The following is a 264,960-nucleotide window of genomic DNA, read 5'->3' as shown; positions in this document are numbered from 1 at the left end:
TAATACCGATAATGAGCCTGATAAGTACTTGAAATCGCATGCCTCTGTAATCCATAAGTTGAGAGGAAACATTGTAAAAATTAAAAAAGCATGGGTTCTTTGAGGTGCAAATGTCCTATCTGGTCTTCTCTGGAACCCTCATCTCTGCTGTCTTTTTAAAGGCAAATTTTAAAAAGATGGTAAAGTAATTTAGAACGTGACTTGTCAAGGATAAATAGAAATCTTAAGTGTCTTTTCTGTAAACACTAGTAAAAAGGGTTTAGCCATCTAGATAGGTGACCTTGATTTGTTCCATCTGCTAGAAGCCCAATTTGAATCCAACCCCTTGTAACTGATGGCTTATGTTGTACCTGACTGAGGGCTGAAATTCTGAATGGGAACTATGAGGCCTCTGTGTTTGTTGTATGTTCATATGTATATGTGTGTTGTAGGTGTATGATATTGCCAAAAATGAATTCATAAGAGAGCTCTACTTAATTGGCATTAAAAAAAAATTAAGTGCTTATATAAATACTCAGAAATAAAAAACAATCTGGCCAGAATGAATTTTCAGGTTCATGTCATCTGGAAACTGATATCTGGCATTGAAGGTGGCTTAAGCTTGTTGGTTTGATTAATATAGACATGTTTCTAGAGTCATCAACATTAAACATAATACTTCTGTTGTACCTAGGTTTATTAGAGGTCAAATAAGACCTTATTCTGTTACAAATTTGTCAACAAGAAAGGTAACTCAATGTGAAAAAACTTTTAAGAAAAGTAAAATACATGTTTTTAGTAAAAGAAGTTGTAAAGAATGAAAAATACTGAAAAGAGTTATGCATGATCAGGATTTTGTAAGGTTGGATTGAATTTAGTTGGTAGATGGATTTTGTTAGGAATGGGCTAGATAGAACAAGACTGGATTTGGTTTCTCCCTCCAAAGTATTCTTGAAATGCTTCTTTTGACAACAGATTATGTGAGTTTCTTTGACTTTAAGTGACTTGTATTTGCTTTTGAGCTCTTTTGTAACTTTGGTTAAAAAATAAGTATTGTCTCACAGTGACCTATGATCTTATTTGACCAAGTGTTTTAAAACTTTTTGACAAACTTCCCAAATACCAAATTTTAATTGTTTCTTTTGATTTCCAGCTAACTTTGGGGTACTTTAGAGGGCCCCTGAGGTATGTTAAAGAGAAATATTTAACTAGGATTATTTGGTATGTTAAGTTAAATGTAATCAGTTGTAATTCTGGTTATTATAACCAAGTTTCTTTATCGATTACACTGTAATCAGATGTTTTACCATGGCTTTTAAGTCTTTTGTCATTTATAGATATTTTTGTACTCTGAAGCTGTTACAAAAAGTGCTTCATCATCAAGGAGATTCATAGAAAGGCTAGGGAAACAGTTGTTCCACACCAAGATGATGGCTATGCGAGGATTCCAGGCTATACCAACTTAAAACAAGGAGGTGTCCTGCCCCTAGGGCCCCTAGATCAGGCATCCAGAGAGTTTTATTCCCTGACAGGCAGGGTCGATGCTGCTACTCAGCCTTGAAGCAGTTACAGAAGACAGACCATTGCCCTTCTGCTTCCCATAAGAATATGGGAGTAAAATCTCTGAGGGGGGAATGAAACAGGAGGGGAGGAGGCAGGGCACAACCTTTGAAAGAATGACACAGTCCAAGGACACAACATAAACTGATTAGAACCAAATGAGTCCAAGATGGCAGACAAGTAGACTTCCACTAGACTGAGCCTCAGTATACACTCATATCAGCAAGCTAAATGACACACCCACAGGCGCCATGACGGTTCCAATACTGACCATAAAGTTCAAAAAGTGGGCGGTGGCCCAATTCCTGGAAATCCCTGCCCCTTCCTGAAATAGCTGAATACTCCTCCCACTCATTAGCCTATGAAGTTACCCACTCCTATAAAAACTGACAACCCCATACCCTGGTGCCTTTCTCACCTGAGAGGGCCCACACTCTGTGGAGTGTGTTTCTAAATAAATCCACTTCTTAACTTAAAAAAAAAAAAAAAAAGCATTCCTTTGAATCTGCAATTTACTTTGAAGTCTTACACAATCTTACTCTGCTTAGCGTTTTGTAGCTAATTGACTTTCTTCCTGTCATACAAAGAGGGCTATTTTGTTTATGCTTGTGTTTAAGCATTTCAAAAATACCCTAGAGAAAACATAATTATCATCATGAATGAAGAAGTACCTTAATTCTCAGAACCCAGCTTTTTTGCACATTGAGCCACAAATAGCCCTTCATAAACTAAATGTGAAAAGAAGTGCACACTAAATGCACTTTTTTCATTATCTAATTCCCCAAGGACCCAGGATTCATATGGTTTTGGGTTTTTTTTTTTTTTTTTTGGTTTTTTAAAAAATTTATTGAAGTATAGTTGATTTACAATGTTGTATTAGCTTCTGGTGTACAGCAAAGTGATTTAGTTATATATATTCTTTTTCAGATTCTTTTGCATTACAGGTTATTATAAGATATTGAATATAGTTCCCTGTGTTATACAGTAGGACCTTGTTTATCTAGTTTATATATAGTGGTAAGTCCGTTTGTATCATATTTTAGATTCCACATACGTTTTCATATGATATTTGTCTTTCTCTGACTGACCTCACTTAGTATGATCATATCTAGGCCATCCATGTTGCTGTAAATGGCATTATTTTTTATGGCTGAGTAGTATTCCATTGTGTGTGTGTGTGTGTGTGTGTGTGTACCACATTTTCTTTATCCATTCATCTGTCAAAGGACGTTTAGGTTGCTTGGCTATTGTAAAACATTGGGATGCATGTATCTTTTCAAATTAGAGTTTTCTCTGGGTATATGTCCAGGGGGAGATTGCTAGATCATAGGGTAGCTCTATTTTTAGTTCTTTAAGGAACCTCCATACTGTTCTCCATAGTGGCTGCACCAATTTACATTCCCACCAACAGTGTAGGAGGGTTCCTTTTTATTCACACGCTCTGCAGCATTTATTATTTGTGGACTTTTTAATGATGGCCATTCTGACCAGTGTGAGGTGATGGCTCGTAGTTTTGATTTGCATTTCTCTGATAATTAGTGATGTTGAGCATCTTTTCATGTGCCTGTTAGCTATCTTTATGTCTTCTTTAGAGAAATGCCCATTTAGCTCTTCTGCCTATTTTTTGATTGGATTGTTTGTTTTTTTGTTATTGAGTTGTATGAGCTGTTTGTATAGTTTGGAAATTAAGCCCTTGTTTGGTCACATCATTTGCAAATATTTTCTCCCATTCTGTGAGTTGTTTTTTTTTGTTTTGTTCATGGTTTCCTTTGCTGTGCAAAAGCTTATAAGTTTGACTAGGTACCATTTGTTTATTTTCGGTTTTATTTCTTTTGCCTTACGAGACTGAGCTAAGAAAACATTGCTACAGTTTATGTCAGAGAATGTTTTGCCTATGTTCTCTTCTAGGAGTTTTGTGGTGTCCTATCTTATAGTTAAGCCTTTAAGCCATTATGAGTTTATTTTTGTGTATGGTGTGAGGGTGTGTTCTAACTTTATTGATTTACATGCAGCTGTCCAATTTTCCCAACACCACTTACTGAAGAGACTTGTCTTTTCCCCATTGTATATTCTTGCCTCCTTTGTCAAAAGATTAATTGACCATAGGTGTGTGGGTTTATTTCTGGGCTTTCCATTCTGTTGCATTGATCCATGTCTGTGTTTGTGCCAATACCACACTGTTTTGATTATTGTAACTTTGTAGTATTGTTTGAAGTCTGGGAGCGTTATACCTCCAGCTTTATTCTTTTTCCTCAGGTTTGCTTTGGCAATTCTGGGTCTTTTGTGATTCCATATAAATTTTAAGGTTATTTGTTCTAGTTCTGTGAAAGATGTTATAGGTAGTTTGATAGGGATTGCATTAAATCTGTAGATTGCTTTGGGTAGTATGGCCATTTTAAAGATACTAATTCTTGCAATCCAAGAGCATGGGATATCTTTCCATTTCTTTAAATCATCTTCAGTTTCCTTTATCAATGTATAGTTCTCAGCATATAAGTCTTTCACCTCCTTGGCCAGACTTCTTTAGTGTAAAGAAATGCAACAGATTTATGTATGTTAATCCTGTATCCTGTTACCTTGCTGAATATGTTTATCAGTTCTAGTTTTTGTGTGGAGTCTTTAGGGTTTTCTGTATATAGTATCATGTCATCTGCATATAATGACAATTTTATCTCTTCCCTTCTAATTTGGATACCACAGAGGGTTTTTTATGTAAACTCTAGCCAGTGCTGAATAAGAGAATGACATTGTCAAAGTCAATAGAGTAGGTTGAGTTACAGTTTCATTATGTTATTAGAAACTAATTTTTCACTAAGTAGCTGAGCATTTGGCAGGGATTTAGTAGTGAACATGATTCTGCCTCTCTGTTAACATTATCTACACTCTTATTCCAAGAGTTATATTTCACCTCACTTATCTCAAAGACCCAAAAGAGAACAACGTATTAGAGTAGCCTTATTCTTTTCGCAAACTTCAAATAAAAAGGCTTATGATTAGCCCTTAGAAAAGACAACACTGTTCATGTTCAGTTAAGCAGGGTTTTTCTTTACCCAAAAGTAAAGACTAGTATTTACTACAAACTAATTTATATAAAGCTCACAGTTAATCAGCATGTTAGAGCTCTGGATTCTTAAAGAACAGTGAGCCCAGGCCTCATGTGTTTCACAAAGATATTTAAACTTTATATTGCATTTTCAGAAAAGAGACCCCATGATTCAAACACAAACTGATATGTGATTTAAAAAACATGTATTATGGACAATTTCACTTCTGGGAATTTATCTTAAGGAAATAAGGATGTGCACTAAGATTTAGGTACAGTAATATTCATTACAGCACTGTTTATTGTGGCACAAAATTGGAAGCAATCCATGTATACAGTTAGAGGAGTAAAGTACATTCATTCAATAGAATAATGTGTTGCCTTTCAAAAATAAGATATTGAAATGTATAAGTACATGGAAAGAGATTCCTGTTGTGTTAAGTGCAAAAAGCAGGAAACCAAACTTATTTGTAAACAAGGATTCATTTATCTGCCTATCTTTAGGATATAAATATATATATCTTTAGGTGCGTATAAATATGTATGTGTACATATACATATTATAAATGATGAAGTGGTTGCCTCTGAGTAATGAAATTATGTTTGAATTTGTTGTTTATTTACATTCTAAAATTTTAAAATAAATTTAACTTTTTAAAACCACGTTTCAACACATGAGTTTTATAACCACATCTAAATTTAACTTTTGTCTCAACGTAAAGAAAGTTTCATCAATAAAATGAGGATAATACATACTTCATAGTATTGTTATATTTTTTAAAAAACAAAAATAAAGGGCGTGGCTTTTAGTAGTTTCTCAATAAGTGTTTATCTAAACCCTTTTGGAAGAATGGAATAGAAACCTTTATTTCCTTTGTCCGTGGTTTCTTATTTCTCTGCAAACCTATAGCCAATTATAGAAAGTAAAATTAATGGTAAAGATTCTGCATTTTCAAAAGTAGTGCAGGGTGGTGAGGTTAGTACTAGGAGTTAAATCAATTCAAAGTATTCTTGTCTACACCTAGGGGTAACATTTTATTGACTAAAGTTAGTCTACTTGCTTTCCTACTTAATTTACTTCTACTATGAGCAGTGTTAAGTAAACATTTTTCTCTTAGAAAGAATTATCCTTCATACTTTAAATCAGCCTTCTCTTGGGTGTCATAGCCTTCTCCAACTGATGAACATATTTACAAAATTTATTATGAAGTTGCACATTGTTATTGCTTTTATTTCCTGGAAGAGAGTATGAGGGAAAGACACAGTTGAGAAAAGTTTGCCAAACTTTAATAACAAAACAATATGTCTAGGATTTGGATCCTGTTATATTCCTAGCTCTTTTGGTAGATTTATGGATGCTAAAAGCAAACAAGCTTTAAAAAGATACTTGGCTACTTAAGCCACATATTTGTAACAGCCTCATTGATTTTCCACTTAATATAGAGTTTGCTTATTCTCTGTTAATATTTCTATTTAGAAGTGTCAGTTTCATGTTATCCTCTTCTAAAAAGTCCAAAAATGTTTAGGGCCATGTATTCCAAAGTAAAGATTTATACATTTGTGTTTACAGAGATAATGAAAATATAAAACTTTAGTTGTAATATCAGGAAGGGTTAAAGAATATTGGAAATCTATATAGAATCAAGAGGAGAGATACTGTAATGTGTTAAGAGATGTTTGAAACTGGCTGTGTAAAAATACCAAGAGAATAAGCAAGGTCACCCTGAACCATTTAGTCTGAGTGGCATTTCACACAAATACCCTTGAGGTTAGACTGATTGAAGCCATGACTTGAATTGCTGCTATCTTTGAGCTGCTGATCTGAGAGACTCGAGGTATTGATGTTGTGGATGGATCCAAGTAGTAAAATGTCTGATTTGCTATGATGCCTGCGTGGGTACTTAACTTCTGATCATTCTGCTAATATTTCCAGGGGCTGTATTTCTTTGTAAGGTTAGTTCAGTGATGATTACATATTAATCAAATGTATTTATGTTCTTTTTGGATCTGTTCCATTCTGTGGACAATAGTAGCACCTTAATTTTAACAACTGTGAGATTCTCTATTTGGGGAAGGGATGCGGGATAGGAATAGATTATATAAACACATGGTGCAAAATTCAAAATTTAAGAAAAGATACATGAGCTTTTCAGTTTCAGCTTCGACATGTAAAGCTTGGAAGCTGTCTCTTCTACCGTCACAACAAGAAAAAACTGAACAAACTGAAAAATCAATGGCTTTTTTTTAGATCCTTTGGAGAATTGAGGTCACAGGACTAACCACCACCTCAAAAACAGGAGAGACAAATGAATGCAGAGAATATAGATCAACCTATCTGCAGCAAAAGTATGGTGGGAACCCTTAAATAATAACTTTGGTAATTGTGAGAGGCTGTGTGAACTAGCTTGAGAGTTACAAACTTCTGGGAACCATCATGCTTTTACACTTTCCTGAGTTTTACCTCTGGGAGCCCCACCAGGTTCTCACGGTGAAGATCAGAGGAAACTTCCCCATGTTTGGCCTAGAGGAGAGGGAAAGTAACCCTTCTGAAATAAGCCCAGAACATTCTCCATAACAAAGTCCTATCAGACAAGGAAAAAACTGAAGCCTTATCAGGCTTGGAGGAAGGGTAATTACCCAACTCCAGTCCCTTTTAGCCTTCAAGTCTCACCTAAGGGAGAAAAAATGCTGAGAAACACTTGTAAAGGTTACAGCCCAGGGACACAGGACCACTCAATGAGAGTGGTCATCGCTACTGATCTCATTAATATGAAAAGAATAGTAAAGGAATATTATGAGCATCTATCTGTCTACAAATTTAATGACTTAGATGAAATGGACCAATTATGTGAAAGACAAGCTACTAAAATTTACACAAGAAGAAATGGATACTCTGAATAGGACTGTATCTATTAAATCAATAATTACTAACCTTCCAAAACAGCATCAGGCTAAGGTGGTTTCACTAGTGAATTCTACCAAATATTTGAGAGAAATGATACAATTTTTCTACAATCTCTTCCAGAAAATAGAAGCATATCATTCTGTGAGGCCATCATTACCCTAATACCAAAACCAGACAAACATTACAAGAAGACCAATATCTCATGAACCAAAGATATAGTCATACCTTGGAGATATTGCAGATTCAGTTCCAGACCACTGCTAATAAAGAAAAGATCTCAATAAAGTGAGTCACAAATTTTTTGGCTTCCCAGTACATGTAAAAGTCATGTTTATACTGTAGTCTATTATGCATGCAATGGCATATGTCTTAAAAAATGTACATCATTTAAAAATACAAAACAAAAAAACAATTACAATAGTAACATCAAACATCACCAAAACAAACATAATGATGGAAAAGTTTGAAATATTGTGAGAATTATCAAGATGTGATACAGACACGAAGTGAACAAATGCTGTTGGAAAAATAACACTGATACACTTGCTCAACGCAGGGTTGCCACAAACCTTCAATTTGTAAAACATGCAGCATGTGGGAAGCGCAGTAAAGTGAAACACAAGAAAATGAGGTATGCCTGTACAAAAATTCTCAACAAAAATTAGCAAATTGAATCCAGCAATGTTTGAAAAGAATTATAAGCCACAACCAAGATGATTTAATAGGTAAACTGTTACATCCATACAATGGAGTATTATTCAGCAATAGAAAGAAAGGAGCTATCATGCCATGAAAAGACATGGAGGAAACTTAAATGCATATTGCTAAGTGAAAGGAGCCAGTCTGAAAAGCCTACATACTGTATCATTCTGTAAAAATTAATAAACAGGAATCTCAATTAAAATAGAGTCAGGAGGCCAGAAGAGGGAGCTCTTACACCCTACAACAATAGCAGAGCCAACAGGAAAAGGAAAGACTTCTCTTCTTTCCTGGCAACAACTCAACCAATGAAAAGCCATGGACTCTTTGTTTACTATAGCCCTCCCAAGTCCCTTTCTCCCTCTATAAAAGAGTTCTTGCCTTACTGTGTGAGGACTTGGCACTTGGCTCACTAATGTTGCAAACCCTAAATTGCAATTCTTTGTTGATCCCGAATAAACCAATTTTTGCTGTAAAAACAACTAGCAGTTTGTTTTAGATCAACAATTCTAACCACATGACATTCTGGAAAAGTAAAAACTAGCAACAGTAAAAACAGGGGTTGCCAGAGGTGTGGGTGAGAATAGCAGGAAGGATGGCTAAGTAGGTGGAGCTTAGGGTTTTTTTAGGGCCATGAAACTATTTTGTATGATACTTTAATAGTGGGTACATGACATTCATTTGTCAAAATCCATGGAACTCTGCAACACAAAGAGTCAACCTTAATGTAAGCTGTAAACTATGGTTAATATATCAGTATTGGTTCATCAGCTGTAATAAATATATCAGACCAATGCAAGGTGTAAATAATAGGGGTCCCAAGAAGTGGGTAAGTAATAAAACTATACTAAAAGTATATTATTTTTAAATGTTAAAAAGAAAAAAAGATACATGATGATAATTATTCCCTTTTACTCCTCTCTCTTAGCCATCTGGTTCTCCACAGAATCATTCACTAGTTACCGGTTTCTTTATGTAGTCTTAAATAGAGGTACAATACATATGAACATGTATATGCATATACATGTTTTTGGTGGGTTACAAAAATGAAAACATTCTATATATATTGTTCTATACCTTCCCTTTCTCACCACACAATATGTAGGAAAATGTTCCAGGGTATCAGCATGCATAGAACTTCTTGATCATTTTTGACAATTTCATAATATTCCACTGATAGATATACCATCGTTATTCAACTCATATTAACGAATACAAATTATTTTTCATCTTTTGCTATAATGAAGACTCTGCAATTAATATCTTTATATGAATGTCATTTGAAGTAGGATTACTTAGTCCAAATATATGTGCATTTCAGAATATCCCACCAGCAATGTTTGTTTCCCCACATCCTCATCATTTTATTGTAAGCAAACAGTATCACTTATTATGGTGTTAAACTTTTCATGGCTCTTGTACATGTAAAAATTACTTTTCTTCTGTTTCCTTTTCTGTAAACTGCTTAACCCCTTTCCAGTTTTTTCTCTTGGGTCATCCATTATTTTCTTATTGGATTGCAGACAGTCTATAGTAAGTAAATTTTCTAATTACCTATGATAAAAGTTGCAAATATTTTTCCCAATTAGTTGACTGACTTTTGACTTTGTTTATGGTGTATTTTTCTATGAAGATTTAAAAAAATTTTTAATCTTTTCTAATTTTTGCTATTGCAGCTTGATAATGTTTTAATATTTTATAGAAATGATCTCATTTTTTATTTAAGAATTTTCCTGAATATACTTGTTCATTTATTTTTTCCGCATTATTTTAGAATCATCTTGACTAGTTAAAAAAGGTTTGACATTTGTATTTGAATAATGTTAGATTCATAGATTATTTAGAATTAACATCTCTATAATGTTAAATCAACTTTTCTTAACATGATACACCTTTCCATGTATTCAAGTCTTTTATGACCTTCAATAATATTTTATATGTATATAGTTTTTGTAGGTTGTTAAATGTTAACTTTTGCCATCTTTTTATCTACTATATTTTCTGATTTAATATATATGTGTACACATAAATACATGAAAGTTATTGATTTCTATAAGCAGTTTCATATTTTGTACCCAAACTATTACTGAATTTACCTGAAAGAATCCAAGAGAACCACCTACAGTATGATGTTAACATTTCACCATTAAGTATGATTGATTTCTTTTTTTAGAAATGCTTTATGGGATTTTAAAGCTTTCTATTTTTAGTTTAAAAGAATTTAAAATTTTTAACAAATGCTTTCTCTGCAAGGGATGTAAGGTGGATGGGCTCCTCTATTCCCATTGATGCAGCAGAATTGGCGCTTCCTCCTCCATCAAGCTTAGGCTCTGCTAGATTTTTTGTTTCCCAGAGTAAAATTCTTTCATCAGGGGTACAACAAATGTTCTTTTTTTTTTTACTTACGTAAATTATTTTTATTATAATGTTTGGTAAAAATATATCAATATAATCTTGGTATAAATGCCTTATGCTTATATAGCTATAAAATCAAAACATATAAACAAATTCAATATAAATAAAGTCAGATAAGCTTCACTTGAACAATATTTGATGTGACACTTGATGTCGTTTTGCTGAAATTAAGACCCTACCCAAAATGTGAATCGGTATGATATAGATTCTTTGGAGTTCAGTGATCCATCTCACAACTCTTGACTGCCCATTGGGGCAGATGCCTGACCTTGGGGAGGGGGGACAACAAATGTTCTATTAAACTGGAGTCTGAGACCAGCACCTGGCTCTTTGAGTTTCTAATGCCAGTGAACCACCAGGAAAAGAAGGGGTTACTGTACTGGCTGAGATGAATGATCCTGCACAATACACAATGGAGGCAGGGAGGACAAGGTCTGGAACACAGGAGAGTCTCTGAGGGGCCTCTTAGTACTCCTATGTCTGTGAAAAAATTAATAGAAAACTGCATCAATTGCTAATGATTCCAGACTTTTAGGAATGACAGTTTGCATCACCCCAGTAGGCAACAACCTAAGACCAGCTGAAGTGTTTGTTAAGAGCAAAGAGATATGGAATGGATAGTGCTAGAAGGAAGATGGAAATACCAGCAGTAACTACATGTTCAGTTATAAAAACAGGGCCTGTAGTAGTTATGAGTATTTCATCCCAACTTTGAAATGAATGTGTGTATTCTTTTCTTTCCATTTCAGTTCTTTTCCTTTGCTCTCCCCCCTCCTTCTATTCCTCTGTTATCTAACCTAAGATGTGTTAATAATGGTTAACCTTATAGCCTGGTGTTTAGGTTACAGGATATCAGAGGGGTAGTGTGATGCAGCCCAATGAGGAATGGACATCACCAGTGACTGAGGTGACGTGGAACTCTATGTCCTCTGCAGAAACGGTAAGTTTTGATTTGTACAGGGATAGATGAATCATTTTAAGTGGAAGCATAATTTTTCTACTGTCTTTATTTGTAAGTTAAGTATGGCTGGAAGTAAATATATCAGAACCCGTTTTTAAGGTTTATGATTAGAGTGAGTCAATAGAGAAACTGCATTAGATTTGGAAGACAGAAACAAAGCAGCTGCCATTATTTTCTGAAGGTTTCCATGGTTAGGTGTGGTGAGAGAAAGACGCAGAGACAGCAGGAGATCCAGGTTACCTTCACACTCTCTACTCTGGGTGCAACTCTTCCTCCCACCTGCCAGTCCTACTGAGCCACAGCACCCCAGGCTGACCACTGTCCATGGGGGCAGCAGCTTTCTGTAGACATCACAAGCTTTCCTTTACAGTCTCCCCTGGCAGCTGCCTAGATTCTCTTTCAAGCTCCCAACTTGCTTCAGTGCTTCAGGAGGCTGGCTAGGAGCTTGTCTCTGATCCACCAGCTTCCCTTTGGAGGAGGGCCATCTTCTTCCTCAATTGTTCCTCTTATTCCTACAATAATCCTTTATTCCATAATACCCATAGTAGTTCTGCTCTCCTGATGGAACCCTGACTATCCCACTCATATTCCTTTCTACCTTCAGAAATTACTATCTCATCCTTCCAACATTTACATTTGATTCTATTAGATATTATTAATATATTCCTCATAGGTTGTAGGTTTCAGAGCTAAGCAAGCCAGCCTCCCTCCTATCCCAATTGAAATTTTCTCATTCAGTCACCAGGGACAAAGCAGTAACCCTCTCCCCACTCTGAGGAGGGCTGTCCAGTGTGTACCACAACAGAGAAGTCACTGAATAGGAGAATATACTTCATTTATGGACAGAAAGTCCCAAGAGAAAGCGAGGTGGACCTGAATTGTCTGTGTTTCTCCAGGACAATGTAGTCATGGATGTCATGCCCTCCCAAGTTTCACCAGGCAGATAAGTTACCCCTCCCAGGAAGAGCAAGTGATGATCTCTGAGGAACCCCGCAAGTGTAGATTTTAATGTGGTCCAGTCTTTGGGTGTAGGGGACAGCACCTCACTGGAAACTTGGGGACCTGAGACTTGGGGTTCCACCTTGACACATTTCACTTGCCCTTGTGTCACTGCAGCTTGAAGGTCCTTGTAAATATTTACTTTAGTTATGGCTACCTGGACTGACATTTCCTATTTATAATTCTATAGACTGACTGACTCATTACTCATGTCAACCCCTTCTTGCCTGTATGAGTTCTTTCTTAAAGAACTATAAATTCTACCATATGGGAAAATATAATTCTGTACTTGCCTTCCCATCATGCCATGATGCTAGGGATTGTCCTGAATCGCTGTTCTGGCCAGTGAGCCATAGAAATCTGCAAAGTGGAGTGTTGTTCTTGAAAAGCTTCTATTTTCCTAATAAAAGGGGATAGACACAGGTATCACCAACCCTCTCTCCTTCTTCCTGTCTTGCACATGCAAGTATCTTCTAATGCTATTTGTTGAGACAACAAAAACAACAAAGGAAACGTCATTATGCATATAAATAACCCTCATCAATTATCCTGAACTGGGAAGGGGAGGGTCTTGGCTAGAGGATACTTATGTCAGATTTGGATGCTTTCTGCCTGTCTGTCTTATTAATTATAAGGCTATCAAATAATAAGTTTGATCATTAATATTTTTTTCTCAACATGGTTACCTTAGTTACAAAAAAAAAAAAATTAGTACCTTTTTCCTGGGCTCTCACATTGTTAGTACCTTAGCTGCTCTCAAATGTGAGTGTACATCAAGATCACCTGGATGGTTTGCTAAAATGCAGATTTCTGGAACCCATGGAACCCATCCCCAGTTTCTGATTCAGTAGGTCTGGAATGGGTCTAAGAATTTCCATTTCTAACATGTTCCCAGGTGATGCTAATGGTACTGGTCTGGGGACCACGCTTTGAAATTTGCTCTTTTACAGTATCAATGCTGTGTTGTCTTTTTCCACACTTATTTTGGGATAATAGACCCCAGATGATGTCAGATGCCGTGAGCAGTCATATTATGTTAAATTTTGATAAAGTAGAAGTGCTGAAGTGACTCAAATGCAAGAAGCACATTATCAAAAGTTGCCCTCTCAAAAAGAAAATAGTTTTCTTCTCACATTTCTTTAATGATTTCTTGTACAAATCTCTTTAAATTTTAGGAACAATATGTAAAAAGAATAATTAATAATCAGTATTTCTTAACACACAAATTTTTAACAAAAATTAAGAGAGAAAATTAAACCACTTTCTGGTTTGATAATAATTGAATATTTTACATTTTTTTTTTGGAACTAATGGAAGACCAAATGATTTTAATTTAGTTTTGGATATCATTGGTTTAATAGCATTTTTATCAGGCATCCTTCTAAGGATAAACCTATTGGAAGATAATGTATTATCAAATAGACTGGTCTAATTTTCTATTTGCAAGTTAAATTAATTAATACACCTGACATTTGCTTTATCATCATATGCAACTGGAATTTTCTGATGTATGCTTTGATGATTACTATCATTCAGCTTTCTTAAAGAACCTAGGCATCTCATTAGTATTCTCTTACTGAGCAGTGTTATCATTTGTGCAGCAGCTGGAGAAGGATCATATATTTCACTGGACTCCTTGGATTAATGGCAAGAAATGCTCTGGTAGTAACCCATGAATAAAAAACAGGAACCTTTCAAAAAGCTTTTCATATTAATGAGCTTAGTTTTTTCAGAGTAAGTGATTTTTTTTTTTTAATGCTTATAATAAAGATCTACTTGGCTCTCTACCTAGTATCTCTCTACCACCAAATCTAGGAAGGCATGGTCTCTCTCCATCTATAGTTTCAGCCCCACCCAACAATTTGAGGTCAGTTCTGGCTTTGATCGAGAACCATTTTAAAAACCTTGCAGGATGAAGCTCTAGCTCTAATCAGATGTTTAGATTCTACTACGCAGGCTTTAGTCTTTTAATTAAATCCTACGTTAAAACGAAGTTCTAATAAATGGATTCCTAACCTGCCACCTGTGTTCTGGTTTCCTATACAGAACCCTAACTCCTTCATGACTGGGGCTTTGTCTACTCTCCAGGTCTTCCAAGAAGTACAACCTGACTCTCTCCCATAATCTGACTCCCTGCCCTATGCTGTAAGGAATCAAGTGTATCTGCCACTGGATGATCAGATCATCATAACCAACACCTGTGTAGGGCCTTACCTTTGACAAACCACTCTCATTTTTTATACATTCTCTTCTTTTTTTTTTTTAATTAATTAATTTATTTTTGGCTGTGTTGGGTCTTCGTTTCTGTGCGAGGGCTTTCTCCAGTTGCGGCGAGCAGGGGCTGCTCTTCATCGCAGTGCGCAGGCCTCTCACTGTCGCGACCTCTCGTTGCAGAGCACGACTCCAGACGCGCAGGCTCAGTCGTTATAACTCATGGGCCCAGTTGCTCCGCGGCATGTGGGATCTTCCCGGACCAGGGCTCGAACCCGTGTCCCCTGCATCGGCAGGCAGACTGTCAACCACTGCGCCACCAGGGAAGCCCTACATTCTCTTCTTTGATTATCAGAAATGTTCAGGTGAGCCTGGTGATAGTACTTCAGTTTAATTTAATTACAGAGAATCTAAGACTCAGAAGGATTAAATAAATTGCCCTGGGTCCCCGAGCTAGTAAGTAATCAACAGTGATATGCAGTTGGGTTCTCTGAATATAAACTCAGTACTGTTTTGAAACCGGCAGAATGCATCTCAGGACTTGGTAGAGTGTAGGTTCTTCTGTCTTGGCACAGAAAGAATTCAGTGAGAGGCAGAGTGACAGGTAAGGAGAGAGTTTATTAGTATAAGACGCTTGTGAGAGATACAAGCAGGAGGGCAAGGGAGTGCCACCCCCAGAACTTAGTGGGCTACAGTTTTATACTCAAAGGAAAAATGGAGGGGGTAGAAGAACACCTTCTTCCTCATTCTTGAGTAGACGTCAAGCTTCCTTCATTAGCTTCTCCTCCTCCTCCATGTCGGGCAGGGGAGTTTTCTTGTCCCTACATGGTCAAACTGGGACTGTCATGGCACAATGGAAATGAGCAAAAAGGCGGTAACATATACTAAAATATGGTAAATCATCTCAGGTTTCAGTATAATGTCACCTTTTCCTTAGATTTTTGTTTTTAGTGCACACAGAGAAGCATGTCCTAGGAATCAAGTTACTGATCTCACTGGGCAGGATGTGGATCTCATTTCACCATTGTTTTATGGTTTTGAGGCATGTCTCATGCTTCTGTTGCATGGTTTTGTTGCTAAGCAAGCTTGCTAGGTTTTGTGGTTAAGCAAACCTGCTTTCCTGAGTGATCATTAACTTACAGGGGTTTCCCAAACTTTTTTATACTTAAAATCCCTTAGTGGGATTAACTATTTAATCACCTACTTTGGCCTTTACTCTGTCCCTATCAGTTTTTCTTAACCCTCCTCATGTACCAGACTTCTCTGAAATTCTGACCCTTACTTCTGCCTGAACTTCTTTCTCGTGCCTGCCGTTGGGACCTTCTCTAGGGTATCCTGTTCTCCAGATCAAACAGTTTTGCCCATTTTGCCTGTCCTGCTCAAAACTCATGAGAAGGAAAAAAAAAAAAGCACTCTAAAATGTTTTATTGTTTTGCTACATCTGAGTTGAATTAAAGCACAGTCACAAAAGATATATAGAGACTAGGAAGAACAAATCACCCAAAACAAAAATTTATCTCATACATAAGTTTCCCTTCCTTTTGATTGCTCCCCTGAAATTGCTTATTCTAAGGTGAGGGAGGAGCTCCCTATCAAATCTGAGTTATTTTTCAGTTTTCATGTCTTCGCCTCTATAGCATCTGGAATTCCTTCTCTGTGATACAGTCTTTTTATTTCTTTGGTCACATCTCAAGTCCACATCCTTGGGGAAGTAGTGTAGAAGAGTCGGGAGAAGGGGGGTGAGGACTGGGAAGCAGAATATCTAAATGCAATTCCTGACACCAGCTTGTTGATTTAGGTAAATTGCTTAACTTCTCTGGGCAGGGTGGGAATGGCCAAGGGTGCTGGCATCTGGAGAGAGACTCGCTCTGAGCCTAAGGCAGATCAGACCCTGTGCAGTGTCCCACCACACCTTCCTCTCAGTAAAATAGAGATAATATTTGCTTCCCTTACATTCCTTCCAACTGAGACTCACTTAACTTTTTTTGTAAATAAAATGCCCTGTAATTGAGAAAATTAATATTACTACTTTGTTTTTACATCATTTTATATTTTCCAAGTGTTTTTGCATGTTTCTTTACACTTATAAACTTGAAACTTAGAGACGTTAAGTAATTATTCCAAGGGTGCAAAATTAGAGCAGAAAGCGGAGCCAAATTCCCTGTACTCTTATCCTCACTTTCCTCCACACACACGGTTATTATTACCTTGACCCTGGATTACAATCATGTGGAGCTTTGCTCTATTCATTCCCTCCTTTATTTCTACAAGCAATAGCTAGAGACCACTTCCACAAAAATACTTGTTATGGGTCTCTATTCTCCTATGCAGTGTGTCTGACTGTGCATGGTGCTTTGAGATACCAAAATCTACCTGAGTAAGGGAAGTCTTTTGCACTTAATAGATGCTTGAAAGAATTAGAGGTGGAAAAAAAGAACTGGAGAAGAGAGAAATGCTGGCTGCCTGATGACCATGGGCTCCACTGCTGAATATAAGAGCTACTAGGCACATGCAGCTACTTAGCACTTGAAACGTGATTCGTCTAAACTGAGTTGTGTTATAAGGGTGAAATACACACTAAATTAATGTGTGTATCTTCATATTAAAACAATGTAAAATTTCTTATTAATCATTTTTAGATTGTCCACATATTTTAGATATATGGATTTAAATAAAACATATTACCTCTTTAATTAATAAAATTAAATTCACCTGTTTATCTTCACCTTTTCTTAATGTGACTACTAGAAAATTTAAAATTATTCACGTGGCTTGAGTTCCATTGCTATTAGACAGCACTGCTTTTAGGCATTAATTCAGCACCTTCCATTTCCTAAGTTGCTTCTTTCCTTCTCGGTGTCTTTTGCACATAAAACTTCTCCTGCTTAAATCCATGTCTCTTCCTTCATAACTTGGCTTGTCACAAAGTTTGACCCCAATCAATTAACCAGCTTAAACTTAAAACCAAGTACCATTACAATATTAACCTTCATACACCATATGAATTATTCTGTTTCTTATTTCTAAAAAGAAGACCCAGTTTTCATGAAATTTCAAAGATAATGCCTTTTTTTTTTTTTTTGACATTGTTCCAGGATACCTAGTGTAGCTCTAAGAGTTTATCAAAATGGTTTTGAATGCTATCCTGCAGACTTCTAAAGTCATCAGCCTAAGAGACAGCCCCACTGATCCTTCCCTTCAAATGGACAAACTGCCAGGCACACTAGGTGCCCTTAATAACAAAATGTAAACTAAAAAAAATAAAATAAAATAACAAACCATTCCCTACCTCTATTTTCACCTCTATTCTTTTAGGCCAAAGTATAATTTCCCTGCTGTATTATTACAGTTATCTCCTGCCTAAATTCTTTGCTCCTAGTTTCCCCATCAATTCCATCCTGAATCTCACTATCCGTTCAATCTTCCTAAAATACCATTATTTTCATGTCAGATTTTGCTGAAAAGTCTTCAATGGCTTCCGATAGCCCAGGGCAATAATTCTCAAACTGTGCTTCACTGAAACACATGATTTGGCTCATTAGCATTAACATTTCTTGACCAGAGCAACGATTTCTTGCTCTACATATCATGTTCAATATTTCTACTAGTATCTTGAATATATGGAATACAGTTTGGTAACTGTTTGAATGTTCTTATCTACTAATTCTATCATCCATGTCATTTCTAGGTCAGTTTTGATTGACTGATTTTTTGTTCTCATTTTAAGCTGTATTTTCCTGCTTCTTTGAATGCCTGGTAATTTTTAACTGGATGTCAGAATTTTAGTTTATTGGGTGTTGGACATATTTGTATTCCTATAAATATTTTTGAGCTTTTTTCTAGTATGCAGTTGAGTTACTTGGAAACTGACCCTTTCAATTCAGATTTTGAAGTTTATAGGAAGTACTAGCACAGTGCTTAGTCTTGGGCAAATGTTCCCCACTATTGAGGCAAAACTTTTTTGAATATTCTTCCTGATTTCCCATGAAGTATGAGATTTTCCACTCTGACTTGGGGAAACAGGAACTATTTCTGGTGGACTCTGACAATTCTCCTCTAGTCCTTTTGGGTGGTTCTTTCTTCACAGGAATGTACTGATCACTACTCAGCTGAGGACTTGGGGAAGATCCTCTGAAGGTACCCAGAACTCTCTTTCTGAGCAGCTCTCTCCTTTCCAATGCTCAGTTCTATGAACCCTAGCCACCTTGGTCACTTCAGACTCCCAGCTCCATCTCCTTAACTCAGGGAGATGGCTGAAAACTCCCTATGCCCTGGCCTGGCAACTCTCCAAGCAGTCACCTGGGGCTGTCATGGGGCTCACCTTGTCTGTTTCATCTCTAAAGGATCATTGCCCTTCCTTGTTTGTTGAATAATGACTAGTAAACCATTGTATCACATCTCCTGTGAATATTTTTAGTTGTTTTAGATAAGAGGGTAAATCTACTCCATCTCTCCATCTTGCTAAATGCAGAAGTTTCAGTCAATATGCTTACATTGTAGTTAGTTTGAAAAATGTATTTGGCCCTGAAAAGAATATTTTTAAAATCTAGAGTAAAATCTAAACTCCTTAGCCAGACAGCCAAAGCCTTCCACAGTCTGCCCTCAGTCTGAATTTCAAGTGTATTGTCATGTTGCCGGCAGAATAACCGAATAGAGCTTGTATGTCTCCACCTCTTTATCCACACGTTTTCCCATGCTGTCAATGCAACACTATCTTCCTGGCTACATTCCTCTTATCTGATCCTCTATTTTGGTCTAATAATTTTAGTTGCATTTACCTCATCTTACCAATACGATCGTGTGCTCTTTTAAGATGCGAACTGTGTCTGATATTTTTATATTTTTCCCAAAAGCTTAGCACCAAGACTGGGCAGACAGTGGATATTCAACATATGTTTGTAATTTGTCTAAGAGAATGTTGAATAGCCTGACAGCAGGAGACTGGAGTTTTATTCTTGCTGGTCTTAATTTGCAACACACAAATTACTATATGACAGAATAAAAATAGGCTATGATGTAATTTCTGAGTAATCATGAGATGACATTATAAGTGTAATCAGCCTACTTTTAAAAAATCCAGACAGATGGTAAAACATTCCATGTGATTTTATTCTGTGTGCTCTGTGTCCAATCCAGCAACACACAACTTCTCACGTTCCTTTTCTCAGACACCAAAGGTCATGGTGCTGAAATTTTCCAGCATTCCTGGTCTGTTCTCTGTACCTGGTAGGACGGAGTATGTAATGTCACCTTTTCTCTTTCCACTGACACCAAAGCTGCATGAATCTAATTACTTACTGAAAATAGTTGTCTCTGGGACCAACCCAGAGACAAAGGGCCAGAAGGGTGAAGATCATGGCCTCTGGTGTCAGCCTGCCTGACTTTTGAGTACTGGTCCTGCTGGATATTAACACTGTGACCTTGTGCAGTCACTCCCTCCCCAAGGCTCGATTCCTTCCCTATAAACAGGAGATGATAACAGTACCCAGAGCACAGAGTCTTATAGGAGCTTAGATCTTCCTGCCACACTCAGTGTGAGTTTAGTGCTTTTGAAATGAAGTGAGACGTATGCTCAACCTCCTAAATTGGGTCATTGCTCTTTAAGGACAAAATTCCTTACCATGTTGTTTGACTGAGTGCAGAAAGTCACAGCCATTATCCCTGATTTTAATGTGTCTGTGAGCTCAACCTGTTTCACCACGAAGACTATTGCAAGAGGTTGAAGATCCAAAGGAATTCATTATATACCTGCCTATTAGTCCTGCCAGGATATGGCCGTTCTTGATTAGTGAGAAACTGAATAAATTCTACTCCTATATGCCCCAATGTAGTTACAATTCTTTTATAATTATTGCCACTCACTGAATACCTTCTCTCTTCCATGTACTATTCTGAGGACTTTATAGATATCATTTTATTTAAAATAAAAACCTTAAGATGTAGGCATAATATGGATGAGAAAACTCAGGAACTTGCTCAGTGTCACCTGGTTAGGTAAGAGTGGAATTTGAATTCACACTCAGGCAGCCTGACTTCAGAGCCCACCGCTTAACCTCTAGCTCTTCTGATAAACCAAAACAAGATTTTGTCTATGGTGACATATTTGTCAAACCCCAAATTGGCCTGACTAGTGTAGATCCTGAGAAGTTCTGAGACATGGTCAACGCAAAATAGGAATGGTGGAAATTCATTGTAGACATTACTTGGGGGTGGGATGGGTGATGATTTAAAAAAAAAATGAGAAGCTACCTAGAATAACATAAATTGTCTCATAAAACATAGCCTCTACAGCTGAGAGTCCTTTGCAGTGGGAGGTAGTAAAGGCTGTTTCCATGTAGACCTGTGCTGGGACAGGGAGCCCTGGGGGGAAGACTTTCCTCTCTTGGAGTATGGAGGCGTACTATGTGTGCCAGTGTCTAAGTCACCAGAGCAAGGTTAAGTGAGCCTGGTCTTTAGGGCTGGTTGAGTGGGTAGGTCTGAGGAGAATACAGTAGGCCCTGGTGGGTTAACACTTGCTTACTATTGCAGGAAATTCCTTTAGTCTAGCACAGTTGTTCTCAGAGTGAGGTCCCCAGACCAGCAGCATCAATAGCAACTGGAAGCCTGTTAGAAATGCAAATTATCAGGCTTCATCCTAGACCTATTGAATGAGAAACTGGGGGTGGCACCCAGCAATCTGGGTTCTAATAAACCCTCTATGGTATTTTGATAGACGCTAAATTTTAAGAGCCACTTCTAGCAGGATACCTTTTGGACTCCCCAATTAGAAATAAGAGTATTAAGATGTGAGAACATAGTTGAGAGCTCTTCAAGATGAATTAGTTACAGATAATGTAAATGAATTTTAACCCACTGCATGTGATCTGTTTTCAAATTCTTTTTTTTCTGAGACAAGTGCATCAGATAAGTCTAGTCCTCACCTCTTTCCTCAGTCACATACATGACAAGTGTTCCTAAAATCAAGGCTTAGGGTTTGTGGTGTAGATCAGATGGGCTGGAGTTTATGACCAGGTGTCAGCTAGATGCTTCCATTGGAGAAAACATGTGTGAGTGATTGCAAGTAATATGCATTAATGTATGGATATTTTCAAATCTGTTCTAATTTATATATTTTTTTAATGTCATATCAAACATTTATTATATATATCACTGATTCTCTGCATATTCTAATTTATATTTTTTTAATAAAAATCACTGGAGGGGCTTCCCTGGTGGCACAGTGGTTAAGAATCCACCTGCCAATGCAGGGGACACGGGTTCAAGCCATGGTCCGGGAAGATCCCACATGCCGCGGAGCAACTAAGCCCGCAAGCCACAACTACTGAACCTGCGCTCTAGAGCCCGCAAGCCACAACTACTGAGCCTACGTGCTGCAACTACTGAAGCCCGGGCACCAAGGGCCCATGCTCTGCAACAAGAGAAGCCACCATAATGAGAAGCCCGCGCACCACAAAGAAGAGTAGCCCTTGCTCACCACAACTAGAGAAAACCTGCGCGCAGCAACGAAGACCCAACGTGGCCAAAAATAAATAAATAAAAAATATTATATTCTCTAAAAAAAAAAAAAAGAAATATACAATTGTTCAAAAAAAAAATCACTGGAAAACGTAAGTATTACAAGTACTATTCCGTTTAAAATAATTTGTAATGGGTCTCACCATAGGGCTGTGCAGTTCTGCTCTAGGGCCTGGGCGCCTGGAGGGCGGGGATCTGCCTATTTACCAGTGTTCACCTCATGACTGGCACACAGCCCCATGCCCAGCTGCCCAATAATCAGGTCATGAGCTGAACTGACTGGAAATGAGTAAAAAAATCAGAGAACATTAACCTCACAAGTGAGAGAACAGAGATAGGAAAAGGAAGCAGAACAGGGAAAATAAATTTCAGACTTGACGACTTTGCCATCTTCAGTTTCCTGTGAGGAGTAATAGAAGTATATGTCTCACAGCTGCAAAATCAGGTAGCTCTGATTTGCATGATTTATAATTTTAACATGCTCGTTGGTGGCATGAATTGATTAATAAAGTGCTGCATGGAGAGTTGGTTTATTGAAGCATCACTGCCTAAGAGTCTAACTTTATTGGCCCATTTCATGTATTTGAATTCAGTTTCAATCATGAGGGAAAAAGTCATCCTGCTGAATGACAGATCCAGGAGTTTTCAGAGATAGTGGAATCGTAAATGAGCAGCTCAGCACCGGATATTTATTTCTTCTTTTTTCTTTTATTACTATTAGACATGATCAAAGAATAAAATAAAAAGACATATGTCTGCCTGTCATGTGGCCCTAATTGTAATTCCTGACCATTTCTTTAATAATTCAGATATCTTATTTCAAAATCAGAGACCTGCTTTGCTTAAAAAGTTTGCATTAGTTTCAGTACATGGCAAACGGTGGGGAAATATAATTTGAAATTTATCTCTTAGGTTCAAAAGGCAGCCAGATAACAGACCCACATTGTAAACTATGGCATCTGCATTGCCTCTATCTTTACTTCTTAAAGATAACATTTATTACATTCTTCTGCAATGCGCAATCTTATTAAAAAATAAGCTAGACATGAGAGCATCTAAACAGCAGTTACTGTTTTGAATCTAGCCACTAGCCACTCATTAAAAAACACCCTGCAGCATTAACCCTTCTAACTGGAAAATGTTTTTTCTCCCAGTGACTTCTTTCTTTGATCCTTTTTTACCAGACTCATGAAGGAAATTTCCAGATTCTTGAGAGCATCAGGCAACTGATGAACCAGAGCAATGGATAGGAAAAAAAAAGTTCTCTTTTTTATGCAGTGGTGTCTGGTCACTTTTGGTTCATAACAATTTTCCAAATAAGTGGGCATCATCTGCTATAAAATGTCTGTTCCCACTTGGCTAGAGAAGAAGATGACTGGAGAGTGGTTGTGTTGGAAGAGAGAGGTTAGGGAAAGTAAATGAGCTCTGGAAAAATATTAGAAGTGAATTCATTAATGTATTTACTCATCATTTATTTATCTATTTAGAGTAGCATAAAGCCTTCATAAAAGATATATTTTCCCCAAAATCATTAGTCTCAAAGTCTCTTGACTAATTATTGTTTTGAAGGTCTCTTGTGGTAAGGTTTAGTCATCTTCCATAATATTGAAACCCCCGGTTTTTAGCTGAGCAAGAGGCCACCTGAAGTAAAAACTGTTTCGTAGTCTCTCTTCACTAGTGGCCAGGGAAATGTAAGCATCCTTTGCAGTTAAGTGTCATTAAGTTCTTCTTAATGTGACGTTAATGTGATGGAAATGGTGGACAATTTCTGAGAAAAATCTTTAAAGGGCTTGGCGCTTTTTTCCTTTTTTCTTCTGACTGGAAATGGACGAAATGGCTGGATCACCAACAGAATTTTGAGTCATGAGCTGACATGGGGAATAGAAGCCATGCACAATAGATCATCAAGAAAGAAGAAACTTGATCCCTTACAGTGGGGTATACATCCTGGCTCTGGATTAAGTCCTTCTTAACTTCACTTTATGACAGAAATAAACTTCTGTCTTATTTAAGCCGTTATTTTGGAGTTTTCCGTTCCCAAATTGTCCATTTGCAAAAGGCAATTTTGTTATTGTTGTCGTTCCCCTTGGCACCTAATACTGGGACTACCAAGAAATACTGGCTAAATATAACCATTTATAATCCTCCAATGCTAGACACATAAATATTCTTAGTTATAAAAAGAAAAGATAGGTATATTTAACTGTATCAAAATATAATACAACTCTTACCACAAACAAATTCAGGAGACAAATGATATGGTAAATTAAACAGATAATACAGATGGCAGACAAAGGACTGGGATACAAAATGTACAAAGAACAGCTGCAAATTGAAAAGAAAAACCAAACACCCCCATAGGAAAATAGGCAAAATAAATAGGCAGAATAAACAACTCAGACAATCAATTCAAATGACTGATAAGCTTTTGAAAAGATGCTCAAGTTCTTTAATAGGCTGGGAAATGAAATTAAAGTTAAGATGAGATATTACTTTACACTTATTGGATTGTCAAAAATTAAAAAGAATGAGAATGCAATTACTGTCAGTAATGCAGGAAAAAGTGTACTTTCATACATGGCAGGTGAAATTGTTAAGTGTTACCACCTTTTTGGAAAGCAATCTGGCAATATATATTAAAATTTTAAATGCATTTTCTCTGACTTAATATTTCCACTCCTGGGACACTTTCCCAAAGTAATAAAACTTTGAGTAATGACACACATACAAAGATGCCAATTACAATATTTTTCATGGTGGCAAAAAATATCTAGAAACTTCAATAGGGGAATTGCTGAATAAATTATGGTACATCTACTCCATGGAATATCATACAGACATTAAAATGAGGAATTAGAGTTCCTGTGGTTGGTTTGACAGGTTTTCAATGACGTTATTGAGTGAGGAAAGTAAGACCTAGAGACCTATATATAATTGATCTCATTTTGTTAAACAACCAAGAGCAATGTGTGATGTGTTTGCATACCTACGTAACCATTTCAGCATGGAGGAAACTATCAAAGGATGAATTCTAAATTGTTAACCTGGGTCATGTGTGGGGTAGGGAGGAAAGCAAGAAAGATGTGAGTGGAAGTATAAGAAAATGTAAGCTCTGATACAGATTACGGCAAGAGGCCAAAGGCAAACCAAAAAAAAAAAAAAAAAAAGATAGGTGTATAATATGTTTGACTTATTTATATGTTAATTATATATGTATATGCATATAGTATATATTATATATGTGAATATATAAAGACATACACCCAATTATGACCCTAATTTACATCCAGAAGTACTGACCAGCATCTTATTTTAAGATAATTTTTTTTTTTTTTTTTTTTTTTATTTATGGCTGCGTTGGGTCTTCGTTTCTGTGCGAGGGCTTCCTCCAGTTGTGGCAAGTGGGGGCCACTCTTCATCGCGGTGCGCGGGCCTCCCACCAACGCGGCCTCCCTTGTTGCGGAGCACAGGCTCCAGACGCGCAGGCTCAGTAATTGTGGCCACGGGCCCAGCTGCTCCACGGCATGTGGGATCCTCCCAGACCAGGGCTCGAACCGGTGTCCCCTGCATCGGCAGGCGGACTCTCAATCACTGCGCCACCAGGGAAGCCCTCAGATAATTTTTTATTACACAAAAATGCATGTTTATACTGATGAACCTAGTGGCAGGGCAGGAATAAAGACACAGTTGTAGAGAACGGACTTGAGGACACAGGTAGGGGAGGGTAAGTTGGGACGAAGTGAGAGAGTGGCATTGACATATATACACTACCAAATATAAAATGGACGGCTAGTGGGAAGTAGCTACATAGCACAGGGAGATCAATTCGATGCTTTGTGACGACCTAGAGGGGTGGGATAGGGAAGATGGGAGGGAGGCTCAAGAGAGAGGGCGTATGGGGATATATGTATATACTTATAGCTGATTCACTTTGTTGTACAACAGAAACTAACACACCATTGTAAAGCAATTATACTCCAATAAAGATATAAAAAAAATGCATGTTTATTATAGATGAGAAAATATAGGGCTTCCCTGGTGGTGCAGTGGTTAAGAATCCGCCTGCCAATGCAGGGAACATGGGTTCGAGCCCTGGTCCTGGAAGATCCCACATGCCGCGGAGCAACTAAGCCCGTGCGCCACAACTACTGAGCCTGCGCTCCAGAGCCCGTGAGCCACAACTCCTGAAGCCCGGGCACCTAGATCCCGGGCTCTGCAACAAGAGAAGCCACTGCAACAAGAAGCCAGTGCACCACAACGAAGACCCAATGCAGCCAAAAATAAATTAATTAAATAGATTAATTAAAAAAAAAAAGAAAACATAGAGATGCAAAATAATTTTTTAAAGAATCCATAATCCGACTACACAGAGATAGCCACTATTCTTAAATGCATCGAGTAATTTTTAAATATACTATGATACTTTTGTAACTCATTCTCATTTAAATACCACACACTTCTCTAATAATTATCCTCCTCATAAACTTATGATCTTATTTTCTAACAAACATGAAAGCATCACTTTACATCCACACATCAAGTCCTTTGACAAATGTGCTCATCCTCAAATCGCACCGATAGAGTTGGGAGGGGAAAAAGATGGGCACCCTGGAAGGGAGAGGATTTGATAGTTCTGTTTTTTTCCTTCTTTTAAATCTGCAGCAAACTCCTCTCTCCCTTCCTCCATTCACTAACATACTCTAACATCTTTTATGATATTGACCCTTCCATCTAAGTTAAAAACAGAAAGAATAACTTGTAATAAATTGTGATTCAAAGCAACATCATGTGAATTATTTGGCTCTCAAATGGTAGTAACATCTGTGCAGTCAATGTTGCAAAACATTTTGTCTTCACAATTATTATAATAAGATTTGAGATTTGACTTTTGGGTCTGTGTATTAGAGTGCTTGATCAACTACATTTTAAGTAGAATGACTTCTGGTCATCAATATACAGCAAATCTTCAAAGGTGCTTCTCTGTTAGGAATACATAGTTACTTTAGTATTATTGTCCAGTCAGTTATGTGCGGGATTTGATCATTTGAATATAGCAGCTGTTGACAAAATTTAGCTCTCACCTGTTTTATTTTTTTAAGACACAACTTTACAAGAAGGCTTTTGTTTTGATCCCCATTCTCTATGTAAGCCAGAGAATGAGTAACCCTGCCTCACTCTCCTGGAATTATCATAAGATGTCAGAGGCCACATTTTAATCTCCAGAGCTATCTTGCCTATCTACCCTGTAGGTTGGTCAGCTACCAAATGCCAGCTAGGCGACATCAGCAGCCCCCTGATCCTGCCTTTTCTTGGGATTTTTTTTTTCAATAGACTGAACCAAAACATTCCCTCTCCCTCAGCATGTGCACCTCCTCTTGCTCCCCACCAGCTGCCCTCAGAGTCTACAGGAACATGTCTCTCCTCCTGACTATTCACAATGGAAACAGGTTTATTACTCTTAATAGCTGCCTCTTATTTATTCCAAATTAGACCCCTCTGAAAATCCAATCTGGTTAGTTTCTTCTGCTTTTGGAATTTTGAAACCTCAGAGCTCCGTGAAATGCACGTTAAACTGTTTTGTCTGCTTTATCTGGATTGATTCTTCTTTAAATGTCCAAACACAACAACACACCCGTTTTCTCAAGCCCTAAACACACAGGAAAAACGACTTGCAGTCTCCCATAGGCCAAGTAGACAGCTTCAATGTCCATTTCCTACAGACTGAAAGCCAGCCAGGGTGATATTTCTCTTGCTCATCTCATATTGCCTGGGATTCTGTGAGGTTACTGCTGTCAGTGAACTCATTCTAATTAAATTGCATTCCTGTAAGAAGCAACAAGGATCATCTCAATTAGGCTGCCATATTGGCTCACTTTAGCATAACTGATTAGCTATAATTATGCAGTACTTGCTTCGGCATTTATTACTAGCCCATTTCTGCCCGTAACACTGCTGTCATAGGCTTCAGCATAGGTGTCTCTCGACTCTCTTCTTTTTTTCCTCTATGGAAAATGGTGAATTAATTGGTTTGGGTGAAGGGTTATGCAGAACTGGCCCAACAGTGCTGAGAACTGATTGCATGAGCTGTTTCCTATAACCTCAGACAATTCCACATTTTTACATCGCTTCCCAAGTTACTTTAAACATAGTTCAGAAACTCCTTTGCTCCGGGGAGACATTTTCAGGTTTCGCAAAAGGCTTTCAAGTCCTGGAAAAGTGATTCAAAGCCAAGGGCTTTGTCTAGCTGTTTTTAGCTTTATAGCAATCAGCTGTTTGCTTTACCTAGCGACTGCAGCGAAAGAAAATGTCCTGGCAATTGGAAGAAGAAGATAGCAATATATTTCCTTAGCTAGAAAGGACACTTTCTAGAATTACACTTTTTGGGGGAAGATATTAAAGAACACTGTCAGAATTATGAGTGAATAATTGTATATCATAATGGTTACAAGAATAGATTTTGAAGCCCCAAATTCTAGGCTCAAATCTTGTCTCCAAAAATTATTAACTTATCACCCCTGCCTCTATTTTCTCGTTTGTAAAGTGGGAATAATAAAGTCCTACTTTTTAGTGTTGTTATATGAATTCATATATGCAAAGTGCTTAGAACAGTGCTTGGAACATAGTAAATCATTAATATGTGTTCTTTCTTAGTATTGTTAGAATGGCCTAAATAAATAGTAGACAACTATTGTTAACTGTTAACTTGCCAATGTGGAAAATGTTGAGACCCTTAACTTGATTGTTCAAAATCACTGGGAGAGATAGCATTAGACCCCAAGACTCCAAAATTGATGTCACCAGAAGGGGTGTTGCTGCTTCTCTTATTAATATTGTCTAATCCTATTATGCAGCAAGCATTTAAAGAATGAGTTAAATTAGTCTGCGGATTTTGGTTATAGAAATGGAATAGTTTTCTGGCATCCTACACCCTTGCTTCAGAGACATGTTGGGTGCCAAATCCAGATCCATGGGTTCAACTTCTCAAAAACCAGTAGACAAATTTAGAAACAGTGGCAAAATTGTCTGAAGTTGTCACTATTGACCTTTACAAAAGTGTATAAAGTCTTGATTCAGCACTGGTCTACTCATTTCCTTTGCTCTCTGCAAGGTAGGTTTTTATCTCTCTGTTTTCCACCAGTACATTGAATGACGGGTATGAAAGACAATTTGCTATTTTTACCAATATTTTTACCTTGGGGGTTATTCATTACATGAAATGAAATATTTTAAGAAAAAAAAAAAACCCAATGTGTTTATTGAATGGAATCCTTCTGAGGTAAGAATTTTAACAATTTGTTTTATTTTCATTATAATCTCTTAGCAAGTGTATGTCCCTTATTGCACTTATGCTGGAAACAATTTGTTGACAAGTCTTATCTCCTACTAGACTTAAAGTTTGAGAGCAGAAGCCATGTATTAATTATTCAGGTATCCCTAGTATTTTGCCAATTTTTGGCACTTATTGGGTGTTCAAAAAGTATTTGTTTAATTTAATTGAACTAGAATACATAATACTCCAGTTTTATTTTAGAGGAGTATATCTTTGAATATCTATCATGTGAAGATGTTGATTATAACTGTACTTAGTCAACACTCATATAATTATCCTGGATTAAGATCATATTATTTAGAAAAATACAAAATCAATGAGAATAATACAAATAATACCTTTGATTTATATTATACATCACCTTTAAGAATTACTAAAATATTTAATGCATATCATTTGGGCTGAATAATAGCACCAGCAATTCTAAACTAGGTGTTAAGCTGTTATGCCGATTATGGGTCACTGACCATAAGGAATATTTTACTAGATCGTGACAATGTTCTATTCTATCTAATATTTACTCTCTGAGTGTGGTTATAACTAGTGTATTATGGGAGAATATACTTGCCTTCAACTCTGAAGCACAAAGATACAGCCCCTAATCTTAGTTTTCTTCAGCTCCTCTTCATAGATCTATCATGAGTACTTTTTTCTAAACTCTGCTCAAAACTGTCCATACTTTCAGCCTGGCTCCGCTGTCATTGCCTGGTAAACTTGGGACAATTGTTTATTTGCTGGTACCTTTTATGCTCACCTATAAATTATGGAGCACTAAGATAGCTAAGAATAAATAACTTTTAGTTCTAGAATTCCATGGATTCAAAAATCTTGGAATAATACAATACAGATTTCTTAACAAATGCTTTTCTTTAAAAAATAAGCTACTTATTTAAACCTTTCCCTGCAAGTTCAGTTTTCTTGATATAACCAACCATTGACTTTTATCTTCATCATACTCCTTTTAACCATAGACCTAGATTTTCATTTCTCATCCAAAGTAGAGAATGGGGTAGTGATGCTTTTCTAACCACGGACATGATCCCTCCTAAGCTGGAGTTCAGCAGGGATACTGTACAGCATCACACTTAGGAGTGTGAACTGAGGAGTCAGACTGATGGGTCTAATTTGCTTGTTGGTTCATTCCCTAAGCGTTTATTAAGGCCCTACTCTGTGCAAATGACTGGAGTCTGCTCTGAATGGAGCAGACCTAGTCCCTGCCCTAAGATCGCTTACATTTAGTTAAGAAGCTAGACAATTAAATAATAGTAACAATATAGAATGAAGAGTACCATGATACACGTAGTAAAGGGATCTAAGAACACATCTAAGAGGGACACAGCCCAGAGAACACCTTCCTTTAGAAAGGTTGCTTAATGGAGATCCAAAGGGTAAAGAGGAACTAGCCAGAGGGGGAGGGGTAGGACTGAAGGTTCCAGCCAGAAGTCACCTCATGTGTGAATGTCCAGAGGTCAGAGACACTCTTGGAGCTCACCAGGAATGCACCAGCCAGGTCAAGTCTGCAATGAGAGTAAGGGAGACAGGGTGGGGACGCTGGGCAGGCCAGAGGGTGGAGGGCTCTGCAGGCCCTGTTAACATTTTGGACTTTATCTCTAGTAACAAACATAGAAAGGTTTTAAATAAGATAGTAATATGATTGTGTTTCTGTATACGCAGACTCACTCTGGATTGGCTGCTGTCAAGATACCAATTCAGAGAGTAAAGTCACAAGCCAAGAGAGAAATGATAATGGCCTTGATCAAGGTGCTGGTGGGGAAATAATAGAAAAACATGGATGGTTCTGATCGATATTTAGATAAAGAGTCAGCAGAGCTTGGCAAATGATTGGATATGAAGGTGAAGGGAGAAATAGGAATCAAGGATGACTTTCATGTATCCAGATTCCAAACCAGAGACATCACTTGCTACCTCTCCAAGTGTGCATCTTTATAAAATGTGGGTTATTTATATGTCCCTCATAGAACTGCTGTGAGATTTAAAAGAGTTAATATATGTAAAGCACGTAACCCAGTGCCTGGTGTACAATAAATCCTCAGAAATGGTAACTACTATTTGCACTTATAAAATAGTGTTGCTACTGAATCCACAGGTATCATTTCAGGGGCATATGAGATTCTTTCCTTTGAGTGCAAACTTTTATTTTTAAAATACAATTATAAGTGAGAGAGTCATGCCTCCATGACCTGTATCACCCTGTGTATAGCTCTATCCTAGCAGTTCTCATATGGGCTTCTAAGAGCTGATACACATCTCTGTAGCCCAGTCCGAGATAGGATGGGAACTTCTTGAGGTCTTATTGCTCTTTTAACCCACAGAGCCTAAGAGGGCATACTCAAAAATGAATGCATGACAGAATTTAATCAGAATTTTTTCTTTGGGTAAATAGCAAATAGCTGAGTACAGAGAATCAGAGTTTTGATCCAAGGTGGGGAGACAAGAAGGAGTAAGACAAGGTGGCAAGGTGGTGTCGGACAGGATAGAAGGGGCCCCAGAAGCTGGGAGAGGGGCACCAGTGGAAGGAGGGAGCTCAAGGGGAATGTCACTGATAAGCACTATGTTAGTTGGGGATGGGTCTTTGATTAGTCAATGGACACAGGGGAAGAGAACAGAAAGAGGAAGTTATCCCAGAGCCAGGGAGTAGGATTAGAGACCAAAAAGTACCATTAGGATTTGTCTTTAGGAGATCATTAGAAAGAAGAGTTTCTGTGGCGTGATGGAGGTGGTGGGCTGGGGAGAGACCAGGAGGAGGGGAGCAGAGTGGCGAGTGTGCACTGGATCTCCTGGAGATGTGGGGTCATAATCATCATCACACTTTGAAACGAGTGCTCCAAATAATCAACAATTTGTGTGATCTGCTTGATTTGTAACTCAATTCAGCTTGATATTTTAACATTTCTCTCCTAAGGAGATAAACTTGCTTAAAGTCCCTGATTTTTTAGAAAGCTAATCGGCATATAAATATGTAAAATGTAGGTATTATGGCTGGTTAAGCGGGGGTGGATTTATGCATAAAGACGAAGCGATTAGCAATTTTCTACTGAGTAAATCTTGCTGAGTTGAGGCACGTAACAGATTATCCCAGCAGCATGAATATTAGATCTCGGCATCACTTGTCTCCCCAGTCATGCCCCTAATTAAGAGCATCTCGCAAAAAAAAAAAAAAGAGCATCTTGCAGCATTTCCCTAGATTTGTGGTGTTCACTGGGCCATGTAAGTAAAAGTATTTCACTTACTGCCTTGAGACACATGTTCCAGCTTTTTGGGAATCATTTAAGTGCTTGATAATTCTCCCCTTCCTCTGTTGACATGTGGATAAATCCATTCTCGTTTTCAGACACTTTGTCTCCAATTTTAATAATGGAAGAGGCTTTGTCAAGAGATTCTTAGTGTTTGTTTACTCAGAGGATTATTACTATTTCTTCTTATTACTTGCATCATGGTTTCCCAGCAGTGGAAGCCCTTGAAAGTAAACACGAATAATAACCTAACTTGATGAAGAACTCAATTGAATCTAATCAATTATGATGAAACCAACTTGAAAACTGTTGAGGTTGCTAACGTGAAAAGACTTTAACTCTTTTAACAATTTACTTAATAGGCATCGATTGAATTTCTGCTTACAGTAAAAGCACTAAAATGCCAAGGTGATGAGGATTTCAAAGGAGACAGTCTCTGTGTCTCCTCCCTCCAGAAATGTATTGTCTGGCCCTGATTGAAAGAGGTAAGATTGCCCGGTGATGGATTCACTGTGGTCATCAGTGAGAGGACTAGAGTCAACGTGACCTCCCAGGATAGAGCACTGCCCAAGTAAATGATCCCGTTGTTTCACCTGCATCCACCCAACTACAGCTGCCGCTTTGTGAATTTCCATCTCCCCTCCCTACTTCCCCAAGCTATTGTCCTCTATTACAGTTTTACACATTTCAGATTCACTAATCAAGTTAGCATTCAAAGCTTGAACAAATGCTTGTGAATAGTAATAAGAGTAGTTAACATTGAAATTTTACAATGCACCAGACACTGTGCTGACTTTTATTTATATATAATCTTCACATCATCTTAGGAGATAAAATAAGAACCTGTATTAGTACAGAGACTGGGACATAATGTCTTCCTTAAGGATATGTTGATGGCAAAACCAGAAACTCATTTAAGACCATTTAAAGCTGAGTTTAGGGGAAAGGAATAGGGATTTATTGGAAGGTTATTGAAAGATTTTATGAAAGCCAAAGGCAGGAATTGAATCTAGGTCTCAAGAGGTCTGTAACAAGGAAAGCTATTTGGAACACAGGCAAGCAATCTCTCTTTCTCTCTCTTTCCTCATCCCTGTATGGCTGCTTCTCATTCTTATGATTCCCTGTCTGTTGATGCTTCTGCTGATTACCATGCATGTGGCACCACGTGACCACACCACAATGCCCACCTCAACCCCCAAGTCTGCATCACTCAGTTCAAGCAAAAGACCCAGAATGAGAGTGGCATCTAAGTCTCGAATCTGTCTTCCAGGAAAAGACATCGTGATTGTCCCTGATTGGATTGGGTACTCAGACTTGGTGTAATCAGCTGGGCCAGTGACCAGTGTCACCTTACAGACATGACAGTTTGTTGTTCCTTGTCTGTGGATGAAGGCAGGCACTTCTCAGAGAAGTGTGTGGGCTCAGTGGGCACTCCAAACTGTGTCTGCTAAAAGTGGCTAAGAACCTGAGAATTATAGAATCAAGAGAATTTGGTGATCAATTGAATGTGGGCATGAGAGAGAAGGAGAAATTGGAAATGACTCACAGGGTTCATTTCCAAAGATGGGAACCCTTCCATTGAAGCGGCAGGCAGAGGGTGATGGGGGAGAGAAGGAGCCTGTGAAAGAACAGTGTGAGGAAAAGGCCTCTCGTGTCAAGAGAATCATCACCCCTCCTAAGGTTTTAGCTGAGTGGTGAGCTGGGAGTCACGGCTGTACAAAATCACCTCTTCCCCTGGCTTCCACCGTCCCCTGGGCTCCCTCATTCTGACCTCTGCTGCATGACCAGCACCATGCCTCCCCGGGTTGGGTGGGGGGGCATGAAGATTTTTCTCTACAAATTTGCCTGAAGTGTAGCTATAATTCATGACGGTAGGAACTCCCTCTCCCGACCCTGTCCAACCCAGTCCCAATCTATTACTCTAAGAGAGAAAAGAGTGTATTTATCCTGCCCATTACTGTAGCCCCCAAGCCCAGTGTGGGCAGTTGTACATGGGCAATTTGTACATATTGAATGAGAGAATAAATGGACATTTTCAAAAAGCTATCGACAAAATACCTGGAGAGAGAGAGAGAACCACAGAAAATACAACCAGCATAAAAATAGCTAATTTCCAAACTAGAGATTTTATTCTTAAAATAACTAAATGCTCTAGACTTAAAAGGAGGGTAACCAAATTGTTCCAGCTTGCGTGGGACTTTCCTGATTTGAGCACTGAAAGTCTCAAGTCCTGGGAAATGCTTCAGTCCCCAGACACCTGGAATGGCCGGTCACCCACGCTGGCGTCACTTCTCACATGGCAGTTAACTTATCGCCTATCAAGGGCAGCTAGGTTCTGACCAGCATGAGCCTTTCCAGGCCAAGGTGAAAAGTTCACATGTCAACCCTCCCTTTCACATAAGGCCTTCCCACTCCTTGTCTTTACTAGGTAACCAAGACACATTTAACTCTGGAAATTGTTATCATGTCGATGTAAATGGAAGCATGGTGGTTTATATACTTATTTACTCAATCCCTGAAAAAGTGAAAAAGTGAGTGCTAGAACAGAACAGTAATAGTTGTTTGGCTGTACAACGAACATGCATAAGTATCTAAGGCCTCTGTCTGAGGCCAGCTTTCTGAGAGTAATGTTGCCTAAGTACCCTGTGAATAATGGATACATGTAATCTGCACTTTGTAGTTACTTCAGAGGTACTAATGTAGGTCATCCTCTTGGCCTCAGTTACCTACCTCCAAACAGCTATACTCCTGGCAATGCAGTTTCCTCCTATCCAAGGCTGCTTTCTACACCTTTAATTATGCTAAGTGGTCCAGACTAGGAAAGAGATTTACACAGCTGTGTGCTCTGTATCTTGATGTGAGCTCTTTATCCTTGGATGTTATAATAAGAACTACTTTAAAAAATCTGTTATATATGAAAGTACATGCACATGCCACAAATTGAAACAGACCAGAATGGTACAGAGTGTAGGGTAACTGTCTCCTTCTCCCACCCATATCCTGTTCCCCAGAGACATACCCGTTTCTTAGGTATCTTTCCAGGAAATGTGTACACACGCACACACATGCCCACACACAAATTTATGGATATCTTCCATATCAAAATACACTTCCTGAGCTCTACTGTCTATTGAGCACAAGTCACCAGGAAGTCACACGTAGTGAGAGGAGGAGGATAAGGTTTAATTCTCTCACAAATACAGACTCACAACTTATCTCCCTGACTATGGTTTCTCCCCGTTCCAATCCACCCTGAATATGCTGCCAGAGCCATTTTCCTAAAATACTGCTTCCCCTCATGTCCTTGCCCAGAGTCTACGATGTTTCCTATAGTCTGTTCCGAAGTTTCTCTGCCTAACTCTCAGAGCTTTCCTTCATCTAGCTCCATTTTAACTATTCAAATACTTATGAAGTATTATTTTTACAAATCCTAAATCTGAATGCTCACCTGCAGAAAGGTCAATTTTATCTTTTTCTCCTGGGCAATGTCACTCCCTTTCCCATCTCTGGGCTTTGGCTCATGTGCTTCTCATGAGTACTTTTCTTCTATCTTGAAAAATGTCCCTATAGATTATAGGGACTTGCCTTGTGTAGGGAGGGAAACTGAACCTAGAGAGATTAAGTGATTTCCTACAAGTCACGTGCTTATTTTCTGGCAGAGATAAAATTAACTCTTGTCCTGGACCATCAGTCTTTGCTTTAAACCACACTCCTTAGATCCCAGAGGTGCTGTTATGGATGCACCCAAGTCACCACGAAGCAAAGAATAGATTAAGTGCAGTAAAATACACAATTAGGCTTGTTAATTTTCACCCACGAATGAAATAGAACGTGATTGCAGTTCATTGCGGACAGGGTAGACCATGGCGCTGTTCAGTCATGAGGTCCCAGAGCTAAGTCACCTTGGAACGTCCTTCTCTACCTTCTCATCTATAAAATAGGGCTAAGAAGACTTGCTGTGCAAGCTTGAGTGAAGAGGAAAAAGCCTAAGACCTTTTCTGTCCAATTGGAGAGAATGACCTCTCATTTGGGATCATGATAGCCCAGATTTCATTTCTTCTTCTCATTTTCAAATGTAAAGTGTGCAGATTAAAGATAAAATAAGTGTTTGGTATAGACTGAATGCTCAATAAATTTAGCCCTGATAATTTGCCCAGCAACTCAGTCCCTCCAAGAATGGAACTTGCCTTGCTTGAGCTGCTAAACCCCTTACACCCACTCACTCCGTTCACCGCACAGCCTGCTTCCCTCCTTCAGCACGTGCTGCCCCAGGAGAGCTTCCTAAAGGTCTGTCTGCCAGCAGTTTCATATACCATCTGCTCTAGACATTCATCTCTGCTGCAGTACTCACCTTTTTATTCCTTTACTTTCTAAGGCTGAACATTCCCCTCTTTGCCGCCCTGATCTGCCTACGATGTTCCATCCACCTGGATGCACCTAGATACCTGCAAGCCCTTCCTCCACTCCTACAAGGGCCCTGGTGTCCACAGCTCGACATTTCTCAATCTGCCCCATTCCACCACCCACCAAGGTCAGAGCTCTGTGCTTTAAGGTTGCATTATGACTTTCATGGGCTGTAGGCACTTTTGTCCTTCTGGGCCCCTTCCTTCACAAAAAGTATTAAAAATTGCATTTTACAACTGTATTGGTATAAAGACTGATTAATAGAATCCAGGCTGGTTTCATTATTGTATATCATTAAGATTATATTCATATTTTTCTTCTGCTTTTAAAAGAAATTAAAATAGTTTTGTGGGCCCTTAAAAGCATCATAGACTCTAGGCACTGGGCCTTCTGTGACTAGTGGATAAGTTGATCCTGCTAGAGTAAGATTCCTTGTGTACAGTTTTGTCATATACTTGAGACACAGCAGAGAGGTAGTGAAAAAGAAGACTCTTAACCCTCGTTGGTCCATCTGTGGTGAATAGTTTCTCACTTCAGTGCCTGATGTCTCCTTTCCCCTGGTTCCTTCCTACACGTGTCTTCTGCAGAGTGAATCCTTTCAGTTCACGTTTAGGCCTCAGCCTGATTTGGTGGATCACTTTAAAGGAGGATGGACCTGTCAGAGCTTGGCGAGGCCGCGGCCTTCCTCCGAAGAAGTGAGGCCGAGCTGCTTCTGCACCAGGCCACGGCCTTCGATGACAAGACTTGTGGCGCCTGCTGGCTTCACTTTATTTTACTGCTTCCAGGCGGCAGCTCTCTGATCAGTGGAGAGAAGCCATCAGTTCTGGAGCCTAACTTATTTGCTTGGGGTGCAATCTGTCTCTATGAACCACTGAGCAGTTGAGGAGCTCAGGGTGTGGAGGGTAAAGATGGAAGTTTGCAAGGAAGAGCAGGAGGGCCTGGGAGGCAACCCAGGCCCAAGCCCTGCTTACTTGGCCCTACAACAGGTTTTCTCTTCAAGGGAGCACTATTATAATTCAGACAACCCAGGTATGACCCCAGATAAAGTCTTTCTCAGAAGCCTCTTCATGTGGGTAAATAGCGGAGTAGAGTGAGGGGGCTGAAACTGAGACTGCAGGGGGGTTGGTACACTGGTAGGAAGAATGAAGGAAAAGGCTCCAGGAAGGCGGGAGAAACAGAAGCTGTCCTGGGCCCTCTTCAGGATTTGCTGATGCTGGAACTTTGCCCTCTGGCTGTCTTCTAGGTCAGGAGGGTCACTCAGCCAACACTAAACAGAAGATAATTGGGAGACTTGCTCACCCTGCTCAATAATTTCTTGGCAGTTATAGGCAAGGACAAAGGTTAATGAGGATTTACCCATAAGATAAAGGCTGAGTACTACATTAAAATCTCTAAATAAATGTTACATTTCCCCCCCTCTTTCTTTACATGTCTGGGCTGCATGGCCATCTTCTGAATTCTGGTTAATTGGAGACTTAGAGTCAGATTCACAGTGTGATCCAGCATCAAGCCACCTATATATCTCAATTCCAAAAAGTATTCGACAGCACAGCCTAAACCCCAGCTGAGAGTTTTTCTAGTACTCCGAATTAGTCAACATTAGGCTTTAATATGACCAATTATAATTCAAGCCAGTTAGGTAGCACATTCTATTTCCATCATAGACCAGTCCTGGATCAGTTCCCAGTTTCCAGTCATTGGATGTCATTACTGTGATTGGATTTTAGAGTAGCTAATTATAATCCATCAAATCAAATACAATAACAGAACTATCCCTGAGGTCAGAACTGGTCATGCAGAAGCTTATCGCAAGTAGTTAGATAATGAGGGACAAGATCCTAGTGGTGCCAGGGAGAAAATCAAAATGCCAAAGGATTCGAGATAATTGGATGATACATTTAGTAGAATCAGCACAGTAAATAATTCCTTAAAATATAACAATCCACATAATTTCTAATTTTTTTTTTTTTTGGTCAAACAATCCTTCCTCATAGAAATACATTGGCAGCACAAAGAGGAGAGTCAGCAGAAGTTTTTCATCCCCCTGGGCTAGTAGACAATGGAGTCTGCTTTTTTGAACTCAGGCCAAATGGAAGCTGTGTGATAAGAGTATTTGGCAAGTAGTTTTGGGTTCAAATTCCCTGTTCTTGATGCTTTCTGGCTAATTAGAGCAAATCACTTTACCTTACTGAGGCTCAGTTTCCTTATCTTTCAAATGGGAACATATGCTTTCTCTGCCTGCCTTCCTTCATGAGGATCAAAGAAGACAATAAATGTGAAAAATAAACACAGTGCATTACTATGATACCTAGAAAACTAGAATTGCTGGGTGTCAGGGAGGAAGTGTGCTTTCAGAAATAGAAACAAAACACCATTTCAAGGCAAATGTAAATGATTTTTATAGAACAAGTAAACCATCTAGTTAAAATAACTACAAAACTGAATACAGTGTTACTTCAATTTTGATTAATATCATAGAAAAAAAACTTGAAAAAAATGCTTCAGATAGATAACAGTGGTTATCTCTGAGTTGTTCCATTATGGGTGATTATTTTAAAATGTTTTTCTTTACACATTTCTCTACTTTTAAAGCTTTTTTTTTTTATTTATTTATTTTAAAAATTTTATTTATTTATTTATTTATGACTGTGTTGGGTCTTCATTTCTGTGCGAGGACTTTCTCTAGTTGCGGGAAGTGGGGGCCACTCTTCATCGCAGTGCGCGGGCATCTCACTATCGCGGCCTATCCTGTTGCGGATCACAGGCTCCAGACGCGCAGGCTCAGCAATTGTGGCTCACGGGCCTAGTCGCTCCGTAGCATGTGGGATCTTCCCAGACCAGGGCTCGAACCCGTGTCCCCTCCATTGGCAGGCAGATTCTCAACCACTGCGCCACCAGGGAAGCCCAAGCTTTTTTGCAATAAACACATGTTACCTTTATTTTGGAAAATATATTTAATCATCTAAAGCTATGAAATCATAGAGACAAACCTCCTGAGCTTACAGATGAGAAAACTAAGGCCCAAAGAGTTGAGGCCATTGCCTTACATCTTGTTACTAGTAAAGCCAGGTCTAAAATCCAGGTGGCCTGAATCAAAGCCATTGCTGTCTATGTTTCCATCCTTGCAATTATTCATGAGAATGCAAGGAATTAAAAGTTGACTGAGTTTATTTACTTCATCTTCAGAACCATCCTTCTCTGGGACTCAGTCTCCGGTAGGTAAGTGCTTCCAAAAATTCTTCTCTCCCACTGTTTCCAGAGGTGATAAAAGAAAGAGGTAATCATGAGGCAGGTGATGAACATAATTTCTGAGAGAAAAACTGGAGGGAAAAAAGCTCAGCATATAATATAGAGGAAGAATGCTTTAGTGGAAAAGCTCTGATTTAGGAGGTAAATGATCTAATTTCTAGTGTCATTATTCTAATGACTGTCACTAATTAGCTATGTGACTGTGGACAACTCAATCTCTCTTCCCAGGTTCTTTTTCTAAAAAAAATAAAAATGACAAAAGGGAAATCTGTGCCAGGTGGTACCCATGTTTCTTTCAAGTAATAACACTTGGTTTAAAATGCAGTACCTTAAGCACACACAATGTATGCAAATGGGTGCTTTTCAAAAACAAGCTTATTTTCATAGACATAACACAAAGCCAAATTAGCTTTTGCAAAAAACCCAAAATGATCAGTACAATTAAAACCAGTATTTAAAATGCAAACAACAAGTAGAAGCAAATGCAAAATCAATCAGATAGGAATACAAAAATCCTCTCGCCCAGCAGTTTGAGTGGTGAATTGGTTGTAACCAGGGAAAGGGAAAGAGAGCACAGTGTAGGTGGTGATGGCAGGAAAGTAGTGAGCAATGAAATTCTTTTCGGAGACAAGTGTGGTGGAAGAGGGGTGCGTGCTGCCCAGCTTCGCCTCCTTCTTCCACATTCAGTCCTCAGGTCCTATCGTCCACCTCTGGGGAGAGCGTCTGGCGAGGCCGCCCATCTTGCAGCACTGAGGCTCGCTAGCTTTTGTCACTCACGTGTTGGGGAGGTGGGATGGAGTTGGCACGACCCGCCAGTGCACCCCACAGCCCTGGGCTCAGATTTTCCCTCTTCCAGCCAAATGCTCTCCTTGCCCCCTCCCCCCTATCTACCTGAGGAGCTGTGAATGGGGATTTCTGGGAGCTTCTGGTAAGACTCACTTTCCTTTAAGAGACCCTTTCTTATTCATCTTCCCTAGCGATCTGCCTCAGGTGGGAGAGGAGTTGAGAAGCATCCCAGCGAGGCCAAGAGAAGCTGCCTCAGACATTCATAGGAATTCTGGCTCGTGTCACCCAAAGCCTCTTATTGGTTGATATGCTTTGCAGAGGGCTGCTTTGCTAAGGCGTGAGACATGGGGTTGAGGAGGCAGGGGGAGAGAAAAATAATATATGGGGAAAAATAATATGAATCAGTTATGCTGTATGACAGAAATAATCCATATTCTCTCTCCTCAATTCTCCCCCCTCCAAGTCTACCGTATAATTCTCTTAGCAGGCTTTCATTCCAAAGTTAAAAGTAAGGTCTAAAGAAACCCTGACAGACAGACATGGCCACTAACCTAAATTTTCACTTAGTTGCAACCAGACGTTTCTGAGGGAAGATTTTTGGAGGGGAGCTGGGAAGGGTAAGAGCACCAAGCCAACCACCAAGCACCTGGGGCTGTGAGTGGGAGGTAAGTGTGGGGACTGAGGGGTGGGTAAGGTTTTGGCAGGTGACCGTCTTGTAGCAAAATGTTCCCAATCTCCACTTGCTGAAACGCTTCTTGCTCCTAAACAGTCCTTATGTGGGTTTATCTTCAGGGTGAGCGTTCATGATTTTATCTAACTTTGCAACTTCCTATATTGGTGACGCCAGGTCAACAAGCAGACTTAGCAGAAATGAGACCATGTCCATCAGTATGCAAGTGTCCAATATACATTTCCTACAGGGACTGTAGTTAAAAATCCACTTTTTATCCCTCTGTAGGGAAGAAGAAATGCTGGATTCATGATGTGAAGAACGCTTATGTTGAGGCTGAGATTAAAGGGAGTGGAGATGATGGCAGAATAATTGTTGAGACAACAGATGGAAAGGTAAAGAAATCTTTATTTCAGCCCATTGGTGACTAAGTTCTCTATTTAATTTAATAATTAGGTGTGTCCTTTCTCCAATTGTTTTGTTAAAAACCTGGGGTAGGAGATGCCACTGATACACTTTAGAAAACTCATTATTATTTTTTTTTTTTTAGCTGGCTGCTTGGAGTTTATTTTCTACTTGGTGCAAGGCACAGGGTAGGGGGTGCCGGGAAGGCTCTCATGTGGCTTGGATAGTAAAGAGTGGAGTTCTCTCAACTTCCTTTTTGGTGTTTTGCTGTTTTGATATTAAAAACCCAACTGCTTCTGTTGGCTGCAGCCTGCTCTCTCAGGGAGGGGAAGGAGGGGGGGCTCTGATGAGCCTAGCGCCTTGGGAGGAAGCCCGGCAGCCGGTGGTGGCCACTCAGGACGGGGGCCTGTAGTTGGTTTGGCCAGGCTGGCCGCCAGGCTGCTGCTTCCCCACGGCTTCCCGAGCCAGGTCACAGGTGATCATGCCGGTGGAGGCCGGGGCTGGTTCTGAGTGCTCTGGGGACTCCAACACTGTGGCCGTGAATGGGAGAGTGGACTTCCCGAAAAAGAAGCTAGCCCACCAGTGTCCCGGGTCAGCTCTGGGGAGACCGGGGTGGCGGGGGATGCCTTCCCCAGGGTACTCGGCACTTCCGCAGGAGCTGTTACTGGAAGTGGAGCCCAGGCGGCGCCGGTAGTAGTCGTGGGTGGCCACGAGCGAGCCGCTGGAGGGGATGGCTGCCATGCTCTTGCTTGTGGGCTGGTGGAAACCTCGGCGGCGACCCCTCGCGCGCCTGGGCGCTCGATCACGGACGGCGGGGACCGGGGCGCTAGGCCACTGAGCCCATCTGCGCAGGAGACCGCGGCCGACGGCTCCACGACCCAGACGCGCGGGGCCCTCATTAATCTTTAAGAAGCTCCTCCACTTAACTGTCAAAGATGTAATGACGAACATTGAAGAATCAGAGTAAACCGGCTGCCAGTGGTAAAGCTCATTGACTCTAGAATGCACAACTTTTTCCACTTCTTCCATCGTATTTCAAGTTCTTTTTTAAAGGTGCCTCTTGGAGTAAATAATGACCTTAGGAACTGTGAAGCAAGCTATGTTTGTAGGATCAGGAAAGAGTGGGATAATCTGAATAAAAATAGAACAGTGTCAGAGGATCCGAGAAATGGGAGAATGGTCAGTAATGTCAAATGCTAGAGAAAGAGATTTAGGGCTCGGAGAGAGCCTTGATCTTCAGAATTAGGAGGTCACCTATGACCTTTGAAAGAGAAGCTTAGGTCAAGCGTTGGGGCATAAGTTAGACTGTGAGGGGTCATAGAGAGAATGTGTAGTGAGGCTGTAACAGTCCCCAACCCCTTCTCCCTGTCACCAAGGTATTCAGAGCAACAGGGCAATATTGTACAGACAGCCTACTCTCAGAACCTTTGCCTGCATCACTGACCTCAGGTGCCTGCCAGCTCCATGGCAGAGAATTGGGCCCTATTTCTGCCCTGACTTGGTTGAACACTTCATTATAGATTTTACAGATGATTTCCTGCCCATATGCAATTCACCAATCTCCTTCCAATTCTGCCCTTCCCAACTCCATAACAAGCCACATCCTGTAACAAACAGGTACGATCATTATCAAGAAAGTTTGTCTTTTTCATGCCCTTATCTTTGTATTTAGACAATTTATGATCTAAAGCATTGCCATCTGAATTGTAAAATTCTGGAGGCCACTCAAAAACTACCACTTATGATGTCTTATATGCCTTCCTGATGGTGTCTGTACATTTAAAAAATCACAAGTTAGGTAGATTTTATAACTAATTAATGGAATTAAGGGCAGAACTTGGTCCTTATCAATAGGAATATACATATTTAGGCAAGGGAAAAATTCAGATGGTCTTAAATAAGGAAACTAAGGGATTCAATTATTTTCTCCCAGTCTGTGTGTTGTCTTTTCACTTTCTTGATTGTGTCCAGTTCAATTTTATTAGGCCTCCAGATGAGAAGTTTGTTCTTCTGAGCACATTTTTTAAAACTGCTGTCTTTTTTAACAGCGTTTATGGTGATTTGTGAATATAATGTGGTTACAACTATGAAAGAAATCATAGGAAGAAGAACATGAAAGCAATAAGTTAATGATGTAGAAAGAGGAGTCTAAAGGTGGGTGATTTTGTTCTGCTTGACCTTTCACCATCTAATGGAGGTCCCGTTCCCCCCAGCCCCACTCTGCATCCCCCCGGCTCCAGGCTTCCTCCTCCTGATGTTAGAAGTGACTACACTTCCAATCACCTTTGGTCTTTGTAACATTAACAAAGGCAATAAAGCCAGTGGGTGGAGAGTAATACTTAAAGTTGGTAACGAAAGGAGAGAAAAATAGAATCAGAGCTGAGGGGAGGTTTTCGATGTAAAGAGACCTGATTATGTTCTATGGGAGAGAAGGAGTCCATGAAATATGGAAACTGAAAGGGACTCAAAAGAAAAGGGATTACTGTTTGAACAATGTCAAAGAAGACCATGGATAGGAATGAGATCAGGAATATTGAGAGTGTGGGAGCCTCAGAAGAAGCAGCTATTACCAACTGGGATTAAATGGAGCAGTCAGCTGACACCAATATGCATTAATCAAGGAAAAGGGCTCTAGGAAATGAGGTTTGGAAACTTCTGAGAGTAACTCTAAGCAACTATTTGGTAGTAGCAATGCAGCCATATTAATTAAGATATCAGTACTTATTGAGCACCTACTATGTCCTTAGCATTGTAATAAGGGCTTTAATAACTTTAGAAGAAGAAAACATCTAGACTACTTCTTAAGATGCTTATAATCTAGCTGGGAAATAGTTTAACACAGCCACTTATTAAAACATACACAAGAGTTAATACTATCAAGATAGTACAGGTTATGTATATGGTAAAAGACTTAAGGAAGGAAAAATAATGAGCTGGGGGAGTTGGGGAAGGTTTGAGGAAGAGAATAGGTCTTAAACTAAGTCTGGAAGGATGAGTCTGCCTCCTTGATCGTTCACTCTAAATTCCTTCTTCTAAACCTCTAGGATATGTTGAGACATCTAGAGAGGGGCTAGATCATGTGCAATATAATGTGTGTTCTCTCAGGGGCAGAGTCTGAGGAGCCACAGGATCAGGGCACAGCAATTTAGAAAATTTTGATTCAACAAAAACACTTTTAAAAAACTTTATCTTCAGGCAAGGAGAGAACATGAGTCGGAGGAACACCTGTTTCTTGGAAAAAACAGGTTGGTTTAACTTCCTCTGGCTCCATCCTCTAGTGAGGCATCTTTTTCTTAACTCCTTGAAAGTTCTTCTCAATGCATGGCAAAAATGAATGAGCATAGAAGAAATAAGAAATAGGGGAATATATCTTACATTTTTCTCCTCTCTGAAGAGTCTGAGTGTCAAGGAGGACGAAATCCAGCAGATGAATCCCCCAGAGTTTGAAATGATTGAAGACATGGCAATGCTGACTCACCTCAATAAAGCATCTGTGCTGCACGCCCTGAAGAGGCGCTATAACCATTGGATGATCTATGTACGCGTATATGCTTCACTCCTGAAACAGAATGCTGACATCACATTGGCGATGTCCCAGCCGTCTTTTGGGTGAAAAAGATATTGAATTTAAGCATACTCATATGAGAATAATCCTTGAGAAATGCCCACTGGGAAGGGACATTATCTTAGCGTTTCCCCAATTTTATTTGGTCAGTATTCATATCCCTTCCCACAGGTTTTCATCCTAAAGTAAAGGCATGAAGCTTGGAGCATGATAGACCCGTGTGCAAATGCCACCTCTGTTTCTTACTAGTAGTTTTCTTCTTGAAGTCACCTTATCTGTAAAGTGGGATAATAATGCCTGTCTCTCCATGGTAGCTTGGAGGATGAATAAAAGAATGTAAAGCATGTAGTTCAGTGCCTGTTACCTAGTTAGTGCTCAATAAATGGAATAATTTTTTTTCATCCTCATTAAATTGGTGATGATTGGTTGCTCAGCTTCTTTAATTCACTCAGAATCTACTCAGCAGGAGCTGCACTGAGCAGATTAGGCAAAGATGATGGCATTTGGGACCCATTGCTATAGCAGCCTTGCCATACAGCCAGCTTGCTCCTGGGCGCTCTGATTTACGCTGTGACTGTCTTTGTTTCCCTAAGATGCCATAACAAAATTACCGCAAACAGGGTGGCTTAAAACAATAGAAACTTATTCTGTCACAGTTCTAGAGGCCGGAGTCCAAGATCAAATAAACTCAGAAGTCACACTCCCTCTGGAGCCTCTAGGAGAGAATCATTCCTTACCTGTGCTGGTTTCCGGTGGCTTTTGGCATATTCCCTGTGGCCGCGTCACTCCAATCTTTGCCTCCATCTCCACATCACCTTCTCCTCTGTGCGTCTCTTATACGGTGATTAGCTGTTGGATTTAAGGGCCCATCCAGATATCATCCCGAGATCCTTACCTTAATTACACGTGCAAAGACCCTTTTTCCAAATAAGATCCCGTTCACAGGTTCTGGCGGTTAAGACGTGCACGTATCATAGCCACGGTCCAGCCACCACGGTTTGAGTGACCCACATGAGCTACTACCCCAGTGCCTTAAGCATCAGCTTCCTAATCTTGCTGAGGCACAGATTCGCTTTGGGCCTCAAATGCCTGAGAGCTGGTTACCAAAATCAACAAGACTGCTGGCAGCGTCCTCCTTGTCTTCAAAAGGTGTGTGTGTGTGTGTGTGTGTGTGTGTGTGTGTGTGTGTGTGTCAGACAAGTTAGTGGTTGACAGATCTCCCAGGGGAGAGGTAATCCCAGGCCCCCTTGTTACTCTAACCTGGTTCTGTCTCTTCCTATTAGAAGTCCCTGCTGTGCAAGAATCCAAAAGCTCTCTTTCTTTTAGTTCCTTTATAAGTAAATATTCGAGCAAATGTTACCTGACATTGAAAGAGCTGACAAACCTGGAAGTATTCCTAACTTGTTTTCGGAAATCTTTTCTGATCTTCTGTCTTCTGTCTGATCTTCTGTCAGGGTCTCTCCTGTGTGAGCATCAACCCTCAAAAGTGGCTTCCAGTGTAACACAGAGCAGTGGAAGCTGTCTACAAAGGGAAGAGGCGATCAGAGGCTCCCCCTCACATCTTCGCTGTGGCCAGTAATGCCTTTCAGGTTATGCTTCACAGTAAGTGGCTGCCCTACAAAATGAAGGGTAAAAATATCTGATCTACTTTTTCTCCGTGTCACTAAGAGGCAGGTAGGCATTGTTAGCGGAGCATGGCCTTTATAGTTGCCTAATCACTTGAAGCCTCCTTTTCCTTCTGGATAAAACTTGGGCAAAATAGGGCCTACCTCCTAGGGTTATGGGGACGATTAGCTCGCATATCAAATTAAGTGAGATAATGCCTTGAAAGTGCTCAGCCGTGTCTGGCCCAGAGTGAGCCCCCTGTAGATGTCAGCTTTTATTACAAAAAGTACCTGCTAGAATGTCTGGCACAAAGAGGTTATTCTGTAGCTATTATTACACTAGGCTTAATAAAAGGCTTAAAATAGCGATATGTCAACCATTCGTCATTTACCATTTGTATTTGGAGCAAGGAAAGAGTGATAGAATTTGTATGATCTTATGACTGGCCTACATAGAGTCAAGAGAAAATCTATTTTACTTTGTACCATTGAAATAGTATTTTTTCTAACTGTATACAGAGCAAATCCTTCTCCTTGTGTCTGACTTCAAACCGTAACCAAGGAAATGTTGAATAAGTTCATGCCAATACATGGCAGCTCTGGTAGAAGAATGATCTGACATTTTCCTTTCTTTTGTAGATTGAAAGAATCAGTCTGTACTCTTCACGTTAAGTGTTTGCCTTGCTTTTTCTTTTTGGCCAGCAGTGAGAGTTTCAATCGAAACAGACACTTACATTTCACTGGATATGAAACATAAATTCACTGCCTTTGAATTGTTGTTCTTTAGATACCGAATACATTCTAGGCAAGAATAAGATAGGAAATTGTCATAACACTTTAGTCAGTGATTAGCCAAATATGGTGCCAGCTAGGCTGCCTCCCATTTTAGAAGATTCTTTGGAACCTGCGGTGCACATGCTGGTCTTAATCATTTTCTTGATGGAGAGAGCTCCCTGTCCAAATGATCATTTTCAAAGTTCTCTGGTCGGACTAACTGGGTGGAAAGACTGAAAGTCCAGTGGGTATGACCACAGAATAGATAACATGCTGTTGTGAGCAACCAGAATGGGACAGGCCAAGGTACATTAAGTAGTGGGAACTAAAAGATGGTGAGGTTTAGTGGGACAAGAAAAGGGAGTGAAGAAGAAGGATGGAAAGGATTTCACTGATACCATATTGTATGTTAATTTTGACGGGAAGAGCATTGGCTGGCCAGGTGAACTGTCAGTATGGTGGCTGAGGGGAGAGGCTGGGACTCGAGAAGCAGTCAAATGCTCAAGTTCTTGCCCTTCCTATGCAGTGATGATGCCGCCTCATGTGGTGGGCTGTCCATTGGCTTCAGCCATCCCCAGAAAAATAATAGGTCTCAGAATCTTAGAGCTAGAAGGGTGGTTAAAGTTCAGCCCTTTGCAGAGAGGATAGACTATTTTCTGGAGTTTCAGGCAGATAAAGGCAGGCCTTGATCCTATGACGCTTTGGGTGAGAGGCTATAAATTCACCGTTGTGTCCTTTCCACATTACAAAGTTAGCTGATTATCAAAGGTAAAGGCCAGGTCCATGTGATGGTAGCCTTCATATGTGACAATCTCTTGAACAGGTGGTGGTGAGGAGACCTATCTCTAATTAGCAAAGATACTCTTCAGCTTTTTGTTAACAGGACCATGAGGAACAGGCTTCTTATTTTTATAAAGTCTTTGATCTTTCCCTACTCCAGATTTTTGCTCATGATATTTTTCCAGCCTGAGATGTCCTTCTCCTTCTCCCAACCAACTAAATGTCTGCATCTCCTTCAAGTTCCCTCTTAAGTTCCACTTTTCTATAAAACTTTCCCTCTTGCCTTAGCTTATATGGTTAAAATTATTTATCTTTCATTGCATTTATAATCTGAACCAGTTAACTGTGTCATTGAATTTCCAATCATAGAGGAGAATCTGGTGCTGGAAAGACTGTGAACACCAAACATATTATCTAGTAATTTGCCACCATAGCAACCACGGGTGAATCCAGAGAAAAGCCAGTAAGTGTTTATACATCTTGGCAGAAAAGGTGGGTGGCCCTATCTGCTAATCATGGAGGCTCTGCCCCGATCACTTATGGGGAGAAAGGAGGAAACTGCACCATAGAACAATTAAAAAATTATAGAAAATTATTTTTCCCCATTTTTCCTTTGCCTCTTGGAAGGATCATCAAGTACTCTGAACCAATAACCCGAAAACATTAAATTACATAATTTGTTTCAGATCTGTTTCAAGGGGCATTTACTGGCCTGATCTTTGTTGCTTGGACCCTCTGAGAATTAACTACTTAAGATCCAAACCACCTTCCCCCAAAACTAGGGTTACCAATGCCTTGAATGGCCACTTTTGATATTTCTTAATATTGAATATCTTCTTTGTGGTATTTCTTTAGCTACTGTGAGATGTCAGAATCCCTCAAATATGTACCAATAGAAAGAACTCTGCTTCCTTTACCACTAACTTCTGGACAAAATCCCAAATGCCCAATGGATGTACCCTCAACTTCAATCACATTCTAGGTTCTGAAAACTTTACCTTCTCTCTTTCTCTAATTATTTTTATCCTTGGTAATTTTTGCTTTAGCTTACTTTGTTTAGCTCCATTAACAGCTTGATGGTAATAATCTGAGGATACCTAGACCATGAGAGTTGGTATGCAAAATAAGATTAGCTAATGCTGAGCAAAACTCCAAATCAATGAGTTACTGAGCTGTTGGAGCCTCTCATCTATGTCTGACATTGCTGCTTTGCTTTTTCAGTATGATCCTAGATGTTTCCTGCTGTATTTGCAAGATAAGAAGTATATCAAAATAGCAATCTAGTCCAATTTCCACACCATAGAAAGTTTCTTTCCAACCACCACATTCCTGAATTTGATTGATTTCTCTAGGTATCATTGAATTCTATTATTCACTAGATATTACTTCATTTGTGTGTACATTTTAGGTTGTTTTGTGTGCATTTGTTTGTTTGGTCTAACCATTGAGCCTGATGATAATACATAACACAATACATAATACATAAAAGTTCTGTGAAAAATTTTGCTTATATAGCCCTTTTACTTATTTAAAGGACAGTAGACCCATAATATATAGAGGGAATATAGTATTTGTAAATCTATAAATTCTTAAATACCACGTATTATGAAATGCCCCCCATAAAATGTATCTTTGAGGCTGACTGGAAAAAAACAAAGCTATGTTGCAGTTTAGGTGCTAAGTGGTGGTTAGGACTTGCTCAGTGTAGGTGACCTGCTTTGGCCCATCGGCCGGAGCCAATATGATTCAAATTCAAGACCAATAATACCATTTCAAGTCACTGCTTGGTATGAACCTCTAGGTTACTTAGGAATAATAGCAAGCAAAAATGTAATTTAATAATGCCGCGTCTGCTGTATTATTTTTGGATAAATTTCCAGGTGTGAGGATTGAATGGGAAGAGAGGCAGATTAGCAATGAGGGGGAATATATGGAACGAAGTTTGGAAATAGGCTATGGTATTTGTTGTTGTTGTTTACTTTGGTAAAATATCAGTTTTCTTTTCCTACTCAGGCCAATGCCAACCAAAAGAGAAGCATTGCAAATAAATGAACTCCCACAAAAGTCATGGGGCGTCATATATTATCAATCTTTCATCCATCTATTTTTGAGTTCCCATTCCAAAATAACCTTTCATCACCAAATTTGGAAGTAGTTTTTGGCTACTGGTTACCTAAACAAGAATGAGTTTTGACCTGGATATGGAGGGCTTGCCATATTACAGAATTCTGGGAAAAGTTTCATCAGCTGTATTTCTCCTACCTGTATCCCAGGGGACTCTACAAAATCAAATCAACTGAGTGAATCCTGTCTTGGAAGCATTTGGAAATGCCAAAACCCTGAGAAATGACAACTCCTCTCGCTTTGTAAGTAACATGATTGAGCAATATATCAGTCTTTAGTTTTTAGCAAATGGTAAAATTCATACCTGAGCACACAGATCCAAAAAAATTTTTAGAACATCAAAGAAGGTTATTGATTAATGTTCATAATATTAGATTCCTCAAGGAAGTCCGCCAGTTTCATCATTAAGACAATTAAAAATACATAGAAATATGTACTTGAGAAGCTTCTGCTGTTTGGTCAGTTTCAGGAAGAAAATATTTATCTTAATAGTTTCAAATTCCTTTCTACTCCCAGTAGGGAAGCTCATTCAGCAAATTCTAATAATGTTTTATATTTTAGTACATTTTACAGATCTGTAAATACTTTCTCCTTCATAATTTCCTATACTCCTTGTAATAAGTCATTTTAGTAAGCACTTCCAAATTCACTTACTACAATTATTGTTTCTACTCTTGCCTATGGCCTCCCTGCCCCCGCATATTTTTCATTGAGGATTTTTTTGGGGGGCACGGGGAGAAAGCACTTTTTAAAGTAGCTTTTGATAAATAGCAGTCCCATGATAGAAGAAGGATTTGGATTTCAAACTCAAGCTTCACTAATCCGTTTTATGCCAAGAATGAGTGGCAGGGAGCCACTATATAATTTACAAGGAAATTTGCAGAAGGCTTCCTGTTTGAGTCTCTAGGCATAATTAAATAACAGCCTCCTGCTGATTTGGCTGTTTTCCCTCCAAAGCCTTAGAGTTGCCCTGACTACACTTACATCTGCTTGCGATGTCCGGCTGCATAGCAGGTACTAATACTGGGCAATAAAACAACTGCTAGATTTGGGATTTGTTAGAATGTGGAGGGATTTTCCGCTTAAATATGAAAGAAAGAAAGCTGAAAAAAGAACACAAAAAACCGGGAGGGCAAAAGGAAGGATGGAAGAGAGGGAGGGAAAAAAGGAAGAAAAAGGAAAGGGAAGAGAGTAAAAGAAAAGGAAGAAAGAAAAGAACAGTAAGTAGAAAGAAACGTAAATAAGGAAAGAAAGCAACTGAAAAAGACCAAGAACAAGAAAAAAGTTGGAAGGATAGAAGGAAAGAAAGAAGTAGAAAAGCAAAGTAAACAAAATGGATGAATGGAAAGAAGGAAGGAAAGAAGGGAGAAGGAAAGAGAAGAGGGGGTTCAAAAAATCAAGAAATCCAGGTTAAATTCTTTCGATTAATACTCTGTATGTATACTATGAACAAAGAATGTCACCTGCCATATCAATAAAAAAGGATGTTGCAGCCATCAAGCCATCAGCCACTGTAGTCACCCCCTACCCCACCACTGTGCACCCTGAGGGGATTCAGGTTGGAGAAAAGCAAGATATTGGCCCTAGATAGTTAAGGTGCATATCAAAGGAACAATTTCAATGAGCCAGACTCTTGCATCTTCCCATACATAGAAAAGCACTAAATTCATTAACTTGAGATGTCTGATTTTCTTTAATTAGCAGTAATCTTTCGATGTTCTAACTACCTGGTTTTTGCTGTAAAAACTCCTATGTATCCAGGGACCCCCCTTACCTCTGCGGAGCAGCCCCTCAGAGCTACCTGAGAGGCTGTCTTCTGGGCTTAAGCCCTCAGAAAGTCCACCGAATAAACATAGTTCTCAACTTTTAGGTTGTGCATTTTTTTCAGTTGACAATACACATATTTATATGTAAATGTACACATGCATAGAGGTACACATATGTGCACATATTTGTGTATATATATACATGCGTATGTTTGTGTGTGTGACTCCCAGTAGCCTGCATTTTGTTTTTGTTTTTTTTTTTTAGCCTGCATTTTTTAACTTAATGGCTTAATCACCTTGTATTGGCCGCTTTCCTTCTCTTGCCTGGCTGCAGTCCTGGTCTGATTCCTTCCTCGCATGGGTACACGTCTACCAGTCTGCCTTCCCCTCTGCACCAACATCCTCATCCTGCGGGCTCTAGCCCCCTGGACTGCCTCCTTGGCTGTGTCTTGATGCACCTGGGCTCTGTCACTTCTGGGCAGACTCTCTGCCCCACTAGATCCTATCTTATGGCTTTTCATTGACAGGGAAGGAAGGGAGCCCCATCTATTATTCATGTCAAAGTTGTGTTTAAAACACAAGTCAGATCATGTTACTCTTCTCTTAAAACCTCCCAATGTCTTCTCAGCACAAAATAAAACCCCATTTCTTCCTGTGGCCACATGGTTTACCTGATATGGTACCTGCTGCCTGCCTATACTCAGACTCCGTTTTCTGCCCCCTTTTCTCTTACTTGCTACACTCCTGCACAACTGCCTTTTCTTTTGATTTCAAAACACACCAAATATTCCTACATTAGAGCTGTTACATTAGCTGCTTACACCTAGAATCTAGAAGAGCCATGAACACACCTACTTTTCTAATGTGGTATCTCCAGTGCCTAGCAGGTTTTCTGGATCATAGCAGATGCTCAACGAATGTCTGTTTAATAAATGGAAGAATACGCCAAGCAGATATTATTTTTCTCATTTTTAGATAAGAACACTGAGGCCCAGAGAGATTCTATAATGCACGCAAGAATGAACAGCCAAGGGGGCGGGGATAAATCAGGAGTTTGGGGTTAATATATACGCATAACTATATATAAAATAGATAATGAATGGGGACCTACTGTATAGCACAGGGAACTATACTCAGTGTCTTGTAGTGAGCTGTAATGGAAAAGAATCTGAAAAAGAATATATATATATATATATATATATATATATATATATATATATACACACACACACACACATACATATATATGTATGTATAACTGAATCACTTTGCGGTATACCTGAAACTAGTACATTTTAAATCAACTGCACTTCAAAAAAAAAAAAAAAATAAGAAGAAAAAAAGAAGACACAGCCAGCAATCAGCAGGTCTGAGGCTAGACTCCAGGACCACGGCTAGTCCTGATGACACCCCAGCTGCCTCTCGACATTAACTGGTGCCATCACAGACCCGTGTTGCGTTTTTTTAACTTTGGGGCAAGTAATCACTTTGGGAGTGATGTGTGTAATGAAGCCATTGCAACTGCTTGGAATGTTTCAATAGGAGACTGTGTTCTGTGTCCACCCAGGGCAAGTTCATCGGGATGCACTCTTGTGCCAGAGGCAAGCTGTCATCTGCAGACATCGACAATTGTAAGTAGCCACAGCACTGTCTAATTACTTTTCTTCTACACCTACGTTTGAATCTTTACTCATGTCTCATCATGCAGATTTGCTTGAAAAATCCCGGGTGGTTTTCCAGCAGCCTGGAGAGAGGAACTACCATATATTCTATCAAATTCTGTCTGGGAAAAAAGAACTTCATGGTAAGTGTATTATTCTGGAGCTGAAGTTCATTCTAAAACAAGAGACAATAGTCAGATTACTGGAACTGGAAAAGTGCTGTTTAATGTCTCCTAGCCTCTTTAGGATTCAGTTTGTTCATCCTAAAACTTAAGAAATTGAACCAGTTATAGAACCAATGTTCTGTAATTTTACATAGGTAGAGAGTAAATGGTAGCACTTTTTTTCACTTTGGTAGTATTTGGAGGTGGGTAGGATGTGCAGCAGAGGTAAATGTGTGTGTGTGCGTGTGTGCACACATGCTTGTGTGTGTGTGTTTGTGTGTAAAAAGCATTAGATAATTTTAAAGCCTTAAATGACTAAAACCACTAATCATTTAAGTGGGTGCTAGAGACCAGAGGCCAGAGGTGGGAGACATCACCATGGTGTTTAGTGGTTAATGGGAGTTTTATAAAGAAAGGAGGACTTGGGTTGGGATACGGAGATTGGGAAGGGGATGTAACCAGAGTAATGTGTGGAGGGTATTTCCGGTAAGAGGAACAGTGTACGCAATGTCAGGAAAAGGTAAGGCAAGATCAGGGAACAGAGAGACCAGATGAACTGGAGGAAAGGATTTTCATAGAGGAATAGTAGAGGTTTTATTCTGATGGTGTCTGAACTCAGGAAGTTGGGAGGGTGTTGTGTGCATGTGTGTGTGTGAGTGTGTGTATGTGTGTGTGTTCCTGTGTTTTGTGGGGCGGGATGGGGTAATAGGAGGTCGTAATTTGTTGAGGGCAGTGGCAGTTAGGCTGGTGTGATGGGCAGGATAGACTGGAGGCAGAAATACTGAGGGAAGTGATTGCAATAGTCCCAGGATGAGATGACAAGACAGTTGTCTAAGGCACTGTCTGTGGGAATAGAGGGCAAGGGGATGGGCTCATGGAAGAATAGAAAAGTCTAGGCAATGATAAAATGTAGAAAGGAGGGAAAGTGTTGAGTCAAAAATACTCCCAAGTTTGCTAATTTGACTAGGGTAAAAGTAGTGCCATGAACAGAAGTGGAAAAGCAACTTGTAGGGTAAGAGAACGGACTTCCTGTATTCACTCAACAAATATTTATTGTGGGGCTGCTATGTATACACTGCTTTTTAAGCATGGAGGATAGAGAAGTAAACAAGACCCACAGGGCCCTGCCCTCGTGAGCTTACATTCTAGTATGGAAGACGGTAACAAACAAGTAAACAAAGAAATATATAATTTCAGAGAATGGTAGGTCTATAGAGAAAAATAAAGTGGGTGAGGAGATGGAGTGAAATGGGGTTTGGATGATGTTGTTTTATTTTATTTTTTTAACATCTTTATTGGAGTATAATTGCTTTACAATGGTGTGTTAGCTTCTGCTTTATAACAAAGTGAATCAGCTATACATATACATATATCCCCAATTCTCCTCCCTTTTGCGTCTCCTTCCCATCCTCCCTATCCCACCCCTCTAGGTGGCCACAAAGCACCGAGCTGATCTCCCTGTGTTATGCAGCTGCTTCCCACTAGCTATCTATTTTACATTTGGTAGTGTATATATGTCCATGTCACTCTCTCACTTCGTCCCAGCTTACCCTTCCCCCTCCCCATGTTCTCAAGTCCATTCTCTGTCTGCATCTTTATTCCTGTCCTGCCCCTAGGTTCTTTAGACCATTTTTAAATTTTTTTTAGATTTCATATATATGTGTTAGCATACGATATTTGTTTTTCTCTTTCTGACTTACTTCACTCTGTATGACAGACTCTAAGTCCATCCACCTCACTACAAATAACTCAATTTCATTTCTTTTTATGGCTGAGTAATATTCCATTGCATATATGTGCCACATCTTCTTTATCCATTCATCTGTCGATAGACACTTAGGTTGCTTCCATGTCCTGGCTATTGTAAATAGAGCTGCAATGAACATTGTGGTACATGACTCTTTTTGAATTATGGTTTTCTCAGGGTACATGCCCAGTAGTGGGATTGCTGGGTCATATGGTAGTTCTATTTTTAGTTTTTTAAGGAACCTCCATACTGTTCTCCATAGTGGCTGTATCAATTTACATTCCCACCAACAGTGCAAGAGTGTTCCCTTTTCTCCACACCCTCTCCAGCATTTACTGTTTGTAAATGGCCAATCTGACTGGTGTGAGGTGATACGTCATTGTAGTTTTGATTTGCATTTCTCTAATGATTAGTGATGTTGAACATCCTTTCATGTGTTTGTTGGCAATCTGTATATCTTCTTTGGAGAAATGTTTATTTAGGTCTTCTGCCCATTTTTGGATTGGGTTGTTTGTTTTTTTGATATTGAGCTGCATGAGCTGCTTGTAAATTTTGGAGATTAATCCTTTGTCAGTTGCTTCATTTGCAAATATTTTCTCCCATTCTGAGGGTGTCTTTTCATCTTTTTAATGTTTTCCTTTGCTATTTTATTTTATTTTATTATTATTTTTTTGGCTGCACCACACAGCTTGCAGGATCTCGGTTCCCTGGCCAGGGATTGAACCCAGGTGACACGGCAGTGAAACCCTGGAATCCTAACCACTAGGCCACCAGGGAACTCCCAGGAGGTTATATTTTAGATAGAAGCGTCAGATAAGACTTCTCTAAGAAGGCAATGTTTTGGGAATCCCCTGGCTGTCCAGTGGTTAGGACTTGATGTTCCTACTGCAGGGGCCCGGGTTTGATCCCTGGTCAGGGAACTAAGGAACTAAGATCCCGAAAGCTTCTTGGCAAGGGAGGTGGCGGGGAAGAAGAAGGCAATGTTTTTCCAGACACCTGGATGAGTAAGAGAACAAGTAGGCAAAGATTTCCAGGAAGAAATTTCCAGGAGGAAGTAACAGTGAGTGCAAAGGCCCTGACGCAGGAATGCATTTGGTTTATTCTTGGTATAGAACAATGGCCATCGTAGGGGGCAGAATGGAGGGATGGAGGGTGTAATGTACGGGCAGATAGGCTGGGTCAGACCAAGCAGCACCTTCCAGGTTATGACGAGAGTTTACATCTCGAGTGCTATGGAAAGTCATTGGAAGGGGAGATTGACAAGCTGATTGGATTTCAAAGGTATTGCATCTGTCACTGAGGACAACGGTACTCCCACAGGAGTGACTGTGGGATGAGATTGGAGATCCAGGTGAGCAAATTGATGGGGAACAATCCCCCCCAGCTCATTATGCCTAGATGAAGTATGGTATAAATCCAGCAGCATTTTGACTACGTGGTCTTCAACTCCAAATTGTTCTCACCAAATGGAGAAAGCTCTACAAACTGGACAGTTATTTTTGCCATGGGTGCAGCTGGTGATAAGAAAGCAGCATCTACTCTCTTTCACACCTTCCCTCTACCTAACCCTGGAACAGGTTGTTTTTGGGTTTTTTTTTTTGTTGTTTTTTTTGGTCTTCCTTTGACTAGCCCTGCCAAATCTAACATTCTTGACACTCATTTCTATGCTGTGCAGGGTATCTGACACATAAGGTCCAATGTGAGTGCCAACAGTGACTGCAAGATTTTTTGGAGCTTCTCTGTTTACTAATAGAACCATCTGAAGACTGGGCTGCTATGGAAAATTCATGCTTATCATGAATTCATGTACTTTGGTCAGTCTGTGGGCTGCTGAAATTGATTAGTGTACAAAGGCTGACATCTGGTGGTGCAAGTTGGGTATTGTCAGTTCATTTGTTTATGGCACTAATTGTCATTCTTTGGGGGTATTTAAAAATTTTAAACTCTTTCTATTCATGGCTGCCAAAGAAGAGCTTTAGAGTGTCCTGAGGAGTGACACAAGATGGCAGAGCTTAGCAGTATGAGGACTGTGTCCAAATTTCCAAAAATAGGAGCATTTGTGTATGACAAACGAATCGGGTGTGAAAAATGACAGCAGAGGCTGGCCACCCACTGAAGGAGCCAAGGAAATGGAGTGATGTGTCATCCCAGAGCCAGTCCTCATTTAACCTCTACCTGTCCTGGAAGATCTCATCTCCCCTTTCCTTTCAGTTAAGGCTGATCCTTGTTCCAGGTACAGCTAGAACCCACTTCCCCAGTCCCTTCAGATAAGGCTCCTTGAAATCCTTTAGTTCTCAACATCATCTGTATATCTTGGTCTGGCATATATCTTCCTTTTTCTCTTCTTTTATTTGATGTTTTTCTTTATATTTATTTATCATGCTCACTCTTGCTATTCAACTGTTGTGTAAACTTCAGGAGGGGAGGTCAGGAAACAAGTCCTTGACTCTTAGAATCCTTGACAGTTTGCCTAATACTCTGAGAACTCACTCCATAAAGTGACAGTAATACACAGTGGTGGTTGCCAAGAGGTGCGCCTGAGAATGTCTGCTGGTGCCCTGAATGCCTCTGGGGAAGGAAATGGTCAGAGTCTGGACCTCCTATTCTGGAGCATATTCAGTTTACCCTCTTTACCCATTAAGTCTCTCTTGAACTAGTCTCGTATCTTTACTCACTTTCTCCCCACTGGTTATTAGCGGGCATAAGATGTGTGTATGATTGTGCAGATTGTGTGCTTCCCAACTCCAGAGAATGCAATTCAAACCATAGACTATGTGAATGATTCTTTCTGAAGTTGGGCAGTGCACAACCTCTTCAGCTGTACACGGCAGCACTGAGGAACAGGTAATGATGGGTGATGTGGCATAGAGGCACTAGCTACAGAACTTCACTTGTGAGATCCTAAACTGTTTATTTTTGGCCCAGTGTCAGCTTCACTCCTTTCCATAGTGAGCACTGTCTTGGAGAACATTCAGCCATTCAGAAAGTAAAATTTAATGTCAGGATGACATGAAACAAAGCCTTGAGTGATAAAACACTCACCCTCAATGGGTTCTCTGCATCTCCTACTGGAGAGTGGGCCATAGAAATGAACCTGTATAACGGTTGACACCTGCACTTTTTGGAATTGTGAAGCAGTTGACTTTTACCTTTAGCATCCCCTCATCCCCTCTCTTTCTGCCCTACCCCCAAACTTCCTGACACACCCCCTTTCCCCGTCTGCCTCCTCCCGTCCTCCAGGTGCCCCAGCCTGGTCAACTATCTTCCGTGTGGGCCCTTACTGGCCTAGACAGTCTCTCTGACTCCAATAGTGTCTCATAAAAATGCATTTAGTTTTTTTTTCTCATTCTCTCAAGGCCATTTCCCGCGATAGAAAGAAATTAATTAAATAAAGGAATCCCCGTTTACATGATACTCCTCTGAGATAACCTCAAGGCTCAAACCAGTTAAAATGTACTGTTCCTTGAAAATAAGTTTTGATAAGGCCCAGGGTGGGGGAGATGTTTGATCTAAAGGCCTTTCAGAGTTCCTCATTCTTGCTTCTAGCCTTGACGTTCTCTGGAACCACCACTTTATGCTGAGGGCAGCTGCTCCAGGGAATGGTTACCATTGCGGCAGCCATGTTTCCGGTTGTAAGGAGATAGAAGGAAAGTCCATCGGGCGTGCTGAGTGATGTGCAGAAATGATGCATCTGGAAGCGGGGAGAGGCTGAGGGAGAAATGCATATATAACACTTGGGCTCACCATTCTGTCTTATTACCAGCCCCCTCCTGAATCTTGGCTCTTTCCTCCACCTGGTCCTCTCGTCCTTGGGCATGTGGCCTTCTTGCCCCCTGCTCTGTCTCCCTCTGTGTTTGTCCAGTGTTGAGCTTGCACAGAAGTAAGATCCTCCTTCTGTCTATGACAAAGGAGGAAATGGAATCCCGTCATGTTTACTCATACAGGTTTCAGTAGTGGATGGCGTAGTCTAACAGAAACACTAGAGACTGTATTCTATATTCATTTTATCATTAATTTGACCCTGGGCAAGTAGTGAGCCTTTCTAGCCTTCCATTTTCCTATATTTACCATGCAGAAAATAATGTCAGATATAGCACATTTGATCATCATGACCAGGATGAAAATGATCAAAAATGACATAATAAACATGAGAGTAAAATGAAAATTCTATAAAAGGTTGATCTAGAATGATCTAACAGGTAATTCGTGGCAAAGCAATCTTGGAAAGTAGATTTTTTTTTTTAACGAGTCGGCCACTGAAACATGCCCCACCCCCTAAAGACACAAAGCAGTGTTTCCTGCACTGTTTAGGTGTGTGATTCCTCTAGCCTCCTCGAGGGAAAGGACTATTTTAGTTTTGTATCCTTAAGTCCTCCCATAGCATATACCTATGGTAGAGAAAAAAGATTAAACAAATGCTTTGATTTGAAAGACATGGAGATGATGTCTGTATCTGAGCTGTGAAGGAGGTGAAGGTACAGGACACTGTAGCACCCAGATGTCTGGCCTGGGTGTGGTGGTGACACTCACTGGCATAAGGAACCACAGAAGAGGAATAGCTTCAGGGAAGATAAGGAAAACATCATCGATCTGGTTGTGGTAATGTTGGGTTTAAGCTACCTATGGCCGTCCACATTGAAATGTCCAATGGGAAGTTGGAGACTAGGTCTGGAGCTCAGAAAATAAATGTAGATTTGAGAGTCATCAGTAAAGTCATGAATGAACCTTGCAAAAGAATATATAAAGAGATTATTGACAGTATACAGTCGGGACAGTATTTGATACCCCTGCTGACTCCCTCTTCCTTGAAAATCTCCCCCCCTTGGCTTCTAGTATACCACCCTCCCTTGTTTCTCTCCTAAATCTCTGGGCATAGCTTTGCAGGTTTCTCTCTTTCATCCAGTCCATGACTCCAGAGTGCCCTGGGGTCAGTCCTTGGCTCTATCTTGTGGTGATAGATCATCTAGACTGACCGCTTTAAAGATTTCTATCTGATGACTTGCAAAGTTGGATCATGAGTCCAGACTTTTCTTTAGTATTTCAGACTGATAGCTAACTGACTCTTTTATGTCTCTGCTTGGATGTTGAATAGGTGTCTCAAACTTCATATGCCTACAACCTAGTTCCTGAACTCCACCCCACAAGACCTGCTCCTACCACAGTGTTTCCCAGGTTGGCTGAAGGCATCTCCATCCTTCCACTTGCCTGGGCACAAACCCTTGGAGTTATCCTTGATCAGCCTTTCTCCCACATTATTCTCATTTGTTCCATCAGCAAATCCTGTTGACTCTACTTTCAAAACCCAAGCTATGGCTACTTCTCACCATGTCTGTTGTTATTCTCCCAGTCAAGTACCATCATCTCCCTCCTGAATTAACCCTTTCCTGGTATCCCTGCTCCCACCCTGTCCCTCTGTCTTTAACCAGCAGCCATAGTAAATTAAAAAAAAAAAATCAGATCATGTCACTCCTCTGCTCAAAAACCTGTAATGGCTTCATATCTCACATAGACCAGAAATGCCGAAATCCTCAACATAGCCTATGGGGCACTCTTGATGCCTCTCTGACCTCGTGATCTACCCCTTCTTTGACCAACTGTAGCCTCTCAAAATCCCAGGCAACCTTCCACCCCAGGGCCTTTGCATTGGCTTTTTTCTTTCTGGAACATTCTTTCCCTACTTATCCATGATTATCTCCCATAACTCAAACTTGACCTTGTGGAGGCCTTCCCTGATCACCCTATTAAAAACTGCAACTCTGCATCTCCAGCACATTTTACTCCCTTTCCCTGCTTTTATTTATCTCCATAGCAATTACTATCTTACATGTCATATATTTTACTCATTTTTTTTTTTTTTTTTTTTACTTCTGTCTCCTCCTGTTGGAATATAAGCTTTATGAGGTCAGGAATGGGATTGTTTTCTCACTGATGTATCCCTAAAACTTACAATAATGTCTGGCATATAATTGGATCTCAAACAAATATTTGTTGATATAAAGTGAAGCATAAGGAAGACTATAAGGAGATTCCTGAGAAGTAGTAACATTTCAGGGACATTTGAATCACCACTGAAGTAAATACTTTAAAAAATTATTGTGAATTATATTTCTATTTAAGTTATATATTGTACTTACATTCAGCCTGATTTCTTTTGGGCTAGCCCAATTACTTTTATCCAATATCTTTATCAAAGTATTATTGACCTAAGTGTAAGTATTGACATGTGTATCTATGAGGTGAAACCATCACCACAATCAAAATAATGTACGTATCCATTCAAAAGTCTTCTCGTTGTCTCTTGTAATCCCTCCCTCCTGCCCATTCTCACTCCCTTAAGCCCTCCTCTCCTAACCCAGTCCCTAGAAAACCACTAATATGTTTTCTGTCACTAATATGCTTTCTGCAATCTATAGATTAGATTGCATTTCTAGAATTTTATAAGATGGAATCATGCAGTATATACTCTTCTTTTTCTGGCTTATTTCACTCAGCATAATTATTTTGAGATCCTTCCATGTTGCAGCACATATTCATAGTTCATTCGTTTGTTTGCTAAGTAATAATAAGCCATTGTGTGGATAGACAATGTTTTGTTAATTATTGATGGACATCTGGGTTGCTTCCAAATAGAGCTGCTATGAACATTCACGTAGCCCGATTTCTTTGTTTCTGAGATTTGGGGTTCAAGATATTAGAGCCTCACTTCATTGAGTGCTAAACAAAACTCTGATTGGCTCAAAAAACTTCACTGGGAGCGAGTGTCAGGCTTTAAGAGGTTAATGTGATTTGGCCACTTCGGTTGCAGATGTGCTGCTGACAGCTTGCCTTGGCTTCAGCTTGCATTATGCTTCCTGACTAAGTGAATCACGTCAGGAGTCTTAGACATATCAGAGGTGCAGCACTGAACACAGTAGCTGATTTATGGATCCCTTGAAAGACAGACTCAGCCTCCTAATAGGGAGGACGTGATGTGACAGGATTACACTGCTAATGTTCCCTGGGTGCTGACCCCAGGGTCGGCCTGCTTCCTAGCTTTTGAAGCTCAGGCCTGTTATAATTTACAAACCACTTTTTGTCCTCTGGCCCTCAACCACGTATCTAGGCCAAATTCCTGTTTTCAAAGTTTCACCAACATGCATTATCTGGTTTTCTTGCACACCAATTCAAGCTGCTGCAATTGAATCTGCTTTCAGATTTGGCCTGCCTGGTCTTCTCTTGGGAGACATTAACACATGACTGACAAGTTAATAGAGGGCAGAAATTGATTGCAGAGGTTTGGGTGTAGAATATGGATTTTATTTTGGCTCGTTTACAAGTATGCTGTAAGCCGTAAGAGTAAACTGTGAATATTGGTCACTTATTTTCTAAAGCCTTGTGGATTTCTTTAAGCTGTTTAACTGATGGTTTTCCCACTGCAGATATGCTCCTGGTGTCTGAAAATCCCTCTGACTTTCACTTTTGCTCTCGTGGAGCAGTTGCTCTGGAGAGCTCGGATGATGCTGAAGAATTGCTGGCCACAGATGTAAGGCTTGTTAGTTATCAAAGTCTGGTAATGGCAATGAGAAATGAAAGAAAGCATCTCAGATCTCCTCTCTTCCAAAGGGTCCTGGAGAAGTGACCTTCCTTCCCCTGGGGGTGGAGAGTGGAAGGAGCCCCTGCAGGACGGTTTCTGTCCAAAGTTTTATACTTATTTATTTTGTCAATATAGTGACTTAGGTACATATGGAAAAGTAGGAAGATGCTTCAACTCAGTGACAACCACTGTTTTCAGTCTTTTTTTCTATTTGGGATTGTTGTTACATAGTTGTTTTGGTGTTTTTTCTTAAATCAAAGATTATAATCATACTGCATATGCTATGTGATATATAGTTTGCATTTTTGATTATTCTTAAGCATTTTTAGTGTTATTACAAACTTCATAAACATTTAAATGGATACTTAATATTTTATCAGACATTAATTCTATAGTTTATTTAATCATTCTCCTACTGTTAGACTCAAGGTTGTGGGTTTGTTTTTTTTTTCCTACTGTGGTGAATGTCTTTGTTGGTGAGTGCTTTTTCTATATATCAGAGTCACCTTATGCTAGATTCCTAAAAGTGAAATTACTAGGTAGGATTATGAATTTTTTATAGTCTCTTGATACATATTCTAAATTAACCACTAGAAAGATTGTACCGATTTCCATCCTCCTGGAGTGTGTGAGAACACACTTCTTACCATGTGCAGTGGCTTCCTAGGATGCTGTTCTTTGGTGACATGGTTTTTCTTTTCTTAAATACTTCCTTTTGCCAGTCTTTAAAATGTATCTGGAATAAAGTTGGGAGAACATATGGGATCCCAGAAATAAGCAACCTATCAGATATGGTGCTACTTTCTTCCATAACCATGAAAGGCAAAATAATTTAGCTCATATAGCCAGTTAATGATAGATTATTGGAAAGGAGAGGCTGGGGGCAGGGCAGCCAAGGAAAGTTCTAAAACTACTGGAAATTAAACAAGTCAAGTCATAAGGCTTCCTAATTCTCTTTTAAAGGGATAAGCAGGCTGCGGGTGACCAAGCACCAACAGGGCCAATTTGCATTGCTTTGAACAGAGCTGTCACACTTCACTTCAGGGCTGTGGTGATCTGTCTTCCTGGCAGCCCACAGCCCACTGAGTGGAGGGAGGTGTGACACACAGCGGGGGTGAGGTGCTTACTGCAGCCATTAGGCAAATGAAGACTTGCCATCTGCTTCTCTTTTTACAGCAAGCCATGGACATTTTGGGCTTTCTTCCTGATGAGAAGTACGGATCCTATAAACTCACTGGAGCCATCCTGTACTTTGGAAACATGAAATTTAAACAGAAACCCAGAGAAGAGCAAGTAGAAGCAGATGGCACAGAAAGTAAGGATTACTTTAAAGACATGGCATGTATGCTCTTCAAATCCCTGACCCCAGCCCTGCTCCCCTTTTCCTTGCAGTTAACCTCACCTCTTAGTTTTTGGAAAATGTTGAAATTAATCAGCAATCTCCCTCAGTTGCTGTTCCCCCAAATTATTCTCTCAGCCACCATTCTGAATTAGAATCCTTGTATCTCAGGATAAGACACATTCCTTAATTAATTATTGATGATGCCAGTAAATTTGCTAAACTTGGGTGACATAGGATTGACTAAGACGTAGCCTGCCTTCAGCATATAGACTATTGAGAAAAACAGAAAAAGGAACAAATTACCATGAGATGTACGAAGTGACATAATGAAGGTGTGAACAAAGATCTGTAGAATTCCAAAGCAGGAGTTTCCACTGGGTTGAAAACAAAATGGCTTCTTTTCCCTTTGTTTTTTATTCATATTCTAAAACTCTATAGTCATGCCTGCTTACCAAAAAGATCTATAATGAGTTATCTGTCTAGAATGATCATCAAAATAGAAAATCACAATTATGAAAAGAAGGAATCATAGTCGTAATTATTTCATTTAATATTAAAATTCCCGGCAATCGCAGCAAAAAGGGAAAAACATTCATTCAAATCTTTCAACAAATAATTTTTAAATTTTATATGTTTAATTGTGGTAAAATATACACAACATAAAATTTTACCCATTTTAACTGTACATATTAGTGGCATTAAGTACTTTCACATTGTTGTGCAACCATCACCACTATTCATCTCCAGAACTTTCTCATCATCCCAAACTGAAACTTTATACCCATAAAACAATAATTTCCTATTACCCCCTACACCTAACCCCTGGAAAATTTTAGTCTACTTTCTGTCTCTATGAATTTGACTACTCTGGGTACCTCATATAAGTGCATTCATACAATATATATTGTCCTTTTGTGTCTGGTCTATTTCACTCAGCATCATGTCTTCAAGACATGTTGTTACTAAGCGTCAGAATTTCATTCCTTTCTAAGGCTGCATACCATTCTATCGTATGTATATTCTACTTTTTGTTTATCCATTCACCTCTTTATAAACACTTGAGTTACTTCCACTTTTCACTAGTGTGAATAATGCTGCTGTGAACATTAGTGTTCAAATATCTGTTTGAGTCTGTGCCTTCACTTCTTTTGTGTATATACCTAGAAGTGGAATTGCTGGATTAAATGGAAATTCTATGTTTAATTTTTTAAGGAACCACCATATTATTTTCCATGGTGGCTGCACCATTTTCCATTGTCACCAGCAATGCACAAGGGTTCCAATTTTTCTACATCCTCACCAACACTTGTTGTTTTCTGTGGTTGTTTTTGTTTTTGGTTTTTTTTTGATAAGAGCCATCTTAATGGGTATAAGGTGGTGGTGTCTCATTGTGTTTTTTTTTTAAAATAGATCTTTATAGGAGTATAATTGCTTCACAATACTGTGTTAGTTTCTGTTGTACACCAAGGTGAATGAGACATATGCATACGTATGTCCCGATATCCCCTCCCTCTTGAGCCTCCCTCTCATCCTCCCTATCCCACCCCTTTAGGTCATCGCAAAGCACCAAGCTGATCTCCCTGTGCTATGCTGCTGCTTCCCACTAACTAACTATTTTACATTCGGTAGTGTATATATGTCGATGCTACTCTCACTTCACCCCAAATTCCCCCTCCTACCTCTGTCCTCAAGTCCATTCTCTATGTCTACATCTTTATTCCTGCCCTGCAACTAGGTTCATCAGTACTTTTTTCTTTTTTAAGATTCCATATATATGTGTTAGCATATGGTATTTGTTTTTCTCTTTCTGACTTACTTCACTCTGTATGACAGACTCTAGGTCCATCCACTTCACTACAAATAACTCAATTTCGTTTCTACTTATGGCTGCGTAATATTCCATTGTATATATGTGCCACATCTTCTTTAGCCATTCATCTGTTGATGGACATTTAGGTTGCTTCCATGTCCTGGCTATTGTAAATAGTGCTGCAATGAACATTGTGGTACATGTCTCTTTTTGAATTATGGTTTTCTCAGGTATATGTCCAGTAGTGGTATTGCTGGGTCATATGGTAGTTATTTTTAGTTTTTTAAGGAACCTCCACACTGTTCTCCATAGTGGCTGTATCAATTTACATTCCCACCAACAGTGCAGGAGGGTTCCCTTTTCATCATACCGTTTCCAGCATTTATTGTTTCTAGATTTTTTGATAATGGCCATTCTGACCAGTATGAGGTGATACCTCACTGTAGTTTTGATTTGCATTTCTCTAATAATTAGTGATGTTGAGCATCTTTTCATGTGCCTCTTGGCCATCTGTATGTCTTCCTTAGTGAAATGTCTATTTAGGTCTTCCACCCATTTTTTAATTGGATTGTTTGGTTTTTTTTGATATTGAGCTCCATGAGCTGTTTGTATATTTTTGATATTAATCCTTTGTCTGTTGTTTCATTTGCAAATATTTTCTCCCATTCTGAGGGTTGTCTTTTTGTCTTGTTTATGGTTTCCTTTGCTGTGCAAAAGCTTTTAAGTTTAATTAACTCCCATTTGTTTATTTTTGCTTTTATTTCCATTACTCTAGGAGGTGGGTCAAAAACGATCTTGCTGTAGTTTATATCAAAGAGTGTTTTCCCTATATTTTCCTCTAAGAGTTTTATAGTGTCTGGTCTTACATCTAAGTCTTTAATCCATTTGGAGTTTATTTTTGTGTATGGTGTTATGTAGTGTTCTAATTTCATTCTTTTACATGTAGCTGTCAAGTTTTCCCAGCACCACTTATTGACGAGGCTGTCTTTTCTCCATTGTATGTTCTTGCCTCCTTTGTTGTAAATTAGGTGATCATATGTATGTGGGTTTATCGCTGGGCATTCTATCCTGTACCATTGATCTATATTTCTGTTTTTGTGCCAGTGCCATACTCTCTTGATTACTGTAGCTTTGTGGTATAGTTTGAAGTCAGGGAAACTGATTCCTCCAACTCCATTTTTCTTTCTCAAGATTGCTTTGGCTATTTGGGGTCTTTTGTGTTTCCATACGAATTGTAACATTTTTTGTTCTAATTCTGTGAAGAATGCCATTGGTAGTTTGATAGGGATTGCATTGAATCTCTACATTGCTTTGGGTAGTGTAGTCATTTTCACAATGTTGATTCTTCCAATCCAAGAACATGGCATATTTCTCCATCTGTTTATGTCATCTTTGATTTCTTTTATCAGTGTTTTATAGTTTTCTGAGTACAAGTCTTTTGCTTCCTTAGGTAGGTTTATTCCTAGGTATTTTATTCTTTTTACTGTGATGGTAAATGGGATTATTTCCTTAATTTCTCTTCCTGATTTTTCATTGTTGGTGTATAAGAATGCCAGAGATTTCTGTGCATTAATTTGTGTCCTGCAACCTTACCAAATTCACTGATTAGTTCTAGTAGTTTTCTGGTGGCATCTTCAGGATTTTCTATGTATAGTATTATGTCATCTGCAAACAGTGATGGTTTTACTTCTTTTCCAATTTGTATTCTTTTTATTTCTTTTTCTTCTCTGATTGCCGTGGCTAGGCCTTCTAAAACTATGTTGAATAAGAGTGGCGAGAGTTGACATCCTTGTCTTGTTCCTGATCTTAGTGGAAATGCTTTCAGTTTTTCACCATTGAGTATGATGCTTGCTGTGGGTTTGACGTATATGGCCTTTATTATGTTGAGGTAGGTTCCCTCTATGCCCACTTTCTGGAGAGTTTTTATCAGAAATGGGTGTTGAATTTTGTCAGAAGCTTTTTCTCCATCTGCTGAGATGATCATATGGTTTTTATTCCTTAATTTGTTAATGTGGTGTATCACATTGATTGATTTGCATATATTGAAGAATCCTTGCATCCCTGGGATAAATCCCACTTGATCATGGTGTATGATGCTTTTAATGTGTTGTTGGATTCTGTTTGCTAGTACTCTGTTCAGGAGTTTTGCATCTATGTTCATCAGTGATATTGGTCTATAATTTTCTTATTTTGTGATATCTTTTTCTGGCTTTGGTATCAGGGTGATGGTGGCTTCATAGAATGAATTTGGAAGTGTTTCTCCTTCTGCAATTTTTTGGAAGAGTTTGAGAAGGATGGGTGTTAGCTCTTCTCTAAATGTTTGATAGAATTCGCCTGTGAAGTGAATTCTATCTATCTGGTCCTGGACTTTTGTTTGTTGAAAGATTTTTAATTATGGTTTCAATTTCATTACTTGTGATATGTCTGTTTATATTTTCTAATTCTTCCTGTTTCAGTCTTGGAAAATTGTACCTTTCAAAGAATTTGTCCATTTCTTCATGGTTGTCCATTTTATTGGCATATAGTTGTTTGTAGTAGTCTCTTATAATTCTTTGTACTTCTGCAGTGTCAGTTGTGATTTCTCCTTTTTCATTTCTAATTTTATTGATTTGCATCCTCTCCCTTTTTTTCTTGATGAGTCTGGCTAAGGGTTTATCAATTTTGTTTGTTTTCTCAAAGAACCAGATTTTAGTTTTATTGATCTTTGCTATTGTTTTCTTATTGTTTCTATTTCATTTATTTCTGCTCTGATCTTTGTGATTTCTTTCCTTCTACGGACTTTGGGTTTTCTTTGTTCTTCTTTCTCTAGTTGTTTTAAGTGTAGGGTTAGATTGTTTATTTGAGATTTTTCTTGTTTCTTGAGGTGAGATTGAATTGCTATAAACTTCCTTCTTAGAACTGCTTTTGCTGTGTCCCATAGGTTTTGGATCATCTTTTCATTGTCATTTGTTCCTTTGTATTTTTTAATTTCTTCTTTGATTTCTTCAGTGATCTCTTGGTTATTTAGTAGTGTACTGTTTAACCTCCATGTATTTGTGTTTTTTACAGTTTTTTTCCTGTAATTGATTTCTAATCTCATAGCATTGTTGTCAGAAAAGAAGCTTCATACGATTTCAATTTTATTAAATTTTCTGAGGCTTGATTTGTGACCCATGATGTGATCTATCCTGGAGAATGTTCTGTGTGCACTTGAGAAGAAAGTGTATCCTGCCACTTTTGGGTGAAATGTTCTATAAATACCAGTTAAATCTATCTGGTCTATTGTGTCATTTAAAGCTTGTGTTTCCTTATTTATTTTCATTTTGGATGATCTGTTCATTGGTGAAAGTGGGGTGTTAAAGTCCCCCACTATTATTGTGTTACTGTCGATTTCACCTTTCATGGTTGTTAGCATTTGCCTTATGTATTGAGGTGCTCCTATGTTGGGTGCATAAACATTTATAATTGTTATATCTTCTTCTTGGATTGATCCCTTGATCATTATGTAGTGTCCTTCCTTGTCTCTTGTAACATTCTTTATTTTAAAGTCTATTTTATCTGATATGAGTATAGCTACTCCAGCTTTCTTTTGATTTCCATTTGCATGGAATATCTTTTTCCATCCCTTCACTTTCAGTCTGTATGTGTCCCTACACCTGAAGTGTGTCTCTTGTAGACAGCATACATATGGGTCTTGTTTTTGTATCCATTCATCCAGTCTGTGTCTTTTGGTTGGTGCATTTAATCCACTTACATTCAAGGTTATTATCGATATGTATATTCCTATTACCATTTTCTTAATTGTTTTGGGCTTGTTTTTGTGAGTCTTTTTCTTCTCTTGTGTTTCCCACCTAGAGAAGTTTCTTTAGCATTTGTTGTAAAGCTGGTTTGATGGTGCTGAATTCTCTTAGCTTTTGCTTGTCTGAAAAGCTTTTGATTTCTCCGTCAAATCTGAATGAGATCCTTGCTGGGTAGAATAATCTTGTTTGTAGGTTTTTCTCTTTAACACTTTAAGTATATCTTGCTACTCCCTTCTGGCCTGCGGAGTTTCTGCTGAAAAATCAGCTGATAACCTTATGGGGATTCCTTTGTATGTTATTTTTTGTTTTTCCCTTGCTGCTTTTAATATTTTTCTTTGAATTTAATTTTTGTTTGATTAATATGTGTCTTGGTGTGTTTCTCCTAGGGTTTATCCTGTATTGGACTCTCTGTGCTTCCTGGACTTAGATGACTCTTTCTGTTCCCATGTTAGGGAAGTTTTGGACCATAATCTCTTCAAATATTTTCTCAGACCCTTTCTTTTTCTTTTCTTCTTCTGAGACCCCTATAATTCGAATGTTGGTGCATTTAGTGTTGTCCCAAAGGTCTCTGAGATTGTCTTCAATTCTTTTCATTCTTTTTTCTTTATTCTGCTCCTCGGCAGTTTATTTCCAGCATTTTGTCTCTAGCTCACTTATTCTTTCTTCTGCCTCCATTATTCTGTTATTGATTCCTTCTAATGTATTTTTCATTTCAGTTATTGTGTTGTTCATCTCTGTTTGTTTGTTCTTTAGTTCTTCTAGATCTTTGTTAAGGATTTCTTGTATTTTCTCATTCTGTGCCTCCATTCTATTTCTGAGATTCTGGATCATCTTTATTATCATTACTCTGAATTCTTTTTCAGGTAGATTGCGTATTTCCTGTTCATTTATTTGGTCTTGTAGGTTTTTACCTTGCTCCTTCATCTGTGACATATTTTTTTGCCATCTCACTTTTTTTTTTTTTATGAGTGGGATTGTGTTCCTGTCTTATTTGTTGTTTGGCCTTAGGCTTCCAACACTGGAGTTTGTAGGCTGTTGGGTAGAGCTGGGTCCTGGTGCTGAAATGAGGACCTCTGTGAGACCTCATTCTGATGAATATTCCCTGGGGTCTCAGGTTCTCTGTTAGTTTAGTGGTTCAGACTCAGAGCTCCCACCATAGGAGCTTCAGCCCAAACCCCTGCTTGCAAACCAAGATCTCGCAAGCCACATGGGGTGGCAAAAAAAAAAAAAAAGAGAGAGTACAATAACAAAGTAAAAAACAAATTTAGACTAGAAGACTAACAGATATATTAGAAAGAATATAAAAATAAAAATATAGATGAATCTACAACCAGAAGGTACAACTGTACCATAATAGTAAAAAAAGAGGAGAAGGGAAAAGAAAAAAAAAAAAAAGAAAAAGAAAAAGAAAAAAAAAAAAGGTGGGGGGGAGGCCTTAGCTGTAGAAGGTGGGGCCTAAGCAAGGGCGAGGTTTGGGCAGTGGGTGGGGTGTATGCTTAGGACCCACAGGGCTGGAAAATGCCCTGGGGGCTGTGGGGGTGTTGGGGTTTAGGCTCAACAGAACAGAAGGGGCCCAGGCGTGCCTCCCACACCCGTCTCAGAGGACGGGGACCTCACCTAGGAGCCCAGCAGGCTTCCTGGTTTCAAGTGGGCGAGACAAATGCCCTCTGCTCCTCTACTGCTCCTCCTGGAGGGCCCCTCCCGCCTGCCTCTCCTGATCTCCTGACCAACCTCCTATGTCCCCGGGACCAATGCGGCCAGGGGGAGGGGGGGGCGCCCTGGAAGGCAGGGGACCAGCCTGGGAGCCCAGCAGGCTCCCCAGGCCTGAGTGGCTGGGGCAATCGCCTCCTCTCCTGCTCCTCCTGGAGGGCCTCTCCCACCTGCCTCTCCTGATCTCCCCAGCCTCAGGGTCACTGATCCTGTCTGGCCTCCACTTCTCCTCCCCCCTCAGTACCCCCACATCCTACCAGTTCACTTGGGGGTTCCTCCCATCTCCTTGGGCATCAGGGTCCCCCACCAGCAGCCAGCAGGTGCCCTAGTTGTGGGGAGACATGCTCATTGTGGTTTTGAATTGCATTTCCTTGATGATTAGTGATGTTGAGTATCTTCATGTATTTATTGGACATTTGTATATCTTCTTTGCAGAAATATCTATTCAATTCCTTTGCCCATTTTTTGGTTGCATTGTTTGTTTTTTTATTGTTTAACAAATAATTTTGGGGGGCAGTCTGTGTGGGGGACTATTCCTGGTGCTAGAGATATACCTATGAACAAGATATGATCCCTGTCTTGATTGTCTAGTGTGGGAGATAGAAAATATATACATAAATGGACAAATATGCATGAAGTCAGAATGAAAAAATTAAAGCAGAGTAAAAGAATAAAAATAATAAGAGTTGGGGGTTATCGTTGATAGTGTGGTCAGAAAGTCCACTCAGAGAAGAGGACACTTGAGCTCCGAGGAAAATACAGTAAGGAAATGTGCCCTGAATATTGTGTAAACATCTTCTATATTAATATATTAATATATGCTTTCATGGCATCTTGCTGCCTTATTTTGCTGTTTTTGTTCTTGTTCATTTTTTTGCTTTTCCAACGCTTTGAAACAAAGTTTTTAAAATTATTTTTATTACAAAAGCAAGGCATAGTTATTAATTAGAAAATACAGATAAGCAAATGAAGCAAAGCATCTCATACAATCTCCATGGTGGTTCCTTCTCAGGTTCTTTACTGGAGCGTCCTCATCTTCCTTACTTCTAACTGCTATAGGGCTGCTGAGCTCAACTCTTGAAACTTTTCTCTGCTCATTTCTTAGTTGATCATCTCAAACTCAACATGTATAGAACTGAACTCTTCATCTCTTCCTGCCCCTTCATTTCTCAGTCTTCTTAATAAATGTCAACTGGATTCTCCTGACTCAAATCTTAGAGTCATCCTGAACTCCTCTCTTTCTTGTTGTCTCTACCTTTAAATATATGTAAAACTCACAACTACCCAAAATCACCATGTTCACTGCCACCACTTAGCCTGAGCCACCATTTCTCACCAGACTGTTGTGATAACCTCCTTACTGATCTCCCTGTCTCCACCCTCATCCCATCACTGTAGTTCTACATATTGCAGCCAGCAGTGATCCTTTCATAATGTAAACCAGCCCATGTTCCCTCCTCAGCGCTAGGTTCATGCGTGGCTTCCATCTTACTCAAAATAAACCCTCAGTCCTCATCATAGCCTCCTTCTTTTACCTCTCTAAATCTCTCTCTAATCCAATCTCCATATTATGCTTGATAATATGAAATTTATACTTGGTCTTTGTCCCAATATCTGGCACAGAGCTCTTAATTTGGAATTTCTTGAGTGATGAGAGCCATAAAGGTGTCTTTTATGTTAACAAGGTGACTTTTGGACTGTACCTATGGATAGGATCTTGTCACCACAAGAACTAACCCTGTGATTAGAGAGTTGGAACTTTCAATCCCACCCCTGTCAGAGCAGAGGAGCAGGGCTAGAGATTGAGATCAATCACCAGTGGCCAATAATTCAATCAACCATGCCTATGTAATGAAGCCTAAAAAATAAAATCTTAAAAGGACAGTGTTAAGAGATCTTCTTGGTTGCTGAGCATGTGGAGATTTGGGGAAACTGGCATCCTTGGAGAAGATGTGAAGCTCTGTACCCTTTCCTCATACCTTGCCCTATGCATCTTTCCCATTTGGCTATTCCCAGATTATATTCTTTTACAATAAATCATTGATTTAATAAGTAAAGTGTCTTTCTGAGTTCTGTGAGCCTCTAGCAAATTAATTGAACCCAAGGAGGGTGTTGTTGGAACCTCCAATCTGTAGCTGGTCGGTCAGTAGCCTAAGTGACAACCTGGACTCACAATTGGCATCTGAATTGGGGGAAGCAGTCTTGTAGGACTGAACTCTTAACCTGTGGAATCTGATGCTCTCTCCAGGTAGTTGGTGTAAGAATTGAGACATCCAGCCGGTGCCACAGAACTGCCTAGCGTGGACCCACGCACCTCAGTGGAATCAGGTGCAGAGCCCCCACCTACCCTTTCCCCATTCTCTCACTCCCCTCACTCAGCCCACGGGTCTCTTGGCTCTTTTGGGATCATTCAAGCTCTCCTGTTGCAGGACATTTTCACTAACTCCTCCTTCTATCTGGAACTCTTCCTAGGTATCCTCATGGCTGACTCCCTCACTTTGTCAAGGTGCCTTCTTGGATGTTACGTTATCAGAAAACCCTTCCATGACTGCCCCCACCTCCTTCTCATCATTCTCTATCTCCTTACTCTGAATATTTTTGTTTGTGTCATTCATACAGCTGTTTTTTATTGGGTGTCCTACTCCCCAGTCTCCATCAGATGTAAGCTCCATAGGAGCAGGGGCCTAATATGCTGTGCACTGTTGTATTTCTAGGTTTTAATACAGTGCCTGGCACGGTATCATAGTAGCCCTTACCGTAGTAGTAAATAATTATTTGTTAAATGAATCCTACCCACTCAGGGACATAGAACACATCCTTTGTGTTTTTCTAGTTGAGTGACTTTCTCACTATGCTCACCAATATTAGCAGTTACAATTTTCCTCCTGCCAGTTAGCCAGATTTTATTTTATATTTAAGTATTAATAAAGTTAACATTTTTGTAGGTTATTACCTATTTGTATTGTTTCTTTTTTGAATTTTTGTTTCCATTGTTAGCCCATTTTTAAAATTGAGGTACGGGATTTTTCTTATTGATTTCTAAGGGCTCTTAATATTGATATATTAAGCATTGGTAATTTTCCTCCCAGTCATTTAAGAAGGAATTGAAGGAGCTGGACAGATGGAGAAGAGGATGCAAAGGGGGAAGGGCCCCAAACCTATGGGGACATCCTTGCCTTTACCTCCTTCTTGAGTCCCAACCCCATATTTCTAACTTTCTACTGCATATTCTCCTGCTACCCTAAACCCTGCATGGCTAAAACTCAGTGTATCATCGCGTCCCCCAAGTGATGTCTTCCTGTTGACTTTTCTATTCATATTCACGGTACTGCTCTTCTCTCTGCTTCTCAGGTTAGAAACCTCTTGGTCATGTTTCTCAGTCTCTCTTTTTCCCTTTCCCGTTCCTAGTTTAGACTTTCAGCAATTTTGCACTCCAGTGTCCCACAGTGGGTTCACTTTCTCTGTAATCTCCTCACTCTCGTCTGTTTTACATGCTTCCACAATATTAATCGTTCTGAAGCCTGACTCTTATTATGCCATTTCTCTGCTAACAGCCCTTTAAAATATCTCCATTATTTAATTAATACCTTACAGTGGCATCAGATGTCTCCTGCGACCACAAATCACCCACATTTCTGTTTATCTCACTTCCTAACTTGTTGGTCCTATCCACCGTCTTTGACCATCGCTGCACTGCCTGCCTCTGGGCCTTTAAGTCATGCTGTTCCCTGTCTCAGAAATGCTTGTTCCCCCACACTTGCCCATCAAAACCCTTCTCATCCTTCAAGGCTCAGATGAAATGCTGTTTCTTTCTTGAAGTCTTCCCTGGTCATGCAGTCCAGAAGGGATCTCTTTCTCTTTCAAACTTTCATGGTACTCACGATTTGTCTCTTATAGGCAGTTGTTTTATTGACTTGCTATTTTTGCCTGTGTTTTATTTACTCTCATGGATTATAAACTCCTTGACAGCAAGGATTTTTGTCTTGTTTATCTATCTTCTTACTATAGCATCTAGCACCAGGCCTTGCACATAGCAAGTGCTCAGAAACTCAGTTCAATAAATTAAGGAAGTTTGAACAGCTCAGAAACTGTATTATAACCCTACATAAAAGACTAATTGAAGATCATTTTCAAAACCCTTTTTCACGTTAGCCAGATTGTGGTTTGACAAAAGTGGATTTTGTTTCTTTATATCTGGTTATTTACAGATCAGATAGAACTGGGATAGAATTGTCACACTGGAAAGGATTGCCTCTTGTTTTTCTCTACCTCCTTACCTGTTTTCAGGTGCAGTCAGACTTTGTTCTCTCCATCTTCTAAATGCACTTACCAAACCTGTCTACCCTTCTCTAGAGAGTAGTTCTCAAACTTGGTTGCACATCAGAATCACCTGGGGAGCTTTTTAATCCCTGAAGCTCAGGCCTCACCCAGACCAAAGGAAACCAATCTCTGAGGGAGGATGCAAGCATAAGGATTTGTTTTTATAACTTTCCAGGTGACCCCAATGTACAGACAAGGTTGCGGACCCTCTGAGAAGGACTGTTCTCAGACCCTCATGTGTATCAGAATCACCCGGCGAACATGCTAAAAAATGGGCCCAGACCCTAACCTTCTTCAGTGAGCTAGTCCTTTGTTCCTTTATGAGCTCTCCAGGCTATTCTAATCCACACCACCGTTTGAGAAACCCCCTCTAGCTAAACCTCTCCCAGGTAATATCATAAAACCTAAGTTAAAATTCATGGTTTTATTCACAAGGTCCTAGAAAATGATGTTTATTGATGGGAATTTCATAAAGCCTCTTTGGAGAACACATCAGGTTACATGTTGAAAATACGTTTACAGATGATGCTGTCTTCATGATGGCATCTCCTAAATGTCAGAAGGACATTTATTCATAGATTTAACTTTTAATGCAAATGAAGTTTTTTTTTTTTTGGAATATGATGACAACTATTATTTTCTTTAAAAAAAAAAAAAAAAAAGGAGAACGTGAGATGTCTAATGTACACCTGTGGGATAAATCCACTACTCCTCTGTCTGCATACCCTTGAGTGTCTCTGGAGTAGGTGAGAAATAATTCTGTAATGTTGAAGGCTATTTCTGTTAGAGCTTAAGGTGGGATACTGTACAGAGAATTTTGGTTTCCTTTGTTCATGGATAAAAATAGACTCAAAGGACTGTCATTAACACTGGAAAAAGGTTGTATGAGATTGAGACTATCGTTACCTATATTGTCCATCTGAATGCTTCCAATGCATAGAAAGTCGAACTCCTGTCTTTTTTTTTCCTGGACAGATATTGTGGAATTGTTCGTTGTTCACATTGTTGGTTACTATTCATCTCTGCTCAGATTCATCAGGTACGTTGCATTTCTCCCTTCCTTTGGAATAGTTTCATTTTGGGTTAGATGCTCTTTAAAGTCTCTTCTGCTTCAAAAAGTCTATGATTCTGACCCATTGGCTTCTCAACTTGAAATAATCAGGCTTTTGTCTCCAAACATGGCACTCCTAGCAGGAATAACTCAGCATAGGATGAACATGTCTGCTTTACTTTTGATTTTTCCATTTATTTTCCCAAAAGGGCTTTGCATTTTGAAAGGTTTCATAGCAACTGAGTACCTAGACCATTATCATTGATATGGAGTAGGTGTAGAGCTTGTAGAAATGTATGTATAATATACATTGATTTTAGTTAACAAGTAAATCAAACATTTCAAGCTTTTCAAGCCTTTGTGAAAATTTTAAAGGCTGACAGAAAGGAAATGGATACTGTTAGTACAAATGACATACAGCTCTCTAAATGTGTTTTGTTTTTACTTTATTCTCTATTTGTGGTTACTGCTCAGGAAATTTTGTACTTCTTAGTGAAGTAAGGAAAGACTGCATTTTCTTCTATACTAAGACATTAATTTTATGGAGTTACTACATCAGACATACTAGCATATCTCAGGATTCATTTAAAATGGAAGACAGCAGAGAGGTTCAGTTGAGTAAAATATTCCCTTTGTCTGATAACTGAAAACATCTGCAATTTGAAATGTGTTTATAACTTTTTGCCTGTGGCATTCTTTTGTGTTATTGTCATTTTTTAACACCTGGTGTGATACATGTCTATTTGCTTTTCCTTCTGATAGCACTTCTTCTTCACTTCTTTCCTTAGAAGATAGAAGTGCTGTTTTATAAAAGTACAATTGTGTGGGTTGTAAGTATTCTTGTTAGGCAGCAGAGGGCACTATGGGGCAAAGACTTCACAGGAAAAGGAAAGGTTTCTGAAAGATACTGGGCAAGTGTTCTGGCTTCTGTTGATTGGCAGCTGTCTCGAATTATCCAATTACATGGTCCAAGTTCCAGTTTCATTGAAAGGATCTACAAATGTATATGTAGAAGGGGAAAATAATGAAAATGAGATTTTTCATGTCCTTCAGATAAATAGTTCTTTTCAGAAGAGGGCCAGTATCAAGAAAAAGATTCTTTTTAAAAATTGAGTTACAATTCCCATATTATAAAATTTATCCTTTTAAAATGCACAGTTCAGTGAGTTTAAGCATATTCACAATGTTGTGTGACTGTCACGCCTATCTAATTCCAGAACGTTTCATTACTCCAAAAAGAAATCCTGTACCTTAAAGTAGCTACTCCCCATTCCCTTCTCTCCTAGCCCCTGGCAACTACAAATCTACTTTCTGTCTCTATGGACTTGCCTATTCTGGACAGTTCATACAAATAAAATCATACAATATATGGCCTTTGTGTCAGGTTTCTTTCCCTTACTATAAAGTTTTCAAGCCTCATCCATGTTGTAGCATGCATCAATACTTCATTCCATTTTATGACTAAAAAAGTTCCATTGTATTAATATACCACATTTTGTTTATCCAGTCATCAGCTGATGGGCATTTGTGTTTTTTTCATGTTTTGACCATAATGAATAATGCTACTGGGAACATTTGTGTACAACTATTTTGTGTGAACGTACTTTTTATTTCTCTTGGGTGTATACCTAACAGTGGAATTTCTGGGTCCTATAGTAACTATGTTTAACTTTTGAGTAGCTGCCAAATGGTTTTCTATAGCAGCTGTACCATTTTATATTCTAGTAGCGTATGAAGGTTCCAATTTCTCCACTTCTTCACCAAAACTCGTTATTGTCTGTCTTTTTGATTATAGCTATTCTAGTGGGTGTGAAGTGGTAGTTCATTGTGGTTTTGATTTGCATTTCCAAGAAATAGAGGCTTTTAAACATTTAGGATTCATGCATTTATTTCAAAACTACAATCTACCTTGTTATATCATTCTCAACAAACCATCCTTCCATCTTCTGGGTAGTCTATTGGGCTATAGTAGAATGAATTTTAATAGTGTTTTCCTTCCTCTCTCCCCCTCCCCACTTTCCTCCTTCTCTTTTTCTCTCTCCCTCCCTCCTTCCTTTCTTTTCCTTCCTTTCTTCTGACCAGATGCTGACAAAGCTGCTTTCCTCATGGGCGTTAACTCCTCTGAGCTGGTGAAGGGCTTGATCCATCCTAGAATCCAAGTTGGTAATGAATATGTTACTAGAGGTCAAAATGTAGAACAGGTAAGCTATTTCCAGAGCATTACGATTCTATGATCTTGTAATAATTGTAGATATATAGTATTTGTGTATTTTTCAACTTCTGATGATGTTTGCAACAAGAACTTCTATAAAAAAGTGACTTTGATAAGTATTCCAAATGTTTTCATCTGTGATGCACACCACAGTAAATGCTCTTGTGTTGAGTCTTTCTAGTCTGAAATATACCATTTGGACAGTTTTCCCTTAGGTAACAAGTCTCTTTGCAGATGCAGACAAGTCCTTTACTTGTTGTAATCAACATCTTTGTTGTCCAGCTAAGAAGTTTTTAAAGCTATTGGTTTCTGACATGAATAGAATTGGCAAATTGACATCTATCACCTATTTGTAATATTGACTTTTTAGGCAATCAGACACATTCATTAAGAGTTTCAGAACATATGCTGAAGTTAGCATTTGAAGAGAGGGGAAAAATGAGAATAGAAGTGAGAGATGGAAGGTCATTTGGTTTTATTCAGTATTCAGGAGAATGTTTTAACTATAGAATAACAAGTGCTCTGAGGACTGCTGATTCTGAGGCTTTGCAATAGACAGTCCCAGAGCTGCCAGGTAATGAGACCATCTAAGTATGCTAGTGCATTTCAAAATAATAATTTACATCTGTTATGTGTTAGTATGAGATAGGCCATGCTGCAGGAATACACACACAGTAAAATCTCAGTGACAATAAAGTAGGCATTTATTTCTTACTCATACCAAGTCCAATACAGATTGGACCGCCTTCTTCAATTTTGTACTTAGGCCATCTGGAATGCATGGCCTCCCATGTTGCTGCACAGGGGAAAAGATGATTTGTGAAGAAAGTACACCCACTTTAAATGCTTGGGGCTAGAAGTGATATCACCTTTACTAATATTCTATTGGTGAGAATTAGTCAGATTCTCTCCTTAGCTACAGAGGGCCTGAGAAATGTAGTCTTTCTGGAAAGTGAAAGTGGTTTGATCACATATAATATGTATAAAGCATTCATATTATCTCCTTCCATTCCTACAACAATACTCAGAGGTAAGTAGGGCAGGGATACTTAACTTATGTTTCTTCCAGTTGGGGAAACCAAGAGTTAGGGAACATAAATAACATTCCAAAGGACACACAGCTAGTATTCAGGTGACGCTTAGACTGTCTTACTCTGAATCTTAAATCTGAAAATGAGATAGACAAATGTGAAAATTTGTGATAGAAGACAGTTATTTTGACTACAATAAACTCTCTTTCTTTTGGTTTATTAAGGCATCTGGTGTGACTATGTTATTTAAAACAGTTCAACAAGTAGTCAAAATCAATTTCCTAGTTCAGCTTACTCTATAAATCAATAATTCTTCCTCTACTGTAATACCAATTCTATGGGAATAATTTACTTACATTTTTGTCCTCTGTGGTAATCGGAGTTCCTCGAGGCCATGGACTGTATCTAATTCATCTTAGTACCTCAGCAACTAGCACAGTGCCCTGCAAGCAGTAGGTGCTCCATAAATGGTTGGTTTTTTCTTTTTTTGCATCTTTATTGGAGTATAATTATTTTACAATGTTGTGTTATTTCTGCTGTATAACAAAGTGAATCAGCTATATGTATACATATATCTCCATATCCCCTCCCTCTTGCACCTCCCTCACACCCTCCCTATCCCACCCTTCTAGGTGGTCACAAAGCACTGAGCTGATCTCCCTGTGCTATGCAGCTGCTTCTCACTAGCTATCTATTTTACATTTGGTAGTGTATATAAGTCAATGCTACTCTATCACTTCGTCCCAGCTTCCCCTCCCACCCTCTCTGTCCTCAAGTCCATTCTCTATGTCTGTGTATTTATTCCTGTCCTGCCCCTAGGTTCATCAGAACCTTTTTTTTTTTTTTAGATTTCATATATATGTGTTAGCATACGGTGTTTGTTTTTCTCTTTCTGACTTACTTCACTCTGTATGACAGATTCTACGTCCATCCACCTCACTACAAGTAACTCAATTTCATTTCTTTTTTATGGCTGAGTAATATTCCATTGTATATATGTACCACATCTTCTTTATCCATTCATCTCTCGATGGACACTTAGGTTGCTTCCATGCCCTGGCTATTGTAAATAGTGCTGCAAGGAACATTGTGGTACATGACTCTTTTTGAATTATGGTTTTCTCAGGGTATATGCCCAGTAGTGGGATTGCTGGGTTGTATGGTAGTTCTATTTTTAGTTTTTTAAGGAACCTCCATACTGTTCTCCATAGTGGCTGTAACAATTTACATTCCCACCAACAGTGCAGGAGGGTTCCCTTTTCATCATACCCTTTCCAGCATTTATTGTTTCTAGATTTTTTGATGATGGCCATTCAGACTGGTGTGAGGTGATATCTCATTGTAGTTTTGATTTGCATTTCTCTAATGATTAGTGATGTTGAGCATCCTTTCATGTGTTTCTTGGCAATCTGTATATCTTTTTGGAGAAATGTCTATTTAGCTTTTCTGCCCAGTTTTGGATTAAGTTGTTTGTTTTCTTGATATTGAGCTGCATGAGCTGCTTGTATATTTTGGAGATTAATTCCTTGTCAGTTGCTTCATTTGCAAATATTTTCTCCCATTCTGAGGGTGGTCTTTTTCTCTTGTTTATGGTTTCCTTTGCTGTGCAAAAGCTTCTGAGTTTCATTAGGTCCCATTTGTTTATTTTTGTTTTTATTTCCATTTCTCTAGGAGATGTGTCAAAAGGATCTTGCTGTGATTTATGTCATAGAGTGTTCTGCTCTGTTTTCCTCTAAGAGTTTTATAGTGTCTGGCCTTACATTTAGGTCTTTAATCCATTTTGAGTTTATTTTTGTGTATGGTGTTAGGGAGTGTTCTAATTTCATTCTTTTACATGTAGCTGTCCAGTTTTCCCAGCACCACTTATTGAAGAGGATGTCTTCTCCATTGTATATTCTTGCCTCCTTTATCAAAGATAAGGTGACCATATGTGTGTGAGTTTATCTCTGGGCTTTCTATTCTGTTCCATTGATCTATATTTCTGTTTTTCTGCCAGTGCCATACTGTTTTGATTACTGTAGCTTTGTAGTAGAGTCTGAAGTCATGAAGCCTGATTCCTCCAGTTCCACTTTTCTTTCTCAAGATTGCTTTGGCTATTCCCTTCTTTTGTGTTTCCATACAAATTGTAAAATTTTTTGTTCTAGTTCTGTGAAAAATTCCATTGTAGTTTGATAGGGATTGCATTGAATATGTAGGCTGCTTTGGGTAGTATAGGCATTTTCACAGTGTTGATTCTTCCAATCCAGAAACATGGTATATCTCTCCATTTGTTTGTATCGTCTTTGATTTCTTTCATCAGTGCCTTATAGTTTTCTGCATACAAGTTTTTTGCCTCCTTAGGCAGGTTTATTCCTAGGTATTTTATTATCTTCTGTTGCAATGGTAAATGGGAGTGTTTCCTTAATTTCTCTTTCAGATTTTTCATTGTTAGTATATAGATATGAGAGAGATTTCTGTGCATTAATTTTGTATCCTGCTATTTTACCAAATTCATTGATTAGCTCTAGTAGTTTTGTGGTAGCATCTTTAGGATTCTTTATGTATAGTATCATGTCATCTGCAAACAGTGACAGTTTTACTTCTTTTCCCATTTTGATTCCTTTTATTTCTTTTTCTTCTCTGATTGCTGTGGCTAAAACTTCCAAAACTATGTTGAATAATAGTGGTGAGAGTCGGCAACCTTGTCTTGTTCCTGATCTTAGAGGAAATGGTTTCAGTTTTTCACCATTGAAAATGCTGTTGGCTGTGCTTTTGTCATATATGGCATTTTTTATGTTGAGGTAGGTTCCCTCTTTGCCCACTTTCTGGAGAGTTTTTATTATAAATTGGTGTTGAAATTTGTTGAAAGCTTTTTCTGCATCTATTGAGATGATCATATGGTTTTTATCCTCCAATTTGTTAATATGGTGTATCTCATTGACTGATTTGCATATATTGAAGAATCCTTGGTTTTCTGGGATAAACCCCACTCGATCATGGTGTATGATCCTTTTAATGTGCTGTTGGATTCTGTTTGCTAGTATTTTATTGAGGATTTTTGCATCTATGTTCATCGGTGATATTGGCCTGTAGTTTTCTTTTTTTGTGATGTCTTTGTCTGGTTTTGTTATCAGGGTGATGGTGACATTGTAGAATGAGTTTGGGAGTGTTCCTCCCTCTGCTATATTTTGGAAGTGTTTGAGAAGGATAGGTGTTAACTCTTCTCTAAATGTTTGATAGAATTTGCCTGTGAAGCCATCTGGTCCTGGGCTTTTGTTTGTTAGATTTTTAATCAGAGTTTCAATTTTAGTGCTTGTGATTGGGCTGTATATGTTTTCTATTTCTTTCTGGTTCAGTCTCAGAAAGTTGTGCTTTTCTAAGAATTTGTCCATTTCTTCCATGTTGTCTATTTTATTGACATATAGTTGCTCATAGTAATCTCTCATGATCCTTTGTATTTCTGCAGTATCAGTTGTTACTTCTTCTTTTTCATTTTTTCATTTCATTTTTATTTCTGTTGATTTAAGTCTTCTCTCTTTTTTTCTTGATGAGTCTGGCTAATGTTTTATCAATTTTGCTTCCCTTCTCAAAGAACCAGCTTTTAGTTTTATTGATCTTTGCTATTGTTTCCTTCATATCTTCTTCAATTATTTCTGATCTGATCTTTATGATTTATTTCCTTCTGCTAACTTTGGGTTTTTTTTGTTCTTCTTTGTCTAATTGCTTTTGGTGTAAGGTTAGGTTGTTTATTTGAGATGTTTCTTGTTTCCTGAGGTACGATTGTATTGCTATAAACTTCTCTTTTATAATTGCTTTTGCTGCATCCCATTGGTTTTGGGTCATTGCGTTTTCATTGTCATTTGTTTCTAGGTATTTTTTGATTTCCTATTTGATTTCTTCAGTCATCTCTTGGTTATTTAGTAGCATGTTGTTTAGCCTCCATGTGTTTGTATTTTTTACAGATGCTTTCCTGTAATTGATATCTAGTCTCATAACATTGTGGTCAGAAAAGATACATGATATGACTTCAATTTTCTTAAATTTACCAAGGCTTGATTTGTGACCCAAGATATGGTCTATCCTGGAGAATGTTCTATGTGCACTTGAGAAGAAAGTGCATTCTGTTGTTTTTGAATGGAATGTCCTATAAATATCAATTAAGTCCATCTAGTCTTATGTGTCATTTAAAGCTTGTGTTTCCTTATTTATTTTCATTTTGGATGATCTGTCCATTGGTGAAAGTGGGGTGTTGAAGTCCCCTACTATTATTGTGTTACTGTCAATTTCCCCTTTTATGGCTGTTAGCATTTGCCTTATATATTGAGGTGCTCCTTTGTTGGGTGCATAAATATTTACAATTGTTTTATCTTCTTCTTGGATTGATCCCTTGATAATTATGTGTCCTTCTTTGTCTCTTGTTATAGTCTTTACTTTAACGTCTATTTTGTCTGATATGAGAACTGCTACTCCAGCTTTCTTTTGATTTCCATTTGCATGGAATATCTTTTTCCATCCCCTGAGTTTTAGTCTGTATGTGTCCCTAGGTCTGAAGTGGGTCTCTTGTAGACAACATATATATGGGCCTTGTTTTTATATCCATTCAGCCAGTTTGTTTCTTTTGGTTGGAGCATTTAATCCATTTACATTTAAAGTAATTATTGATATGTATGTTCCTATTACCATTTTCTTAATTGTTTTGGGTTTGTTTTTGTAGGTCTTTTTCTTCTCTTGTTTTTCCCCACCTATAGAAGTTCCTTTAGCTTTTGTTTTAAAGCTGGTTTGGTGGTGCTGAGTTCTCTTAGCTTTTGCTTGTCTGTAAAGGTTTTAATTTCTCCATCAAATCTGAATGAGATCCTTGTTGGGTAGCATAATCTTGGTTGTAGGTTTTTCCTTTTCATCACTTTAAATATGTCCTGCCACTCCCTTCTGGCCTGCAGAGTTTCTGCTCTAAGATCAGCTGTTAACCTTATGAGGATTCCCTGTATGGTATTTGTTGGTTTTCCCTTGCTGCTTTTAATATTTTTTCATTGTAATTAATTTTTGATAGTTTGGTTAATATGTGTATTGGCGTGTTTCTCCTTGGATTTATCCTGTGTGGGACATTCTGTGCTTCCTGGACTTGATTAATTATTTCCTTTTCCATATTAGGGAAGCTTTCAACTATAATGTCTTCACATATTTTCTCAGTCCCTTTCTTTTTCTTTTCTTCTTCTGGGACCCCTATAATTCAAAATTTGGTACATTTAATATTGTTCCAGAAGTCTCTGAGACTGTCATCAATTCTTTTCATTCTTTTCTCTTTATCTGCTCTGTGGCCGTTATTTCCAGTATTCTATCTTCCAGGTCATTGTCCATTCTTCTGCCTCAGTTATTCTGCTATTGATTCCTTCTAGAGTATTTTTAACTTCATTTATTGTGTTGTTCATCATTGTTTGTTTGCTCTTTAGTTCTTCTAGTTCCTTGTTAAACATTTCTTCTATTTTCTCCGTTCTATTTCCAAGATTTTGGATCATCTTTACGATCACTACTCTGAATCCTTTTTCAGGTAGACTGCCTATTTCCTCTTCATTTGTTTGGTCTGGTGGGTTTTTGCCTTGCTTCTGCATCTGGTGCATATTTCTCTGTCTTCTCATTTTGTTTAACTTACTGTGTTTGCGGTCTCCTTTTTGCAGGCTGCAGGTTCATAGTTCCTCTTATTTCTCTTGTCTGTCCCCAGTGGGTGAGGTTGGTTCAGTGGGTTGTGTAGGTTTCCTGGTTGGGGGGACTGGTTCCTGTCTTCTTTTGGGTGTGGCTGGATCTTGTCCCTCTGGTGGGCAGGGCCGCATCTGGTGTTGTGTTTTGGGGTGTCTTTGAACTTATTATGACTTTAGGCAGCCTGTGTGCTAATGAGTGGAGCTGTGTTCCTGTCTTACTAGTTGTTTGGCATGGGGTTTCCAGCACTGGAGCTTGCTGGCCATTGGGTGGAGCTCAGTCTTAATGTTGAGATGGAGATCTCTGGGAGAGCTCTCACCAGTTTATATTACATGGAACTGGAAGGACTCTGAAGGTCTCTGGCTGTCCAGTGTCCTGGACTCAGGTCTCCCAACTTGGAGGCTCAGGCCCAACACCCAGCTGGAGCACCATGACCCTGCCAACTGCATGGCATGGAATAAAATGAAGAAAAAAAAATGAACAGACAGAACCCCAAAACAAATGGTAAAAGCAAAATTAAATAGACAAAATCACACAAAGAAACATACACACACACACTCACAAAAAGAGAAAAAAACAAAAGGAAGAGAGAAACCAAACCAGTAAACAAACCCACCAATGAAAACAAGCACTAAAAACTAAGATAATATAAACATAAAACCAAACATGAATCAAACGCAGGAAGCAAACCCCAAGGCTACAGTTGCTCCCAAATTCCATCGCCTCAATTTTGGGAACATTTGTTGTCTATTCAGGTACTCCACAGATGTAGGGTTTATCAAGCTGATTGCGGGGATTTAATCTGCTGCTCTTGAGGCTGCACAGAGAAATTTCCCTTTCTCTACTTTGTTTGCACAGCTCCTGGGGTTCAGCTTTGGTTTTGGCCCCACCTCTGTGTGTAGGCCGCTCTCAGGCATCTCTTCCCCACCCAGAGAGGAGGGGTTAAAGCAGTGGCTGATTAGGGCTCTCTTACTCCCTCAGGCTGGTTAGAGGGAGGGGTATGGTAGTCATAATTGGAATGCGGGGCATGCCTGCAGTGGCAGAGGCCGGCATGATATTGCAACAGCCTGAGGTGCACCGTGCGTTCTCCCAGGGAAGGTGACCCTAGATCATGGGACCCTGGCAGTGGCGGGCTGCACAGGCTTCCGGAGGGGTGTGGGTAGTGACCTGTGCTTGCACACAGGATTCTTGGTGGCAGTGGTGGCAGTAATAGCGGTCTGTGCCTGCCTCTGGGGTCCAAGATGTTAGCCATGGCTCATGCCTGTCTCTGGAGCTCACTTAGGCGGTGCTCTGCCATCTGTGGGCACATGGAACAGGAAGCCCCTCTCCTTGCACACCCCAAAACAATGGTCTCTTAACTCTCCATCAGGTCCAGACTTTTTCTCGGACTTCCTCCTGGCTAGCTGTAGTGCACTAGCCCCCTTTAGGCTGTCTTCATGCAGCCAACCCCAGTCCACTCCCTAGGGTCTGACCTCTGAAGCCCAAGCCTCAGCTCCCAGCCCTCACCTGTCCCAGCGGGTGAGCAGACAACCATCTCAGTCTGGTGAGTGCTGGTTGGCACTGATCCTCTGTGTGGGAATCTCTCTGCTTTGCCCTCTGCACTCCTGTTGCTGTGCTCTCCTCTGTGGTTCCAAAACACCAGTGAAGGGACCTCCTAGTGTGTGGAAACTTTTCCTCCTTCACAGCTCCCTCCCAGAGGTGCAGGTCCTGTCCCTATTCTTTTGTCTCTGTTTTTTCTTTTGCCCTACCCAGGTATGTGGGGATTTTCTTGCCTTTTGGGAAGTCTGTGTTCTTCTGCCAGCATTCAGTAGCTGTTCTGTAGGGGTTTTTCCACATGTAGATGTATTTCTGATGTATTTGTGGGGAGGAAGGTGATCTGCACGTCTTATTCCTCTGCTATCTTTAAGATCCGCCTATGTTTCTTTTTTCCAGAGGTGTATGTTAGCCATTCTGTACTTCCTATGTATTCTAGACAGCTCTGGCTTAATATTTCACCAAGTTGAAAATGACTTCTGGTTTGGGAACTTGACACACCATTGAGATCAATTTGAAATAGTTTTCCAGCATTACATCCCCATATAGACTTTTCTGAGCAAGGTCCAACGGTTGCCACTCCTCCCTGCTGAAGTCTACAGTTACATCCTTGAAAGACCCTGATCCCTGATTGTTCTTCACGGACCTCAGAGACACCTCTTCACTCAGCACCTGGAAGCTCCCTGCGCTCACCAGCCCCTCACCCACGCTCGTTCAAGACAGTGGCCATTTAATCACAGCCATAAATGTTAAAATAAACAAAATATTGAGCTGATGTTGAATCATACTCAGCAGGAAGTAGCTAAGCTATTTCTTGGTAGTGAGGTTAGAGGTGTTTGGCAGCTTCTTGCCTTTTAAGACATTCACCACCACATGCCTGCATGACATGCTATGATTATAGAAGAGGACTTGCTCTGTGTAAAACTAATGAGCCCATAGGAGGACTGAAATCAAACCTTCGTCTCTTTAATATTGTGTTCTCAGGGACTGAGTTACTACCCCAGCCTCTACTATAATGGAATCAGTGAAGCAAGCTAATATATTATTATTCAACAGTAAAAGAAAAGAAACCCTCATCCTCCATCCTCTCCCTCCCTCCCCCACTCTCCCTCTTGCTCATGCACTCTCTCTATTTCTCTCTCTCTCTTCTTCCATCTCCTGGAGACAGAGTAAGAAAGCACACTGTAAGGCTTTTCTTTTCTTAGGAATTGTACTGACTTTATAGAGACAATTGTCACGGCTAAGAATAGAGATGTATATGCTGTTGATGACAATTGCAGAAGATGGCAAAAATTCTTGCAGTGTTAACACGCTATACAAAATTTAGTTCTAGCTCTAATGCTAACTAACTCTGGGACTTTGGTCAAATACTGCATCACTCTGCGCACCCCATGAAGAAGTTAAAATCTTCTGTGTGTCTTAGTGGTGGGGTGATTGGCATCTAAAGGGAATAATTCTTCGTGTATGAGCGTGTCCACACATTGTAGGAGGTTTTGCATTCCTGCTCCAAGGTGCTAAATACCAGTAACACTCTCAATCACTATGACAATGGAAAAATGCCCACCCTGTTTCCAAATGCCCACCTCCTTTAGGGGAAGGTACCATCCCGAGTTGAGAGGCACTATACGTGATTATCAGGAACTAAGGTTCTTCAGACCTAGTATTTTATGATTCCAGGAGAGTTCTAACTGTGCTGATCAGAAATAAGTTATTTTACTTTAAAAAGATTAATAATGATCAAACAATAATAATAATCAGTAGCCATTGAATGCTCACTATGGGTGCTATGCTATGTGCTTTGTATGGATAGCTTATTTAATCTAACAGCAAGCCTGCAAAATTGATCTTATTTACATTTCCATTTTATAGTTAAAGACAGTGAACCTTAGAACGATTAACTGCTCAAGGCAACATGGGTAACAAATACTGGATTGAGGGTGAGGAAGTGATAAAAGTGGAAAAGGGATGGGAAAGGGGGAACTAACATTTATTGGATGCTAAGTGCCAAATGTTGTGCTATGTATATTTACATCCACTGTCTCATTGAACCTCTCTCAACAACCATGAGACAAGAATATTTTAATATTGTTATTTTACAGATGAGAAAGTGAGGGATCAAGGTGGTTAAAAATATGGCTATTTGACTCCATTTCTTTTCAGTTTTGTTTTTTTCTATCATATACTCTCAACCCCCAAGTAATCAAAGTCTTCTGTGAGGTTATTTTAAAAAGAGCTCAGACATGGGTCCATTTAGTCCCTGAAAAGTGGGCATGTAGATTTTCCTACCTCTGTCATCCTTCATTGGACAGAAAGTGATGAAAATGATTAATTGGTGAGCAGGATATTGGATTATCAGTTTTATTCATTGATTCAACACACATCATACCATCCATTTCTTCATCTGCTACAATTTCAGGCTTTCTTCCTGTTTCTTTGCTACTCCCCACCCATGGCCAGTTTCCTCTCCCACTCCCACTTCTCAAGTATTTAGGGAATTAAAAGGGAGTGAGCAAGTTAGTCATGTTCTTTTTAACTTTCAAAGTGACTGCTATAGACAGAGAGTGATTTCCTCAGTGCTCTGGAGGGTAAAAATCATTCCTGGTGCTTTATTTGTTCGGGTGTGCTCTTGACGCCAATAATAAAAAACTGTGATGCCATCCGGCTTATGGATTACTGTGGAAATGACTCAAGATAACTTATCAGGGAGTGAGTGACTCATAACTAAATCACTACCAGACACAAATTGGCTCCTGCTGTGTTCACTCTCCTGGGCAGCTAAAGGGTGGATGCAATAGGCCTATTTTAAATGTTAAGTCATTGGAGCACATTCTGCTTCCAGGCTTTGAGACTGTCCAGCTGAAAGTCACTCCTACTTGGAGTCTATCAGAAACCTGCTACTACAGCAGTGCCTTTGCATCATGGCAACAGGATCTGCATCTGTACAGCAGCATCAGGCACAGAGGTTGGAGCTCTCCCTAGTAGGTTATGAGAGAGCTTTTGCCACACACCTCCAGGGAGGGGAAATGCAGCCTGAGTTTTACAGTAGGAGAATCTGAGTCAGAATGATGCACTAAATTGCCATTCTCCCTGCACAGAGTTGAGAATGGCCTTGGGAACTAATATAATAAAGAAGGTGGAAGCTGAGGCTGGAAAGAATCTTCAAGAGCATAATTCAGGTGAAGAGATTGCAGCCCAGAGAGGGTAGGTCACTTGCCAAAGGTTATGCAATTTATTAGCAACAGCAGCAGCAGGACAAGGGCTGGGGATTCGAGATTCCTAACCTACTCTACCAGTATTTTTCAAACTTTATGATGTGTTAGAGTACAAATTCTGATTTATAGGTCTGGGATGGGGGGAGACCCTCAAGATGGTGGAGGATTAAGACGTGGAGATCACCTTCCTCTCCAAAATTACATCAGAAATACATCTACATGTGGACAACTCCTACAGAACACCTACTGAACGCTGGCAGAAGACATCAGACTTTCCGATAGCCATGTGGCTGACAGGGTCTTGGTGCCCCAGCTGGGTGTCAGGCCTGTGCCTCTGAGGTGGGAGAGCTGAGTTCAGGATATTGGTCCACCAGAGACCTCCCAGCTCCATGTAATATCAAACAGCGAAGGCTCTCCCAGAGATCTACATCTCAACACTAAGACCTAGCTCCACTCAACAACCAGCAAGCTACAGTGCTGGACACCCTATGCAAAACAACTAGAAAGACAGGAACACAAGCCCACCCATTAGCAGAGAGGCTGCCTAAAATCATAATAAGGTCACAGACACCCCAAAACACACAGCCAGATGTGGTGCTGCCCACCAGAAAGACAAAATCCAGCCTCATCCACCAGAACACAGGCACTAGTCCCCTCGACCAGGAAGCCTACACAACGCACTGAACCAACCTTAGCCACTGGGGGCAGACACCAAAAACAACTGGAACTATGAAACTGCAGCCTGTGAAAAGGAGACTGCAAACGCAGTAGTTAAGCAAAATGAGAAGACAGAGAAACACACAGCAGATGAAGGAGCAAGGTAAAAACCCACCAGACCAAACAAATGAAGAGGAAATAGGCAGTCTACCTGAAAAAGAATTCAGAGTAGTGATAGTAAAGATGATCCAAAATCTTGGAAATAGAATGGAGAAAAAACAAGAAACGTTCAACAAGGACCTAGAAGAAATAAAGAGCAAACAAACAATGATGAACATTGTTGAATAAATGAAGTTAAAAATTCTCTAGAAGGAATCAATAGCAGAATAACTGAGGCAGAAGAATGGATAAGTGACCTGGAAGATAAAATAGTGGAAATAACTACTGCAGAGCAGAATAAAGAAAAGAGAATGAAAAGAATTGAGGACAGTCTTAGAAACCACTGGGACAATATTAAATGCACCAACATTCGAATTATAGGGATCCCAGAAGAAGAAGAGAAAAAGAAAGGGACTGAGAAAATGTTTGAAGAGATTATAGTTGAAAACTTCCCTAATATGGGAAAGGAAATAGTCAATCAAGTCCAGGAAGTGCAGAGAGTCCCATACAGGAGAAATCCAAGGAGAAACATGTCAAGACACATATTAATCAAACTACTGAAGATTAAATACAAAGAAAAAATATTAAAAGCAACAAGGGAAAAGCAACAAATAACATAAAAGGGAATCCCCATAAGGTTAACAGCTGATCTTAGAGCAGAAACTCTGCAAACCAAAAGGGAGCGGCAAGACATATTTAAAGTGATGAAAGGGAAAAACCTATAACCAAGATTACTCTACCCAGCAAGGATCTCATTCAGATTAGATGGAGCAATTAAAAGCTTTACAGACAAGCAAAAGCTAAGAGAATTCAGCACCACCAAACCAGCTTTACAACAAATTCTAAAAGAACTTCTCTAGACAGGAAACACAAGAGAAGGAAAAGACGTACAATAACAAACCCAAAACAATTAAGAAAATGGTAATAGGAACATACATATTAATAATTACCTTAAATGTAAATGGATTAAATGCTCCCACCACAAGACATAGACTAGCTGAATGGATACAAAAACAAGACCCATATATATGCTGTCTACATGAGACCCATTTCAGACCTAGGGACACATACAGACTGAAAGTGAGGGGACAGAAAAAGATATTACATGCAAATGGAAATCAAAAGAAAGCTGTAGTAGCAGTTCTCATATCAGACAAAATAGACTTTAAAATAAAGACAATTAATAGAGACAAAGAAGGACACTACATAGTGATCAAGGGATTAATCCAAGAAGAAGATAGAACAATTGTAAATATTTATGCACCCAACATAGGAGAACCTCAATACATAAGGCAAATACTAACAGCCATAAAAGGGGAAATCGACAGTAACATAATCATAGTAGGGGACTTTACACCCCGCTTTCACCAATGGACAGATAATCCAAAATGAAAATAAATAAGGAAACACAAGCTTTAAATGACACATTAAACAAGATGGACTTAATTGATATTTATAGGGAATTCCATTGAAAAACAACAGAATACACTTTCTTCTCAAGTACTCATGGAACATTCTCCAGGATAGACCATATCTTGGGTCACAAATCAAGCCTTGGTAAACTTAAGAAAATTGAAATTGTATCAAGTATCTTTTCTGACCACAACACTATGAGACCAGATATCAATTACAGGAAAAAATCTGTAAAAAATACAGACACATGGAAGCTAAACAATACACTACTTAATAACCAAGAGATCACTGAAGAAATCAAAGAGGAAATCAAAAAATACCTAAAAACAAATGACAATGAAACCATGTCGACCCCAAACCTGTGGGATGCAGCAAAGGCAGTTCTAAGAGGGAAGTTTATTGCAATGCAGTCCTACCATAAGAAACATGAGGCATCTTAAATAAACAACCTAAACTTACACTTAAAGCAATTAGAGAAAGAGGAACAAAAAACCCCCAAAGTTAGCTGAAGGAAAGAAATCATAAAGATCAGATCAGAAATAAATGAAAAAGAAAAGAAGAAAACGATAGCAAAGACCAATAAAACTAAAAGCTGTTTCTTTGAGAAGATAAACAAAATTGGTAAAACATTAGCCAGACTCATCAAGAAAAAGAGGGAGAAGACTCAAATCACTAGAATTAGAAATGAAAAAGGAGAAGGATTAACTGACACTGCAGAAATACAAAGGATCGTGAGAGATTACTACAAGCAACTCTATGCCAAAAAAATGGACAACCTGCAGAAATGGACAAATTCTTAGAAAAGCACAACCTTCAAGACTGAACCAGGAAGAAATAGAAAATATAAACAGACCAATCACAAGGACTGAAATTGAGACTGTGATTAAAAATCTTCCAACAGACAAAAACACAGGGCCAGGTGGCTTCACAGACGAATTCTATCAAACATTTAGAGAAGAGCTAACACCTGTCCTTCTCAAATTCTTCCAAAATATAGCAGAGGGAGGAACACTCTCAAGCTCATTCTAGAAGGCCACCATCACCCTGATACCAAAACCAGACAAAGATGTCACAAAGAAAGAAAACTACAGGCCAATATCACTGAGGAACATAGATGCAAAAATCCTCAACAAAATACTAGCAAACAGAATCCAACAGCACATTAAAAGGATCATATACCATGATCAAGTGGGGTTTATCCCAGGAATGCAAGGATTCTTCAGTATACGCAAATCAATCAATGTGATAAACCACATTAAAAAATTGAAGAATAAAAACCATATGATCATCTCAATAGATGCAGAAAAAGCCTTCGACAAACTTCAACACCCATTTATGATAAAAATCCTCCAGAAAGTAGGCAAAGAGGGAACTTAACTTACCTCAACATAATAAAGGCCATATATGACAAACCCACAGCCAACATTGTTCTCAATGGTGAAAAATTGAAACCATTCCCTCTAAGATCAGCAACAAGACAAGGTTGTCCATTCTTACCACTGTTATTCAACATTGTTTTGGAAGTTTTAGCCACAGCAATCAGAGAAGAAAAAGAAACAAAAGAATGCAAATCGGAAAAGAAGAAGTAAAGCTGTCACTGTTTGCAGATGACATGACACTATACATAGAGAATCCTAAAGATGCTACCACAAAACTACTAGAGCTAATCAATGAATTCGGTAAAGTAGCAGGATACAAAATTAATGCACAGAAATTCTTGCATTCCTATACACTAGTGATGAAAAATCTGAAAGAAAAATTAAGGAAACACTCCCATTTACCTTTGCAAAAGAAAGAATAAAATACCTAGGAATAAACCTACCTAAGGAGAAAAAGACCTGTATGCAGAGAACAATAAGACACTGATGAAAGAAATTAAAGATGATACAAACAGATGGAGAGATATACCATGTTCTTGGATTGGAAGAATCAACATTGTGAAAATCACTATACTACCCAAAGCAATCTACAGCTTCAATGCAATCCCTGTCAAACTACCAATGGCATTTTTCACAGAACTATACATGCAAAAAATTTTCACAGTTTGTATGGAAACACAAAGGACCCTGAATAGCCAAAGCAATCTTGAGAAAGAAAAACGGAGCTGGAGGAATCAGGCTCCCTGACTTCAGACTCTACTACAAAGCTATAGTAATCAAGACAGTATGGTACTGGCACAAAAACAGAAATATAGATCAATGGAACAGAATAGAAATCCCAGAGTTAAACCCAAGCACATATGGTCACCTTATTTTTGATAAAAGAGGCAAGAATATACAATGGAGAAAAGACAGCCTCTTCAAGAAGTAGTGCTGGGAAAACTGGACAGCTACATGTAAAAGAATGAAATTAGAACACTCCCTAACACCATACACAAAAATAAACTCAAAATGGATTAAAGACCTAAATGTAAGGCCAGACACTATAAAACTCTTAGAGGAAAACTTAGGCAGAACACTCTATGACATAAATCTCAGCAAGATCCTTTTTGACCCACGTCCTAGAGAAATGAAAATAAAAACAAAAATAAACAAGTGGGACCTAATGAAACTCAAAAGCCTTTGCACAGCAAAGGAAACCATAAACAAGAGAAAAAGACAAGCGTCAGAATGGGAGAAAATATTTGCAAATGAAGCAACTGACAAAGGACTAATCTCCAAAATATACAAGCAGCTCATGTGGCTCAATATCAGTAAAACAAACAACCCAATCCAAAAATGGGAAGAAGACATAAATAGACATTTCTCCAAAGAAGATATACAGATTGCCAACAAACACATGAAAGGATGCTCAACATCACTAATCATTAGAGAAATGCAAATCAAAACTACAGTGAGGTATCACCTCACATTGGTCAGAATGGCCATCATCAAAAAATCTGCAAACAATAAGTGCTGGAGAGGGAGTGGAGAAAAGGGAACCCTCTTGCACTGTTGGTGAGAATGTAAATTGATACAGACACTATGGAGAACAGAATGGAGGTTCCTTAAAAAACAAAAAATAGAACTACCATACCCAGCAATCCCACTACTGGGCATATACCCTGAGAAAACCATAATTCAAAAAGAATCATGTACCACAATGTTCATTGCAGCTCTGTTTACAATAGCCAGGACATGGAAGCAACCTAAGTGTCCATCGACAGATGAATGGATAAAGAACATGTGGCACATATATACAGTGGAATATTACTCAGCCATAAAAAGAAACGAAACTGAGTTATTTGTAGTGAGGTGGATGGACCTAGAGTCTGTCACACAGAGTGAATTAAGTCAGAAAGAGAAAAACATATACATGGAATCTAAAAAAAAAAAAAAAAAATTGGTCTGAAGACCCTAGGGGCAGGACAGGAATAAAGCCGCAGATGTAGAGAATGGACTTGAGGACACGGGGAGGGGGAAGGGTAAGTTGGGACGAAGTGAGAGTGGCTTGGACTTATATATACTACCAAATGTAAAATAGATAGGAAGCCGTTGCATACCACAGGGAGATAAGCTCGGTGCTTTGTGACCACCTAGAGGTGTGGGATAGGGAGGGTGGGAGGGAGATGCAAGAGGGAGAAGAATTGGGGATATATGTTTATGTATAGCTGATTCACTTTGTTATAAAGCAGAAAGTAACACACCATTGTAAAGCAATTATACTCCATAAAGGTGTTAAATAAATAAATAAAAAGAAAAAAAATAGGTCTCGGATGAGATGCCAAGAGTTGGCATCTTTAACAATCTCTGAGGTGACGCCGATGCTGCAGGTCTTAGGACCACACTTGAACAACAAGGCTTTAGACCATGTTGCCACATTACTCCAGGATATTTGGTCCTTTAGTGATAGGAACATGAATCTCTCACAGGAGTGTTGGGTAGGGAGACCCCAGGCTAGCTCAACTCCGTTCCCCACCTCTCTTCCACTTTTCACCTCTCTCCCTCCCTTCTTGCTTTCCTCCCTTCCTTGCTTCTTTCTTCCTTTCCTCTTATATTCAGCATAAAGGTAGAACCACAAATAAATATGCTGGTTTTACTAGAAGGTGGTTGCTGATAGAGAATGCCCAGGATCAAAATGAGCACTGCTGTCAGACGAATGAATACTTTCAATGTGATTTCCAGGTGACCTATGACGTTGATGCCTTGTCTAAGTCAATCTCTGAGAGAATGTTTAAGTGGCTGGTGGCATGTATCAACAGGGCCCTGGATACCAAGCTGTCAAGGCAGTTTTTCATTGGCATTCTTTTTTTTTTAAACATGTTTTTATTTTTTATTTTCTTTCTTTTTTTTAACATCTTTATTGGAGTATAATTGCTTTACAATGGTGTGTTAGTTTCTGCTTTATAACAAAGTGAATCAGCTACACATATACATATATCCCCATATCTCCTCCTTCTTGTGTCTCCCTCCGACCCTCTCGTGTCTCCCTCTGACCCTCTCTATCCCACGCCTCTAGGTGGTCACAAAGCACCAAGCTGATCTCTCTGTCCTATGTGGCTGCTTCCCACTAGCTATTGGTTTTACATTTGGTAGTGTATATATGTCCATGCCACTCTCTTACTTTGTCCCAGCTTACCCTTCCCCCTCCCCGTACCCTCAAGTCCATTCTCTAGTAGGTCTGCGTCTTTATTCCCGTCCTGCCCCTAGGTTCTTCATGACCATTTTTTTTTTTTTAGATTCCATATATATATATGTTTTTCTCTTTCTGACTTAATTCACTCTGTATGACAGACTCTAGGTCCATCCACTTCACTACAAATAACTCAATTTCGTTTCCTTTTATGGCTGAGTAATATTCCATTGTATATATGTACCACATCTTCTTTATCCATTCATCTCTCGATGGACACTTAGGTTGCTTCCATGTCCTGGCTATTGTAAATAGAGCTGCAATGAACATTGTGGTACATGACTCTTTTTGAATTACAGCTTTCTCAGGGTATATGCCCAGTAGTGGGATTGCTGGGTCATATGGTAGTTCTATTTTTAGTTTTCTAAGGCACCTCCATACTGTTCTCCATAGTGGCTGTATCAATTTATATTCTCACCAACAGTGCAAGAGGGTTCCCTTTACTCCACACCCTCTCCAGCATTAATTGTTTGCAGATTTTATGATGATGGCCATTCTGACTGGTGTGAGGTGATATCTCATTGTAGTTTTGATTTGCATTTCTCTAATGATTAATGATGTTGAGCATTCCTTCATGTGTTTGTTGAGAATCTGTATATCTTCTTTGGAGATATGTCTATTTATGTCTTCTACCTGTTTTTGGATTGGGTTGTTTGTTTTACTGATATTGAGCCTCATGAGCTGTGTGTAAATTTTGGAGATTAATCCTTTGTCAGTTGCTTTGTTTGCAAATATTTTCTCCCATTCTGAGGGTGGTCTTTTCGTCTTGTTTATGGTTTTCTTTGCTGTGCAAAAGCTTTTGAGTTTCATTAGGTTCCATTTGTTTATTTTTGTTTTTATTTCCATGTCTCTGGATGTGGGTCAAAAAGGATCTTGCTGCGATTTATGACATAGAGTGTTCTGCCTATGTTTTCCTCTAAGAATTTTATAGTGTCTGGCCTTACATTTAGGTCTTTAATCCATTTTGAGTTTATTTTTGTGTATGGTGTTAGTGTTCTAATTTCATTGTTTTACATGTAGCTGTCCAGTTTTCCCAGCACCACTTCTTGAAGAGGCTCTTTTTTCTCCATTGTATATTCTTGCCTCCTTTCTCAAAAATAAGGTGACCATATGTGCGTGGGTTTATCTCTGGACTTTCTATCCTGTTCCATTGATCTATATTTCTGTTTTTGTGCCAGTACCATACTGTCTTGACTACTGTAGCTTTGTAGTAGTGTATGAAGTCCAGGAGCCTGATTCCTCCAGCTCCATTTTTCTTTCTCAGGATTGCTTTGGCTATTCAGAATCTTTTGTGTTTCCACACAAATTGTGAAATTTTTTGTTCTAGTTCTGTGAAAAATGCCAGTGGTAGTTTGATAGGGATTACATTGAATCTGTAGATTGCTTTGGGTAGTATAGTGATTTTCACAATGTTGATTCTTCCAATCCAAGAACATGGTATATCTCTCCATCTGTCTGTATCATCTTTAATTTTTTCTTCAGTGTCTTATAGTTTTCTGCATACAGGTCTTTTGTCTCCTTAGGCAGCTTTATTCCTAGGTATTTTATTCTTTTTGTTGCAATGGTAAATGGGAGTGTTTCTTTAATTTCTCTTTCAGATTTTTCATCATTAATGTATAGGAATGCAAGAGATTTCTGTGCATTAATTTTTTATCCTGCTACTTTACCGAATTCATTGATTAGCTCTAGTAGTTTTGTGGTAGCATCTTTAGGATTCTCTATATATAGTGTCATGTCATCTGCAAAGAGTGACAGCTTTACTTTTTCTTTTCCCATTTTGATTCCTTTTATTTCTTTTTCTTCTCTGATTGCTGTGGCTAAGACTTCCAAAACAATGTTGAATAATAGTGGTGAGAATGGACAACCTTGTCTTGTTGCTGACTTTAGAGGAAATGGTTTCAGTTTTTCTCCACTGAGAATGATGTTGGCTGTGGGTTTGTCATATATGGCCTTTATTATATTGAGGTAAGTTAAGTTCCCTCTTTGCCTACTTTCTGGAGGATTTTTATCATAAATGGGTGTTGAAGTTTGTCGAAGGCTTTTTCTGCATCTATTGAGATGATCATATGGTTTTTATTCTTTAATTTTTTAATGTGGTTTATCACATTGATTGATTTGCATATATTGAAGAATCCTTGCATTCCTGGGATAAATCCCACTTGATCATGGTGTATGATCCTTTTAATGTGCTGTTGGATTCTGTTTGCTAGTATTTTGTTGAGGATTTTTGCATCTATGTTCCTCAGTGATATTGGCCTGTAGTTTTCTTTTTTGTGACATCTTTGTCTGGTTTTGTTATCAGGGTGATGGTGGCCTTGTAGAATGAGTTTGGGGTTTGTTCCTCCCCCTGCTATATTTTGGAAGAGTTTGAGAAGGATAGCTGTTAGCTCTTCTCTAAATGTTTGATAGAATTCGCCTGTGAAGCCACCTGGCCCTGTGTTTTTGTCTGTTGGAAGATTTTTAATCACAGTCTCAATTTCAGTCCTTGTGATTGGTCTGTTTATATTTTCTATTTCTTCCTGGTTCAGTCTTGAAGGTTGTGCTTTTCTAAGAATTTGTCCATTTCTGCAGGTTGTCTATTTTATTGGCATATAGTTGCTTGTAGTAATGTCTCATGATCCTTTGTATTTCTGCAGTTACAGTTGTTACTTCTCCTTTTTCATTTCTAATTCTAGCAAATTGAGCCTTCTCCCTTTTTTTCTTGAGGAATCTGCCCAATAGTTTATCAATTTTGTTTATCTTCACAAAGAACCAGCTTTTAGTTTTACTGATCTTTGCCATTGTTTCCCTCATTTCTCTTTCAGTTATTTCTGACCTGATCTGATCTTTATGATTTCCTTCCTTCTGCCAACTTCGGGGTTTTTTGGTTCCTTTTTCTCTCATTGCTTTAGGTGTAAGGTTAGGTTGTTTATTTTAGATTCCTCCTGTTTCTTAAGGTAGGACTGCATTGCCATAAACTTCCTTCTTAGAACTGCTTTTGCTGCATCCCACAGGTTTTGGAGCGTTGTGGTTTCATTGTCATTTGTTTTTAGGTATTTTTTGATTTCCTCTTTGATTTCTTCAGTGATCTCTTGGTTATTAAGTAGTGTATTGTCTAGTCTCCATGTGTTTGTATTTTTTACCGATTTTTTCCTGTAACTGATATCTGGTTTCATAGTGTTGTGGTCGGAGAAGATACTTAATACGATTTCGATTTTCTTAAATTTACCAAGGCTTGACTTCTGACCCAAGATATGATCTATCCTGGAGAATGTTCCATGAGCACTTGAGAAGAAGGTGTGTTCTGTTGTTTTTGGATGGGACTTCCTAAAAATATCAATTAAGTCCATCCTGTTCAACGTATCATTTAAAGCCTGTGTTTGCTTATTTATTTTCTTTTTGGTTGATCTGTCCATTGGTAAAAGTGGGGTGTTAACGTCCCCTACTATGATTGTGTTACTGTCATTTTCCCGTTTTTTGGCTGTTAGCATTTGCCTTATGTATTGTGATGCTCCTTTTTTGGGTTCATATATATTTACAATTGTTATATCTTCTTCTCTGATTGGTCCCTTGCTCATTATTTAGTGTCCTTCTTTGTCTCTTGTAATAGTCTTTGCTTTAAAGTCTGTTTTGTCTTATATGAGAATTGCTACTCCAGCTTTCTTTTGATTTCCATTTGCATGGAATATCTTTTTCCATCCCCTCACTTTCAGTCTCTATGGGTCCCTAGGTCTGAAGTGGGTCTCTTGTAGACAGCCTATATACGGGTCTTGTTTTCATATCCATTCAGCCAGTCTATGTCTTTTGGTTGGAGCATTTAATCCATTTATATTTAAGGTAATTATCAATATGTATGTTCCTATTACCATTTTCTTAATTGTTTTGGGTTTGTTATTGTAGGTCTTTTCCTTCTCTTGTGTTTCCTGTCTAGAGAAGTTCTTTTAGAATTTGTTGTAAAGCTGGTTTGGTGGTGCTGAATTCTCTTAGCTTTTGCTTGTCTGTAAAGGTTTTAATTTCTCCATCAAATCTGAATGAGATCCTTGCTGGGTAGAGTAATTTTGATTGTAGGTTTTTCCCTTTCATGACTTTAAATATGCCCTGCCACTCCCTTCTGGCCTGCAGTGTTTCTGCTCTAAGATCAGCTGTTAACCTTTTGGGGATTCCCTGTATGTTATTTGTTGTTTTTCCCTTGCTGCTATTAATATTTTTTCTTTGTATTTAATTTTTGATAATTTGATTAATATGTGTCTTGGCGTGTTTTTCCTTGGATTTATCCTGTATGGGGCATTCTGCACTTCCTGGACTTGATTAATTATTTCCTTTCCCATATTAGGGAAGCTTTCAACTATAATGTCTTCAAATATTTTCTCAGTCCCTTTCTTTTTCTCTTCTTCTTCTGGGACCCCTATAATTCGAATATTGGTGCATTTTATGTTGTCCCAGAGGTCTCTGAGACTGTCCTCTATTCTCTTCATTGTTTTTTCTTCATTCTGCTCTGCAGTAGTTATAGCCACTATTTTGTCTTCCAGTCACTTATCCATTCTTCTGACTCAGTTATTCTGCTATTGATTCCTTCTAGAGAATTTTTAATGTCATTTATTGTGTTGTTCATCATTGTTTGTTTGCTCTTTATTTCTTCTAGGTCCTTGTTAAACGTTTCTAGTGTTTTCTCCATTCTATTTCCAAGATTTTAGATTATCTCCACTATCATTATTCTAAATTGTTTTTCAGGTAGACTGCCTATTTCCTCTTCATTTGTTCGGTCTGGTGGGTTTTTACCTTTCTCCTTCATCTGCTGTGTGTTTCTCTGTCTTCTCATTTTGCTTCACTTACTGTGCTTGGGGTCTCCTTTTCACAGGCTGCAGGTTTGTAGTTCCAGTTGTTTTTGGTGTCTGCCCCCAGTGGCTAAGGTTGGTTCAGTGGGTTGTGTAGGCTTCCTGGTGGAGGGGTCTAGTGCCTGTGTTCTGGTAGATGAGACTGGATCTTGTCTTTCTGGTGGACAGGTCCACGTCTGGTGGTGTGTTTTGGGGTGTCTGTGACCTTATTATGATTTTAGGCAGCCTCTCTGCTAATGGGTGGGTTGTGTTCCTGTCTTGGTAGTTGTTTTTCATAGGATGTCCAGCACTGTAGCTTGCTGTTCGTTGAGTGGAGCTGGGTCTTGATGTTGAGAATGAGATATGTGGGAGATTTTCACCATTTGATATTACATGGAGCTGGGAGGTCTCTGGTGAACCAATGTCCTGAACTCGGCTCTCCCACCTCAGAGGCACAGACCTGACACCTGGCCAGAGCACCAAGACCCTGTCATCCACACAGCTCAGAATAAAAGTGAGAAAACAGAAAGAAAGAATGAGAAAAATAAATAAAATAAAACAAAGTTATGAAAATAAAAAATAATTATTAAAATAAAAAAATTAAAAAAGTAATAAAAAAAGAAGACAGAAAGAAGAGAGCAACCAAAGCAAAAAACAAATCCACCAATTATAACAAGCACTAAAAACTATACTAAAAAAAAAAGAAAAAAGAAAAAATTGACAGACAGAACCCTAGGACAAATAGTAAAAGCAAAGCTATACAGACAAAATCACACACAGAAGCATACACATACACACTCACAAAAAGAGAAAAAGGAAGAATATATATATATCATTGGTCCCAAAGTCCACCTCCTCAATTTGGGATGATTCGTTGTCTATTCAGGTATTCAACAGATGCAGGCACATCAAGTTGTTTGTGGTGCTTTAATCTGCTGCTTCTGAGGCTGCTGGGAGAAATTTGCCTTTCTCTTCTTTGTTTGCACAGCTCCCGGGTTCAGCTTTGGATTTGGCCCCGCCTCTGCGTATAGGTCGCCTGAGGGCGTCTGTTCTTTGCTCAGAGAGGATGGGGTTAAAGGAGCAGCTGATTCGGGGGCTCTGGCTCACTCAGGCCGGGGGGAGGGAGGGGTACGGATGCGGGGCAAGCCTGCGGCGGCAGAGGCCAGCGTGACGTTGCAGCAGCCTGAGGCGCGCCACGCGTTCTCCCGGGGAAGTTGTCCCCGGATCACGGGACCCTGGCAGTGGCAGGCTGCACAGGCTCCCGGGAGGGGAGGTGTGGATAGTGACCTGTGCTTGCTTGCAGGCTTCTTGGTGGCCGCAGCAGTAGCCTTAGCGTCTCATGCCCGTCTCTGGGGTCCATGCTGATAACCGCCGCTCGCGCCCGTCTCTGGCACTCCTTTAAGCAGCGCTCTTAATCCCCTCTCCTCGTGCACCAGGAAACAAAGAGGCAAGAAAAAGTCTCTTGCCTCTTCGGCAGCTCCAAACTTTCCCGGACTCCCTCCCGGCCAGCTGTGGCACACTAGCCCCTTCAGGCTGTGTTCACGCAGCCAACCCCAGTCCTCTCCCTGTGATCCGACCTCGGAAACCCGAGCCTCAGCTCTCAGTCCCCGCCTGCCCCGGCGGGTGAGCAGACAAGCCTCTCGGGCTGGTGAGTACTGGTCGGCATCGATCCTCTGTGCGGGAATCTCTCTGCTTTGCCCTCCGCACCCCTGTTGCTGCACTCTCCTCCGTGGCTCTGAAGCTGCCCCCCTCTGCCACCCGCAGTCTCCACCCGCGAAGGGGCTTCCTAGTGTGTGGAAACCTTTCCTCCTTCACAGCTCCCTCCCACTGGTGCGGGTCCCATCCCTATTCTTTTGTCTCTGTTTTTTCTTTTTTCTTTTGCCCTACCTAGGTACGTGGGGAGTTTCTTGCCTTTTGGGAAGTCTGAGGTCTTCTGCCAGAGTTCAGTAGGTGTTCTGTAGGAGTTGTTCCACGTGTAGATGTATTTCTGATGTATTTGTGGGGAGGAAGGTGATCTCCACGTCTTACTCTTTCGCCGTCTTGAAGCTAATCTTCATTGGCATTCTTGACATCACTGGTTTTGAGGTGCTTAATGTAAGTATATTTGTTAAGAATGAAATCGATGTATGTTTACAAGGAGATAAGACTATGTGAATTGAATTTCAGAAAATTTAGTCAAAGCATGGTGAGATTCATTCTGTGCAAACCTGAAGAGTTACTTTGGTTGGAAAAAGCTATTATTAATAGTAACAAATAACAGTATTATTATAGTTAATAGTGTTAAGAAATTAATTCAGCCTTAAATAGAGGTAAATAAGGACATCTTTTATGATTTTGAATTGTAGCATTGTTAAATGTTATTTGACTGTTATAATCTTTAGTTTGCAGGTATAGATGAAGGAGGTAAGAATTTAATTGTGCTATTTTTACTTATTGGGTCTATTTGCCAACATATGATAGTGGTTATGGTTTTCTCTTTACATTTTTCCAACTGGACCTCAATTTTATTTCATTTTTTTATTGAGGTATATTTGACAATTAAAAAATGTATATATTTAAGTAGCACAACTTAATGATTTGGTGCACATATACACTGTGAAATAATCACCACAATCAAGTTAATTAACCATCACCTCCAATAGTAACCATTTTCTCAATTTTATTTTTATCTCTTCTTCCTACCTAATCACAGCCTTGAAGTATAACAGCCTTGAACAAATTTGCATTCATTTTACCAATGAAAATTTACAACAGTTCTTCAGTCAGCACATGCTGGTTTTGGAGCAAAAGGAAAATAAGAGAGAAGGCATTGACTGAGTGTCCATTGAGTTTGGCCTGGACTTGCAAGCCTGCGAAGATCTCATTGAGAAGGTGATGTGTGTTTTTCTCCTCATCCATCTTCGTTTAAGGAGACTTGTCCCTGCCTGCCATGTTGATCCATGTCAGGACCCAGGCTCTGTCAAGGGGACGGGAAATAGGGCAGGAGAGCTCTGCACATTTTCTCTTAATGTTTTTTTTGTGCAGCACCGTGGCATCCTAACTAAACTCTCGCGTCAGTTACCTACTCCATCATCTCTAACTCACACTGTCGCTACACATTTGCTGCTTACGCATGACCTCCACTGTTAATGGGTGAGGAAGCTTGTCGAGATGAAAAAGGGTCCTGTTCTTGACTGGAAAAACACAGAGCTGAAAAGATGAACCCTGTAGGGCCTGGCTGATTAACATAAGGTGAATGAGTAGACCCAGAGCAGCTTAACGAAATTTGGCAAATTAACATGCAAACAAACCATTGCCATAAATCCTCAAGGCCGCTACCTTGAAGGATGTAGTTTGTTCATTTAATTGGACAAGTACCAGTTAGTTTAAGTAATTTATGACAGTACTTCATGGCTTATTAGTAAATTAGCTGCAGTGTATGGTTTCTGAATTCGATGATGTTCCTCTACTCTGAACTCTTTCCATGTGCTCTGGAAAAGATAAACCAGATTTGCTGGGGAAATTCAGTATGGTTTTTCCTGTGGCTTTTTCCAAGGGAGCAAGCATGGTGGGGTGTGAGCAGCTACATGCCCTTGTGTCTTGGTATAGCCATGGATTGCAGTGAATTCTGGACACAGGTCTGGGTAGCTATGCTATGCTGTCACATTTGATTCTCAGCAACCCTGTCAGGAAGGGGCAAGGGTGACTGACCTTTCACTGTCCTTTGTGGGGTCCAGATTTTATCAATCACTGTCCCATCCATTTTATATGTTAGACTTAGATGAAACTAAATCTTCCTTGATAATAGCCATTATTCCTAATGGGAGTGGACATCACATTGATTTTACTTGTTTTATAACCAGTGAACTTCCTGGGGGGAGGAAAGGCTGATTAAAAAGTAATGATAATGAACCAGCTTGTGAGCTGATTAAAAATAATGATAATAATGACCCAACCATGATCTGGTAAATGTTTGTTGGCATTATTAAAGCTATAGTTTCCTAATTAGAAATGAAACAATAGAACTGGAGCTCCTTCGAGGGGCAGATTTAACTTTGGGCAATTGTCACCTATAATATCTACTTACTCTGATTATGACAAGATACTGTGTTCAGGCAGGAAGGTGGGATGCAGACATTATTCAGATCCTAATAGCCCTATGAATGCTACTGATTTGTAGTTGATCTGAAGCCTGTTATCTTATTTATGACAAGGTTATTCTAAATAAGACACTAGAAACCTAGATGTAATTTCCTGTTGTACTATCTACTGATATGATAAAATGAGAAAAAAAAAACTGAGCAGATGATAGAAGGAAAAGATAATTCTTTGGTTTCCTGTGAATGATTTCAAAGGTGTTCAGGTCAGGCAAATGTGGAATACCAAAACGTTTCTTGAAATGATTCTATATTTTGAAAAGATCATTGTGTTTGCTCAGGTACGTGAAGGAAATTTGTAGTAAATATTAATGATCAAACTCACTCTTTGAAACAGAATGCATCATGGGAAGTTTTAAAGTTCAAAGGAACTAAGATACATCAATACATTTAATATGTCTTATAGAATGCATCTGTGTGTGTGTATATCAGGAAAAGAGAGATCTTCATACATGTAAATTTTGTGTTTTTACATGTACAAAAAAGTTTATATCAAACTGAAAAAAAGTATTTTCTTACTAAGTTTGTTAATTTGGTCTTCAAACATACAGTAATCTTCTTCTATACATATGCAGTGAACAGATCTATTACAGGATTAGCTCACACTTATCTCATTACTTGAAATATTCTAGTTTGTTTAGAACTTGAGCATCAATAATTTACATATCAAAGTATTAACATTGATTACATTTATGGTTTTACATTAGGTATTGGTGAAGAGATTATTTTTATTATTTTTTAAAACAAATACATCCAAAATTATATATTTAAAAACTGTTGCCCCTTCAATGAGTCACTTGAGAGGCTACATCCTTCTTCCAATAATTCCGCCCATTTGGAAAAAGTCCCTCATGGGATGGGGATTGGGATAAATTGTTAGGTTGTTACTATCTTTGAGAGAAAATTAACTTCAATACTGATCATATTAACTGTTTTCAAGTCCAAACTGTATTACCAACTTGGTCACATTTTTCACCTGATTTGTCTGACTTGACCCAGATAACTTGTGATTGTTTCTATGCAATGATCCACGGTCAGACAACAGGATGTTTCCACATGCCAATAGTCAAAGGTGTCAGATATCCCATAGAAGTTTCTAAAATATTTAAATCCTGGTAGCATCCTGGCAATGACTGTTGTTGTCTCCCAAGTAGAGTTCTTTGGATATGCTAATTCTGGTGTTTTTATTATAAAGTGAATCACATTAATATCTAGTTAGTTATCCCTTGTATGCACATGAATATTTTCTTTAAACATATAACATTGTGTTTTTTGGCTCACAACTCTTACTTTCTGCCTAACTATTGCCCACAGCAAAGCAGCGCAGGTCCCAAAGCTCGAACCTGTATGTCTTAGTGTTCGCCTATCAATTAATTCCTTAACAGAAATTTGCTGAGGACCTAGATTTTAGTCACCTCAGAACCTACTCTGCTAAGGGTTGTGAGAAATACAAACCAGAGACATCATCCTGGCACTCAAGGTACTGAGGATATAATTGGAAAGATGTCTTAAGACCAAATTTTACTAGTTTTCAAAGTTTAACAAGTAAATGTATTTAGCAACTACTTGTTTTGATCACTTCCTCCTCACCCCAGTGGTGAGAGAGGGATTCCTATCCTAGGGTTATGGGAATGGCTGAACATATGACACCTGACACTGGACAGATGAGATTGACAGCAGCTTATAAGTCACATATACTCACAGCCTCGGGGAGGAGGACACGGCCTACCATGTGAGGCCACATGGCAGTTGCACTTGGGGGCAGAATGAAAAAGCGAGAGCTGTGGGAGCCGGGCTTTGTAGTAATAATAGGGTGAGGTGACACTGATTCCCACTGGAGGATGTGATTGGCTTGTTTGAATATGGGCTGGCAGGTAACTGAAATCCCTTGCTCAAGAATAAGCAGCCTCGGGACTTCCCTGGTGGTTCAGTGGTTAAGAATCCACCTGCCAATGCAGGGGACACGGGTTGGAGCCCTGGTCCGGGAAGATCCCACATGCCCGCAGAGCAACTAAGCCCGTGCACCGCAATTATGAGCCTGCGCTCTAGAGCCCGGGAGCCACAACTGCTGAGCCCACATGCCACAACTACTGAAGCCCGCGTGCCTAGAGCCCATGCTCCGCAACAAGAGAAGCCACCGCAATGAGAAGCCAGCGCACCACAGCGAAGAGTAACCCCCGCTCACTGCAACTAGAGAAAGCCCGTGTGCAGCAACAAAGACCCAATGCAGCCAAAAATAAATAAATAACTAAAATTTAAAAAACAAAAAAAGAATAAGCAGGCTCTGTGCCTGTTCCCATGATAAAGAATGTTGCATGGCTGGAGGACCTAACCCACTGTAGAACATGGGGAGGGGAACCCCTGATCAGGTCATTTGAGGCTCTCCTGGTTTTCCCCTGATGTCAAAGCCCACAAAATATTGGACCTTAATTTTAGGCCTAATACTACATTACTATTTATAAAACTTTGAATTAAATGCTGTGGAAAACTTAAGCATTTGTTATAAATAGCACTTGCCTTTAGGATGTATGCAGTCAAATAGGAGATTTGTAAGTCTAATAAATGTAAAAATATGTGTCAGGATAAATGCAGCAAAGGCACAGACAAAGGCCCACAGAGCTCAGAAGAGCAGAGGTCACCTCTGCCTGCAGGAATCTAGGAAAGCCTGGTGGGAAGGGGGGTAAAATTTCAGCTGGGTCTGAAGAAATGGATATGATTTCAGCAGGTGAAAAGAGGAAGATAGTGAGCATGTGAAAGGACAGGCAAGAGCAAAGGCTTAGAGACAGGAAAGCAATGGACACATTTCAAAATCTGCTTAGAGCTTGGAGTATACAGATGGAAGTATCTAGAAGTAAAAAATGAGGGTCAGGCTGTGAAGGGATCTTAATGAATTTTGACATTTTTTAGGCAACGGGGAGACAGAGAAGTTTCCACACTGGACAATGGGGCAGTCAGAGATGCTTGGGTTTAATCTGGTGGGTTTATGTATGGGGTCTGGGTTGGGAGGAAAGCTAGAGTTAGGGCAATTAAGAAGCTATTACAGGGGGATTAACCAAGATGGCGGAGTAGAAGGACGTGCTCTCTCTCCCTCTTGCGAGAGCACCAGAATCACAACTGGCTGCTGGACAATCATTGCCAGGAAGACCCTGGACTTAACCAAAGAGGGTACCCCACGTCCAAGGACAGAGGAGAAGCCACAGTGAGACGGTAGGAGGGGCGCGATCAGAGTAAAATCTAATCCCATAACTGCTGGGTGGGTGACTCACAGACTGGCGAACACTTATACCACAGAAGTCCACCCACTGGAGTGAAGGTTCTGAGCCCCACGTCAGGCTTCCCAACCTGGGGGTCCGGCAACAGGAGGAGGAATTCCTAGAGAATCAGACTTTGAAGCCTAGTGGGAATTGATTGCAGGACTTCGACACGACTGGGGGAAACAGAGACCCCACTCTTGGAGGGCACACACAAAGTAGTGTGCGCATCGGGACCCAGGGGAAGGAGCAGTAACCCTGGGGGAGACTGAACCAGACCTACCTGCTGGTGTTGGGGGTCTCCTGCAGAGGTGGGGGGTGGCTCTGTTTCACTGTGGGGACAAGGACTCTGGCAGCGGAGGTTCTGGGAAGTGCTCCTTGGCGTGAGCCCTCCCAGAGTCTGCCATTAACCCCACCAAAGAGCCCAGGTAGGCTCCAGTGTTGGGTTGCCTCAGGCAAAACAACCAACAGGGAGGCAACCCAGCCCCACCCATCAACAGTCAAGTGGATTAAAGTTTTACTGAGCTCTGACCGCCACAGCAACAGTCAGCTCTACCCACCACCAGAGCCTCCCATCAAGCCTCTTAGATAGCCTCAACCGCCAGAGGGCAGACAGCAGAAGCAAGAAAAACTACAATCCTGCAGCCTGTGGACCAAAAACCACAGTTACAGAAAGATAGACAAGATAAAAAGGCAGAGGGCTATGTACCAGATGAAGGAACAAGAAAAAACCCCAGAAAAACAACTAAATGAAGTGGAGATAGGCAACCTTCCAGAAAAAGAATTCAGAATAATGATAGTGAAGATGATCCAGGACCTCGGAATAAGAATGGAGGCAAAGATTGAGAAGATGCAAGAAATGATTAACAAAGACCTAGAAGAATTAAAGAACAAACAAACAGAGATGACCAATACAATAACTGAAATGAAAACTACATTAGAAGGAATCAATAGCAGAATAACTGAGGCAGAAGAACGGATAAGTGACCTGGAAGACAGAATGGTGGAATTCACTGCTGCGGAACAGACTAAAGAAAAAAGAATGAAAAGAAATGAAGACAGCCTAAGAGACCTCTGGGACAACATTAAATGCAACAACATTCGCATTATAGGGGTCCCAGAAGGTGGAGAGAGAGAGAAAGGACCAGAGAAAATATTTGAAGAGATTATAGTCGAAAACTTCCCTAACACGGGAAAGGCAATAGCCACCCAAGTCCAGGAAGTGCAGAGAGTCCCATACAGGATAAACCCAAGGAGAAACACGCCGAGACGCATAGTAATCAAAGTGGCAAAAATTAAAGACAAAGAAAAATTATTGAAAGCAGCAAGGGAAAAACGACAAATAACATACAAGGGAACTCCCATAAGGTTAACAGCTGATTTCTCAGCAGAAACTCTGCAAGCCAGAAGGGAGTGGCATGATATATTTAAAGTGAGAAAGGGAAGAACCTACAACCAAGATTACTCTACCAGCAAGGATCTCATTTAGATTTGATGGAGAAATCAAAAGCTTTACAGATAAGCAAAAGCTAAGAGAATTCAGCACCACCAAACCAGCTCTACAACAAATGCTAAAGGAACTTCTCTAAGTGGGAAACACAAGAGAAGAAAAGGACCTACAAAAACAAACCCCAAACAATTAAGAAAATGGTCATAGAAACATACATATCGATAATTACCTTAAACGTGAATGGGTTAAATGCCCCAACCAAAAGACATAGACTGGCTGAATGGATACAAAAACAAGACCCATATATATGCTGTCTACAAGAGACCCACTTTAGACCTAGGGACACATACAGACTGAAAGTGAGGGGATGGAAAAAGATATTCCATGCAAATGGAAATCAAAAGAAAGCTGGAGTAGCTGTACTCATATCAGATAAAATAGACTTTAAAATAAAGAATGTTACAAGAGACAAGGAAGGACACTACATAATGATCAAGGGATCAATCCAAGAAGAAGATATAACAATTATAAATATATATGCACCCAACATAGGAGCACCTCAATACATAAGGCAACTGCTAACAGCTATAAAAGAGGAAATTGACAGTAACACAGTCATAGTGGGGGACTTTAACACCTCACTTACACCAATGGACAGATCATCCAAAATGAAAATAAATAAAGAAACAGAAGCTTTAAATGATACAATAGACCAGATAGATTTAATTGATATATATAGGACATTCCATCCAAAAACAGCAGATTACACGTTCTTCTCAAGTGCGCATGGAACATTCTCCAGGATAGATCACATCTTGGGTCACAAATCAAGCCTCAGTAAATTTAAGAAAATTGAAATCATATCAAGCATCTTTTCTGACCACAACGCTATGAGATTAGAAATGAATTACAGGGAAAAAAACGTAAAAAAGACAAACACATGGAGGCTAAACAATACGTTACTAAATAACCAAGAGATCACTGAAGAAATCAAAGAGGAAATCAAAAAATACCTAGAGACAAATGACAATGAAAACACGACGACCCAAAACCTATGGGATGCAGCAAAAGCAGTTCTAAGAGGGAAGTTTATAGCTATACAAGCCTACCTAAAGAAACAAGAAAAATCTCAAGTAAACAATCTAACCTTACATCTAAAGAAACTAGAGAAAGAAGAACAAACAAAACCCAAAGTTAGCAGAAGGAAAGAAATCATAAAGATCAGAGCAGAAATAAATGAAATAGAAACAAAGAAAACAATAGCAAAGATCAATAAAACTAAAAGTTGGTTCTTTGAGAAGATAAACAAAATTGATAAGCCATTAGCAGACTCATCAAGAAAATGAGGGAGAGGACTCAAATCAATAAAATCAGAAATGAAAAAGGAGAAGTTACAACAGACACCGCAGAAATACAAAGCATCCTAAGAGACTACTACAAGCAACTTTATGCCAATAAAATGGACAACCTGGAAGAAATGGACAAATTTTTAGAAAGGTATAACCTTCCAAGACTGAACCAGGAAGAAACAGAAAATATGAACAGACCAATCACAAGTAATGAAATTGAAACTGTGATTAAAAATCTTCCAACAAACAAAAGTCCAGGACCAGATGGCTTCACAGGTGAATTCTATCAAACATTTAGAGAAGAGCTAACACTCATCCTTCTCAAACTCTTCCAAAAAATTGCAGAGGAAGGAACACTCCCAAACTCATTCTATGAGGCCACCATCACCCTGATACCAAAACCAGACAAAGACACTACAAAAGAAGAAAATTACAGACCAATATCACTGATGAATATAGATGCAAAAATCCTCAACAAAATACTAGCAAACAGAATCCAACAACACATTAAAAGGATCATACACCACGATCAAGTGGGATTTATCCCAGGGATGCAAGGATTCTTCAATATACGCAAATCAATCAATGTGATACACCATATTAACAAATTGAAGAATAAAAATCATATGATCATCTCAATAGATGCAGAAAAAGCTTTTGACAAAATTCAACACCCATTTATGATAAAAACTCTCCAGAAAGTGGGCATAGAGGGAACCTACCTCAACATAATAAAGGCCATATATGACAAACCCACAGCAAACATCATTCTCAATGGTGAAAAACTGAAAGCATTTCCTCTAAGATCAGGAACGAGACAAGGATGTCCACTCTCACCACTATTATTCAACATAGTTCTGGAAGTCCTAGCCACGGCAATCAGAGAAGAAAAAGAAATAAAAGGAATACAAATTGGAAAAGAAGAAGTAAAACTGTCACTGTTTGCGGATGACATGATACTATACATAGAGAATCCTAAAACTGCCACCAGAAAACTGCTAGAGCTAATTAATGAATATAGTAAAGTTGCAGGATACAAAATTAATGCACAGAAATCTCTTGCATTCCTATACACTAATGATGAAAAATCTGAAAGAGAAATTATGGAAACACTCCCATTTACCATTGCAACAAAAAGAATAAAATACCTAGGAATAAACCTACCTAGGGAGACAAAAGACCTGTATGCAGAAAACTATAAGACACTGATGAAAGAAATTAAAGATGATACCAACAGATGGAGAGATATACCATGTTCTTGGATTGGAAGAATCAACATTGTGAAAATGAGTATACTACCCAAAGCAATCTACAGATTCAATGCAATCCCTATCAAATTACCAATGGCATTTTTTACGGAGCTAGAACAAATCATCTTAAAATTTGTATGGAGACACAAAAGACCCTGAATAGCCAAAGCAGTCTTGAGGCAAAAAAATGGAGCTGGAGGAATCAGACTCCCTGACTTCAGACTATACTACAAAGCTACAGTAATCAAGACAATATGGAACTGGCACCAAAACAGAAACATAGATCAATGGAACAAGATAGAAAGCCCAGAGATTAACCCACGCACCTATGGTCAACTAATCTATGACAAAGGAGGCAAAGATATACAATGGAGAAAAGACAGTCTCTTCAATAAGTGGTGCTGGGAAAACTGGACAGCTACATGTAAAAGAATGAAATTAGAATACTCCCTAACACCATACACAAAAATAAACTCAAAATGGATTAGAGACCTAAATATAAGACTGGACACTATAAAACTCTTAGAGGAAAACATAGGAAGAACACTCTTTGACATAAATCACAGCAAGATCTTTTTTGATCCACCTCCTAGAGTAATGGAAATAAAAACAAAAATAAACAAATGGGACCTAATGAAACTTCAAAGCTTTTGCACAGCAAAGGAAACCATAAACAAGACGAAAAGACAACCCTCAGAATGGGAGAAAATATTTGCAAACGAATCAACGGACAAAGGATTAATCTCCAAAATATATAAACAGCTCATTCAGCTCAATATTAAAGAAACAAACACCCCAATCCAAAAATGGGCAGAAGACCTAAATAGACATTTCTCCAAAGAAGACATACAGACGGCCACGAAGCACATGAAAAGATGCTCAACATCACTAATTATTAGAGAAATGCAAATCAAAACTACAATGAGGTATCACCTCACTCCTGTTAGAATGGGCATCATCAGAAAATCTACAAACAACAAATGCTGGAGAGGGTGTGGAGAAAAGGGAACCCTCTTGCACTGTTGGTGGGAATGTAAATTGATACAGCCACTATGGAGAACAATATGGAGGTTCCTTAAAAAACTAAAAATAGAATTACCATATGACCCTGCAATCCCACTACTGGGCATATACCCAGAGAAAACCGTAATTCAAAAAGACACATGCATCCGAATGTTCATTGCAGCACTATTTACAATAGCCAGGTCATGGAAGCAACCTAAATGCCCATCGACAGACGAATGGATAAAGAAGTGGTGGTACATATATACAATGGAATATTACTCAGCCATAAAAAGGAACGACATTGAGTCATTTGTTGAGAAGTGGATGGATCTAGAGACTGTCATACAGAGTGAAGTGGGTCAGAAAGAGAAAAACAAATATCATATATTAACGCATGTATGTGGAACCTAGAAAAATGGTACAGATGAGCCGGTTTGCAGGGCAGAAGTTGAGACACAGATGTAGAGAATGGACATATGGACACCAAGGGGGGAAAACTGCGGTGGGGTGGGGATGGTGGTTTGCTGAATTGGGCGATTGGGATTGACATGTATACACTGATGTGTATAAAATTGATGCCTAATAAGAACCTGCAGTATAAAAAAACAAACAAAACAACTAATACTAAACTTTCATTGGGTTATTTGTATGGAAATATGTTAATATAAATGTTTCAGACATTACATGAAATTTCTAAAAATCTAAAAAAAAAAAATATCAAGATCTTCAACTTCAAGTCATTGCAATTTAACAAATGTTGCGGTGCTTACTACATGCAAGGCACTGTGCTAGCTGGTTAACTTCCCTCCTCCCCCACACTCAGTGTTGTCAGAAATGTGTCAGACATGGTCCTTTTAAAAATCCATTGTTGCTTTTCACTTGCCTCTCAGAGAGTATTAAAGATATGAATCGTGAAAAAAAAAAAAAAAAAAAAAGAAGACACTGATTTTCTGAGACAAACCTCTTGTACAAAATAAATTGAGTGATAATAAATCTCTATATAAAAATGATTGTACACACACACACTTATATGCCCACAAACACATATTTACCTTTCATTTTAAACAAATCACTAGGAAAATAAGGGTTGAAGGAAAAGTTCCTTGCTCCTTTACAAGGTAGGCAAATCAACATAGGGTAAAAATAATACCCCAAGTCACCTAATCTATTTTGGAATAGTAAAACCAAAAGAGATGAAGAATCAGTTTTATCTTGGGGAAGTTGTTTCTGATTTTAAAATGTAAGCACAATACACATGATGATAAAATGGACTTCTCAACTCAGAATAAATGAACTTTTATGAGTGTACATAACTCTAAAGTAATGATAATGAAGTAATTCAAATAAAGGGAAGGTTGGTGTGTGAGATGTCTCCAAAATTTTTCAGAATATTTGGTTTTCCCTTTACTTAGGACTTCTTTTAAACAAGGCGAAAACTTAAGGTTTTCTGGCCTGTTTTGGACAAGTTATTATGAATTTTAGCATCTCATCTTTAAATCTCTATTCTTGAACTCCAAATGTTTCCCTCGATTACAGTGTACAGTAATAAACAACTGCTACTCTCTGCTTGTTCCCACCCACTTGTACAAGTAAGTCTGTAGTATTTCCGGACCTCTGATTTGGTTTTCAAGAGGCTTTTTCTTGTCACTGGCTCTCCTCCATTTCTGCTGACCCAGGCTTCCAAGAGTGTGAGGGATAATGGGATACACTCTCCGAAGAGTTTGATGCCTCTCTTTTTATTTGTTTTGCTCATCACTGTATTAAAAACATAAAATTCTAACTGAGTAAATCTGAAGATCGAATTGGCTTTATTCAATGATTTATGAATCGGGCAGCATCCCATTGAGCAAGTAGAAAGGAGCTCTGCGGAGCTGTAAAAAATGCAAGAACTTTACAGGCAGGAGGGGGCAGAAAAGGGAAGTTTCTAGCTAAGAGTGGATTGTTTCAGGCAGGGTCACCTTCCTTTTGGGGGAAGGTGGGGGGTCACCCCTCTAGTGCTGACCAGGTAATTCCAGATCTATTGGTGAAAGGTCCCATTCCTGAGAGAGGCTGAAACTGCAATTAGGTTAGCTATTAAGTCTTGGTTTGCTGACGTGGGACTTAGCACAAGTGACTCCATTTGGGGTTTGTTGTTTCTTTACTAACAACTGTATCTCATTCCTAGCTCTTAACCCCAGTACCTAGATACTTGCTGGTGAATGGATGACCAGACCAGTGAATTCAGAATTTCAGAGAAGTTCTTTATAATGAGAGACAGGCAGAGAAATGGCAGTTCTACCACCCAGTAAGTTTTGAACTCTTGCAGGTCTGATGCCCAAATCAAGCGTGGGAACGTGAACAGTGAGACTGAGTGAAAACACAGCAGTTCTTTGTGTTTCTGTTAGAGAAACACTGGTGGGAGACAGAGGACAAAGGAAGGAGACACAGGACTGGAGTGACCTCAGCTGGGGGCGGGGTTTCACAGTGTTGGGTGCTGCAGAGAGGTAGTCAGCAGGAGCAGGGGCTGTGTACATCATCAGAGGCATTTTTTATTTTATTTTATTGTTTTTATTGACGTATAGTTGATTTACAATCTTGTGCCAATCTGCTGTATGGCAAAGTGACTCAGTTATACACATATAGACATTCTTTTTTTATATTCTTTTCCATTACAGTTTATCACAGGATATTGACTCTAGTTCCCTGTGCTGTAGAGTAGGACCTTGTTGTTTATCCCTCCTATATATAATAGTTTACATCTGCTAATGCCACACTCCCAGCCCTTCCCTCTCCCACCCCCCTCCTCCTTGGCAACCACAAGTCTGTTCTCTACGTCTGTGAGTCTGTTGCTGTTTCATAGATAGGTTCATTTGTGCCATACTTTAGATTCCACATGTAAGTGGTATCACATGGTATTTGTCTTTCTCTTTCTGACTTACTTCACTTAATAATCTCTAGTTGCATCCATGTTGCTGCAGTCATCAAAGGCATTTTAGAAGAGGCTCTGCTTGCCATAGCTTCTGGCAGCATTGCTTCCTACAGTGGAAAGAAGAATGTTGTTGATGGGAATTCCCAAAGTTAGGCTAAAGTGGGGGTGAAGTAACTTTTCTAGGTGAAGAGGTGATCTTTTTTTTTTTTTTTTTGATTTGTATGTGTGTGTTTTATTATATATTAGTCTCTTAAATCAAATAGAAGACAAAAAGTGGAGCTACAAACCAAAGTTACAACAGTACTAGCTTTTCTCGTCGCCCGTCTGTCTACTTTTACCAGAGGTCTTTATTTCTTCATAAGGCTTTGAGCTACTGTCCAGGGTCCTTGACTGCAACCTGAAGAACTCCCTGTGGCAGGCGGGTCTGGTGGTTAAGAACTCTCTCAACTCTTGATTAACTGGGAATGTCTTGATTTCTCCCTCATTTTCGAAGGAAAGTTTTGCTAGATATAGGATTCTTGGTTGACGGTTTCTTTCCTTCAACACTTCAAGTACATTGAGTCATGCCATCTGGCCTCCAAGGCTCCTGATGAGAAATCCGCTCAATGACCTTCCTGGCAAACCTTCTCTCAGCTTCATAGACTTTCATAATGTACCGTATCATGTCTTATGCAACAGAACATATTGTATAGTATCGTGAAGTCAGTTAAGTTGTAACGTTATTTTGAGACCAGAATTTAAGGAAAAGGAATTGAACATTTCAAGTGTAGACATTATGAGGTCTCTAAAATTATTACACATTTTCAAACTAGAAATAAAAAGGCCACTGAAGTATCCTGCAGATTTTTATTTATAACAAAGTGAATACCAATATCTAATAACACACATAAAGAAAAATTTCTTTGGGATCCTTTTTCCTAAGTGTAAAGGGGCCTTGAACTCAAAAAGTGAGAAAACCACTGTGGTGTATCCCCAGTGGTGATGGGTCCATTTCTTGCTCTGACCTCAGAGTGCACCATTGTGATGTACTTCACAAAGCCCTATGAAAGAGAAAGGTGGGCCCAGGTTTTTGGTCCTTAGAGCCCAGGAAGCTGCTTTTGGTGACCTGACGGCCTTGCACCTACAGTTAGCTTGTGTTTTCCTTGTTTCTGCCATTTTGTTGATTTTCGTTTCTCTTTTCTCTACTCTTTTTTATTTGTGTCATTGTTCTTTCTACAGTTAGCATAGTGAGTATTGTTGGTATAGTTAATACATGATTAGCATAGTTAGTGTAGTTAGTACTAGTTAGCGCTGTTGGTACAGTTAGCGTAGTTAGCGTTGTTAGTAGAGACAGCATACTTAGCCCTGTTAGTACAGTTAGCATTGTTAGTTAGCGTAGTTAGCGTTGCTAGGTAGTGCTGTCAGTCAGTGTAGTTAGCAGATCACCATGATGCAGGGCCTCACAGCCAAATCTGCTGGCAAGAAGGCTCATATTGATGACTTCGAGATCCTCCACACCATTGGTGAAGGCACCTTCGGTAAAGTGAAGTTGGCCCGGCACATTCTGACCGGGACACAGGTGGCTGTGAAGGTCATAAAGAAAAGGCGTCAGAGCTTCTCAAGTGTCCAGGCACTTTTCTGGGAAGTGTGCAGTCTGAAGGCTCTGAATCACCCCAATATTGTAAAACTGCTGGGGGTGATTGACACAGAGGAGACATTTTTCGTGGTGATGGAGTACCTCAGTGGGGGGGACATGTACTGCTATTTGAAGACCCATGGCCGTATGACAGAGGCGGAGGCCCGAGGCCCGTTCCAGCAGCTGGTCTCCGCCCTGCAGCACTGCCACCGGAGGGGCATCGTGCACCGGGACCTGAAGCCACTGAGCCTCCTCTTTGATTCCAACATGAATATCAAACTTACAGACTTTGGCCTCAGCAACAAGTGTGATGACACTGTCCAACTGGACACAATCTGCGGCACACACCCTTATGCTGCCCCGGAACTCTTCCTGGGGCAGAGCTACAGCGGCCCTGCGGTGGACGTGTGGAGCTTGGGAGTAGTGTTGTACACCATGGTAACTGGGTCCCAGCCCTTTGTGGGAAAAGACTTCCAGGAGCTGCGGAAGCAAATCCTACAAGGGCAATACCCCATCCCACCTTATCTGTCTTTGAAGATAAGGGATCTGTTACAAAAAATGATTGCCCTCAACCCCAGTGACAGAGGCACCTTACCTGACCTCATGAGGCATCCATGGGTCAACATGGGCCAGAAGGAGCCACTCCAGCCACCCTGTGAAGAGGACCTGGAGGTGACAATGGTGAGGACTCCGGGCTTGACTTGCGACCAGATCCAGGACACTGGGACAGGCAGTGTGAGCTCCAAGAAACCCAAGGTGGAGGTCTCCATCATAACTCTGAAGCCCTTCTCTTGCGGGGACCTCTGTGGCAGTGAACTTGAGCCTTCTCCAAGCCCTGTGGTGTCCTCCCTGCAAACCAGGTGGCTCTACCACAGAAAAAATGTGCAGCTGCAGGAAGACCAGCAGGCAGGGCAGAAGACCGGTGAGTCTGCCTGTCCCCCACCCAGCCTGGAGGCGAGGATTGCCACCCCCAGCCCAGCCCCCCAGTGTGGCATTGGGACATCCACCTCCACCAGCAGCAGCAGGATTGGAGCCCCAGAGGGAAGCAGCTGCCCCCTGGGTGTGTCCAACACTGGAAGGTCCTCCCACGCTGGGCAGCCTGAGAGTGTGTCCTCATCCACTGTCTCTGGCCAGAGCCAGAAAAAGCAAGGGGTGGCTGGGAGAATCTGGAACTTTGTTTTGAAACATCTTTGTTGCAAGCTGCCCAGCATGAGGCGTCATAATAAAGTGAGCCCATGTGAACCCCATGGATGACCGAGGCAGGAAGGTCAGGCCGCCGCGCTCCCTGGGGCCCGGTGCAGGGGAAGAGGAGTGTGTTCTCTGCACGGCCTTCAGAAGCATCGTATCCAAGACCCTGGCCAGCTCAGAGGATGGTCCGGAGCAGCCCGGGCGACCGAAAGCGAGGCCACCGTGGCTGCAGGTCTGCCCCTCAACCCCCACCTGGGTGAAACTTCAGAGACTGGACTGTCACTCCTGGGGCACGTCTCCCCTCCCCCACTCTTGTGTCTTCTGTGTTGGTGGGGGAGGGGGATAGTTCTTGTTCCAAGAACTCCTGGGTTCTTCCAATTCTAGTTAATAAACTTGATGCTCCAGAGAGATGCATCACACTCTGCTTCGCGTCGTCCCTGCACAGAATGGGGGCTGTGCCTTTTCCAGTGAGACAAGTGTGCAGCCGTGGAGCGCTTGGAGGTAGTCAGAACAACTGAAGGGAAACATGACCTAAGAGAATTAGCACAGTGGCTCCCAACAGCAACAACTGCTGCAGTGCAGGGCACAAATGCAGAAAGTGTGTATTCCCTTCCTGCACTACCATTCCCCAACATTTTCAGAAGGGCCGAGGGGAACTTTTGGTCCCTGCGGCCTGTGTTAATTACAACAGAGAGGCCCATTAACAGGATCACAAGGTCCCGTGAACCAGCCTCTGCGCGGTGTGGTAAGGTCCCTGTGCAGCTGAGTTTCATGACTGTCGTGCAGCAATAAAGCAGTCTTTATTGAATTTGTTACAATATTGCTTCGGTATTATGTTTTGGCTTTTTGGCCACGAGGCATGTGGGATCTTGGTCCCCGACTAGGGATCGAACCTGCACCCCCTGCATTGGAAGGCAAAGTCTTAACCACTGGACCACCAGGGAAGTCTCTTTGTTAATTTTAGTTTTTTGATGCATGGGTTTCACCACAGGGAGTGGATGATTATACTAGATGATCATACTATCAAAGCAGTAGATTTGTCAGCGTTCCCTGGTTCCCTGGTTCAATAAGCCCTTGAACACACGGGTGACTGGAGCAGGTACTTCCCAGAGGCCTCTCTCTGGGGGCACATGCTCTCGGACGCATCACCTGCACAGTTCCATTGGCTCTCGTGCGCTTACAGGTCACTTGCCGACTGCGGAATCCTTCACCGCAAGACACAGAGCACTCTGACCACGTGCCCGTGAACCACCTGGAGGGGCACTCCCAGATGTGACAGGGCTGGAACCCAGCCAGCGGCTTCTGGAGGTGCTCACAGAAGGCCTCACTCACTTCCTGCCCATTGGCCATTCCACACTGGGGTCTCTGAACTCGGGCTCCCAAGTGGCCACAAGTGGCAGAACAATGTGTCCAGCTACCAAGCTCCCAGAAAGTCTCCAGCAAGTGGAGGATGGATGTTGCCATCGCCTTTCCAAGAGCATTGGTGGCTGTACAGGTGTAGGTTCCTTCACTTTCAAGGGAAACATTCTGCAACAACAGGGATCCATTGAAAAGCAAAGAAATATTGTCACTCAGAGATCCTCCTTTCTTCAACCAAGTTACATTAGGTTGAGGGACACCTTTTACAGGACATTGCATGGTCACGTTTGCTCTCTGGGGTGCTTCCACGATGCCTCGAATCACGACGGAGAGATGGCTGTGCTCCAGTCTGGTGATATTCCTTCCAATAGGCAAGATAACAGGTGCCTCTGTATACAGCACAGAAGAACTTTCCACATCCGAACCGAGATGATTAGCGACAGAACATCCGTATATTCCTTGTTGTTTCTTTGTAGGTTTCTGTATCTGTATTTCCCCCATTCCATCCACAATGACTCCGCAGGTACAAATGTGACACAGACACCAGGCCCTCATGCTCCCGGCTCGCGGGGTCGGCTCCACAGCTCCTCCGCACCCGCAGCTTTTGCAACTCCACCGCGCCGTCCTCGGCGACCTCCGGGGCGCGGCTTGAGGTGATCTTTTAAAGTAGAACTGGTGGACCAATACCTAAATGGCATATCCAGTTTGCTAAATATATCCTGATGTATTCAAGTGTATTTCTAACCAAGGAAAACTCATGAAGAAAGCTGTAGCATGAAGAACAGAAAGAATGGCTTTAAAAAGTCCAGTTTATTTGGTTATATTTTTAACTTATGATTTTGAAGTTGTTCTTGACGTAGAGATGCATTGTAAAGACAGTACAGAGAATTCCCATTTACCCTTCTCCCAGCTTCCGCATATGCTCACATCTTACATAAATAACCATGGTACAATGATGAAAGCTAAGAAATTAGCCCAGTTACAATACTATTAGCTAAATTGTAGGCTTGATTTGGATTTTCCAGTTTTCAACTAGTGTCCTGTTCCAAGATCTAATTTAAATTGTCAGTGTTTTGTTTGTTTGTTTGTTTTTAAGTCATTTAAAAAAATGTATAGTGGTATTTCATTGTGATTTTAAGTGGCATTTCCCTGATGACTAGTGATGTTGAGCATCTGCTCATGTGCCAGTTGGACGTAAGTATGTCTTCTTCGGTCAAGTGTTTACAGATTTTTGCCTGCTTTTTAAAAATTGAGTTGCTTGCTTATTGTTGAATTTTAAAAATTCTTTATATATTCTGGTTAGGAGATCTTTAACACTTTGTGCTTTGCAAATGTTCAAACCTCAGTCCATGGTTTAGCTTTTCATTCTCTTAATAATGTCTTCCACAGAATGAAAGTTTTAAATTTTGATAAGTTTCAATTTACTAATTTTTATACTATGAATTATGCTTTTAGTGTTATATTGAAAAACTCTTTGCCAGTCCCAAGGCAACAAAAAGTTTTCTCCTTGGTTTTCTTTGAGAAGTTTGATAATCTACCTTTTATATTTAGGTTGATCATCCATTTTGATTTAACTTTTGTATAGAGTGTGAGGAATGTGTGGAGAGTTTTGTTCTGTCTTGTTTTTGTTTTGCTTTTTGCACACGGATAGCCAACTGTTCCAGAAGCATTTGCTGACAAAAGTATTCGTTTTTCATTGAGTTGCCTTGGCACCCTTGTCAAAAATCAGTTGTCTACTGAGATTTTAGAGTTAATGTATTGCCATAGTGTGACCAAAGCTATATTGACTAATACAATGATTATTAAATCTCACATCAGTGAGAAAGAAGAAACTAGGTAAGGAAAAGAAAGTGTTGCAAAATTTAGAGTAAAATGGAGTTAGCCTTCCTTCATATAATACAAAAATAAATTCCTGATGAAATTGTTAAAAAAAAAAAAAAAAAAGAAGAAGCTATTACAGCAGGTGAGAAATAGAGGCCCTGAATCAGGACAACAGACATGGAAATAATAAGAAAGTGACAGATGTAAAAAGAGAGGAAGGCAGAATTGATAAGATTTGAAGAAGGAGAGGTTATAGCATTAACGTTCAGAGTCAGGGCAACTAACTTAGACCATATACTGTGCACTAGAAGACAATTGATGCTACGGGGCAGAACATAATTACTTTTTTTCCTGACCTATTTGGAAATTAATTTGCTAGAGGGCCTCATATTTATTAGGCGTTTTATACTTCCTAAGCATTGGAGAAATAGAGAAGACCCTGAAGAAATAGCGTTTTTTCCCTCCTCAGTGGTTTAATGGTTAACGTTTTGAGCTGTGACATCTACTTGCTTTGCATAAAACATCCATTCATCCCCAAACAGACGATGGCTTCATTGGTGTCCCAGGGACACGATGGTCCTCATGTATGGAAGGTGGCTCTGCTGGAGATGGGGGCTGGTGCTCCCTGTGAGGCTTTGCCACATCCCTCTTGCTAACGGGCACCATCCCAGGAGATGCTTACATTTTTAAATGATTCGTTCTAGTGTTCACTGAAGGTTGACTATTTCTGTGGTAGGAAAATATGCAATACAAGATGGAGTCCACACCTCTAAGACCCTGTACCGGTGACTCAACTGTTTAGTTTTAGCAGATTCTCCTTCCTCCTCCTTGTTCTCCTCCACATTTCTCGCTTTGCCAAGAGCTCGCAAGGTCAGTGCCGCCAGGAGCAAGACTTTGCATATTTACTCACTGCATCATTCCTCACCTGGATGCTTGGGAGGGAGGAAGATGTGCCAGAGCCCTTCAGTACAAGAGTCATTGATGGAATGTCATTCAATACATTTTCTATAAAGTGCAGATTCTAAGTCTATGAGACTAGACAAAAGAGGTAGAAAACCATAGTCCATATATTAGAATGATAGACTCAGGTGGATAAAAAACATGTTCTTCAAGAATGTAATAATCCAAATTAGACCCATTCGTATGCTCCAGTGGCATAATTTCAAACAAAGGATTCTAAACCACAAACAAATTTTCTTTTCATATATCACCCAGTCAGAGCCTTGACTCGGAGTTGGTGTGTTCCTTCTCCATGAAAATATTCAAGCATAAGCTAACCTACTTTTTAGAGGGAAATTGTAAATGGAATTCAAGGAGCTTTTCAGTGGGTTGAGCCAGACCTATAATGTCTCTCCCAAACCTGAGCATTTGTGGTTCTTAGGTACAAAGGATTGGTAGAGAATCATGAAATCTATGTGGTTGGACCAAGGGGTTGTGGTTCTATCTTGGAACTCTCATGACATTTTCTGTTTGCTTTGTAGTCTACATATTATGTGCATGTCTTGTCTTCTCCATTAGATGCTCTGCAGCCAGAGCCCATGTCTGATTTTTCTGTTATAACCCAAAGTGTTTGGTCCAGTGATTTGTTCATAGAAGGCATTTCAAAAATGTTTGTGGAGTAGATAAATGAACATACAAATCCACAAATAGATTTGTACGTATAGGAATCCTTCATCTTCCCCCCCCCCATACCTGTTTCTCCCCATGTGTATACACCCTATATTGGTTAATGGCAGCATCCACTACCCATTTGCTCAAACCAAAACCTGGTCATCCTTCCTCTTTCTACTACACCCCACGTTCTATCCATCAGCAAGCTGTGACTCAGCTCTACTCTCCACCAGCATCACGTTTCAGTGACCTCTCACAGTCTCCAACACTATCAATCATCTAGATCAGGGTTCAGCAAACTGTGGCCCTGTGGGCCAAAGTCAGCCTGTAGCTGATTTTTGTAAATAAAGTTTGAATGCAACATTGTCACACCCGTTTTATTTACATATTGTCAGTTACTGCTTTCAGGACTGAAATGACTGAGTTGATGGCAGAGGAGCAGCAGAGACTGTGGCCCACAAAGTCTAAGAGCTTTACTATATGGCCCTTTAGAGAAAAAGCTTGCTGATGCTGTCATCAGTTTTCTATCACATATCCTTTCTTGTCTGCTATTTTAAACAACCCTTTAAACATGTAAAAACCATCATTAGCTCACTGGCTTTCCAATACAGACCACAGGCAGGATTAGCCCATAGGCTTTACTTTGCCAACCCCTTCCTAAACAAATAATCCTTTTCAAGTATTAATTAAATCACATCACTTAAAAAATCTCCAAAGGCCTCCCATTACACTTAAAGTAAAATCCAAATGTCTTACCATGGCCTATAAAGCCTTTGGGATCCAGTACTGCATCTCTCCTTCCATGCTCTCCCTCCAACTAGCTCTGCTCTGTCCACACTTGCCTCTGGTAGGACCTGAAACTTGCCAAGGGTGCTCCTGCCTCAGGGCCTTTGCACTCTTCATTTTTCTGCCCAGTACAGTTGTACACAGGTCTTCTCAGGATTTGCTCTTCTCGTTCAGGTCAGAGGGTTTTACTGGACTCTCCTACTAAAATAGCTCTCACATAGCCCCAGTCATTCTCTCTCTTTACTTTGCATGATTTCTTCAGAGCCCTTATGGGAAACTAAGTTATTTATTTAGTGTTTACTTGTTTATTGTCTGTCTGCTCCACTAGAATGTAAGCACCCTGAGGACAGACACTTTGTGAATGTGGCTCATGGCTTCATCCCCAGCTCCTGCTGTTGCCTGGTACCTAGTAGGTATTTAATAAATATTTGTTGAATGGATGATTGGCTAATTATATGTAGTGAAGCTCCTTTCCCCTTGTCAACTAATTAGGTTCATGGGAAAGAATTTACATTGACCCTCTACTGAAAATACTGCTTACTGGTGTTTTTTTCAGCTGCTGTTCATCTGTATCTCCAACAGCCAATGGGCATCTTTTCCATCCTCGAAGAGGAATGTATGTTTCATCAGGCTACAGATGTGACTTTCAAGACCAAACTTTCTGACAACCATTTTGGAAAGTCAGTTCATTTCCAGAAGCCCAAGCCTGACAATAAGAAGAAATATGAAGCTCACTTTGAACTTGTCCATTGTGCAGGAGTGGTAAGTTACCTCTAGACCCTCAGCCCTGAATTTTCCTGCCTCTGTTTCAAATGTACTCAGCCCAAATCCTTAGATAATATATAAGTAAAGTTTAGATTAAAGAGATGAACAAAATAAATCTCAGTTCCCCAAAAAAAGTTGGTGTAATCTTTTAGGACTTAGGAAATGAAACACCCATACTATAATAACAGAGGTCAAAAATCTCAAAATAGACTCTGTCACCCCAACTCAAAGTAAGACAGCTTCAGAAAGTTATGGAGACCATCAAAGGCATGGGCTTTTCCTTACTTGTCCTTCCTTTCAACTTAACATTGTGTGAACCAGTGATTTCAATTGATCTTTTTATTGAAGATTTTTTTTTCCTTCTCTCATAAAGAATACTGTGAAGTAATGGTCTCCAAACTATGACCAACAAAGATTCCTAATAACCCTCACTCTCTCTCCTCATTTCCCCACTGGGGTGTGTGTGTGTGTGTGTGTGTGTGTGTGTGTGTGTGTGCACGTGCATGTGCACGTGTGTGTGTGCATGTTTGCGCGTGCACATGCCGCTTCTTTCTGCTTTTATGCTTCTGGTCAGTAATTCTGAATGGCACAAAAAGAGAACTGACGAAGGATAAAATAATACTTTGACCTAAAAATGACCTGGCAGTTGTACCTAGATATGCTTGTAAATCTTTTCTTTGATATACTTGAATATTAATTATAATGACATTTATAGTAAAATATCATTGATAATGTTTTTGGAATGCTCACCGTGTGTCAGAGACAGTTGTTTTATTGCATCTATTCTTGCCTATGAAGGAGGGCTGATGTGAATTGTTTCTCCTGGAAACGCCATCTATTTCTTCCTCCCTCTCCTTGGTGTTTCTTTCCCTCCCTGATTCTTTCTACCTCTCCCTCCCTCCCCTTCTCGTCCTTTCTTTCCACAATGTAAATGGTAAAGCCTGAGAATCTCTTTGGGTTGCACATAGATTTCTGGAGTATTTATTCAGTACTGTTACATCAAACTGATTTAAAATTAAAGGACCCACACAATTTATGATTTTTTTTAAAAGGAATACACAATTTTCTAAGTAACTTTTGCATTCACCTCTTTTGTTACCGGAACTGCATGCCTTTCCAAAGGTGCCTTATAACATCAGTGGCTGGCTTGAAAAGAACAAAGACTTTCTTAATGAAACAGTGGTGGCTATATTTCAGAAGTCGTCCAACAGACTCCTGGCAAAACTTTTTGAAAATTACATCAGTAACAACACTGGTGAGTTGAAAAATCTTCCTCAATTTTTCAGCCTCAGAATGGAACCCATGTCTGCCTCAGCACTTATAAAAATCCTGGCTTCTTTCCTGTGATATCTGTGTTTGCTCCCTGTGGTCTGTCATCCCCTCTTATTAGCCTTTCCGTCCTCTGGCTGGTGGTTTTTCGGGGAAATGGTGCTCTAAGGTAGATAGATTTCAAGGAGACTGCTCCAACCTGCTTTTATCTTCTACTTAACCAAGCTGAAGAGACAGCAGAAAACCATGTTTTGATAAATGATTTGGGAGAGATAACAAGCTCCTTTAATACATATCCCCCAAATATCTTGGAATTCTCCTTCACAGTGCTTTTATATTATAGTAATGGGGTTTTTGTAAGCTTCATGAGAGCAGAGATTATGTCTCACTTGTTCAAGTGTATCCTCAAGCATGTAGCAGATGCCTGTTTAGCAGGCACTCCATAAATACTTGCTGACCAACTAACAACTAATCTTGTTTAGTAGTCTGTAATTTACAAAGCACTTTTCGATACATTATCTTACTCAATCCTTGTCCTGACCCTTTTAGATACATGTAAAGGGAAATCTCTCCCTACCTTATAGGAGCAAGTACAGAATTAAAGTTTCACAAATCTACTGTTGAAAGATGAACTCAGGCAACTTAAAATTTTTAAGAGTTTATTTGAGGAAAAAGCAATTGAAGTTGGGCAGCACCAAATCAGAAGTGGTTAACAGCATTCCACCCACAGGAGCTCAGGGAGAGACTTTTTTTTTTTTTAATATTTTATTTATTTATTTATTTATTTATTTTTGGCTGTGCTGGGTCTTTGTTTCTGCGCGAGGGCTTTCTCTAGTTGCGGCAAGCGGGGGCCCCTCTTCATCGCGGTGCGCGGGCCTCTCACTATCGCGGCCTCTCTTGTTGCGGAGCACAGGCTCCAGACGCGCAGGCTCAGTAGTTGTGGCTCACGGGCCTAGTCGCTCCGCGGCATGTGGGATCTTCCCAGACCAGGGCTCGAACCCGCGGCCCCCGCGTTAGCAGGCAGACTCCCAACCACTGCGCCACCAGGGAAGCCCCAGGGAGAGACTTTTATAGAAAAAAGGTAGAAGCAAAGTAAAGAAATGATTGATTAGCTGTATCTAAAACCCAGTTGGCTGTTTGTGATTGGTTGTCCTTAGCATTTTGATTTGGTAACCTTGGGGCATTAACAGACTTAGATTTTGTTTGCCTACGTAGGCTGCCACAGCATTAGAGCCATCTCAGTCTGATGGCCTCCTTGCTTCATTAACTTAACACTACTAAATGGCAAAGGCAAGGTAGGAAACAGGACTTGTGCTTACTAGCCTGGTGCCTATTCCACTCTCACTGTCTTCTGGAAACAAACAAAACAGAGAGATGGACAGGCTACCTGGATTCAGGATCCAGTTCAGACTTCTGCACCGTGATACAAAGCCTTGGAGGACACAGAGGGCAGGTTGCTGCCATTACCCTCGCGTCTGGACCACTGCCAGCAGCAGAGAGAGGCTTGTCACAGTTCATAGCTGCCAGATTGGCAGCTCCTGAGCAGAACTGGTGTTCAAACACGTTTGGTCCACACTGATTAAAAAAAAAAATTGGAAGTTCGCACATACACATTTGGACTTCCTTTTTCTTTTGAAAAATGGAAATTATGGGAAAATAGAAAATCTGGCCAGTCTGGTTTCAGATGCCCTTGTAGCAATGGGGCAAATTGTACTAGCTGTTCTTTAAGTGGGGTGTGTCCTCTCACTTTCTGACATTCTCACCCTCTTGTCTTACACCCAGCTTCAAGCTCACTCCTGTCCCCTGTTGCCTGCTTTGGGACTCCTGATGGCATGGTCAGGGAATGGAGAGAATTTAGCACTTCCCAGCTCCATCAATCAGCACGTGATGACATAATTCAGAAGCATGCCTGAAATCCTGTTGGCCCGCCTCAAGAGGAGCTTGAGAAGTGGAAGCTATTGTGTTTGGACCCTGAAAATCTGCAGGTAGTGCGTTTGCTTGATTCTAATAGCTTCTAAAGTACCTCTGAGAAGTCTGATAAATAGTGGCCACATAAGTGTATGGCTCCCAGATGAGTAATTCTCTGGTCATAAGAAATCAGAGAGTGGTTTGGGCAGAAAATGAGAGAGGCAATTATCTTCTGACTCTTCAGGGTGTGCTGTGTTCTTTTTAACTAGAAGAGAAGAATTGTCCAGAATGTCCTTTTTCATAATTTTTTAAGGACCCCCTGAAAAAGGACTTGCTTCCAAGTTTCTGACTCATCCCAATTAAATTACTCATAATAACCATACTTTCTTCTGGAGAATCCAAGTACTGTAAACCAGTTATAATTCTTTTTAAAAAATTAAAGGAAGGTAGTAGTATCCCCTTTCCATGGGGAAGTACAAAGAAGTCAAGTGATTCACTTGGAAGGCTTGGGGCATGTCAATAGGACATCAGTGATTAAACTTCATGACATCTGCCTCAGCACAGTTGCTACTCAAGCTAGAGAGTATTTTATCAGTTTTTCATATTGACAGCTGGCCCATTTTTTCCAGATGGCCTATGGGTTTTGTTGTTATGCTTTTGTACCTTCATGAGTTAGCACTACACAAATGTTTGTAAAACAGTTTGGCTTAGCATAGATTCCTTTGCTTCAAGAAAGTGGGAATAGATTGTTTTTATAAATTACAGAAGTAACGCATGAGTGTTGCCCCAAACACAGACAATATAGAAAAACTAAAAAGAGGAACATAAAAGTTACTTTTAATCTCACATAGAGAGATCACAATTGCTAATATTTTAGTGTATACTCTACCCAACATTTTTTATGTATATAGTCACCCATAATACAATCACACTTAAAAACATGTATACACACTCAGTATCATAATATACAAACTATTTTGTAGCCTAATTTTTCTCTCAAAATAAATCCGAGCAATATTCCCATGCCAGTTATATTGATCTGCATCATCATTTTAAAAGATTACAGTGTTTCATTGTATACATACTCTTTCATAATTTAAGTAACCAATCTCCTGTTGGTAGACATTTGTTACCATTTTAATTTTTTGCTTATTTTTTTTGTAATGACTAAAGAATGCTGCAGTGAGTCTCTCTGCATAGTTGCCTATTTCCTTAAGGAAAAGCACCAGAAATAGACTTTTGTGTTGAGACATGAATATTTTTAAAGCTTTTGGTAGACATAGCCATATTGCTTCTAGAACTTTGACACATTTATGCTTTCCTCAGCAGGGTTTGGTAATGTGACAAAAAAGAGCCTTTTTAGTGCTTTTTTTCTTCTTTTTTTAGCTCTACAGTTTGGGGAGAAGAAAGGCAAGAAAGGAGCTTCATTCCAAATGGTTGCATCTCTGCATAAAGTAATTTTTAATTGCATCTATTCATATATTAACTACCTCACAATCTGCATATGTTACTACTTATTTGAAATTTTACGTCTTCAAATAAGGATAAAGTATCTGAAGTTAACCAAGTTGGAAAAGTTAAAGATTATCTTGATATTAATGGACTTTTGTGGGCACTGTCAGTGTCCTACTTAGATCCCCTTTATCAGCCCATCTTACCACTTATGAAAATATTAGCTCATAATAACTCACAGTTGCCAGAATTGCCCTGAGTCAAATGGGAAGCTAATCTGTCTCCTTACTCTCCCCTTCAGATTCTGGCCCCTCTCTTGCCTCAAGAAGGTACCAACTGTAGTATAATTGGTGCATTTGTGCTCAGAGCTTCTGCAGGACTCAGACTAAACTGAGTCCATACCACTGCTTTTTTCTCCCCCTGCCCTACTCTACTTCCCTCCTTCTCCAAATAAATCTTTTGAACCAGAATCTCCATCTCAGATTCTGCTTCCAGAGAAACTGAGCTAAGATAAAAATTTTCCAGGCAGGAAACTTGAGAAACAATTTCTTTCTTCAAGCCATTTTATTGCCCATCCATAAAGTATTGCTACCAAATTTAAAACAGGTAGGTATGATACACAACAGAACTATGTCAGTCAGATAAATATTGACTTGTCAAGGGAAGGAAATAATGTATTTTGGTAAGCAGGGAAGAATGTTGAATTCATTATTTCATTGTTGCTATGCATCTGGCTTTAAGACTAAGTTGATCAACATGGAGACTTTTGTGACATAGATTGGTGTTTTCAGTGATTTGCAAAGTGATTTTGTGTTGGTTATGGTCTCTATTTTAGGAAAACCTAAATAAGTTGATGACTAACCTGAAATCAACAGCACCTCATTTGGTGAGATGCATAAATCCCAATGTGAACAAAATGTCAGGTAAATAGATTTCTTTTTAATCCACACTAGGAAATTCTTTTGATTTAACCATGTTGAATGTCTTTTAATGAAACATTTACCAGTTTGTTTTAATAAGGATAGCTTTTCAGATAGAAAAGCTAAAATAAGTTAAAAGTGAGTTTTTTAAACCTCCTCAGGATTGCCTTTGAATTGAGATTCAAGTGGACATACAGAAGGATTTCACAAAGCAGACTCAATTGGGTAACATTAGAATGCTTGATATTATCATTTAAATTCCTCCTTGAATTTCACGCTAAAATGTGGATGAGCTTCTGTGCCATTGTCTACAAGGGAAAAGTATAATAAGAAGGGATTGAATAATCAACTGGGGGATTAAGGTAGATATTTAAGCATAAAGGAAATCATTTGTTCTAAATTATCTAGATTGACCATAAAGAGAGTTTCTAAATCCATTTCTAATTGTTAAGAACTCCCTCTAGTCTTCCTTCATAATAGTAATATCTTCCCTCTCCTTAACACTACCTGTCTCTTTAGTTATGTACTTCTGGGCAGTAGATACTTTTTAAGAAGTATTTTATTTTTCTTCCAATTTTATTGAGATATAATTGACACACAGCACTCTATACGTTTCAGGTATACAGCATAATGGTTTGCTTTACATACATCATGAAATGATTATAAGTTTAGTTGACATCCATCGCCTATTATAGATACAAAAAAAAGAAAGAGAAAAAAAAATGTTTCCTTGTGATGAGAACTCTTTGTATTTACTCTCTTAATAACTTTCAACATACCACACTGCAGTGTTAACTATAGTCATCATGTTGCACATTACATCCCTCATACTTGTTTATCTTAAAAATGGAGGTTTGTATCTTTCGACCACCTTCATCCAATTTCCCCTCCTCCATCCCACCTCTGGTAACCACAAATCGAATCTCTTTTTCTATGAGTTTGTTTGTTTTTTAAAGATTCCACATATAAGTGAGTGTGTCTGGCATTTTCACCATAAGCTTCTTTGCTATTAACATCTTTGCCCCAAGCATTTTTGCTGCAAATGTTTTCCCCACATAACTAATTGGCCATAAGGCAATTTTGTCACAAAAGATAAAATAACAAAAAATAAAAGAGGGACATTAAAAAGGACATAACGAAACATGAAAAATGAATAACAAAATTAAAAAGACTATTGTGAAACAAAATATTTGAATACATTTAAAATGTGTGTAGATTCACGATAATACTGTACAAATATCTGATTTTACTTTGTGGGTTGAACCTAAACATTTATCTTCCAAGTCTTTGTTCATAGTTCATTATACATTTTTTGGCTTGTTGATTCATCTCCTTGTTCTGCATCACACATTTTCTTTTTTGCTAAAATTTCTTCCGTCATTGAGAGAGGTATCGGTTTCCAAATACTAGGATACATGTTTGTAACTGAGCTTTGTGTTGTGTTATGAAAGCTTTCCACACTGTTGTTTGTTCTTGGCATATTGTCACATGTCTGTTGGTAGATGTTCCAAGTTCTATGGAAAATGTGGGTTCAACTCTGCACCTCTGAGGCCCTCAGCCTCTTTCAGATTCATGTAATATGAAAATGGGAGTACTGTGTCAATGGAGAAATGAAACCAAATTGTCAACCAGTTGAAACCAAACTGTCAACCAGTTATTTTATCTTTTATGGCAAAATTGCTGCATGGCCAATTAGTTATGCGGTGAAAACGTTTGTAGCAAAAATGCTTTTGACAAAGAAGCTTATGGTGAAAATACCTAGAACCATAAATGAGATCGTATGGTATTTGTCTTTCTCTGTCTGGCTTATTTCCCTTAGTATAATGCCCCCGAGGTCCTTCTGTGTTGTCACACATGGCAGGATTTCCTCCTTTTATATGGCTGAATAATATTCCATTATACATATATGCCACAACTTTTTTATCCATTCATCCATCAATGGACACTTAGAATGTTTCCATTTCTTGGCTTTTGTAGTGAAGACTTTTTGATGAATGGATGGTGCTAGGGCGGTGATGAGATAGATAGGTGGTGGTGAATTATTTATGTTTTTAATTAACAAAACAAAGTTTTTACAGATATTAATTACATGGATTACTTTCCTTACATCTTGGATTTGAAGATTCCCAGGCTTCTCTTTGGAATTACAGGCTTCTGCGGAGCTTGGTTGGAGGCTGTCAGCCTCAAAGTTGTATATGTGACAAGCACTTATGTCTTCAGAGCACTAATCACCCTTGGAATATGTAGGCAGATGTTGTTGATTCTGATTTCTGAGGTTCTGTAGTACCTTGCATTTTTATTAACCTCCTGTAATTAAGACTCCCATCTTGACAGCCTGTGACCTATTCTGGGAAAGTGTGATGCTAAACAATGATGCTGCAGTTTGAGTTTTTGCAATGCAAACACATCATGTCCATTCACGCTGTATGTTTTTGCCTCATTGTTTCTTATCAGCTGGGTTTCTGAATGCATCTAGGGACACTGCTTCCATCTAGCAAGGAATCTAATTAGCTACCTCTATTTTGGAGCAATTCTGTTACCTATTAGATTTGCCTCCCATCGAATCAGCTCTGATTTCAGCAGGTTTTTTATTTTTTTTAAGTCTTAAGAGAAAGTCATAAGAAAAACTTCATGATCTAATCAGAACAGTTCTTCATATGTCCTTAAAGGGAATGAGCATGCTTGACCCTATTGTGTCATAGAACTCCGCTTCTGCTCCTTCTTACAGATGATTTGTTTCTGTCTATGAAAGGGATGGGAGTGCAGGACTATGGATATATGGCTTAGAGTTTATTTCTGTGACCCCGGGCATAAGCAGAGAATCATCTCATTCCATTTTCCTTATAACACTCTAGCAGGTCTTTGTTAGGAGAGTGTTGCTTGGCTTCTTCCAGAAACCTTGCTGAGAGCCAGATACAGTGGCTCATTGCTTGGCCTTTCTAAGGCTTCTATCAGAGATTGCAGCTGCAGCTCTAGTGGGCTCCATCTCAGGAACAAAGGGGTACTAGGAGAATGCTTATACTATAGAATACAACTTAGGCTTTCTCAAGATAATCAGGAGAGAAAGTAGGCCGGGATGTGGCCCATTCTTTCCTAATACAGAACAGTAAACAGAATGTTGTGGCTGTTCTCATCTTCCCCTTTCCTTGTGTTCCCCCTTCTTGTAATCCGTCCCCTTCCTACTTGGAGATGCCAGTTCTCTTTTGTGTTTTATCCCCTCTCTAGCTGGTTTTTGGCTGGCAAATGGATATAATGCCAGTCATTTACATTCTAGCAAAAATGTATTTTTTTCATCTTCTAGGAGTATTTGCTTATAAAATCTTGACTAACTGTGAACTAAAAGATTCATTCCAGGGCTTCCCTGGTGGCGCAGTGGTTGAGAATCTGCCTGCCAATGCAGGGGACACGGGTTCGAGCCGTGGTCTGGGAAGATCCCACATGCTGCGGAGCAACTGGGCCCGTGAGCCATAATTACTGAGCCTGCGCGTCTGGAGCCTGTGCTCTGCAACAAGAGAGGCCACTATAGTGAGAGGCCCGCGCACCGCGATGAAGAGTGGCCCCCACTTGCCACAACTAGAGAAAGCCCTCGCACAGAAACAAAGACCCAACACAGCCATAAGTAAATAAATAAATAAATTAAAAAAAAAAAAAAAAAGGATTCATTCCAGGTAAATCCTATTTGGAGACTCCTACAGAATAGGATGGGTACTTTGAGTGCCATGAGGCTGGGAGTGAGTGAATCCTCTTACCTATCATGTAGAGAACACTGGATTCAAACTCTTTTAACCCCAGATGCAGCAATTAGGACAAAATCTAGGGTAATCATTTTTTTAGACATGGACTCATTGTGACCGTTTTTCTTCAGGTGTAATGGACGCTTATTTGGTTCTACAGCAGCTGTGCTGTAATGGTGTCTTGGAAGGGATCAAGATATGCAGTGAAGGTTTTCCAAACCGACTGCTGTATGCTGATTTTAAACAAAGGTAAACAGACATCCTGGAATCCAAGAAGCCTGGGGCAGTCCATTTTGTTTTCTTCTCTTTGAGTGTTTAGGCATGCATTGTTTGTTTGGTTGATATCCTCCAGAATACAGATCAATGTGTTTTGGTGGTGGTGAGATATATGATGACAGAGTTCCATTATTATTTCCCCTTCAATCCAACATCTATGTAGCTGTAATATCCTTAAATCTCTATTACTGGATAATAGACCCACATGTAGAAGAAATATATAAAGAACGATATGGAGGCTGAATTGAGTCTCTGAAATGTTGTATGTACTTAATCGTAGCTGCCATCCAAGCAGGCTGTTGCTTTACTAGCAATCCTGTGAAAGAAAGGAAGCCAGCAGGGAGTGCAGCAGAAGGCAGGAGAGGCACCTTTGCTTTCTATTTCCCAAATTCTAAATGCATAAATTATAGGTGATCAAGCAAATGTGAGCAAAGTAGAGTAGAGTAGAAAGAGTACCTGTGTCAGAATTAAGAAGTATATTTCTAGCTTTCCACCAATTCACCATTAGGGTGAGGGAATCTTGGAAAAGACCTTTAACGTCTCTGCTTTTCAGTTTCCTTATCTGTACGATAGAGATGTACTTAAGCCTGCCTCTTTCTTTCTCTTTCTCCTAATCTCTCCCTCCCTCCCTCCCTAATTGAGCAGAGAATCAAGTGAGGTGGTCTCTACAACACTATGAAAAGTACAAACTATTATTCCAAAGTAAGGAATTTTTGCTCGTGTCCTCATTATTACTGCCAAGAGTTTTGTGAAAACTGAACGTATTGGTAGGAGGGGTGGTAGTCTATATATACCTCCTTTTGTCTCACTTGTCCAGATTTTTCTTTATTTGCACCCCAACCTCAGGATTTATTCTTTACTTATTTTAAATTAGGTACTACATTCTGAACCAAAGGGCCTTTCCAAAGAGCAAGTTTGTGAGCAGCAGAAAAGCAGCTGAAGAATTACTTGGCTCCTTGGAGATAGACCATACACAGTACCACTTTGGAATCACTAAGGTAACCAGAGAACTACAAAGAATGCTTTTGGAGAAGAGTGGGAGGAAAGTCTGTGATTCTTAAAATACCCATGAAAGTGCAATTATAAGGCATTCTACAGCTCTTGTGACCACAACTAATACAAACAGAGCTCCAATGAAAGTGAAAACTTCAGCACTATTTGAGAGAGGAAATTCAAAATTCAATGCTTTTGAACCTCAGTCTTGACTACATTTACATTTTTATAATTATTCATCTAAGCAAGTTTGTGCCAAGATATAAAATACTGAATCAACTTTAGTGTGCTAGAAAATGTGTATACACATTAGAGCTAGACAAAATTGAACCAGCTTACTGGAGATAACTGCTTGTCTGCATGTGATTCATCCACAAATACACTTTCAGGAAATTAATTCTGAAAGACTGTCTAAAAATGTTAAGGTCAACCCTACCATCCAAAAAATTAATCCAAAGTTAATTTCCTTAAAAGTGATTCACTAAATTCAGCTTCATCTTGAAGATCTTAACATGATCCACATATTTTGGGAAACTTCCGACTAACAGATTTGGTTTTATCCATTAGTCAATATCAGGTTGTTTCTAATGACATCCATATAAAGGCCAAATTATTTGAAGGAGAATTGGAGGGTCTGGGATGAAGAGCTTACAGAAAAAGAACTCTGTTGGACATGATTATAAAATATTACTCAACTCCCACATTTTGAATACCTGAGAGTCTGTTTCTGCTGATTTTCACTCCTGGTGCCTTGCTTCCTTGTATGTTTAGTTATTTTTGCTGTATACTACTCATCTAGGGCAGGACTAGCATGAGTTGAGAGAGCCTCCTAAGACACAAAATTTAAGGCAGCACTCACTCTTCAGGTTGTATAAGTACTGACTTATACAACCCTGAAAGTGAGTGCTTCCTTAAAATTTGTGCTTTAGGTACCTCACTCACCTCACCTTGGCCATTACTAATGATTCTTGAAAAAATATTTATGTGTATTTTTTATTGTCTAAGGCAAAAGTGACTTCCTCTAGAGCAGAGGTCAGCAAGTTATGGTCTAAGGGTCATATCCATGGCCTATTTTGTATATGGCCCCCCTAGCTGAATATGGTTTGACATTTTTAAAGGGTTAGTTTTAAAGAGGAAGAAGAAGAAATAGAAGAAAGAGAGGAGGTGGAGGAGGAGGTGGGTGGGGGTGGCAGTGGAGGTTCTACAGAGACTGTGTGTGGCCTGTAAAGCCTAAAAGTATTTACTATCTGGCCCTTTACAGAAAAACTGTGCAGACCCCTGCCTGGGCCTATCTTAAAACGTAAACCAAGTTCCCTAGACAACCTAGACATTACTAATAGATCAGGAGGAGGATAGTCTAAGTTCTTAAGGAACCAATATAACCACAGGATTAAATAAAGTTTTTTTTGTGTGTGTGGCACACTTTAGGTTTATAAAACCAAACTTTCTAGAATTTACATTTTACACATTAAGAAATATTAACAAGAAGTAGAACTGATAAACAACTACATCAGTTGCTCATAGGGCCATTCAACAGGCATTTACTGAATGCCCACTATGAGTAGAACTAACATCTGACGTTTCTTTTAGGTGTTTTTAAAAGCCGGCTTTCTGGGCCAACTGAAAGCGATGAGAGATGAGAGACTATCTAAAGTCTTTACATTGTTCCAAGCCAGAGTACGTGGAAAACTGATGCAAATCAAATTCCAGAGGATTCTGGGAGAGAGGTATGATATCCCCACCCTGCGTCCCCACTGCTAGAGTAATGGTGTGCCTCAGTCAATGTGACTTTAGCTCATTGCCTTACAGTAGGTCAGTGTAAAGAGCTCTGCCACCTCTGCTTAGTCTGGGACTTAACTTGAAATTTTTAAAATTATGGAACACCAAACAGAGCACAGAGGGCTTCTATTACCCTATCTAACTAAGAATAAGCATAATTCAGATTATTCTTGCACTGCTTCCAGTCTTCCCTTTGGAGGGATTCTTTATAGTTGGCAAAGTCTGGATCTCTGAGAGCCGTGTGACTCACGATTCAAAACAGAAGCAGACCTAGAAGCGTTTGCATGCATCTCACAGCCAGCTCTGTGGGGAAGTTTGCTGCAAAGTAGGTAGGTGTTCTGACCACTTTACAGCCTCCCCTGGGTCAGAAACTGACTCTTGGTGACATGTAACCATAACTCTGTTACTTCATTTCAGGCAGGTTCACTAGGGACATTTATCATCACCTCTGGACACTGAGGCATAGGTTTTGTTTAATAGAAGAAAACCTTTAATAGAATCATGGAAAGCAAGCCAACAAAATCTCCAAACAGAGGGACTATGAACAAGGGATTCTGTGGTTGTCGTATTTACTTTTTACCATAGCACAGTTTACCTTCTGGAGAGAGGTCCACAGGTCTGGGTATAATTTGCTTACTTGACAGTCTGTTAATTCCCTCTGTTTCCCCGAAGAAGAAAACTATTATTACATGGTGATGTCAAGGATATTAGAGAGACATCTCCTAAGAGTCTTCTGTGACCCCATACAGTGCCCAATGTGGTGTGGGAGTTTATGAGGGTTTGGGGTTCAGGAGACATGGCTTCTATGACCAGTTTTATAAACTTGGGTAAGACTCTTAATTTCTCATGTTCACTTCTTTCATCTCTAAAATGAGGTCTTTACTATCCATTCTCTCTAAATCATAGAATGACTTTAAAGGAATTATTATGAAATATTTCAAATACAAAAAATACAGAAAATATTATAATGCATACTCATGGAGCTATCATCAAAGTACATCAGTTCCTAACATTTTCTCTGTAATATCTCACAACTTAAAAATAAATAATTAAGAAAGTTGAAACCCTTTGTGTATTTCTCCCTTGATCCAGATCCTATTCCTAGCTCCTGAATTCGTTTTTATCCCTCTGTTTCATTCATATTTCATATATAAAGCATATAAAGTTTAACATTTTTCTGTAGTTACTCACAATATATTTTAAAAAATAAATTAACAGACTCAGTTGAAGCCCCTTGCATATTTCTCCCTTGATCCAAGTTCTGTGGCGATATGCAGGTGTCCTTAAAAAGTTACATGATTTTGCATGTTTTTAGTCTTCACATAAATATGCTCTGTGTATTATCTTAAAATTTGTTCTTTACATTCAGTACTAGCTTTTAAATTTATTAATGTTGATAAATCTAAGGTTAGATTATTGATCTTAACTGTTGTATAGTATTCCATCGTATGAATATACCACAATTTATTTATCCATTTCCCAGCTCAAGTAAACTTATTTATAAGTTTTTGCTATTACAAACAGTTCTGCAGTGACATTTTTGTAAATGTTTTCCCCTGCATATATGCAAGAGTTTCTTGAGGGCAATGTTACTCAAAATGCTGGTCCATTGGCTGATAGTACATAGGTAGCAGCTGGCCGAGGCCCACACTTTGAGTGGCATTTCTCTAAGGTATGTATTATTAGGTTTTAGGCTATACACAACTCCAGCTTTATGAGATGTTGCCAAAATGCTTTCTATTTTACTCTCTACCAGAAGTATATGAAAGTCCCATGGCTCTATATTCTCACCAACTTGTGGTATTTCAACTTCAAAAACTTTTCCCAAACTTAGTCATATTTCTGACTTTGGGGAAAGATATCATTTTCCTCTTAATATCATGTTTTCTGTAGATTTTTTTTGGTAGATATGATTTATTGTATAGAGGACATTCATTCCATCTTATTTTGTTAAGCACGTTTACCAAGAAATGGTTAAATTCTTCTTTTGCATCTAACCCATAAATGCGTTGAATTAAATTAATAGATTAAAAAAGGTTAAACCCACTTTGTTTATAAAATATGATCTTTTTCATACATTGTGGGATGGGTTATAGTATTATAGTATTTTTGCCTCAACATTCATGAATAAGTTTGGCCTGTAATTGTTTCTTCTGCTGTTATCTGACTTTGAATCAAGGTTACCTTAACCTCATAAAAGAGTTAGGCAATATTTTCTCTTTTCAAAACATGAAACAATTTATGTTGATTATCTGTCTTTGAGTGCTTGGTAAAATTTGCCTATAAAACCATCTAAATCTGGTGTTTCTTTCATGACAGATTTTACAATTTTGATTTAATTTATTTAATAGATATAGGCTTATTGAGATTTTTTTCTTCTTGAATCAGTTTAGATTAATTTCTTTAAAAAAAGAAATTTTACATTTCTTTTAAATCTTCCAATTTGTTAGATTATAATTTTTAATCTCTATCATATCTACAATTATGTTTCTAGGGCATGATCATAGATTATTTTATTTTTAGAGTATTATCATTCCTAGTATTGTTTATTTATGCCTTCTCTTTTTCTTGCTTATTCATGTCAGATGTTTATTTAATTATACTATTTAGTAACCCACCTTTAAATTTTTTCTTTATTTTTTTTGTTTTCTCATTCATTAGTTTCTGATCTCAGCTTTATTCTTTCCTTCCTTCCACTTGCTTGGGTTTATTTTTCTTTTTTTTTTTTCTTTAAACATCTTTATTGAAGTATAATTGCCTTACAATGGTGTGCCAGTTTCTGCTTTATAACAAAGTGAATCAGTTATACATATACATATGTTCCCATATCTCTTCCCTCTTGCATCTCCCTCCCTCCCACCCTCCCCATCCCACTCCTCTAGGTGGTCACATATTTTTCTTAATTCACAATTTTGTTCAGTGTGTCTAATCAGCTGCTTAATTCTTCCATTGAGTATTTGATTTCAATGACTATACTTTTCAGTACTAGACATTTTATATGGTCCTCTTTCAAATCCGTCTGCCCTTTTATCATAGTGGCTCATTTCTTTCTTGGTTTTTTCAGTTCTTTCCTTTATGTCTTTAATAATTCTTAAGAATTATTTTATGATCTCCACCAGATTGTTCAATTATCTGAAATTCTTGGGGGTTTAATTAAACTTTTTATTGTGGGTGCTCACCCTCACTTATGCTTGAATTTTTTTCTATATGTGTTTTGTAATTTTGAACTGTAAGCTCATCTTCAAGGGGACCTTAAGAAAATCTCTAGTGCTTGATTTTAGGATATTTTCTTCAGTGCAGTTTTGTATTTTTCCCCCAAGGGCCCAAAGGGTATTTATTACCAGTGTAAAAAAATGATTATGCTAATTTCTTGTGTATTTCTGCACTAATCAGGTAGTATAATTTAAATCTCAAACACTCTGGTGGTGCTGGTTCATAGTATAAAAAAAAAAATTCTTAGCGTAGGATCTTTTTTCTTCACCCTGAGCCCAGACCAAATCAGATGTACTTCTCTTTGACTTCTCTCTTTGCCAGTGGGTGAATTTTTAAATCCTCCTTTTCATTAAGGGTGAAATTCTTTGAAAATCGCAGCCTGTCTCTTTATCCACAAGGATATAAAAATACAAACCCTACAATACCAAGCCTGACTTCCTCCTTCTGTAAGGATGGTCAGACTGTATAAGCATTCACTTTTCGCTCTGTTTTTTTTTTAGCTCCCTCTATACTTCTTACCCTCTTTAAGGGTCAGCTCTCATTTAAAGGATGTTTGTAGTGGAAACATTTTCAGGACACATAGTCCACAACATTGTTAGCCCCAGAAGTCCCTCAAAGGTTTTTTGATAGAATCAAATGAGAGCTTGGATGTAGAAGTGCTTTGAAAACTAGTGAGGATTTATAATGACTCCTAAAAAGATGTGCTTATTAGGGATCTTAATTTGGAAAATAACTCTTTTATTTTTAAATTTTTTAATTTTATTTATTTTTGGCTGCGTTGGGTCTTCGTTGCTGCGCGTGGGCTTTCTCTAGTTGCAGCAAGTGGGGGTTACGCTTCATTACAGTGCACGGGCTTCTCATTGCAGTGGCTTCTCTTGTTGCAGAGTACGAGCTCTATGCACGTGGGCTTCAGTAGTTGCAGCACACGGGTTCGGTAGTTGCAGCATGTGGCTCGCAGGCTCAGTAGTTGTGGTGCACAGGCTTAGTTGCTCCGCGGCATGTGGGATCTTCCTGGACCAGGGATCGAATCTGTGTCCCCTGAATTGGCAGGCAGATTCTTAACCCAACACCAGGGAAATCCGGAAAATAACTCTTTTATAGTCTAGGTTAACTTGCTTTTCTTTTTTTTTTTTTTCCCCTCCTCGATTTAGGGATGCACTTCTTTTGATCCAGTGGAACGTAAGAGCTTTCATGGCTGTGAAGGGCTGGCCGTGGATGAGGCTCTTCTTCAAGATCAAGCCTCTTGTTAGATCTGCTGGAATGGGAAAGGAGGTAGCTGGACTGAAGGAAGAGTGTGTGCAGCTGCAAAAAGCCTTGGCGAAATCAGAATCTCAGAGGGAGGAGCTGAAAGCCAAGTAAGTCTCCCTATTCCAGGAAAAGAATGACTTGCTTCTTCAGCTGCAGGCTGTGACTGGCCCCACCATTTCTTCTTCAAATCAAGTTTCTAATTAGATTCCCTTGTTTTGCAGGCAGTATTGACTTGAAAAAAAATAGAGGCACGTGCTTTACAAATACTGTAGAATTTCATCCAACACAGACAATGGAAACACTTATAGAGAAACCCTGTTTTATAGTGAAGTGATTTCATTGGCAGTATGTCTTTGAAAAAGGGACAAACTTTTAGATGGGTTTTAACTATATAAACAGATGGAAATCTATCATGGGAGCCAGGAAGCTCTGGATCTTAATTCAAATTCTGTAGTTAGCACGTAACCCATTAGCAAATCAAAAGATAGGATCTTAGCAGGTCCTGAGAAAAGCTTTACTGAGATCTTCAGGATTATTTCAGTTTGCCCCTAACTGGTTTTCCTGATTTTGATCTCCCTGCTTGCTCTTTCCCAGTCCAAGTCAATATCACAATCAGTTGAGTTTTAAAACAGCAGTTTTCAACCTTGACTTTGCATCAAACTTATTTGTGAAGCATTAACAAATAAAAAGAAAGGTGCCTAGACTCCACTCTCAGATACTTTGACTAAGCGGGTCTTGTGTGGGTCCAAATCATCTGTATGGGTGATTCTGATATCCAGCCAGGATTGAGAACCATTGTCTTGAACAAATATGTTGCTTCCCTGATGAACAAGCTTTAGATCCTGCAATAGGTGCATTATGGAATCCAAACCCTTGGCCCTGGCATCCGAGCCTCCATCTCTAATCTGATGCCGATGTGCCATTATTCACTCCCTTTTTATTCCTCTTCTCTAGCTACCAGGACTACTGTTACATCCCAAAGGCAGGTATGAAATTTTATCCACCTTTATTGTACTCTCCACCCCACTTAGCACAGTGCTAAGTTAAATAATACTGGGTTCAAATATATTATATAAATATATTGTATTTTTCCTGCTTTTTGGACTTAGGGAAAACAGAAAAAATTCAGTAGTTTTAGGCTGACCCAAGTTATTCTTTTGTTTTGGGACTCTGCTACCCATCAGTGTTCCAATAGGCCATATTTTACATGAGAGTTTACACTCAGACCCACATTTCTGATACATATTTAATATAGCAGTGGTTCAAGAACTTTAGTGTGTATCAGCCTCACCTGGGATGCTTGTTAGAAATACAGATTCCTAGGCCCCACTCCAAACCTACATTAAGATCCATATTGTGAGAATCACAGTTTGTAATATCATATTTTGTCTGGCTTAGGACACAGGGAGCCTTGGATGAGACCTGGCCTCCTAGTTTTCATCATTCTTCCTCTCAACAAAAAGAGTGGCCAGTGCTACCTGGGCTGATGTGGGGATAGAAATACACCCAACTTGTGAAGGGAGAGGTGGGTAAAAGTCTGGGATACATGATAAAAGATCATTGTGGGTAGCATAGGAAACACACGAAGCCAATTGCAGGGCAAGTCCAGGAAGGCTGAGATGAGTTCAGATGGTAACTGATTTAAAAAGCTGACCTGGCTATGAAATCTTTTATCTCATTGATTTTTAAGAAACACACCTCCATACAGTAGGAATCAAGGAAACAAGGATTCTTTTCAAATTATTCACTAACTCAAAATACCAGCAGCACTGAGTGAACCCATTTCAATAAACACTGCGAGTACATGAGAAAATAACTGCCACTGGGGAAAGGATGGCCCTACTGTTAAACTGTCACACCACTGCTCAGCTGGCCCCAAACCCGCCATCATGTTTAATGAGAGGTTCGAGATGGTCGATCGGATTGTTCGCTTCATTTGGTGATGGTGACAGGTCCTGTACACGTGCTGAATGGAAGAGAGCAAAGAGCTGTTCTGCCTGTCAACCTGGGATGAACGAAGATCAAATGTCCCCATTATTGCTCAAACATTGGAAGCTTCTCTGATTTGCATGGATCCTTTTTGCCTTAACATTTTTGTTCGTTTTTAGTTTAGCCCTTCTCTTGGGTCTTCAATGATGTTGGAGAGTCACTGTTTTATACCTCCCCCATCTGTGCCTCTTTGAGCCCCATTTGTTGGGCAGACAGGCTGAGAGTTAGCCAGGATCCAATAGCCTGGATTTTGGCCCTTCTCTGCTCTTGATCTAAGTAGATGAAACAACGTAAGCCAAGCAAATAGTTAGGTAATAGATTGCCCAAATTGCAGAGGACGGATGAGGTCTAAAGATGAAATATGGAGATAATGTGTGAAGTTACGTCACAACGAGACCTACAGCAATTAAGAACTTGCTCACAGAAAAGAGGTTTTATTTAGCCTCTAAATGGAGACAAATGAAAGGAGTTCAAAGTTACACAAGGTGCTTTTGTAGCAAAAAGCAATCGGCCTCTTCGTTTTTGACTTGGACCATAACACAGAAAGAGTGGTCCACACAGTGAGAGCTGGCGGCAGTATGTTTGAAAAAAATAAAAGGAAGGAGGATTGCACACTCTATGTGTATAACTTGGGGAATTTACTGCTGGCAGAACCATCGAGAAAAATATTTTTGTTGGAAATAATAGTAAAGTCTAGTTAGTGATATTCAAGGAACCTCATGAATTGTAAATTCAGCCTATGAATAAAAAAATATACAGCCCAGCTCTATTTTTTAGAAGATGCTTATATATTAAACAAGTGCATCAGGGCCCTTATAATAATATTATAAATATTCTATTGTCTGAGGGAACACCACTTTCTTAAAAGACCATATTCTGAGCAGGTACCGCCCTCAAACTATATGCCTGCAGGGATGCTTCCAGTAGCTGTGATTTAATCAGCACACCACTGATTTTTGGAGGCACGTTAGCTCCTTTAGCCCACCAGGATTCTATTAAGTGCTTTAGAAGAGGTAATCTAATCTACTGAATGGCCTGAAAGATCAAAAGCACCTCCAAACACAAGCAACTTCTCTACTTCTCAACCATAGGGTCAGGGAACTAGGAATATTATTTCAACTGCTTAGGAAAGGTAGGTGAAAGTGCCGGGCGGAGGGCAGGCAATTATCTCTCTGCTATGCGTTAAGCAGCATTTCGCCTGCTGATAAATTACTTCCAGCTGTTGGCAACAATTTTCTCCTCATCATGGCGGGAGCGAGAGACCCTGGCAAATGCTAAAAAGCAGTGCGAGTCACTGATTAAATCCAAGATCCAGCTGGAGGCCAGCGTCCAGGCGCTGTCTGCGTGGGGGGTTGGGGGGAGGAAGAAGAGGAGGTAAATTCCCAGCTGACTGCCAGGGGGCGGAGACTCGAAGATGAATGTTCCGCGTCGAAGAAGAAAGAAATCGATGACCTGGAAACGCTATTGGCGAAGTCACAGAAGGAGAAGCGTGCTTCAGAGTACAAGGTACTTTTTCTATAATGTCAGGAAGGCCTAGATGCCTGAATTCCACACTCCCAATCGGGCTCCAGGACCAGACTTGCTCTGTTTATATTAATTAACACAGTGGTCCGCAACTTTACAGCACTGGGAGTCAGAATTGGCATCAGATGAAAGATGTGGTGAACTGTGCCATCCTAATTCAAAGTTCCAACTTCAATTTATGGAACCCCACTTAATCTCCCAAATGAAACGTTTTCATTTGTTCCAATCTAATTGCATCTGAAATCTGATAGAAAGAGCAAAATGGTTTCATTGGGCCTCTAAGTATCCTTTTTTGGAAGGAGAGGGGGCAGGATGCAGTTTATCGAAAGGTGATTTGGGACACGTCTGAATTCCCACCCCTGTCGTTGATTTGGAGCTTGACCTTGAGATGTCATTTTAATTCCAGCTAAGGACCTTAATGTTTTGTTCATTTTAGCTGAGGTTTTTATCTTGTGCATCTGTGTATAGACTGAAGTCAGCTGAGGGGTCTGTATCAAACCTTTGATAAAAAAAAAAAAAGTCTCCAGAATAATATTGTAATTTTGGCAGATGATTAAATAGCAACTCTTGTACATCAGTTCCCTTTCATAAAAAGCACTTGGGCCTGATATAAATGACTTACATTTTTGCCTATTTTATCAGCTGGAACTCTTCTTTAACTGCCACTTTCTTAGGATATTGAGGCACAAGATTAATATTACCCTGAATACTCTAAAGAAAGCTAAATTACCTTTAGTGGTGTTCTTGTTATACAATAATACGACACTCTGAAAACTGGCCATCCACTGACCTATGCTGATAATATTTTTTTTAAATTAATAATTTATTTATTTTTGGCTGTGTTGGGTCTTCGTTTCTGTGCGAGGGCTTCTCTAGTTGTGGCAAGCGGGGGCCACTCTTCATCGCGGTGCGCGGGCCTCTCACTATCGCGGCCTCTCTTGTTGCGGAGCACAGGCTCCAGACGCGCAGGCTCAGTAGTTGTGGCTCACGGGCCTAGCTGCTCCGCGGCATGTCGGATCCTCCCAGACCAGGGCTCGAACCTGTGTCCCCTGCATTGGCAGGCAGATTCTCAACCACTCCACCGCCAGGGAAGCCCCTATGCTGATAATATTTGATTAACCAGAATACCCCATTCCCTGACCAGGAGAGATAACAGATCATTTGTGTCTGTGTGTAAAAGAAAAAGTGAATTTAGAGTTTTAAAAAGTCCATCAGGAATTTGGCTAAATTTTGTTCTTTATGACAGTGGATACCTCCTGAGATTTTTGGCCCTAGAAAAGAGAGGAGATGGCCCTTAGCGTTTATACCCCACCTTCCATAAGTGGCTCTCATGGAACTGTTGTCGTCTTCTCCCCACAGGTTAAGAGCCTGACTGAGGAGGTGGAGTCCCTCAGTGAGGATGTCAGCAAACTTCAGCGAGCAGCCAAGGCTGCGCAGGAGGCCCACCAGCAGACCCTGGAGGACCTGCACGTGGAAGAGGAGGAAACCCTCACCCTGAGCAAAACCAAGCTGACGCTAGAGCAGCCAGCGAACGAGGTCAGTAGTGATGCGTCGTGCTAGATAGCTGCGTGTCTACATCTGTGCAAACCTCCACTTTTTACTTAGTTCATTTATCTTGACATTTTCAGGAAAACTTAGTAGCATGGCTCGTTCCCCTCATTATTTAGAAATAAGAGGTGAACCACTACAGTAGAAGAAAGGCCCCAGAATGTAATCTGTCTGTTTTTATATGCAACTTTCATACAACCCTGGGCAGTGGGAGAACACTGAGATGAATCGTGAAGGGGTATCACTCTGACTGACTGTTCCCCAGAGAACCTGGTGTTTTGCCCCGCAGATATGTTGGTGCTTTATCTGACACTAGTATTGAAGGATTGCTTTAAGGCCCTGTTGTGTCTCCAGCTGTGCACTAAGGTTTGTTAAAGTAGAAAGATATGTAAGTCGCAAGCTGTGTTCTACCAACACTATTGGAAAACACTTGTAAGACTCTGGAGATGGTGCCCCTGTTCTGCCTCCAAATACCCTATGAAATAAAGATGCTTCAGACGAGTCTCAGTGGTTAGGTTCATCACTCTTCCTGTTTCCTCCCAGCTGACAGTGTGTGCATTCACTGTTTTATTAGTCCCCAAAGCTTAGCCTTTATAAAATTGCTGACAAGGGTGGTTAGGTTATTTTTTTATTATCTGCTTCTTTTTCCTCATGCCTTTCTCTCAGTTTCCTCTATTACCTATTAGTCGTCTCACTTCTCTTCCTATTTCCACTGATACGTATCTCACAAAGCCTCAAGATGGGGATTTATTGGTTGTGTGCAAACAACACACACTGTCACACATGCATTCTCACACACTTGTTCTCTCCCAGAGTTCATTTATTTTCAGGTTTTTGCATACACCCTCCAGAAATTCTCCCTTCTCCACTATTTGAATTTTATGTCTTTTGCTGGTCACAGGAAATAGCTTCTATTGTGGCAAAGTAAATATATCACTGAAAACTAGCCATATTGTAACTGTTATTTAGCCTCTCGCTAAGCTAACCTCCACATCATGGTTGGCAACACTACTCCAGACAGAACTTGAATGTTCTGATCACCTTGTTGGTGGTACCAGAATATGACACAATGTTATGGACCATAGAGGGTACCAAGGTGGTAAAGGAGGGTGTGGAAATCATGCCATGTGAGATGCGTTTGAAAGGGTCAGTGATTCTGAGTTGGAAGACTCAGGACAGCTGCCTGATATTCGTGAATGATCATGTGGAGACATTTGCTTGGTGCTACTCCAGGGAGCAGAGCTTAGACCGGTGGGACGAATTTACAGAGACTACTTTGGCTTCTTATGAAGAAGCACTCCTGAGTAAATGGACTTATCCACCCATGAAATGAGCTGCCATGTGAAGAAGTGAGCTTCTCATCACTGGAAAGTGATCAAACAAGGGCTCACTAGGCATTTATTATTGGTTTCTTCTGTAGGCTAGAACACGTAGTCCTTAATCTCTAAAGTTTTCCTTCATCACCGTGATTTCTAGATTCTTTTGTTGTCCTACTGATGTGTATGATATTTATTTCAAAATATCCACATAACTGGGCATCATTTACAGACCCTGCTTGTATTTTGCTTTCTTTTTCCAGAAGGTAAGTGGTTATTGAACACATCTAGTAAAGTATAAACTTCACCTATTTATTGGGCTCAATAATATCTCCTTCTGTCAGCTTGAGGGTGCCCTTGAACAGGAGAGCAAAGCGAGAATGAAGTGTGAAAAGGGAAAGTGCAAACTGGAGGGCGAGGTAAAGCTGAACCAGGAGAGCATGGAGGACCTGGAGAGCAGGCAGCTGCAGCTGGCAGAAAAGCTGAGGGGGTGAGTCACCTTTCTGTTGGCTCGAGATTCTGGGAGACCTTTTATTGGAGGAAGCAGCTCTCTCATGTCATTTATCCTCGTGACCCTAGGGCCAGATGTCTCAAGACCTGAAGGGGAGGATAAGGATAACGAGCCTAGGAAATTGATTTTCTTTTTCTTTTGCTAGACTTTATGTGAACTTTCTTTTTATAATTATGTAATAACCTACAAGAAAGTAACTGAGAAGGCTGACTAGCAGATGCGAATGAAAGGTGTAAGGCACAGGAGACGCGAAGTATTGGAATTTGAAGTTACAAGTCAAAATAAAAATCGCTCACTTCTTTTACTCATGATGAGCCCAATGGCCTAAAGTAAAAAAATAAATAGAAAATAAATCCTAATGTGAAGTCCCATATACCATCTGATCATTTAAAAAAACAAAACAAAACTTGTTTGCCAGATATAACCTCATTAACATTTATATAACTCTTTTTGGTCAAATAATTTACTGTATAAGTATTAAACCTTAAAACTGAAAGCAAAACATAACATGATCAAAATCAGTCGACCTTCAGTTCACATGGATTACCAAGGAGCTCAGGGCAAGATGGCCCTCTCAGTTTAGTTTCATCATTCAGTGAAATGGATTTTCTCACCTTGTCCCTTTTGTCTTCCTCTGTTCAGCTAGACTTTCTTCTTCTTCTCTATATTTTTAAAAATTTTTGGCTGAGCTGCGCGGCATGCAGTATCTCAGTTTTCTGATCAGGGATTGAACCTGTGCCCCCTGAAGTTGGAGCCCGTAGTCTTAACCACTGGACTGCCAGGGGAGTCCCCAGCTAGACTTTCTTCTAACCATTAGGGATTTTCCAGTTATTTGGAATAGATCAAATAAGAGAGGGAAACAGTGAGATCTAAGAGTGAGATAAGGCCAGGTTAAAGCTGGGAGCAAACTGGTTATTGGAGCCCACAGTGAAGAAGAAGAAAGTCAAGTGAGCAACTATGAGCTTCTGGTTTTCCTGTCTGTGTACATGAGTTTCCATTACACATGCTTGTGGTCAGACTTGATTAATAGCCTACCAATAAGTTACTGAACTTGACAGGTGTTTGGAAAAGATGAAATAAGTAACCCTATGAATGTAACGGAACAGTGAAAGGCAAAATGATGATAGAGTTCCCTAAGCATTCAATTTTGAAGGTTGTGTTTCAGCTCAGCAAAGTGAAAATGATACCCTATGTCCTTGTAGGCCACAGGTCAAAGAGCTCTGGCATTTCAGAAACCCATGTTTTCAGGAAATGATAAATTTATTATATAACATTTTCTCTAAATGGACCTATGTATATATGGAAACAATACATGAAAATGTGGCATTTTAAAATGGTGATGACAGGATAGAATACTTAATAAATAACACCGAGATTATTAGCTATTCATCTTCTGAGATAAAAGTTAAATTTCTTCCTCATGCTATTCACATAAACACAAAATCCAGTTGCCTTAAAGAATTAAATGCAAAAATAAAGCTATAAAATTATTAGAAAATGCAGCATTATTCACCATAGCCAAGATATAGAAACAACCTAAATGCCCACTGATGGATGAATGGGTAAAGAAAATGTGGTGTATACATTTAATGGAACATTATTCAGCCTCTTTTTAAAGGAAATCCTGCCGTATGCAACAACATGGATGAACCTGGAAGACATTATGCTAAATGAAATAAGTCGGTCACAGAAGGACAAATAGTGCATGATTCCACTTATATGAGGCATCTAAAACAGTCAAACTCATAGAAACAGAGTAGAATGGTGGTGTCCAGGGGCTTGGAGGTAGGGGGAAATGTGGAGTTGCTCTTCAATGGATATAAAGCTTCCATCGTGCAAGATGATTAAGTTCTAGAGATGATTAAGTTCTAGAGAGACGTACAACGTTGTGCCTATAGTTAATAATATTGTACACTTAAATATTTGTTGAGAGGGTAGATCTCATGTTAAATGTTCTTCAATTAAAAAAAAAACAGCAAAAACCATTAAGAAACAAAACCATTAAAAGACAGTATAGGTGGTAAGTCTTAGGAAACTGGCAGGTCAGACTGAATGAGTCACAAAAATCCAAAGGCATAAAAGGAATATATTGATAAATTTGATGTTGATACATCCACATTTTAAACATTTATGTGGCAAAAGCCAACATAAATAAAACTGGGGCTAATTAGAAAGTGGGAGAAATATCTGCAGCAGATATCAAAAAATAAATATCAAGAGTATTAAAGGAAAATCTATAATTCAATAATTAGATGAACAACCTAACAGAAAAATGGGCAACGGACACAAGCGGACAGTTCATTTGTTTTATTGCCCATTTTAAAATCCTCATCGTTGATAACATGCTGTCCTCACTAGTAAACGAGGACATTCATTATAAAACAATGACATACTAATCTGTTAGATTAGGAAAAATTTAGAAGTGTGCTAATGTTAAGTGTAAATGTAGAGAAGTAATCTCACACTGCTATTGGAGGCCAAAGGGCAAGGTTATAAGTTTTTAAACGCAAACCTATACCTGATGCACCAATTCCCTGCTCAATATCCACTCTGTAGAGACACTCACATGTACACAAGGGTGCATGTATATGAACAGCATTACTTGTAAAAGTAAAATTTGGGGGGAAACCTCAATGCTTATTAATAGGGAAATGGATAAATAACCACATGATGTCTAAATCATAAACTAGTATGTCAGTTAATTTTTAAGTGAACTAATCTATGTGTAGGCCAACATGGAAAAATCTCCATGTATTATTGGTTTAAAAATGTTGTAGAATTATAAATTCAAATGTATCCAATATTATACCTTTCACAGTAAAGAAAATGAAACTATTTCTACTGATATGTAAGCACAAACATATGTCAATACTTAGAAAAATGTCTGGGAGGATTCACACCGAACTGATTATGGTGGTTACCTCTAGGCAAGGAAGAGAGATTGGGTATAATAGCCAAGAAGACTTCAGCTATAGATGTAATAGTTGAATTTTTTTACAATGAATGACTTCATGTGTTATTACTATAATTTAAAGAATATTTAAACAAAATGTTATTACTCTGAGCAATTCCACTTGATACCTCTTTTCCCTAACAGGAAAGAATTAGAAATGAATCAGATGAGTTCAAAGGTGGAGAATGAGAAAGGCCTGGTGGCTCAGCTTTAGAAGATGGTTAAAGAGCTCCAGGTAATCATTTATCAAATACCTGCGTGCACCTGTAGTTAGATCCGTGGGTGATGGTTGACACTTCAGTGACACATGCTCTGCCAAGGTACCCATAGCTCTAGTCAACTATAGACGAGGCAGAAAAGAGCAGTGGTTGAGAAGGTAACCTGGCATTCTATAGATATGTGACTCTGGAGAACATTACTGTTTAAGCTTAGATTTCCTTATCACGGAGATAATAAGAAACAAGTAGCTAATTTGTTGAACGTTTGACATAAACTAGGTATTGTGCTAAAATCCTGGACGTCTATATTTTTACTCATTAATCCTCCTGACAACCTTTGAGCTAAAATTAAATGCAACAGTACATTTAAGTGGTAAGCTCAGTGCCTGACCCATGGTAAGCATTCAATGCTACCAATTTAATTTTTTATGATGATTAGTTTTTGTGATTAGAAGGCAATTATGCTGAAAATCTGTCTTGTAGCTACTTGTAGCCTCAAAACATTATTTGATAATGGGCAGAAGTTTTAGACCATGCAACTGTTTTATACTATATGACCACATTATAAAGTTATTTAAAGCATGGATACATTTAACTCCTCACGTATACATGCAGATGGATTTTTTTCCTTTGAAGCTAAGTATTATCTCACTAATGTAACTATTACTCAAAATAATTTTGGAACTTTTTTCTGATTATTACCTTCTGAGATATTTTGAGCCAAATTAGACCAGTCTCACTGCTTTATGGGCAAGCTTTCAGACAATATTAATCTCCAAGTGATTGCCTATCATATTAACCAGACTTCTCTTCAAATGATACTTTATCCAAAAAATGTTCAATTTATCCAAAATACAAATTTTCTTACCCTGATGATTTAAAAAAACTCTCTAAAGGTTCTTTCTTTTTTTTTTAAATGTCTGAAACATTTATATTAACATATTTCCATGCAAATAACCCAAAGAAAGTTTAGTATTAGTTGTTTTTGTTTGTTTGTTTGTTTTTTGTTTTTTTATACTGCAGTTTCTTATTAGTCATCAATTTTATACACATCAGTGTATACATGTCAATCCCAATCACCCAATTCAGCACACCACCATCCCCACCCCACCACGGTTTTCCCCCCTTGGTGTCCATACGTTTGTTCTCTACACCTGTGTCTCAACTTCTGCCCTGCAAACTGCTTCATCTGTACCATTTTTCTAGGTTCCCCATACATGCGTTAATATACGATATTTGTTTTTCTCTTTCTGACTTACTTCACTCTGTATGACAGTCTTTAGATCCATCCACGTCACAACAAATGACTCAATTTCGTTCCTTTTTATGGCTGAGTAATATTCCATTGTATATATGTACCACAACTTCTTTATCCATCTGTCTGTCGATGGGCATTTAGGTTGCTTCCATGACCTGGCTATTGTAAATAGTGCTGCAATGAACATTGGGGTGCATGTGTCTTTTTGAATTATGGTTTTCTCTGGGTATATGCCCAGCAGTGGGATTATTGGATCATATGGTAATTCTATTTTTAGTTTTTTAAGGAACCTCCATACTGTTCTCCATAGTGGCTGTATCAATTTACATTCCCACCAACAGTGTAAGGGGTTTCCCTTTTCTCCACACTCTCTCCAGCATTTGTTGTTTGTAGATTTTCTGATGATGCCCATTCTAACTGGTGTGAGCTGATAACTCATTGTAGTTTTGATTTGCATTTCTCTAATAATTAGTGATGTTGAACAGCTTTTCATATGCTTCTTGGCCATGTGTATGTCTTCTTTGGAGAAATGTCTATTTAGGTCTTCTGCCCAGTTTTGGATTGGATTGTTTGTTTCTTTAATATTGAGCTGCATGAGCTGTTTATATATTTTGGAGATTAATCCTCTGTCTGATGATTCATTTGCAAATATTTTCTCCCTTTCTGAGGGTTGTCTTTTCATCTTGTTTATGGTTTCCTTTGTTGTGCAAAAGCTTTTAAGTGTCATTAGGTCCCACCTGTTTATTTTTGTACAGGAGGTGGATCCACTCTAGGAGGTGGATCAAAAAAGATCTTGCTGTGATTTATGTCAAAGAGTGTTCTGCCTATGTTTTCCTCCAAGAGTTTTATAGTGTCCGGTCTTACATTTAGGTCTTGAATCCATTTTGAGTTTATTTTTGTGTATGGTGTTAGGGAGTGTTCTAATTTCATTCTTTTACATGTAGCTGTCCAGTTTTCCCAGCACCACTTATTGAAGAGGCTGTCTTTTCTCCATTGTATATCTTTGCTTCCTTTGTCATAGATTAGTTGACCATATGTACGTGGTTTTATCTCTGGGCTTTCTATCTTGTTCCATTGATCTATGTTTCTGTTTTTGTGCCAGTACCATATTGTCTTGATTACTGTAGCACTAAAGGTTATTTCTAAAGAAATGTTTCAGAAATGTTTGGTTCAATGACAGTATTGTTATAAATAAAGGTATTGGATCCCAAGATAACTAATTGGAAGGGGATCACGATTACCTGGATGTGGAAATCATACATTTTTTGGCACCTTCTCTGTCATAATTCCTCTACAGATTAGATAGCTTTACTTATTGGGTTGGTCTAGAAATTAGCTTCCTCTCAGCAATCATACTCTTATTTAATGAAATTTTTAATATTCTAAAATAGAAGTTATCCTTTTTTCCCTATACTCTAACCTATGCCTAATTATTTAAGGTGATGTTAATGACCATCCTTGGTTTTACTGTACTGTCCCACAATGATGCTATCAAGATTTGTAGAGCTCTTTGCCGTTACGCTGAAAGACTTTTGGGCTCTGAGAGTTCTTATCACTTCTTTTCTTTGTCTTATAATTCTGCTTCTACTGATATCAGATTACTATCCAATTTAGTAGTCGCATTCCTCCACCGAATTGAAATTATTTGTTTTTTCAATTTTCCTGCTACCTTAAATCACCTATAGACTAAGAAACCAAGTAACCAGGTTTGTCAGAATTGTGTGTAAAATTAAATTGATGCTTATGAGTTAGCTGCTTGAACTCAGAGGTATTTAGTCTATTAATCAGATTTTTGCCCAAGTTTCCAATAGTTGAGGTTGTCAGGTAAGCAAATTCCAGATAAATGAGGTATTGTATGTAACATTCATCATGTTATTTTTTTTATAAGCTCTCTTTAAAATGATTCCTTGTTATATGAAAAATATTTTCTATTCCTTTGGAAAGTGCTCTTTATTAAAATTTCCTCTTCATGTATGGAGTATAATGAGGTTGCTTATCACCAAGGCCTGGGAAATTGGGAGGAATTACAAATTTTAATTCTGCTCTTGGTACTGGTTTGGATCAAATCACTTAATTTCTCTGTATTCTATCTTCTTTAACTATAAAATGAGAACAAAAAGTGTTAGTTGTGAGAAATAAAAAAAGAAAAAAATACAGTAGAGCTCTTGAATATAAAATATGCTACAAGTGCTTAGTAAAATCAAAATTATTTGTTGCTACAGACTCAGATACAGTTTTTTTTGTTTTTGTTTTTTAATTAATTAATTTATTTATTTTTATTTATGTCTGTGTTGGGTCTTCGTTTCTGTGCGAGGGCTTTCTCTAGTTGTGGCAAGTGGGGGCCACTCTTCATCGCGGTGTGCGGGCCTCTCACTATCACGGCCTCTTGTTGCGGAGCACAGGCTCCAGACGCGCAGGCTCAGTAATTGTGGCTCTCGGGCCCAGTTGCTCCGTGGAATGTGGGATCTTCCCAGATCAGGGCTCGGACCCGTGTCTCCTGCATTGGCAGGCAGATTCTCAACCACTGTGCCATCAGGGAAGCCCCCAGATACAGGTTTTGAAAGACAAACTGGAAGCTGAAAGGACCACTAGAGCCAGGGTAGAAAGGGAGAGAACTGACTTCACCCGAGAGCTGGAAGACCTGAATGAGGGGCTGGAGGAGACAGGAGGGGCCAGTTTGGCTCAGCTGGAAATAACTAAGAAACAAGAAACAAAATTCCAGAAGCTCCTCGAGACATGGAAGAGTCCACACTGCACTTTGAGGCAACCTCTGCCTCTTTGAAGAAGAGACACGGAGACAGCCTGTCTGAGCTGGAGAGCCAGGTAGAAAATCTACAATAGGTCGAGCAGACACTGGAAAAAGACAAGAGTGACCTGCAGCTCAAAGTGAATGATGTCCTGACGCATGTTGAGCAGATGACCAGAGCTAAGGTAAGGAACATTGCCAAGCCCTCCTTGAGGATTTAGAACATGGAAGTAGGCAGAGGAGGGGAAGGAAAAGAAAGCTAAAGCAAATTGGTGACTCAAAATATTTGCTAGTGGAGGCTAGAGATCTTCAGATTGGCTAGATCAGGTCTAATCTCAGTGATTGTTAAAGTCACATGACCATCCCCTGAAGGTAGCCTGACAGTGGCTTCTGGTTTCATTGGAATTCCAGTCCATGTTCCCTGTGGGTCTCTCTAGTGATGATGTAGTAAGTAGGCTGGACAAGTGAAACCACGAGCTTATGAGTGGTGCTTCTCTCTTGAAGGATGGCTTTGAGTTGGGAGCACTCCACGGCGGGGCTCAGGTACTTCGAGTCCTTCTGAACAAATGGCGGCACAAATAGCTTTGCGGGGAGGAGAGAACTTTTTCTCCTTCATGTCCTCTGGCATCTCTTTAACGAGCCAACACTAGGAGAAACTTTATCACATGTTCTTTCTTCACTGAGCCCATTAATCTCTACACTGCCAGCTCTCATCTCCAATGACTAGTATCAGATCGCAGGTAAGAGCTGCCTTACCTCCTGCCAGTTGAGAGGAGCCTTGCTTGAGGTCACACAAATTGGTGACCAAATTGGTCACACAAATTTGGTGCCAAATTGTCCTTGTGAGCAGAATTTGTAGTCATCCGGGAAAGACAAACCAACAATAAAGCTTGATCTTTACGGACGGTGGCCAGAAAAATGTAGAATTTCTTCAGATACTGAGTGACTCCTGAAACGTTTAGCATTAATTTCCTTTAAAGACCACGTTGAGTAGAAACACAACTACCCTGCTTTTCCTTCTATTTCTTTCTTTCTTTCCACTGTCCCTGCCAACCCACCTCCAATTATCTTAAAATATAAATCTAGTGAGGACTTAGGTCCTCTCTTCCTCCGTCTCTTCTGTATTCTGCATTTTGTATCGATTCTGTCCTCAACTCAACAATGAAAATATTCTCACTCCTTGCCCTTGTAGGCTTCGTCTTCTTTTGTCAGCCCAAGTGAGCCCTGGAAGACCTTACTCTCTTCATACTCTTTGCCTCTCATTCATCCTCAGGAACTCTTCTGTTTCTGTACATTTTAGTAGGAAGTCATAAAATCATAAAACTGTTGATAGGTTCACCATAAATCCATACTAATTAGGTGTGAATTTTATACTTTCCAACTTCCTGTAGAATTTCATTGCTGCTCAGAAGTTCTTTGTTCTTCTAACTCACTTTGTTTTATTTTAGAAGAGAAACAGACCTCCAACCCTGCCTTTCTGAATCTTTCCTTTTGATAAATGTTAACATCTTACTGATAAGATTAAGACCATTAATTATAACTTCTCTCTTCACCTTATAAGTTATTCACTCATCCATTTATTTCCTTCTTGTTCCAAAGAATAAAATATTCTTCCACATGGGCATTATTCACCCATTGCAAAAAACAAAATAAAAGACTTTTCCATACTAAGAATGGTATTTTGAGAAAGAAGCAAAGTCTGTCCATATCTGTCTTAATCTGACTCCTTGACCAAAAAGTAATGTTCTATTTATCTATTGATATGTAACAAATCACTCCAAAACCTTAGAGTTAAAACAATAATTTATTATTCTCTTTCTTGGTTCTGGGGGTTGACAGGCTTATCGCAGATGGCGGTTGAGACTGGAATCATCCGAAGGTTTACTCATCTGCGTGTTTGACTCCTGGGCTGGGATAGCTAGACAGTTGGGGGCTGGTTGGAAATCTCTCATTTTGTGTGACCTCTCCATGTAGCTAACTTGGGTTTCCTCATAACATGGCAGCCATAGGGGAGTTGGACTTCTTACATGGCAATTCAGGGCACTAAAAGCAAATATTCCAAGAGACCAAAGGAGCAAAGACTCTTGTGAGGAAGGCTTACAACACAGTGGAGTGATTCTGTGTGACTCCCAACAGCGATGAGTCACAGGGGTAAGGTCTACACGTGGCTGCGAATACTAGAGACTGTGGCTCCCTGGGGGGCCATCTTTGGAGACTAGCTCCCACAAGTAGGTGTATACCTCACTACCTCTTACTCCTTTAACCCCTGCAATTTCTTTTATTTCCTCTGATTATCTTTAAAGTATTTTCTTTTTTTTTTAACATCTTTATTGGAGTGTAATTGCTTTACAATGGTGTGTTAGTTTCTGCTTTGTAACAAAGTGAATCAATTATACATATACATATATACCCATATCTCCTCTCTCTTGCGTCTCCCTCCCACCCTCCCTATCCCACCCCTCTAGGTGGTCACAAAGCACCAAGCTGATATCCCTGTGCTATGCGGCTGCTTCTCACTAGCTATCTGTTTTACATTTGGCAGTACATATAAGTCTATGCCACTCTCTCACTTCGTCCCAGCTTACCCTTCCCACTCCCCACGTCCTCAAGTCCATTCTCTACATCTGCGTCTTTATTCCTGTCCTGCCCCTAGGGTCTTCAGAACAATTTTTTTTTTTTTTTTTTAGATTCCATATATATGTGTTAGCATATGGTATTTATTTTTCTCTTTCTCACTTACTTCACTCTGTATGACAGTCTCTAAGTCCATCCACCTCACTACAAATAACTGAATTTCGTTTCTTTTTATGGCTGAGTAATATTGCATTGTATATATGTGCCACATATCCTTTATCAACTCATCTGTCGATGGACACTTGGTTTGCTTCCATGTCCTGGCTATTGTAAATAGAGCTGCAATGAACATTGTGGTACATGACTCTTTTTGAATTATGGTTTTCTCAAGGTATATGCCCAGTAGTGGGATTGCTGGGTCATATGGTAGTTCTATTTTTAGTTTTTAAAGGAACCTCCATACTGTTCTCCATAGTGGCAGTGTCAATTTAGATTCCCACCAACAGTGCAAGAAGGTTCCCTTTTCTCCACACCCTCTCCAGCTTTTATTGTTTGTAGATTTTTTAATGATGGCCACTCAGACCGGTGTGAGGTGATACCTCATTGTGGTTTTGATTTGCATTCTCTAATGATTAGTGATGTTGAGCATCCTTTCATGTGTTTCTTGGCAATCTGTATATCTTTTTGGAGAAATGTCTATTCAGCTTTTCTGCCCATTTTTGGATTAAGTTGTTTGTTTTTTTGATATTGAGTTGCATGAGCTTCTTGTATATTTTGGAGATTAATCCTTTGTCAGTTGCTTTATTTGCAAACATTTTCTCCCATTCTGAGGGTGGTCTTTTTGTCTTGTTTATGGTTTCCTTTGCTGTGCAAAAGCTTTTAAGTTTCATTAGGTCCCATTTGTTTATTTTTGTTTTTATTTTCATTTCTCTAGGAGATGGGTCAAAAAGGATCTTGCTGTGATTTATGTCATAGAGTGTTCTGCCTCTGTTTTCCTCAAAGAGTTTTTACAGTGTCTGGCCTTACATTTAGGTCTTTAATCCATTTTGAGTTTATTTTTGTATTTGGTGTTAGGGAGTGTTCTAATTTCATTCTTTTACATGTAGCTGTCCAGTTTTCCCAGCACCACTTATTGAAGAGGCTGTCTTTTCTCCATTGTATATCCTTGCCTACTTTGTCATAGATTAGTAGAGCATAGGGGTGTGGGTTTATCTCTGGGCTTTCTATCCTGTTCCATTGATCAATATTTCTGTTTTTGTGCCAGTACCATACTGTCTTGATTACTATAGCTTTGCAGTATAGTCTGAAATCAGGGAGCCTGATTCCTCCAGCTCCATTTTTCATTCTCAAGATTGCTTTGGCTATTTGGGGTCTTTTGTGTTTCCATACAAATTGTGAAATTTTTTGTTCTAGTTCTGTGAAAAATGCCAGTGGTAGTTTGATAGGGATTGCATTGAATCTGTAGATTGCTTTGGGTAGTAGAGTCATTTTCACAATGTTGATTCTTCCAATCCAAGAACATGGTATATCTCCCCATCTATTTGTATCATCTTTAATTTCTTTCACCAGTGTCTTATAATTTTCTGCATACAGGTCTTTTGTCTCCTTAGGTAGGTTTATTCCTAAATATTTTATTCTTTTTGTTGCAATGGTAAATGGGAGTGATTCCTTAATTTCTCTTTCAAATTTTTCATCATTAGTGTATAGGAATGCAAGAATTTCTGTGCATTAATTTTGTATTCTGCTACTTTGCCAAATTCATTGATTAGCTCTAGTAGTTTTGTGGTAGCATCTTTAGGATTCTCTATGTATAGTATCATTTCATCTGCAAATAGTGACAGCTTTACTTCTTCTTTTCCGATTTGGATTCCTTTTATTTCTTTTTCTTCTCTGATTGCTGTGGCTAAGACTTCCAAAACAATGTTGAATAATAGTGGTGAGAATGGACAACCTTGTCTTGTTCCTGATCTTAGCGGAAATGGTTTCAGTTTTTCACCATTGAGAACGATGTTGCCTGTGGGTTGGTCATATATGGCCTTTATTATGTTGAGGTAAGTTCCCTCTATGCCTACTTTCTGGAGGGTTTTTATCATAAATAAGTGTTGAATTTTGTTGAAATCTTTCTCTGCATCTGTTGAGATTATCATATGGTTTTTATCCTTCAATTTGTTAATATGGTGTATCACATTGATTGATTTGCGTATATTGAAGAATCCTTGCATTCCCAGAATAAACCCCACTTGATTATGGTGTATGATCCTTTTAATACACTGTTGGATTCTGTTTGCTAGTATTTTGTTGAGGATTTTTGCATCTATGTTCGTCAGTGATATTGGCCTGTAGTTTTCTTTCTTTGTGACATCTTTGTCTGGTTTTCGTATCAGGGTGATGGTGGCCTCATAGAATGAGTTTGGGAGTGTTCCTCCCTCTGCTATATTTTGGAAGAGTTTGAGAAGGATAGGTGTTAGCTCTTCTCTAAATGTTTGGTAGAATTCACCTGTGAAGCCATCTGGTCCTGGGCTTTTGTTTGTTGGAAGATTTTTAATAACAGTCTCAATTTCAGTCCTTGTGATTGGTCTGTTTATATTTTCTATTTCTTCCTAGTTCAGTCTCGGAAGATTGTGCTTTCCTAAGAATTTCTCCATTTCTTCCAGGTTGTCCATTTTGTTGGCATATAGATGCTTGTAGTAATCTCTCATGATTCTTTGTATTTCTTCAGTGTCAGTTGTTACTTCTCCTTTTTCATTTCTAATTCTATTGATTTGAGTCTTCTCCCTTTTTTTCTTGATGAGTCTGGCTAATGGTTTACCAATTTTGTTTATCTTCTCAAAGAGCCAGCTTTTAGTTTTATTGATCTTTGCTATCATTTCCTTCATTTCTTTTTCATTTATTTCTGACCTGAACTTTATGATTTCTTTCCTTCTGCTAACTTTGGGGATTTTTCGTTCTTCTTTCTCTAATTGTTTAGGTGTAAGGTTAGGTTGTTTATTTGAGATGTTTCTTGTTTCTTGAGGTAGGATTGTATTGCTATAAACTTCTCTTTTAGAACTGCTTTTGCTGAATCCCATAGGTTTTGGGTCGTCATGTTTTCATTGTCATTTGTTTCTAGGTATTTTTTGATTTCCTCTTTGATTTCTTCAGTGATATCCTGGTTATTAAGTTGTGTATTGTTTAGCCTCCATGTGTTTGTATTTTTTACATATTTTTTCCTGTAATTGATATCTAGTCTCATAGCATTGTGGTCAGAAAAGATACTTGATATGATTTCAATTTTCTTAAATTTACCAAGGCTTGATTTGTGACCCAAGATATGATATATCCTGGAGAATGTTCCATGAGCACTTGAGAAGAAAGTGCATTCTGTTGCTTTGGATGGAATGTCCTTTAACTATCAATTACGTCCATCTTGTTTAATGTATCACTTCAAGCTTGTGTTTCCTTTTTTATTTTCATTTGGGATGATTTGTCCATTGGTGAAAGTGGGGTGTTAATGTCCCCTACTATGATTGTGTTACTGTCGATTTCCCCTTTTGTGGCTGTTAGCATTTGCCTTATGTATTGAGATGCTCCTATGTTGGGTGCATAAATATTTACAATTGTTTATCTTCTTCTTGGATTGATCCATTGATTATTATATAGTGTCCTTCTTTGTCTCTCGTAATAGCCTTTGTTTTAAAGTCTATTTTGTCTGATATGAGAATTGCTACTCCAGCTTTCTTTTGATTTCCATTTGCATGGAATATCTTTTTCCATCCCCTGAGTTTTAGTCTGTATGTGTCCATAGGTCTGAAATGGGTCTCTTGTAGACAACATATATATGGGCCTTGTTTTTGTATCCATTCTGCCAGTCTGTGTCTTTTGGTTGGGGCATTTAATCCATTTACATTTAAGGTAATTATTGATATGTATTTTCTTATTACCATTTTCTTAATTGTTTTGGGTTTGTTATTGTAGGTCTTTTTCTTCTGTTGTGTTGCTCCACCTAGAGAAGTTCCCTTAGCATTTGTTTTAAAGCTGGTTTGGTGGTGCTGAATTCTCTTAACTTTCCTTTGTCTGTAAAGGTTTTAATTTCTCTGTCAAATCTGAATGAGATCCTTGCTGGGTAGAGTAATCCTTTTTTTTTTTTTTAATTAATTTATTTATTTTTGGCTGTGTTGGGTCTTCGTTTCTGTGCGAGGGCTTTCTCTAGTTGTGGCGAACGGGGGCCACTCTTCATCGTGGTGTGCGGGCCTCTCACTATTGTGGCCTCTCTTGTTGAGGAGCACAGGCTCCAGATGCGCAGGCTCAGTCATTGTGGCTCACGGGCCCAGTTGCTCCGCGGCATTTGGGATCTTCCCAGCCCAGGGCTCGAACCCGTGTCCCCTGCATTGGCAGACGGATTCTCAACCACTGCACCACCAGGGAAGCCCTAGAGTAGTCTTTGTTGTTGTTTTTTCCCTTTCATCACTTTAAGTATGTCCTGCCCCTCCCTTCTGGCTTGCAGAGTTTCTCCTGAAAGATCAGCTGTTAACCTTATGGGGATTCCCTTTTATGTTATTTGTTGCTTTTCCCTTGCTGCTTTTAATATTTTTTCTTTGTATTTAATTTTTGAAAGTTTGATTAATATGTGTCTTGGCGTGTTTCTCCTTGGATTTATCCTGTATGGGACTCTCTGTGCTTCCTGGACTTGATTGAGTATTTCCTTTACCATATTAGGGAAGTTTTCAACTCTAACCTCTTCAAATATTTTCTCAGTCCCTTTCTTTTTCTCTTCTTCTGGGACCCCTATAATTCGAATGTTGGTGCATTTAATGTTGTCCCAGAGGTCTCTAAGACTGTCCTCAATTCTTTTCATTCTTTTTTCTTTATTCTGCTCTGCAGTAGTTATTTCCACTATTTTATCTTCCAGGTCACTTATCCATTCTTCTGCCTCAGTTATTCTGCTATTGATTCCTTCTAGAGAATTTTTAACTTCATTTATTCAATAATATTCATCATTGTTTGTTTGCTCTTTATTTCTTCTAGGTCCTTGTTAAACGTTTCTTGTGTTTTCTCCATTCTATTTCCAAGATTTTGGATCATCTTTACTATCACTACTCTGAATTCTTTTTCAGGTAGACTGCCTATTTCCTCTTCATTTGTTTGGTCTGGTGGGTTTTTACATTGCTCCTTCATCTGCTGTGTGTTTCTCTGTCTTCTCATTTTGCTTAACTTACTGTGTTTGGGGTCTCCTTTTCACAGGCTGCAGGTTCGTAGTTCCCATTGTTTTTGGTGTCTGCCCCCAATGGGTAAGGTTGATTCAGTGTGTTGTGTAGGCTTCCTGGTGGAGGGGACTGGTGCCTGTGTTCTGGTGGATGAGGCTGAGTCTTGTCTTTCTGGTGGGCAGGTCCACGTCTGGTGGTGTGTTTTGGGGTGTCTGTGACCTTATTATGATTTTAGGCAGCCTCTCTGCTAATGGGTGGGGTTGTGTTCCTGTCTTGCTAGTTGTTTGGCATAGGGTGTCCAGCACTGTAGCTTGATGGTTGTTGACTAGAGCTGGGTCTTAGCGTTGAGGTGGGGGTCTCTGGGAGAGCTTTCACCATTTGATATTACGTGGAGCCAGGAGGTCTCTGGTGGACCAATGTCCTGAACTCAGCTCTACCACCTCAGAGGCACAGGCCTGACACCCGGCCAGAGCACCAGGACCCTGTCAGCCACATGGCTCAGAAGAAAAGAGAAAAAAGAAAGAAAGAAAAAATATAAATAAAAAGAATTAGTTATTAAAATAAAACCTAAAAAAAAATTAAAAACAAAAAAATTAAAGTTTTAAAAAAAAAGAATAAAGAAAGAAGGAAGAGAGCAAGAAAACCAAAAAACAAATCCACCAATGGTAACAAGTGCTAAAAACTATATTAAAAAAACAAAAAAAAACAACAACAAAAAATGGACAGACAGAACCCTAGGACAAATGTTAACAGCAAAGCTATACAGACAAAATCACACAAGGAAGCATACACATACACACTCACAAAAAGAGAAAAAGGAAAAAAATATATATATCTTATGTTAAAAAATAAAAGGAAGAGAGCAACCAAATCAATAAACAAATCTACCAATGATAATAAACTCTAAATACTAAACTAAGATAAACATAAAACCAGAAACCAGTCAGTCGCATACAGCAAACCCCAAGTCTACAGTTGCTCCCAAAGCCCACCACCTCAATTTTGGGATGATTCGTTGTCTATTCAGGTATTCCACAGATGCAGGGTGCATCAAGTTGATTGTGGAGATTTAATCCGCTGCTCCCGAGGCTGCTGGGAGAGATTTCCCTTTCCCTTCTTTGTTCGCACAGCTCCTGAGGTTCAGCTTTGGATTTGGACCCGCCTCTGCATGTAGGTTGCCTGAGGGCATCTGTTCCCAGCCCAGACAGGACGGGGTTAAAGGAGCAGCTGATTCGGGGTCTCTGGCTCACTCAGGCTGCGGGGAGGGCAGAGTGTGGAATGAGGGGCGAGCCTTCGGCGGCAGAGGCCGGCGAGACGTTGCACCAGCCTGAGGCGCCGTGCGTTCTCCCGGGGAAGTTGTCCCTGGATCACGGGACCCTGGCAGTGGTGGGCTGCACGGGCTCCCGGGAGGGGTGGTGTGGAGAGTGACCTGTGCTCGCACACAGGATTTTTGGTGGCCGCAGCAGCAGCCTTAGCGTCTCATGCCCGTCTCTGGGATCCACGCTGATAACCGCGGCTCGCACCCGTCTCTGGAGCTCTTTTTTTTCTTCTTTTTTTTCTTTTTTTTAAAGGCTCACGGGCCTAGTCGCTCAGCGCCATATGGGATCTTCCCAGACCAGGGCTCAAACCCATGTCCCCTGCATTGGCAGGCAGATTCTCAACCACTGTGCCACCAGGGAAGCCCCTGGAGCTCTTTTAAGTGGCTCTCTTAATCCCCTCTCCTTGCGCACCAGGAAACAAAGAGGGAAGAAAAAGTCTTTTGCCTCTTCGGCAGCTGCAGACCTTTTCCCGGACTCCCTCCCGGCTAGCTGTGGTGCACTAAACCCTTCAGGCTGTGTTCACGCCGCCAACCTCAGTCCTCTCCCTGGGATCCGACCTCCGAAACCCGAGCCTCAGCTCCCAGTCCCGCCCGCCCCTGCGGCTGAGCAGACAAGCCTCTCGGGCTGGTGAGTGCTGCTCGGCGCCGATCCTCTGTGCGGAAGTCTCTCCTCTTTGCCCTCCGCACCCCTGTGGCTGTGCTCTCCTCCGTGGCTCCGAAGCTCCCCCCCTCCGCCACCCGCAGTCTCTGCCCACGAAGGGGCTCCTAGTGTGTGGAAACCTTTCCTGCTTCACAGCTCCCTCCCACTGGTGCAGGTCCCGTCCCTATTCTTTTGTCCCTGTTATTTCTTTTTTCTTTTACCCTACCCAGGTACGTGGGGAGTTTCTTGCCTTTTGGGAATTCTGAGGTCTTCTGCCAGCGTTCAGTAGGTGTTCTGTAGGGGTCGTTCCACATGTAGCTGTATTTCTGATGTATTTGTGGGGAGGAAGGTGATCTCTACGTCTTACTCCTCCACCATCTTGAAGGTCTCTCTTAAAAGTATTTTCTTAATTGGTTCTTTCAAAATTCAGTAATGTCTACCTTTCCTCAAATTAGCATGTCTAAAACCAAACTTATCCCCTTCTCCTGAAGCTGACATATTTCCTGTGGACATTTTTGTTACCAGCAACACCCTGTTTCTTCCGTCACCCAGACTCTAAGCCTAGAATTGATTATTTGTTTCCTCTCTGTTCGTGGCTTTCCCATCAATTATTACAGCAGGTCAATTTTGCACTGTCTTGCAATTTTTCATTCCATTCCCACTCACATGTATGACTTTCATTATCTTTTAACTGGACTATTGCAGTGGTTTTCTAAATTATCTTTTTTTGCTTTTAGTCTTTTTTTCCAATCTATTTTAAATAGTATCTGTATGAATATTTCGAGAGATGGCTTTATTGAATCATGTCCCTGCTTCAAAGTGAACTCCAAACTTGTGCCCTTCAAGGTATCCTGTGGCCTGTGATCTGACTCCACTTGCCCTGCCTGTTTTAGATTCTGGTACTTTGTTTCCTGGACCCTCTATTTCAGCCAGATATCCACTTTCCTACCAATATGCCTTTTCCAACTAAACCGTCTCCCTGGAATGCTCAAGTTCAACTTCCTTATTAAGATTTTATCTGTTTCTTAATTCTTTTAGCACTTCTGGTGTCCCCCTTTACTGCTGCATTGTATGGTCTTTTCACTTTGCTTCAATAGAAGACATCTCTAAGGCAGAAACTAGGTCTTATTTTACTCACGTTTACTACATGCTTTCCGTAATCTGTACACTCAGTTACTAGCATTAATCTGTTACATATGCCTCTTGGGAATTCTGTGGCTCATAGGTTTAACAATTCGTCCAGGGTCACAAAAATTATATGGCAGAGCTGGGCCTCAGCTCCAAATCCTGTGTATATCTGTGGGTGACTGCATTCTGCCTTACATATTTGTTGGTGGGATAAAGTGATTCTGTTCACCCTCATAGGCATACACATTATGCTGAACTTTATCCTGAATTGTTTACTTCATCTTTTCTTGACTTATAATGCCAGAAATGCCAATACTCAGTGGTACAGTGGAAACTGAAGCATTTTTGAAAGTATATTAGGCTGACAGAGAGGCCCAGGGCAATTTAGAAGTTATAGGCAATCTCACAATTATCTTGATTATTTTGAATTCCCATTGGTTCCTGAATTTCTAGGAGGCAGCATTTTTATGCATCATTTTAAGAGCCAGCTTTAGGATGAGTGTGCATTATTTCATTAACCTTTTCCTTCTTGGTATCAAAATTTAGTGTCTATCTTTAGGCTTAAACTTGAAGTTCTTTTGAAGGTACCACCCCTTTGAATGTTATATCCCTGTACAGGCCACCTTTAGATGAACAATCTCATTGTCTTTTGCAGATCCTGCTTAGGGAAATACTTTTTCAATTGAAAACACTATACCAGTGTAAACAATGCCCATGGATAACTACCATCTGAAGCGGTGCCTAAGGGCAAGTGTCTTTCCTGTGTGCCCAGCGGCTGCCTACTCTGCAGATGTGCACAGCTGGCTTCTCTTGAAAACTGGGGATTCTCTGGTTCCTTTGCTTGCCATATCCACAACACTGACCAAGTTGTCTTATAGAGATCTGTATTCTTTTACCCTCAGCAAACAGGTGTGTAGCAGAGCACACTCATGGCCACAAGCAGAACTGGCATTTCTCCCATCTGGCTGTGTTCTTCTTGGCCCCAGTTCATGGGTCATTTATTATTGGAGAGAACATAAAATAAAGATGGTTCACAGAGTCATCATATTTTTATCCAGTTTCTTCTGGGACCCAGGATTCATGACAATCTGAGCAAACTGGGACGTTAAGTCAATTAATCCTTAACATTTCCTTTGTTGTTATGTCATACAATGGATGCTTAGGAATCTAGTATCTAGTGCCTGACTTTTTTTTTTTTGCGTCTGCACAGGCAATTATCAGTTCAAATCCTAAACCCAATGCATACTACCTGTGTGAATTTGGGCAAGGTATTTAGCCTCTCTAACTCTGTTTTCTCATTTATAAAACAGAGGCAATCTGAGTTCTTGAGGAATATTGTGAGGAAAACAGCAAGTGTGCCAACTTTGACTATCAAATTACTTTCAGAAGTGGGAGCAAACATATTCAACGTTCGAAATATTAGAAATTACAGATTATCTAAAAACTGTTACCTGTGTCACTACTATAGCTTATAGTAGCAAGTGGAGAATGTGGGTAATTGAGTGTGGCTGGCATTTGACATCAGTGCTCTAAACTACATGATGCTGATGGCATTGTAGAGAGAGCTGATCATTGAATCTTTGCCAGGTCTGGTTTCATAACCACCACCAAGCGTGGGTGTGCTACGGAACATCTGAGAATAGAACTGTTCCTTGTCAGCTTCCAAATGGGCAGGCACCTGATTTGCCTCTTCCCTTGTTTGCTAATCAGTGGATAATATCCCAAGTCAGTTAAAAAAAAAAAAAAAAACAAATTTGGGGGTTGGGGTTTATAAGGAAAGCTTGAAGGTGACTTCTAAGTAAACTGTGGTGGGTATGTTGGCCAACCTCTCACTAAAGTCTGCAGTAATTTGAGTGTCCTAGACATTTATTAAGTGCCTATTTTGTGTCAAGCACTACACTTGGCCTTGGGAATATGAGATGTAATCTAGGAGTCTTTCATAAAGATTTTAAAATAGTCATTAGGGTAAGCTTAAAGAGAACAATCTTCAACAGAGCATAGGCTCCAGCAGAAGAGGTCCAATATTTGCTGATTCAGAAGTTTCCCAGAGGACCAAACCTGGTGTCATCTTTGAAATGTTTTTGGTCCTTGGCCATTGCTATATCATAAAAATTAGTTTAACATTGAAACTATTAGACTCACTACCAGATTTCACAGTTTTCACTATTTTTTTGGAATGCCATTGGTGTGATCCTTTCTTTGTTGTTGTTATCCCTCCCCCTTCTTCCCCTCCTCCTTCTTCCCCGCCCCCTCCTCCTCCTCTTCCTTCTTTTTCCATAGTACTATTTCTTTATAGAGACGAAAGTCTCATGGGGCTGTTTTATGAATTGTGATTTAAAACATGTAAAGAACAAAACACAAAAACAGCTATGTGAAATCTCCAGAACTGTGGTTCTATAGTACCACCAGTGTCATTTTATGACTTCTGACCATATTAATAATGAGAATGCAAATTATAGCTAGGTAAAGAGGATAGCACCATCTTACATTTGGCAGCTCTTCGTCCTGAAAATATTGGGTTTCATAGTCATTGGCATTAGTTTCCAGAGTGTGGCAACAGTCTGATGACTGGATTGGTTACTTAAACCAGGTAGAAGTGCAAAGGCCACATGCCATATCCATTTCTTCAAACATGAACAACCAATTCTGAGAAGTTAGAGTGTGGGATTGAAATGTTAACTCAACAGGGTAATCAGGAACCTGCAGCCTTTGTGATTGGGAGGGTCCAGTTGTTTTGACAGTTTAAATTTCTGTTATTGTGCTACTGCAGCTCAGATCTATCTGCTTTCTCCTATCCTTCTTGGTCAGCCCTTTGGATTTCCTTCCTTCCTCCTCCACCTCTTCCCATCTTTCCTTTCCCTTCCCTCTGAGCCTACCCCCTTGTTAACTGAGCTCCTAATATGTGCTAGACACTATTCAAGGCACTGGGGGTATAATCTGTGATTAGATGGAATCTCTACCCTCATGAAACATATTCTAGCAGGAAAGAAAGATGGTTAAATATATAATACAATGTCAGGAAGTGATTATGTACTTCATCACTGACACGTTTTCTTCTTCAGAAAAGCAATGAATGCTAGAGAGGGTCCCCAATACCCGAAGAGTCGTTTCTCCATTAATACCTATAATCTGAAAAGTTTGGGCCTCTGAGGGGCCCAGACCCTGAGTGTATTGTGCTTTCCTAAATTAGAAGACATGGTTTCCCCATGCTGGCTGTGGCTTTCAGGGCAGAGGAGAGCACAAGGGTCCCGGGAACCACCCCTCCCCTCCTTCCTTATGCAGCTAATTCAGCATGGTCTCTATAAACCATGTCCAATCTTTCCTTCTCAACTTGTAGGGTAATGCTGAGAAGATCTGTAGTCTGTATGAGGAGCACTTGAATGAAGCAAATGCAAAACTAGATGAAGTGACTCAGTTGGCAAATGATCTGACAGCACAGAAAACAATGCTACAGAGTGAAAATGGTAAGTAAACTTTCAGTGCTGCTTCACTTATGAGTCTCAATCCAGCAGACTGGTAGAGAGACCACTGAAATGGTGAAACAGTTATTGAGCCTGAGTGGGCACTTAAAAATTCTAGGGGACAAATGAGGCCCTTGATGTTACCTTGTCCACAGACATGCTCTTGTCTGGGAAGGATCACCTCTGTACCACCTTGGGAGTCCCCGCCCAGGTCTCTTCCATGAAGGGGAAATGCAATATGCAGTTGACTGGAGCAAGTTTCAAGATCAAAGGATGGTAGGGGCTGTCCACACAGTCTATAAACATGCCTCTTTATCACATCTACCTCATTGAAATAGGCATTTTTCCTCATTTTCAATAATGAGCCCACACCTCTTTTTTTATATTTAAATTTATTTAAATTTATTTTTTTAATTGAAGTATAGGTAATTTACAATGTTGTGTTGGTTTCAAGTGTACAACAAAGTGATTCGGTTATACATATATATGTATTCTTTTTCAGATTCTTTTGCATGGTAGGTTATTACAAAATACTGAGTATAGTTCCCTGTGCTATACAGTAGGTCCTTGTTGTTTACCTATTTTATATATAGTAGTGTGTGTATGTTAATCCCAAACTCCTAATTTATGTCCCTCCCCCATCCCTGCTATCCCCTTTGGTAACCATAAGTTTGTTTTCTATGTTTTCTATGTCTGTGAGTCTACTATTTGTTTTGTAAATAAGTTCATTTGTATCATTTTTTAAAAATTCCACACATAAGTGATATCATATGATATTTGTCTTTCTCTCTCTGACTTACTTCACTTAATATTATAATCTCTAGGTCCATACATGTTGCTGCAAATGGCATTATTTCATTCTTTTTTATGGCCGAGTAATATTCCATTGTGTATACACATATATATATACACACACATCACAGCTTCTTTACCCATTCATTTGTGGATCGACATTTAGGTTGTTTCCATGTCTTGGCTATTGTAAATAGTGCTGCTATGAACGTTGGTTTTCTCTAGATATATGGCCAGGAGTGGGATTGCTGGATCATATGGTAATTCTTTTTTTAGTTTTTCAGTCACCTCCATACTGTTCTCCATAGTGGCTGCACCAGTTTACATTCCCACCAACAGTGTAGGAGGGTTCCCTTTTCTCCATACCCTCTCCAGCATTAATTGTTTGTCGACTTTTTGATGATGACAGTTCTGACTGATGTGACGTGATACCTCATTGTAGTTTTGATTTGCATTTCTCTAATAATTAGTGAAACTGAGCATCTTTTCATGTGCCTGTTGGCCATCTGTATGTCTTCTTTGGAGAAATGTCTATTTAGGTCTTCTGCCCATTTTTTGTTTGGGTTGTTTGTTTTTTTGATATTAAGCTGTATGAGCTGTTTATATATTTTGGAAATTAATACCTTGTGGGCCACATTGTTTGCAAATATTTTCTCCCATTCTGAGAGTTGTCTTTTTCCTTTGTTTCTGGATTCCTTTGCTGTGCAAAAGCTTTTAAGTTTAATTAAGTCCCGTTAATTTATTTTTGTTTTTATTTCCTTTACCCTAGGAGACAGATGCAAAAAGATACTTCTGTGATTTATGTCAAAGTGTGTTCTGCCTATGTTTTCCTCTAGGAGTTTTATAGTATCCAGTATTACATTTAAGTCTTTAATCAATTTTGAGTTTATTTTTGTGTATAGTGTTAGAGAATGTTCTAATTTCATTCTTTTACATGTAGCTGCCCAGTTTTCCCAGCACCACTTCTTGAAGAGACTGTCTTTTCTCCATTGTATATTCTTGCCTTCTTTGTCATAGATTAATTGACTGTAGTATGTGGGTTTTTTTCTGGGCTTTCTCTCCTGTTTCATTGATCCAGATGTCTGTTTTTGTGCCAGTACCATACTGTTTTGATTACTGTAGCTTTGTAGTATAGTCTGAAGTCAAGGCACATGATTCCTCCAGCCGTGTTCTTCTTTCTCAAGATTGTTTTGGCTATTCAGGGTCTTTTGTGTTTCCATACAAATTAAAAAACTTTTTGTTCTAGTTCTGTGAAAAATGCCACTGGTAATTTGATAGGGATCACATTGAATCTGTAGATTGCCTTGGGTAATATGAACCCACACCTCTTTTTTACACTCAGTAAAAGCCATAGTCTGTACAATGGCCTACAAGGGTCAGATGCTTGGACCCCATTATCTCTCTGACTTCTTCTACTTTCTCTTCTCTCATTCTGCCTTTGTCACTTTGACCTTTTGCTGTGTTTTGAACATACCATGCACACTCCCACCCTAGAGTCTTGCCCTGACTATTTCTTCTGCCCAGAACACCCTATTAATTCAGCAAAGACTTAAAGATGAGGGTTAATCAAATAGATCTGGGGGGAGTCAGGATAGGCCTTGTTGGGAAGGTGACATTTGAGTGCTCTCAACCAGTTTTCTCCATGTGCTTCTGTTTTCATAGCATTTAATACCTTCAAAGAAGCTACATGCTTGACATAATAAATAAGTCTGTCGTGTCTCCACCTGCCAGAATGTAAACTACACAAGGGCAGGGGTCTTTGTTTTGATCACTGATTTTTGTCAGTCATCTGGAACAATGCCTGCCACTTATTGGAGATCCACAAACATTTGATCAATTGAAAGTAGAACAATGTTCCGTTGACTTATTCTTAGCTATCAAACACTATTGTTAGTGAGATATTTTTCCTATATTTTACACGGTGGCAATCTATTTAAGGTTTTTCTTTTTCAATTTGTCATGAGCTTTTTTGTGTCTTGAATACTCAGTCATTTATAAGAGTGCTTCTAATCCATCAAGTAGATGGACAATGGTTACTTCATCTTGCCCTGTAACTTGCTTGTCTGCTGTGAACAGCATGTGGCTAGCTGTTTGTCTGTAATTAGAATTATTTTTTGTAGTATATTCCCAAAGATAGAATTCCTAGTTCAATGAAAATAAACAATGTGTTCTTGATGCCCAGAGGCACTCACTTTAAAACGAGAGTGAAAACCGTTTGTCCTTCTGCCTATGGACACCTCTGTTTCTAGATGTTAATCTAGAGTCAAAGCTAAATTAAAATGAACTGGCAAAATAACAAACCTGGAAATCTAGAAGAGGAAAGAGTTTTGGATTCTAGCAGGGACACTAAGTAGGACTCTTATGCTGGTGACAGGGTGTATCACACTTGACCTCATTACAAAACCCCCAATTTGATCTTCTGTGCCATTTACGATGTAGTCTGCATGGGGACTGTGCAGTTCAGAGACTAAGCTGGAGTATACCTTTATGTTCAGCTCTGAAGGTAGTATTGTATACAAGTTTTTTCATAGGCCTTGCCTACCTCCCTCTACCTATTGGCATTAATTTACTACTCACTTTTTTGATGAGGAAATTGGTGGGTGAGTGAAATGAAAGTGGATCTGAGATGATAATTCTGCTTAGGATGCAGGACCTTTTATTTCCTCCTTTATTCTTAGCTTTACCTTTTGGCTTTTGTACGAATTAAAATTTAAGTATATACCTATCCAAACCTCCCCTCCTCTCACTAGGTCTATGCTCCAGAATTTTTGCTGCTTTTTTTGCTACTATCACCAAAGTTTCTTTCTCATGCCCTGTCCTGTCCATTGATTATACTCTGCTTTCAAAGGAGGCCAACAGTAAATGTGATCAATTAAGCCATGTTAAGTGGGTCCTAATTCTATAAAATATGTGATATGTTTGTCTTTTTTTTTTTTGTAACATCTTTATTGAAGTATAATTGCTTTACAATGGTGTGTTAGTTTCTGCTTTATAACAAAGTGAATCAGTTATACATATACATATGTTCCCATATCTCTTCCCTCTTGCATCTCCTTCCCTCCCACCCTCCCTATCCCACCCCTCTAGGTGGTCACAAAGCACTGAGCTGATCTCCCTGTGCTATGCGGCTGCTTCCCACTAGCTATCTATTTTACATTTGGTAGTGTATATATGTCCATGACACTATCTCACCCTGTCACATCTCACCCCTCCTCCTCCCCATATCCTCAAGTCCATTCTTTAGTAGGTTCGTGTCTTTATTCCCATCTTGCCACTAGGTTCTTCATGACCTTTTTTTTTTTTTTCCTTAGATTCCATATATATGTGTTAGCATACTGTATTTGTTTTTCTCTTTCTGACTTACTTCACTCTGTATGACAGACTCTAACTCCATCCACCTCATTACAAACACCTCCATTTCATTTCTTTTTATGGCTGAGTAATATTCCATTGTATATATGTGCCACATCTTCTTTAGCCATTCATCTGATGATGGACACTTAGGTTGCTTCCATGTCCTGGCTATTGTAAATAGAGCTGCAATGAACATTTTGGTACATGACTCTTTTTGAATTATGGTTTTCTCAGGGTATATGCCCAGTAGTGGGATTGCTGGGTCGTATGGTAGTTCTATTTTTAGTTTTTTAAGGAACCTCCATACTGTTCTCCATAGTGGCTGTATCAATTTACATTCCCACCAACAGTGCAAGAGTGTTCCCTATTCTCCACACCCTCTCCAGCATTTATTGTTTCTAGATTTTTTGATGATGGCCATTCTGACTGGTGTGAGATGATACCTCATTGTAGTTTTGATTTGCATTTCTCTAATGATTAATGATGTTGAGCATTCTTTCATATGTCTGTTGGCCATCTGTATATCTTCTTTGGAGAAATGTCTATTTAGGTCTTCTGCCCATTTTTGGATTGGGTTGTTTGTTTTCTTGTTATTGAGCTGCATGAGCTGTTTGTAAATCTTGGAGATTAATCCTTTGTCAGTTGCTTCATTTGCAAATATTTTCTCCCATTCTGAGGGTTGTCTTTTCATCTTGTTTATGGTTTCCTTTGCTGTGCAAAAGCTTTTAAGTTTCATTAGGTCCCATTTGTTTATTTGTGTTTTTATTTCCATTTCTCTAGGAGCTGGGTCAAAAAGAATCTTGCTGTGATGTATGTCATAGAGTGTTCTGCCTATGTTTTCCTCTAAGAGTTTGATAGTGTCTGCCCTTACACTTAGGTCTTTAATCCATTTTGAGTTTATTTTTGTGTATGGTGTCAGGGAGTGTTCTAATTTCATACTTTTACATGTACCTGTCCAATTTTCCCAGCACCACTTATTGAAGAGGCTGTATTTTCTCCACTGTATATGCTTGCCTCCTTTATCAAAGATAAGGTAACCATATGTGCGTGGGTTTACCTCTGGGCTTTCTATCCTGTTCCATTGATCTATATTTCTGTTTTTGTGCCAGTACCAAACTGTCTTGATTACTGTAGCTTTGTAATATAGTCTGAAGTCAGGGAGCCTGATTCCTCCAGCTCCATTTTTCATTCTCAAGATTGCTTTGGCTATTCGGGGTCTTTTGTGTCTCCATACAAATTGTGAAATTTTTTGTTTTAGTTCTGTGAAAAATGCCAGTGGTAGTTTGATAGGGATTGCACTGAATCTGTAGATTGCTTTGGGTAGTAGAGTCATTTTCACAATGGTGATTCTTCCAATCCAAGAACATGGTATATCTCTCCATCTATTTGTATCATCTTTAATTTATTTCATCAGTGTCCTATAATTTTCTGCATACAGGTCTTTTGTCTCCTTAGGTAGGTTTATTCCTAGGTATTTTATTCTTTTTGTTGCAGTGGTAAACGGGAGTGTTTTCTTAATTTCACTTTCAGATTTTTCATCATTAGTATATAGGGATGCAAGAGATTTCTGTGCATTAATTTTGTATCCTGCTACTTTACCAAATTCATTGATTAGCTCTAGTAGTTTTCTGGTGGCAGTTTTAGGATTCTCTATGTATAGTATCATGTCATCTGCAAACAGTGACAGATTTACTTCTTCTTTTCCGATTTGGATTCCTTTTATTTCTTTTTCTTCTCTGATTGCTGTGGCTAACACTTCCAAAACTATGTTGAATAATAGTGGTGAGAGTGGGCAACCTTGTCTTGTTCCTGATCTTAGTGGAAATGGTTTCAGTTTTTCACCATTGAGGACAATGTTGGCTGTGGGTTTGTCATATATGGCCTTTATTATGTGGAGGAAAGTTCCCTCTATGCCTACTTTCTGCAGGGCTTTTATCATAAATGGGTGTTGAATTTTGTCAAAAGCTTTCTCTGCATCTATTGAGATGATCATATGGTTTTTCTCCTTCAGTTTGTTAATATGATGTATCACGTTGATTGATTTGCGTATATTGAAGAATCCTTGCATTCCTGGAATAAACTCCACTTGATCATGGTGTATAATCCTTTTAATGTGCTGTTGGATTCTGTTTGCTAGTGGATTCTGTTTGCTAGTATTTTGTTGAGGATTTTTGCATCTATGTTCATCAGTGATATTGGCCTGTAGTTTTCTTTCTTTGTGACATCTTTGTCTGGTTTTGGTGTCAGGGTGATGGTGGCCTCGTAGAATGAGTTGGGGAGTGTTCCTCCCTCTGCAATATTTTGGAAGAGTTTGAGAAGGATAGGTGTTAGCTCTTCTCTAAATGTTTGATAGAATTCACCTGTGAAGCCATCTGGGCCTGGGCTTTTGTTTGATGGAAGATTTTTAATCACAGTTTCAATTTCAGTGCTTGTGATTGGTCTGTTCATATTTTCTATTTCTTCCTGGTTCAGTCTTGGTAGGTTGTGCATTTCTAAGAATCTGTCCATTTCTTCCAGGTTGTCCATTTTATTGGCATATAGTTGCTTGTAGTAATGTCTCACGATCCTTTGTATTTCTGCAGTGTCAGTGGTTACTTCTACTTTTTCATTTCTAATTCTATTGATTTGAGTCTTCTCCCTTTTTCTCTTGATGAGTCTGGCTAATGGTTTATCAATTTTGTTTATCTTCTCGAAGAACCAGCTTTTAGTTTCATTGATTTTTGCTATTGTTTCCTTCATTTCTTTTTCATTTATTTCTGACCTGATCTTTATGATTTCTTTCCTTCTGCTAGCTTTGGGGTTTTTTTGCTCTTCTTTCTCTAATTGCTTTAGGTGCAAGGTTAGGTTGTTTATTCGAGATGTTTCCTGTTTCTTGATGTAGGCTTGTATTGCTATAAACTTCCCTCTTAGAACTGCTTTTGCTGCATCCCATAGGTTTTGGGTCGTTGTATCTCCATTGTCATTTGTTTCTAGGTATTTTTTGATTTCCCCTTTGATTTCTTCAGTGATCACTTCGTTATTAAGTAGTGTATTGTGTAGCCTCCATGTGTTTGTATTTTTTACAGATCTTTTCCTGTAATTGATATCTAGTCTCATAGTGTTGTGGTCGGAAAAGATACTTGATATGATTTCAATTTTCTTAAATTTACCAAGGCTTGATTTGTGACCCAAGATATGATCTATCCTGGAGAATGTTCCATGAGCACTTGAGAAAAATGTGTATTCTGTTGTTTTTGGGTGGAATGTCCTATAAATATCAATTAAGTCCATCTTGTTTAATGTATCATTTAAAGCTTGTGTTTCCTTATTTATTTTCATTTTGGATGATCTGTCCATTGGTGAAAGTGGGGTGTTGAAGTCCCCTACTATGATTGTGTTGCTGTCGATTTCCCCTTTTATGGCTGTTAGTATTTGCCTTATGTATTGAGGTGCTCCTATGTTGGGTGCATAAATATTTACAATTGTTATACTTTCCTCTTGGATCGATCCCTTGATCATTATATAGTGTCCTTCTTTGTCTCTTGTAATAGTCTTTATTTTAAAGTCTATTTTGTCTGATATGAGAATTGCTACTCCAGCTTTCTTTTGATTTCCATTTGCATGGAATATCTTTTTCCATCCCCTCACTTTCAGTCTGTATGTGTCTCTAGGTCTGAAGTGGGTCTCTTGTAGACAGCATATATATGGGTCTTGTTTTTGTGTCCATTCAGCCAGTCTGTGTCTTTTGGTGGGAGCATTTAATCCATTTACATTTAAGGTAATTATCGATATGTATGTTCCTATTCCCATTTTCTTAAATATTTTGTGTTTGTTATCGTAGATATGTTTGTCTTAACCGCCTAATGCAGGGGTCCCTAACCGCTGGGCTGCGGTCCACAGCCTGTTAGGAACCAGGTTGCACAGCAGGAGGTGAGTGGTGGGCGAGTGAGCGAAGCTTCATCTGCCTCTCCCCATCGCTTCCCATCACTCTCATTACAGCCTGAACCATCGCTTGCATTACCACCTGAACCATCCCCCCTGACCCCGTCCGTGGAAAAATCGTCTTCCACAAAACCAGTCCCTGGTGCAAAAAAGGTTGGGGACTGCTGCCCTAATGGATTGGCATTTCCCCAGAAAACTTTTAAATATGATGTGTCACCCAGAGCTTCTCAATTTTGGTCTGTGCAACCCCAGCAATTGTCAAGACTCTTTTAGGGGAACTAAGTAAGAGGTTAGAACTATTTCATTCTAATACTAAGATGCTGTTTGCTTTTTAAATTCTTTTGCCACTGTTATTGATGGTGCAAAAGCAATGACGATTAAAACTGCTGGAGCCTTATCACAAGCCGAGGCAGTAGCACCACACTGTAGTATTAATCATTGTATTCACTGGTACATACTCAACAGTTTAAAATAAAAATAGTCAGTTTTACTTAAGAATGTCTTTAATGAAACAGTAAAAATTAATTATACTACATCTCAACCCCGAGTATATATCTTTTTAATATTCTGTGTGACAAAACAAAAAGTATGCATAAAGCACTTCCATTTCATACTGAAGTAGGATGTGTGATTGTGCAAGTTCTGAGTTGAACTAGCAATCTTTTCAGGAAGAATCATATTTACTTGAAAGAACATTTGACAAACTATGCTTATTCAGACTTAGATAGTGCAGATATTTTCTCAAAAATGAACAAAGTGAGCCTGTCACTACAAGGAAAACAGCTGACAATATTTGTTGCCAATAATAAAAGTGGAGCTTTTAGGTAAAAAATTAGATTTCGGAAAACAGGTAGGTACCATCATAAGCTTGATGGCTCTCAATTCTTGAAGACTTTTCTTTTTTCTTCCTTTTTTATTGAAATATAGTTGATGTACAATATGATATTAGTTTCAGGTATATAACATAGTGATTCAACATTTATTTATATTTCAAATTGCTCACCACAATAAGTCTAGTAACCATCTGTCACTGTACAAAGTTATTTCAGTACCATTGACTCTATTCCCTATACTGTACATCATGTCCCCATGACTTACCTGTTTTATAACAAAAATAAGAAGTTTGTACCTCTTAATCCCCTTCACCTATTTCACTTAACCCTCCCACCCCCTTCCCCTCTGGCAACCACCACTTTGTTCTCTGTATCTATGAGTCTTGTTTGTTCTTTTTTTTTTTTTTTAGATTCCACATATTAGTGAAATAATATGGTATTTGTCTTTGTCTGACTTATTTTATTTAGCATAATACCCTCTAGGCCCATCCATGTTATTGCAAATGACATAATTTCACTATTTTTTATGGCTGAGTAATATTCTATTGAATACACACACACACACACACACACACACACACTGCATCTTCATTATTTATCTATTGAAAGACAACTTAGGTTGCTTCCATATCTTGGCTATTATAAATAATGATGCTATGGATATAGGGGTGCACATATCTTTTCAAATTAGTGTTTTTATTTTCTTCCAGTAAGTATCCAGAAGTGGAACTGATGGATTGTATAAGGTTTTAAATTTTTTTTAAGTTTTTAAGGAACCACCATACTGTTTCCATAGTGGTTGCTCCAATTTACAGTCCCATCAACAGTGCATAAGGGCTCCCTTTTCTCCACATTCTCACCAACACTTGTTATTTGTTGTCTTTTTGATGTATCCATTCTGACAGGTGTGAAGTGATATCTCATTGTGCTTTTGATTTGCATTTCCCTGATGATTAGTGATGTTGAGCATCTTCTCATGTGTCTGTTGGCCATTTGAATATCTTCCCTGGGGAAAAAAAATGTTTATTCAGGTCCTCTGCCCATTTTTATATCAGATTTTTTGTTTTGTTGATATTGAGTTGTGTGAATTCTTTGTATATTTTAGATATTAACCCCTTATTGTATATATCATTTGCAAATATCTTCTCCCATTCAGTAGGTTGTCTTTTCGTTTTGTGATGGTTTCCTTTGCTGCGCCAAAGCTTTTTAGTTTGATTAGGTCCCATTAGTTTATTTTTACTTTTGTTTCCCTTGCCTGAGGAAAGAGATCCAAAAGCATATTGCTGAGACGAGTGTCAAAATGTATACAGTCTATGTTTTCTTCTAGGAGTTTTATAGTTTCAGGTCTTACATTTAAGTCTTTAAGTCATTTTGAATTTATTTTTGTGCATGGTGTGAGAAAATAGTCCATTTTGATTCCTTTCATTTAGCTTCCAGTTTTCCCAACACCATTTATTGAAGACTGTCTTTTCCCCACTGTATGTTCTTGGCTTCTTAGTTGTAAATTAACTGCCCATGTAAGTGTGCATTTATTTCTGGGCTCTCTATTCTGTTCCATCGAACTATGTGTCTATTTTTGTACTAGTATCATAAAGTTTTGATTACTGTAGCTTTGTAGCATAGTTTGAAATCAAGGAGTATGATACCTCCAGTTTTGTTCTTTCTCATGATTGCTTTGGCTATTCTGGGTCTCCTGTGGTTCTATACAAATTTTAGGGTTATTTGTTCTAGTTTTGTGAAAAATGCCAAAAATGTATTTTGATAGGGGTTACATTGAATCTGTAGATTGCTTTGGGTAGGAATATTTTAACAATACTAATTCTTCCAATCTATGAACATAGACTATCTTTCCATTTACTTGTATCTTCAGTTTCTTTCATCAGTGTCTTATAGTTTTCCAAGTACAGGTCTTTCACCTCCTTGGTTAAATTTAATCCTAGGTACTTTATTCATTTTGATGCAATTGTAAATGGAATTGTTTTCTTCATTTCTCTTTCTGATAGTTTGTTATTAGTGTACAGAAATCTAACTGATTCTGTATATTGATTTTGTATCCAGCAAATTTATTGAATTCGTTTATTGGTTCTAATAGTTTTTTGATGGAGTCTTTAGGGTTTTCTATGTATAGTATCATATCATCTGCAAATAGTGACAGTTTTATTTCTTCCTTTCCAATTTAGATGTCTTTATCTCTTTTTCTTTTCTGATTGCTATGGTTAGGACTTCCAGTACTGTGTAGAATAAAAGTGGCAAAAACGAATATCCTTGTTTTGTTCCTGATCTTTGAGCCATCTTCACCATTGAGTTTTCACCATTGAGTATTATGTTAGCTGTGCTTTTGTCATAGATGGTCTTTATTATGTTGAGGTATTTTCCCTCTATATGTTCTCTGTCTCTCTGTCTCTCTCTATGTCTTTCTCTCTCTCTCTCTCCCCTCCTTCTGGGACCTCTATAGCACAAATGTTAGTATGCCTGATGTTGTCCCAGAGATCCCTTAAACTAATCTCTCTTAAAAAGAGAGATTTCTTTTTTGCTGTTATGATTGGGTGATTTCCAATACCTCATCTTCCAGATTGCTGATCTGTTCTTTGGGATCTTTTAATCTGCTGTTGATAACCTTAATGTGTTCTCATTTCAGTCACTGCAATCTTCAGTTCTGATTGGTTCTTTGTTATATTTTCTATATTTTTGTTGAAGTTCTCACTGAGTTCACCCCTTCTTCTCCTAAGTTTGGTAAGCATCTTTGTGAGTATTACTTTGAATTCTTTTCTGATAAATTGCTTATCTCCATTTTGTTTAGTTCTTTTTCTGGAGTTTTGTCTTGTTCTTTCATTTGGAAAGTATTCCTTTGTCTCCTCGCTTTGCCTAACTCTTTGTGTTTCTTTCTATGTATTAGGTAGATCAGCTCCATATCCTAGTCTTGAGAGAGTGGCCTTATGTGTGGTACGATTCCCCATGGTCACCAGAGCCAGTTTTTCCCAGGGTTTCCCCTGTTTGGGCTGCATACACCCTCTTATTGTGGTTGGGCCACAATTGCTGTGGGCACACTGGTTGAGGGAGCTGGCCCCAGGCCTGGCTGGCTGCATAGCTTGGTTGTGACTGCTGTAGGTGTGCTGTGGATGGCACTGACCCCCAAGTGGGAGCTCCTTGGAGGGCGTGCTGATGCTGGCCAAGGTGGCTCACCAGGTTGGATGAGGTAAGAGCCACTTTGGAGGGACACCAGTGCCAACTTGTGCCACCTGCCCGATGGAGTGGACATGGAGTGGTTTTTGAGGGGCCTTCCAAGGTGGGTCCTCAATGGAATGTTGGGGCAGTGTACACCGTGTTAGCTAGGTTGATTGAAAGTAACAGAAATGGTGCCCACCAGTCCTGGGCCAGCCAGCTATGTGGCAGAAGAGTTGAAAAAATAAAAATAAAAAGGTGCCCACAAGTGCTTCTGCCACTGGAGAAAGTTCTGCCAGATCCCTGCCTCTCCAAAATATGTCCTAATATTAGTCAATGAATTTCCTTCTTGTACGACGCAGATGTTTTTCAAGCTGTTACCTCTCTATTGGGACCAAGAGCAAGTGAGTTTGTACACAAGCATTGTCTGCAGTTTCCTGCAGTCCTCTGGCTCTCCCGGCCCTAAGCCCCATTGGTTTTCAAAGCCAGACATTACGGAGGCTTGTCTTCCCGGTGCAAGAACCCTGGGCTGGGGAGCATGATGTGGGGCTTGGACCCCTCACTCCCCAGTGGGGACCTCCACAGTTGTGATATCCCTCCCACTTATTAGTTGCCTTATCGGGGGTGTGGGCTCTGATTAGACCATGTCTCTGCCCTCTTACCCATTCCCCACATGGTCTTTTCTTTATAGCCTTAGTTGTAGAAAATCTGTTCTGCTAGTCTTTAGGTTGTTCTCAGAGATAGTTGTTCCATATGTAGTTGTAGTTTTGGTGTGTCCATGGGAGGAGATGAACTCAGGATCTTCTAACTCCCCCATCTTGAGCTGAACCTTAAAGGCTTTTCTTATGAGATAAGTGGTGATATTAACAAATATGATTTTTAAAATATTTTGTGATGAAATGTGTTAACATTTGGAAAATCTGCATAATTCAGTAAACGTATACTTTTCAAATCACCACTGCTTGATGTTGCAAAATCATGTGTAGGTAAAAGATCTACTCAAAGTTGAAGACAGATGCATGAATTTTAATGTAACAGAATAAAAAATTCATTTATATGGATTATACCATTAACCCTTAAGAAACTTCTATTTGTTGAGTTTTGGTACAGTATCAAACAATAGTCACAATTATCTGAAAAGACTATAAAAACATATCTCCCTTTTCTAACTACTTATCTGTGAGAGGCTGGATTTCTTCATATGCTTCAACCAGAACAGTTGGGTTCTTCAACCAGCTGACTTTTATTAAGCCAGAGATTTTAAAAAATATAAAATAAGCGTATTTTTCTCACTAATTTTTTGTTTGTTTTGGAACATACAGTTTTCCCTCTAAAAATCATTGCTTCTGTTAACATGTCATTAAGATTTTTATTATTTTAAAATGAGTAAATACATACCTTAAATTTCTCTTTTAATTTCGAATACACTGTTAATATAAAACTCATATAAACAAAATCTCTGTGGGGTCCTCAAAATTTTTTAAGCATATAAAGTGTTCCTGAGACCAAAAAGTTTGGGAATTGCTGTTTTAACCCAAACACTCTTATGATGTTGAGAGTTTTAGAACTTGTTTGTAGCAAGAGGGGTGGGAATCATAAATATTTGGGGCTTTTATTATTGCACTAATTGCATAATAGAAGTAACTGCCTTTGCTCAGGATTGGCTCTGCTTTAATACCATTTCTAATAACCAAGGCATTTCTCACCTATCATTAATGGAATAAGCTAAGCTGGGAAAGTAGACTAGAGTGAAATAAAATTTACCCTTCTCTTGGTCACATTCTGTACCATTTAATGACGATTTCTAATATTTATTTAGCAATTCAGTCTACAAAGTACATTCACACTCATTTAATTTTCATTAACAATATTTTACTGCCATCCTCAATTTACAAATGAGGCAAAGAAGTTGTAATTATCTAAAAATCATATGGTCAGAAATTTGTAGAGCCACACATAGTAAACAAGGGAGCATGGCACAGAAGAAAGAATGCATTCCTCAGGATTAAAAGCTTAACTTGAATCTACATCCATTGCATAGCTAGTAACCAGGTTTGTGTCTCAATCACATTTAAGTCAGTTGCCATATTTTCCCTTCTGAAAAAGAGGTAACATAATACCTATGTTATCAAGTAGCTATAAAAATTAAACTAGATAATATATATAAAGTACTTGCTCTATGGAAGATTCTCAATAAATGGTAGCTCACTCTCAAGAGTTCGGGAAAGGATCATTGCCATGGTTTGCTGATAACTGGACCCTTGACTCTTTATAAATATCAAAAATATGTGGATCATATTAGTTGCTCTTAAGCCAACAAGTTAAGTGGGAAAGGCAGTAGATAAGAAGACCATGATTAACTTATTTTGTGAAATCTTTTTGTAGGTGAGTTCCTAAAAAGGCTAGAAGAAAAGGAAGCTCTGATAAAACAACTTCCCAGGGAAAAGATTACCTTCGCTCTGCAGATTCAAGACCTGAAATGGCAATTGGCAGAAGAGACCAAAGTCATGCATCTATTATTTCTCACCAGGAGCTTGACTGTATGTTAAAAAAAAAAATAGTGCTTGCTAGGTCAGCCTGAATATCTTCTCATATAAAAGAAGGGGGGAAAGTGCCCTAGAAGTTATAGAAAAAGATGTGTTGGATCTTATACGTGCCAGGAAGGACTCTGGTCACTGAAGGAACATCCTCAGTAATTCAGATCGCTTCTCTAGTTTGTCGGATTTAGGGCAAACAAAGTATGTGTTTCTATCTTGCATTATTGCTAGAACAGAAAGTCAGCAAAGTTCTTTATGGGTCTTTGATTCTGAATTGCACAAAGAAGTGGAATTAAATAAAAGAGCAGGATAAAATGAATGGGGCTGGATTAGCTCAATATTATTTTCAAATTGTCAATATATTATAAATATTAGTCATTATTAGTCATTTCTTCCCAAGAGAATATATAATGTTGCTAGCAGGTGACCACAGTGAAAGTGGTTCTTTAATGTTAAAGCATAGTGACTAAGATGAGAGATGGATTTTTGAGCCCTGGTATTCAAGTCTGTTCTTAGCTCATATTCAAGGCCTCTTTCTTACTAAGACCCCAAAGGACTTCACTTGTATATAATCTCACTGCATCTCTTCAGACTTCAGTTTTTAAATGTTTTATTTTATTCCTTCTACTCTCCTTATTTTCTATATCATATGTACATTTTCAAATTACTGTCATGATTTGTGCATCAGACATCATGCTAGACACTTCTCTCATGCCATCTAAACCTTCATATATAAGTCATATGAAACCGGTAGAATTATATTTTTTTACATGAAGTAAACAAGGTTTTGAGAAGACAACTCATCCAAGGTCATACAGCTGGTAGTATACTGTGAAGGAAGTTTAGCAGGTTGTGAAATGACTAGATTTATAGTTTAGAAGATCTCTCTGGCTGACTTCCCAGTGGCTTCCAACTGGCATACAAGGCCCCCTTTCTTGGCTCCGGCCTCCTTTTGTGACCTTACCTTCCACAGCTGCTTCCGTCATTTACTCCCCTCCAGTCACCCTGGCCTCCTTGCTGCCCCTTATACAAGCTGCCATCATTCTGGCCTTAGGACATTTGTAACTGCTGTTCCCACTGTTTGAAGGCCCTTCCCCAAGGCCTTTGGGGGATGATGAGAAAGAACCAAACGTTCCTCATCATGTCAGTCTGTTTTATGTTCTCAGTGCTGTCAGCAATTTTATTTAGTAATTTTTGTACATGTTTGTTTTATATATCCTCTTACTCTTTTTAGCTCCTTTGGACAAAGGCTTTGTCTCCATCTCTTTTACTTCAGTTAACACTATTGCTTAGAACAGGCGTTTAATAAATATATATTAAATAAGAGGAAGGGTAGCAATTTGAAGCCAAGTTTCCCAGATTCCAAAGCCTGTGTCCTTCTTAGGGTCGCTGTGTATTATTGCTCCTCATTCACTGCCCAAATGTGTCTGCCTGAGGCTGCCATTAACCAAGCCTTGTGCTTTCAGAGCTGCATCTACCTGAGAAGATGTTGTTTCCTAATTTGCATTAAGGACCCATGAGGGCTGGCAGTGACCTTGGTTCTTCACAGTAGACTAGGTTATCTCTTGGGAATGATGTTGCTAGGTTAACCAGACCACCCCTTAAGTGCCAGCAATAGTCATTAAACTGAGCTCTACTGTCCAGTAAATACAGTAGCCAGTACTACACTACAGGTGGCTACCTGAATTTAAATTGACATTAATTAAAATTAAATAAATTTGAAATTCAGTTTTGACTGAATTTGACCTTGTTTTGGGCACATTTTGAGTGTTTAACAGCCACGTGGCTAGTGGTTACCATATTGGCAGTGTACATATAGAATATTTTCATCACTATGGAAAATTCTATTGGATAGTACTGTTTTAAAGTTTTAAAGTTTTTAGGGATTTACATGTGAAATAAAAGGTTTTGTTTTCCTTATGAATAGAATGAAAAGGCTAGACTAAGCTCATTGGTCCTTTCTAGTCCAAACAAGATCTAACTCTTGTATATTGCTAAATATAAATCTTATTACCTAAATGACAGTGAGTGTTCTTCTTGCTGCCTTTGCATTCTGCACTATTTCTAGAACTCCAGGCCTGTCTATTGTTGAAGCCCGCATAGTCAGGCTGGCATTTCCCTAAATAGAACGCTCTTCCTTGTTTTAACGGCAGCAATTAGATACTCTCTCCTTTCTCTTCTTGTCCCAAATTCTCTCCCTGGTGTCATCTTACGAGGTTCAGGTTCAGCTTGCCTTTGTGACAGGTGGTTATTAACCTTATCTAAAAACGATGATGTCACCTCCAAGCCTTTCATCGTTTGTTAATGGCCGTGGTGCCTTTTTGTAACACGTGTTGTGTCCCCTACGGTCACAGAGCGCCCTGGCCTAGGCCGTGAAGTCGGCCAAGCGTGACTGTGACCTTCTACGAGCGCAGTACCAGGAAGAGCAAGAGGCCAAGGCTGAGCTGCTCCGGGCCCTGTGCACAGGCGATGCTGAAATGGTGAAGTGGAGAACCAAGTGTGAAGACGACACCATCCGGAGCACTGAGGACTTGGAGGACGCCGAGTGAGTGGGGCAGGGCTGCACAGAGGACTCGGAGAACGGTGACTTGTCTTCGAGGCCACATGTGTTCACTAAGCTAATCGTCACCAAGTGTGTGAACTAGCCCAAGACCAAAGCTGAAAACAGCCACCACTGGCAAGAAGCACATGCTCTAGAGGGGTTCAAAAATGAAAATTATAATACAGAGTGACAAAGACTAGAGAGAGGTCCTGGGGAAAAAAAGAGGTTCTTTCTAGGGGTACAAGGGAAGTCTTCATAGATGTGACTTTGAACTAGGGTTTGAAAGTAGGCTAGCACGAAAATCCTGTGTTTCATTTGGAACACCCAAATAATGGAGTCCGTGTGTGTACATGTCTCCGTACATTAAAGTCATCATGTCTCTGGTCTACAACTTGTAGACTACAAAGTGGTCTGTGAAGATGGACAGGGGCAGCTGGAAACGTATTAGGACTTGTCATCCTGCCTATGGGACAAAGCTTTCTTTGAAAAGAAAGTGCCTTTGGGCCACCTCTAAGGTTAGGATATTGATTTTATAGCCAACACTACATAAAGGCTTTAGAAGTTCTTCTCAGGAACTACAGAAGTTTGGGGCCCACATGAATCAAGACTTAGTACCAGGACGTAGTTCTAAAGCATTTTGCTCAGAGGTCAAAGGACTGTGTGTCTTTGAGAGAAAGTGTCAAACCGTCCCCAGCTTATAATCATTAAAGGTTGACTCAAAAGAGTGTATCCCTGGCTTGGTAGCTTGGCAGAAATTCAGGGCAGATCAATACATTTCTCTTTAGCATCAACCAAAAATATTATTTTTTCAGTTCTTCACCTAAATCTTTGAAAGGCATTGCTGGGCACGTGCTGAACAGCTGCTGTGTTCTGTCCCTGAAGGGGTACCAAGCAATCTGTCTCTGTAGCCACAGTAACTTAAAAAGGGCTTTGGGATGACAGATACTAAAAATACCTGCAGTAAATGTGTTAAAAACTCTGGACTGCAGAAAAGTGGGGCTTTGAACTGAAATGGCGCCTCATATCCAAAATATGGCATTCGCTTCTAAAGTAAGATTTATTTTTTCCTAATAATTGAAGAATTCTGGTGAAAGTGTCTACCAGTCACTCTGTTTGAAGGTTTCTTAGGGAGGGACAGAAAAGAGGGAAAGTATATAGGTTACTTATGACCACATGGATTTGTTGGAACTAACAAATTGTGGTCCTGTAGTACATGACAGCTAAAGAGAAATGATGGGCAAATGAGAAAATATCCAAAGACTTTTTTATTTTTTTGCTTTAAACTTAGTTGAACATCAAATAAATAAAGCATTGTCTGTATTATGATTTCCCACTAAAACCCCTAAGGGATGTGGAACTGCAAAAAAATCTAGGATTCCATTTTTTTTAATTGGAAAGTTGAGGATCTGTCTACTTAGATTTCCAGGCTGGGGTTCACATGATGAGTTAGTTTAGTGGAATCAAGCTCCCCTGAGACCCCATTTACTGCTTCTGAGTTCCCCAAGGATAGGGATCTGATTTCTGCATCTCCCACACCTTCTTTCATATTCTAGGAAACTACATAGGTGCTTCTGGTTGGCAAGTTGAGGAGCAAAATTGTAGCTGGTAGTAAATGTAGAACAACATTATCAGTCAAATGAAGGTGATCAATTGTCCAGTTTGCCCTGGACTTGCCAAGTTTGAGCACTGATAGCACCATGTCCTGGTACAACCCCTCAGTCCCCCAGCAGTTGGTCACCCAAAGTAAAATTCCCATTTTCTGGTTCCAGTTGAGCATTTCTAAAGTAGTTAAAATATGTGTAATTATTTTACAAGACTCCTGTTTTAGGTGGGATAAAGCATCAGAATCTCCTTTTTTTTCTCCCTTATTGAGATATAATTGACATATACCATTGTGTAGGGTATACAAGTAAGGTGTAAAATGTGATAATTTGTTATATGCACATGTTGAGAAATCTTTACCACAGCATGATTAGTTAACACTTCCTTTACCCCACTAAATTACCATTTTATTGTTGTTATGGTGAGAACACTAGAGCTCTATTCTCATAGCAACTCTCACATATACAATACAGTATTATTATTATTTTTTTATAAATTTATTTATTTTATTTATTTTGGGCTGCGTTGGGTCTTCGTTGCTGCACGCGGGCTTTCTCTAGTTGTGGCAAGCGGGGGCTACTCTTCGTTGCGGTGCGCAGGCTTCTCATTGCGGTGGCTTCTCTTGTTGCAGAGCACAGGCTCAGCAGTTGGGGCTCATGGGCTCCAGAGCACAGACTCAGTAGTTGTGGTGCACGGGCTTAGCTGATCCTCGGCGTGTGGGATCTTCCCGGACCAGGGCTCGAACCCGTGTGCCCTGCATTGGCAGGCGGATTCTTTAACCACTGCGCCACCAGGGAAGCCCACAATACAGTATTATTAATGATAGTCACCATGTGGTACAGCAGAATCTCTTCTTACCAGTTAAGAAAGATGAAGCAAAGATGTGAAGTGACTATGGTTAGAAAGCCAGTGAGCAAGGAGTACTTGTTAGAGCCCAGGTCTTTCTTAGACACTGAGCACAGATTGGTTTTTGCAGGATTCCACCAAAAGGGGGCTTTATGAGCACCCCGCTGTGTTGGGCTGCTGTGTGGAACATGTTAATTCCTGAGGATCTTTTTCTGTTTAATAACTGTAGATTGGAAAAAGCTTTGGTACATACAGTACCTTTCATCTAAGAGGTGTGATGAATGAGTAAGAATGGGACTGCCAGTGTCCCTGCGGGAGACGGGAGCAAGAGAACACTTTGCATCCATAAGGAAGCGTATGAGCCTTGTAAGGACGGTAGAGGAAGCATTTTAATAAGCCACTGCATCTCAGAGGATTCTGGAGGGAGGACAGACAGGGGCTAAAGTACCCCCGACAGCAGTAGGACCTGATAAGTGAGCATAACGCTGGGCTGGATGTGGGTATATAAATTTGGGAAGAGGAGCTGAGATGGAGAAGAAATTCAGAGAAAAGATAATTCGGGCATGTTTAGGAGTCCCATGATGAGAGGGGGAGACAGTGAGCGGGAGAGAGCCAAAGAAGGCTCCTTGGAAGCAATAAAGCCAAGGAGCTCTTTAGAGACTAGACGAGCCCTAAGACTTTTAACGGTTGCTTACTGTCGGGTGTTCAGTACCATCTTCCTCTTTCTCCCATTTCTTATGAAGTCTTCGCTAAAATCTGTATTGCTCACTTAAGGTTCAGGGGAAGCAGATACTTACAGGGATTCAGAGGTTCTGAGTTTCAAGTCCAGGTTGGCAAAGGGTGGGGGGAAATAAAGGACATGTGGACACAGATGCCAGAGTGTGGTGGTCAGCAGACATCTGGGTTCCACAGGCACAAGGAGGTCATTGTCAGACACAAGCTGCTTCCCCTTCAGACTATGAAGCCACCCTCAGGGCACCCCCACCTCATTTGTACCCGAGTGCTGTGTTTAATAAGGACACACTGCACGGGCTCTCTGAGGGTTATGGCTTCACTCGCCCTTTGGACCTCCCCTTCTCAGGAGGAAGCTGGCAATTCGGTCGCAGGAGGCTGCCGCAGCCATGGGGGTGGCCCATGCCAGAAGGGCCTCCCTGGAGGGGGCCAGGCTCCGACCGCAGCTCGAGCTCGGGGACACCCTGTCGCGTGGTGGGAAGGCGCGCTGTGCTGGACCGGCAGCAGCGCCGCTTCGACACGTGCCTGCACGGCTGGAGGCGGGGGCACGAGGAGCCTCAGGCGATGCCGGGCGCCTCGCAGAGGAGGCCCGGGCCCTCAGCGCCCAGCTCCCCGAGCTCAGGCGCACCTGCGAGGAGAGCGCCGCGAGCCAGCGGACCCTCCGGAGGGAGGACAGGAACCTGACGGGTACGTTGCCCTGGGAACCGGAGCAGGGGCCCCGGGGGACCCTGCGCCAAGGGCAAGGGTGCCTCGATGCGCAGAAACCTCAGCATCGTCACGGCCTCGCTCGGGTCTTAACTTTGCCGTTTTGAATACTAACTTTGGATTTTTTTTTTTTAACTACAGATACTATTTTCATTAAAGGAGTTCTAAAAATACGAGTACTTTCCTAACTTTAGCCCCAGTTCCTGTCAGTAAAGGAAGCCTATTAAGAATTTCTTTATATCCATAAACTGCATAATATGCGTGCAGGTATTTTTTACTTAAATTACACATTATTCTATACCTTTTACTTTTTCCATTTATTAACTTATTTTCGAATTTAACAAGTATTTCCATAGCCCATACTACGTGCCAGGCACTGTTCTATATATAACTATTCATTGTTTAATTCTCAGAACAGCCTTATGTGTTAGTTTATCTGTAAAATGCAGATTAGGTTGAGTCATTTAAGGTTAAGAACTTGGCCAAATTCACATTTGATAAGTAGCAGATCTGAGGTTTGAGCCCAGCCAGCTTGATTCCGGCATATACACACTTAACTACGGGCTCTGCCACCTCCCATGTGCCTGTAGCTGGAGCCCTACCAAGTGACTGTAATTAGCGGCAGAGTGTTTTATGATAAGGCTGACTAACACGTTTAACTAGACCTTATTAATTTTAGATAAAATTTTTCACAGTTATAAATAATCCTATATTGTACATCCGTGTACAATGCAGACGTGTACAAATATTTCAGTAGGGTAGACTCCTAGAAATGAAATTGCTGGATTAAAGGAATGAATTTTCAAATTCTGAGATATTGCCCAGCAGCCCTTCAAAGAGGCTGCCAACTTATACCAGCACCAACAGTGATGTGCATTACAACCCGGAGATGCCCTGGGAGTAAGTTCATTACTATTGGAGGCATAAATGAAACTCGCTTTCTCTGTTGACCTACCCAGTCCATGAGCAAGCAGGTCACTGACTGGACCTGTGAGAGGTGCTGGAACAGTTAGAAAACTTTCATGGCGTCCGAACCACCTGGAGGGCTTGTTAAAACATGGTTGGCTGGGTCCCACCGTCAGAGTTTCTGATCCAGTAAGTCTAGGAGGGGGTCTAAGAGTTTGTATTTCTAACAAGTCCCCAAGCGAAGCTGGTGCTGTTTGTGTGGGGACCATACTTGCTCTGGGCCGGAGCCTGGGACGAAGTCTTTTTCAAAAGTTCTCCGAGTGTTCTAAGGTATGGTCAGAGTAGAGAACCACTGCCTTGAGTTTTCTCCTGGGAGCCCCTCTTCTGGAGAGGCTTTATCAGAGAAGGATTTATTATTCACATGAGAATTGCCATCTCATGGGTTTGTTTTTGTAACTAAAAAATTCTTGTCACAGCCTATGCTAGCTGGGGATCTCAGAGCCAGAGGAGCGGTCAAGCTCTTGAATTCCTTCCACTGCCTCTGGACTGTGGGTAATTCCCAGAGCACTTGGCCCTGCTCCACACCTCTTAGGTTCTGGAGGCTTCCTTCACGGACAGGCAGAACTGACAATAACAGCGTCAGGTGGTGGAGGTTTTGTCACTTCTGGATGATGCCTTGCTCTTTCAGAGACTTGTGTTCATGAGAGGGTTCATGCATTGGCTTCTGGCAGACAATGACCCAGCTTATGCTGTAAGTTCCCATTCTGGTGTTGAGCAACAGCTGACACAGTGGCCACCACCAGTGTTGATAGCTAAGCTCTTCCACTGGAATAGTGATTCCAGGTCTGTGTCCTAGAGCCCCACCAGGCAATATCTGGCATGGCTCTGACAAGCAGGACCGCCATGTACAGTTGCACAGGTTGTTCAATGCACAATACTCTGAGAAGCACCATCCTCACCAGTTGTTGTAGGCAACTTGTGGCAGATGCCAAAAGAATACTTTGAAGAGGGAATTCTTTTTTCTAATTCAAACAAATGTCCCATATGTGCCAGCGGTGGCCTTGCCATCGAGTTACCAAGGATGGCATGACCAGGGTCCCAGTGGGCCTCTGGGAACAGTGTCTTGTGGCTGATATCATGGATCTGAGACTGGTTCTTTTCACTAACTTTGTTTTTCATCCTTCTCCAGAAGAGATTTCTAATCTGAAAAATCAGATGAAAGAAGGAAAGAAGAACTTAAGTGAAATGGAAAAGGTCAAGAAGTAGATTGAAAACAAGAAAAGACTGAAGTCCAAATGGCATTGGAAGAGGCCGAGGTATTACCTCCAGGGAGCAAAGCAGGCTTCCATCACTGTGACGGTGCAGAAGACCTGCATTCTAGTGACAGCAACAGCAACAACACACTTATAACCCTTGACCCTTATTCAGGGGTTAACTGCATGCTAGGCACTATGCCTGGTACTTTGTATGCACTATTTTATGTGATCACCCTAGCAAACTATTGTCCTCCTCACTGTACAAATGAGGAAATCGAGGCTAGGGGAACAAGATAGACAATCGTGGATGCAAATCTCTTGATTATAAATAAAACAAGAACCATGTCTATCTTGTTCCCTAATTTATCCCCAGTACCTAGACCCTCACTACTCTAAACGTGGCCTGTGGACCGGTTGCATGGGCATCACCGGGGAGCTTGTTAGAAATTCAGACTCTCAGCCCTCTCCCCAGCTCTGTTGGATCAGAATCTGAATTTTAACAAGATCCCTGGGTGGTTCATATTTACCCTAACGTTTGAGAAGCACTGGACTAGAACATTGCCTGGCATACAGTAGAGGTTCAATAAATATTTGTTGAATGTTGAATAACTAAATATCCTCATACCTGCCCCTCTCTTTAAATAAAATCAGTCGAAACACTTTTTTTTTTTTTCCAAAAAAAACTTCAGGTAGTTTTAAAAATGAATTCAAAGCAATGTTCTCAAACATTTTTTGCTGAAAGCTCATCTTTGTGTGGGTTGTTTGACAGGAGTGTTTTCAGTGTTATGGATTAAAAGTTCAGGAAAGATCTCTGACTTTATCCCTAGGTGTGTGCGAGTGATTGAAAGGACCCCTGAGAAAATCTTTTTGCCAAAGAGAGTGAACTCAGAAGGAAGTTACCCTGTCACGGTCATTAATTAGTCAGCAAGGCCGACAAAGCCTCTTTTCTCCCAGCTGAATTTCATTTTCTTGACCTACCCTCTGACTAAGCACCCAGTCACATTAAAAATGCATTCCTCACCCACTCACCCTCCAACAGAGACAATAATTTTTAAAAGGCACAGCAAGTCCATTTCAGGCACGGGCCTTTTGAAAGGTGTGATAATGAAAAAATTAGACCCCAGAGGATTGCTCTGAGTCAAGCAATGTCTGATCAATTTATCTCACCACCACATTTCTGTAAGAAATCTACCAGACAGAAGATGTGTCAAGTGGACCGCTCTTGACACAGCTCTTGTCTTTTTATGCAAATTGTTTTCTGAGGCCTTCTACATTTTATATAGAATCCTTTCAGTTGGCAGTGTGGTGTCCCCTAACAAGGCTGGTCCTCGTAAAGTGGGTGAACTTTGTCCCATTTACTTGCTCCTTTTGGTTCCCGTCGGTTCTCTGGCCACCCTGGCTAGGGACTTTCTAAAGCCACCACCTTAACCCAAAGAAGTAACTTTTATGGTAGAAATTTCAAGCAACGTGAGAAGCCAATGAGAACTGTGATTGGGCGGGGCAACTTTAGTCCTGTGTAACGTATAGACATCTTTGTACATTAAATTGACCTGCCCCGTTGAAGGTGAGATGGCTAAGGCCCCAGCGCTCATACCATTTAGTAGCACTAGATGGCGTTATATTCTATTCGCATTTTCTCAAGTTTTGTCTTCAGCTGCATCCATAAATACTTCATCAGTTTGGACATGTATTTGTAAAACTGGGTTATTTCTTTTCCTGAGTGAGCCTTTATGAGAAACGTTATCAGATTATTTTTGAAGTCACAAAACTCAAATTATCCCAGGTCACCTTCAAAGATTCACTTTCTCAGTGCATTCAAAAGGGTTAGAGGTGACAGTTTCCCCCTGAAGGAAGGGCATCATTCCCTCGGGGGAAATTGCTATACCGGCATTTGTTTTTTATTTATTTTCTTTTATATTGAAGTTAGTATTGAGAGAAAAGCAGCAAGGCTGTAAGCCATATTAAAGTCCCAACATCTTTCTTATTTTTATTTTGAAATTGCTATTCAGTTTTACCTTTTACTTTTGATGGTATGTGCTAAGCACTCCTCAGAAGAGGCTAGAAAAATTGCATTTGCCCTCAGGACTGTCTGCCAATGGTTAACTGACCAATAGATGGTGGTCACCCCTTGTGCCCTTTATAAATATCCTCCTCAGTATTCTCCAAGTGTTCTGTTTGTTTCTTTTATATGAATTTTGTCTTTGGAACAGGCTTTAAAGATTTAATCAAACCTACACTTTCAAACTTGAAACACCTTTATAACATCCCTGGCAGTATGTGCCTTGCCTATATTTAAATACTAAAAGGGGCAGGAGATTTCCCTGCCTGTCAAAGCAATCCATTTGAAGTAATAGTAGTAATTATGGTGATAATGGCTCACACCAAGCCTTATGTGTCAGGTACATCATAAATTCCTTTATTTGAGCTCTGTCCTGTTTCTTGCTCTCTGAATGCTTTCAACTTTTTTTCTATCCCCCTGTGATGTCCAGAAATAAATAAAAGTTTCCAGGGAGGAGTTATCACCTTCCTTGTTTTAGTTTTCATGCTTTTATTGATTCATCCCAAAGATGGAAACATTAGAAAAAGTCAAGGGTAATAAATTTAAAAATTGAAATATAGTCACAGACCAGACTGAAAATGTCTATTTTAAAAATGCTTTAGATTCCAGTTCTTGAACTACAGCTGAAAGCCCTCAGAACATCAGATCTATAGGTGATGTGGCAAACAAAAGTAATCACTTGTCTCTCATCCTGTTCCAGTCTTCAGGGACCTGATTTGAACTTAGATTATTCCTAGCAATTCTCAAGAGAGCTCCATTAATGATATACGTTTAGAGAAAACAATACTTTTGTCCAAAAGTGGGCTGAACTTAGTGCTTTTTATTTATATATTTCAGGGAGCTCTGGAACGCAACGAAAGCAAGATTCTTTGTCTGCAGCTTGCACTCTCGGAAGCTAAAGCGGAACTTGAAAGAAAGCTTTCAGAGAAAGATGAAGAAATAGAAAAATGTAGGTATTTACAATTATTTTGACGAGTGACAGTTGCATATTTTAGAATCCTTAACTGAACAGAACCCGCTGTGTTTGGCTGCTTTTATGACCCTTGTTGGACTATTACCAAAGAAACAGCCAATCTAACCCAACACTAGAATCTTTCTAGTAAGTTCAGCACTGTTAATATAAAGGAATACCTCTACACGATTACTATCAGGTTTTTATGATTTTCGTATAAAATTCTTTTCGAGCAGCTTCTACTTGCATACGAGACTCAAGATAACACACCAAAAAAGAATAAGTATGTGGGCAAGGACTGTTTATGCTGTCTGGGTTTCCCTACAACAAGCCGCTTTCTTGAGCGTTCAAGACACTGACTGCTAATGCTAAACAGTGGAGGAAAAGAACTCAAAAATGTGGTGCTGGGCATTAAAATTAATGTCGGATCAGAGTGAAGTTTCCACATCCCCCCTGCCTGTACCTGTAGCCATTTGTTTGGAGAGGGGCCGAAGCCAAGAGCTAAGCTGCTTATGAATCCCTGTTGAAGCAGCTGGGTCTTAATAGTCAGGAAACTGAATTAAACAGGAATCCTGGGTTGCAGGATCTCATCTTAGCTTCATCATAACAAGCTGATGATTTTAGAAATTTTGCTTCTTCGCTTCTCAGTGAAGTGAGGGGATGAAAGCAGCCCCATCCATGTCACAGAAGGTGGTGAGGAAGATCAGTAAGCTGATGTTGGCAAAGCACTTCACACTCTAGATCAAAGGCACAATTATAAACACATGGAATTAACTATGATTGTATTATCCATCTGATCTGTTCCCTTAAGTCAATGCCATATGTCAGCATGGAAGAGCATTTTTTGAGTGGGAGGTTCAACTGGCAATTTGCTTTAAACGTGTTTGTTAAACAATTAAAAGAAAAAGTTACCATGTTCAATTGAACTGGCCTCTTACCCATAGCCCATCTTCAGACAAAACTCCCATGGGGGTCATTTTTTTTAATGAGGATGTCAAGCCAAATTTGGTCCTCTGTGTGCTTTGAGTTATCTTTGCTCTCACTCACTGGCACTTTCCTCTATAGGACTGACTGTGGGGATGAATCCTGGTCTACTTAAGAGGCTCTGAGTCCGTGTCTAAAATAATTTTTTTTTTTTTGATGGAGGGCAAAAACATTGGGCCTTGATATTTGCCCTACTTCCTTCCATGAGGAACAAAAATGAATGTCTCCTTGTGCAGTTAAAAAAAAACAAAAAACCCCCCTCTTTTCAGGTAACGTCAAACCTGTGCCTATTAATAAACCCAGCTAAGTAAAACTGAATCCTGAGAGTCTGCATCTTGTCAGGTACATCTGAATGTTGTAGAGCTGTTCACCAATTATAATAATTTTAGTGCACAGGAAGCTGGAGATCCAAACAGCTAGGGCTGGGAGAAGAAAGAACTGAAGACGAGGCAGGAGCTGCAAAGGGGCTGAAAAAAGAAGGGCGAGCTGAAGGGAGGAATAAGCTATTCATGAGTTTTAGTTAATGATTCATAATAACTGTAATAGGTACATCCAGAAAGGAAAGATGAGCATATCTTCACAAAATATCACAAATACCATGCAGACCCTTTCGGTGTGAGTGCCCTGTGCCAGTGGAGATTGGATCAGAATGCCTTGGTCTAATCCAAGGGTTTAATCTGACTTCAGGGTTAGGAGAGGATGGGATCTTAAGGAAACTGAAGAGAATGCCAGGGGGAAATACTAGCAAAGCAGAGGATTTTGAGCAATCAAGGGTAAACCAGGTAAAACCCAGAACTCAAGGGAAATATTGCCTGAGGGAAAGATGAAGTTCAAGGTCCTATTTCACATAATCCTTAGGAAGCGCCATAGAAACTGAAGGAGGCCTGTGAATCAGGACCCGAGAAGCTGAAGGGACCAGGAGAACAGGAGAGAGACTCAGAGGCAAAGGCAAAACCTTGGTAGAGCTGCAAACCGGGTACCTCATTCACTCATTCTCTGCCCGCTAGCCCGCTGCTTTTCCATTCGGCGAGGACTGATCCTGTATGAGCCGGGCTGGAAGCCTGTTGGTGGTGGAAGAATGAGCAGCTGGTACGCGAGTTGTATGTTTCACTTGCTCAACAGATATTTGAGCGCTTCATGTTGGCAAGATGCTGTGCCTGCTCTTCTAGACGGGGCTTCCCAAACTTTCATGGATTGTTAGGGCTTTTTGGTTTTTCTCTACAAACGTTATAATTAGCAGAGCTAGAGGTAGGCGGGCGACAGTGCAGTCACTGCTGGAAGGAGGGGAGGAGCTTTGATGGCCGGCTTTGATCCTTGCCCTCCTCCACACAGGAAAGGAAGAGTGACATCGTGGCTCCTTGAAGGCCGGCTGGCGGCCATGACTGCTGTCTAAGTCAGGCCCTGCTGCAAGGCCCCAGACTGGGTTGAGAACAAGTTGGTCAGTTGCGTCCTGAATCTTCTGGGGCCACTGACTATATACATCCCCCTCCCAACTCAGGGTATTCAAGGAAATGCTGAAATGTGTGGCGGTCTTCTCAGTGGCCCGGGTGCCCCTGGCCTGCATTCTGCTCTCCCTGGACACACCCAGCGAGGTGCTGCGGAAGGAGCTTTTGGGAATGAGGTATCGAAACGCCTTACTCTATCGAAATGTGCTTGTTTGCTTTGGTTTGATCATCTACGGAAGGGTTAGATGTATGGGGTCACGTGGTTGATACTTTTGGCTTTGCAGGACATAGAGTCTCTGTTGTAGCTACTCAACTCTGCAATTGTAGCTTGAAAGCAGCCATAGACCATAAGAAATTAAATGGTCGTGGCTGGGCCCATAGCCCATAGTTTGCCCACCCCCAGCCTATGGCCTCAGGTACCTGGTAACATTCCGTCATCTTTTCCTTCCATATTGTTCACTCCTCTGCACTCAGTAATAGCGAACTTTGCCACATGGTCTCAATTTACATGTACTATCCAACTTAATTTCTTTTATTGTCTGAGTCTCTGCCAGAAGAATATGTTTAAATCTCTTCTCATTTCTAAGGAAAATATTTTAGCGCGACTTCAAGAAGTAGGAGCTCAAACTCAGACATGGCATTTAGTTAGCAAAATATCTTGTTAATCACTTTAAAGCTGAATCGTATGTATTAGAATTAAGGAAAATCTTTCATTTCCCTGATATAGATGAGCAACATGGCAGGAGAAAAATATTACTGATTGAATTGACTGTCAATTTAAATCCTTAACTTTTTCAAGTTTTAAAAAAGAATGGTTTTGTTTTTGTTTGCATTTGGTTTCTTTCCTCAAATTGTATTTCACATTTCAGAAAAACAGAGGAAAGAAAGAAAAGGAACTGCTTACAATATTGCCCTGGTCCTGACTGCTTCATTTTTCTTAAAAAACGTACTCGAGGAGCTTTCATTTTAAAGAATGCGCTGATCGTTTAGTGGCCATTCTCTAGGCCTGTGTTATACAGAAGCCTCTTAAACCGTAGCACTTTCTACTTGTCTGTAGGCACTCATGAAGTTTCATAAACAACTGTGGAAAAAGTACAATTTGAAACATTCATTTTGTCTGCCTAAGTAGAATATATTTCTGTACAGAGGATTTTGACACCAGCTTAGAGACGCCTTAGTGTTCCTGCATAAGGAGAGTCAACTGTGGCAAAAATGAGTTTCCTCGTGTAAGACAGAGCAGTGTCTTAAAGCTTTCAGTGATGCTGAGTGTGTGTCCCTGTAGTATTATGGGCTAGGGCTGCCATAACAAAATAGACTGCGTGGCTTAAACAACAGAAATTTCTTTTCTCACATTTCTGAAAGCTGGAGGTCCAAGATCAAGTTGCTGGTAAGTCTGGGCCTAAGACTTCTCTCCTTGACTCGCAGGTGGCCAACTTGCTGGGTCCTCACATTTTCTTTTCTCTGTGCACACCCATCCCTGTGTCTCTTTGTGTGTCCATATTTCCTCTTCTTATAAGGACATCAGTCAGATTGGATTAGGGCCTACCCTAAGGGCCTCGTTTAACTTAATCACCTCTTTAAAGGCCCTGTCTCCAAATTTACTCGCATTCTGAGGTACTGGGGGTTAGGGGCTTCAACATATGAATTTGGCTCGGGGGAAGAGAGGAGGGACAAAATTCAGCCATAACAGTCTCTAGTAACATTACGTGCTGGCATTCCTGTAGGATTCTGATCTGGGAGCAGGAAAAAAGCGTAGGACCTAAGGATAGGCAGGAGAGGCTGGCCACAGCATGTGGGAGCCAGGACATGGCACTGGCAAAGGAGAGGTGCTGACTCTGGAACCAGAAAGAGTTCTTTCCTGTACATTTGCATAACTACTTCTGAAACCTCCCCCCCATCAATGGGGTGAGGGTGGTCACAAAAAGTGGCACCTCCACCTGTCACCCAACGGGAAACTCTGACCACGCTCTTACTCCTCTGTAGGCTGTGTGACTTCCTGCTGGCCTCAGAGATCAGAATACAGGCTCAAAGACAACTCAGTGTGGAACCTAATTCTGACTCAAGATGAATGTGTCTGCTATTTGTGCTGATGGGCTCTATGAGTATGTCTTGTCTTATCTGCCCAGTACTAGGCCCTGTTTCATAGGGTGAGCTTAACAGGGCCTGTGTTATAACAGTTACACTGTCCTGACTCACAACCACCAAATCTTGATGGCTTAAAACCAACAAAGCTTATTTTTGCTTTGTGTCAGAGTCCAATGTGGGGTAGGATGGAGAGTGGGCCACTATCCCAAGTCACTCAAGAACCCAGGTTCCTTCCATCTTCTGATGCCAGATCATCCATGTGTGGCCACCAAGTTTGCTATAGATGGGGAAGAGAGAGCACAGGATCACACAAGTAAAAGGCTGTATGTGTGAGGCTTGGAAACACTTCTGCCCATAGTCCGTTAGTCAGAATTCAGTCACATGGTCCCAGACTTACTGCAAGAGTGCTAGGAAATGATTGCCATGGGTTCCCCACAGTTTTTCATTGTCTCTCTGAACACACATCTATTGTGTAAGCTTCTGTCACTTTGCAAAAATGATTTCAGCATGGACCTTTCATTGTTATAAAGGCATATTGAAGTAATTCAATATCACACAGCAGTTGGTTTTCTCAGCCTATCCTTGGTTGTACTCCCAAACTCCTGGAGAAAGATAACCATGCTATTCTAGGGGAATTTGGTGTCACAGGCTGTTAGAGCAGGATTGCTGGCGATCAGGACTTATTCCAACCTGGGTGGCTCTTTCTTGCCGTGTTCAGGCATGTTTCACTGTTGAAAGTATTTAAATATTATGCCTGTCTGAAAGTGCATCCTTCCTTCACCCTTAGCCACTCTAGGGAATCTAGACCGTCCTGGAGGGGGGTCTTAGATAAGGCAAAGGCTGCCCCACAGGAACCTCAAAAAGATTCTGGTGCTTTTCTTGATTTTTCCGGGAAGTTGGTCCGGGAATCTTAGTCTGTTATGATGGACAAATGCTCACTGACCTAACCCTTCCATCTCCATGGTTTCCAAATGAAGACCCTTTAGACTCATTTTGTTAATTACACAGAATTTTTCTTGAATTTTAATTTTTTCTGATTCCTAAACAGTTGTGTGTACACAGCAGGTAACCTTTCTTAATTTGGGTGCATGATTTTTCCCCTGAATGTTATTCTAAAATTAGGAGGCAGCAGCAGTGTGCTATTGACTCCCTGCAGTCGGGCCTGGATTCTGAAGCTCGGAGCAGAATTGAGGGCACCGGGCTGAAGAGGAACATGGAAGCGGACCTCACTGGGACGGAACTCCAGCTCAGCTGTGTCAACCGGCAGGTGTCAGGGGCAACCAAATCCCTGGGCCAGCTTCAGATCCAGATCAAGGTATTTTCAATTGTAATGCAGGGGTGAGGCAGGGATGTCTCTGCTTATGGGAGCAAACCAAGCGGCAGGTTGTGTTGAGCAATAAACGTCAGGACAACAAATCTAATCCTTCAGGAGAGCGGGAAGATGCCTAACGTTGAATCGGCGGGGCTTGTTCAGAGCGCGCATGCGTAAGCGCAGGTCCCGCTGAACTGCCCAGGATCCGTGTCCCCGGCGTGTGTTTTCTCTCGCAGGACCTTCGGGCGCAGCTGGAGGACAGCACACTCCTAAACAGTGCGCTGAAGGAGCGTTTGGCGGTGGCCGAGCGGCGCAATGCTCTTCTCCAGGCTGAACTCGAGGAGCTGAGGGCCTCGCATGAGCAGACAGAACGCGGGCGCAGGCTGGCGGAGGAAGAGCTCCTGAAAGCCACAGGAAAGAAATCAAGCTTTTCCACGCCCAGGTGGGGCCCGTAAACTCGCCATTAGCCACGTCAGCTGGTGGGAGGCAATGGATCCACACCGGTTGGCCTAGGACGGTACGTGGTTGCCACGTGGAGCCTTGCAGGTGGCCGGTGAGGCAGGGAGAGCCTTAGGCAGCAGAGTGGAGGTCTCGCCCTTCATTCATCCCCAAATGCATTGGTTCCCTAGGGCTGCAGCAGCCAAGTTCCCAAACTGATTACAGAAATGTAATCGCTCACAGTTCTAAAGGCTAGAAGTCTGAAATCAAGGCATTGGCAGGGTCGTGCACCCTCTGAATCTTGCAGGGAGTCCTTCCTTGCATTTTCCCAGCTTCTGGTGGTTTGTTGGCAGTCATTGGTGTTCCTTAGCTTATAGATGCGTCACTCCAATTCACCTCCTTCACATGGCATTTTCTCTGTGTCTTTAACATCATCTTCCCTCTGTATCTGTCATTGTCCAAATTTCCAAATTTTTATGAGGACATCAGTCATATTAGATTTGGACCCACTCTAATGACCTCATTTTAACTCGACTACCTCTCTAAAGACCCTATTTCCAAGTAAGGTCACATTCCGAGGATTGGGGGTTAGGACTTCAACATATGTTTTTGGGGGGAGGGACACAATTTGACCCAAAACACTAAGCCCTGCCAGAAGAATGAACTGTCAGGGCACTCATAGCTAGGAGGCTGGGGAGAGAGAGAGGAACATTCGCTAGTGTTCCAGAATCATTTGCCTGCTTCTCCTGTTCCCGCTAAGCCATGCATTCCCTGAGCATCCCAGGATTCGAAAAAAAAAAAATGCTCCTGCCTCAGAGCCAGGAGATTTCAAACAATTCTGAGTGGCTGCTGACAGATAGGATGATCTGTCAGGACTCTGGCTTCTCATGGAAGGTTATGTAAGTGACACAAAGCAAGAGTTCTTAAATCGTTGCCGTTCTCATGGAATCAGGAGAAGCCATAGTGGCTAGGACAAAAGCTCGACAAACATTTTTAGGGCACCCACCATAAGCTGAACAGGTATGCATGGTATAGACAGATGCAAAATATCTCCATCGTCCTAAAAAGGTGGAGATCTAAGTTACCAAACTGCAGTGCACTGCTGGGGTTGTAGTGATAAAGCAAGCACACCCGTACAGAAAGCCTTCCCTGACGATCCTAGACTTAGGTAGATGCACAGTATGCTTAATCTGAGTCGTGAAGGACCTGGAAGAAGTCAGCCAAGTAGAGAGAAAAGTCAAGGGCAGAGGCATGGGGAAAAGAGGGAATTTAGGATGTTAAGGAAAATTGAAATACTTACTATAGCATACGGTAGGGGGTAGGAGAGATCAGCAGAATTGATGCTAAGGGAGAGGCGGGTAGAGCCAGGTCACCAGGGATCTTGATTTTGAGACTGATGGAGTTTGAATTCTATCATGCAGCTAATGGGGGTCTGCTGAAGAATTGTGAGTAACTGGGAAGGAAGTTATTAGATATGCATTTTAGGAAGTTTACTCTGGTGATTGTTGTGAAGGATGGATTAATGCAACTAGGGGCAGATGTGCCATGCTCTGAGATATTTAGAAACATCTGTGGGATCATTTTGGTTGCCACAGAGACTGGGAAGTACCACTGACATTTAGTGGGCAAGGTCCAAAGATACTAATGCTCCTGCAAGATACAGGATAATTCAACATCCCAAAGAATTGCCCCTCCCAGAATGCCAACTGTGACCCCACTGAGAAACACTGGATAAAAGGAAGTGTTAATATAAACCAAAGATGTACCTGCTGGAAGGCACTGCATTTAGTTTGTGCCTACAGTTTGTGCCCATGTGCATGACACGATCCTATTAGGATACCATGTGGTATAAAACAAATAGGCTATACGTTATGCATAATTCCCAACAGGCTAACTTACTTCAATATTTTCTTTATCTCTCAAGAAAACTTAACTAAATACAATGAATGGGAATCTTATAAAGTAGAATATTGAATTTTTAAAAAGTAAATCATTCACTCTCTGTAGTACTTAGTATCTATTGGTAACAAATTATTTGCCATGCATGTTATAACTGATGATATACCAGTGGATCCCAATATGATGAAAAACCACTAGCCTAGAGAGAGATAAGGACATCAACCAGAGCAAAAGCAGACATAGAGAGGAGGAGATAGATTTGAAAAAAAAGAAAGAAAATTAGGTAATAGACCTGATCTCCAGAGCAGAGTTTCTGAAACTTTACGTGTATAAGAGAAACTAACACAAAAATGCACATTCTCAGGCCTCACCCCAGACCCACTGAATCAGAATCTCTGCAGCAGGAGGAATCAAATGAGTTTTCAGGTGATGCTGTCAGTGCAGAAACTACCCCTTGAGCAGCTCTGGTCTAGGTGACGTATTGCTCACAAAGGACTTCTCCCCCACCTTAGCCATTGGTGGCCCCCTTGCAATTACTGGAACACCGTCAATCTTCTGATTGACATACAATGAGTATTTTCTAGAACCTTCTGCATCCCCAGACTTCTAGCCTAGAGCAAACATATGAGGCCAAACTTATCCTTGTCTAATTACATGTGTCCTTTTTCAAACCTGAGCTGTGACAATCTAGATTGCTCTTCTGTACAGTACTCCCTCACCCCCTGCTTCCCAAACGGAACCAATCATTCAGCTTGAAAAGATTTTAACTATCAACTCCCCAACAGATTTTAAATGATTCTATGTATAAACGAATCACCATTTATATTGTACCTTTCTTTACAAAGAAAGAGTTTCTATGGAGTTCTGTGCAGTGAGCATCCCAACATACTCCTGGAAATACCCTCATCGCTCCAGGCCACACCCACGGCAGTGGGAGGCCTGAGGCACACAGAGCCTGGCTCTCCATAAGGACAGAGGGTAGCAACCTTGATGAAGATGCTTCACGCCATCAAGGAAGTAGGGTAGAACCTGTGAGGCTGGAATATCTTTCTTCCTATTTCCAAAGGCTTAATCTTGCCACTGAGAGAGGCACTAGCTAGAGGAAAAGTGAATGAACAGAAGAGAAATTAAAAATAGGAAGGCTATGCCTTTTAAATACATTCTCTATGCTAAGAGTTCACACCCTCAGAAAAACTGTGCTACAAACACAGACCAAAAAGGAGTTTCAGCCTCTAATGTCACAACCCAGGAAGGAAAGAATTAGGGCAGCATCAGCCAAAGAACACAAATAATCCTCCAGCGTAATGGAGGTTTCTCAGGCCTGGGGGATGAGGCTCATCTAAATTGCTTTTCCCACCCCCTCACTGCAAAATTAATAGAAGCAGAGGTAGATAATGAGGAAGATTTTCTTCCCCTGGAGCAGCATGCAGGAAACTGATTTTTATTACCCAAACCCCTGCTTTCCACATGTCTGCTTTTGACACTGACTTCTGCTCTAGGACACTTGCTTCTTCCCCATCAAAGAGCAAAAGGCAGAAAAACACATCCCTCAACCAGCTGAAAACCAAACACATGTTTGGGGCTTGTAGGTTGTCTGGGTCCATTTCTCCTTTCTGACTCAGGCTGTCATCTCTCCAGTACTAAGCCTCTAATGGATGAAATCCCTTGCATTCAAGTCTAACGTGGTCTCCTGGGCCTGGAAGTATTGCTTCATGAGCATGGCTGACGAGAGGAAAACAGCCTCCCGGCCAGAGCCCCTCGCATTGCATGTCCTGAACACACCAGCTTGCGTTTGCACCACTGATCTCAACTTGCCTAATGAGGATGCCACTTTTCCTTAGAGCACGAGTCTCCTCAGCCAGAAGAAGAAACTGGAGGTTGGTGTTGCCAGGATGCAGAAGGAAGCTGAAGAGACGATGCAAGGGTGTCAAAATGCAGAAGAGAAGTCCAAGAAGGCAGCTACCCACCGAGGTGGGTCCATTGACTGCCTGCTTGCTCCTGTCTTCCAGAGTTGATGGGAGCAGTAGCCAAGGGGCAGGGGCAAAGCTGCAGACAAAAAGGATTCCATTGATTCTCCATATGGCTAGGGGGAGGTCAGCTGACCCCTCTGCCTCTGTCCCCATTTTGAAAAATTAGGCCAGTTGGCTCCTCCCTTCCACTCTGTCCACACAATGAAAAGGAGCAGCTGAATTGCCATAAGCAAAATCTTATGAAAGCAAGAGATTTTTTAAAAAGTTAATCCACTTTCCACTTGTGAATCAATATATCTAGTGTCTAGAAACAATTCTTCTTGTGTTTCCTTACCCATAGCTATTTTTCCTAGGGTCTGTAATAGCTTTATGATGATGATCTGCAAAGAATGCTTATTTCACTTATTTTTTTAAATTTTTTATTTATTTATTATTTATTTATATTTGGCTGCGTTGGGTCTTCGTTGCTGCGCGCGGGCTTTCTCTAGTTGTGGCGGGCGGGGGCTGCTCTTCATTGCGGTGCGCGGGCTTCTCATTGCAATGGCTTCTCTTGTTGCAGAGCACGGGTTCTAGGCATGCAAGCTTCAGTAGTTGTGGCTCATGGGCTGCAGAGCACAGGCTCAGCTGTTGTGGCGCATGGGCTTAGTTGCTCCACGGCATGTGGGATCTTCCCGGACCAGGGCTTGAACCCATGTCCCCTGCATTGGCAGGCAGATTCTTAACCACTGCGCCACCAGGGAAGTCCCTATTTCACTTATTTTTTACAGCCCATACTATTGCTTCAGTAACAGAGTCAGGTTGGTGAAGAAGGGCTTCAGGATTGGTGTACCTTCTTTATCTGCAAGTTTAAAATTGTTGATAGTGGTGCTTTTCCTGAATGAGACTAAGCTCAGGGTTGGCTGCCAGCCTTGACTGTACCTTTGTGGGAACTGGAAAAAGACACCCGCTGGACCCCCACTGTGGGTAGATGCAGACTTCTCTCAAAAGGCATGGCAACCAGAAGGCAATACTCAGCAAAATAAAAAATAAAAAAATGTCGTGGAGGAGGGAGGTGAGGAGAAGTCTGTGTGTGAAGCACCCAGCCTTGCAAGTCCCAGTGCTTGCTGAGCAGAGCTTGGGCTTGATTTCAGCCTCCACCCACCCCATCCCCATCAGGTGGTTCTGTATAGTCCATCAGACACACAAACACATGCAGCAGCCCTGACCTCGCCCTGTGAATGAAAACTGATCCTCTTGCTAGAATGTATATGGGAATCGAGACAAGATATTCAATTAGATTTTACATTAGTCATTTTAAAATTCAAAAGGAGGGAAAAGCTTACTGAGTTATTTCGCATTTGGGGAGCTAAACAAAACTTTTGTACCAAATCCTAGCTACCAGGTCACTGTAGAATCCAGAAGAATGGGGAAGCATGCTTAGCCCTCAGCCATTTTGTATCAAAGCAGACACTTTCTGATGCAAAAGAGGTGTGTGAAAAGCTTAAAAGCGTTTGGCCAAGGAAAAAATAATATGCTTAACATTTATGAAAATCCACATAGATAGAAAGGAATAAAAAGAGCTTTTACTCCTGCTTGGTAGGTATATGCAGTCAACACATTAGGAAGACTCTATCTGCATAACCTCACCTTTATAAGATTTCCTTGACAATGTTGAAAAATGAACTCACTACCTCTTTCCTCGCTTTAATTCTCCAATAGTTCAGCTGTGAGTTCCAACCCCACATAGCAGAACCCAGTTACCTCCGTCATTCATTCTTTGCCCTCACCGTCTACACAGACGTCTCACACTTAAATTATACAGATGGTTGGTAACCTGATAGACAGAGAAACTTTGTCTGGGAGGGCAGTGTCCTTACATTAAAGGCACTGAGAGAGTCATGAAACAGTTCTTAATATTTGCAGCGAGACCCCAAGCCCTTAGTATACATAGCCAAAGCCAAGAGTGGGCTTCACAAGAATTAACCCTCCTTGTGCCAGATTATTGGCACTGAGAGCCTCAGTTGCTACCAAATCCCTGGAGCCTAAATTTGTTTGCAGTTGCGAATCACAGAATTATAGAAGTGAGACGTGAAAAAGGTTCTCATAGGCACTGCACACTTTTCCTGGTGCATGATGTTACAGGACGTGTCCTGGTGCTTCACTCAGTTAAAAGCTCTGCCTTCAGTTGGTCATCTTTCTTTCAATACAGGTGTTGTATAATAATGTTCACATGGTGTTTTATCTCTGGTCTGTTTCCACCACCCCTCACCCTAATCTCCAGTAGCTGCTGCTATCTTGATTGCCTTATGGTTAACAAACTCGAGGGCCACAGAGGTTAGGGAGAGCATGGTGGGAAGAGATTAAGCACACAGAGGCAAGGCATGGCACCTAGTCACATCAGGAACGGAAGACTGTGGGTAGAAATGTTAAGCTTGATTGGCTGCTGGATTGTCTCAGTCCCTTTCCTTCTTTTCTAGGTAGCAAACATGTCAGAAGAACTGAAGAAGGAGCAAGATGCCAATGCCCACGTGGAGAGGATGAGAAAGAACATGGAGCAAAGACTTACAGGAAAGACTGGGTGACGCTGAGGAGACCGCCATGATAGGGAATAGAAAGCAAAGCCAGAAACTAGAATCCAGGGTAGGAGTTTGCCTGCATAATCATGGGGTCTTGACAACTCCCAATTCGAAGCCTTATTGTCCTGTAATGTCACACCAGATAGCCCCTACCTCCCTCCTCACTTTTGCTTGTAACATGTTCAGATCTTTGACGGTGTCAGATCTCAGTATATTCTTTCCTTCTTCTTGACTTTGGGCCACTAAATAGGACTTTTCTTGGACTGGGTGAAATCCGCCATCCTGCTAAGTGAGAATGCAGTTCCTCCCACTCACCCGCCCCAGCTCTAGGGCTCCCCACAGCCAGGGAGACCAGCTGTTTCCAAACACACCCTCGCAGTCTTGCTTCTGTGCCTTTGCTCCTGTTATTTCCTCTGTGGAGAATGCGCGTTTCCTAACAGCCAGACAAAGGGGAGGGAAATAACTAAATCAAGGATCAAAACAGACTTAGTGAAAATATAGTAAAAGGCCTGACAGAAATGATGTAGTACCTGCCTTCAGGGAGCTCAAAAATAAATAGGAAGACCTAGCTTGAAAATAGGATTTTTAAAATTATTGAATCTATTTCAGTGACAACGTATAGGTCATGTGACAAATGCTATAAGGATGGAAAGAATATTTGAGTGGGATTTCATGGTTCAGAAGGGCCTCTGAAAAATAAAGTATTGCCTTTGCACATTTATGGTATATCCGTATAATGGAATACCAATGCACATTGATGGTACATCCATATAATCACACTAATTAAAAAGGAGTGAGGAAGAGCTCTGTAATGTCCTGGAGATCATGGCTAGTGGTATAATGATGATAAAAGGTACAGGCAATGTTGAGAGTATACAAACTTCTGTGCAAGAAACAGGGGAAACATGAAAACATGTACACATTTGCTTGTATTTTCAAAAAGAATTGGTGACAGAATAAAACAAGGACTAATAAAAACAATTACTCATAGGAGGAGAACACAGAGATAAAAGCTAGACCTTCTGAATGCAACTTGTGTAGTTGGTGTGATTGCAAAATCACATGAAACACACCCTCCCCCTTCAACCCCCTACCCCGTGTGCTGCTTTATTTCTCTCCATACCACTTATCACCATCTAACATAGTCTGTATTTTACTTTGTTTCGTTTGTGTGTTTCCCTTCCTTAGAATGGATGCTTATAGAGGGGAGAGATTTTTGTCTGTTTTGTTCCCTGCTGCATCCCTGGCCCTGGTGTCTGGTGCATAGTAGGCACCAAATATTTGTTGAATGAATATTATGTTAACCTTGGTTGTATAACTCTGTTCATCTGTACTACAGCTCTCCCACAAAGCAGGGCTATGGGGCTGTGGGTGACATATGTGTGACAAAAACTCAGAATCTGATTTCTTTAGAGAGTCAGAGCTTAACATGGAGAAAGAAGCTTAAGATGAGGCAGTACATTGGCTGAATCCTTAAAGAGTGCTATATATAGCTTATTCTCTCTATATATTTACGTACATTCGTAATACACACGTGCGTGTAATTTTGTAATCCAAGAGGGGAAGTTTATCACCTCTGCATGGATTAGCCTTTCACATCCTTGAGTCTAAACAGCCCTTTTATGAGCTCACATAGTTCAACCAGCTCACTTTTGGCGAGGCGGTTTTCCCAGAGTTTGCCCTGTTTCACCACTGCCAGAATGAGAGCGCACCCGTCTTCCCTGATGGTGTCACTATTTCAAATGATCGTGCCAGCAGGCACATGCAATGCCCTCCTGGCTTGCTGGCTGCCCGCCTGTCATCTGAGACCGTGGTTTGCTTGCAGGTCTGTGAACTGGACGTTGAACTGGAAAGCGAAGTCCGACGCAACGCAGAGGCCCAGAGGGGAGCCCGCAGGCTTGAGCGATGCATCAAAGAGCTGACCCACCAGCTACTCCAGGAAGCCACTCCCTGTTTGCCCGGCTGAGCTCTACCCTGGGCAGATGTGCTCCTTCAGGTCTGAAACGACCCCCTAGGTCTCCTGTAGCTCTCTCTCCATCTTTGCTCTCCTTCAGCGGGAGACATCAACCTGCCCTTCCAGGGCTCCTGTGCTATTGTTGGTTTGGGATAGTCTCTTTTCAGAGCTCTCAGGAAGCAAAATGTGAGCAGCAAGTTGCAATTAGAAGTGAAAAGCTATTTATACTGTCCTTGTTTCTTCACACATAATGTCTGCAGCACTTTCAGAAAGATGTCTTCCTGTGAGAGGCTGAGTGAGAACAATGTGTAAATGAAGTGACTGGCAGAGACAGGGAAAGGGGGGGAGACTCAGCCAGCAGGTTGCATGGGACGCTAGCTAAATTGGAGCAGGGGACATTTCCACTCTTGTTTTCTGGCCGCATGAACATTCCAGGCCACCGAGGACTCTATCTGGTGCTGGTGCCAGGTGGAAACACAGCAAATGCTGAGAGGCCCCCACAGCTTTCTGACTGTTTCCCTGTGAACTAGCCTTGGTCTAAGCAAATAACTGAAAAGAGGTAGGCAGACTTCTTACCAGTAACTAATGTATTGCCAAAGTAGCAACGTACTCCTTCACTTGTGTTTTCATTTTCTAGCCTTTCTTCCCGTGGAGAAGACCAGAGATTCCACAGTAGCAGAAGCACAGTCTTGCTCACCACTCTGGGCCCAGCACCTTCCTGGCACAGAGTAAGTGCACGTGTTTCAGTTGTTAAACACAGATGCCAGAGGTCACTTTCTAGCCCTCTCCGCTGCACAGTACAGCTTGTTCCAATGAAAAGGCAAACTCGTCCTAGGCGCCCGCTTTACAGCAACTTGGAGAGCACTCACGTGAGATCTGCTGGTGATGATGCTGGTCCCTGAGGTTGAGTTGGTGTCAAAGACATCAAAGTCTGCCTTCCTTGCAGTAGGAGGGATAGTGTCGATAAGAAAGCAGAACGCTTCAGAAGCATCATCTTGGGCTAATTAAGATGAATTAATTAAGATGGCTAACTAAATGAAATGAGCCATTTGCACAGTTCTTCTTTGCTGAATAAGTGGTTCTTTCCTAAGGCGAGTTAGTCTGACACTGGGGAATGCGCCCATGGCATGTGTGACTGAGGAAGTAAACACCTGGGGAACGTGAAAGGTGTGCTATTCTACTCTTTTTTTGAGCAAGGATAAGAAAACATGAGGAAGCAAAATGCTGCTTGTTAATTATGTCTGGCTTTTTCTTTCTATTTTCCTATGGATTATTCTTACAGTTTTCTTCTGTAAACAGGTTCGTCATACAACAATACACCAAAGCTATACTTTCTTTGGTTTCTGTTGTCCCAAGGAATACAATCTTATTCTATTGTATTTTTATCTTTGTTTCTTGGTAGCAATAATCTTAGTGTTTCTCTTGTACTAGTATGGTGGTGTATTTCTTAATTTCTTCCAAGTGTCTGCCCAATGCTTAGAGTATATCTATTCAATTATGCAATGATTTTCTGCCATCAAGTCAGATAATACCTATTGAGTACCTTTTTACGCAAGATAACAGGCTAGACCCTGTCAGTTTAAAGAGACATTAGAGAGCTCTCCACGTTCTTTGATATCAATGCCTGGTTTTGAAATATTCAAGGTAGATGTCGAGTCAACTCAATCTGTTCTCCTTTAACATCAAAATAACCATCAGGACTATGAGGCAGGATGTTTTGTGATAGTACATTGTAGATGCCATTATGAAATGTCATTTTGAAAGGGACATAAATATGGTTTTCCTTTCTTAGGAAAAATCCTCCAGTAAGATCATACTGTATTGGAAAAGGGAATCAAGTGTCACCCCATCCACAATAGTTCTATGGCCAGTCCCCACTGAGCATTATATCTTCCCCAATATGTCCCTCTAGTGTCTAGAAATTCATCCTATTTTCCTCTCTCCAGTGTCTAAAAATGTACGCTATAAAGCAGGACATAGGATTAGGAACCTATACTCGTTATAGAAGGTAAAGACAGTTTTCCTCCCCTCCTCCCACCTCTCCATGCACCTGCTCCATGTTACCTTTGTCTGCTTCCTATATTCAGGGATCTCTGTGTAGATGTTATTTAATCCTTACCAATCTAAATATGGATATAGTATCTTCATTTCTAGGGATGAGAAAACAAAATTTAGTCTTGGGTGTGTTCTCCAGGAACCAGATGCCAGGATGGAGTTAAAGTACAAGAGATTTATTGGCGGTAACACCTGGGAAAGATAAAGGGGAGAGCAAGCAGGCTGAGGCAGAGAAAGCTTTCAGAGCACCTTGCGAGTCTGACACCTGTGAAAGGAAAGGGTGAAGGAAGGAGGATGGGATAGAAGGAGCCTCTGGTTGCAATGCGGCTCTGGGCAAGTCTCCAGCACATAGATTGCTGTAAGAAGTCCCATGCTGGGCAAAAAAAGCCAGATCCGGGTAACTTGGCTGTGCCCCACTATCAGCTGGGGGCTGCTTGGGGAGTGTGTGATCTCAGTATAAATGCTACAGCAGATCCCAAAGGCACTGCAGTTGGAGGGTTTCAGGTACCTGCACTCCTCACAGCTGAATGGCAGGTTGTTTTCTTGAAGGGAAATCTGAGCCCTGCACAACCATGGCAACCACAGTTACTTAATGCCTTGGAGGGAGCTGAGATGTGAACCTAAACCTAACAAAGGCTTTGCCTCCCCATGTGGGGGGAACATCAATATCACCAGCCACCTAGCCTTTTTCAGTTTTCTCCTGTGTGGCCTCCTTTACCACACAGGAAATTTACTCACCTGAGTAAATTGGTTTTAAGCAGTTAAACCTCTATTGGGTTTGGAATTCCCTATGACCACATAATTCTATGAGTCTTCAAGTTTCTTAAACCTGAGAGGTAGAGAGCTAGGCAGATGAAAACAAAGAGGGATTTTATTTATAAAGTAGACATCTCATTTCCCCAGTCAGGTGATTTCTTATATATCGGCCCCTGCCTTAGGAAGTTTAAAAATAGTAATTAATTATCTACTGTCAGATTGTACTTTAAGGTGGGAGTGGGAGAGGAGTGCTCTAGGCAACACAAAGAGTTGGTTAATTCAAACTCTCCTTCCTCCCTCCCTTCCTTCATATATATATATATATATATATATATCAGATAACATTGTATCAGTTTGGGGTATACAACTTAATGATTTGATATATGTTTACATTGCAATATGATTATTACAACAAGTTTACTTAACACCCATCACCCCACATAGCTGCAAATTTTTTTTTCTTGTGATGAGAACTCTTAAGATCTATTCTCTTAGCAACTTTCAAATATACAATACAGCATTGTTAACTATAGTCACCATGCTCTATATTACATTCCCAGGACTTATTCATCCTATAACTAGAAGTTTGTACCTTTTGACCACATTCACCCATTTCCCCCACCCCCAATCACCCCCCTCTGGCAGCCTCTAATCCGTTCTCTGTTTATGTGAATTCAGTTTTTTAGATTCCACATATAGATGAGATAATATATTGTCTTTCTCTGACTGATTTATTTCACCTATTATAATGCCCTCAAGATCCATCCATGTTGTCACAAATGGCAGGATTTCCGTCTTTTTTATGGCTGAGTAATATTCCAGTGTGTGTGTGTGTGTGTGTGTGTGTGTGTGTACACACAGCACATCTTCTTTTTCCGTTCATCTGTTGATGGATACTTAGATTGCTTCTGTATTTTGGCTACTGTAAATACTGTTGCCATGAACATGGGGGTGAAGATATCTTTTTGAGATAGTGATTTCATTTCCTGCAGATAAATACCTACAAGAGGAATTGTTGGATCATATGGTAGTTCTATTTTTAATTTTCTGAGGAAACTCCATACTACTTTTCATAGTGGCTATACCAATTTGCATTCCTACCAAGAGTGTACAAGGACTCCTTTTCTTCACATTCTCACCAACAGTTGTTATTTCTTATTTTTTTGATGTTAGGCGTTCTAACTAGTGTGAGATGATATCTCATTGTGGTCTTGATTTGCATTTCTCTGATGATTAGTGACATTGAGTACCTTTTGATGTACCTGTTGGCCATTTGTATGTTTTCTTTGGAAAATTGTCTATTCAGATCATCTATCCATTTTTAATCAGGTTTTTAATTTTTTTGATATTCAGTTGTATAAGTTCTTTATTTTTTTAGATATTAACCTCTTCTCAGATATATGATGTGAAAATATTTTCTCCCATTCCACAGGTTGCCTTTTCATTTTGTTGATAGTTTCCTTTGCTGTATAGAAGTTTTAAAGTTTGAAGTAGTCCCACTTGTTTAGTTTTGCTTCTATTACTTTTGCTTTAGGCATCAAATAAAAAAAAATCCTTGTCAAGACCATTGTCATGGAGCTTACCCTCTATGTTTTCTTCTAGGAGTCTTATGATTCCAGGTCTTAGATTCAAATTTGTATCCATTTTGAGTTCATTTTTATGTATGGTGTAAGATAATGGTCAAATTTCATTCCTTTGCATATGGCTGTCCAATTTTCCCAACACCGTTTATTGAAGAGGTGGCTGTCTTTTCCCCATTATATATTCCTGGCTCATTTGTCATAAATTGCCCATGTATATATGAGTATTTCTGGGCTCTCTATTCTGTTCAGTTGATCTACATGTCTGTTTTTATTCCAATACCATACTGTTTCAATTACTATACCTTCATAATATGTTTGAAATTGAAATCAGGGAGCATGATGCCTTCAGCTTTGTTCTTCTTTCCCAAGATTGCTTTGGCTATTCGGGGTCTTTTGTGGTTCCATTCTATTTCTGTGAAAAGTGCCATTGGAATTATGGTAGTGATTGCATTGACTTTGTAGATTGCTTTGGGTAGTATGGATATTTTAACACTAATTCTTTCAATCCATGAGCACAGAATATCTTTCCACTTATTTGTGTCTTCTTCAGTTTCTTTCATTAATGTCTTATAGTTTTCAGTGTGCAAATCTTTCACTCCCCTCGGTTAAATTTATTCCTAAGTATTTTATTCTTTTTGTTGAAATTATAAATGGTATTGTTTTCTTAATTTCTCTTTGTGATAGTTCGTATTAGTGTACAGAAACACAACTGATTTTTGTATAATGATTTTGTATCCTGCAAATTTACTGAATCCTTTTATTAGTTCTAACAGTTGTATTGACGTCTTTAGGGTTTTCTATGTAAAATATCATGTCATCTGTAAATAGAGAGACTTTTACTTCTTCCTTTCCAATGTGGTTGCCTTTTATCTCTTTTTCTTGCCCAATTGCTCTGGCTGGGACTTCCAGTACTATGTTGAATAAAAGCGGCAAGAATGGACACCCCTGTCTTGTTCCTGATCTGAGAGGGAAAGCTTTCAGTTTTTCTTCACTGAGTATTATGACAGGTTTGGGTTTGTCATATATGACCTTTACTATGCTGAGGTATTTTCCCTCTATATCTACTTTGTTTAGAGGTTTTATCATAAATGAATGTTAAATTTTGTCAAATATTTTTTGCTGACATTTTTGAGATGATCATATGATTTTTACCCTTCATTTTGTTAATGTGGTGTATCACATTGATTGGTTTGCAGATATTGAACCATCCTTGCATCACTGGAACAAATCCTACTTGATCATGGTGTATGATTCTTTTAATGTATTGTTGAATACAGTTTGCTAATATTTTTGGGGGATTTTTGCATCTATATGCATCAGGGATATTGGCCTATAGTTTTCTTTTTTCATGATGTCCTCTTCCAGTTTTGGTATCAGGGTAATCCTGACCTCAGAAAATGAGTTTGGAAGTGTTCCCTACTCTTCTTTTTTTGGTATAGTTTAGAAAAGATTGGTATTCTTCTTTAAATGTTTGGTAGAATTCACCAGTGAAGCTGTCTGGTCCTGGACTTTTTATGTTGGGAGGTTATTGATTACTGATTTAATGACCTAACTAGCAATTGGTCTGTTCAGATTTTCCATTTCTTCATGATTCAGTCATGGTAGGTTGTATGTTGTAGAATTTATCCATTTCTTCTAGGTTGTCCAAACTGTTGGTACATAATTGTTCCTAGTAGTCTCTTATGATCTTTTGTATTTCTATGGTATCAGTTATAACATCTTTCATGTCTGATTTTATTTGAGTCCTCTCTCTTTTTTTCTTGGTGAGTCTAGTTAAGGGCTTGTCAATTTTGTTTATCTTAAAAAACAGCTCTTAGCTTCATTGATCTTTTCTACTGTTTTTTTTTTAGTCTCTGTTTATTTCCACCTTGATTTTTGTTACTTCCTTCCTTCTATTAACTTTGGGCTTCATTTGCTCTTCTTTTTCTAGTTCCTTGAGGTGTAAAATTAGGTTGGTTGTTTGAGGTTTTTCTTGTTTCCAAATGTAGGCATTGGGACTTCCCTGGCAGTCCAGTGGTTAAGATTCCATGCTTCCCAGCTCATGCAGCTTAATATCAAAAAAACAAACAACCCAATCCAAAAATGGGCAGAAGACCTAAATAGACATTTCTCCAAAGAAGATATACAGATTGCCAACAAACACATGAAAGAATGCTCAACATCATTAATCATTAGAGAAATGCAAATCAAAACTACAGTGAGATATCATCCCACACCAGTCAGAATGGCCATCATCAAAAAATCTACAAACAACAAATGCTGGAGAGGATGTGGAGAAAAGGGAACCCTCTTGCACTGTTGGTGGGAATGTAAATTGATACAGCCACTAAGGAGAACAGTATGGAGGTTCCTTAAAAAACTAAAAATAGAACTACCATATGACCCAGCAATCCCACTACTGGGCATGTACCCTGAGAAAACCATAATTCAAAAAGAGTCATGTACCACAATGTTCATTGCAGCTCTGTTTACAATAGCCAGGACATGGAAGCAACCTAAGTGTCCATCAACAGATGAATGGATAAAGAAGATGTGGCACATATATACAATGGAATATTACTCAGCCATAAAAAGAAATGAAATTGAGTTATTTGTAGTGAGGTGGATGGACCTAGAGTCTGTCATACAGAGTGAAGTAAGTCAGAAAGAGAAAAACAAATACCGTATGCTAACACATACATATGGAATCTAAGAAAAAAAAAATGGTCATGAGGAACCTAGGGGCAAGACGGGAATAAAGTTGCAGAACTACTAGAGAATGGACTTGAGGATATGGGGAGGGGGAAGGGTAAGCTGGGACAAAGTGAGAGAGTGGCATGGACGTATATACACTACCAAATGTAAAATAGATAGCTAGTGGGAAGCAGCCGCATAGCACAGGGAGATCAGCTCGGTGCTTTGTGACCACCTAGAGGGGTGGGATAGGGAGGGTGAGAGGGAGGGAGATGCAAGAGGGAAGAGATATGGGGATATATGTATAGGTATAGCTGATAAACTTTGTTATAAAGGAGAAACTAACACACCATTGTAAAGCAATTATACTCCAATAAAGATGTTAAAAAAAAAAAAAAAAAAAAAAAAGATTCCATGCTTCCACTGCAGGGGGCATAGGTTCGATCCCTAGTCAGGGAACTAAGGTCTTGTATGCCGTGTGGTGCAGCTTAAATAAATAAAGGCATTTATCACTACGAACTTCCCTCTTAGAACTGCTTTTGCTGAGTCTCATAAGTTTTCATATGTTGTATTTTCATTTTCATTTGTCTCAAGGTATTTTTTATTTCTCTTTTGATTTCTTCTTTGTCCCATTGGTTGTTTAGTAGCATGTTGTTTAATCTCCATATATTTGTAAATTATTATTTTTTTCTTGTAATTGGTTTCTAGTTTTATACATTGTGGTCAGAAAAGATACTCAGCATGATTTCCATCCTCTTAAATTTATTAAGAGTTTTTTTGTGGCCTAACATATCATGTATCCTGGAGAATGTTTTATGTGTGCTTGAGAATAGTGTTTATTCTGTTGCTTTTGAATGAAATGGTCTTCATATGTCTAAGTCCGTCTGATCTAACATGTCATTTAAGGCCAATGTTTCTTTAATGATTTTCTGTCTGCATGATCTATCTTTCGATGAAAGTGGAGTATTGAAGTCCCGTATGTCAATTGCTGTTTATTTCTTCCTTTAGGCCTGTAAATATTTGTATTATAGATTTGGATACTCCTATGTTGGTACATAAACATTTACAAATGTTGTATCATATTGTTAGATTTACCCCTTTATCATTATATAATGACCCCTTTTGTCTCTTATTAGCCTTTGTCTTAAAGTCTACTTTGTCTGATATAAGTATAACTACCCCACCTTTATTTTGGTTTCGTTTGCATGGAATATCTTTTTCCATCCCTTCACTTTCAGTCTGTGTGAGCCCTTATATCTGAAATGAGTCTTTTGTAGGCAGCAGATAGATAGGTCTTGTTTTTTAATCCACTTGGCCACTCTGTGTGGAGTAGAGAATTTAGCCCATTTACATTTAAAGTAATTATTGATAGGTATGTACTTATTGCCCATTTGTTAATTGTTTTCTGACTGTTTTGTAAGTCCTTTGTTCTTTTTGTCTTCTCTTGTTCTCTTCATTTGTGCTTTGATAATTTTCTGTAGTGGTACGCTAGATTCCTTTATGTTTATCTTTTGTGTATCTACTATAGGGCTTTGCTTTGTGGTTACCATGAGGCTTACATAAAACAACCTGTATTTATAACAGTCTATCTCAAGTTGATAACAACTTAAGTTTTGTTGCATTCTAAAGGTCTACGTTTTACTCTCTCCCCACCTATGTTTTATATCTTTGATGTCACAATTTACATCTTTTTATCTTGTATATTCATTAGCAAGTTTTTGTAGTATAGTTATTTTTACCATTTTTGTCTCTTAATCCTACATAGTAGATTTATAAGTGTTTATCTACCACCATTACAATATTAGATTATTCTGAATTTAACCTATATTTATCTTTATCAGTGAGATTTATACTTTACTGTTACACATGAGTGCCCTTTTGTTTCAGCTTAAAGTCCCTTAAACATTTCTTATATGGCCAGTATAGTGGAGCTGAACTTCAGCTTTTGCTTATCTGGAAAACTGTTTATCTGTCCTTCAATTCTGAAGGACAACTTTGCCATTAGAGAATTCTTAATTGGCAGTTTTTTTTCTTTCAGCACTTTGAATATATTGTGCCACTTTCTTCTGGCCTGGAAAGTTTCTGCTGAAAAATCTGATACTCTTATGGAAGTTTCCTTTGTATGTAACAAGTTGTTTTTCTCTTGCTACTTTTAAGATTCTCTCTTTGTCTTTAACTTTTGACTATTTAATATAGTCTTGGTTTGAGTCTCTCTGGGTTTCTCTCATTGGGAACTCTTGGCTTCCTGAATCTGGATGTCTGTTTCCCTCCTAGGTTAAGGAAGTTTTCAGCCAATTATATTTTCAAATCACTTTTATGCCCCTTTCTTTCTCTCTTCCCCTTCTGAGACCCTTATAATGCAAATGCTGGTCCACTTGATGTTATTCCATAAGTCTCTTAAGCTGTCTTTACTCATTTTCTTTTTTTTTTGCTACTTTAATGGGATGAAGTCCACTGCCCTGTCTTGAAGTTCACTGATCCTTTCTTCTGCTTCATCTAGTCTACTGTTGAATGCCTCTATTATATTTTTTAATTCAGTTATTCTATTCTTCATCTCTGTGATTTCTGTTTGGGGTACTTTCTTATATTTTCTCATTTTTGAAATGTTCACTTTGTTCATGCATTGTTCTCCTGAGCTTGGTGAGCATGTTCATGACCAGTTAAGATACTTTCTTCTTCAGGGAAGTTCAACAGCTCCAAAGTGGAGATACTCTAGTTAAAAGGGTGTGGGAAAGGGGGTGACATGCAGAGCCTTCCTACCTGTCTGTCTCTCCACTGCTTTCTCCTCAGAATACCCAGGGCTTCACAGAGCATGGTTGAGAAACACCACCTCACTAGATTTTCTTTCTCCAGCCCAAGCCTGGATTGCAATGGAAACAATGAGAACACACCAAACAGTGTTCCCACAGCTTATGGAATTTTCCTCACTATCTCTGCTGATGCCCACACCAGAATTCCAGAAAACTTAAACTTTCCTATAGTTCCATTATCCAAAACCAAGGATCAACTAGAAAGTTCAAGGGAGGAATTGATTTGATGGGGTGTTGGAGGCGGGCACTGAGAAACCACAGGCAGATGTGGCTTGGCTGGGATGGGAGGGCTGAAGACCAAATTGAAACTAGTGGTTTTAACTTCCATTTTAGCAAAGGCTGGGAGTTCTGTGGTAGATCAGGAGAAATGACCGTCATTACTCTGAGCTGTGTTTATTAATTTCTTAGAACTTGGGATGAGTAGAGTTAAACCCATTTTTCAAATCATAGCTCTAAATTTGGTGTTTAATAAAATTTCCTTGCTCTCATTTCCTCATGTGGGGCTATACCCAATGCATACTGCTGCATCCTTCAAATCACCTTCACATACATACCTATACATTGCAGGCAGAGGAAGATAAGAAAAATATGAGCAGGATGCAGACTCTGATGGATAATCTTCAGCTAAACGTACAAAGTTATAAGCAGGAAATCGAGGCAGTGATAAGTACCTGAGGCAGTTGCAGCCTCATGGATTTCCTAGCCATTTACTTTTGATTAATGGAGATATGTGGCCCTAAGCTAGATGAGCAGCTTGTCAGAGAGGACCAGCTCAGCTTAAAGTCTGCTCATTCTGTTTTTTCTCACGCTAGAATTATTACCTGTGGTTAAAATTTGTGCAGCTTTTCCCTCCAGGGAGCCAGACCTTGACCTTGTGGTTATGCCCAAACATGTGCATTGCAAGAAATGAGCCAAATAAGAGCATGGTATCATGTAAAGATGGAAAAGTTTTGGTTGGGTCATCACCCTGAGACCTTCCTCACCCTAGGGCTTTCCTCACTCTAAAACCTTGCTTGAGCATAAACGCAGCTCACAGCCCTTTTTCCTGATGCGCCTGGACATAACTGTGGCCAAAACTACCATCTCTTGAAAGGTACTTGTCAACCCTGGTTAGTAGCCACAGCTCCATGGAATGTAATTGATAAGCACCATATATATTGGCTTATGCCTAGTAATAATATATCTTGAAGGGTTTTGAATTGATTATTTAAATGCTTTGGGCTAAAATACTGCTATGTCTAATAATTACCCGTTGACCCTTATAATTGTAAAGACAAGCTCCCTCTACCCAGAATAGGATGTTAAACTGATTACAAAACAAATAACTGTGGTTAATCTATCACATACCAAATCTGTGAAAGCTGGACTACATCCAGTTGGTGGAAAGTGCTGACCATGTTCTAAATGTCCAGGGAACAACAGTTATAAGATGGATCTGGTGCCTGCTAGGACTCTGAATCCATATATATCATACCAAAATATGATATTCCATTCAATACTCAGAAGTCTAGATTCCTTTCACACATTTTTCAACTTTCTAATGTCAGAGCAGAACAAAAATATGACCAGTAGGCTCAGGGAGTCCTTTTTTTTTTTCATTTTTTATTTTTACAGGAAGCAGAAACTAGTCAATACCTTTCCAAGTACAAGAAGCAGCAACATGAGTTGAATGAAGCTAAGGAAAGGGCGGAGATAGCCGAATCTCAAGTTAATAAGCTCAAGATTAAAGCAAAAGAGTTTGGGGAAAAGATACGTCAGCTATTGAGCTCTGCTCTAACTTTTAAAGTACTTGTGTTTCAGGTTCATGTCATCACATGGAAATTTCTTGTTTCTCTCTTTAAAGGCTTTTAAAAAACTACATCAAAAAACAGGTTCTGACAAAATCTTCCTATATTTATTAACTCTACTTGTCCAGGTAGTATGAAGTGCTAAGGATTTGAGTGGGATGCACATTGTATTTACGCTTCTCAAATGCTTAATTCTAGGTTAATGTGCAGGCTCCGAGCTCCAGGGCCTAGATTCATGTGGGTAGAACTGTCAGAAGTCCAGGGAGCAAAGATGATTAAAGAAGCACAGATGGATCTGCTTGAAATTCTAAGTGAACTCCTTCTATTGTGGGCAAGTATGTGACTTTGTATCATATTGACATGGAGACCCCAGGCAGACACGTTTAAAATTGAGGCCATGAATGAGAACAAATGCAAGAGTCCTGCTTTTTAGCTATCTTCCCTAAAACAGAGAAAGGGACTGTCTACATCTCTGGTCCCCCAAACTTTAGTTCTGATCCAACAGTAGGGGCCAGTGCCCTAATTTTCCTGGTAAAGTGATAGAGTGACAGAGAGCACTAAACTGTAGGCTTGGCAGGGTCATTGTCTTAGTCTGTTCAGGCTGCCATAACAGAATACCAGAGACTGAATGGCTTACAAACTACAAACATTTCTCACGGTTCTGGAGGCTGGGAAGTCCAAGGTCATGGTGCTGGCAGATTTGGTATCTGGTGAGGGCCACTTCCTTGTAGACGGCCCTCTTCCCACTGTAACCTCCCATGGTAGAAAGAGAAGGAAGAAGCTCTCTGGGGTCTTTTTTTGCATAAGGGCATTAATCCCAGTCACGAGGACTCAACCCTCATGACCTAATCACTTCCCAAAGGCCCCATCTCCTACTACCATCACCATGGGGGTTAGGATTTCAACCTATGAATTTTGTGGGCGGGGACACAAACTTCATACTGTGGCAGTTAGGGTAGCCTCAGCTTCCTCATTGAGATTGTTCCCAGAAACACAGTTTTAAAGTGCGATCTGGCTTTAGGAGGAGAGAATTAGAGGAGGTTGGATACCTCCACAGAATGCCTACAGAGCACTTAGCACAGGCACCGTCATTTCAGTTTTAAAAACATGGTACATGCTTGGTCTTTCTTATTTATTATAAATGAATTACTAATAACCCTGCAAGATAAGCAGATAGGGCAGCCAATAATAAATACTACCTTATGGGAGGGCGAAGGATCTTTTTTGAAGAAGAGACTAAAAGTTGTTTATATTGAATATATTTGGATCCAGATATGAGAAATATGAGACGTTTGCAGACTCCAGAAATTTCTTATTGATGAGCAAATAGTTGTCTCAGGGATAAGGCCTATATGGAGAGGTCCAGTTAAGTGGTTTGAACTCTGGCCTCAGTTTGAGAAGTGTTATGGCCTCAGATTGGGGTCTTCTGTGCAGAAGCTGCCCAGCAACCCCATGTAATGGATTTGTTTAGGGAAATACTTCACACGTGCGGCAATTGCACTCAGCTGCAGGAGGTCGAAGGGCCTCGGAAACAGATGTAATGCATTCGACTTTGTCACGATTATTTCCAACAAAGAATAAAATGAGTGAAGCAGAAATTGCTTCTGAGAGGCCAGAGATGAATAGGAAAATCGTCCTTGGCAGTGCAATGACTAACTAACTGTTTTCCATTCACAGGAGGAGAGCCTGAAATTCCTTCAACTGTCATAAACCAAAGGAAAACGTTTTCTGATAGAACTGTGCATCAGGTCTGTGGAGCAAATTGGTGATGTGGCTAGTCTCTCCCTCATGGGGTCTTCTATAGAGGGCGCTGCCTTCACTGGCAATGCAAGGCGAGCAGAAAATTGAGTGACCGAGCACACCCTTGCGGTGAATTACCGGTGTCTGCTTTCTGTCATGCAGATAATTGCCTCAATTCCCTGCCTCCTTTTGAAGCTAATGAAGAGTTGGCTAAGCCCTGCTTACGTCTGGAAAGCACTGGGTTTCGTTCTTGGTATGCGTTGCACTAACGAAAGTCACAGGAATCTCACAGAACACACTGATATTCTGTTTTTCAGGTTCATGAAGAATGACCAGTCCTTGTTTATAAAGGACAGAGGCTGGAGAAGAAGTACAAGGAGGTACTGTTTTATGGCCAGAAACTTAAGTTGCATTTGAAACATACACTTAATTTTTTTACTGAAGTATAGTTGATTTACAATGTTATATTAGTTTCAGGTGTACAACATAGTGATTCGACATTTGATTCATTTAAAGTTATTATAAAATGTTGGTTATATTCCTTGTGCTGTACATTGCATCCTTGTGTCTCACTTATTTTATACCTAGTAGTTTGTACCTCTTAATTCCCTTCCCCTTCCTCTACTCCTCCCACTGCTGGTGACCACTAGTTTGTTCTCTGTATCTATAAGTCTCTGTTTTGATATATCCACTCATTTGTGAAACAGACATTTTAAAAAACATGTTTATGCTGTGTCAAAAGTAGTTTAAACAAGATGATCAGAAAATGAAATAATAAAAGGGAATATTGTTGCTTCCAAGTGTAGTGGGGATTTTTTCGATCCTCAGAGGCAAGTAAACATTTCACATGAAAGATTAAATAGATGCAAGAATCTTTTAAATTCTGATGTTAAAAAAATACTTTGTCCATATTGCTTCTTAATGAGTAATATTCACAGAAGACATGAGCTATGTTATGGTCCACGGGGACTAGGGCCTATTGGTGAGCGGTTATTACTGAAGTTAGTGAACTCTGCTGGCCTTCTTTCTACATCCGTGAGTCTATATTTTTAGCCACTAATGGTGGGAGACAACAGGCTTTTCTTAGCATTCTATAGTGATTTACATATAGTCATAGTTAGGCATTTTGCACTCATAGGTAAAACCCTCCTGCTGGACAACCATGTAGGCTACACACTTGTGCAATACCGAAGCAACACCCCACACAAGATGTTCAGATCAGTGATAGCTGGTATGCTGTCTTTGTATTGTACCAATTTGGCTAAGCTGGAGGTACATTTCCTGTGTGGTTCTGGATTAAAGTTGGTCACAAGAGAAATACGCACCAGATTTGAGAGGAAGAAGTGAAGGAACAGCTGGGTTCTTTCTATGCTCATAAGGGCAATGTATAGCCCCAGGCACACTGGTGATAGCTGGCAAATATTACTCCAGGCTGAAAAGGTGAGCTAGCTGGGATGGGCCACAGCTCCGTGGACCCGCAGCTCTCTGAGCTCCTGTCAGAATCCTCGCCCGGCAGGTGTGCAGCTCCATGGCAATGGGCGCCAGCTTATCTTACAGGTCACTCACAGTGTTGACTTTGGAGGCCCTGAGAGACCGCATGGGGTCCAGTTTGTTCTTATAATTTCCAGTCCATCCTCAGTCCGTGTCCAGCCGTCCTTCCTGACCGCTGGCACAACTGACCGGCAGCGACCTCAGGCCCAGCACCAGATGCAGAGGCGACAGCCTGGTACAGACTTCTTCACCAGTGCCCACAGTTGTATAATGATGTTGAATCTCTATAATAAATCCTTATTCTGTCGTTCTCAGCAGTCTGCCTCTCTGATCCAACCTGCTTCACACAGGTGGCTCTAAGATTAATTCAGGGACTCAGCGGCGTTGAAGGACACAGAATCTTTCTTGTCCGCCGTCCTCAATGTGTCGGCTTTGGTCTTGAAATTTATCACCCTCATCACCGTAAGTAGACTAGAGCAATTCTGAGCACTTTCTCCTCACCAAGTGTCTTACGTCCTTTTCTAAAGTTTTTCTTTAAGCGTCCTTAATACTTTACCGTTTGTGATGAACACTGGTCACAACATTATAGCAAATACCTGAAGTCAACAGAACTATGTGCAAACTAGGAGATTGTGAAAGAAGTCCAGCTGATAAAGAAAATTGGACCAGGTATTATTAATACACAATTGAGGATTGGTTTTCTCCTGTAAACTATATGGTTAAAAACTTGACTAAGTTAACAAAAGTCCTGGTTAGGCTTTCTTTCTTATATATTGATGATAAAATTGAGAACAGATCATCCAGTCAGCTGAATTATCCATTCCCTCCTTGCATAAAAATTTATATGAAAATCTAAATTTATTAGAAATCTGATTAACAATATGACAACTGAGCCAAAAGAGTAAATCAAATTATCTTCATAACTAGGGTCACTCAGCTATGCAAACCCTGGTGTTGAAAGGTACAACCCAACCCCAGAGATGTCAATTCTTGAGTTGATAGGGGCCTTTGCACCCTGGGTAGTCTTAGAGATACTGACATTCTTACTCTTTGGGGTCCCTAAGACTCATCATACTAAATCTAGTTGATTAAACTGATATTAACCATTCATACAAAACTGGAATACAATACTTTAGCAAATCCACTGCCTTGTTTTCTAGGCTCTGGTTTTTCACCTTTTCACTAAAGTGACTTCTGCTTCTACCACTCACCCATCATTAGTTAATCAGATTTTGAATCATCTCTTAGTGGTTCATTTCTTCTGAGTTCTTGGCGGAAACCTCACTGTAGCCTCCTGGGCTGATTGCAGAAGGAATGTAAATGAATGAGATAGATAGTTCTTTTCCAAGCTGAACTGGAACCCTTGGTATCCAGGCATTTATAATCTTGATGCATATAGGGGGTCAATGAATGATTCTTAGGTCGTGAGAAAGAATGTAATTATTCTCTTTCCAGTATCACAAGTCTTTGCAATGGTAGAATTGTCAGGTCATGACAAGCCATTGCTGGAAGCGCAGTGAAGAAAGGGAAGATGAGACCACTGGATATTAAGCATGTTTGTGCTGTGTTGTCAACTCTTGTCTTCACTTCCTTTAATGAATGAATATTCTGAAAGAGCCTAGAACCAAGAAAAATGGACTCAAAATCACTGTTGTTCATGTCAGAATAACCATTTTTATCTTAAGTATTTAATGCCGGTAGCGTTTTGTTTTGTTTTTTTGGGAGGAGGGAGCTTTAAGCTACTGTTTGCATCTGTAATCAGAGATCCATGAGACAGTTATAAAATAAGTAGTTATGAAGTCTGGGTCTTATCAGTCAATTTTAATTTTCCTGCTAGATGTTCCTGAGATTTTAACAAGTAGAAAAACAAGTTTACCCCACTCTTTACTGTTATTTATTCTGATTAATGGAACTCATAAATAATAAAAGGTGTGCAGCAAAAAGGAAGTATGCAATCAAGCTATAATTCGTAAGTGAATTATAAGTTCTGAAGGAACCTAGAAGTGGCTGGAAAAGTGTAGAAGGTCAGCAGTCTGAGTCCGGGCAGAAATTATAGTCTGCTTTTCTCTTCTTTATCTGTATTGCCTTCCACTCCTATGCAATCCCATGTTTCCATCAGAATAATAAGTATATTGGTGCATAGTGCCATTTGAAATCATCTTTACAAATAACAGTTGGAGATGATAAGAGCAAGCACTTATTTAAGCAAGCAGAGCATGTTTAATTACAGTGGGAAAAGCCTAAGTGTATTTTTTTTCCCATTCTATTATCCTGCAATCCCTCCTGCCTTTTTTTCTGTGTAAAAGTCCTGCATGATGATGTGTGAATCAGTCAAAACTTCAATTACCTTTTAGAGTAGCATCCTTGTACTATAAATAGTTTGATAAAGGAAATGCCTTACCATGTTTTCTTCTGCAGTACTGGCATGGCTAGATTTCTGATCAGTAGATGGTTGCCCTTCTACAAGAAAAAACAGAACTTAGAAAAACATGTCTCCGCAAACACCCAAATTCTCCCTTATTCCCTCCTCAGTATAATTATTAGAAGCACGTTAGTTACTCCCCTCTTCAAATCGTTTTTCCAACAAACAAACAGCATTAAAAATGCATTTAATGTACAAATACCTCATCAGAAACAGACAGCAGTAAATTCTTATGGCTGATTCAAGTCCTCCAAAGCAGGGATAAAGGCAATTCAACCAGGCCAGCAATTCCTGGCTCTTTAAGATTGTTGGCCTGATTCCTACCAAATATAAACAATGGAAAATAGCCAAGGTGGTGATGGATAGGAAAAAGAAACATAATGTCATTTCTTAAGGAAGGCCTTCCTTCTGGGTCTTGCTAAAATCTAGGATCATTTATACTAAGGGCATTTTAAAACAGAGTGATAGAAAAGGGACTTTAAAAAGAAAACATACAAGCCATAGTCATATGAAACAACAACCTGGGAACTGGAGGTGTTGTGACTTTTAGTTTAACAGCATGAAATATATTTTCAGCCCACCTAACTACAGAACTGTGGAACTTCTTTTTATTTTAAGTGGTCAATACCCTAACATGGTTTTTGCTGGTATCTCCTGACTGCTCCTCCAGAATCAGAATCCATCCTGCTCTCTGCTACGGGAAGCTGACCTGGATGGGTTCTACCTGCAGGGCTTCTCTTCCCTCTGGTTTCCAGTTGGGGTGGAGATCAAAGGGAGGGAAGGGCAAAATCAGGTACTTATTCTAGCTCCTTCCCTATAGTCTAGCTGTGTCCTCTGAGTGAAGGTCACCCTCCTTACAACACAGCTTGTTCCATGACTCTCCTTGCAGGTTTTGGGCACCGCTCTTTCTCCTTGTCCCTTCAAGTTCAGGTTTTCTAGCAAAGTTCTGGGGGAATGCACTGTCTTCTGTGCTCCCCTTTGTCCAGTTTTGAGTGTGCCAGGTACTTTGTGTTGGAACTTCACTTGTGCACACTTCCAATATAGAAACTAAACCATCATTCTTGAGCAGTATGTAGTGCCCCCTCTCCTATAATTTGAACCTAATCTAATCACAAGTATCATTATATTAGGGTTTGCATGTGGGGGACAAACTAGACTACCTGCAACCTCCCATCTTTTTCTACTTCTGGCAGCTAAGAGACAGGAGCAACAAGTAAGGGGACTGACCTATTAGTATAAACAATCACAGGGCTACAACTCGTGAAATCCTCACTCACTATCACCCTTAAAATCCTACCTTCAATAATGGTGTCTGCTATATCAAATAACCCTAACTTCAGCAGGGACAATAGGCAAATATCAATCAAAAGAAGGGACATGCGATCTATTTCAACCTCCCAGGACACTCAGAGCTTTCTCGGAGAGATTATGAAAGAAGGGAGAGCTTCTTGGGGCCTAGATCTACCTCTGCCACTGGTTAGCTGGGTCATCTTAGGTGGTGCATATAAGAGTCTGTTTCACATACCTACTTAGCATTTGTGTTAACTTTCTGGATTCTAGTTTTCTGATCTGTAAAATGTGGAAATAAGTAAATCCAAGCTTTTCATAGATCTAATTCTGTTGATAAAAGCAAAGTCTTTTAAGAAGTCCTGTGACCATGGAATCTTAATGTATCATGTTAAATTACTACAAGTAATTAAATTGCTGTAAGTAACACAGGTTTCTAGCAGAAAATTTAGAAAAAGTTTTTTTTAAAACTAAACAGGGATTAAAATAAAATAGCCCATCAAAGACAATGCTGTTTTGAGCAGTAGCAACTATAGGGGAAGCTCAAAGAAAGAGAAAACAGAGCCCAGGGACTTAAGGAAGTCCAGACATAATAGAAGTACCTGGGCAGATGTGTGGTGGAGAGATGTGTAGTACCTCTCTACAAAGGCAAAGAACGTTTTGGCTTCTTTCCAGCTATTTTTCAATGCAAGATAATTCAGATCATTCTGTGTATTATTTTACTGCCAGATCTAAATTTTCTCTCTTTAGTAGAAAAAAGACAAATAAAACAACTTAAATAACACGTGACTTTCAATTCACTTAATCAATTTCCTGTTATTTATTAAAATATTCAATGAAAAACTGACAGTGTGATTCAATGGATGTGCTTGTATATAGCTTGCTGTGTCTCTGACCATTTAACTCAGGATAATTTCCTAGAAGTAAATAGTTAGGTGGAAATGTGGGCATCTTTTAAAGAATTTTTGAAAAAGTTTAAAAACAACTCTGCAGAAAATTCAGATCTATTTACATGCCTAGCAGCAGTGTAGGTGTGCAGCTGCAGGTGTATCTTTGATAAACCTCTACCTGAACACCCAGGCACAAGACCAAATCCTCCAAGAGATATTACCTGTGCGGAAACAGATGCATCTTCTTGATTTAACAGCTAGAGTTACCCCTGAAAGCAACAAAACTGCGACTACCACCAATGTTGAAACAATTATTCCGACAACTGTTCCTTGACTTGCTTCTAAATAAAACAAACAAAAAGTCTATAAGCTGGAAGAAAAGTTACCAGAAAATAAAAGAAAATGTATAGATGGGTGAGTAGAGTATCTTTACTAATTTTATAACTAGCTATTTCTGCATTCTGGATGGGAGACAGATTTCATATTAGTGAAAAGACTCTTCCTAGTGAAAAGACCCGTTAAAGATATGAACAACAGCCCTGTCTGGACCAGAGTTTTTCATGAGCATAAATAATACCTCCCAACCTCAATGTGTCTATTGTGGGAAACCTGCCAAAGCTGTGATATTAACCAATTTAGGGCCTAGTGGGGATGAGAGTCAGGAGAGAAAAAGTCTGAAAACTTGAGAGACAATGAGTCTTCTATGTATTTTAAGTCTTTATTGTTTTTTATTGTAATAAGATAATCAACACACTTTTACAAAGGAATAATTATGACTACAAACTAACCTTAGCCTAGCGTATTCCTTGGGGGATGAAGGGAGGTTGCAGTGTACCCTTGGCTTGGAGAAGTCAGGTTCCTAGAGGAATAGAGATGAGCAGTGCAGAGGGGATGAGAAGAGTTGAGTAGGAGCCATGATTTTGAGTAAAAGGTGACAGGTGACCACCAGGATAACCAATAGTGCTTGGAGCTCCTCAGGAATAACTGGAGGAGCCAGAACTCTTTTCAGCATCTTGGTTGGAACTAGCATTGTTATAATTAGTATTAAAGGAAGTGGGGAACTCAGAAGCCAGAAACTTGGAGACCTTGAGTAACCAAAGTCAGAACCAGCTAATCTTACAATCCATGTTCTACCAAAGAGTAAGGAGCAAGCATTAGAGAACAGAGGTCAAATTCGGGGGGGAAGATAATTATGGCTTTTCTTTAAAATGAACAGCTCTGTATAACGGATGTCAATTTTTATGAATATACTTTTACTTAATGTTTTACAACCAATAAAACAATCTCTCCACATAATTGTCATCCTGAAATTCTATACCCATGTAGAGAAGGAGTAATTAAGTAGAAATGTTGACTTCCTAAAGTGTTTTCATAGGCATATGTTTCCTCCTGAAGAAAATTCTGCAATGTATAGCTTCTTACTTTATCCATGACCCTCAGTTCCCCCATCTGTAAAGGGATTTGTCCAAGATCACATATTGATTCAGCAGCAAAATTTAGCAAGAATTATTTAATTTCATTCAATTCAGTGCAACCTTTCTAGAGAAGATCCAGACTCTAGGAATCATAAGCCCCACTATCTGGGCCTCCTTTTCAAATACTGCAGTATTTCCTGGGCAAGGCAGCAAGCAGAAAATTGCAATTCAGTACAGAACACCAAGTTTCCTTGAAAGAGTGTTTGTCCTGTTCCCTGCCCTGCTGGGGTAGTTCCTGCTATAGACCTCTTTCTGGGGGGAAGTACGAGCAAACCCTCTTGTAGTCTCAACTGACCAGTATTTTACTTCAGAATGAGAGGTTCTGAAAAGCTCTTCTTTGACAGAGATGGAATGGTCATGATGCTTCACTTTGTGTAAACTGAAAATTAGACCTCTAATTAGAAAGATGGGCCAGATGTGGTCTTCAGATTGTTTCTTCCTGATTATTTTTCTAAACTCCAAAATGAATCCAACATTTAAGAAAATAGAATTAAAGTTTAACTGTATTTTACATAAAAGTGACAATCCTATTTTGGGGAAAAATAGGAGCTTCATCTGCATCTCAGTTTTCAGTACCCTCAAAGTAGCAACTCTACAAAGGGTGTTATCACTCAGTGTCTTGAAGTTTCTATCTATTTGAAGTTGTCCTTGACCCAAGGACAACTCTGTACTCTTATCTCCAAAACGCCCTACATAGAATCTCCAAACCTTCAAATCTGTTATTTCTCCTAATTTTCATAACTAGAATGATAAAAATATTTCTAAAACATATGTTCCACTGACTCATATTTTAATAAAGAATAGAAAGAGAAGCACCATGGTCTCCCATGATGTCAAGTTGATCACTTAAGGGTAAGGGTGATCAGCCCACCTTGAAAGTCAACTTCATGAGTACACATTCCATGACTCTGATACTGGACTAGAAATATTTTAATTAATGAGTTTTACCAGTTAGCCACCAATAGAGGTAAAAAAAAAAAAAAAAAAAAAGCCAAATCAGGCATACATGTAATGTTTCAAATGTCCTTTGATAACTGTTTTCACCAGATTCACAGACCATGCTTCCCCAGCATCCAGCAGAGTCCAAATTCTAACTTTCTCCTGTGCCTACACAGCCTCAACTCTCCAAACCCAGACCCTGAGGCACAGATGAGGCACAGTGGTAAGCAAGAACTGAAGATGCTCAGCCCACAGAGTAACAAAACATACAGGTTCCCTCTTCATTTCTGAAGCCCTGAAACCCTAAAAAGGAAATCTTCTGGGAGTAATTTCTTCTTCTTTTTTTTTTTTTTTTTTATGCAAGACTTGCCTGTGGTTGAAGGAAGGAGATTGTCTTGACTGGAAGTATCCCTGTAGACAGTATTTTCAGAAATTCTATTCAAAGGTATTCTTGAAATGGCAACCTAATTTTCCTGTTTGATGTTCACAATCTCTAATGCTGTACCCGAAAACCATTATCCAACCCTACTTGTAACTTACCTACATGCAGTGTTTGGATGGTGAGTAAAGTATACTTGCTTGAAGAAATATTGCACAAGTATTCCCCACTGTCTGAAAGACGAAGATCCTTCAGAGTCAGAGAGAAGTCATGCAGGTTTATCGGCTCTTTGTTCCGTGAAAGTAGGGGTTCATTGATAATTGTTTCTTGTGAGGAGTTCAGAAAGGAAGCCAGGACCAAAGAATTCCCACTGTCCACTCTGGACCAAATGACTATGAAATCTTGATTTGGTAGGAAAAAACTGTTTTCAGGTTTACATGAGAGTGAAACGTTTTCACTTTGCATTTTATGAAGGCCATCTAACAACAGAATAGAAAAGTAAAGATTAATGAAAACAAAATTTTCAAATGAATTTTCTAAGTTATACTTAGAAATATCTTTGAAAATACCTTTTGGAAAGCAATGAGATATTTGTGCTGTGGAGTTTATTAAAAGCTTTACTACCACTATTTCGAAGTCTCCCACCAAGGTTAAGCTTAGGCTTCAGGAGGCCTAAGCCTGGGCCAGCTAGGGAGGTGACACACCAGGTTTTTAACTCCTACAGCCTGACGGTGATCACTCAAGAATGTTGCTATGGTTATCAGCCTTTTAAACTCAGTGATCTTCTTCTGCTGACCTTGAGTGCTGGAGTTACGTCCTTGTCACTATCTACACCGTGGCAGTCTCTGCTACTTTCATGGCCTCAACCACTTCTTAATCTCTCTTTCAAGACAGAGTCTCTTTTCTTGCACATAAGAAGTGTATTTCTAACTGTGCAGGTAATTCCTCACTGGCCCGAACTCTTAGAACAGGGACTCTGCTGGGTATTCTTAGCTTGCCCCTCCAGAGCTAACTCCATCTTGTCCTTCCTATTCTCTGGTTCTGTCAGCTGACCTCTATGGACTACCATGAATTGTTCTCCCTGGTTCTAGACATACCTACTTTGCAGTCCACCTGCGAGAGAGTGATGCCAAAGCAAGCCATCTAAAATGCCACTTCCAGTCGCTCCAATGTTTCATATCCTTCTTTGGCTCCATACTACCTCCAGGGCTAGCTCAAGCTCTTTAGCAAGATGAAGGCATTTGATCTGGTTTTTGCCTTCTACTCTAGGCTTATCTTTTGATACTTCAGTTTAACCCTCAACCATTTATATTTCCACAAATTCAAGCAATATTTACTCCTCTGTGCTTTTGCATGTAGTATGTTTTTTGCCTGGAATGCCCATGTTCTCCTGGAATTTCCTACTGCTCTTTTAAAATTCTGCCCTTATGCAACTTCCTTAAGCATATATTCTGTAAAAACCTGATCCATACCCAACCACAGTGAACAGAATTACTCACTCTCTTTGTATGCTACGTTCCTGGTTTAGTTTTATTTTTACATGTTTGTACTAGATGCCATGGATCCAGAAGTAAGAGTCCACAGCATCTAGTACACATATGGTTCTTAAGTTCACAGTCTGAGAGTGACAAAGCTTGGCACATAATAGATCCTCAACAAGACAAAATAGCGTTGAGCCTACGGAACTGTTGGAACTCCAGGATACTCATTTCTGAATAAACATGAGAAATTATGATTTTCCATAGAAAATATTTGCAATTTAATATTTTCATCCCTTTCCCATGTTTCCATTGCTGCCTGGCTGATGAACAGAGAACAGTGGCTGCTCACACTATTGACATCATATAAAGGTAGTGAATAATTCATATTTTTAGTGTCTTCTTGGTGAATATTTTGAGAATTTGAAACTCAGGGATGGAAGCAGGACCAAGATGGCAGAGTAGGAGGACCCCAAGCTCACCTCCTCCCACAGACACACTAAAACTACAACTACATATAGAACAACTCTCTCTGAGAATGACCTGAAGACCAGCAGAATGGCCCATCTATCACTAAGGATATAAAGAAAAAAATACACCAAGGTGAATAGGAGGGGAAGAGAAGTGATCTAGTCAGGACCCACACCCATGAGGGAGACCCTGCACTGCTCCAGCCCAACCCCTGTCAAGGCAGTAGTCCTCACATGCCCCAGGAAAAGCCCTGGCCTGTGCCAGGCTCCAGCTCTAGCCCCCCTGGCTCCAGCCTGCGCCTACCAAGGCTGCACCCCCAGCATGCCCCAGAAGAAACCCTGGCCTGTGATTGGTGCAGCTCTAGTCCCCACCCCTCATCAAGGCAGCAGCCCCCAACACACCTGAGGAGAAGCCCCAGTCCATACCAGGCTCCAACTCTAGCCCACCCCAACCCCCAGCTCCAGCCCGTGCCAGTAATAGCCCTGGTGTGCCCCAGAAAAAGCCCCTCTCCATGCTTGCTTCATATCCAGCTCTCCCACCAAAGCCACTGGGCACACAGAGACTGCATAGGGAGACTCTCACACAAGGACATACCTTCAAGACTGAGATAGGTAATTGTCTTGCCTAATTTTATAAACAAACAAAGAGTTGAACAAATTGAAAAGACAGAGAAATATGTTCCAAATGAAAGAACTACCCTAATGAAATGGAGAGAAGTAGTTTACCTGATAAAGAGTTCAAAGCAATGGTCATTAAAATGCTCACCAAACTCAATAAAAGAACAGAGGAACACAGAACTTCAACAAAGAATTAGAAGATATAAAAAAGAGCTGAAGAATATAATAACTGAAATGAAAATTAGAGGGAATCAAGAGCAGATTAGGTAATACAGAAGAATGTATAAGTGACCTGGAAGATAGAATAGTGGAAACCACCCAACCAGAACAACAAAAAAGAAAAAATACATTTTTAAAATGAGGATAGTTTAAGGGGACCTCTGGGACAACATCAAGCATACTAACATTCATATTATAGGTGCCCCAGAAGGAGAAGAGAGAGAGAAATGGGTAGAAAACATATTTGATGAAATAATGGCTAAAAATTTCCCTAATCTGAAGAAGGAAACAGATATTCAGGTCCAGGAACCTCAAAGAGTCCCAAACAAGATGAACCCAAAGAGATCCACAACAACATATCATAATCAAAATGGCAAAAGTTAAAGACAAAAAAATTTTCAAGGCAGCAAGAGAAAAACAAAGAGTCACATAAAAGGGAACCCTTATAAGACCATCAGCTAATGTATCAGCAGAAACTTTGCAGGCTAGAAGGGAGTGGTGTGATATATTTAAAATGCTGAAAGGGGAAAAACCCTACAACCTAGGTTACTCTACCAAGGAAGGTTATCATTCAGAATTGAAGAAGAAATAGTTTCCCAGATAAGCAAATGATCTTAAATGGCACATTAGACTAAATGGACTTAATAGATAACTAGAAACCATTCCATACAAAAAAACATCAGAATATACATTCTTTTCAACTGCACATGGAACATTCTCCAGGATAGGTCACAATGCTAGGTTATAAAACAAGTCTCAATAAATTTAAGAAGATTGAAATCATATCAAACATCTTTTCTGACTACAATAGTATAAAGTTAGAAATCAATTTACAGGAAGAAAACTGGAAAGAGCACAAACGTGGAGACTAAACAATATGCTACTAAAAAACAAAGTGTCGATGAAGAAATCAAAGAGGAAATCAAAAAACACCTTGAGACAAATGAAAATAGAAACACAATGTTCCAAAATCTATGGGATGCATCACAAGCAATTCTAAGAGGGAAGTATATCACGATACCGGCCCACCTCAAGAAATAAGAAAAATCTCAAATAACATATCTTTTCTAAAGGATATAGAAAAAGAAGAATGAATAAAGACCAAAGCTAGTAGAGAAATGAAATACCAAAAGTCAGAGTGAAAATAAATGAAGTAGAGACCAAAAAACAATAGAAAAGATCAATGAAACTAAGAGCTGTTTCTTTGAAAAGATAAACAAAATTGGAAAAACCTTTAGCCAGACTCATCAAGAAAAAGAGATGTGCTAAATAAATAAAATTAGAAAGAGGAGAAGTTACAACCAATATCACATAAATACAATCATAAGAGAATACTATGAACAGTTATACACCAACAAATAGGACAACCTGGAAGAAATGGATAAGCTCCTAGAAACTTATACTCTTCCAGGACTAATTCAGGAGGAAATAGAAAAGCTGAACAGACTGATTTCTAGTAATGAAACTGAATCAGTATTTTAAAAATTCCAACAAACAAAAGTCCAGGACAAGATAGCTTCACAGGAGAATTCTACCAAATATTTAAAGAAGAGTTAATACCTATTCTTCTCAAACTATTCCAAAAAATTGAGGAGGAGAGAACACTTCCAAACACATTCTACAATGCCACATTACCCTGATACCAAACCAATCAAAGACACTACAAGAAATGAAAATTACTGGCCAATATCCCCAAAGAACATAGATTCAAAAATCCTCAACAAAATATTGTAAGCCAAATTAATTCAACAACACATTAAAAGGATCATATGTCATGATCAAGTATAATTTTTCCCAGGGATGCAAGGATGTTTTAATATCCATCAATCAATCAATCTGATATACCACATTAATAAAGCAAAGGATAAAAATCACATGATCATCTCAAAAGATGCAGAAAAAGCATTTGACAAAATTCAACAACCACTTGTGATAAAAACTCTCAACAAAGTTGGTTTGGAGAGAACATACATTCACATAAAAAGGCCATATATAACAAACCCACAGGTAACATCATACTCAAGGGTGAAAAGCTGAAAGCTTTTCCTCTAAGATCAGGAACAAGACAAGGATGCCACTCTTGCCACTTTTATTTAACATAGTATTGGAAATCCTAGCTACAGCAATCAGACAAGAAAAAAAAATAAAAGGCAACCCAAATTAGAAGAAAAGAATTAAAATTGTTGCTATTTACAGATGACAGGATACCATACATAAAAAACCATAAAATCTCCACCAAAAAACTATTAGAATTAATAAACAAATTCAATAAATTTGCAGGCTACAGAGTCAATGTACAAAAAATCAGTTGTGTTTCTGTACATTAATAAAAAAAACTATCAGAAAGAGAAATTAAGAAAACAGTCTTATTTATAATTAAATAAAAAAGAATAAAATATGTAGGAATAAATCTAACCAAGGACATGAAAGACCTGTACTTTGAAAACTGTAAGACGCTGATGAAAGAAATTGAAAACAATACAAATAAATGGAAAGCTATTCTGTGTTCATGGATTGGAAAAAATTAACATTGTTAAAATGTCCATACTACCCAAAGCAATCGACAGATCCAATGCAACCTCTATCAAAATACCCATGGCATTTTTCACAGAACTAGAACAAATAATTCTAAAATTTGTGTGGAAACACAAAAGATGCCAAATAGCCAAAAAAATCTTGAGAAAGAACAAAGCTAGAGTTGTCATGCTCCCTGACTTCAAACTACACTACAAAGCTATAGTAATCAAAATAGTATGGTACTGGCACAAAGATCAGACACATAGATCACTGGAACCGAATAGAGCACCCAGAAATAAACCCATGCACTTATGGTCAATTAATCTACAACAAAGGAGGCAAAAATATACAGTGGAAAAAAGACAGTCTCTTTAATAAGTGGTGTTGTGAAAACTAGACAGCTACATGTAAAAGAATAAAACTAGAATATTTTCTCATACCATATACAAAAATAAACTCACAACAGATTAAAGACTTAAATGTAAGAACTGAAATCATAAAATTCCTGGAAGAAAATATAGATAGTGTGCTCTTTGATATAAGTCTTAACAATACTTTTTTGATCTGTCTCCTCAGGCAAGGGCAACAGAAGCAAAAATAAACAAATGAGACCTAATCAAATTTTAAAACTTTTACACAGGGAAGGAACCCATCAGTAAAACTGAAAGGTGACCTACTGAAAGGTAGAAGATATTTGCAAATGATATACCTGGTAAGGGTTTAATATCCAAAACATATAAAGAACTCATACAACTCAATATGAAACAAAAAAACGAAATGATCTGATTTTTAAAAATGGGCAGAGGCCTGAGTAGACATTTTCCCAAATAAGACATACAGATGACCAACAGGCACATGAAAAGATGTTCAACATCACTAATCATCAGGGAAATGCAAATCAATGCAACTGCAATGAGCTATCACCTCACACCTGTCAGAATCACTGTTATCAAAAAGACAACAAATAACAAGTGTCAGTGAGGATGTGGAGAAAAGGGAATCCTTGTGCACTGTTGGTGGGAATTTAAATTGGTGCAATCACTATGGAAAACATGATGGAGGTTCCTCAAAAATTAAATATAGAACTACCATATGATCCAGGAATTTGACTCCTGCGTATTTATCTGAAGAAAACAAACACACTAATTCAAAAAGATATGTGCACCCCAATGTTCATAGCTCATAGCACAATTATTTACAATAGCCAAGATATGTAGGCAACCAAGTGCCCATTGACAGCTGAATGGATAAAGAAGATTTGAGTTACACACACACACACAAAGTAGAATATTACTAAGCCATAAATAAAGAATAAAATCTTGCTATAGTGACAACATGGATGGACCTGGAGGGTATTATAATTAGTGAAATAAGTAGAGAAATAAAGACGAATGCTGTATGTTTTCACTTATATGTGGAATCTAAAAAACAAACAAACATAATAAAACAGAAACAGACTCACAGATACAGAGAACAAACTAGTGGTTACCAGAAGGGAGAGGGATGGGAAGAGAAGCGAAATAGTTAAATATGATTAAGAGATACAAATTTTCAGTTACAAAATAAATAAGTCACAGAGATGTAATGTCCAGCACAAGGAATATAGTCAATATTTTATAATAACTTTGTATGGTGTGTAATCTATAAAAATATCACTATGTTTTATACCCCAAACTAATATAATATTGTAAGTCAACTATACTTCAATAAATTTAAATATTAAAAAAAAGAAACTCAGGGGGAGAGAAGGCCAAAAAGGGTAGCTAACCTCCACTTTCCCCATATAATAGAGATTTACAGAAAAAATTTGCTTTGCTTCTAGTGAAGTATAAAACAGTATTGATAATTTTCCTCAGAGTTAGATAAATGGTGCCAAATTAATTTTTCTTCTCCTTAAACTCTTCTTAAACAGTAGCTTATAGAGACTGGTGAGAGTTTGGGTTTGTTCAAATAAATGAGAGGAAGGAGTAGAGGTGTTGATAAAGATTAATGGGCTAATACTACTTAAGAAGACTAAACATAAAGAGACTAAACAGAAGCAATACTAATTTCTGTTGGTTGAAAAACTGGCAAAAATTAGAGGTTGTGACCTGCTGGGAGACAAGCATCCTTTCCTTCTCTTCTGATCTTCTAAAGTGCAATGCAGGTAGAAAATTCTATGTAGAAGAACCATAGAGAAAAACAGTAATGTTCATGGAGGTATTTTCTGCTTTCCATTTCACAATTGTTTTCCTTCAACTCATAAACACCTTGCAAGGTAAGAATTGCTTCCATTTTACCAACGAGGAACCAGCGCTCAGAAGTAAAAATGATTGCTTGAGGTAATAGAGCCAGTAATATTAGATCTGGGACTCCAGTCCTGGTCTTCTAACTGCTGCAAATGCATTTCCTTCCTTTGTGTTCCTCTCTTAACCTGTAAATCAGACCCCATTCCCTCCCAATCTCTGACAGCACAGGTACACAGGTAAAGCCTTGTGGAGCCTACCTTTCATTGTCCATCGCCCTGTCCATGTTTGCTTCAGCAATGTGTTTTCAATAGCACATTGATAAGATGAATTTGATCCTGTAATATTTACTCTACTGTTAATATAAAAAGGACCCAAAGATCCGACTTCTTCCTTATTGTTTTCAGAGATAGGTGTATTATCCACTTTCCATGTGATAATTGGATAAGGATAAACACTTAACACATTGCATATTAAGAAGCTGTTTGTGGCATTCTTTTCATACTTCATCACAGGTGTGACAAAAGCTATGTGGGAGAAAGAAGGGCACGTGAGGAACTGTCATTAGCTTCTTTTTAGCCCATCTGTGCAGAACACATTATTTTAATACCCATGAAATGAAAAGCTAAGCTTTGTGAGCAAAACTTGGCAGTTTCTGAAAGGAAAAACAGCAAAAACTCTGTAGAACCTTAAGCTATAGTCTGGTGATCTACAAGGAAAAAAGATCATGTATGGATACATAGCAACTAGCAAGCTCAATTCTCTAGAAAGAATTCTAGAAAAAAAATCTAATGGCCTCACTGAGCAGTCAAAATGTGGGTGTCAAAGCTGATAAACTAGAGCTCACACAGCAGTTTGTACTCTTTAGGTACTGACTCAGAGCCTTTTTGATTCTTTGTTTACCCATAATTCTTAGATTTCTGAGTCAAGGTCTGAAGCAGATAAATAGAACAGAGGGAGAAAGAACAAGAGCTAGATAAAACAACCCATTAGAAAATGCCCCTCCCAATAAATAAATTATTAGATAAATAAAGTTAATACAAATAGGAGGAAAGCATATAGTATTACAATTAATTTCATTTAGAAAACAGAAAAATGTAATTTAAATCAATTCAATAATTTTAAGCTATCATATTGGCAGAATTTCTTAAGGTGGGTAATATTAGGTGTTGATAAGACTTAAGGGGAAAATGTATACTCTTATGCTGCTGGTATAAGTGCCATATTAAAATTTTACTTCTGATACTTTTGTTTCAGATCATTTCCCGGTATTAAATATAAGGATGTTCATCACAACATTTTTTTGTAACGTAAAACACTAGAAATACCTAAATACCTACTAATGGAGGAACAGGTGCATCAATTATAGCATGTCTAAACTATGAGACACTATGCATTAAAAATAATGAGGTAGTTTGTATGTATTATCTTGGAAGGAAGCCCATAGCACATTAAATTAAGAAGAAGGCAGTACAGAAAACATGGAATGGTATCATTGTCATGTTTTGTAAAATGTTATATGTACACTTACCTCCCACTTTTAGTACCACTTTGTTTATGATTTTTCCAGATGATGTCCCCACATAGCACATGTAAATTCCTTCATCCTGAAGCTTTAATCTTTTGAAAGATAGGGAGGCATTCCCATTGTGAATTTCACCATGGAAGAGGGATGTCCTATTTACATATCTGGGATCTTGCTTTTCCAACTGGTCACTGTCTTTGTAGTATGAGTAAATGTAGTGATCTTGGTTCTTCCAGTGAATTACAACATCGGGCCCACTCTCAAATGAGCAAGGGAGAATTACATCTTCATCAAGTCTTCCAATGACTGCTTGCTCCCTCATACTAACATGACTTAAGGAAGCTAAAAAGACCATATCTAAAAGCAAGAGCAGTTATGAAGAGAATTAGTGATGGGTGCTTATCAAGGGTTATATCAGGACTACCTAGAAGAACTATCCTAGTCAGCAGCCTGATCATTAACAGACCACATCATCTATCAAGAACACTTGCTAGTCTAATTACTAGAAACAAGCCATGAAGCTCTATGTTTGAGTGTCTGCAATTTCAATCGAGTATCTGTTGTAGTCAATGTAACCATGAGAATTGACAACAGCATAAAGCATAGAAACTTTGTTCCATGCTTGATCAATAGTCTCATCTCTCCTCTGATCCTGGCCTGCTACAGTTGCTGGAAATTATGTATATTATATAAATTAAAGATTCCTGTTGATTTTTATTCCCTGAACACATTCATTTTTAACACCTACTATAACAATAACAAATTAGTTTATCCAGCTAGCTGGAGCCAGCAGGCCCTAAAAGAATAGAATAAACTTAACTTGGTTGGGTTAGGAAATATTTGGAGCATGTAGAAGACAATGCTGCATTAAGGGGTCTGTTGGGAATATGTAGACATTAGTTTCAAGAAAGGGTGCACAAAAGAGGAGGAGTCCAAAAGGCGAAATGAAGTGATTCATTTATTTTGGCTTTAAGACAACTCTCAGGATATACTATGAATCCATCAAAATATAGTTAAGGAATATTATTCTGAATATAAATGTAGAGGTCCAATCCTCCTAATATACATAAGTTTGTATATGTGAGTGTATATATCTAAATATATATATATATATATTTATATATATTTTTTTACTGTCAACTTCAGAAGGTGATTTTAAGAAGCAAATGGACTCATCACAATCAGGTTTTTGCAAAGAAAATATACTTAACCATTTCATAATCACTGAAGGCAGTATCCAGATTTTTTAACCAATTCACAAAACATTTTAAGTAGATCATGTGCCCTATCTATGAATTCTGTGACATTTGCACTGGAAAGGACCTTATCTTACGGACAATGGACTAAACTCCTTTGACCTTGGTCAAAGCCACCCGAGATGGGATAATCGGGTGTTCGTATGGCCTTGTCACAAAGTCTTTTTCCTCTGCCCCCTCCTCTGAGGCTCTTTCCACTCTGCCATGTCCCACTTTGCCTTAGAGTGATTTAGTCTATCTCTGTACAAAGGGCTAGAGGAATGTGGCATCAAGCTGAGAAGAAAGACATGGAAAGGTGGGAAAGAAAAGGAGTGTTTTTGTCAACCTCCCTAACTGCTCTACTAAACAACTCTAATATATCATTGGATAATTTAAAATGCCTGCCACAGGGCCTAGCAAAGCTGATAATGCCTTTTGTCAAGTGTCAAGTAAGTACCAAGCTTACACTTAAAAAAAAAAACAAATCAACCAATCAATCAAACTTGCCTTTCTAGTGATTTTATATTTGGTAGCAGATAACAGATTAGAAAGAACCTTAGAGTAGATAGAAGAAAAGTTAGAAAAGTTGACAAGCTATGGCTACAGAGGAAACAGCCCTCTTGCCTTGTGGCTCATGTTCCTACCTAATGATACAAACAACTGACACTTGGGTGTATTATAAAGGTGCTTACCTTGAGATCCACATAGAGATAGTATAAGAATGAAGAAGAAAGAAAGAGCTGCCTGTGCGTTCATGTGGAGGTCATGGAAGAGGGATGTCCTATTTACATATCTGGGATCTTGCTTTTCCAACTGGTCATTCTTCATGTGGAGGTCATATTAGTTATACTATCAAAGAGAAGCAAAATATACAAGTTACAGATTTTAAGTACAAACAGGAATTGGAAAAGAAAGAATTAAAGTGTCTGCCTATAGGAGATTCATTAAATTAACTATGGTACATTCACACAAATAATACTTCTGCAACCATTAAAGATAATACTGTAAAAGATGGTTCAATGGCATCGAAAAAAGCTCTTAATGTTACAGGAGAAAAATCAGATTACAGTGCAACTTTTAAGAAGCATAGTCCCTTTTTAAAAGCACACACATTTCTGCACATAGGAGGCTGACATGACATATCACTAAATTTACAGAAGGATGTTAACTCTGAAGAACAAGTTTCACATCTAAAGGAGTACCTGTTATATAATAGGTACTGAAAAATGGCTGTTAAATGAATAAAGATTTGGTATATGTTAAATAGTGGTTCTCTGGAAAATAATTTTTGTCAGTTATTTTTAAAGCTTTCTACAGTGGACATGTATTGCTTTTATAGGAAGTATACTAAAAATAAATTCAATTAAATATTAAATGTCAATGGTGTTAACTATCGTGTTATTTATAATCACACATTAAAAAAACAGTAAAACGAAACCTGAAAACATATTCTTAAGTCCAATAATTGTGCAGATTATGAAGCAGCCATTAAAATCATGGTTTACAAACAGCACTTTGAAAATTAAAAAAAGTGAGAAAATATAGATGGCAAAATGCATACACACATGATATAAATTCAAGTAAGTAAATGGAACTGATTTTCTCTAGTGATGGGATTATAGATAATTTTTAAAACCTCTAAAAGAAAATTTTAAAGAAATCATTTGGGAGCTCTACTATTACAAAGTTGTACTCAATCTGTTGTATGATATGAGATGCAAGAATGATTAAAACTATTCTAAAAAGTAAAGTTAGATTCCTTCATAATATCCTATCAAAATGAAACCTGGTAAATTAATAATTTATAGTTTCATTTTTACATTTTAAATACTAAAATAAAATAAATGAATATACAGCCTTGGAAAAGGGCCTTTTTAACATGGCTATACTTTTCTATATCAGATACGTCTACATAAAAATGGGAAAAGCAGGGAATTCCCTGGCTGTCTAGTGGTTAGGACTCCATGCTTTCACTACCAAGGGTGCAGGTTTGACCCCTGGTTGGGGAACTAGGATCCTGCAAGCCGTGTGGAGCAGCCAAAAACAAAACAAAAAAAAACTTAAAAAAACTAGAAAAGCAACAAAAACATATTAAAATACAAATAAATAGGGAAAACATTTGCCATATGTCAAAATTATCACTCTAATAGTTTCCATCTTTCTCAGAGCAATAGCTAAAATGTTTGGCAAGTGGCCAAATGGCAGTGTAGGAAGACCCTAGGCTCATCTTCTCCCACAGGCCCACCAAAATCACATTTACGGAGCAACTATTGATGATAAAGACCTGAAGACTAGCAGAAAAGATCTTCTGTAACTAAAGATATAAGGAAGAAACCACAAAGACGGGGGTAGGAGGGACAGAGATGTGGTATGGTCATGACCCACACCCTTGGGTGGGTGATCCACAAACAGGAGGATAATTACAATTGCAGAGCTTCTCTCCAAGGAGTGAAGGGTCTGAGCCCCACATCAACCTCTCCAGCCAAGGATCCTGCACTGGGAAGATGAGCCCCCAAGATGCTTGACTTTGAAGGCCAGTAGGGCTTACATTCGGGAGAGCCAGATGGCTGTGGGAAATAGAGACTCCACTGTTAAAGGGCGCACACAAAATCTCACATACTCTGGAACCCAGGGCAGAAGCAGTAATTTAAAAGGGTCTAGGTCAGATTCACCTGCTGGTCTTTAGGAGCTTCCCAGAGAGGCAGGAGGCAATTGGAACACACCCTGGGGACACAGACACTGGTGGCAGCCATTTTGGGGAGGTCACTTTACTGTGAGGACACTGATGCTGGCAAGTGCCATTCTGGAATCCTCCCTCTAGTTTATTAGTGACGGGACTTGCCCTCGCCCACCAGCCTGTCAGCACCAGTGTGGGGACAACTCAGCCCCGCCCATCAGCAGGCCTGCTACCTCAAGACCTCCTGAGGCCTCAGCAGCCCCAGGACACAGCCCTGTCCAACAGAGGACCCAGGAGACAACCCCACCCAATATACACCAGCACTAGTCCTAGGAGTCCTGGGGCCCCAAAGCTAGCCATTGGGACCCCGCCCCACCCACCAGCAGGCCAAACACCAACTCTGAGACCTTCAGGTCCCTGTAACCAGAGGCCCCAGGACACAGCTCTACTCTCAGTGGACCAGTATTAGCCCTGGGACCCCCGGGCGACCACCCTGCCCACCAGATGATCAATAACAGCTCTAGGACACCCAGGCCCTGTAGCCAGAGAACCTGGGACTTGGCTTGGCCCACCAATGATCCAGAATTAAACCCTGCACAGCCCACCAGAGAACCAGCATCATCTCCAGGATCCCCAGCCTGGCAGCCAGAGACTGCAGGACACAAGTTGGCCCAGCACTGAGCCAGCATTAGCCCTGGATCCCCTAGGCCATGGACCAACCCACCAGCAGGTGGACACCAGCTCCAAGACCACTGCAGCCCCACAGCCTTCTGTATCAGGATTCAGCCCACAAACCAGCAGGATGGCATCAGCTCTGGAACCCCTGGGGCTCCTGCCCCACCTATCAGCAGGACAATACCCGCTCTGGGACACCTTGGGCCATGTAGCCAGAAACCCCAGGAACTGACTCTACCCACCAGTTGACAGGCTCTATTCCCACGACACCCTGGCCCCAGGCCCCACCCACCAGCAGGAAGACACCTGCTCTGGACACCCCTGGACCCTAGCCATGCCGACCAGCTGGCCAATGCCAGCTACAAGACACCTTGGACCCCTCAGTCAGCCTCCCCAGGATCCAGCTGCACTCAGCAGTAGGCCAATACCAGCTTTGGGACAACATAGAGCCCATATCCAGCAGTGTCAGAAAACTGGTCCTGCCCACCAGTAGGCTGACACTATATCTGGGACCCCTGGCTGAGCAACCACCCACCCAGAACCCAGCTCTGCTCACCAATGGGCTACAACTAGCCCCAGGGCCCCCTGGGGCTCTGCAGCCAGCCACCACATGATGTGGGTCCACCCACCAGTGGCTGGCAGCCCCCACACAACACAAGTCCTGGCAACCAGCAGGACCAGGGGCCAGCCACACCTACCAGACCACCCACAGTAGTCAGCCCACCACAAGAGAAGGGCACACGCAGCCCACAAGGGAGAACCACTAGAGCATACAGCTCTGGTGACCAGAGGGTACAGCACGGATGGGACACACAGGATGCCTCCCATAAAAGGCCATATCTCCAAAGTCAGGAAACATAACCTACCAAATACATAGAAATAAAAATGGCAAATTAAGGCAGCAAAGGAGGATGTTCTGAACAAAGGAACAAGATAAAACCCCAGAAGAAAACTAAGTGAAGTGGAGGTAAGCAATCCACCCAATAAAGAATTCAAGGGAATGATTATAAAGATGCTCAAAGAACTTGGGAGAAGAATGGATGAAGGGAGTGAAAAGTCAAGTTTTTGACAAGATTTAGAAGATATAAAGAGGAACCAAATAGAGACAAAGAATACAATAATGGAAATGAAAAATACACTAGAAGGAATCAATATTAGATTAGATGATACAGAGAAACAGGTCAGTGAACTGGAAAACAGTAGTGGAAATCACTGAAGCTGAATAGAAAAAAAAGAATAAAAAGAAATGAGGACAGTTTAAGAGACATCTGGGATATCACATGCACTAATATTCACATTATAGGGGTACCAAAAAGAGAAGAGAGAGAGAAAGGGACAGAGAACATATTTGAAGACATAATAGCTGAAAACTTCCCTAACCTGGGAAAGGAAACAGACATCCAGGTCCAGGAAGCACAGAGAGTCCCAAACAGGGTCAACGCAAAGAGGAACACACCTAGACACACCGCAATTAAAGTGGTAAAATTTAAAGATAAAGAAAGAATATTAAAAGCAGTGAGTGAATAGCAACAAGTGATGTACAAGGGAGCTCCCATAAGGCTATCAGCTGACTTTTCAGCAGAAACTCTGCAGGCCAGAAGGGAGTGGCATGATATATTTAAAGTGATGAAAGGGAAAAATCTACAACTAAGAATACTCAACCAGGGAAGGCTATCATTCAGATCTGAAGCACAGAGCAAAAGTTTTACAGACAAGCAAAAGCAAAAGCAAAATTGCTCAGCTGCACAAAACCAACTTTATAAGAAATGTTAAAGGGACTTCACCAAGCAGAAAGAAAAGGTCATGTATGAAGACTACAAAAGGAAAAATCTCAAAAAGGCAAGTAAACAGTAAAGGTAGTAAATCAACCACATATAAAGCTAGGAAGAAGATTAAAAGACAAAAGTAGTAAAATTATATCCACAATGAATAGTTAAGGGATACACAAAATAAAATATGTAAAATATTATGCTAAAAGAGTAAACATGGAGGAGGGAATAAAAATGCAAGGTTGTTACAGTTGTTAAAATGTGTTCAGGGCTTCCCTGGTGGTGCAGTGGCTAAGAATCTGCCTGCCAATGCAGGGGACACAGGCTCGAGCTCTGGTCCGGGAAGATACCACATGCCACGGAGCAACTAAGCCTATGTGCCACAACTACTGAGCCTGCGTGCTGCAACTACTGAAGCCTGCGTGCCTAGAGCCTGTGCTCCACAACAAGAGAAGCCACCGCAATGAGAAGCCTGTGCACCACCATGAAGGGTAGCCCCCGCTCGCCGCAACTAGAGAAAGCCCACATGCAGCAACAAAGACCCAATGCAGCCAAGAAATTAATTACTTAAAAAAAAGAAAAAAAATTTTTTTTAATTTGTATGGAGACCCAACACAGCCAAAAATAAATAAATAAATAAATAAATTTATATTTTAAAAAAGTGTTCAAACTTAAGAGATCAGCAACTTTAAATAATCATGGATACATATATAAGCTGTTATATATAAACTTCATGATAACCACAAACCAAAAATCTATAATGTATAAACACACACAAAAGGGAAATGAATCCAAACATAATACTAAAGATAATCATCAAATAACAAGGGACAAGAGCAAAAGAAGAAAGGAACCAAAAACAACAACAAAAACAACACCAAAACAATTACAAAATGGCAATAAGAACATACATATCAACAATTACTTTAAATGTAAATGGACTAAATGCTCCAGTCAAAAGACATAGAGTAGCTGAATGGATACAAAAATAAGACCTGTATATATGCTGCCTACAAGAGAATCACTTCAGATCTAAAGACACACACAGACCAAAAGTGAGGGGGTGGAAAAAGTATTCCATGCAATTGAAAATCAAATAAAGCAGGGTAGCAATACTTCTATCAGACAAAATAGACTTTAAAATAAAGATTGTTACAAGAGACAAAGAAGGATATTACATAGTGATCGAGGGATTAATCCAAGAAGATATAACAACTGTAAATATATATGCACCAACACAGGAACATCTAAACACATAAAGGAAATATTAACAGACATAAAGAGAAAAACTGACAGTAATATAACAGTAGGAGATTTTAACACCCCACTTACTTCAATGCATAGATCATCCAAACAGAAAATCAATAAGAAAACATATTAGACCAAATGAACTTAAGAGATATATATAGAACATTCCGTCCAAAAGCAGCAGATTATACAGATTTTTCAAGTTCAAATGGAACATTATCCAGGATAGATCACATGCTAGGACACAAAACAAGATTCAGTAAATTTTGAAAAATTGAAATCGCATCAAGCATATTTTCTTACCACAATGCTATGAGACTAGAAATCAACTACAAGAAAAAAAAACCTGCAAAAACAAACATGTGGAGGCTAAACAATATGCTGCTAAACAACCAATGGATCACTGAAGAAATCAAAGAGGAAATTTAAAAAATACCTGGAGACAAATGAAAATGAAAAACCAGGGATCCAAAATCTATTGGACACAGCAAAAGCAGTTAAAAGCGGAAGTTTATAGTGATACGAGCCTACATCAGGAAACAAGAAAAATCTCAAATAAACAATCTAACCTTATACCTAAAGCAACTAGAGAAAGAAGAAATAAAATTCAAATTTAGTAGAAGGAAAGAAATCATAAATATTGGGACAGAAATAAATGAAATAGACTAAAAATCTATGGATAAGATCAGTGAAACTAAGAGCTGGTTCTTTGAAAAGATAAACAAAATTGATAAGCCTTTAGCCAGACTCATCAATAAAAAAAGAGAGGGCCCAAATCATTAAAAACAGATATGAAAGAGGAGAAGATATAACCAATACCACAGAAATACAAAGGATCATAAAAGACTACTGTGGACAACTAAATGCCAATAAAATGGACAACCTAGAAGAAATGAACAAATTCCTAGAAATGTACAATCTTCCAAGACTGAACCAGGAAGAAACAGAAAATATGAACATACCTATTGCCAGTAATAAAATTTAATTAGTAATTTAAAAACTCCCAAAAAACAGAAGTCCAGGATCAGATGGCTTCACAGGTGAATTCAACCAAACATTTAGAGAAGAGTTAACACCTATCCTTCTCAAATTATTCCAAAAAACTGCTGAGGAACAAATGCTTCTAAACTTATTCTATGAGGCCAGCATCACCCTGATACCAAAACCAGTCACAGATATCACAATAAAGGAGATTACAGGCCAATATCACTGGTGAACATACTTGCAAAAATCCTCAACAAAATATTAGCAAACCAAATCTAACAATACACTAAAATGATCATGCACCATGATCAAATGGGATTTATCCCAAGGATGCAAGGATTTTTCAATATCCACAAATCAATGTGATATACCATATTAATAATTTGAAGAATAAAAACTATATGATCATCTCAATAGATGCAGAAAAAGCTTTTGACAAAATTCAATATCCATTTATGATAAAAACTCTCCAGAAGTGAGCATAAAGGGAACATAACTCAACATAATAAAGGTCATATATGACAAGCCCACAGTTAACATCATACTCAACAGTGAAAAGCTGAAAGCATTTCCTTTAAGATCAGAATGCCCACTCTCACCACTTTTATTCAACATAGTATTGGAAATTCTAGCCACATCAATCAGCCAAGACATAGAAATCAAAGAAATTCAAACTGGAAAGGAAGAAGTAAAACTGTCACTGTTTGCTGATGACCTGATACTATACATAGAAATCCTGAAGATGCAACCAGAAAACTACTAAAGCTCATCAATGAATTTGGCAAAGTTGCTGGATACAAAATTAATATTCAGAAATCTGTTGAATTTCTATACACTAACAATGAACTATCAGAAAGATAAATGAAGGAAACAATCCCATTTTCCACTGCATCAAAAAGAATAAGATACTCAGGAACAAATCTACCCAAGGAGGTAAAAGACCTGTACTTGGAAAACTATAAGACACTGATGAAAGAAATTGAAGATGACATAAACAGATAGAAAGATATACTGTGTTCATGGATTGGAAGAATATTCTTAAAATGACCATACCACCCAAGGCAATCCACAGATTCAACGCAATCCCTGTGAAAATACCGAGGACATTTTTCACAGAACTAGAACACATAATTTTAAAATTTGTATGGAAACACAAAAGACACCGACTAGCCAAGACAATCTTGAGGAAGAAGAACAGAGCTGGAGACATCATGCTCCCTGACTTCAGACCATACTACAAAGCTTCAGTCATCAAAACAGTATGGTACTGGCACAAAATCAGACACATAGATCAATGGAACAGATAGAGAGCACAGAAACAAACCTACACACTTATGGTCAATTAATCTATGACAAAGGAGGAAAGAATAAACAATGGAGAAAAGACAGAATCTTTAATAAGTGGTGTTGGGAAAACTAGACAGCTACATGTAAAGGAATGAAATTAGAATATTCTCTAATGCCATATACAAAAATAAACTCAAAATGGATTAAAGACCTAAATGTAAGGCCAGACGTCATAAAACTTATAGAAGAAAAAATAGGTAGGACACTCTGACATAAATCATAGCAATATGTTTTTGGATCTGTCCCCTAAAGCAAAGGAAGTAAATGCAAAAATAAACATATGGGACCTAATTAAACTTAAAAACTTTTGCACAGCAAAGGAAACCATCAACAAAATGAAAAGACAACCTACCAAATGGGAGAAAGTATTTGCAAGTGATATGACAGATAAGTGGATAATATCCAAAATATATAAACAGCACATACAACTCAACATCAAAAAAACAAACAACCCAATTAAAAAACGGGCAGAAGAACTGAATAGACACTTTTCCAAAGAGGAAATGCAGATGGCCAAAAGGCACATGAAAAGATGCTCATCATTGCTAATCATCAGGGACATGCAAATCAAAGCCACAATGAGCTATCACTTCACATCTGTCAGAATGGCTATCATCAAAAAGAACACAAATAACAAATGTAGGTGGGGATGTGGAGAAAAGGGAACCCTCCTACACTGTTGGTGGGAATGTAAGTTGGTGCAGCTACTGTGAAAACAGTATGGAGATTTCTCAAAAAACTAAAAATAAAACTACCATATGACCCATCGATTCCACTCCTGGGTATATATCTGCAAAAAACAAAAACATTAATTTGAAAAGATGCATGTACCCCAGTGTTCATAGCAGTATTATTTACAATTGCCAAGATATGGGAGCAACCTAAGTGGCAATCAACAGATGAATGGATAAAGAAGAGGTGGTATATATATATACAATGAAATATTACTCAGCCATAAAAAAGAATGAAATTTTACCATTTTCAACAACATGGTTCGACCTGGAGGGTATAATGCTAAGTGAAATAAGTCAGACAAAGAGAGATAATACTGTATGATATCACTTTATGTGGAATCTTAAAAATAAAACAAACTACTGAATATAACAAAAAAGAAACATACTCACAGATATAGAGAACAAACTAGTGGCTACCAGTGGAGAGAGGGAAGGGGTGAGAGGCAAGATAGAGCTTGGGGATTAAGAGGAACAAACTACTATGCATAAAATAAATAAGCTACAAGGATATATAGTACAACACGGTGAATAGAGCTAGTATTTTATAACAACAATAAATGGAGCAGAACCTTTAAAAATTATGAATCACCTGAAAGTTATATAATATTGTACATCAACTATACCTCAATTTAAAAAAGAATTAAAAAAAAAAGACAACAAATAACAAGTGTTGGCAAAGATGTGGAGAAAAGGGAACCCTTGTGCACTGTTGGTGGGAATGGAAACTGATGTAGCCGCTATGAAAAACAGTATGAAGATTCCTCAAAAAATTAAGAGTACAACTACCATATGATCCAGAAATTCCACTCCTGGGTATTTATCTGAAGAAAATGAAAACACCAGGGACTTCCCTGGTGGTGCCGTGGATGAGACTCCATGCTCCCAATGCAGGGGGTCCAGGTTTGATCCCTGGTCAGGGAACTAGATCCCACATGCATGCCGCAACTAAGAGTTCACATGCCACAACTAAGGAGCCCACGAGCTGCAACTAAGGAGCCTGCCTGCTGCAACTACAACCTGGTGCAACTAACTAAATAACTAAATAAAAAGAAAATGAAAACACCACTTAGAAAAGATATATGGACCCCTATGTTTATTGCAACATTATTTACAATAGCCAATAGGCAAACAACCTAAGTGCCCATCAATAGATGAATGGATAAAGAAGTTTTGATATACATATACAATGGAATATTATTCAGCCATAAAAAGGATGAAATCTTGCCATTTGTGGCAACATGGATGGAACTAGAGGGTATTTTGCTAATGGAAATAAGTCTGACAGAGAAATACAGATACTGTATGATTTCCCTCATATGTGGAATCTAAAAATCAAAACAAATGAACATAACAAAATAGCATGAGTTACAGACACAGGGAACAAACAGGTTGTTGCCACAGGTGAAGGGAGTAGGGGGAAGAAAAGACATGCGTGAGGGAGATTAAAAGGTACACACTTCCTACTGCAAAATAATTGAGTCATGGTATGAAATGTACAGAGCGGGGGAAATAGAGTACATAATTATGTAATATCTTTGTAATGTGACAGATCATAACTAGACTTCCCATGGTGGTTATTTTGAAATATATAGAAATATTAAATCACTGTCGTGTAATAGGAACCAACATAGTATTAAAATAATGTAACAAAAAACAAAGATAAAATAAAGTGCTTGGCAAAGTAAAAACTTGTAAAAGAGTAATAGTTATGAAAATAAGGCCTTTATATTTTTTCCTATAGTTGTATTTGCTTGTATAATATATGAAAAGATATATACCACAAGGCTTATCTCTTGAATAGTAAGATGAAAAGTAATCATTAAATTCATTTTCTACTATGAATATATGTAAATATGTAATAATGCATTTTACCTTTATAGGCTATTGAAAAACAATTTAAGATTTAATCAATCTCTTTCAAGCAAAAATTTACTCCACCTTGTTTAATGTAACTTTGGAGCATTCCATTTCCACTTTCGTACTACAGGTTCAACTTCCCATTCTCCATGATGACTGCAATATTTTCTACCTTTTCTTGAAATTTCCAATATCCCCTTTTCCCATCCTCCTTTTAGCTAATGTTCTTGATTCATTAATTCATTAAAATTAACTGTGGATGCTCCCTCATCCCCCACCACCAATTTAACCAACCCATTAACACCTGTCCACTCTTTCTGCCTCCCCTTCTCCTCTTACCCAAATCCAAATCCTTCACTTTTGCTCTGCATAGCACATCATTTTTTATATTCAAGAAATCTGTCCCTGTAATTACATCCCTTCTCTACTCTATGATTAGGTTCTTTCTCTCTACTAGATCCATCCCATGAGCAAAATACTCCAATTTGTCCCATCTTAAGAACATGAGAGGAACTTCTCTTGTGGTCCAGTGGTTAAGAATCTGCCTTCCAATGCAGGGGACACGAGTTCGATCCCTGGTCGGGGAACTAAGATCCCACATGCTATGGGGCAACTAAGCCCACGCGTCACAACTGCTAAGCCTGCGCGCTCTGGCGCCTGTGTGCCACAACTAGAGAGGAGCCCACAAGCCGCAACAAAAGATCCCACGTGCTGCAACTAAGACCCAATACAGTCAAATAAATAAATAAATAAGTATTTTTTTTAAAAAAGAACGTGAGAAAAAACAGCATTCTCCTCTGACTCTGGATTAACTATATACCTATATCTCAGCTCTATTAACTTCGTGAAATAATTGTCTAAATAGCCACCCCCATTTCCCCCTTACAATTTCCCCCCAACCCACTCCAGGCCCCTGCTTACATGACATGTCATAAACTATCCTTTGTCAGTATCACCAAGAAGTTCTATGTTGCCAAAAATGGTGGATACAATTAGTCCTTATCCAATCTCACAGCAGCATTCAACATAATTGACTCTTATCCTTTTTATGGAGGATTCTTCTCTTTGTTTCTGGGCCACCACATTCTCCTAGTTTTTCCTTCCTCATTGCTGCTCCTCCTTAATCCTTTACTGGGCCTCCTCCTTTGCTTGCCCTATTTATGTGAAAGTATAGAAAGTTCTCAGGACTTACACTTTCTTGGTACTCTCTCCCTAGATAAGCCTGTTACTGAACTCAGGTCCAGCTGCTCGCTGCTTGAAAATCAGTACCTGAGAGAAACACAAGTGTTGATAGAAAGGAAAGCTGCTTTTAATCAGAAAGCCAGCAATCTGGGAAGAAGGCAGTCTCATGTCCCCCCAAAACCAACTCCGAAGATTCTGCTTGGCCGTGAAAGTTTTTAAAGGGAAAAAGGGAAGTAATTTCAGTGAATCATTGAGATAGGGGGTCAGAGTCATCCCCATCCCCCACTGTGTACAGGCTTGTGTGCAGGCTTTTCGACCTCTTGTAATCTTTCTTCAGATGCTGCCTTGTTCACAGAGTTTGTTCACAAGATTACTGAAGGGGAAGCTAGGGAAGAGATCTGGTCATCTGTTAATTACTTATCCTTCATTTCTACTTCTTTGATCTATGGAAAGAACCAACAGGTTAGGCAAGGTATTGTGTGATCCAGAGACTTGATAGGTGTGCTTGGGCCGGAGATGAGTAGAGCATGGGGGTGTCTGGTTTAAGATTAGTTACAATATAGCTCTGCTAAAGTGACAAGACAAAGGTGTTTCCTGCTAAGTGTGGTTTCCTGCAAAGAGCTGTTTACAAATCCCTGTATTCCATGGCTCTGAATGACATCTGTACACCAAGGATTCTTAAGTTTATCTGCTGAGTCAAGGTCATATATTCAATTGCCCATTAGACCTGTTCGTTTAGATGCCTTAAAGGCATCACACAACAAACATGAGCCCTTGATTTATACCTCATTCCCTTTACCATTGTTCTCCACCCTGAACAAGACCATAAAAATTACCCTATTTCTCCTCCAGTCTTTATCTCAATATCCTCCATGCTGTTTAGTCCAGAAACTTAGAAATCAACCTTGATTCTTCCTTTCCCTCATGTCCCATATCTAATCCATTAAATGGTCTTTTGTTAATGGATTAACAAAATTCCATTATTTGTGCACTTCTCTCCAACTCTACCATCACCATTCTACTCCAAAGCCACTATCATCTCGTACCTGGATATCAAAAATAGTTATCTGGATGGTTACCACTGTTCTACTCTTGCCTCCTTATAATCCACTGTCAACACAGCATCCGAGGTCATACCTTAAAAATATAAATGAGTCTACAACAGCCTCCTAATTAAATCCCTTCAGAGACTTCCAGCCACACTCGGATCAAATTCTTAACCCTAGCCTACCAAGCTTTGGATGGGTACCCTGACTCCTGGTCCTGTCCGCCTCTCCAGCCTCTCCCATAACAGCCCACAACATACATTCCAAAAGGCTTGTGAACACAAGTGCTCCAATTCAAGGGTCAGTATGAGCTGAAAATTAGGCCCCTGAAAACTAGTTAATTCATGTCTTTTGGATAAAATGAGAAATTACAGTAACCCGTTTATCATCTAAGATAAAGTACTATGAATAAAAAAACAGACTCAACCTCTTCTACACAAATGCTTGATTTAGCGCTTTTGAAATAATTTCAGCATTCAGCTAAGTGAGGCAGTTAATGAGTATTTGGCCCTATTTTTATGCCTAAGTTTTATTTTTAGACATTTATTTTCTTCCCTAAAAGCAGCAGAAATCTTCCACCTTGGATTAAACTGAAACTACCCAAGTTGCAATCAGCACCCTTTACAAAAGGGCTCAAATGTTAGAAGCGTCTTGTTCTGGTACATTTTGGCTGGATTCCAGATGTGGGGGAGAAAGGCAAAGAGAAGCAGCCTCTGTAATGAAACATGGCAAAAAGAAATCCAGATGCTGAGACTAACCAGACAGAAGAAAAAATTGAGGCCATTCTACAACATAAAATAAAGAGAACAGACAGCTATTCCTATACTCATCTTAATAGCTACAGACCACACTGACTGAGGCCATCAGCACTAACTGGGACAATGACAAACTTCACTTGTGTTCAGGTCGGATTCTCTAGCCTGCACATTAGTAGCATTCAAGACTAGTCCTGGCCTCATAACTGCTGGCCTAGATATGACCAGCTGCACATAGAAGGTCAATTTTCTTGTTCAATAAACAAGAATGTTTCACATCACTTGAATCATGCCGGTTCACGTTATGAATTCCTTCAGGAAAAGTGGCTTCCAGGGTGCTCCTTTCTCCTCTGCATTGTTTTTAAATTCAGTGCCTCTCCACAGTGCTCAGGGCACTGAGCCAATTTGTGAAAGGAGTCATAACAAAGGAAAACTCTCTGTAGCATCCTAGGGATTTCTCCTCAGCATCCACTTAGATTTTAATAGGATTGACTTTGTTTAGATAGAAAAAAAGAACAAAAGAACAATTTTAGGATTACCTTCTCCTTACTCAAAAAAATCTCCCCTGTTGTTTTACGATGAAAATCCTCCACTTGAGGATTCATATATTGGGTTGAAATTTTGAATCTCTAGAGGTACTGTCTTCGCTTCAAGCTCATTTTGGGGGTGGGGTGCGGGTGTAGGGAGTAGCTCTTGGTTTGTTTGGAACCCAGGTTAAAAGTATGTGCTAACACATTTTGGGGGAGGTGAACAGGTGCAGCTACAGAGCAGCAAGAGTGAAGGAAAAGGGGAGTGAAACAAGAAAGGAGAAAAAGCAGATATCAGGTAGTGGTTGCCCTGCTGGCCATAGCTTTAGAACACAGAGCCACTTGGTCAGTCACAGGGGACGCTCTCCAGGCATCCTCTGCAGAAACACAGCACCTCAGAACAATCCATCAGAGGACGAGAACAAAAGGAACTTATCTATAGGTTTTCTTCACTGGTCAAAGTTTACTCCATGGGGCTTTAACTCTCATGCTCTTCCTGGTTGTGTACCTGGCCCCTCAGGACAGCAGCTAAGGAAGCCAGATGTCATGTCTCCCAGGATGACACTTTGAATCTGGAAATATGGGGCAAGGGAAACTGCAGCCTCTGGGAGTCTCCTTGGGTCATGTCTGGATCCTGTAGCTGTTGCAGCTTCCACTGTGCAGGGTACAACGGAGGACATGCTGAAGTTGGCCTCCCCAGGGGAGGCAGAGTCAGCTGCTGAGGTTTGGGAATGAGGCAGGGGCACTGGGGAAGGAACTGTCTTTGTCCAACCAGTTAAAGGCCAAGGAAACAGGTGAGGCTAAGAAAATCTAGGGAGGCTCATAAATTGGGCTGAATAAAAGTAGCTATTTCAAAAATGCCACATATTTAATATTTGATATTTTGTATGTTAGCAGACCATTAATCACCTGTTCAGATCCCCTGCAATCACTTTTATCCATTCATTTTCAAGCACACATTGCTCAGTTAGTGCTACCTGCCTCACATCACTGCAGCCTTTTTCAGAGGCTTGCCCTTAGGTGATGGAAGCTATGGTTCTGGCAGTTACACTCCTCCCCTACTCTGCGCCCCAGTGGTGGCTTCAAGTCAAGAGACATTCTGTGGTCCAGAACCCCACCGTGGGAATGAGGTTGAGACTTCATCTAAAGCCCCATCCTTGCTTAGCTTCTATCTCTGCCCCATCCTGCTTCCCACACTTCCTTACGGTTTCCTTCCTTATGGGACAAGCTTCATTCTTGTCCACAAACCCCCATCTCCAAAGGGGTTGGTCTCCTAGAAGTGGAGCCCTAGACAAAGCACACGTAAAGGAAACTACATTACATAGAAGGGACCAGGGCACTTACTAGCCTTCAAGGACCATCTTTCAGTTCAGACTTCTATCACGAAATATTTCTTCTTGCCAAAAGCATAGATTACATAATGCTCCTCAATAGCACTCTACATGAGAAAGAATATAGCTGGACAGAGTGGAGGGGTTTTTTCTGTTTTGTTTTTTGTTTTGTTTTAGCAAGAAGGCTGCAAAGCCAAGATGACAGACAAAAAAAATGCCAGGGTTAACAAGGCAGACAGCAGGTGTTCTGCCAATCACATAAAGGTAGTAAGTAATTGAACAAGACTGCATTAAGTGAGGTGAGTTTGGAAGATGTGCATATGTAAGTCCAAAGACTTCCTGGAAACAGTCACCTCTCCCTCTTTAACAGACACCGATAGATGCCCATGGCACATCGAATGCCTGCGGGAAGCCTGTTGGCTGTGCCTGTCTACTTCTACTCCCTTCTGTTCAGAACGTGTGTTATCATCGTTAAATAATTTAACTATATATTATGTTAATTGATTAAATGGGAGGACAAGACAAACTTGGTGTTTCTCCAACAACTAAGTTAAATGAGATGAATGCTTTGGAGAAGCTAAGTAAAAGCACAAAAAAGGAGGGAAGAAAATTCAGCTATTTATATTAGGTGTGGGAGAAACAATTTGAAAGCAAATTGTAAAGCTCTAGAAGGAGTTGAATTCTTTTTAACAATCTAAATGCCAAGCTCCCTGGACACTTTTAAGAAACAAAAACTGGCAATACTGGATGGTGAGTTATTGATTTAGTCTGTGTAAGAAAGATAATATAGAAAATCATACAGTGGTCCCATACTCAGAACAAGGCCTTGGTGCCCTCCACTCAAAAAATTAGAAAATGAATAGACAGCTGTGTATTTTAAGTTTAAAAACATTTAAAATACATAATTTGGATACCTCACTTTTTTTTAACCAGACCAACTACTAGGGTTGATTGTGTCCAACGGAAGGATTTCAGCTAAATAATGAAAGCTCTAAAATGGTACTCTGCATTCTCACCACAGATAGTGTGAGACAATGTTTCTGTATTACGAAAGGGCAGCAACAGTACCCGGAGGTCAAAGAATCTGGGCTAGACTGCAATAGAAGGCTTCCTTCCTAATGTTGGTTTAGGTTTATCACCTAATTCTGATATCAGAATCCCATCCTGTGATGGTCACAGTTGTTGCATTTAAATACCTTATTGTATGGTAAGTGGTATATTCAGTATACCTCAGAATGAGATTAACCATTCTAACTCAATCCCTGTGTCATCCTTTCAAATACAGAAGCAAATAACCCCTCTTTCTATCTACATATCAGGGTGTTTTAGGGTTGAGTGACCTGTAGCGAAATACCAGAATCAAGGATTTAGTGTGAAGAATAGGGAAAACGCAATCTTGACAAGACTTATTCTTAGCTGCTATGTTACCAATGCTGTTGCCCCAGAACCATACCCCTGCTCCTCCCTCCCTACAGAAAACCACAACTAACCACACTCTCTAGCTGTGTTCACAGCACAGGAATAAGACAGTCTAACTACAAGAAAACTGGTGCAAGCTGGTTGAGCTTCAAAAGTGGGACGGAGGTCCCCCTGCAGATCATTACCATCTCACTGTTATAGTAAGATCTCTGCCTGTCTGCACCAAGATGGTTCGACCTGCTTCCTACCCAGATGCTAAAGGACCATACAAGGGCAAAAAAGAGTTGGCACCCCAGTTCCAGGAAGAACCCAGCCTATTCCCAGAAAACCAGTGCATATGCCTTCCCTTCATTAGCCTTGCCCTTAAAATCTTGCCTTAATTGTCCCCCAGGTGAGCAGTTATTTGTGAACTAAGTTCCTGCTTCTCTGTTCTCTGGCCATTGAATAAAGCTTATGCAGCTTCAATCTCCGATTCAGTTTTGTTTTTTGGCTGCATGAACCTGAGCAGAAAAAGAACCTTCCCCACTGAGGCAGGGGGCCTCGGCCAGCCTAGGGCTCAAGCAGGGGTCTATACGACCTCATTCAGCAACACTTAGAGTGTTTATTAAGTGATGATTTACAATGGACTGCTTTCTGGCGGGTACATGTGCCTATGTAGACCTGAATTAGTGGCTTTCAGTCCTTAGAATTTAAAGCTGTACCTAACCCAAAGAATAAACCGGAAGAAAAGAAAGACTGCTGGCCTAGCTCTGTGTGCACAGCTCAGTGGGTCATTGCCAAAGTACAGTTGTTATCAGGTTGGCTTTGTACCAGCGAGCTTTCTGTACAGCTCAGAGTCAATCCTGCCAAACAACTTTTGTTTGTAAAGCTCTATTGCTTCAGCCCTTTTACTCAC

At 39.7% G+C, this 264,960-nt stretch overlaps 2 protein-coding genes and 1 pseudogene across 3 annotated transcripts; 1 reads left to right on the top strand and 2 right to left on the bottom strand.

Annotated features, from left to right (window-relative positions):
* Window positions 1-25,906: 25,906 nt before the first annotated feature.
* MYH15 (myosin heavy chain 15) lies at window positions 25,907-231,188 on the top strand. The gene is given in 51 exon segments (XM_082393599.1): window positions 25,907-38,021; window positions 42,269-42,375; window positions 45,780-45,929; window positions 47,405-47,449; window positions 47,453-47,552; window positions 51,382-51,438; window positions 52,934-52,985; window positions 54,511-54,629; window positions 54,707-54,802; window positions 63,989-64,092; window positions 65,320-65,458; window positions 80,238-80,356; window positions 98,146-98,287; window positions 106,139-106,260; window positions 106,264-106,317; window positions 127,758-127,937; window positions 129,063-129,195; window positions 132,504-132,571; window positions 133,405-133,492; window positions 137,355-137,472; window positions 138,374-138,497; window positions 140,083-140,219; window positions 144,636-144,840; window positions 144,844-144,891; window positions 147,974-148,076; window positions 148,079-148,227; window positions 149,605-149,781; window positions 151,454-151,599; window positions 154,718-154,784; window positions 154,788-154,808; window positions 158,598-158,775; window positions 158,778-158,887; window positions 158,891-158,980; window positions 172,976-173,102; window positions 187,547-187,705; window positions 188,786-188,841; window positions 190,068-190,243; window positions 193,770-194,229; window positions 196,070-196,294; window positions 196,298-196,303; window positions 196,306-196,347; window positions 199,184-199,299; window positions 204,935-205,127; window positions 205,361-205,537; window positions 205,540-205,566; window positions 209,303-209,432; window positions 211,892-211,967; window positions 211,969-212,050; window positions 213,812-213,916; window positions 224,385-224,477; window positions 225,432-231,188. Coding segments are annotated over 51 exon segments (6,132 nt in total). The 5' UTR covers window positions 25,907-37,924; the 3' UTR covers window positions 225,669-231,188.
* LOC309630035 (pancreatic progenitor cell differentiation and proliferation factor pseudogene) lies at window positions 42,510-43,298 on the bottom strand (annotated as a pseudogene). Its single transcript has one exon. The product of its transcript is annotated as a pancreatic progenitor cell differentiation and proliferation factor pseudogene (transcript).
* Window position 231,189: 1 nt separating the features above from the next.
* On the bottom strand, window positions 231,190-249,509 carry HHLA2 (HHLA2 member of B7 family). The gene is made up of 6 exons (XM_082394813.1): window positions 247,207-249,509; window positions 245,286-245,636; window positions 244,015-244,281; window positions 236,393-236,706; window positions 233,656-233,797; window positions 231,190-233,288 (listed from the first exon to the last, which is right to left on the bottom strand). The coding sequence occupies exons 1-6, from the start codon at window positions 247,340-247,342 to the stop codon at window positions 233,242-233,244; spliced, it is 1,257 nt and encodes a 418-aa protein (XP_082250939.1). The 5' UTR covers window positions 247,343-249,509; the 3' UTR covers window positions 231,190-233,241.
* Between the last annotated feature and the right edge of the window lie 15,451 nt (window positions 249,510-264,960).

Source organism: Balaenoptera borealis (assembly GCF_965194805.1).
Source record: "Balaenoptera borealis genome assembly, chromosome: 5".
NCBI lineage: Eukaryota > Metazoa > Chordata > Mammalia > Artiodactyla > Balaenopteridae > Balaenoptera > Balaenoptera borealis.
This window is presented reverse-complemented; position numbering and strand designations above follow the sequence as displayed.

Bases quoted from the DNA above. Each gene is read 5' to 3' on its own strand.
- HHLA2 (XM_082394813.1), bottom strand. From the start codon at position 247,342: ATGAAGAATGACCAGTTGGAAAAGCAAGATCCCAGATATGTAAATAGG. The intron at 245,637-247,206 runs GTAAGCACCTTT...TCTTGCTTTTAG, and splicing joins ATCTCTATGTGGATCTCAAG to ATATGGTCTTTTTAGCTTCC. The intron at 236,707-244,014 runs GTAGGCTCCACA...TTCTGTTGTTAG, and splicing joins AGGGCGATGGACAATGAAAG to ATGGCCTTCATAAAATGCAA.